This window comes from Cupressus sempervirens, chromosome 8 (assembly GCF_028749045.1).
Source record: "Cupressus sempervirens isolate cs-2001-9-10 chromosome 8, ASM2874904v1, whole genome shotgun sequence".
NCBI lineage: Eukaryota > Viridiplantae > Streptophyta > Pinopsida > Cupressales > Cupressaceae > Cupressus > Cupressus sempervirens.
In genome coordinates this window covers 172,724,163-172,979,162 of record NC_143125.1, presented here as the reverse complement: position 1 = coordinate 172,979,162, position 255,000 = coordinate 172,724,163, and the positions used below count along the sequence as shown (strand labels likewise).

General features: G+C 34.5%; 1 protein-coding gene across 5 annotated transcripts; it reads right to left on the bottom strand.

Moving 5' to 3' along the window:
• Nucleotides 1-60,121: 60,121 nt before the first annotated feature.
• On the bottom strand, nucleotides 60,122-209,903 carry LOC149542106 (dynamin). Of its 5 annotated transcripts, none has more exons than XM_089797155.1 (8): nucleotides 209,373-209,867; nucleotides 188,251-188,339; nucleotides 188,034-188,109; nucleotides 123,330-123,379; nucleotides 122,799-123,128; nucleotides 99,400-99,438; nucleotides 99,143-99,256; nucleotides 60,122-60,511 (listed from the first exon to the last, which is right to left on the bottom strand). In XM_089797155.1, exons 1-8 carry the CDS (start codon nucleotides 209,491-209,493, stop codon nucleotides 60,476-60,478), a joined length of 855 nt encoding a protein of 284 aa, XP_089653281.1. In that variant the 5' UTR covers nucleotides 209,494-209,867; the 3' UTR covers nucleotides 60,122-60,475. The 5 variants fall into 5 exon arrangements, with proteins under 5 accessions (XP_089653281.1, XP_089653282.1, XP_089653279.1 ...); XM_089797156.1 differs by having other exon boundaries at nucleotides 60,122-60,420; nucleotides 209,373-209,866; XM_089797153.1 differs by lacking the exon at nucleotides 60,122-60,511 and adding an exon at nucleotides 95,971-96,369 and having other exon boundaries at nucleotides 209,373-209,869.
• Nucleotides 209,904-255,000: the final 45,097 nt, after the last annotated feature.

Below are 255,000 nucleotides of genomic sequence, written 5' to 3'. Positions count from 1 at the left end.
GATTGCATGACAACTAACTGTGTGAATCTCTTAGTTTTAGGCAATGTAGAAGGAAACCATAACTCAATATGTAATCTCAATTCATATGCATACAACATTAGGTACAACTGAAAAATGCAACAAGTTTACATTTTTTCTTAGAGGTCTTTAATTATGTATTTTAAGTTATAGACCATCATGAACATTCTCTTGGCCATAGCAGCTACAGTTCTAATGTTCATGATGCTCTATAATTTTAAAAACTTAATAGACCTATTAAATAATGTAATTGTGCTGCATTTTTTCAGCTACACATTTTGTGCATGCATATAGAACATAGTTGCACGTGCATTCTTGATTTGGAATGGAAAATTCTTATTTTGGATGTGACAAAAAAATGAGTTGCACCAGAAGATGGGAAAATGATGTCACTTTTGCAAGTCTAGAACCTTTTTTTGTACTTTAAATATTGATGATCTTTTCTTAAATATTTTAGATGTTAATGGAGAATTTAGATCATGGGGGGGGGTGGGGCCAAATGAGCTTCCACCTTCATGTGGCTGGCCATGATTAGTAGAGAATATTAAACTATTCTCAAAACCAAGTGAAGCTCAACATTAAAATATGATTGTATGATACCTAACTGTGTGAATCTATTAGTTTGAGGAAATGTAGAATGATGCCATAGTTCAATATGCAATCTCAATTCATATGCATACGATATTAGGTGGAGCTGAAAAAACCCAACAAGTTTGCATTTTTGTTAGAGGTTTGCATAGACCTATTAAATAAATGTAAATATGGTGGGTTTTTTCAGCTCCTCCTATTGTCCATGCATATTGAATGCATCTGTGTTGTAAATATTCAGGACTAACAAGGTTACTGAGAGGGGAGGGGTGAATCAGTAAACTTTAAAAATTTAAACCAATTCTGCATAATAACAAATTCACCATTCTTTCATCTTCTTTACTGTACGCATGAAAAGATTAACACACTGATTTGGTGACCCAGAAACCTTTCAATTTGAAAGTAAAACTGGGGTGGGGATGATACCCATGAAACTTCAATATTGCAGTATAAAGTTGGCTGGTTAAGGCTTACAATGATCACTTCTGGTGATCTGCCCTGTTAGGAGCAAGTAGGACTACTAGATCCACCTTGTTAGAGGATTTACAAACATACAATGAAGTATGCACTCTGTTAGGAGATTTACAAAGACTTTTAAGTCTACCCTGTTAAAGGATTTACAAACTAATTCACCTGTTAAGATGAAGCAGTGGATTTTCTTGCAACTGGTTTGTTGATTAGATCTTGTGTACTGATCACTTGATGTGATGGATATATTTTTGCTGCTCCTTGATAACCTTGTTGAATACTCTGTTGCTGATTCTCTTTCAATTCACTCAATTACATTCTTACTTCACTATATTGCAAATGGCACAATACATTACATATATACCATTCCAATATTTACAGCAACAAGGTCGGCTGAACACAAGTGGACAAAACATTACTGAATCGGCTAGATAGTAGAAAACTCAGGTTCCTCAAACTCACTCGATGACCTTCTCACACTCGGCATCCACTGCAATACACTACATCATCATGTACTCGGTAAGAATAGGGGCTCGGTCCATACTAATCACTCTGAGTAGCTTGGAGCTTGGTAACCACTGGTGACTCGATAAACATTGTGTCACTCGGTAGAAACTAACTCCTTCAATTCACTTGGTAAGCACTGAATACTTCTTTTACCTTTATGTCTTGGTAATCACTAAAACCTTCATTTACCTTCCTGACTCGGTAAACACTAGATCCTTCGTTTACCTTCCTGACTCAGTAAATACTAAATCCTTTGTTTACCTTCCTGACTCGGTAAACACTAAATCCTTTGTTTACCTTCCTAACTCAGTAAACACTAAATCCTTTGTTTACCTTCTTGACTTGGTAAACACTAAATCCTTCGTTTACCTTTTTGACTCGGTAAACACTACTGAACATACTTGGTAACCAACGAATGCTCGGTATGAACTGTAAACTGAGTGATGAACTCAGTAAGCATTTAGAATCAAATAAGTTTTGTAACTAATGATAAATTTATCATTATTCCAACAATCTCCCCCTTTGGCATTAGTGACAGAAAACACTTATGAGCCAAAATTTATATACAATATCTGACAACACTGACTTGATTATGTTGTGTTGAATATACATGGGCTACCTTACATATAACTCCCCCATACATTATACACAAGGTTTTTACATGAGTTATATGTCTTTATTCATATTATCACCACTATCATTATTTCTTTATTACTTTATTACCTTCTCCCCTTTTGTGTCGGATTCTCCTCTATATATTACTTTCTCCCCCTTTTTGACAATAATGCCAAAGAATAAAGAATGTATTTACATGGAGACACCAAAATGTGTGATAAACTCAGAATGTACCTGAAGAATTAGTTGTAGAGTTTTATCCCAATTGTTTTGCAGGATTTTACATGTGGAGAGAGCTACTTGAACTTTTGCAAAAAGTTCAATCACATGGTTTGCAACAGAGAAGTTATTGTCATGGATCAATGTTTTTGAATATGCAATGTGTTTCTGCATTGTGTTCATGATGGGAAGGATCATGTTCTGGATTTCCACTAGTGTAGACCTTATCCTTCCTTCCTCTTTGAGTAGCTCTACCTGCTTCTCTGCCAAAAATTTGATCCTGAGGTAATGAGATGAGCTTGAGCTGGGGTCAAGCTTCAGCGATTGGGCACTTATCTTCAGATCCTTATCTATCTTATTTAACTTTTCTCTTATTTCCTTTGTATACTCGGTAACATCACAAAGTTTTGCAAAAAGTGAGGTTACGTTATTAAAAGAATTTTCAATGCTAGAAAAATTTGAGGTTAATTCATCCTATTTTATTGCTAAGTGCTGAGCAATATGCTCAAGCACCTTATTTTCAAATTTCCTTTCTACTTTCTCCATTAACTTTTCTTGTCCTGAGATATCCTCATTAAATTTATTCATCGCTTCTTCTAGCTGCAACAAAATGTATTGAGATGAATCCACATCAACACTTATAGCCTCAATTATTATGTTTTTAGCACTCTCAATTATGTTGAATTCTCTGTCCCTTTCATTCCTTAGTTGCATTTGTTGTGCCTTTTGCTCTAGATGCTGACTAACCAATCTTAGTTCATTAACTGTAGCAGTTTCTAGATTTATCTTTGGAATGACAATTTCTTCATCCAAATCTATATCACCATCTAATACTTTGCCTATAAGCAGTAGTTTCAATGGTGTCTTTGGTTTATCTGCAGTACTTACCTCTTTTCCTTTTGAAGTAGATACAATGGTTGATGATGCAGGACTAGCAGTCAAGAGTGGAATGGGACCAACTAAAGGTAAACTAAGAGAAGTGTTGGCTGTATCAAAACTTGATATACTTCCCAAAAATGATGTACTACTCAAAAATGATGTACATACTAGTATATTTTCAATTGGAGAACTGACTGGAGCAAAAATTTGGGCCAATGTGGCTGAGGAAGACAAAATTGATAAGAAACTTGGAAGACTTATTGTACAAGCTGCAGGTGGAAGAGATATATTCAGTGAAGTAACTACTGTTGTGGATGGCTCGGTGGCTAATGATGTGCTTTGAAGCTCAGTAATTGAAGAAGTGACTGCCAGCTTGGTAGATGAAGTGCTTGGCACTTGCATTGCAGAAACCTGGAGCTGAGAGGAAACTGGAGGAAATTGAGCAATGGATGTCTCTGTTGTGCTCACAATCTTGCTTGAAGATCCTATCTCCATAGTAGATTTTACAGTCTTTGGTGGAGAGTGAGGAAGGGAGGCAATGACAGTTGCTGCAATTTTGACTATATCATCCTCTTCCTTAACATTTTCTTCCTCCTTTTCTTCTTCTTCCTTCTTTTTCATTACCTGTTCAAGGTCTTCATTGGTTACTTCCATGGAAATGGTGTTGCCACCGTCCATATCCTCTTCATCATCACCATTGTCATCATCATCCTTGATCTCTATGGGTTCCTCAGTTGTCTTATGCAGTTTATATGCATCACTCCAGACATCAGTTGCATTTTTAACAACTAGCTCAATGCTTTTTAGCAATATGAGACATGTATTAAATCTCATATTCATTCTGCCTTCATGATCCTTCAATGCCCTTTTGATTTCTGCATCTGTTAGGCTGGGGACCAGTTCTCTTAATCTTTGCTCAAAAATGTCTTTAACTGTTTGCTCGGTGTGCTCCCATCTCACCTTTATTTTATCAAACAGTTCAGCAAGAATTTGGGAAACAAAATGGTCTAGGGAGAATTTCCAGGTTCCCAACTTCTCCATTATTAGATCTTCAATTTCTTTTTGCTCAACAGGAGTTCTGGTTTCATATTTCAATGCCTTGAAATTGTTGATTCCTGCACCAATCCTTAGTTGTTTCATCCTTTCTTCGAATGTTAGAAGAGGTTTGTTGAACACAACTTCTTTCTTGCCTCTCCTGGTTCTCCTTGTGAACACCGCCTGAGGTTAGGTAATGATTACCCTACCCTTTTTCTTTGCTGACTCTGCTTCCTTTTCTGGCTCCTCTTCTTCTTCTTTCTTTTCTTCATCCTCGTCGTTGCTCTCGGTAAGCATAAGAGGTCTAGTATCAGCTTTCAGCTTTTCTATCTTTCTCTTGCCTTTAGAGATTGCTTGAGGAAGCTTGATTTCAAGCTCTATTCTAACCTTTGCCTCTTCATAGGTTCCAAATGCAGGCAATTTGGGATCCACTGGTTCATTTACCAGTGCCTCAATGATATCTCTGGTATCATCAATATTTAGCTCATAGGGAAATGGTTTTACCCATGCCACTCGGGGTTTGACTGCCTAGATGTAGACTCTATCACAGTCAACCATGAAACAGACATCATCGTTATAATCTTCAACAAGTTTCGGAGGTATCCTGAATTTTTTGTTCATCCTTTCCTTGAAATCTTCAAAATAATTATCCATTACCTTGTCAAAATTGATACCCATTTCGTCTATGAACTCATTTATTTGATACAAAATTGGAGTATCTTTCCTCCATACAACTGTACCTTTAGATGGAAAGAATTTTTGTACATAGAAAAATAAACAAACTAGCAAAGAACCAAATTTACAGGGGTTTGTCTTTGCATTCCTTATGCTATCCATGTTTTTATTCAATTGTTTTAATAGCACATCAGCTAGGTCAAACTCCATGTTTTTCTTCACAATCTTATATGCCAAATCTACAGCCTCACATGGTACACTATTCAGCCTGCTGGAACTATACAGTTTGTATGTAATAACACAAATACCAAATTTCAGTTCTATATCTAAAACATTGTTAAGCTTTAAACCTCTGCCATCCCATACAGCTTGGGTTAATTTCTGAAGTTCATCTCGACCTAGGGTTTTGGTGCTTTTGGCTTTGGTCAACATTGGTAAACCCGTGATCTTGTGGATAATCTTCTTCGTTATGAGGATGGGTTGCTCTAACCACAATTGTCCATTATGCACACGGCTTAAGATATACCTTACCCATTTCACTTGGAAACTCCTTGGCAGATGCAGGATATGGGTTAAACCTTTGGTTTCCAAATGTTTAAACTTGGGTTTTAGGGTTCCATCCATGCATAACTCAACTAGGGTACTATCCATATCTAGTGTCCCTATTTCTTGCACAGTACACTTGAAATGAGTATGAATATCATTGATAAGAAGTACCTTTGGAGGGATCTGCGATTGAGCTCCATGCGGGTTGAGTGATTCAGTGATGGTAGGAACGATTTTGAAATTGGGTGCCTTCCATTCGACTCCCTTCACAAGCATTTCAGAACCTTTCTTTGCCTTGCTGCCACTGGTGCTTGTGGATGCCATTGCTGCTCGGTGAGAGAATGATTTCGTAACACAAATTCTTCACTAGAAAATTGCTTCAAATCACTTGAACTCGCTTGGATGCACTTGAAAATATATTTTCTCTATGAACTCTGAATTCGCGGTGAAAAATGAGATCAAATTCTGCCTTTTTGATCGAAATTATGTCATTAATGCTTGGGTACGAAGGTAGCTGAGAATTATGGTTTTACAAATAGTCACCGACTTACTCGGTAAACCTTACAACTCGGTGAACACACAAAACCTTTCTTATTTTCTCAACCAAGCTCGATAAAGTCTGAAAACCAACCTTACTCGGTAGATGCAACACTGTGAATTATGAATTGTATCTGCAATACTGATTTATCATTTCCACTCCTTCTTTCTGGAACTGCTTAGGATATGGCTTGAAAATGCAGTCCCTTATCCTTCTGATAAGTCTAATTAGGAATGGTGGAGTCATCTACTTCTAGAGTGACATTTCCATCATTTGAATTTTCTTTCTCGGTAGACTTAGGAATCCACTTTTGTTTCATTTGCTTTCGAATATTATCAGCTCTAGTCTTCTTTTCATCTTCAACCTTTTCTATATTCATGCAATTCTTGGCTATATGACCAAGTTCAGTACAAGTATAGCATCTTATGGTTGTATCTTTCTTCCTTAGGTGATGCCTTCTACAGTTTGTTCCTATGTGTTCATATTCTCCACAATAGTAACATCTGCACCAAGTATTGTAATCCCAACCAAATATTGCTTTGACAATTTTTTCTGCTAGATTGAATGATTTTGATCTACATTCAGATGCCTTGTGTCCTTGTTTCTTGCATTTGTGACATTTGCCTTCAAACTTTGGTTTCTCCTTGCATTCATTGGCTTTGTGACCATGCTGATTACAATTGAAACATTTGCCATTGAATTTACCTTTACCATTACTCCAACATTTTTTAGATGTATGACCTATCTTGCCACAATGATTACAAGTGGGTCTTTGATTCCTTTGGGTACCTTGTTCAGAAGATTCACCTTCTTCCTTGTATCCAAGACCAGCTTTACCTTTTTTCTTATAAAAATTTTGCTCATTTTGCTGATTCAATTGATTCATGTAGGCTTGAGATTTCATCATCCTTTCATTGACTTGTTTTTCAACATTTAGATCATTTTCCAAGCTTTCATTGATTTTCCTTTTAGATCTTAGGTCTCTTCTTAGACTTTCATTGATTTGTCTTTCAATATTCAATTCATTTCTCATTCTTTCACTTTGTGCTTTGAGAATCCTGATTTCTTCATTTGCATTGGATAGTTGATCTGCTAGATCTTCATGTTCAAGGGATTGATTTTGAGTTTCATTGTCCCTTCTTTCTATTTCTTCTTGCATCATGTTTCTTTGCTCCATAATTTCACAAAATCTTATTGATTGAGTTTCTTGTTCCAATCTTAGCATCCTTAATTCTTCTTGCAAAGATCCATTCTTTTGTAGAAGTTCTTTGATTGCCTTGTCTGCCTCATTAGCTTCATTTGAACTACTTGATGGGATGAGATCTTCAATTTTTGTTTCAATATACTGATGATCATTCATTTCTTTTGCAAGATCTTTCCTTCTTTTTAGGGATAGAGAAAGATGCTCTTTTGCTTTTTTGAGTTGTATCATGGCCATTTCCAAATCTAGCTTCTCATTCTCAATAGTTTTGTCAAGTCTGAATATATCCATTGTCCTTGATCTTTGCTCAAGTTGTTTAAACTTTATCCTGAGAACCACAATGCTCTGATACCAATTGTTGGAAATATTCAAGACTAACAAGGTTACTGAGAGGGGAGGGGTGAATCAGTAAACTTTAAAAATTTAAACCAATTCTGCATAATAACAAATTCACCATTCTTTCATCTTCTTTACTGTACGCATGAAAAGATTAACACACTGATTTGGTGACCCAGAAACCTTTCAATTTGAAAGTAAAACTGGGGTGGGGATGATACCCACGAAACTTCAATACTACAGTATAAAGTTGGTCAGTTAAGGCTTACAATGATTACTTCTGGTGATCTGCCCTGTTAGGAGCAAGTAGGACTGCTAGATCCACCTTGTTAGAGGATTTACAAACATACAATGAAGTATGCACTCTGTTAGGAGATTTACAAAGACTTTTTAAGTCTACCCTGTTAAAGGATTTACAAACTGATTCACCTATTAAGATGAAGCAATGGATCTGCTTGCAACTGGTTTGCTGATTAGATCTTATGTACTGATCACTTGATGTGATGGATATATCTTTTCTGCTCCTTGATAACCTTGTTGAATACTCTGTTGCTGATTCTCTTTCAATTCGCTCAATTACATTCTTACTTCACTATATTGCAAATGGCACAATACATTACATATATACAATTCCAATATTTACAGCAACAAGGTCGGTTGAACACAAGTGGACAAAACATTACTAATTCGGCCAGATAGTAGAAAACTCAGGTTCCTCAAACTCACTCGGTGACCTTCTAACACTTGGCATCCACTGCAATACACTGCATCATCATGTACTCGGTAAGAGCAGGGGCTTGGTCCATACTAATCACTCTGAGTAGCTTGGAACTTGGTAATCACTGGTGACTCGGTAAACATTGTGTCACTCGGTAGAAACTAACTCCTTTGATTCACTTGGTAAGCACTGAATACTTCTTTTACCTTTATGTCTTGGTAATCACTGAAACCTTCATTTACCTTCCTGACTCAATAAACACTAGATCCTTCGTTTACCTTCCTGACTTGATAAATACTAAATCCTTTGTTTACCTTCCTGACTTGATAAACACTAAATCCTTTATTTACCTTCCTGACTCAGTAAACACTAAATCCTTCGTTTACCTTCCTGACTCGGTAAACACTAAATCCTTCATTTACCTTTCTGACTCGGTAAACAGTACTGAACATACTTGGTAACCAACGAATGCTCGGTATGAACTATAAACTGAGTGATGAACTCGGTAAGCGTTCAGAATTAAATAAGTGTTGTAAATAATGACAAATGTATCATTATTCCAACAATCTGCACATGCATTCTCAATAGAGTGGTAGAATCTTATTTTGGATGCAATAGAAAAATGACATCCTCTAGAAGATGGGAAAATGATGTCTCTTTTGGAACTCTAGAAACTTTTTTGTACTTTAAAGATTGATCTTTTCTTAAATATTTTAGATGTTAACGGGGAATTTAGATGTTGAGGGGGAGAGGGGGGTTGGGGCCAAATAAGCTTCCACCTTCACGTGGTTGGCCCTATTTAGTAGAGAATATTAAACTATTCTCAAAACCAACTGAAGCTTGATATTAACCTATGGTTGCATGACAACTAACTAATGATAATAAAATTAATATTGTATCATAAAGATGCATATTTTGGATTCGATTGTGCCATAATTTTGCATCAACATTTCAAATATAGAAGTTGATTGCATTGGGTTGTGTCAGAAAGATTACATTACTGAGAAATCATTGAATTTTTTCTCATGGATAGAAATGAGAGTTTACCCATAACCAGACATGGTTAAGGTCTAATGTGATAGTTTAAGAAAATAATGGAACTAAAATAGTGTAGGCCTATTAGCTTGAGTTTCCCTAGACTTTCCCAGCCACATTTAAAATGAAATCTTAACTCATGTAATTGGGATTCATTTGCTACCAATTTTTTTTAATCCAATACAAAATTGTGATGAACAGCTCTAATAGCTAGTTTTCACTCCAATGATAGAATGGAAGCTTATATTGTTGCAATTATGATAGTTTACTATTGTAAGTGGGAGGGCAAGAAGATGAACTATTTCCCTTGCATGTCCCAAGTTATGACACCTTTATCCATTGCAGTTATGATAGATTCCCTTTCCACCACAATTTGTGATAGCAAAAGTCTGATGCTTGTTAGACAAGAGCCAATTCATGATATTGTCACTCAGGTGATGGTGGTCCATCACAATTTAGGCCCAAATATAGTAGTGAATGCTACCCACATCATTCTAGTGAAATCATCAATAAAATCATGAAATACCATTCTCTATAGAATTCTCTTGTCCTTGAGGGGCCACTCAAATCTATATGAACAATCACCAGCTTCTTTGTAGTACTAAACTTCTTGCTGAAAAATGATATCTTCTTCTACTTAGCCAAGATACATTCTTTGCAAACAATATTAGTAGGCTTTATTAACTTAGGTAGATCTCTAACTACAAATGTGCTACTAACCCTCACAATGTTATCAAAGTTTATATGATAAAACCTTCTATGTCTTAACCAACTATTATCCACTTTTGCAACCAAAAATGTTATCTTAGGAGGATTCAATTTAAATACATTACCTCTAGACCTTGTTCCTATTCCAATCAGCTTACCATCTTTATCTTTGATAATACAAGTTTTTTTTGTGAATTGCAATTGATAACCTTTATCCACCAATTGTCCAACACTCAATTAGTTATGCATTTTTCCATCAACAAAGTTAACATCAGCAGTATTAGTCTTTCCATCAAGAGTTTAATAGATCTTATCCCTGTAATGTGACAGGTTGCATTGCCACCAACTCTAACAATACCTCCAACATGATTCTTGAATTTAACAAACTTATTCATATCATCAATCATGTGATGTGAACATCCATCACAACAAGATACTCATACACAATAACACTAGATATGTTAACTAGGAAAACCCTAGTGGGGATGGTACCCACAAGATTATGTACTAATTTAAATATTCTTTGTTAGAGGATGGACCCTGTTAGGAGTTGTGCCAACCCTATTAGGAATTGTAGAAGGTAGATGGACCCATTGTCCAAACACCTTCAGGGGCAAGACCAATTAACCCACTGTCTAAATGATCTATGTATTATTCCTTGTAGAATAATAGAAATGAACTGTGCTTCCTTCCTCTTTCTCTTTCATGTCAATCGGACCTCTGCTCATTCTAATCTCGATACTAGATCATGAACTTCATGATGAGAGCCAAGTATAACCTATTTAATGCCATATTTTAATCAATTACATACACTTTAATGCTCTACTGGTAAAGCACAATGATATTTCATTCAGCATTCTTAGTTAATGTATTATTAAAGAGTCTTTTCTATAATCAGTTTAGCTAGTAAATTAGATGTTTCTATTTTTATCTATTTATTGATTCCTCGCATTAGTCAATTAAAATATGAATGTATTATTTTTATAAGTGGAAATTTTATCATTATTTCATAAATTATTATTTCTAATATCTTATGGATTAATATTTATTTCCATTTTTTATTTTTTGTCACCAGGAAGTGATAGTTCATGTCAATGGGATTTACTTTGTTTTTCATAGATTCAATTTTGTGTTTTATGGATTCATTCATAAACCCTCATCTCACAACTACCATCCCTTGATAGCATATTGCTCAGACACCTTTCACAAGCTTATGCTCTCAGATTGACATGTATAGACCAGTCAAACTTCATCATAAAATTGTTAATTATTCTCTTATTATTTTCCTAATTATTGGCCTATCATTTTGGCATCGTTGCTGGGGAAAGGTCTCAAAGGCATGTTAGTTTTCTGATTTGAGTTAGGAACAATGCATTAGGATGAACTGTTTTGCAATTGCTAGCCTTGCTTAAGTAACTAATCTTAATTTTCATTGCATAAATCATATATATGCATTGCTTTATAGTTTTTTTTATAGAGTTTGCAAGTAGGCCTTAGAAATTAGATTAATTAGCTACTTTAGAAGTTAATTAAATTTTACATTATCATAAGTTGTTGTGAGTTATTGGTAAAGACAAGAAAATTTTGAAGAAAAATGTTTTAAATGATGCCTTTTCAATGTTGTTCAAGTATATCAATTTTGGTTGAAAATTGTTTCAAAAATGCAAAATTTGAAGGGAATACAAGAGGAAAAATGTGCGGGAAACAATTTTGAACTCAAAATCAAGAAGATCAAGGTATGTATTATGTTGGTAACATGTATTATCACTCTATTTCATTACAAAGCCAACACATTTCTTGAAAATACACTTTTTTACACAATATGCATGATAAATGGAATCATGAATACTCACAACAACCACTATATTCCTCCTTACCATCTTCATTCTACCTATCCTCCTTAATCCCATCTGCTTTATCTCCTTCACACTTCTTACCATATTCATTATCTCATTCACATCATATTCTACCCACTCCACCATATCCACCAAAGGAAACTGTATTGCCTCATCCAACCCTTCATAATAAGGTGGTTAATAAACTTTCATGAATCCCTTTACCATATAATGATGTCCTTGAATTTGGTAAATCAACATTGGAATGTATTGATGCACTTAAGGAATGTGATTTTGGTTTAATTAAATTAGAAGAACAATATTATTTATTGAAATATAGTCAACTTTGTTCTTATTTTCTACTTAGTGAATTCCAAATACGTACAAATGAGCACATACTTCAAATTGTATCAATTTTAATTAATGTACTCATGAGTATGTGTGTTAATATCAATCATGCACTAAGTAATTTTAAGTCATATGCATTCCATTCTCCACAAACATGCTGCCAAATCTACCAATATCTATATTTTATTACTCTTGTACTTATACATATTGATAGTTGGAGGCCTATGGTTAAAATGTGCATCCCTCACATACTTGTTGATTTGGGACCAATAAATGATTAAGCATAATCATATGGGATTCTATGCATTAATGACCAAAATGTTAAAATTGGATGATCGTTATTCCTCGTTGTTGATTCTTTGCATTGTCCTAAGATGATCAAATACACTGTGGATGATTCATTTATTTAACAAGGATCAAAGTATTACTATTTATATATTTTTCACTCTTGGTTCTTGTATATCCAACTAATCATTCATTGATTACATGTTTTAATTTCTTGATTCCTTGGATGATTTGAATTCCCTATATTTTTATAACCTACAATTAATTTGGGAATACATCCATTGAATTATTGAAATAATTGATTTATCTATCATTCAATAAGGCTCACAAAATTCTAAAGATGTGTTACTCTCTTCGGGTTACATGATTTCTTTGGTTATCCAAATGATTTCATGACCTTGTAGCATGAATTTGAGTTGGGGGGAAATCCCTTCAATTGTTTGGTTCTTAGATGATTTGCAATAAAGCTTCATTGGTTCTTTCATTGGTCCTTTTAACAAACTTCCACATTTGACATCTCCACAATTCAAGGTATATGTTCTAGTGTTAATTAGCATTGCTATGATATGAACACAAGAGTTTATTTATATGTATCCATTCTATCAAGTATCTATTCATAGTAATAACTCTATCTATCATTTTTAAAACTAAATAAACTTATTAATGATAGAATTATTGAATGGATGATATTTCTTTACTATGCTTGATATGCTTGGTTTTGAGGATATGGTTACAGGTCTCTTGTTGTGGTGCAATAATCTTCTAGAACCAATACCAATTGATGATGCTTCTCTACAACATGCATTGTATTGTGTGGGCTTGCTAACTATCTGGTGCATATCCATTTCACTTGTGCTTCACTATTCAAGATCACATGAAGATTTTGGCATAGGGTGTTCACCACCTTGAGACGAGAATTCCTTTCTTTGGTGATTAATCACATGGAGAAAAATATGTAGCATAGTCTATGAGATTCATGATTATTCAACAACACATCTAATGATACCTTGAATATAGTGATAGCTACTACACTCCTTCCTTGAGTTGTGTCTCTTTGGAGTTCTATGGACACATTGGTGACTACTATTGGTTTTCACTCCATACTCATGTATTTAGTAATGAAGGTGTGTTACTCGCAACTTTCTATTTTCCTACAATGGATATTTCACAAGCTTCACAAGAATAGGGTTTCATATCTTTAGTAGATGTCATCTTATTCTATCAACATTGAGAAATATGAGAATCATCATCCTTGTGAGTAATACTCTTACCCAAGTGTCCCAGTATGTTTTGAAGCTCTCCAGTCAATTTTTAGATTCAGTGGTCTAAGATACATAGATCAAAAATGTTTCTAATGCAATGATTTTTGGTTTCAATTATGATGAGGTTATTCTTGGTGATCATTTCAAGTTCCTTATGCAATCAAGTCTCAATAGTGCCTTCTATGTGGTCATGGTCAAAATCAAGCTTTGGATAGTATCATTTTTCATCATCCATGCCACAATTTGATTTCTTTGGTCATCCTATGCAATTATTGAAAAAAAAAATCAAAATTAAAAAAGGAAATTAAAAAATAAAAAATAAAAAGCAATAAAAGATCCAACAGCAAAGACCTTTGGGCATTGTTGGTCAATTAATATCTGAAAATCAGTTTCTAATAGACATTACCTACATAATAAATCCTTAATGGTGAAAACTATTTTTACAGCGCCATTAAGCGGTGAGTGATTGAAAATTGGCTTGCCAACGGTCACTTGTCATTATCAAAATGTGAAAAAATGAAAAAAAAAATTAAGAATTTAAAAAATAGCAAAACTAAAAAATCCTATAATTGGTGTTCTTGGTTTTTCTGTTAATCATTCTTTTCAGGAACACTCATTGGTTTTAGTGGTTCTTTCATTCTTAGCACCTCCTATTGCTCACTCATGTAGCATTGCTCCTCTTCCACATGGTCCTCACATCTTTGTTCACCAACAGTCTGAGTTTCTTGTTCATATTAGGTGTTTTAAGTGGAATGTGCTACTTCCTATATGATCTATACTAGTTCAGTTGATGATGGTGGCCCCTCCAATTATAGTCACTCTCCTAGTTTTTTTGGTTCCTTCCAATGGTCTTCTCTTTGATGCTCTCAAACAGATGGTGGTATTTTATGGTGTTGCAGTTCTGGATGCTTCTCTTTGTTCATTGTTGCAAATTCCTCCATAGTTACTGAGTTGCTCTGTGTTTTGACATTGGTCTCTCTCAACATGCATGTTGGTAAAATAATCAATTTTATTTTTCCTTATTGTTTCTCTTAAATTTATTTGTATTTCTTATTATATTGATTATGCTACAACACCCCTTCCTAGCCTCTCCTTGTTTCATGTGGACAGTCAACCTTTAAGTTGGGGGGAAGCATGTCATCCCATTATCTTCCATCAATCACCCTTATAATTCCATGACACTATCCATTACATCCATCATACAATAGCCTTTTATTTATCTCTTATCTCTCATGTTTCACCCATTTAAACTCCTCTTGTGCAAATTAAGAAATTTCTCTTATGTGTAACCTTGTGAACCATGATACCATAAAAAAAATGAAAAAGAAAAAGAAAAGAGAAAAGAGAAATAACTTATGAAAGCTGAAAGTGATATCCCTATTGAAAAATTAAAAAACAAGAAAGCTTTTCATGTAAAGAAAAGAAAGGGATTTGTGTTTATAAGTTATCATGGTTCAAGGTGGAGATAGAGCTAAAAACCATAAACCTATAGTGCTTTCAGTTAAAACTAAAGACCTCATGATCATAATGATTGGACGAGGATGTGCAATAAGCTAAGTTGGGGGGAATGATGAGAGCCAAGTATAACCTATTTAATGCCATATTTTAATCCATTACATACACTTTCCCACTTACTTGCCTATTCCATTTTACCATTTTACATTGCATATGGTTTAAAATATATAAGTAGTATTTAATGAGGTTTTGGGATTAAAATATGGAAAATACATTATTGATTTCTTTTACTAATCTTTATTGGTGTAGAATGTTGATGGAAGGGATCTTCTTTTCACTTATCACATAAGTACTTCCTGTTGCATTAAAACATGAAATATTATTCTTCCAATTGAATGTCATCATTGCATTCTACCATGAATAAAATGTCTACTGTTGTAATCTCATTTGAGAATATATGTTGGTTGGACATATGTATTACAATCTATATGGAATTTAAATTGATTAATATCTACCTTTGTTTCCATCATACGATGGCCTCCAATTATGCAAGGGAAACAATAGAAAATTCTATTGCATATACTCATGAAGGAAACTTTATTAGTATTTAGTTTCCTATATTTACATGCAGTTACAAATGTAATTCATGTGGCATTATTTTGTTATATATGCTTGGTCATAAGCTAGCCATGTAGATATCTCATACATATTTTTTTTAGTGTTTTTTTTATAGCAATGGCCTATATATATGGTCAAATATCATAGCAGGGGAGGTAGGTTTTGAATACACAGATTTTTGTAGGACAATTGTACGCATTTATGTATGTACATCTGGACAATACCATTTTTAAATAAATAAAAATATTAGTTTGTGTATGGTTGTCGTAGTGTAAAGCCAATCATTTTCTACTCATTGTGCAAGTCAAAGAGTAAGGGCCCACTCTACTGGTAAAGCATGATGATATTTCATTTAGCATTCTTAGTTAATGTATTGTTTAAGAGTCTTTTCTATAATCAAATTAGCTGGTAAATTAGATGTTTGTGTTTTTATCTGTTTATTGATTCCTCAAATTAGTCAATTCATATATGAATGTATTATTTTTATAAGTTGAAATGTTATCATTATTTCATAAATTATTGTTTCTAATATCTTATGGATTAATATTAATTTCTATTTTTGATGTTCCATTCACCAAAAAGTGACAATTCTTGTTGCTGGGATTTACTTGGTTTTTCATACATTCAATTTCATGTGTTATAGATGCATTCATAAACCCTCATCTCACAACTACCATCCCTTGATAGCATATTGCTCAGACACCTTTTGCAAGCTTACACTCTCATATTGACATGTATAGACTAGTCGAACTTCATCATAAAATTGTTAATTATTCTCTTATTATTTTTCCCAGTGTTGACCTATCACTTTGTATCCAATAATCCCTTGGATCACTTACTCATATTCACCAAATACTCTGCTCCTTTTCATACTTCCTTGATTACTTCACATTCAATACATTGCAAACTTTTTACAAGCAAGGAAAACATATTTTCTTTAAACTGTATCTTCAAAATAATTCCTTGATTTAGCCTTGAGGCTTTCCCAATTACATATAATAAGATAATTAATTAAGTCATAGTTATAATAGCACTATCGGCTCATAGTCTATACAAAAATTCACATGTGTGACTTCAAGACTTGCACACTTTTTGACATCACCATCAGACTGTGATTGATCACTTTCTAACTATGCATCACCATATTATACCTTTACTAGAAGATATAATAGGATCATCATAAACTACTTTCCATGCACTATGTCTCTGCACTAGTCTCAATAAATTACTTATAGCTTTCATACTTCTTTGACTTAGACTACATGCATTTAACCTTGTCATCAAGACAAAGTAGAACATTTCATTAACTGCACTTCACTTGTACATCAAAAATATGTTTGTACAAATATGATCTCAGTCTATTGTTCTTCTGATCTTCACAAACTTACTACTATGTTGACATCAATGACAAACACATTCATGAATGTAACATTTCAATGCTCTTCAATGCTTAGGATACTACCCCAAAGGAATACCATCAACATTCATGCAAACACTTTAAACAACATGTCTTCTTGAATGAAATAATCAGTCCATTTATCTCTTACAATCTACTCTTGTTGAAAAAATGTTCAATGCTCCCCCCAAGATTTGTGGCAATGGTTTAACCACCTCCTATACTCTATAATTTTATTGATTGTATCAAGAACTAATAGATCTTTCTTTTGGTTCAATAACAACCCCACTCTAACAAGTGGTATCAGATCTTGGTCGCAGGTTCAAATCATCAGACCCTCGGGTAGAACTGAGGGGGAGATTTTTGGCAAAATATTCAATGCTCCCCTTAGTATTTGTGACAAGGGATTAATCACCTCCTATGAACTATAAGTTGAGTGGTTTTATCAATCACTAATAGATTAGTCTTTTCGTGCAATGAAAACCCCACCCTAATAGATCTTTACAAACTTTCCAAGGTTCTACAAAATTAGGACCAATTTTATACAAGTACTTTAAATCATTAAAACCAAGTACCACAACTCTCACCTTTGTTATAAAATTCATTCTTTCTCTCAAAGAATCAACAACCTTATTTGATTTTACACTCTTATGCTTCAATAAAAAAGAAAATTTCTACAAGTACTTAACCCACTTCATGTGTCTCTAATTCAACATATTTGGACTTCCCAAATTCTACAAACATGTATGGTCAGTTGATGCAGGAGCATCCAGAGATATAAGGGCAATCTTGTGTCACCCAAAATATGTACTTAGACTTAGTTTCTATTTCATGTGTTTTCATTTTTGGATACCCATTTGGGTCAAATAAAGGTTCCAACTCTCACCGTTCCACTATCAGTGTTCTAGGATAGAGTATTTGAACACCTTGGGATACGTATAAATGCCAAAAAAATAGGAGTATGTGATTGATCCATCATTTTGGTGAACAAGAAGGTTTAAATTGGCCAGATGAATGTAATTTTAATTTAGAGCATTCCATAAAAAGAATCAGGTCAAAAGGCCCCACAGTTTGAAAGTTATCACAGTTTTTCAATTTTTGGAGACCTCCTAAGAATGCTTCAATGTCAGGATAGGGGCATTAAATGACCTTGAACAAGGCTGAAAAATGGTGTATGAGAAAAGCTTTTCAATAGGGCTATAGAGTACTTCAAGAGCTTTTTGGAAATGTAAACGGTTCGTCGATCGAAGCTACGGTTCAAAAGTTATGCCTCCCGAAAGTTTGATTACCATTTTTGGATTCTTCTAATTTTGTGCTGACTTCTAATGCGACTTCTAGAACCTTCTATTTGGTTGGTGCATGCCAACTAGAACTTTCTAGAATGTATTCCTAATCCTTAACCCTTCAGGGTCTATTTAGGAACATTTCTAACATTGTAAAAGGCAATTCGAAGTGGAGTTTGAGAGGAGGTACTGAAAGGAGAAATTATCTCCAAATTTATACTATTGTAAGCCCTTAGGGAATTTTTTGAAGTCTATTTTCTCTATACTGAATGTATTGGCATTTTCTCACAGTTAATAAAATTTTCCCTTTCCTATTGTGTCTATTCAGTGCTTGGGTTGTGTCCCCATCAAGTGGTATCAAAGCTAGTTTTCCTGAGTGTGTAGACAGAGCGCCGACTGTGAGGTAGTTTGCACCAGGATTTTGTGGTTGTAGGTTTGAATTAAGAAGATACCTCCATGAAGAGAGCATGGTGGAAGGGTCAAAGCTATTAATCCTGAGGAGGTTAGAGCCCTCCAAAGGTAGGTACAAGCGTTGCAAGAGGAGCTCCATAGAGGAACAAATGTTGCCACAAGTGACGAAAGTGAGGACGACAATGAAGAAGAAGAAATTGGACTAGAAGGGGAATTTGACAAGGAAGTTCTGAATCAGGCAGAGGAAAGGCTTTTTAGGGCCATTACTAAGTTTGAGAAAAAACCTACAATTGATGTGGGTGTATTTTCAGGAAATCTGAAACCAGATGAGTTGATCGACTGGATCAATGAACTGGAAGAGTACTTTGAGTATGAGGATGTCAGGGATCCAAATAGAGTTAAGTTTGCAAAGCCCAAATTGAAAGGCCATGTCAAAATTTGGTGGCAAGGGGTTCAATTGGAAAGAAACAGAAGAGGAAATGAGAAGATCACAAGGTGGGATCATATGGTGGACAAATTGAAAAGCAATTCATTCCTGCTGATTATGAGCTTGAATTGTTTAAGAAGATGCATGGGTTAAAGCAAGCAGGAAAATTAGTCCAAGAATATACAAAGGAGTTTTACTGACTTCTGATTAGAGTAGGGCATGTAGAAGCAAATAAGGAAAAGGTTGCTTGTTATGTCAGTGGGTTGCGACCTACACCTAGGAGGAATTAAGTCTAGTAAGAATGACCAACACTGAAGAGGCATACCAGTTTGCCCTACGAGTTGAAGAGAAGCTAAACAAAAGGTTTGAAGGGAGACAAAGAGGACATGGTCAAGGAGGAAGGGGTAGTGGTAGGTCATTTGGAGGCCAAGATGAAACCCAAAAGAAAAATGAAGATGTGGGTACTAGCAGGAATCAGAGGAACGAGGGTTTCAACCGCTCTCATGATCAAGACTTTGAAAATTAGAGAGGAAGAGGTAGAGGATGTGGACAAGGAAGAGGAGGCTTCCATGGTACCTATTTCCATTGCAATGAAGAAGGTCATCATGCCTTTGAATGCCCTCAATGACAAGGAAGGATAGATAGGAGAGCTGAGGGTCAAGCTAGGGTTGCTCATGTGGATGAGGATGCACAATCATCACATTCAGAGGATGCAGAAAGAGGAGAAACTTTAGTAAATTAAAGGGTCCTACTAAGTGGTGAGATTGAACCAAGAAAAAGGAGGAGCTTATTCCATACCAGGTGCAATTTTGAGGATAAATGTTGTGATGTGATCATTGATGGTGGTAGTACTGATAACTTGGTATCAGAAGAGATGGTCTCTAAGTTGAAGCTCAAAAGGGAGAAACACCACCAGCCCTATCGGATTGCTTGGGTGAAAGATGATCATAAGGTCCTGGTAAGTGAACAATGTTTAGTGAAGTTCAAAATTGGGAGTTACCATGATGAAGTTCTTTGTGATGTTATTCCAATGGATGTTTTCCATCTATTGTTGGGATGACTATGGCAGTTTGATAGGCATGCAGTACATGATGGTCATCCAAACACATACTCTCTAACAAAGGATGGAGTTCACCACAAATTGAAGCCCATAAAAAATGAAGGTGGAAAGGTATGTAGCAGTGCTAGGATTTGTCTTGTTGATGGAAGGAAGTTTTTAGATGGCATGAAACATCAGTCTATGTGCTATGCTTTGATCCCTAGGAAAGATAAAGAAGGTAGTAGTGAAATACCACTTGAAGTTTCAGATTTACTAGGTGAGTTTGGAGATATCATCTCTAATAATGTTCTAGAAGGATTTCCACCGATAAGGAAAATTAGTCATCAAATAGATTTAATTCTAAGAGCTATTTTTCCTAACAAGGCTACTCACAAGATGACTCCTACTAAAACTGAGGAGCTAAATAGACAGGTTTAGGAGCTATTGAGGGAGGGCTTGATTTGGGAGATCCTGAGTCCATGTGTAGTACTTATAGTACTAGCACCAAAGAAGGATGGAGAGTAGAGGATGTGTATAGACTCTCGAGCTATAAATAGGATAACCATCAAGTATTAGTTCCCTTTGCCAAGAATGGATGATCTCATGGACTGCTTGAGTGGAGCTCAATACTTCAAAAAGATAGATCTCAAGAGTGGCTATCATCAGATATGGCTACGAGAAGGAGATGAGTGGAAATCAGCCTTCAAGACCAAGGAGGGTCTTTATGAGTGGTTAGTCATGCCCTTTGGATTGACAAACACCCCAAGCACCTTCATGCGGCTTATGAATGAGGTAATTAAGAAGTTCTTGGGAAAATTCTTTAATGTCTATTTGAATGATATTTTAATTTTTAGAAAGACTTTGGAAGAACATTAATTGCATATTCGTAGTGTCCTTGAAAGGTTAAGGGAAGACAAACTGCTAATAAATCTAAAGAAGTGTACCATTGCTAAAAAGGAATTAGTCTACTTGGGGTTTGTTATATCACCTGAAGGTCTCAAAATGGATCCAGAGAAGGTAAAAGCCATCTTGGAATGGCCTACTCCAAAGTATTCTACTGAGGTAAGATCATTTCATGGTCTGGTTAGTTTTTAAAGGAAGTTCATTAAGAATTTTAGTGGCATATGTCCACCCCTAACTGACACAATAAGAGGGGATAGAAAAGAGTTCAAATAGACTACGGCAGCTGCGAGAATTTTTGAATTGCTGAAGAAGAAGGTGGCAGACCAACCTGTGTTGGCACTTCCAGATTTTAGAAAGGTGTTCTAGGTGGATTGTGATGCTAGTGGTAGTGCTATTGGAGTTGTATTAAGCTAAGAATGTAAGCCTATTGCATATTTTAGTAAAAAAATTAATGATGCGAAAAAGAAGTATTCTGTTTATGATGAAGAGTTCTATGCAATAGTTCAAGACTTAAAGAAATGGAGGCATTATTTATTTCCAAAGGAATTTTTTTTGTATACTAATCATCAGGCATTACAGTACCTAAATATTCGAGGTAAATTGAATTAGAGGCATATGAAGTGGGTAGAGTTCTTGCAGAGCTATACATTTGTGTTGAAGCATAGAAGTGGAAAATCTAGCAGGGTTGCAGATGCACTAAGTAGGAGACAGTTGTTGCTTACAGTAATGCAAGTTGAATTAGTTGGGTTTGATGATCTTAAGAATCTGTAACCTGAGGATCTTGATTTTTCTAAAGCGTGGAAAGCTTGTAAAGAGCCTATTGTTGTAGAAAGAACTAAGTGGTTAGACTATTTGATTCAGGATGGTATGTTATTCAAGGGCAGTCAATTATGCATTCCAACGATTTCCATGAGGGAAAATTTGATTAAGGAGAAACACAGTGGAGGGATGGCAGGACATTTTGGTCGAGATAAGACCACTTCCATTCTTAGAGAACATTATTTTTGGCCGTCAAATTTCACAGGATGTGAAGAAGTTTGTATAGAGTTCTCAGATTTGTCAAGTTGCCAAAGGATTTAGTCACAATACTGGACTATATCAGCCATTGCCTATTCCATCAAAGCCATTGGAGGACATAAGTATGGATTTTGTTCTTGGATTTCTGAGGACACAAAGGGGTAATGACTCAGTATTTTTGTGGTTGATAGGTTCTTCAAAATGGCACATTTCATTCCATGCCACAAAACTCATGATGTTGTCCATATTGCAGATTTTCTTTTTAGAGAGGTGGTAAGACTACATGGTCTGCCAAGGAGTATAGTTTCTAACAAAGATACCAAATTTGTGGGGTATTTCTAGAGAACATTGTGGAAGAACTTGAGAACAGACTTGAAATTTAGTTCCACACATCACCCGCAGACTGACAGCTAAACAGAAGTAGTAAACAGAAGTCTGGGCAATTTGCTGAGATGTTTAGTTGGGGATAAGCCCAAGGGGTGGGATTTGATTCTACCATAGGCAGATTTTGCTTACAATAACTCTGTAAATAGGAGTACTGGTAGATCACCATTCCAAATTGTATATGGAAGTAGCCCAAGGACTGCACCAGAATTGAGGAAGATAGAGCAAGGGGAGAGGACAAGTGCTGAAGCTGAAGAATTTGCTGAACATATCAAGCATCTACATGAGGAGGTTCATGCACACATTACCAAGACGAATCAAGAGTATAAAGCTAGGGCTGATCAAAGGAGAAGACATAAGGAATTCCAAGTAGGGGATCTAGTCATGGTACACTTAAGAAAAGAAATATTTCCAACCGGTACTTACAACAAGCTAAAAATGAAGAAATTTGGCCCCTGCAAAATTCTAAAAAAACATGACTCAGGAAATGCATATGAGGTGGAGTTGCCAGATGGAATTCACATTTCTCCTATTTTTAATATTGCAGACTTAATAGAGTATCATGATGATGGTGCAAATGAGGAGTCGATGTTAGAGCCATGTCCAATTCCTACTTCTAAGAGGGAGGAGATAGAAGACATTCTAGATCATCGTGTGGGTAGGAGTACCAAAAATAGGCAGTATGTAGAGAATTTGGTCAAGTGGAAAGGACGGCCGATCGAGGACTCAACTTGGATATCAGCAGCTAAGGTTTCCCATTTGGGATTTCCTCTACCATTCATAAAGTGACAGGGTCACTTTTCAATCTACCCTGGGTGTCTGATGCAGGAGCATCCAGAGGTATAAGGGCAATCCTGTGTCACCCAAAAATTGTACTTAGATTTAGTTTATGTTTCATGTGTTTTCATTTTTGGATACCCATTTGGGTCAAATAAAGTTTCCAACTCTCACAGTTCCACTATCAGTGTTCTAGGATAGAGTATTTGAACACCTTGGGATACCTGTAAATGCCAAAAAAAATAGGAGTATGTAATTGAGCCATCATTTTGGTGAAAAATAAGGTTTAAATTGGCCAGATGAATGTAATTGTAATTTAGAGCATTCCAAAAAAAGAATCAGGTCAAAAGACCCCACGGTTTGAAAGTTATCGCAGTTTTTCAGTTTTTGGAGACCTCCTAAGAATGCTTCAAAGTCAGGATAGGGGTATTAAATGACCTCAAATAGGGCCAAAAAATTGGGGATGAGAAAAGCTGGTCCATAGGACTATAGAGCACTTTGAGAGCTTTGCGAAAATGTAAACAGTTCGTCAATCGGAGCTACAGTTCAAAAGATATGCCTCCCGAAAGTTCGATTACCATTTTTGGATTCTTCTAATTTTGTGCCAACTTCTAATGTGACTTCTAGAACCTTCTATTTGGTTAGTGGATGCCAACTAGCACTTTCTAGAATGTATTCCTAATTCTTAACCCTTCGGGGTCTATTTAAGAACAGTTCTGGCATTGTAAAAGGCAATTCGAAGTGGAGTTTGAGAGGAGGTACTGAAAGGAGAAATTATCTCCAGATTTATACTATTGTAAGCCCTTAGGGCATGTTTTGAAGTCTATTTTCTCTGTACTGAATGTATTAGCATTTTGTCACAGTTAATAAAATTTTCCCTTTCCTGTTGTGTCCATTCTGTGCTTGGGTTGTGTCGCCATCATCAATTTACAACACAGAATATTTAGGCATCAAATAATGTCTATATTTCTTCAAATCTTGAATAATAGCATAAATTTCCAGATCATAAACTGCATATTTCCTCTTAGCATCATTAAAATTTTCACTAAAGAAAGCTATAGGTCTTCCTTTTTTGAATCAAAACAGCTCCAATAAAACTTCCACTAGCATCACATTCAACTAGAAATTTTTTATTGAAATTAGGCAATGTAAGTGTAGGTAATTCTACAATATTTTGTTTCAATTTCTCAAAACACTTTTGTGCTCCATAAGTCCACTTGAAATCATTTTTATCCCCTCTCATTGTCTTAGTCATAACATTACAAATAGAACTAAAGTTTCTAATAAATTTCTTGTAAAAACTTACCAATCCATGATCTCCAACATTATTAGGTGTAGGCCAATCAAGAATAGATTTTACCTTCTTAGGATCCATCTTCAATCTATTAGCTAAAATAACAAGACCAAGATACACAATCTCTTCCTTCATGAATGAATAATTCTTCAAGTTAATCAATAATTTCTCCCCCTTCAATCTCTTCAATACTTTTTTAATATGCTCAAGGTGCCCTCTTTAGTTTTACTAAATATCAAAATGTCATCAAAATATAAAATCACAAAATTACCCAGGAATTTCTTCGAAGCTTCATTCATCAATAGCCAACCACTCATAAAAACCCTCATTAGTCTTAAAAATAATTTTTTCATTCATCTTCTTCTCTAATTTAGATATGATGATAGCCACTTTTCAAAAAAAACCTTTGTAAAATACTTTCCTCCACTCAAACAATCCATTATATCATACATCCTAGGCAAAGAAAATCTATGCTTCATTGAGATATTGTTAATAGCTCTAGAATCAATGCATATTATCCATTATTATTAGGTTTTAATACAAAAAGTACTACACAAGGACTCAGACTTTCTCTAATCAAAACTTTCTCAAGACATGCTTGCACTTATCTATTCAACTTAACATTTTCAGTAGGTGTAAGCCTATGTGGTGCTTTATTAGGTAAACTAGTTTCAGGTATCAAATCCATATAGTGACCAATACTTCTCACAAGAGGTAAACCATAGGGTACATTATCAGAAACTATGTATTAAAAATTTCCCAAAAAATATTCAATCTTAGGTGCATGTTCTAGTTCATCTTGTTGGAAATTACAATTGGTATAATTGTTATGTTGCTATTGATGTTAGACCTTATTGATAAGATAGTTGTTATCTGAGTAGAGTTCCATATCAAGATGATTGATGAAGAGGATTTAACAAGAAGGAAATAACAAAAGGGCCTAGAAGAAAGGTTGATTTGTGAAGAATTATAATGGGCACTTGATTAGTTAGACTTTGATAAGATAAATTGATTTTTTAATCATAATACAAGTGAAGAAGATAGTTGTACTAAAGCCTGGAAGAAGTGAGCAAAGAATTACCAAATGCACAAGCTTGATCAAGAAAAAGAGAAAAATATTATGGAATGTAAAGTTTATGTTGAGTGAAGCTAGATTTGACCAAGTGACAGTATAAGCCAAGAAAATATAGTGTCGATCAAGCATCAATATTGACTAATTATTAGTAAATGTGTTGAATAGAATAGTTAGTAGCAATTGAGTAATTCAATGATGACCGAGTGTTAGAATACAGTGTTGGATGAGGGATAACATTTCATAGATTATGAGGAAATCATGATTTCTAGCTAACAGTTTATTTCGTGGAATATGGAAAGATTTTTGAAGATAAGGATGAGTGACTTGGAGTATTTAATTCAAGGGATAACATGTTTGAGTGTTTATATGCAAAAATTCAAGGAGAAGTTTGGAGAAGTTTATAGAAGAGAAAAGAAGAGATGAAATGATGGAAGGACTTGATTAATCTAACCTAACCCTAAGATCTACAGTGATATTTAAAAAGAAAAAAGATCAAAATTACCTAATTAAGGAGGTATAAAGGATAAACCAAAGAGGTTAGTAGAGATGGTGAAGACCTTATCAAGGTTGGAGTAGTTGTTGATTTTGTTGATTAGCAAACTTGAGCAGAAGGATGAACAATGAAGAGTTACAAAGAAGAGTGATTACTTAAATTAATGATAGTGATGGAGGCCAGTCAATGAGTCAACTATTGGACTAAACAGTGATCTATATTTACAAAAGTGAGTTGTATTTTCCAGATCAGCCTGTTGTTACTTTCTAACTAATGCATAAGTATTGAAATCCTTTAATCAAGGTTGACCTAATAGCCATTTGTAAATACTTTTTAAAAAGTGACATAATAATGGAATTTTCTTAATCTCTCTAACAAGGCCACTCTTAATAGGGTGATTAAATCCTTTAACAAGGTCACATTTAGTAGTGTGTTTTGTAACCTTTAATAGGGTTGGCTCCTGTTAAATCTCACTTCATAAGAATGAAAAATTGGTGACATGTTACTAGTAATTTTTTCTAAATTAGGTTTCCACATTAAATCCTAGTGTCATACTTTTGTGGATTTTATTTGAGATGTTTTACAATTAATGTTTTACATTCTGCAAGTTTGTTACTATTAGGATAGTGGACTACAAGTTTATGTTAATGATTATATTCTATAGAGAATAAGCCACTAAATGTTTACATATGAAGTATTTGAAGTGATTAAAAGTTTAATTGGTACATATGGACCTAAGGATAACTGATTCACCCACACCACCACACCCCCCCCCCCCCACCCCTCCCCCTCTTCTCTTAGTTATTATAAATCATTCTAACAATTGGTATCAAAGCTCTTGGTGCTCATAGAGAAAATTTTGAAGCTACTTGACGCTAAAGATCAATATGTACAAAATGGAGGTGCTAAGGTTAAACAAAGAGAACTTCTATGCATGGAAGAGTTTGGTGAAGTTGAATCTAGTAGGAATTGGAGAAGGAGAAATACACTATGTAGAGATACCAAAACCATTTACAACATAGTTGTTAAAAGAGAAGCAAGAAAACAATTGAACAATGTTGGAGATTGCATTAGTCCTAAGCTATGTCGAGTTTAATGACATAAAGGAATGTAAAAAAACTAAGGAAATGTGGGATACAATGAAGACCATGTATGGAGGAGATACAAATGTTTTGAGAGAAAGTCAAAAATCTTGATAGGAAAATTTGATGAAATGAGAATGGTAGAAGGAGAAACTATTGTAAAAAATTGTGGAAGAATTAAAGAGGTGGTAAATGCTCTAAGGGGATAAAATGGAAAGATTGATGATGAGACTATGATGACAGGGGTATTGAGAAATATACTTCTTATTTATGTTAAAGGGTTACTACAATACAAGAACTAAGATTTACCCCTAGTAATAACCTAAATTTGGAAGGTTTAGTTGGTAGGCTTACTATTTTTAAATTATCAAGTTTTGATAATTTGACTCCTACTACTATTGAATATGTTTTTAAGTCTCAATTGGTTCTTAGTAAGAAAGGAAAAGGAAAGTGTGTAAGTAGTGATAGTGAAATCTGTAATGATGATCTTGATGATCTTGAAGCATTTATAGAAAGAAAACTTCCAAGAGGTGGAGGAAGATACAAAATTAAACTTCCTATAATTTGGTTTTCATATAAAAAAGTTGGTCATATTGTTGCAAGATGTCCTAAAAAAGAAGACAAGGATAAAAGAAGGGAAAGAAAGTACAAAGGTAGAAGAGATGACAAAGATAAGAAAAGAAACAAGGACTACAAAGAAAAAGGTAAGAAATCTTGTTATATTGCTGAAGAATAAGTTGATAATGAGTTTTATAGTAATGATGAAGAATTTTTCTGTGTTTCTATGAAAGAATATTTTGATGAAGATGAGAAAACTGCATTAATTTCATGTGTGAGTAAAGGTGATAGATGGATAATTGATAATGGATTCTCACATCACATGACTAGTGATAAAAGTAAGTTTGAAACCATGGAACAATATAAAGGTAGTTGTGTTAAGTTTGGTAATGATGCACCATGTCTTGTGAAAGGTAAAGGATCAATACAATTGATTGATAAGATCAAGTGTGACAACATTTATTAAGTTGAAAGAACTTAACTATAACTTGTTGAAAGTTTCACAGTTGAACAAATCAATATACAAAGTTGAATTTCATCACAAGAAGGCCAAGATATTAGATGTCACTAGTGAACTAATTGGGAGTGGTGTTCAGAAAAGAGATAACTTGTTCTATCTAGATTTATCTAATAAGACATGCTTGTTTGCACAAAATGAAGATATATGGTTATGGCATAGGAAGTTGTGTCATGTAAACTTTGATAATTTGGTAAACATTATTAAGATAAAAAGAGGAAGAGGTTTACCAAGATTGAAGAAACCTGATAATGTTATGTGTAGACAATGTCAATTGGGGAAAATGACTAAGTCTAGTTTCAAGAGCAAGACATATTTATCTAATGATATTTTGGAATGGGTTCATACTAACCTTTGTGGACCCATTGGAGTACAAAGCTATTGTAGAGACAAATAATTTTATTCTATTGGTTGTTGACTATACTAGAATAATGATTGTAATGTTTCTTAAATACAAATTTGATGCTTTTCAATTGTTTAAGTGGTATTTGGCAAGAGTTGAAAAGGATATAGGTAAAATTTTGAAGTTCTTGAGATCTAACAGAGGAGGAGAATTTATCTCTGATTAATTCAACATATTCTACAATGCTAGAGGAATCAGAAGGCAAATGTCATCACCTAGAACCCCTCCACAAAATGGAATAGTTGAAAGGAGAAAAAATCAATCATAAACTATGCTAGAACATTGATGATGGAGAAGAATGTGTCAAATTAATACCAGAGATAAGCTTTAAGTACAATAGTCTATACTTTGAACCAAGTGCAAATCAAGAAAGGTACAAACATTACACCCTTTGAGTTATGGTATGGGTATGCACCTAATTTGAAGTATTTAAATTTTTTTGGAAGTAAGTGTTAAATACTGTGGGAAAATAAGAATGGAAAACTTGATGCCAGAAGTCATGAAGAAATATTCCTAGGATAATCCACTAAGAGTAAATCTTATAAGTATTTTAACTCTAACACTAAAAAAAAATTGAAAGTACAAATGTGAAAGTTGATGAATATGCAAAAAATAATGAAATTGAATGCAAGACAAAACTTGAAGACTATAGCACATTCATATATGTCAACAAAGGTATTCCCTACACCTTACCTAAACTAGAGAAAAAGACTACCGAGCAACAACAAAATGTGAATTTTAAGCCACAGTAGTAGGCTATCAAGCAATTAATTATAGGTTTCAAGCATGATTAGAATGATGTTGAGATACATGAAGAAGATTTTGAATATTAGGAAGACAATGTTGAGCAAGCAGAACTAGAAGAAGAGATACAAAATGAAGTTGAAATAAATTTTCAATATGAACCTGAACAAGTAGAAAGAAGAAAATAACCTACACAAGTAAAGTATTTGAGAAGACACCATGCACCTAAACAAATAATTGGAAACAAAGAATCTAAAGTTATGACTAGGAAAAGACTAAGGAGTGAGACATGTTTACTTTGTGAATTTGAGTCTAAATTAGTAAAAGATGCTTTGGATAATGAGGAATGGATTCAAGCCATGAATGAAGAAATTGAATAGATTGAGAAGAATAAAACCTAGTAACTGGTACCTAGACCGAAGGACAAGAATGTTATTGGAACCAAGTGAGTATTTAGGAACAAGTTGAATGAAAAAGGAGAAGTCACAAGGAATAAGGGTAGATTGGTATGAAAAGGATATGCACAAGAAGAAGGTATTGACTATGGGGAAATATTTTCTCTAGTTGCAAGATTGGAAGGAGTTAGAACATTACTTGCATATTCTTCTTACACATGATTTAAAGTGTACCAAATGAATGCCAAATCTGCATTTATGAATGGAATACTAGAGGAAGAGGTTTACATTGAACAACAAGAAGAATTTTTTGATTCCAACAAGAAGAATGTGGTATGTAAACTACATAAAGCTCTATATGGGTTTAAACAAGTCCCTAGAGCATGGTATGAAAGGTTGCACAATTATTTGGTAAAGATTGGTTTTGCAAGAACTAATGATAATAGTAATCTATATTTGAAGATTAAAGGTGGTAAAGGGATGATGTTAGCTGAAATATTTTTTGATGATGTCATATTTGGAGGACAAGATGCATTATGTAAATAATTTGCAAATGAGATGCAAAAGAAATTTAAAATGTCTATGTTCAAAGAGATCAAATTCTTTGTTGATTTACAAGTATATCCAATGAAGCAATGTATCTACATTACTCAATCAAAATATGCTAAGGAGATCCTATTTTTTTGGGATGGAATACTCAAGACTAGTCACCAAACCTATGGCTACAAGACATAAGCTATCTAATAATGATGATTCTATAGATGTGACCTAGATACTATATAGATTAATGATTGGAAAATTGCAATATGTTGTCCATAGTAGATCTAATATTGAATTGGTAGTTAGGATTGTTACAAGATTTTCTACAAATAATAAGGAGAATCACATGATGGAATTGAAAATAATACTAAAATATATGAAAGGAATAGAGGGCTATGGCCAATATTACAAGAAGAATGACAAGTTTGAACTAAAAGAGTACATAGATGCAGATTGGGTAGGCATTGTTGATGATAGAAAAAGTAAAAGTGGTGGAGCTTTCTTTCTAGGAAAGAGACTAGTTTCTTGGACAAGCAAGAAGGAGAACTACATTTCACAATCAATAGGTGAATCTGAATATTTAGTAGCAACTATAAATTGCTCAATTATTATGTAGACCAAGCAATTGTTGAAAGGGATGAAGGAAGAGATCACTTATCATGTTTTTATCTATTGTAACACCATAAGTGTTCTAAATATATCAAACAATCATGTAATGCATACAAAAACCAACCATATTTCTATCAAGTATCATTACTTGAGAGATTTGGTTCAAGATAAAGAAGTGAGATTAGAATATGTGAACACCAAGGAGAAAATTGCTGATATTTTCATAAAGGCTTCACCTAAGAATGTACATGAGTATCTAAGAGGTAAATTAAGGGTGATTCCCTTATCTAAGGCTACTTAATCTTTAAATGAGCTCTGCATCAAATGAGTTGATCAGAATATCTTACAAGTTGATGTAGAAAGTCATACTTTAGGAGTTGCCTAAAGTAGTGAAAGAAGAAGAACAAAATGTTGTATCAATCATATGAATATATGATAGAAGATGAATAAGATTCAGAAGTAGTGACATGAAGATGTCTACATGGTAAAGTTGTAGGAGAAAGATAAAGTGTCTCTGGTATTGTTGTCAAAGAGGGAGAGAATGTAAGTGAGGGAGATAATATATAGTTACCATATGAAGAGGGGGTTATTCATGAAGAAGTTAAGATGTTGCAAACATGGAGAATATATGCAAGGTGTTGCCATCAATTCAATAGGAAGCTAATTGATTTCTTGATTTGATATGATAGAGGGAGTTAGTGTGTTGCATATTAGAGCTTTATGGATGAGAATTTTAATGAAACTAAGGATATTAATCAATGTCTGATACTAAACATAGAAGTAGATGCTCTAAGAAATTACATGTTTTGAATTGCTCGATAACTAGAGGTATTGCCATCAATGCCAAAGAGCAAGATTGTTAGAAACTACAATTGGAACAATTGTTATGTTGTCATTGATGTCAAATTGTATTGGTAAAACAATTGCTATATGAGTAGAGTGTCATAACAAGATGATTGATGAAGAGGATTTGAGAAGGACATAAAAAAAGGACCTAGTTGAAAGGTTGAATTATGAGAAAATTACAATGGGGACTTGATTAATTAGATTTTGACAAGATAAAAGGATTATTTAATCATAATAAAAGTGAATAAGAAAGGTGTACTAAAGTCTAGAATAAGTGATCAAAGAATGACCAAATGCATAGGCTTGACCAAGAAAAAGAGTAGAAGATTAAGGAACTTAAAGTTAATGTTGAGTGATGCTAGAGTTGATCGAGTGATAGTACAAGTTGAGAAAATCTAGTGTCAACCGAGCATTAGTATTTACTAAGTATTAGTAAATGTTCCAAACAAAATAGATAATAGTGAACAAATAATTCAATGATGACCAAGTGTCAGAACATAGTGTTGATCAAGGGACAACATTTGATAGTTCATGAGAAAATCATGATTTCCAGCCAACACAGTTGATTTCTTGGAATATAGAAAGATTTTTGAAGATAAGGATGGATGACTTAAAGTATTTTATTCAAGGGAAACCATGTTTGAGTGTTTCTATGCAAGAATTCAAGGAGAAATTTGGAGAAGTTTCTAGAAGATAAAAGAGGAGATGAAATGATGAAAGGACTCAATGAATCTAACCTAGCCCTAAGATATATTATGATGTTTAAGTGGCAAAAGATCAGAATTACCTATTTAAGGATGTACAAGGGCTAAACCTAAGAGGTTAGCAAAGATGGTGAAGACCTTATCTAGGTTGGAGTAGTTGATTTTGTTGATTGACGAACTTGAGAAAAAGGTTGAACGGTGAAGATTTATGAAGAAGAGTGGTTTCTTAAAGGGATGCCAAGTGAATCAGTAATGGAGACAAAGGTCAGTCAATGAGTCAACTATTAGATCGAATGGTGATCTATGTTCTCAAAGTGATTTGTATTTTTCAGATCAACCTATTGTTACTTTCTAACCAATGTATCAATATTGAAATCCTTTAATCAAGCTTACATTATAATGGAATGTTCTTAAACCCTCTAACAAGGCAACTCTTAACAGGGTGATTAAATCCTTTAATAAGGTAACATTTAACAGTGTGTATTGTGATTTTTAACAAGGTTGGCTCCTAATAGAGCTCACTTCATAAGAGAAAAAAATTGGTGACATGTTATTGGTGGTTTTCCCCAAATTGGGTTTCCATGTTATATCCCAGTGTTATACTTGTGTGGATGTTATTTAAGATGTGTTAATATTAATGCTTTACATTCTACAATTTTTTTAGTATTAGGATAGTGGACTACAAGTTTATGTTAATAATTATTTGTTATAGAGATCGAGCTACTAAATGATTATATCTTAAGTATTTAAAGTGATTAAAAGTTGAATTGGTTCATTTGGACATAAGAATAACTTATTCAACCCCCTTCTTAATTATTCTAAATCATTCTAACACACCTCATTTATTAGTCTTTCTAGGAATCAAGAAAAAAAAACATTTTTTTTATTCATATCCTTAGCAAATTGTTTTCCATTAACCAAAAATACTCTGAAGGTGGTACAGTGATTCTCTACAAGCTTTTCAACCAAAGCCAATAATACTTGTTTCATTCCATCAACGCAAATAGTATAATGGTTCAATATACCATCATGCAAAGCTTGTCTATGATTTTTCCAAGGTCTACCCAAAAGAATATGACAACAATCCATAGGCATAATATCACACAAGACTTCATCATGATAATTCCCAATTTTGAATTTATCAAAAAATTGTTCACTTACAAGTAAATTATGCTCCTTTTAGATCTAAGAAACATGGTTGGGTTTAGGATGTCATAATCTCTATAATTGCAACTTGTTAACCAACTCCTCAAAACACAAATTATCATAATTTCCACTATTAATAAAAACTTTGCAATATTTTCCAGTGATCTTACATCTGGTCTTGAACAAACTCCTTTTCAAAATAGATTCTTCACTAACTTCTTCATTCCATAAGATCCTTCTCATCATTAGGTTGTCACTAATTTCAAGTTCATTAGGTGTTTCAACAACTTCTTCACCAGCTAAAGTGTTTCTCCTACTACCTCCAATCTTCTTTCTAGATTTAATACATTCAAAAGCTATATGTACTTCTTCTCCACACTTGAAACAATTTCCCTTAAACCAAGATATTTCCTCTCTCTTTCCACCATTTTTATTCGTAGTGTAACTAGTATAGCTACCTCTAGTGTAATTACCTATTTTTCTAGAAAATTCTTCTTTTCATTCTATATTTCCTTTACCTTGCATTGCATTGTTAGATCTACTATTTTCTCCATAGGTTCTTCCTTAGCTTCTTTGAAATCTATCACCTCTACCTCTTTGTATTTGATCATGTTTCTTTGTCAATCTTTCTTTATCTTTCATAGCATATTGATATGCTTCTTTCACATTTTTCATCTTAATATAGCTAATCTCATCTTGAATTTATTTCCTCAAACCATTTAGGTTTCTAGACACTTTCTCAACTTCATCATCAACATGTCCAAATCTGGTATCCATCTTGTAGAATTCCTTAGTATGTCTTTCACACTCATTTCTTTTTGCCTTAAATTTTACATTTCTTTAACAAATTAACATGGTAATCTACAGGGAGAAACTTCTTCTTCATCTTTCCAATAATTTTTTCCCATGTTTGATCTTTTCTTTTCTACTCTTTAGTCTTTCAATTTGTAAATGATCTCTCCAAAGTGAAACATGCCCCTTCAACTTGGTGACTATTATCTTCATACTCAAATTACTTATCCATCTTAGAGATCCAATCCAATATTGCATTAGTCTCAATTATTCCATCATAGCAATAAACTTCAACAATATGTCTAGCATTGGCCCTAGACAAAACTCTCAAAACCCTTTCTTCATCTTATTCAACCTTAGATTCAAGATTAGGATTAGGTGTTGATTTTTCATCACCATTGACATCCTCAAGATGTACACCTCTTCTCTGAGCTTTCTCATTAGCTTCAATTCTCATTGTAATCAGCCTCAATATGTCCATTGTAGCATTATTTGCATTCCCTTTACTGCAAACCATCTTGACAATAGTTCTTGCAAGATCATAACCTTCTACAAGTTAAATTTCATATTTTAGATCTACCACTTTACAAAAAAATCAATAATATTCTCCACAATCCCAACCCACAAGGATAATCTCACTCTGATACCACCTGATGCAAGGCTAGGATGTCCAAGGAGTAAAACCTAAGCTACCCCTGCTAGAGTTACACATAGAATCTTTGATCAAAAAATGAACAAGGAACAAGAGGCCATATGTAGCATTACAATAGGTGTAATTATTTCACTTCATATGTAAAGAAAGCAACATGGCCATCTGTGAGGCCTTCCTATTTTTTGCCATATACAATGAATAATTAAAAAATTAAAGTATAAGATCACATCTTCTATATTATAATCTCTAATATCTCTTATGATATGTCTATTCTACATCTAATCAAACTTATTTAATGGCCATCTAATCCACAAGTCATTTTAGGCTTTTAATCACATTATGAGTCTAATCTAAGAAGAGTAAACCAAACCCAAGAAAATGACAACATAAGATCATGCACTCTTAGTAATACGTCCAAACAAAGTTATGAGCCATCTCTCAACTACGCAAGACACCATGTTAGTATAGGAAATTGTGCCAAAAGAAAAAATGTGCCTTGCTAGATGAAAACTATAGGAAATAGAGACCACAAAGAATGACACACAACTCAAAGAATATAAAATATCAGAATGCACGCACTTAGGAAAAGGATCCAGGATACGTCCTCAACATGGTATCAATTATGCACAAACTAGTATCAAAACAAGCAATAACTACCTCATGAGCAACATACTAGTACAAAAAACAAGAAATACTTTTAGGTTGATGCAAGATTGCTCAAAGACCCAAGATGCTCCTGCATCAAGGATGAAGCATACTTTTAGAAAAAAAATCAAAATGTATTCAAAAGATTATTGAGAATGTATGAGTATGATTTGTGAATGCAATGTAAAAATCTAAACTTGAATATGAAATGATTGAATTTGTGTATTGCTTGCAATAGTGAAAGAAATATTAGTTTATTTGAGATCATGTATCTAATGTATTTAAAAAGAATTTTTATTTGAAAAGAAAATGAATAAATAGTTATTTGGAATTCGTTATTTATCTTAGCAAGAGCAAAGTGTGGAAATAATAGTTATCTTATGTTTCTAACATATTTCATTTCCAATATTAAATCAAGAAATTCTAGTTTGACTCAATCAATTAAATTCTATAGTTGCATTTGGAGATTAATTAAAATGTGCATTAGATTATTTCAAGTCCTAGGAACAAAAACCACTAAGTATAAAACTAATGGAGTTAGAAAATGAATAGATGAATCAAAAGAAAAAAAAATGTCAAATGGAGACCTACGGGTCTCTAGAAATTGTATGGGGAAGAGTAATAAATAACTTTTCAAAATTAGCTCCTAAAATCACCCTATTAAAAAGATAAGTCCTTAAGTCAAATTAATGCATAGAAATAATAGGAAGTTTAAAATAAAAAGTAGCTTAAAAAGCGTATGTGCATACAATCTATAATTAGAAATAATAAAACCCCCTCGTGGATCCTATGATCTCCAAGCAAGTATGTTTGTTTTTTATATGTAATTTATTTTGTTTAATTTAGATTTGTTTAATAAATAAAAAATTAAAATAAATGTAAATTATTAAATGTTTAATATTATTTTATATATGTATTGCATATTATTTTATATAATATATAAATTATATGATAATTTATATCTAATTCATATATTATTTATATATTATTTAATATAGAATTTTATAAATGTGTTAGTTAAAGAGTGTGTAAGATTTGTTATTTTATATTCGGTTAAATCATTTAATATTATACTTTATTAATAATGTAATATATACTTTAATCAATAAGTTTAAAATAGAGTTTATAATTTAATGAATATATTATATAATGAAAGAAGTATATAATGTCAATATTATTTTCAACTATGAACAAAATTTGATCTCGGTATAAATAATGTTTTGATACACGAATAGAGTCTTCATTAACATTTGAAAATTAGTGTTGATTTTATTAATATTTTAATTAAGATTTCTCTAGAGCATTTTTATTGGAATATGGGTAAAGAGTAATATTTATCAGAGACCCTTAGGGAACTTATAACTTAAACATGTTTATAGTCAATAGAGAACTAAAGAACATTTCTAAAGACTTAGAACATCAACTAAAAACTGTGACATGAAATTCTTAAAAATTCAACATGAACATTCATCTTGTACAACTTAAACATACAACTCAGTAATCAATGTAGATGCTATTCAACTTAGTTAAGAGAATAGTTGACTTAGTTAAACCTTTCTAGAAAACAAAATTGTTAGTGTGTTTTGTGTGTGTTTTTTTGCCCTAAATTTGGGCATGACAATATTGGTATTCAATAGTGTCTTTGGACACTGGAGCTTGAACTTTTTGTTTCAAAAATTATTTAACTTTGAGAGTTGGAATAATGATACCTTTGTCATTTATGTCAATGTGGGAGAGATGATTAAATGAAAAACATTATACCCGATACATCCTTTGGGGAGGGATGTGTATCTGGAAGATAGATTATTGATTGATGAAGAGGATTTAAGAAAGATGCTAATGTATGGGGGAGATTAACACCTTCCATATGCATATTGGTTACTTAATAAGAGTATGATAGAGAAGGAGCTATTTTATATATCATTCTCTGAGATTGACATGTATGATGACAATCATGGGCATCACGAATGGAGAAAAGACAGATGAGGAAGAGGTACATTTGGTATTCATGGATCTTAGATGTTTTTCATCTATGTTGCCATCAATGCTAAAGGGGGATATTTTTAGCATGAATTTTGATGATATTCCTATGTGGAAGTATATTGGCATTGTCAAAGACATGCTGCAGAGCTTATGTGTTGCATTTGTGACAATCTTTGTCATTGATATTAACATACTAGTTATTTTGTGAAGACCAGAAGAGTTACAGAGGAAAACACATTTGGCACAGTTTGTGGATTCAATATCAGCTTATGTGCACTTGAGGATATATTCTATAGTATTTCTAGATGCTACAACTAAGAGCACACACAAACATATGAAGACTGGAAAGAGTTATGAAGATTTTAGGGAAGGAATCTTTCAAACATAATTTCTGAAAAGTGAGTACTATTATTTTGATTATATCTCTTCACAGGGATGAAATTGGCTTAAGTGCACTAAGATAGAAATTGAAGACATGTTAGAGATGTCTTGATATAGAGGTCATAATCTCAATATCAATGAGTGAAAATTTATGAAGACTGTAAGCTGACATTTTATTTGTAATCTTGGATAAAATATAAAATTGTAATGTAATGTGTATCATAATATCTTAATATGGTCCTATATTACTATTGTAAATTTAGAAAGCCTCAAGGCCAACTCAATAACTTATTTAAGGACTTGGTATAAAGGAAGTATGTTTTCCTTAGATGTGATATAATGAAATGTGGTCGTATCTTTGAAATATATATTGTGCAAGCTTGATATGAAAACTTTTCCAGATTAGAGAATATTTTGGCATGGTTGAGGCATGATGAGATTACAAGGAACTTTATTTGGAAAGACATATTGGTTGGACATATTTTGTTTCACAATTTTTGTTTCCTTTATTGATATTTGTCATTTATCAATAGTAACCTTCTTACTAATAGTCGTCTCTACCAAATTTTTAGCCCCAATTGATAATATCGCTAATATATGTGAAAGATTCATATCATTTTTTATATTGTCATTGATTTAAAGCCTTAATTGGTAAGACATTGTGCTAATTTAGTAGAGATCCATATCATTTGATTTATGAAGAAGATCTAAAGAAAGTGTGATAAGTTAGAGTGATGATAAGTATGGTATTCAATGGGTACTTGAATGAGTTACATCTTGATAGTGAAATGTTGGCTTGATTATTTTACCATCATGTAATGTCTATGAGAAATTATTAAAGATCATGTGTGTTCAAGTTACACTAATTGAACTACACAGTGAATGAAGGAAAACAATATTAACTGAGCTACTACAGTTCTCACCAAGAACCTAGCAAAGAAGTGTTAAATTTTGGTGTTAAGTAAGTCATTTTAGTTTTAACCAAGTCATGTATTTCCCAAGAAAATTTTTAGTGTTTACCAATCCTCACCAGCAAGAACAAGTTGAGAAAATATTTAATCTTAGGCCAATATTTGATGAAAGTCAAGAATGTTCAAGAAGTCAAAAAATAAGGATAAAGTTTTTTATGAGATTAACGACTGGTATAAGTCAAAGGAGATCTAATGAAGGAGAATTAACAATTTGGAATGGAGCACAAAGTTCAAGAAGTAAGTCTATTTTCTAAATAACTAAATGCAATAAATCTAAGATCTACAATTGTCGTGAAATGGAAAAATCTGGAATATTTTGGATAGGAAGAAGTTAGTTATTTAATGGGATGATCAAAATTATTTTTGTTTTTGATTATGTGTTGATCATTGGAGAATTTTTGTTGATGTGGATTAAAGATGATATAATTTTAACCAAACATTAAAATTTTGAGAAAATCAAGCAACATGACGTGTTAAGTGAAAGAGAAAGTGTGTGAATAAATCAATAAGAGATCAAAAGGAAGAGACAGAGAGAAAAAGAGATATGAACTAGTAAGATAGTGCTAAAACCTAACAAATCATTTCACTTGTACTTTCTTTCCATTTTAGTGGATAAAGTTTCTTAACTATGTGGAGTTAACAAGTCTTTGAAATCCTATATGGTAGCATCCAATAGTGATATTTTGTAAGTCCTTTAGAGCATGCCACTATTGGAACTACAACTAGAGCAATTGCTATGTTATCATTGATGTCAAACATTATTAGTAAGACATTTTATAATAGTGCAGAGTACCATATTAGTTGATTGATGAAGAGGATTGAAAAGAGAGATAATATGATGAACTAGTAAAGTGGTAGAGTAAAGAGTAGTAAGTATGATGAAACTACAAAGGGTACTTGGTTAGTTAGTATTTGACAAGATAATGTGTTAAGTTAAGAAGATAGATGCATTGAATCAAGTAGAAGAGATGATTGATAGAAGTCAAGAAGTTAAGTAAAATGTGAGTTTGATTGAGTGAAAGTTTACTAGGTCAATGTAGAAGCTAAGTGTTACCAATTAGAAGTGTAAGGAACTTAAGTCTTAACCAATTATTGGTAATGGCCAAGAAAAATGAAGGAAATTGAAGTAATGACCAAGCATAGTATTAGTTAAGCAATCTAATGTAATCTAAGTGAGACAAATCAGTGGTCACTAATCTACCTAGTGATGAATGAGCTGAAAAAAATAGTGATAATCGAATGTTAACAAATTAAATATTTGTAAAAAATCAATATTTGAGGCCATCACAGTTGAATTTATGAAAAAGTAAAAATGTGTCAAAGATAAGGATTAATGAGTTGGCATATTTAATGCATGAATCAAGTTTGTAAAAAAATCTAAGGCAGTGATTTAATGAGAATTTTCTATAAGTGTTAAGGAAATAAGAAGAAGGAAAAAATGATGAATAGATTCAAGGAATTTGATCAAACTCTAAGATCTACAGTTATGTTTAAGAGGAAAAATATCAAACTTGTTTATTTAAGGAGACATAGGAGATGTTTGACAGTGGTTGTTGATTGGCAAATTTTTGAAGAACAAGTGAAGAATAGATTTATAGAGGAAAAGTGAGAAGTCGATAAGAGTGATATTGCTTGAGGTGTTGCTAAGAATACCAGAGATGGAGAATGTGATGACGTCCAATCACTCAACTAGGAATGAGTTAAATGGAGATCTCAACATGCATAGTGAGTTGTATTTTATCAAATCTATTAATGTATCAAACTTAAGTCTCATATTATACTGAATTATTGTTTAGGATCATAATATGATAATACACTAAAGATGCTATGAATTCTTTCATGCACTACAATGTACTAAAAGTTGATATTCAGAATCCTTCTGCTAAATAATAGCTTGAAGACTTATAGTAATTATGTGTTCATTGTATTGCATAGAAAAGGAGATCGATATCACATATAAATGTGAGAGCGGATTAATGAGGAGTCACGATTGATAGCTGTGACTCATACTTGAGTAACGTCTATTAGATGTGTCTACTATTAACGACAGGAACTAAGCAAAGGTCAACTATCATTGATTGCATTATTATATACTGACGCTTGATAACTCATACTGATGCTCGATAAAGTGAATCCAATTTGTTATTTAAAATCGATGTGAAGCTCTAATCTTTTATATCGATGTGAGATAGACATATAATCATAACTTATGTTTTAATTTTATATTTAGAATAACTATATATATATATATATATAAGTTTATCAAATAAATCATATATAAAATAACATAAGTATAATTATAAGAGTTATGAATAACTCTTCAACTAATCTACACATTAACACTCCCTCTTAGATTAGTAAGGAAAACACAAATAAGAAGTCCTTGATCAGAAGACTTATTTTATTCAATGTCAAATATAAAACATTGTAACATGTGAGAGTTTGGCCTATTAGAATATCAATTTCATGATATTCACCATTCTCTCAAAAGAAATGGCCTATCATAAAAATCAACTTAATGATGATCACCAAATGCTCAGTGTGGTAATGGCCTATCAAAATATCAAGGCATGATATACACCAAGTACCAAAAATATATCTATACAAACAACTTGTAGATAATCAAATTAATGATATCAGCCACCTAGTTGTTTGATGTACAAGATAAGGCCCTTACATGAAACACTTTCACAAAACGGAATCATGCTACAAGTTATTATAAGGATGTCACTTTGCAACAACTTCTCCTGATACAAGTGAAATCCCTTTTGAAGTCATCACTTCTTAAAGATTAACACAGGTTTTATTTATAATATATATAAAAATAATGTACAATAATCAATTTCTTTGAGACATGTCCTTAGATTTTATAATCATACCAAGTTATTTGCAAAAAAGTTCCACCTTTTTCTTAGCAAGTGGTTTGGTAAGAATGTCTACAATTTGATCCTCTGTACTAATATATTGCAACTTGATTACATCCTTCTCAACCATGTCTCAAAAATAGTGGTAAGGTATCTTGATGTGTTTTGATCTATTATGAAACACGGGATTGAGAGATAGCTTGATGCAGTTCTAGTTATCACAATAAATAGTAGTGGGTGGAAGTGGCTTTCCAAATAATCCAAATAGAAGTTTCCTCAACCATACAGCTTCTCTTGCTCCCATAGATGCAGCTATATACTCAGCTTCTATAGAACTCTGTGCTACTGAAGACTGCTTCTGACTAAACCAAGATATCATTGTTGAGCCCAATGTAAAACAACATCCTGAAGTGCTCTTATGATTCTCTGAATTTCCTGCCCAATCAAAATCTATATATCCCTTCAAATTTAATTTAGTTTTAGATTATTTGAGACCATATCCAATAGTACCACTGAGATATCTGAGAATGTGCTTTGCTACCACCAAATGAGTTTGTTTAGGTTTGCACATGAACTGACTGAGAACATTTACAGCATAACAAATGTCAGGTCCTCTGTTCACCAAATACATTAACGAACCAATTATCTATCGATATAGAGTATGATCAACACTTTTAGAATCTTCAGTTGCTTCTTTTAGTTTCAGAAGGTTTGTTTCCATAGGATTTTTCATTGCCTTGCTATCCAACATGCCAAATTTGTTAAGTAGATCTAGAGTGTGCTTGCCTTGATTTAGGAAGATCCCTTTTGAATGCTACCATACTTCTAGTCCCAAGAAATAGTGTAGTATTCCTAGATCTTTCATTTCAAATTCAGATATGAGAGCTTTTTTACATTTTTTGATTAGATGATCTTCTCCTGTAATCAAAAGATCATCAACATATAAAACCATGATTAACATATCTCCCAGTATTACTTTGTAATATAAATTTGGATCTGCAATGTTTTTAAAGAAGTCAAGTTTAGCTAGATGCTAATCTATCCATTCATACCAAGCTCAAGGAGCTTGTTTCAATCCATATAAAGCCTTTTTCAATTTGCACACATGAGTTTTTTTATTGTATACTTCAAATCCTTCTAGTTGTTCAAGATAAACTTCCTCTTCTATAACACCATTCAAAAATGCATTCTTCACATCCATTTGATGGATTTTCCATCCCTTGGATGCACCAATGGCTAAAACAATTCTGACAGAGGTATATCTGGCTACTGGAGCAAAATTTTCCTCATAGTCTATTCCTTCCCTTTGGGAAAATCCTCTAGCAACAAATCTTGCTTTGTATTTGTCAATACTTCCATCTGTAGCATGTTTAATATTAAATAGCCATTTGGAGGAGACAATTGATTTATTTTTGGGTCTAGGAACAATATCCCAAACATCATTCCTAAGTATAGAGTTATATTCTTTTGTCATGGCATCTTTCCAATGTTGATGTTTTATCGCTTCTTTTACATCAATGGTTCAAATTTGGAGATTTCACTTATTAATGCAATGTAACTTGAGTATATATTAGGATGTTTCCTTTCCCTAATGAAATCTAAAAGAATGGAATCATTTTCTTCAATTAGCTTTCTAGCCCATAGAGGTTTTTTATTTTCCTCAGAGGTGTGAGTAATGTCCACGAGTTCAATTTGTTTATCTTCCTCTATTAGAGACTCTCTCTCATTATTAGGATTTTGTTCTTCTAGAGTTTCTTCTGAATCTGATTCATTTTTTGATCTTTTGTAGGCCAAATCTTCATCAAATATTACATCTTGACTTAGTTCAATATTCCTTTGTCCAGGGATATAGATGTGATATGCTTTTGAGGTTTCACTATAACCTACAAAGATTCCTTCTTTCCTAAGGACTCTAATTTGGTTCTCTTTTCTTTAGGAATATGTACATAGACAGGACAACCAAAAATGCTTAGGTGTTTAATATTAGGTTTCTTCCTAGTAAATACTTCTTCAGGGGTCTTAAATTCAAGATAAGAGTGGGAACACCTATTTTGAAGATAAACAGCAGTATTTGAAGCTTCACCCCAAAGAAAAGTTTCAAGACTTTGATCATGAAGCATTGCTTTAGAAGAATGAACTATAGATCTATTTTTTCTCTTAGCTATTCCATTTTTTTGTGGATTATAGGGAACAGAACACTCCCTCTTGATCCCAATAGTTTTACAATAATCTCTAAATATATCATAAATGTACTCTTTACCATTGGTTGTTCTTAATACTTTTATTTTCTTTCTAGAAAGGTTTTCTACAATGGCTTTAAACTCTTTAAATTTAGAAAGAATTTCCTCAGATTCTTTACTTTTAAGAAAATAGATCCATGTCTTCCTAGAGAAATCATCCACAAATATGATGTAGGATAGAGCCCCTCCTAGAGATGGAACTGACATATGACCACATAAGTCTAAATCAATAAGTTCTAGAATTTCTTTGGATTTGGTTTGACTATTATGGAATGCAGTTTTGATATTCTCCCTAGAGCACAACCTTTACAAGTTCCTTCATGATATGAGTTAATTTTAGATATACCTATTACCATTTTTCCTATAGAAGATAATCCTCAAAAATGAAGATGACCTAACCTCCTGTGCCAGATTTCATTTTCTTTGAAGGAATCATAAATCAGAGCTGAATGAGAGATAAAGTTAATTTGATAAAGACATCCATGTCTAGAGCCAATTTTGTACGCATTTTTTATGTTAGATTTATTAGGCCAAGCTAAGACTTTTCCTTCCATAAATGTAATTTTGAGTCCTTCATCTTCAAGAGCAGAGATAGAAAGAAGGTTTCTTTTTATGCCAGGTACATATAGTACCTTAGTAAGTTCAATTATTTTCCTTGATTTTAGATGAATGGTACATGTTCCTATTCCCATTACGAGGTAGCTTGTATCATCTCCAATGGTTAGTTCACCAACATAGTCTTCTTGAAGAGAGTCTAGTTGCCCTTTAAAACCTATGATATGTCAAGAAGCTCCACTATCAATTACCCAAGTGCTTGATCTGGTTGATGATTCACTAGAGAGTATTGAATAGAAGGCATTATGTTCAAAATTTCCATTAGATTTTTGAGTGGTTGCAAATGAAGCTTGAGGCTTAACTCTATCAGGACATCTAGATATTGGATATCCAAATTTATCACACCTATAAGATTGCATTTTGGAGAAATCGGTGTGCTTTTTCCTTCCTTAGAATTTTCTTTTCTTCTTATTTACTTGAGTGGAGAGAACATGTTATTCTTCTTTTGAGGAGGAAACATTTTGACCTCGAGCTACTTGCATACACTCTTCTTGTATACAGTCAGCTTTAAGTCTTTCAAATTTAGGTAACTTTGATCGAGAGAATACCCCTTGTCAAAAGGTATCCCATGATGATGGAAGACCTTTTAGAGCCATTATTGTTAATTCCTTTCCATCACAGATGTGTCCTATGGAAGAAAGTTGATTTTGAAGACCGGTTATTCTCATAAAGTAAGAGGAAATTTTCCCTCCTTTATTCATTTTAATATTTGACATTCTATCCTTTAATGTAATGATCCGAACAGTGTTGTTTATCTCAAACATATTTTCAAGAGCATTGTACATCTCATGTGTAGTGTCTGGTTCTGATATTATAGGAAGTAGATGAGTTTTAACACTGTCCACAATAATTTTCATAGCTTTATTGTTATCACTTTCCCATTTTTCTATTTCATCATTTCCTTTAGGTGATGGGTTAGATTTTTCAATAAACTTATTTAAACCATGTTCTCTAAGTATAAGTTTCAGACCTAGCTTCCAGCCTGCAAAATCTAAATCACCTTCTAGCCTATCTTCAAGCCTCATACCATTCACCATTTTATTAGTAATATATGATGCTTCTATAACCTAGAAAATTATATTCTAATATCAGGATACTTCTTTTAAGCCTTCTTTGATACCATGTTAATGTATTAGACTTGAGTCTTATATTATACTGAATTATTTTTCAGGATTAGAATATGATAATAGACTAAAGATGATATGAATTCTTTATTGTACTACAATGTACTAAATGTTGATATCCGTAATCCTTCTACTATATAATAGCTTGAAAACTTATAGTAATTATGTGTTCGTCATATTGCATAGCAAAGGAGATCGATATCACATATAAATGTGAGAACGAATTAGTGAGGAGTCACGACTGATAGCTGTGACTCATACTTGAGTCACATCTATTAGACATGTCTACTGTTAACAACAAGAACTAAGAAAAGGTCAACCACCGTTGATTTCATTATTATATACTGACATCTGATAACTCATACTGACGCCTGATAAAGTGAATCCAATTTGTTATTTAAAATCAATGTGAAGCTCTAATCTTTTATATTGATGTGAGTTAGACATATAATAATAACTTATGTTTTATATATATATATATATATATATATATATATATATATATATATATAAGTTTATCAAATAGCTCATATATAAAATAACATAAGTATAATTATAAGAGGTATGAATAACTCTTCAACTAATCTACACATTAACAAGATCAAGCTAGCTCTTACTTTCTAACCATTGTGGTAGTATAATACTTTAATCAAAGTTGACCAAACAATCATTTTGTAAATCCTTTAATCAAGGTGATATTCTAATGGGATGTTTTAAAGACTTCTAACAAGGTGATTAAATCCTTTAATAGGGTCACACCTAACAGTGTGTTTTGTATCCTTTAATATGGTTGGCTCTTAATTGAACTCACTTTAGAAGAGTGAAAAAGTGGTAGCATGTTACTTGGTGATTTTTCCCAAATTGGGTTTTTACATTAAATCCTAGTGTCATACTTGTGCGAATGTTGTTTTCATATCTCATGCCATTTGGTTAACACTAAAATAGAGAACTAAGTGATGGAATGAATAAGTTGAATTACTACTGTTATATATTTCTATAATTTTCCTAACACTAAAATAGAGAGCTAAGTGATGGAATGAATAAGTTGAATTACTAAAAATTTTTAATATTAGTTGAGTGGATTTATGAGTTTGATTAAGTTGTTTGAAGTTGAATTTGTATATCATGACATTAGGATAATTGATTCACCTCCCCCCCCCCCATCCAATCATTCTAATCATTCTAACAATTGGTATTGGTGTAGTGCCTCTCCCATTTGATTCCTATAAATCATCCTGACAGATGCAACCTTGATGCTCTTTCTTTGTGAGTGATTGTGTTAGGACCTATGAGTGGTCTACACCCTTGAGATTATTTGATTATGTTATTTGATTAACAAGATTAGTTTATTCTTATGCTTGATTTTTGAGATTATGATGCGTTAGATGGATCCACTAAGGCTTGTGCCAATGATTTCCTAGATTAATATGGTATCACAATTTTGTTCTATGATTGCCATAAGATGTGTGTAATGATTGCACTATGTATTTTTTGTATTGTTGCACTTGATTAGGTTCCTGCAGTAGTTCTTAATCATGTGTCTAACCATGTTAACGTATATGTTTATAGTATCATTTATGATGTTAGGTAATTGTTTTTTTTTGGATTAAAGTAAAAATAGGTTTTGAGGGGACCCAAAACCCTATACAAAAAACCAAAATTAGCACATGTTCATAGAAATTAAAATCAACCCAAGTTTTACAAGGACCTAGAACCTATAGTAATGACACCAAACCATAAAAACTAGGTTTTACAAGGACCTAGAACCTAATTACATACAAATAGAGAAAATCAGAATAGGAAAATAAAATTGATACAAGACTAGCTACAAAAACAAAGCCAAAATCCATGACTAGCAATCCAGACCAGCAAAAAATAGGATTACCCTACTCTAGCTCCTTTGTTGTCTTGGTCATGTCCTTACCAATGTTAGCTACCTTCTGGATAAGACATTTCACATTCAAACTAGGAGAAACTTCAATGGCCCTTTTCATGCCCAGCCTTGTGTGCATATTGGGACCACGAATCATCTCGGTAGAAAAAGGAGAGATAATATCCCCATTATTTCTTCTACCAATGCTCATTTTCATCGCACGCAGACTAAAAGTCACCATATCCATTTGTTGACCACTATCTTTGACAAGTTTCCTTAATGTAGCTTCATAAGCCATGAGCTTACCAAGGATATTCCCAACTCTGCCTTCCAGCTCCATTCTTTTAATTTTTTCATCTTCAAGGTTTCCCTATAGTTCTCTAATATTCTTCCTCAAAGAAAAAATATCATTATACAACCAAGAGTCAAGTTGAAGTTAAAGATCCTCTTTGAATTTAGCTTTATCAAGAAACATCATTTTCTCACTAAAATTCTCATTTTCTTCATTCTCTGTAACTTTATTATCCTCAAGAAGATCATAATTATTTTGAGCATCTTAATTGGGCATAGCATCTCCTTCCCCAATAGGGTCCCCTTTTCCATTTTCCATCTCATGATCCATTATAGTATCATTAGGCTAACACCCAATAGGGTGGTGTGCTTAGCATCATTGAGAACATCTTTTATTTCCATACAGTGACTTGTTTCCTTACTAACTTTAGGGATGGGAAAATTCTCCTTAATAGGGGTGTCTTTATCGTTGTCCATAGGTGGGTTTAGGGACTTATCCTTTCCCTTTGTTTCAGATTTGAAGTACCCATGTTACTCCCTATAACAATAGATTTCACTGTATATTCACTCTGACTACTCGAGTAACCATCATTATTAGAACTATAATCCCCACTTTTAGTCTCTATCTCCCCCTCATCATCATTCTCCATCTCCCTAGTTTTTTTACTATCCTCAAACACCTCTTCAAACAACATTAGTAGCTAACACAACAATCAAAAACCTAAAATTATCTTAATTTCCTCCTTAAATAGCGTTCAAAATGATTTCAGATTCTTCCATCTTTTTATTCTTTATCACATGTATTGATCTTAGGTTCTTATCATATTTCCAGATTCAAAACTTCATACAATGAATCTTGACACTCAAAAAATATAACTTTCATAAAAAAATTCATCCATCCTTATCCTTCTTCAATCTCTATCATCATATCATTATTGAATTTTCATAGTCGCTATTCTTGTAAAAAACTTTGACTCGTGCATTAGACCATCTCAAACTTTCAAAACTTTATTCAAAAGTCTGCCTGAGATTCCAATTCTCCAAACTTATTCATCCAGTTGTTACTTAGTAAACATAATATTTACTCAGTTAAATCTAAAACTTGTTTATTACTAACTCTCTCGGGAAACATTGTGCTTCTCTTTTACTTTTCTAATCACTCAGGCAACACTGTAGTCACTCAATGAATACAGTCTCCCTTCATTAACCTTGTCACTTGATTAAGTCTATCTTCTTTAATACATTGTAACAATACATGATTGTAAGAGAATCAAACTAATAATACATTATCATTGTCCAACTCATTCAAGTACCCATTGAATACCATAATTATCAATTATGTCTTCATCATACTTTCTTAAAATCATCTTCATCAATCAAATGATATAGTACCTTCCTATACTCAAAATATTTCTTTTCATTTCTATCATTTCTATCATACTTATTTCGGTTAGAACATTTGGTAGCAAAGTGACAAACCTCATTACATTTGGAACAAATCAAGGGCAACTTACCTTTGTATTTACCTTTACCTCTTGAAAGCTTCTTGAAAGATATACTTCAAGCACATCCAAATCATCTTTAGTTTTAGAATCGCTTTCTTCTTCACTTTTCTTTTCTTTCTTTGAATTATTGATGGTTAGTGAAGAACTAAATACATTTCCCATTGTAACCATACTTTTTTCCATAATTGCTTGGCTCAAATGCAATCAACCAACCAACTAGACTGTCAAGTGTCAAATAATTTACAAATACAGCTCTTACTTCTTGGATTGCAAAAACTTTAATAGCATAAACAAGTAGAATAGCTATAAGAACTTTACTTATAATTTCATAATCAATTATAGTTCCTCTTGCAACTCTGATTGCACTTACAACATCATTTATTTAGTCCACATATTGTGCAACATTCTCACCTTCTTTCATTCTCATATCATCATACTTACCTCTCAAAGTTTTATCTTTAGCTCTTCTAACATTATCATCTCCTCCAAGTACAAGTTTTAGTTTATCCCATATTTGTTTAGCATTGGTTCAATTATTGATATCATAAAACTCAGCATCAAATACAAACTTAATTGTCATACTATTATGGTGTATTTTCTCATTCATTTTCTCCACAATCAAGGGACTAGCAAGTGTAGTAAGCTTGTGTTTCAACCAATATGTGACATTGTCTCCAATACCATAAAGATGAAACTTCATTCAGTCTTTCCATGATGAGAAGTTCTCCTTGTTCAATCTTGGTACCTCTCTCTTATGCATCTTTGATCTTTAGCTCAAGTTCATTTAAACTTATTTCTCCAAGCATTGTGTTATGATACCAATTGTTAGATAACTGAGGGGGGGGTGAATCAGTTATGTCCAATTATCATATAATCCCTTCAAACTATTCCAATAGCAACAAAACTTCATAAACTTTAACAAAAATCACTTGGTGTAACAATTCAACTTAGCATTCAACTCTTTCATTCACTTTTATTCCAAACTGTTAACTTATTGTTCTTTGTGTTATCGAGTATCTGTAAATTAATTAGTGATTATCGATCATAAACTTGGTTATTCATGAGTTGTAATAAACCTTAAAAACATGTAAAACAACTTGCAATGCAAATATCATTCACACATTTAACACCATGATTTTAACGTGGAAACCTTGTGAAGGGAAAAAAACACCTGCAACCCAAAAAATTTCACTCTGCTTAAGTGGGCTCAACTAGGATCCACCCTTGTTAACAGTTACATACACATTGTTAATGTGACCTTATTAGAGGATTTCACCAAAACATCATCTAGACCTTGTCACTTCTTATTCTTGACTAAAGAGTAACATGATTTAAAGGACTTACAAACACCACTAATCGAAGTTACCATTTAGGATTTCACAAACTTGTTAGGTCCACTCAGTACTTCTAAGATTTTCTTCTATAATCGTTAAAAAGTAACATTAGAAGTGATATGTTAAGTGTGGCAAGTATCTTTGCTTGTTCAAATCTATTTTCCTTTCTCTTGTCTTTGGTTGATCTCTCTCTTAGATCTCCTTTTACTGTATACTTTGACTTGGTTGATTAACACCTTCTCTTTCTACAACTCTATTCGGTTCACCTAGCTCAACAATATTCTTTCACCTTCTTCAACTTCGTATTCACAATAACTCAACACTCCAACAAAATAATCATCAATTAAATCAGCTTCAAACAACATCAGCACGCAACACAACAACTAGCAACCTAAAACTGTTTTTACTTCCTCCTTAAATAGCATCCACAATTCTTCCATCTTTTTCATCTTAATCACAGTCATCGATCTTTGGTTCATACTAGATTTCCATATTCAAAACTTCATAGAATGAATCCAGACACTCGAAAAATATAACTTTCAAAGAACTTTGTGTCCATCTTTATTCAATCTCCATCATCTGATCCTTATTGAAGTTGTATATTCACTGATCTTTTAACAAACTTTAACTTGTGTCTTGGACCATCTCTAACTTTCCAAATTTTTATCAAAAATCACCCTAAGATTCCAATTCTCCAAACTTGTTCATCCAATTGTTACTCAGTAGACATAAACTCGGGTAATATAGAACTTGGTTATTACTAACTCGCTCAGGAAACATTGTGTTTCTCTTTTACTTTGCTAATCTCTTAGGCAATACTCCAGTCACTCAATGAATACAATCTCCCTTCATTAACCTTGTCACTCCGTTAAGCTTGTGTTCTTCAATACATTGCAACAATAGATGATTGTAAAACAATCAAACCAATGATACATTACATTGTCCAACTTATATAAGTGCCCATTAAATATAATACTTATCAATTTTGGCTTCATCATACTTTCTTCAAATCCTCTTATCATCAAATCCTCTTCATCAATCAAATAATATGGTACTCTACTAAGTTAGCATAATGTCTAGCCAACTGAGACTTTGACATAAAGGACATTATAACAACTGATATGACTCTTTTACATACATTCATATCATTACCTATTACATTATTAGTTGGGGCTAAGATTCAATACGTCTCCAATTAGAGGATTCTTCAATTAAATCAACAAAATTTTATTATTCTTTATGTAAAATCATGTTATAAGACTTCCCTAACCAATCCAAATTGATTTTAGGGTATTAATAATGTGTTTAAGTGCCACAATAGTTTCTTGTAATTTAGTGGTTCTCTTTGTAAGTTTACCAATTTGAAGTTTAAAAATTAATTACATTTACATAGATCTTTTAAAGTTTTATATTTCTTCTTGGTTTGGATCACAGTCCATCAATAATTTTTTAAAACACAAGCTAACCAGTTGGAGATCAAGCCAAAAATTTGTAGGTACGATTGTGCCAAAAGAGCATTAAAATCACTAGTTAGTATTAGTGGTGCATGATCGTCATCTTTTTGTGCTCTTTTTGGTTCAATTATTCTTGCATTTTATGATTTTTAGTCAGAACAAAATTCCAAACTAATCAAGTAGCTAATCCAAAATTGATTATAATTGGTTGAGGTATGTTTAAATACCTTATTTTACATGTTATTGAATGTTATGTGTTTATGTGCTACTAGTAATGAATGTTAAAGAATGAATGAATGTTAGATGTTAGCTTGAGAATATTGCATTTTAAAAAGGATTATGTAATCTTGATTGATAGGGTGAAAGATTAATCCAGACTTGATTTTGTATATCTTCTTACCTACTCTTCATTTTGACGGCTACTTTTCCATGGAACCTTATTAGTTTAGGGTATATTTGTCTCCTCATTATTGGTGTTTTACATCCCTTTATTATGCATTTCAGACTTTCTTGGTTAATCATTTAATGAAATTGATCTTTTGTATGAATGATTATCATAAGGTAGCAATTTTTTTGGTTTCAGCATTTGCATTATCCTAGTCAATCAACTATTTGCATCCATTGTTTGTGCACCTAGAATCAATGGTATGTAACTTTAGCACTTGTAACTGTAATTTGCAAACACTACAAATGAGTAGTTTCCACAATAGTTTATTCTAATTATGTGGTTCTCTTTTACTGTAAAATGAACAGTCTAGTCACACAAATATTAAGCCAGTGATATTGTAATTTTTAAAATCACCTTAAATATTCATCTATAAGTCTTGTGAAATATTGTTTCTCTTATCAAATTAGCTTACATATGTTATTTTACTTGACATAGTGTTGACAATGTTAGGATTAATGAGATAGAAAATAACAATTACATAGAAATATAACCAATATCAAAAAAAAAATTGCACAGAAGAGAACACAAGACACAAAGATTTAACATGGTTCACTCAATCCTTGGTCTACATCCACCAAATGGATAGTCCAATATTCTTATTATCCAATGATTACACCTTGATTACAATCTATAATTAGCTCAATACCATTGCAAGAAGCTACAATCTCATCATACATTATGAAATCCTTAACTATAAGCCATTTTATACAAGCTTTTTATTGCTTATAAAATTAGTGCTATAATAAGTCGTCCACTAGAAAAATAGTAGATGATGCCTTTTACAATGGTAAATTTGGTTGAGCTTTCAGGGGCTTTTTTCCCAAAAAAAACCCATTGGGGTGTTGGCCCTTGACCCCACCCTATACTACAATAGGAAGTGCACTTGGGGCTCTACCCCAAGACACCACAAGGGGCATAGCCGCAAACTCCCATAGTAATAATCTACGGGGGAACTGCACTAAATAAAGTGAGAAAAATTTTACCTCTGAATCTGATTAGGATTCCACATCACAACAGGAAATGAAATAAACGTATAGCATGAGATAGCACCTTAGAAAGTTAAACGGAAAGAAACTATCTCAAGAACATCGCCTTAACATTATGTTTATGTTAGAAACCCTTTGTGGGAGAAAACTTACATAAGTAAATTTTGTAAGCATAGTTCAAACTCTATAATGGCTTTCTGAAAGATGTCTTCCATTGGATTAAGGATTGGTGCATTATCCAAAATGAGCAATAGTCACATAATGATGTAGGAGCATCTTAGTCTTGTTGGCAATCTTGTAGGATGGTGTGATTTGGCTTTGGAGTTGGGCAACTCAGTCAAAGAAGGAGGAGGTACTCAGTTATCGAACCCACTTTGCATGCACTAGGAGCTCGGTGATGTTGGTTACAATGTTGACCAAGTAGCTCAGTCATTGAAGGGACTCGGTCACCAAAGGAGGAACTCGGCATATATTGTGGCTCGGTTTGCACTGGGACTCGAGAGTAGTGTTTCCTAAGTTGGCTCGTTCAATGACATGCTCAATTATGCTTGGTAGAGTTGTTGATGCTCGGCGTGGTTTCTCTAACACTAGGTTTGGTCTTACCTTTTATGTTGCCTGAGTTATCTGTGAGCCAACTTTTGGCATTTAATTTGTGTATGGGTATTTAATTTGTGTAGCAGCCAACTTGTGGCTTAAATGGACATTTAATGTAAGAGTTTATTTTAATTAGTAATGGGCTAGGTTGACTTGTGGCTTAGTTGGGTATAAGTAGGGGGTTTTGTGGAGTCTTAAGTCATTATTGATCCAACTTGGAGAAGAGGATGAAGTGGTCCCTGAGAGAATTTTGAGAAGGGCTAGTAGCTGAGGCTTGGTAAACCAAGAGATTACTTGGTGGGCTTGCAAGCATGAGTTGAGATTTCCTTGGAGTTTTCTACTAGAGTGTGGATTTGGACTAGTTAGGATTAGGACTGAGTTGGATCTTGAGGGATCTTGCAAAACTATTTTTGTGATTGCTATTATATCTGGCCCTAACCCGAAAAACCTTGTAGTCGTGCACATTGAATGTAAATAGTTTTTTTATGAATAAAGTCTTGAGAATTGGTATCAGATCTTGCTTTGTGTATCTTGTTGTTGTGTTTCCTTTGTGTGGTTATTTGAAGGGGTCTGGATTACCTCAAGTAGGGGTACCCTCATATTCTTGTTGCATCACATAAATAGGAGTCAACAAAAGAGACTGGCGAGAAAAACATTGGAACACACCAAAAATGGCCCACACAACAAAAAGTCTAACTATTCACAGTATGTACAAGGCATGAGACTTTACAATGATCATCCAAATCCATTTACCAGTTGGGAGAAGTAGCCACCTTTGTGAAAAAGCAGTGAATTTTTTTTCTAGTACATTTACATTTAAGAGGTTTACTAGATACTTGCATATGGGATATGAAACGTTTGTTATTATTGGACCAAACAATCATATTTCATCATAGATTTGTAAACTCTCTTGAATCACATTAGTGTCATCCTGCATATTGTTGGTCAAAACATTTGGTAACTCTTCAAGCATTCAAAATTTCTTTGTTTGAAGATCTTTCTAATAGTTTGGAGTGAAATAAAGAAAATTTAATTTTTACAAATGTTGAGTCATGATCATGAATATCAACTTGCGAACAGTATACAAGGATGCACTTGTCTCCAACTAAAGAATGAGTACAGACAGCTTGAACATGGTAGAATTCATCATTTTAATTTTTCAAACAATAACCTCAGCTATAAGAATGATGAGACCATGAATGATTAGTACTTTCATCAAACTCATTCATTGGATTGCATATTTCTTCCTTTCTTGCTTTATTGGATTCATAGTGTTTCAAAGTTTCATATTTTGATTTTGTGGCAGGCTGAAAAATATTATCAAATAATTGGCGTCCTTCCTCTTGGAGGAAATCCTTTAGGTTTCTATCAATATCAATTGCATCATTCTAGAGCTTCACTAGCATTTTCACAAGCAAAGGTTCCATCCTTTGAAGAAGTTGTTGGTACCTGCAAGGGTCCCAACATAATTGTATCTCCATCACTATGTGTTATAGTAGAAAAGTATTGTCCAATATCCACTAAAACTTGTGTATCGTCATCAGAACTTCCCTCTTTAGTGATAGATGGACTATTTACAGGAAGATCTTCTCCACAAAGAAAGTCATCATCTGAAGCTAATTTGTTTAGGATCAATGAGAATCTAATTTTGTTAAGTAACAGGTGTAGGTGTTGGACTACTTGCCTCATTATCATTGCTTACTACTAATTTAGATCAAAGAGATCTTTCGGCATGGCCTTCCTTATCATCCATAATGTGCTTTCATATTACTTATTATTAGTTCCTACCTTTGGCAGGAAACTAATGGAATCATGAGGTTCCATATTAGTTACATAATCTAAAAAAATTCAAGATATACTAATGTTTGCAAAAGCTATATTAATTTGCATGTTTTTTTTGGAATTGAAAAATACAATTTTTTAAAAATTGTATTGGCTCATGATGAAAAATTCATTTTTCTTCAACAAAAATACAAATTTTTTTCTAACATTGGCTCATGATGAAAAATTCAATTTTCTTCAACAAAAATACAAATATTTTTTCTAACACCTCTAATAATGAATGCATTAATTGCAACTTTATCTTTTCCACATTTATGACAAGTGGATAAACTTTTTTTAAAAACAATCATTTTTCGAACACCTCTATTAATAATGATTAATTGCAACTTTATCTTTTCCACATTTGTGACAAGTGGATAAACTTTTTTTTTTTAAATCATTTTTCTAACACCTCTATTAATAATGCATTAAGTGCAACTTTATCTTTTCCGCATTTGTGACAAGTGAATAAACTTTTTTTTAAACAATCATTTTTATCTTCCACCTCACAAATATGTCTAATCAATATTAATTATTCCTATCTTTTTTCCTTACCAAGTTCAAATATAGACTTCAATGTTTTATATTTCTTATTTTAAATATATTTATTACTAGTTTTTCATTAATGTTTATTTTTGTAATTCGTAAAATGTTATTCAAATATAGATATTTTAATCAAATATAGAGTTAAATATATTTATTATTTTTAACAAATTTATTATCTTCTATTATTTTACAATTTTGCTCAATTTTTTTGTATACCATTAATACTACCCCTCAAACTTACTACATATTTTGGTACTTTGATTTAAGTAATCAACAAAAAAAATTTAATTAAATATTTCAACTTATAATTGAATTGGTAGAAATGAGTAGTTCATTCATATAATCTAATTTTTATTGTTATTTATATTTTTTTTTAAATAATCAAATTATTAATATTTGTCAAATTCTCTTCAACTCTCTCTATTATTCCACCTTTACTTGTCCTTATAATAACATATCATTCTCTCTTTTACCTCTCTCTTCGTATAACATGATATCCCATGGGCCATAGGCATCCTTGATATCAACACTAGCTTAGTTGTATATATACAAAAAAATGTTATGAATGTTTCCATTTTAAAAGACACTTTCAACATTTTGCATTAGTTCCTCACTAAACACAAAAAACTAATCTTGAGCCATAAAATTCCATCAGTAAAACATAGAGGCATTGACAAGATAGAGATCATTGTAAAAGCTACTTCAATCAACCATAAAAACATGAAGGCACAAACTTTGGTGCATGCGCCCCCTGTTCTATATTCTTTCAACTTACAGATCACCCGAGTGCTCTTTGTTGGAAGCCTAATCACCTGTGCATAGTATAATTACATTAGGTAAATGACTTGAGAATTGAAAATCTTCATGTTGGTAGTGGTATAGTATTCTCCCATCGTAAATTGATTTTTTTAAGGTTTGACTGGAAAACTACAGAAAAGTTCTAAAATAACGCACAAATAATTAGATGAGGAATGTTGTTTGTACAAGTGGCAAATATCCAGTTCAAAGTCACATTATCATAATTAGAATCAACTTAGAGACATTTATGCAAGAGATTGACGTAATCTCTTGCGTGAATGTCTTTAAGTTGATTCTCATTCTAATATTGTGACTTTAAACTAGGGATATTCCACTTGTACAATCAATACTCCTCATCTAATCATTTGTGTGTTATTTTAGAATGAATCTGCAATTTTTAAGTTAAACCTTAAAAAATGGATTTATGACTGAAGAATACTATACCACTACCAACATAAAGATTGTTAGTTCCCAAATCATTTGTTTGACACAATTATACTATGCTCAGGTTATTGAAATTGCGTTGCAAATGCAATAATGTTTGACATGTATTATGACGACGATTCCCTATACCCGAGAGCATCATCATCATAACTTCAATTGCATGTCGTTGGAATACCGACGACATACAAAAAATTGTCTGACGAGGATGACATACCCTCGATAGCAATGTTGTTGGTCGTCCATCGATCAAGTTAATCTCATGGATTTGACTTCCCCGTAGTCTTTTGATGAAGGAAGGTGTCAGGCATCCAATAACAATTAGCCTCGTCGAAAAGTTTGACATCAGTTCAGCAATGACCAATTTCTTTGGGCATCCGATAAAATTTTGTCGGTTGAAGCAACAAACTGCCATAAAAAATTGGTGCAAAATGTAGTAGCGATAAGATGTGCATTATAAGTGGAATAAAGATGCACGGTGATTGGAACAATGGGATATGATCTTGTCTAATGGTTTCGGATGGTAACATCTACATAGACAGTATATGTCTTAGTAGGTACAATGTGGTGGTAGTTGTCAACATGTTTTAAGTATAAGTTTGTCCATGTTAGAATATTTTATTGTCATGTGCTTTGTGGTTGAGGTGGCAAGCCTCATTTAATGGTTAAATCATGATAAGTATTTGATTGGACATGATTTATGTTTGAGCCAAAAGACTTTTGTTTTTGTACTAAGCTGCCCACTTCAACCCACATCAAAATGTGTCAATATGATGGATAGGTTACTTTTCTGACTCAAATGGAACCTAATATTTTATTCCATGCATATGTAAAAAATAATTATTCTTTTTTTCTAATGCATATTAATCTATATTATTAAATGGTGTGTTTTTACTTGTAATATATCAATGACATATAGTGTAGTCTAGGTGGTAATGTGTGGGCCCCTATTAGGTCCATTAGCATCATACATTTTGTACCATGTGCATGTATTAGCTTATCTCCCCTAATACATGTCAAGAGTTTTGATCCACATTATATGTGTCCTCAAGACTAACACCATGCAATACAAACTAAAAATCTAGGACATACAAGTTACAAAATCTTTCATTTGCTCAAGTTTAAGTGTTAACTATTTTATTATAACTATGAAAAAATTAGCGCAAAAGATAATGTTAAAAGACATTTTGACTTGATATGTAATAAGAACAATTTATTAAAGTCAATATTCACTTTAAAACTCAAGTTAGAGTTTTATCTATTCAATCATGATTGTGCTTTTTTTTAAAGCACAAAAGATAATTTTAGAAGAAATTTTGACTTGAACATAATGTGTTAAAAAGTATTGATCAAAGTCAAGGTTTTCTAAGTATAGAGAATAGCATATCTATAATGTGATTCATGTTATGTAAGAACCATGATGATGAATTGATTGCATGCTTTGTATAGGGTTAAACATTCAACATTTTATTATTCAAATTAATTCACATAACAACATGATTCAATTTTAATAAAAGTTATGCAAATAGCTTAGGCGTGTTCACAATATAGTAACGAAAGATCAAGCATAACTAATTATTTTTATTCTTTAGAATTATACATTTAACTATTAAAATAAAACTATGTAAAAATCCTCTAGAAAGTTAACAGAATGATAATTAAGAATTGATAAAATCGAGTTAATATCAATTAACTCAATGGGACAGATTATAAAATTGAAGAGATTGGAATTTTAATCAATTCAACAATATAAAAGGAGTCAATAAATTGAATAATAAGACATCTTTAAAACAAATAACATTTAACAAATACAAATAAATATGATAAATAGTTTGTTAAATGGGAAAAATATGATTTCAATTATCATAATAGAAATCATTACAATCTATTTGAAAATCATATTTGCACAAGTATCTATCATCCAAACAACATTTGGCGTAACAATAAAATTCAAATTCAATGGTATAGAGAATGAGTATATCAAAAATCGTATACATGAGATGTTTATCATACAATCACCATTTGTGTTGCATCTTCCAATGCCCTTATAATGTAGGGAAAATCGCACCAAACACGATAATGGTTAATACATGTGATACGAAACCTCCCAAGCTAGCGAGCTTTGTCCTTCTGCAAGTTCAAATCCAACTCAAACTTCTACTAAAAAACTTGACTTGAAGTGAAGTTACACTTCAAAGTACATACACAACATTTCCTCTACCTGACCAAATACCACATATAATGAATGAAAATTTAATTATTAATAATAGTAATATCTAATTGATATAGGTTGGTTATGTGTAGAAATGTTCTTTTTATATATTAAAATATGAATAATTTGCAAGAAATGTCAAACACAAAATGGTTAATTAAATCTATAAAATTATTCTAATAAAATTGGGTATTGAAAATGGTAACATTTGATCGATATAAATTGGATATAAAGAATTGTTCATTTTTCATATTTAAAAAGTGAATAATTTCTCAAAATATTTAAAACAAAATAACTTTATAAATTTACATTATAAAATTGTCCAATATTAAAAAAACATAAATGATAATTGAACTTATATGACTTATAACTAATTAAGATCACATTTAAATAGTCTTGTTGCACAAAGTTGTGGTCAAATAAAATAATATTAGATAAAGAATCCATCTTAACTTTTTATAGTTTAACATGAAGGTAGCTTCCTAAAAATTAATAAAAATTAAATGATTCTATTACTATATAATATTTTTTCAAGATTTAAAAATTAAGTAATACGTAAATGGCTTATATTCACTTAAAATAATATTAAATAAAAACGTATAGCACTTGATCATTTGTGCAATTTTAAAAGTCATATTGGAGACACTTATATGGTTCAATGACTTGAAATCTTATTTGATACTAAAGCTTTTAAAACCAATTTTGGTGAAAATATTAGTAATTAGATTCTTTATCATTTAAGATCAGGTAGATATGTCTACAACTTTGTCAACAAAAATTGCTTACTAAATATATATGTATCACCACTTTAGAATAAAATAACACAATATGAAATAATTAATAAAATTGATGGTTAAACAATTCACAAAAAATACAAATAATTTTCTTTTAAAAATGTAAAATATTCTTAATTGCAAACTTATCAGTGTAATTTTTCAAAAACATAAAAATTATTTTTTGCTGAAAGTAAGTTATCTACACCAAAATATAAGAGTTGATATTATGTAAAGTAAAAAAATATTTAAATTTAGTTAAAATAAAACAATATGTTACATCACAAAAAATGATTCTATGTCAAAATGGTACAATAATTTTATATTTTAATTAAATTATTAAGTTAAAAGGTGAAATTGAATGGAAAAAATTTTGCTTCAATACATGCACATGTTTAAAATTCACTTAATTAATGTAATTATCAAAATTTTAAAAATAAAAAAATCGTGTATAAAAATGTCAATTTATAAATATTTAAAAATGAAATAATAAAAATTTTACTATATAGAAAGTGAATTTTCATTTTTTTAGTATTTTTTCAACAACTAAATTATACTATCAATTACACACACTATTAATAGTTTACACAATTTCATAATTTAATACATATATGTTTCCTTTATAAATGTGTGGCATGATTTTGTTTCGCAGAGACTATTAGTATGTTGATCGGTCTCTATCCTAACATCTTTCTTCTTACCACATTGATTTTGTTTACTTATCCCCAATTGGTAGATAGTTGTATTTTGTCATGCAAATGCTTAGTGGGACCCTCAAAGATTAAAGGCTGGAATCTCACCATTTCAGTATCCAGATTTCTTTACAAACAGGAGTATCTTTGTAAATGTATCATCTAATTATGTAAAACCATGAATGTAAGAGATTCATGCATGCTAGGGTATGCCCCTTTTAAGTCTGTATAATAGAGGACTTCGGTCCCAGGCAAGACTAGAGGTTTTCTTTCTCCGTTCTTTCCTACTAGTGCAAATTTGAACAAAGAACAATGTAACTTTTTCTATTTTAAATATAATATAAAGACTTTGGCCGTTTACTGATCAAAAAAAAAATGTGGCATGATTTTGTACATTTACCAAACATCGTAATAAAGTCACTAATACATTAATGGATCTTTATAAAGGTAAAAAATCAAAAAGAAATATTAGGTGAATATGAAAGGAAACTGAGACATGTCACAATCTTATAACTTGAGACATAAATAAACCCCAAGTAATCATAATGTGTTATTGTGAAAAGAGGCCTATAGAATTAAATAATTAGCTATGTTACTATCATTTTCTTAAGAAGCTAAGACTTGTACAAGAAAAACATTAAAAGAAAAGGGTGTATACCAGAATCTAATGAAAATAGATCTTGACTATTAGGGATTTGAAAGTGTGCTCTGCAATTTCCTGTGTGTATATGTTCATTTAGGTCATTTAGGGTTCTTGTATTGTTTTCCCCTACCAATCATGCCATTTTGCATTTATTGAGGGATTTAAACAATCTCTTTTTTATGGTTGTAATCAGTTATAGCATAGCAATTATAGCTAGTGCTAAAGCAATGGCTCTCAATGATCGTGCCTCCTCCGAGCAAAAGACCCAAGAAATGTGTCCCCAAGGTCTTTCATGATGTAAGGTTTATGTGGCCCCTTATATTATTTTTCATTACCATATTTTGATAAGGCTTGTGAGTGGCTTGAAAAGTTTACTTTAATTTGCTATTTTGTTGGTCATGTACCTTTTGAAACTATGTTGTGGGATTGGGTTGCCAAGGCTTGGCTCCCACATGGGGTCCACCTTGATGGCATTAAAAACTTGACCAAAAAATTTTCTCGTTCCATTTTGGGAACCCTACACATGTTGAGTTTATCCTCAAAATTGGTCCTTGGTTTGTTCGTTCTTCCCTCGTATTTCAGCCATGGTTGCGAGCCTTTACAATTTCCAAAGACAATAAATGTAGACCCTATCTTGGTAGAAATTCCTCATTCTCCTTTGCCTTGTCAACTTTTTGTAGATTATTTCCCATGCCGTGGATCGAGTTGTATGTATGGATCTTGAATGTTTTTTCCATGCACATCCTCAAAAAAGGGTATGAATAGACCTTGTCAAGGACCTAAGGGAAACTATAGATATTCATATTGGTGTAAAGTGTTTCACACAACATGTCATGTTTATAAATTTTCTCAATACATGTGTTTTTTATCACTCAACGTATCACAAGATTAAGGGTTGCCCTTTGGTTGTTCCTAAGACTAAGCTTCTTCTTAAGGAATCAATTGTTGCTTGGAGCCTAGAGCCTACCACAGAAGATGGAAGCTAGACTATGATGGTGTGTAACAGCAAGCAGAATGTAATTTCTCCTCTCAAATAAGTTTCCCATATTTTTGCTTGACCAACTTGGGACTCTCCGCCTACCAGTATTCCCAAGGTTATTTCTCTAGCCAAGGCTATTTAAACCCTTCTACCAAGGGAAAGTCTTTTTCAGCCACAAACTCTTCTACCATTACATGTATATCTATTATGGATACCAAGTCCCCATGATATTTCACATGCCTTATGTTTTTGGTCTTATGGACCACCTGAGCATGAGGAGACAAATGATGAAGGCCCCAAAAAGCAACAAGTGATCCCAAGAGATCTTTACCCATCTTTTCATTCAAGATCAAATTTTCTTCATAACACTTACTCTTCTCTTAGGGATAAGGATACTATGAGTGGTGGTTTTAACGCATTTCCTATCCTAGAATGTAAGTGGTCTTTCTGATCTCTCTTGAAGATATTAGGTTTGAGATGTTCACCAGAGATTTTCACATACCAATATGTTATATCTTCAACAAACCAAGAGAACTAGTTTTTTTACTTGTTGCACCTTGCCCGGTTAGTTGGCCTCACAACTTTTATTTTTCTTCCACCCATGAAGCAAGTAGAGGAGTGGTTACCTTGTTGGTGTCGCATTGGCAATGTAAAATAATAGATCATGGTGAGGACCACATGCATTTATTGGTATAGGTCTTTATGAAAATAGACAATCACCATTTTGGGATACTTAATATGTATTCCTCTAATGATGCAGTGGAAAGAGCTTACCTGTGGCAGTGATTGGTTGATTCAATGTCAACAAACACTTTGTTTCTATGTGGAGACTTGAGCATGGTTGAGGTGGCCTCTAATAAGGATGGTATTTAACTATTTTGTTGGACAGTTGGTGAATGTGAGGCTTAGTTTTAGATGCATAATAAATTTAGCCTTTTTAATCCCAATATCAATTATCACCTCCCACATGCAGTTTGGCATACTTGGCGTAATTTTAGTGCTAAAATGATAGATTTTTTAAATTCCTTGATTGTGTCGGGATCTCCTTCTACCAATATTTCTCATTCGAGATAGAGTAATTTTTGCCAATATTGCCTTTATCTAATGTTACCTTCTTACACCACTTTTCCATTCAATTTTTCATATAACAAAAATTCATCTTGCCACATTCTTCTCACTCTCTATTTTTCTTTAAATATCACTCTTGACTCATTCACCCACCTTGGCCCACATTCAAAGGGACACGGCTATCCTCCCTACAAATTGCACCATTGACTAAATTTCAAAAAAATGAAAACACAATGAAATTTTTAGCATTTGATCTTCATGATCTGTATATTTTATGATCGAAAACAACAACAAAATTTGAGAAAATTTCATTGTGTTTTTGTGAATCTAAAAAAGAATCATGTTTGACTTTCTTTTGTCTTTGGTGCATTTTGTCTAGAGATTAGCCAGCACCCATTAAAAGAGTTTGAAACCTAGAGCCACGTCACACTCAACACTTTGATTGGATCTTGTGTTGGAATGATGTCATTCTTCAAATTCACTAAATTCCTCTACTTTTATGGAATACAACTAGCACATTTCTTTGCTAGTCCTCTGCACAAACTAGCAAGGATTTGTGTGAAATTTTTGACAACTTGGAAGCTCACATTTTTTAACTAATTTATAGTTTAAGGTGGTAACCATTTGTCATCAAAAGAAATTTATTAACAATTATACCACTAGAGATGTCCATATTATGGCACGATTACATTGGATGAAAGTGGGAGATTAAGCCAGCAAGGAATTTATTTCCTCTTTGTGTCCAAGATATTCCTCTTACAAGTATTAAAAGGATCAAGAAGAGAAACTCGATTCTTACTAAACTTCTCGACATTGTACAAGTCATTTTGTCAATCTTTATTAGAAAAATTTTACAACTCAAGCCCCTACTCTTGAGATTCAACAAGCCTTAGAGGACAGTCTAACCATCACCTGTAATTGTCTGACAAATTCATAATGTGCTTTTGTGACTAGACCTTGTTTATTCAAGATATGGTGGAAGCAACTTTCTCCATGGTTGATAATGAATCCCCTTGTTGTAATGGTTATCCATGTGAAATTTATAAGGGTCTTTTGGATTGTGTAGGGTCACAAATTAATATATGTAATATAAAGTTCATACCTAAATCTAGAGATGGAGACATCTATAATTGGCGCCCCATTACTTTTTTTAAAAAATCTTATATTATTATTGTCAAGGTCATGGCTTGGAAACCTCGCTATCTTTTTCCTCAGATTGTTCATCCTAAACAAACTAAGTTCATTCAATCTAGATTCAAAGTAGATAATATCATTGTTGTCTGGGAAGGTATAGAATGGGCTCCTCACTCTCACCAAAATGCTATTTTAAAAAAAAAAAAATTGCTAAGCCTTATGACTATTTTGAATGGCCTTTCATTCTATCCATGTTGATAGCCTTTGGAACTCACTTTGTGATTTTGATTCAAACTCTTTTCATAAATATCAATGCTTGTATTAAAAGTAAGGGCTTCCAATCCACCACTTTTGGCTTGCATAGATTTGGAAAGGTTTCCCTTTAGCTCTTTCTTTGTATGTTCTTGTTGCTTAAGGATTTGGCTATTCAATTGTTTATGTTATTTATGTAGGTCATGTTCATAGCTTTTTTCTTCCAAATTCTTCTAGCCATATTATTAATAGTCATTTTGTAAATGACGCATTCCTCATACTCATTGAGGATAAAGAGAATGTTCAATAGGTTCTTCATGTATGAAGATGTTTTGCCTGGCTTTTGGCTGGGTCATTCAATGACATAAAACCCATTTCAATAGGCAATCATTTTTGCTACCTCCTCAATGGATTCTATAGTATAATTGGAAATAGATAAAGCATGGGCAAGTTTTTCACTTTTTGGCCATATTGTTTTATTTTCATGGATCAACTACGAAGCTTCGAGATGTGGTGGTCTCTAAATTGAAACCAAGTTAGTCTACGAGTTAACCAAGCCTCTCTCTTTGATAGGAAAGTTTCAAATCTATTCTAGATTCTCGTAGTCACACATGTTTACAACTTCTCTTATTGTTCTCCTTCCAAAGAAGCGTATGGAAATCTTGAGAGGTTGTTGTGAGATTCTTTTGGGCTTTTGATGCACAGAGACATGGTTTTCGTCGAACTTCCTGAGAGTTCATTTGTCTACCTCAAAATTTTGGTGGTCTTGGTCTTATTTCCACTCATATGCAAGCCAAGCTCTTTGAGTCAAATGGGAGGCTCCATGTGATTTAGGAGATGGGTCCTCCACCACTACATTTTTTATGGGTTTCCCAAACATCACCCACCTTGGAGAGATTAGTTTCCAAACCCTCTTAAATATGAGATCGGTTCAAATCCAGGTTCCTTCATTTTCAAACACATTTGGTGTGGCTTAGAAGTAGTAAAGACATGGCCCCATTGGCATGGTAATGATTTCATAGATGACTTTTATTTCAATCTGCACAACCTATGGTGGCATCCATTAAATCAAATGCAAGGTTTTCCTCTTGCTTGGATTCTAGGAATTCATGCTCTTTTCTTTCAAAAGAATGGTATTCAAATCCCAAACAACCTTTTTGTAGGTCTATCATCTCTTGGCAATTGGGAGGATGCCTGGTTTCAATGTTGGCTTACCCAACATGACCAAGACACTTTCGAGCTACTTATTTCCTCTTGCTTAAAGAAGCTTTATGTAAGATTGGAACCACAAGCCTTATACCATGGTAAAAGGATTGGCATTGGTACCCATAAACTGCACTTCAATTATAAAAACATCAACAAGCTTATCAATTGCTCTCATACCACTTACAAAGGTAGTTAGTGTGAACTGACATTATCATCTGTAGTCCTTTCATTCCACATGGTGCATGTGCTTAATACAATCTAGACAAATATCACATGACCTAAACTTTTCAATGTTTCTTGATGTATTATTTTCCAACGTTTACCTTTGGGTCCTCGTCTTCACCATTTAGAAATCCCTAATACTCGTTGTCCATTTTGTTGTCATCCATAGTCCTTCCTTCACCTCTTCTAGTTCTGTTGTGGAGCCCAGAATTGTTGGGGACTAGATCCAACATTTTTTTTCCACTTTTTGGCACATTATGTTCTCATGGCATATGGTCCTCCTGCAAGATAATCCTTCACTTACCTTTCCTTTCTTGCAACTTTGGCACCCTTTTAGAATGGAATTATCTTTTCTCTTTGGAAAGGTAGAAATGTGATGGTTTGTTTACATGCTTTTATTAGTGCTAGTGTGGATTTATTAACTATAGCTTACATATGTGATAATGTCATGCTACGGATTAAGGTGCAAATGAAAAAGGTCACCCTTGAGGTGGTCCATTTGCAAGAATTGTTACTATACTAGAGAAATACTCCCAACATGATGGCTAGGGTTTCTCCAAAGGCTTCCATTTTATGTGGCTTCTCCCCTTTCCCGTGGGTGGTGACATGGTTTAAGATCATCTAGAAGGCAAATGGACACTTCTCACTCAAAGCCTCATCATCATTGTTTTCCCAAGCGTCAATTCTTTCCACATGGTTCTATAATTTCACCTTGCCCTTGAAGTTCTCTCTCAGGTTGGGCACCTACCACCAATCCTACATGGGCTTCGCCAACTTTCGTTGGTGGGCCTTCTCAAGCAGATGATTTACTTGTCTTTTTTCCTACAAAGGCTTCCCTGAGTTGGTATTGGTGATCTCTCCATAAAATGAGGAGAATGAGACTAAATAAGACAATATAGATGATTGGACTCTACATAACCCTAAGCTTGCTCAAGAGACAAGATGGGAGAAGGAGGATGAACCTGACCCTTTGCCTCCTTTGGCGTTGTATTGGCTATTTGAGGGTGCTCCTCTTTTGGGATTGGCCCTTCTTTTAATGTTATCTTGCCTCTGAGTGTGCCCGGTGTGACTTTATTTTTATGATTTGAGTTGTTTCTGGACTTCACCCATATAACTTTGTTTTTCTATTTTTCTGAGCTTCGATCATATGACTCTAGGGCTTAGTCCACATGACCTACAAGAAATTACTTTTCCTCCCAAAATTAATTTTTAATTATGGTGTACTTAAGTTATTTTAGTCAATGCAATTGGTCAAATTCCATCAAAAAAAGAGAGATATCATAACTACAGAGAAAACTGAAAATGAAAAAGAAAAATAGGGGAAAACACTATAAAAAAAACACTTTCCAAAATAGAGAAATACATGGACTAAGAAGCCTCCAAAAAATCAAAGTAGGAACGTGAACACCACTAAAGCATGAAGAAGTTGCAAGCAATTATTAAATATAATTACTATAGTGTTAAAATATAGAATGTCCTTTAAAACCAAGATTAAAATTAGAATCAAGTAGACAAAATCCTAGACAAGAAACCCAATGATGTTACTCAATTACTAGAAGCTAAATAAAACAGGTAAATATTCTAAAGAAACTAATGAAATGATGATGAAAAGTTACCTCTACAAAATTAGCATGCAACAATGTCTATATGGTAAGTATTTCATATTAGAAAAATGCATAAGTAATCAATGATACATCTTCCTAGGACATGTGAAGAAAACTAGATACATATCAAAACCAAGTACACCAACGATACTATTAAACTCCCAATAATGCTAACAAGGTAGAGGAATGATAGGTGTACTAAACTATATATGTCTTAATGAAGTTAATGAAGAAGAGTACATCATTTGTGTGTATCAATATAAAGGGGTATAAAAAAACAAGCAGCATGTGTCAAGCTAGACAAGGTTGTGTTTCCAAAAACAATGTGCACAAAAAACCTATGACTCTTCCTAATGCAGTGTAACTATTAAATATGACAAAATATGAAAAAGCATGCACTACAATGGTACTTTATCTTAGTTCATCTACAACTTAGAAAGAGCATATAAGAAATATCTATAATTCCCAAAACGACAATAGCTAGAAATGCATACAAACAATTCATAAGAAGTCAACAAAATATTTTCAAAAGAAAAACATCTAAATAAACAACCAAAATCTGGCAATGACAAAATAAAATGTTATTGAAAATATAATGGAAACGTGCATGTATAGTTGTAAACAACACTAAAATAGATTTCCAAAGCTATCACACTATTAAAAAAATGGATGTATGAAAAAAAATGAGCTCAAAGTCAAAATAGCAAATCCAAATTAGATAGGCCACAAAATTTTCCCATAGATAAGATAAGATAATATTATTAATGTCCAAGAAAAGACCACAATGTGGGTTTATGGGACTGGAAGCTTACACCAAGAAAAGGCAAACAAATAGAGCACCAAACGATGTCCACAAAAGAACAAGCACAACAAAAGAAGAAGAAAGCAGGAGACATCATGGAAAAGATTAGGTATCTATCCTCACAGGGAAGAAGTCCAACAACGACTGATCTATGCAGCCACCAGAGGCCCTGTGATGAAGTTGAGTGCTACAAAAGGAGTGTCGTTGGTGAAGAGGTCCCCTGCAGGGTCTCACAGATCTGGAATGGCCTATGTTAGGGAAACTTTATGGTCGCTTCACACCTCGAGCCAGAGTTAAGGGTGAGAAGAAGGTCGTAATAAGTTGTGCCTAGGTCTAACTCTTAGGAAATGATAGTTGTAAAGTATGGGCATGAAGCTGTAAGGACTCATAGAGATAGAGCGCAATGCAACACTAATCAGTGTAAGTGAAAAAATTCGAGAGAGATTTGCAATCTCTAAAAAGACGGTAAAATCTCCCTCTAAAAATACAACAAAAATGTCTGTACAAGTGAAAAGTGTTGAGAACCATCTCTATAGGATATCTCATTTGCCATATTTTGACACTGTTACCCAAATGGGGTAAAGAGAATAAATGGGAACTCCAAGGGAAAAACAAGGTTTATAAAGCAAGTTGGGAGGGTCATCCATATGGATGATGTCATTTTGAGATTATGTTGATATAAATATATGGTGTATGTTTCTAATGACAACTAGTTCTACATGTAAGGCTCTTTTCCAATGCCTTATGAAATGTGGACGTAAAACACCTTCAATTCTACATTTGAAGGTTTTTTCTCATAGAAAATTTGTTCATGTGACAAAATAAAAATGTCTCAAGTTGGATATGGTAAGAATGTTGATAGGTTATAATAAACTTCAAAATCCTAAGGAAATAAAATTTTCATTATAGATATGTGATTTTCAAGGAATTTAGAACTATTTTTTATCTAGTAAGCTAGAAGAAAAAGAAAGGGAAAGAGTGCATTCTAAGTTTCATCATCAAGTAAAAGTTTTGATAAATATTGTCATTGAAGAAGTTCACCATGCAAGCAAACAAAAGAAAAATCTCCCACTGACATTAAGAAAATCTACATGTATAGCATGCTACATATTGATGGTATATTTGTTTCATTGAGTATTGACAATTAACCTAGATCCTATAGAGAAGTTGTTATTACAGATGATAGGGAGTCTTAGCAACTAGCTACACAAGATGAGAGGATCGTTTTAGAATCATATGATACATGGGATCTTGCTTGCTTTCCCAAAGGAAGGCCAGTGGATGAAAAATAGGTCGATAAAAATTAATTGAGTTGATTGTTCATCAAAGAAGTACAAGGAAAGACTACGAACCAAAAACTACTCCTAGAGAGGGAGTTCATTTCAGTGAAATTGTATATTATGTTCTTGATTAAAGTAAAAACTAGTTTTGAAGGAACCCAAAACCCTTTACAATTAGATGAAACATTGTCAAAATATAAGTAGATGAGAGCACCAGACATATGATATATCTGAACTAACTCTATTTTGATCTCTTTTCAATCTGGTGTGATTCTTTCTTTGTAGAAATATACAAGAAGATAAGAATGCGGGCACACAAACACGCGTGCCCGTGCACACACACACACACACACACACACACACACATAGAAATTACTTCTTGGAAAACACGTTGTAACTTGTAATGCTACTCAATGTGTGTTGTAAGTGTTTTCCAAGAATGAATCTCTCTCTCTCTCTCTCTCTCTCTCTCTCTCTCTCTCTCTCTCTCTCTCTATATATATATATATATATATATATGGAGAGGCATGTCTGATGTAGAGACATGTATCACTGTGAGTATGATTCACATAGGGACATGTCTCTTGTGAGACATGCCCCAATTAAATATAAGTGTCATTTCATGTTTGGCAACTCGACTACTATTATTAACAAATATGTATTTGGCTAAAATGTCAATAACAACAAAGGAAACACATTTATAATGTGCTTGAACACATGTAACCAACTTCTAAAAAATAGTTGATCATTCTTGATACTTCAAATCGACATTTAATGTTTAATATGATTTGAATATTCTCATTTATCAACAATATTATTACATAATTAATATTTATTGGATTAGTAACAACACAAGTGTCATGAGCCCAAATTTAAGGCTTTATGAATATTCTAATAACATATTATACAATGATAATAATTAAGAATAATAAAGAATAAATAATAATATATTATTGATATAATAATAATAATATGTTACTAAGGTAATAAAGTAATATAAAAGGTCAAATCATTATTAATAAATGAAATAATAATGTTATTATCATACACTACGATATTATATTATAATTATAATATGATAATAGTATTAAAATATAACACAAAATGTCATATCTTTACAAGTCGGTGTGTGCTAAGCTCACTCAAGCAATGAAGATAGATTCCTGTGTCTATAAAGAATTCCAGTATTTTCCACATTCAAAAGTCAGTGACTACCAAGTTCACTCATGCGTTGAAGAGAAGTTCATAGAAGTTGAGTGTTAACTGAGCTCACTCAAGTAACAAAGAAAATTTGGATGGAACTAGTATTAACCAAGCTCACTTGATTACCAAAGAAAGTTTGTGAAGATGCAACATTAACCAAGTTCACTTGGTTAACACAGGAAAATCATTTTCGAGTTAGTGTCTACCGAGTATGGTCTACTAATGAAGGATTTTCTTGTTTTGGCATATTGAGTTTATTGGATTTGTTTGTTTGCTCTAGCCAACTGAGGAGATGAATATTAATTATTCTAAGTTGTATTCAAACTAACTTGACAATGTGTCTAGTATAAGTATAAGGTCAAGTTGAGGATTGAATGTGAGTGAGTACATGGAAGAATAGAAGATGCTAAGAGGAAGAAAATTAGAAGGATAAGAAAAATATCCCTGAAGATCTACAAAGATATATCTAATTAGGAAGGATCAAGTATTCAAGCCAAAATTGAGATCTATAATTAGCAATTTAGTTGCATCAGAAATTAGGTCATCTCATTGTTACTCTCTAACCATTGTAACAGTGATATAAATATCTTAATAGAGTTGGCTTAACAACTATTTGTAAATCCTCTAACAAGTTGTCATTTCTTAATTGAAGTGTCTAAAGACCTTTAACAAGGAAACTCCTAACAGGGTGATTAAATCCTCTAACAGGGTCAAACCTAACAGTGTGTTTTGTAACCTTTAACAAGGTTGTTTCCTAACATGGCTCACTTTAGAAGAGTGAAAATTAGTAACTAGTTGAAATTGGTGATTTTTTCCAAATTGGGTTTCCACGTTAAATCTTGGTGTCACTTGTGTTCATGATATTTCTTTCATGTGTATGGAACTAAGATAATTAAGGTTCATCATATATAATATCTTAAGATTTTAATGTTAAGCATTTTCTAAGTTACAATTGTTATTTTAGTGGTTACCGAGTTACAACATATTATTAGTATTAACCGAGTACCTGTGTGTTTGTCGAGCTACAATATTTTTTGTAGAGTTTATGTTTGATGTTGACATCTAAGGGATTTGAGATTTATTTTAGCAGGACCAAACTGAACGATATCTATGGAGGTGACAATAATGTGAAAAGATCCAAAGCAAAAAGCTTGAGAGGTTAGTTTGATCAGATGAAGATGAGAGAGGATGAAAACATTGCAAAATATGTTGAAAGAATCAAAGCTAGTGTCAATGCAATCAAAGCCTCTAGAGGAACAATTGAAGATGTAATAGTGGTAAGCAAGGTACTCAAAACCCTTCTTCCTATCTATGCAATTAGAGTGTCTTCTATTCAAGAGATGAGATGTGATTTAATAATTTGGATGTTGTAGTTGAAAGATTGACTGCATTTGAGCTAGATAACTATGATAATTATACTCCTAGTTCTAGAAATATTGAGTCTACATTTGAAGCCAAGTTGTCATTGAAGATGAAAGCTAAAAACTCTAAAGCCAATCTGAGAAGAGGAAGACTCTCATGAACAATGGAGATAGAAATATTAAGTCATTTAACCTCAAAGTTTGCTAAAGGTTTCAGCACAGCTTTATCCAAAAACTTTGGATAGTAGTATAATGGTTCATTACAAAAACTAGAGCCATTGAGACAAACATTGAAGGTGGGGCTAAATCCCAAATAAGGTAAGAATATAGTATGGTTACATTTTTAAATTTCTGTACATTATCAAATTTTATTTCTATTATTAAATAGACAAAGTGCAGCAATATATATGAGCTTGAGTGCAAAACCAACCCATTAATATATGAGAGCCATCCAATGTAAGGTAAGGAAATGTAAACAATAAACATTTAATTTCCTTCACTATATTATTATGATAATGAACATAATATATATACACTTTAATCATTTATTATATGCAAGGTAATATATCATTGAATATTCAAGGGCTATATAAATGTAAATAGTATATAATAGAATCAGCAATTGATGTCATTACTTATGGATTGAATGATTGAATGGATACTATATCGTGATCCATCTATAACTTGGTTGAGAATGCAATTTTAGCAATACTCACGTTCGTCCATTATATCATAAAAACTACATGGGAAGCACCCATGTTCCTACGAAAACATATACAAGTGGGATAGGTAAGTGAAAGTACATGAGGTATATATATTTTTTGATAACAGTTATTTAAATTTATCATTACTATTACTTCTAACATTATATGAACTTGAAATAGAGTTAATGATAACTAAGAAAGTCATGTTTAATATTACCGATAGAACTATTATATTATCATTAAATGATGAATAATAAAGTATTCAATTATGTAGATAACTAACTATGTGTGTAATGTTTCCTTATTCATTTTTGAATCAGAATTTCATAATCATAGTTATTTGATAAGAAAATAAAATTTGGAAAGATATGTATTAAAGTATATATTTCAATTAGATTATTATATATATTGGAATTATTTATTGTGCAAAATTATTTATTCTTGAGTATGATATAAATCTTCCTCTTATTTCTTATTTTTCTCTACGAGCACTTGCTTTGATCTTTGCTTTCAAGTATGTCTTGTAGAAATGGGGATATTGATATCAAATTCAGAGGGAGTTTGACACTTCCGAGGTAAAGGAGCCTAAAATTTCATTGGAGACAAGCTCGTAAAGAAAGGGGAATACACAAAGGAAAATCATTAGTGCAAAACTATTTTGGTATATCTCCATGATTGACCTTTTCTCCCAAAGTGCTTAACTCACATATAAGTGGGGAACTATTCAGCAAAGGTGGTTGAAACTATCAGGATCCTTAAGGTAGTTAAGAGTAAATAATGGATAAATATCCTATAATCACCACTTCAACACATAAAGGTAATGAGGTAAGATAAATATTTTTTGTGCATATATCGCTATGAAATAATTGATAGTGTCTTTCTTATTACTAACACATTTGTTATTGTGAAGAATATTGAATAATCTATCAATGATTCTAGTTACAAAGAAATGAAATCAAAATATATGAAAAATGAAATATAAATTGAAAATATATATATATGAAAAATGAGAAAAAATGAAATATAAATATGTTGATTTAAGGAAAACATAGTAATTAGAATACATTTCAATTATAGTACAGAGAGTCTATCTCTCATCCAAATTACATAATCTTAGATAGGGAGTTGGTGGGGGGAAAGGCGGAGTAATTTCGAGCACTTGTCGGATACGCTTGGAGCTTGTTTTACGCGCCCTCTGCACCGTCATTCTACCATCAAGATGATCATAACAAGGAGAGAGAAAGTTGTTTGTGTACTATCAGAAGAAATCTTTCAACTAAACTAAGTAAATTAAATTTAATACCCATCTTCTCATCCACATTATGATATCCTAAGGTAGGGAGTTGGTGGAGGGAGAGGCAGAGTAATTTCGAGCACTCGTCGGATACGCTTGGAGCTTGTTTCACGCGCCCTCTGCACCGTAAATCTACCATCTTATGATGATCATGATAAGGAAAGGGAGAAAGATTCCTTCCAAAGGATTATGTAAATAAGAAAAGGGAACCTTACCACTTTCCTATGGAGTCTACAATCAAGAGAAAACACCCTATTGTAGTGCTAGTTAAGAGAAAGATAGTAATGGCTCCTTTTCACAAGAACCTTTCTAGCCAAACAAGCAATCCACTAAGTACACCACCTCGTGTGGATGCCTAACACCCACCACCGAGGCCAAGGGGGCCAAAGTTTCGCTCTTGGGCTTAGTATGGAACTGGCTTGGATTAACTAATTATTATTCAAATTTCTTTGAAGTTTATATATATATATATATATATATATATATATATATATATATATATATATATATATATATATATATATATATATATGCATGTACTGATGCTTATTTTGTGGTTGCAGGGTTTATAAGCCTAACGAAGAAGTATAGTCATTGTGCACTTTAGGATCTAATCAAGGTTATGTATGATGTGTCTACATCGTGTCTACTTCGTGTCTTCATGCATGAATGTATATGCTTCATGTTTTCTTCGTCTCTTCATACATTCATATGTACACTTTGCATTCAAATGCATACTACATGTGTGACTCTTTATAGAATAGAATGAAGTAATCTTATAAGTAAAAATTTGAATGGGATCTAGTAGTCAATTTTTTTATATAAGGTAAAACAAATATGAAAACGATTATTGCTTGAAGACAAGCAAATTCAAGAGGGGCGGACTTGTCATGAGCCCAAATTTAAGGATTTATGAATATTTGAATAACATATTGTACAATGATAATAATTAAGAAGAATAAAGAATAAATAATAATATATTATTGATATAATAATAATAATATGTTACTAAGGTAATAAGGTAATTTAAAAGGTCAAATCATTATTAATAAATGAAATAATAATGTTATTATCATACACTACAATATTATATTATAATTATAATATGATAATAGTGTTAAAATATAATAAATTAAAGATTAATAATATTAGTAATCAAGATTTGTGAATATCGCACACACAGATATATATATATATGATTCAATAATAATAAAAACAATGTTATTAATGAATTATGTGCACTATTATTAAATAAATATTGGACATATAAATATATACTAATTATATTATTGTACATTATGGATTGAACAAATATATGGTACAATATAATACAATATACATTATGATATTAAGCTTGATGGTATAAATATATAAGTTATATTACCATTAATATTAATGAAACTAAAATAACATACGATTATTCATAACAATCATATTGTTTATCTATTCACAAATAGTGGTTAATGATATTGAAGTGGCACCTTCTCATTGTGGCTCTTCGGCACATATATTTACTAAGTTGATTGGCTATCCAAAATAGAGATTTGGAGAATTGATTTTATGGAATCCACTTAGTAAAGAGAATAAACAGTGGCTAGCACAACTTATCTTAGTGCAAATATTATAATTGCAGATAAGAGACAACAGCAGCCAAAGAGCATATGATGAAGTAGGGAGAAATGAAAGGAAAATATACAAATTATTCTAACTCTTTAGATTGGGACTTCAAACCAGTGAACAAATTATAATTAGATTTGGGAAATGGAGCAGTCTTCTTTCTTTGTTTCAATGGTGTGAGTGTTAAATTTAGCATTTGTCAAAGACATCATCCAAAAAATATGGCAAAAAAAGAATATAATTAAAAGAGAAGTCGTAAAAATGATGGACCCCCAAAAAGGGTTCATTACAACAAGTTTGTGTGTGTGTGTGTACATATAGAAACATGTATGTATGTATGTATGTATATATGTATGTATGTATGCATGTATGTGTATGTAGATGTACATGTATATATAGATGTACATATGTGTGTGTGTGTGTAGAGAGGTGTGTGTGTGTGTGTGTCAATCTAATAAAAATTAATTTTTAATTATATTCAAAACAATAATATAGAGAAATGATGGACATCAAATGCATAAGTGCAAGAGATCATTTAATGATTTGATTTTATCGATTGGACTTGGACTTATCCGACCAAATCTATAAATCAATAACATGTAATAGTGTGCACCATGCCAAATATTTCTCAAGCATTGGAGTATTAAGGTTAGAAATACACAAAAAAATTGTGGGATATATGTGGCACTTTAAATTATTATTTGATGTATTCTATTACTAATAATATGGATAAGGGATTGTGGGTACACGAATTTGTTGATTGAGAATTGGCATGCGACCTGGACAGTTGAAGGTTCACTAGTAGGTATGTGTTTACTCTATTTGGAGATGTGAGTTGCATGCGTAAGAAGCAACACACAATTGCTTTATCTACACTAAAGCAAACTATATAATTGTATGACATGTTTCTAAACGAGGTAATATCATTACAAAGATAGTGTATAAACATTAGTTTTGATTACAAGGCAATTTAGATTGGTTTTGATTGTAGCATAGAATTTGTTTAGCCAAAAATGCCATGTACTATTAATAAAATAAGAATGTGTATGTTCAATATCACTTTTCTTGAGAAGCGGTTGTGAATGCACAAATAGAGGTGAAAAAATTTGAGTGTTCAAGTGAACAGAAATTATGTTACCAAAACCATAACCATTGAAACTTAATTTGGTGGAGTGAGGACATCAACCTTGCTTCTCGTGCTTGGTTGATTGCAAGATAGTGTGATTCTTGTAGTTCTTGCAATGTAAACAACAAATGAGAGAATATCGTGAGCTAAGGTTTCTCAATATTGTAAATTTAAAATATTTATTTATAATTATTTCACATTCTAGTAGATATTTGACATTTATATTATGAAGTAACTGTGTTCCTTCAAATAAAGGCATGAATTTTAAGTTTGCACTTTTACATATTTCTTTCAAAAACATTATTAGTTGTTGAAAAATGCCCATTCAATGATAGAACGTGAAAAGCATATTTTGAAGGGTGTCTACAATTTTATGGAAATTATAAGATCTAAAAATAGAAGAGATCATTTTGGGTGTGAAAATAATGTTGGATGGGGGTATTTATGATTATTACAACATGTGTAAGAGAATCATTATGCAAGTTATTGATAGCCAACAATGCATAATATATCAACTATTTATTAGAAAATTCATGATAACCTACAAAAAGGGGTAAGAATCATGCAACACACCATGTAAGAATCATGCAACGCACTAAATCTACCCATGGTATTATTTGATAGTGGTATTTTGGGTGTCTTTGATTCTACATATTGAGCGTATTAGATATAAACAATACAAAGAGATATATGTATTTTAATATTTTTCTTGACAATACAAACCCGATTCTATAGTAGTGTGTTTTTTATTAGTTCATGCCAACGACATAAAACTATTGGAATCATTCCATCTAATTCTATAATCAAATCAACCAATTATATGAAAGAATTAAAACAACTTCTATAGATCATATTTATTTTTTTATTTTCATGAATATATAAATCTTATTTACTTTTCATTTGATTGGTGAATCCTTTTTTTTTGTAAGGAGAAAATTCAATTCTCTCACAAAAAAAACTAATTTTTTTACAAAGTGTACTATACAATGGTCACTAATAACTTGTCAAACAATAAATCTGAAAAAAAAAAAAATTGATGAGATCAATAACCTTTAATTAATAAATGTGACAACAATTAATTTACTAACAATTTCATGCATTTTGTGGGATTATCATTTTTAGTTTAGAACAATAGATTTTTTTGGCACCTTTCCAAGTTAGGTAGATTTGTTGGTTTTAATTGTGAATGTGAAATGATTATGAATCAATTGTTTTCATTTTTATTAAGGAAGAATTTTTTATGATTTTTGTATTGGTCTTTTTTAAATATTGAATATTTATGTTATAAATGAATATTTACTATTATTTAAATGGCTAATAATAATTGAATGTTTATCACTCATTGTATTATTTTGAAAAAAATTAATTTAATCTATATTGATGAGTGATACTATGTATTATATATTTTTTATAATTGTTAATATAAGTTAGTGTATTATGTTCATCTTACAAATAATATTTTTTTTACTATGATAGAGTTAGTTTCTAATTTTTTATTATTTCTTTCTATCATAAATAATAATAATAAAAACTTTGAAGAAAGATCAGAGTTAACTTGTGAGCCTCTCATGTGGGAGGTTGGGGTTCAAGTCTAGATGAGCTTAACACAAACTTTTCTTTTGTGATGTTATTTTTGTGATAAAAATACATGCAATCAAATCAAAAAGAACCATAATTTAAAATAAAACCAAGACTAATATATCAATATATTAATTCATCTATGGGAAAAACTATGGGCCGCTCTACCCGCTCTCCCCGCCCAGGCGCTTTTTCAAACTGGAAGATCTGCTGCAACTCCCTTGTCTCCGTCCTGTTCCAGCGTGGTTGCTGGAGTCGCTCCCGCTCCTCATGCGGGTGGGGCTTCTTCTGTGGGTGGGGCTAAGGCTCTTTCTGCATCTCGCCAGGCCTCTTCTGCGGATGGGGGTAGGGTCTCGTTTGCCCCTCTGTCGGCTTCTGGTTCTCCTACTCCTGGTTCAGGCTCTTTTGGTTCCGAGGGAAGAACTTTCGCTGACATTGCCGCCTTTGAGGCTAGGCTTCATGGTGTTTTCCCTCATGTTAACTCATTTGGCCCCTCTCTGGTTTTGCCTGTAAGTGCTTTAAAGCCTATTAGGGTCCCTTTGGATCCAGATTCAGTTGAAGACATTTTCCAAACGGTAGATGACCTTTCTTCTTTTGCTACAATTTTTCGCTTCCGTGGCTATTGGCCCTCCCTTGCTGATCTACATGGTTGGATCTCCAAGAACTAGTTGCCACTGATTGATTATAGTGTTCACATATTTCCGTGTGCTAAAGGTTTTTTTATAGCTAAGTTTCAAGATTCTAATGACAGGAAGATTATTTTATGTCACAATAATTTCTCTTGGCAGGGCAGATTTCCACTTATGACCAAACCATGGCATATGGATTTTGATCCTCTCTTGGAATCCTTTAATAGGTACCCTATCTGAGTTCGGCTCCCTAATCTTCCGATTCATCTTTGGCAGGATTCAGTTTTTGAATCTATTGGGAACGCTATTGAGGATTTCTTATATGTGGATGCTGACACTTCGGATATTTTCCACTCGACTTGTGCTCGCTTCCTTGTTGACTTGGATGTTTCTAAAGGTCTTCCTGAGGCGGTCTGTTTGGATTCCCCGAGGGGGTCTTGGTCTCAAATGTTGGATTTCGAGGGAATCCCTTTTCGTTGCAGGAAATGCCACTTGACGGGTCACGTTGCTGCTCGTTGTGTAGCTGGGAAATCCAAACCTAGACGTTCCCCCTCTTGGTGGACTGGGGCCTCCTCTGAGCATTATACGATGAAACAATCCTCGGTTGCTCCTGCGGTTTCAGAGATTGAGGCTAGTGTTCCTTTCGTGCCGGTGGTTGCGGAGGTTGCTTTGGCGTCTCATCATGTGGATTCTGTGGCTGTGGGCAGCGTTCTTTCCAAGATGGTGGGTAAGGATTTGGTCTCTCCCCCTACTTCAGTTGACCCTCCTAGGGGTCAATTGTCGTCTGTCTCTCATAGGGTGCTTGCTGAGGCCTTTGCATCCCCTGGGTTCCACGAGTCTTTGTCCTTTGAGGATTGGGTGTCTGAGGCAGCGAAGTTTGAGGACGATTGGATTGCGGTTAAAGGGAAGAAGGCTAAGCCTTCTGCTCCCCCTTTAGATATGACCCTTCGGTCGCGTAAGGGTAACCTCATTTTAAAAGGATAATCTTTTGTTCCCTTATGCTGACTGGTCCTTCTGGGTTGGTGTTATGGTCTTGTCTCTGGTTTTCTGGTATCTGGTTTGGATAGCCTTCCTGGCTGCTTTGCTCCAGTCTGTTTGTCCTTTCAGATTCCAGAGTTTTTGGTTAATTTTACTGGTCATATCTGCTAGTTTCAGGTCCCTGCAAAACCTGGTTTAGTTGTTTGGCTGGTTTCAAGTCCTTTTAAAACCTAGTTGTGCTTAATGGTTTATCTTTCTCTTTGATGTAATGGGTTTCGGGGCCCCTTCAAAACCTGCTTTTACCTTAATCTAAAAAATATATATCAATATATTAAACAAAATGGAAGTAAATTGGTGGCTAACCTTCTATATTAATAATTCTAAATTCTCTATTACTTTAATTCATTCAAACACTCTTTCAAGTCAACATTATTATTTTTCCTTTATTTTAAATTGGACATTATCGCCCCTTTCATTAAGCCATGTCATTCAACTATCGCATCATATACTTAAAATAGAAAATTAAAGTTTGTCAAGAATAAATATTTAGTAATTTAATTCTTTAAAAATATCATTTAGCTTTATTATTTTAACATTTCATATAATTTATTTTACATTTATTTGTAAAGTTATTTTATTTAAACAATACAATCATAATAATTTCACCAAATCTAAATTTAGACTATTGGCATGAACTTTGACGCTTTGCATCTTGTTTGAAATGGTTCTCCATGTAAATATTTCTGTGGTGTATGGCTCCTCGGCATTGTTGATGTATTTATTGCTACTTGTAACATTGTTAATTGCACTTTGTGCAATTCCACACTACATGGTGCCTTCCCCATAACCGAATCAAATCTCAACCTAAATCTCCACTTCATATGCTTGCCTAGTCACCTTTTTATGTCTCAATTTCTAACCATGTGGATTGCTTTGCAAAGACGTTTGTGTGACACACCCTCCTCCCACAAATCTACAGTCTCAAGGTGGCCATTGGGGCATTATTTTTTAAACTCAAAAATATGATTATTGATCTATAGCGATAGTTAGAGTTGTCATTAGTATTGAGCCTAGAATTTGATTAGATTTGGCGTTAAACTCCAATTAGAGTGAGTTTAAATTTGGTTTGACTTAGGGGCAAGTTTTAGTTATGGTTACGTTGTTTTTAAAATATGGTTAGGCTTAGGATTAAGGATTAATTAGGGTTAGGATTTACTTAAATTAGGATTAGGTTAGAGTTCAAACACAATTATAACTGATGCTAGCATTCAATTAGGGTAGATAATATATTGCAAGGATTAGGGTTTAAAAAAATAAGAAATTTATTGACGTGTTTTACAAAGAATATTTAAAACATAGATATTTTGATATTATTAATTATTTAGTCTACTATGTTTTAATCAATGTCTTTAAAAAAAATCTCCTCTATAAAAAAATGTTGGAAGATTGTCTTTTCCATCCAAGCATGCTATCATTATCAAAATAGAAGGGTTGAGTCAAAAAAACATTGTGCCTTAATAGACAAGTTCTGCTCCCAATTTAGTTAAGTATCGTGTCCTTTATTTCGAGATCCTCAACAAAATTAATAAATTGTCTAAAAGAATAATGGAGATTATTAAAGAAAGCCATCCAATGTTCTTATAAGCATGGGAGATATTTGTTCTTCCTCCTTTTGGCAAGATGACGACACAAATACCAATCTTAGGATAGGAATTTTTGCAACAATTTATGCCCTTCTCCTCTTTCATACTCATACTATCTTGGGAGATCATAAAGACGTATAATTCTTTCATCTTCGTCAAGCTACAATTTATGTTTATATAATTGTTAGACTTGATTCAATGGCTATATTCTTCGCTAAAATCCCCAATCTTCCACCATAAGTAGGATCAAAGAACATCCAAAAGCATGTCATATAAAATATTGGAATATTATTTTACACTCCTTTATTTCAATATCACAAATGGGAAATAAAGGTTGGATTGATAGAGAGTTTGCTTGTCAAGTGGATGGGTAATTAAAGTAGTTTGCTAGCCATGAGGATTCCAACTACCCTCCCCACTTCAACAATGTTTTTGTTGAGGCTCCAAATGTCTTTAGGGTTTTGCACGATTGAAAACAAATTTCATTAAAATTGTAGATCCAAAAAAAAAAGATAGATTGTTTGTAATATGATGTTGGTTTAAGGTATAGGAAAATTCTAGTGTAAATTTGCTCCCCTGATAATATTAGCTTTGTTCACTTCATACATCTTGCATCTTGGTGCTTATATTTGGTATGGATCTATTTCTTCACATTGTACGAGTATTTTGTTACATCTGTTCTTAGTTGATCATGTGAGCCATATTTGTTAACTTCATTAAATACCAAAAAAAAAGCAAGAGGTGTGAATAGTTCAACAGTACAATTGCAAATATGTTTGACATCATGGAAAAGAAAAAGATGTTAATAGAAGAATAATTGGTTGATTTTTTTATTATTAAAAAAATTATAAAATTTACCAAAGAATGCAATAGTGGTGATTTAGCATGCCTAGCAAGTGTATAAAGGAATGTCACAATAGTGAGAAAGGAAATTTCTATAATAATTCCTCAATGGTTTCTACCAACAAAACTCACTAAGAAGATGAAATACAAAAGCAATTACAAGGATAAATCTAAAGAAAGTTGACATGAATATAGCTTGGGGTGTGCAAAAACAACATATTAGGACAAGCAACAATTTGAGAAAGACTTGGTGATTCTTAGCATTCTTCCAATAAACCTCAATTCATACAAAGGAATTTTTGGATAATCAAAGACTTAGATGAATTGCATAGATATGTCTTCAAAGGATAATTTAAAAAATGATGACATAGTTCAAGAAAAATTACTAATTCCCGATCTCCATTATCTTTCAAATTTTATGCAAATCTTATCAAGAATGCAAAATGAAATAAATGCATTGAGAAAAACACCTAGTAAACTTCCTTACAGTTGAAACCCTAGCAAGGATGTAATATTTATCACCAAATAAAAAGAAGCAACTTCATTTAGATCAATGAGGCAACACAAAATGCTCCATCAAGTGCTTGTGATTGGAAATAGGGCTAAATAGGATTTAAGCCAAAATCAACAAGTACAAGATGCATAAGATCGTTAAACATATAATAGACACATTTAGGAGTACACGCATGGGTCTAAGCGAGATTGTTCCAATAATGTCCCAATTCCCTACCAAATGGTTAAGTTAGAGACAAGTTCAATTGGGAGAAATATTTGTAGGTTAAGATAAGATAAGATAAAATAAAATTATTAATGTCCACGAAAAACCAAAACGGTTTATGGGACTGAGCATACAAATAGACGAGCCAACCAAGCAAAGGCACCAAACGGTAACTGAAAAGGAAAGGAACAAAGCAACAAGAAGAAAGAAAGACAAGGTAAGGACTACGGGTCCTTCATTGTCACAAAGAAATCCGTAATAGAGAGGTACATCCGTGGACAATCCATAGTCTTCGAATGTCGTGAAGAACCCCTATAGGACTGATGCTGCCTGTATTAACAATATTGAGATGAAGAATTTAGAGTAACAATATTTGTGTATTTCACATATACTAGTAATAATTATTATATTTGTATACTTGAGAGGAGTAGAGAGTGTAGAGTAAATCATAACTAGGAATTCGCTGATAGAACATTGAAATCTTATGCCATTGTTTAGGAATCTAGACTTGCTCAATACCAAAATAGTCTAAACAAATTAAGTTTGTGTACTCTAAGATTGAAAAAGTAATCTCAGAAAGACTCATTGTCCTAGGGAATTCTATCCACTCTTTGCTTGTGACCCAAATTCTTGAAACCTCACTCATTCCACCATCAATTTCTACTTTTGGTTAACCTTCACTTTGCTTCACTTCCACTACTAGTACAGTATATTTGTCTTGGACTATTATGATTAGCTATCTCTTACAGCCATTGCCTTCTATCATTGTTCCACCTATCTTGCATACTTTGTAATTCCTTGGTCCACCATAAAGCATTTTCATCTTCTACTGACTTTGTTGGGATCAATAACATTAACATCCTTGTCTATGGCATTGCTCTTAAGATCACCCCAATCTCTAACATATTTCCTAATACTGTTGTAAAACATTTTATAAATTGTGGTCACAACTGACATAGATATCTTGAAAGATAATGTAGTGTCTATTTGTAGAAAGATTTTTCAGCAAGAGACCACCCTATTCTGTTATGGCCAAGCTACCCTGTATACAAATTGGAGGCATGTTTTTCCCTCAAGTTATTCTCAGAAATTTTCAGGTACAGAGCGATAGCTTACTCTTCCCATCGTATCTTAGCCTACAATTCCTCTTGAATTGGTTGATCCATTCACTCCTCTTGTGCTTACATATTCATGTCATTGTCAATGCTTATTGGAAACCATTTTCTGCTTCCATTAAACTTCAACCTAACCAAATTTTGGACAAGCAACAGCGCATAAAATATTTGCTACAGAATTGCTATATCACTAATAATGCCATATGCAACACTACAACCACATACTGTTAAAAAGTTAGCTTGTGTGAAATTGAATCTATATTGTTTATGTCTATCCTCAAGTTAATATTATTCATTAATTGTGTGTGTGTGTGTGTGTGTGTGTGTGTGTGTGTGTGTGTGTACACACACACACACACACACACACACACACTTAAGATTATATTAAGAATCTACATAATATAATCAATTTGTATGTAATCAAGTTGTCGATAGCACATTATGTTAAATTGTAGATCAGTTAGATTGATATAATCATGAGATTCATTATAAATGGTAAATCATCATTAGATATATATATTCTTTATACATACATAATATTATTATTATTATTATTATTATTATTATTATTATATGGTTAGTTATATTAAATATACTAACCAATCATGATTAACTATATAGACATGTCTCTTTATGAGACGTGCAATTGGAACATATCAATAACAATGGCAATATTATTACATTTGCAGAGATCCTAAAACTAACATGGTATCAGAGCCAAACTACAAATGTAGAAAAAAGATGAAAATAACATAGATCGTAATTTTTTATAATCACACACACCAACTTCATACACCATTGTACTTGAATAGTTTCTAAATGATGACCAAATCTAAGAAGGGACCAATCTTAAGCTTTCCTCACAAACAATTGAGAATTCCATAGATTATGGAGGTTGGTTACAATAATAAATCAGCTGAGAATTAATCTCTATGACAGTAATATAACTTCAGGCGATCAACACTTCAGGCCATTAGACCATGAGCTAGCATAAGGTTCCAAGTACTATCATAATTTTAAATTCCAAGAATACTTAGAGAGGAGGAGGTGGAACCGAACAGACCTGAAAAGAAGGCGGCGAAAACCTAATAGACAAAGAAGTTGAAGCGGCAAATAATATGAATAGGTACTCCGTTGAAAATATTTTAATAGAGGAAAGAGTGAAAAATGCAAATGCGTTTTGCCTACATTGTCTATGCCTAGGTAGGATGATTACGACAATAACAACACAATTATTTAATTAAATTGTATTAAATTGTCACTGCAACCTTAGAACTCTTTGATTATTAAATTGTCTGCTCTGCCAATTTACACAAAGATGGCTGTGATAATAAACAAGGCCAGGAGTCTATATTGTTTATTGCAAATCTTGATTTGTGACCCCAATAATATTAAGCTTGAATTTCGAACCTTTATGATACTCCTAGTGAATTGGCTCATTCAATGTGGCTGGTAGATACTAAAGCACAATCACAATATGAGCCCTTATTAGGTGGACGGTATACAAGACTTTTGATATTGAATTTGAGACACCTAAACAAATCTCAGTATGTGCAACTCTATTATATTATTTGTTGACTGACGTGTTCACTTCTTGAATTTAGAAATATTCGGCAATTTCATTTAAGCCCGAAATATAAAATGATATTTATTTTAAACCAGCTCCTTAGCGATATTAAATCCTATAGCAAGTATATATATTCTCACATAGGCAAAGGAAGAAGACTGCAATCTTTAGAAACAACAGTTGTTACTACCAAGCTAAGTTTGCAGTCCTTAAATAAGGCATATCCGTCAGTTTAGATGTGATAAAGCTAAATCTAAATCAACATTATCTACACCATTTCTTCCATTCGCAGTTTCACCATTTCGCATCTTCCGCTAGCCGATTATGCTCTTCTTAGCATTTCTATTTGTGTTTCACCCCATCCTTCCCCACCCTTGCTTTGCCTGACTAGTACTGTCTCCCTTCCTACTCGCTTCCATTACCCTGAGAGTGATGGTAAGCTCTTTACTTATCACCTTAGGCGTCTTTTGTCACCCGCTAGTTTTGATGACTCGTTGGCTGCCTCAGACATGTTTGATTCGCTTGCCTCTGCCATATGGGATTCTGCTCTCCTTTCTATTCCCCACCGTTCCCCTCTCTCTCTCACAGCTAATCGTCGGAATACCTATCCTATGAATAAATGGTTTGATGCTGACTGCAAAGCTTTCCATCGCTCTGTTAGTGTTGCCTTTGAGGCTCAGTCTCCTGTCTTTACCCATTTGCGCATCTCTTATCTGTGTTTTCTTCGTCATAAGAAACGTTCCTTTGCCTCTTTTCAGTGCAAAACCTTTTGCTCCACGCTTATCCAGAATCCCCAGATCTTCTGGCGTACCCTTTTCCCTCATTGCTTCCCCCCATCCTCCACTCTCGACTATCGTTCTCTGACCTCCCATGTCAAGACACTTTATGACATTCCTGGGCAGCCTCCTCTCTACTCCACTCCACCTCCCCACTGCCATTTGTTCACCTATTCTAGCATTATGGAGGCCATCAGATCTTTGAGATGCAGCAGAGCAGCTGATGAAAAGGGTTTTCAAGCAGAACTTTTCAAACTTGATGCTTTAGTTCTTGGATCTTACCTTCCTACACTCTTTAATAGAGTGGTTTGCACTGGGTTTCCTGATTCCTGGTCTAGACATGTTGTTTACCCTATTCACAAGTCTAGGCCTGTTTCTGATCCAAGAAATTACAGAACTATTATGATTGGTCATACTTTTGCCAAACTTTATGCCACTGCTCTGAACACCATGTTATCCAGTGAGCTTGATAGACAGGGATGTAGGCTGGCTTTCGGGCAAACTACCAGACTATGGATCATGTTTTTACACTACGGGCTATCATTGAGGAGGCTAGACACCGCTCTCAAAAGGTCTATTGTTGTTTTGTGGACTTCCGTAAGGCTTTTGATTATGTTCCTAGGTTGGCTTTATTTCAGCGGCTTCAAGAGATTGGGATTTCAGATATGTTACAGACTGCTATTTTGAGACCTTATGAGAAGGTTACTGGTAGGCTCAGAACTCCGGAGGGCTTTTCTAATCCGATTCAGAGCACCATTGGCATGAAGCAAGGTTGTCCTCTTTCCCCTACACTATATGGCTTTTATCTTGATGAGTTAAAGGATTTCCTTATGAAATCCTCTCAACCAGGAGATGGGTGTTATTTGCATCAGGTTTTGATCTCTATTCTCCTCTTTGTTGCTGATGTCGTTCTCTTGGCCTCTTCTCCCAATAGCTTACAGAGACTCCTTGATAGTCTTGCTTCTTTCTGTACTCAGCGACAGCTTGCGGTCAATTTATCTAAGACACGAGTTATGGTCTTTAACTGTTTAAAGACCTCTCATCTCCATTTCTTCTTCCAGGGGAAGGAGGTTGAGATTACTCCCTCTTACATGTATCTTGGTGTGAAGTTCTCAGGACCACGTTTCAGTTTGAGACCTGCTATTCAGTCCAGAATTAGTAAGAGTATGGGCTCCCTGGCTTTGCTAGAGAGACAATGCTTCAAGCATCATTTTCAGGATATTTCGTCCAAGTTGTCCCTTTTTGACTCCTTGGTTCGTCTGGCAGTCCTCTATGGTTCTGTGGTTTGGGGACCTTCTCTTATTACTTCTAATTGGGCTTGTATTGAGCGGGTCCAGACACTGTTGTTGCATTGTATCATTAGGTGTCACAGATTCACCCCTCACAACATTGTTTTAGCAGAATTTGGTGCTCATCCTCTCAAACTTGCTGTTATTTTTTACTTGATTTGGTTTCTTCATCGGCTTCGTGGTTTTATGGAGACTGGTGCTAACCGACATAGATACTCTTTTTTGGCATATTGTTCTTTGGTGGAGATTATGAGATCTGACACTTCTGCTAGATCAAGATGTTGGTATGCTCAGGCCACCTCTTTGTTGGGTTCGATCGGGTTTAAGATTGATCGTCTTCCTCTCTATCAGTTTTCGCTAGATGCCCCAGCTCATCTTCTTCCCTCTCGTCAGGAGTTGAATGAGCATGTCAAACAGGATATCTATAGGCAGTACATTACCACTACTTGGTGTCATCCCCTGGGTGGTTTGCGACCTAAGATGGCCTTCTATACTGAGCATTTTCTTGTTATTCAGGATGGTATTGTTGTTTGCCCTGCCTATCTTTACAGGCATTGGAATCATGCATTACGGTTCTCTTTGGGCTCTTTTAGGGTTGGTTCTCATCGTCTCAGGGCTCGGACTGATCACCATATGGATCAGGCCGATTGATTATGCCAGTTATGCACTCTGATGGAGGTTGAGACCGAGACTCACTTCATATTTCGTTGTCCTCATTACTGTGAGATTAGAGGGGGATTCTATTGCCTTTTCAAAGATTGTTCTTCTCTCTCGATGTTCTTCAATTATATTGATCAGTGATGTTTAGCACTTAATCTTCAGGAGGCCACCCATCTTCGTGAGAATACCTTGTAGTCCTTTCATCAGAGACGGACTTCTGATCAGCTCATTACCACCTTTTTCTCTCCCTTGTCTCCTCCGCGAGGTTTGAAAAGGCCTTCCACTACTTCACATTCCAGATAGGTCAGACATTGTACCAGTCTCTACATGTAGCATCAGTCCTATAGGGGTTCTTCATGGCATCCGAAGACTATGGATTGTCCACGAATGTACCTCTCTATTATGGATTTCTTTGTGACAATGAAAGACCCTTAGTCCTTACTTTGTCTTTTTTTCTTCTTGTTGCTTTGTTCCTTTTCAGTCACTGTTTGGTGCCTTTGCTTGGCTAGCTCGTCTGTTTGTATGCTCAGTCCTATAAACCGTTTTGGTTTTTCATGGACATTAATAATTTTATCTTATCTTATCTTTACACCTCTTTTGTAACACATATGAGGCAAATACAAAGTGCGACAACAACAGCCATTGTGAACAAATTGTCAATGCCACGCGACTTCCCTTGGACACTACAAATTGATTGTCTATAATGGTTTTGCATAAGTTCAAACTTGAGTCTGTGAAAATCATCTACCACCAATAACGATCCAGATCATATCCAATTGTAGCTTGGACTGAGAGGTTGGTTTGTGTGGTAGAACATCCACATCATTTATAGTAGTGAGCAGGCCCTGAATTAAGCAATTATAGATTTACTGCTACCATGATATTTGGGAATAATACTGCTAGCAACCTACTCTGGCATTGACTGAAGCAAAACACCATCTATGGGAAACTAGGTATGAGGGTATCATGAAATTGCATAGATAATAATCGACAGTGTAGAAGGGAAAGCACAACCCATCAACAACATGACACAAGCTCAATGTAGGAGATTTGTTGGAGAGCCTAGAGAGATCATAACTTCAAGCTTAGGTCCCTTCAATCTAAAGTATATCAAGATTACTTTTTTATGACACCAAACACCAAAATATCATTAGAAGAATAGGTGCAACATTTTTTATCATCGACTTGAGTGAATCTTCAGAGGTTCTGGGTTGGTGAATTGAAACTTTCCATTAAGATATAATTCATTGCTTTGGAATTTTTTGCTCAGATTCTTTGGCAGTTTTGGGTGCTATTTGTTGTTAGTTGCCATAGGATATTTCAATAATGACCAACACATCTAGTTTGGGTGTATAAAGACATTGCAAGTGGACCCAATATTGGAGGCTATTTAAAAAGAAGAGGTTAAGGATTATTGTAAAATAGGTGATTCAAAGGGAAGTTTATTAAGAGGGAAGTTGGAAAAGAATTATAAAATGGAAGCCATATTATATGAGCAAAATTTCAAAATTAACGCATGGATCATATTTAACATTTGAATGATGTAAGGATAAAGGACAAGAAGCCTATGTCAACATCAACCAAGGCTCCAATATCATGAATTTATTAGAATGGGCAAACTACCCAAATCATATGGTTATGGTTGCCAAAGCATTTGAACCACCTATGGTTATACCCTTGACGAACAGAGCTCTAAATAAGAGTAATAAATTCATTCTTATGGACCAAACTAGAAAGAAGAAAGAAGAAAATACTAAAAGAGATAGAGGTTGATATCATTCATGGATGATTGTGTCTCATTAGAATTGATATTGATTGAAAACTCTATAAAAATGAAGTATGTGGAAATTTACATTGTGGGGGAGTGAATAATTACCTTAACCCAATGTTTCATTCCCATTGGAGGCATATGGATCTTCATTGGAGAAATTAATATCAAGGATGTTGATGTATAGATAAGTATTTACTATTTTTAATTATAACATTTATCTATTCATTATAGTCTCTCTCTTATTCGTATTTCTAAATGTACTATATCAAGCTATTTCTCTTGATCTTTTCCTTTGTAGATGATCTTGCAGGAAAAGTAAGATGGTAGATTAGGCATATTATGCAGACTCAATCTTATGAAGTAGCTCCAAAGAAGTTGTGATCTACAATTCATTAGTCTTATGATGATCAAGTTGGATAATGTGAGGATCTTGAAACAAATATCCATAATGATTGAGATTATGAGTATCCTTCTTTATTAAGAGGGAGTCTAACATTTCTTCTAAGACAATGTTGGAGCTCGAAAGATTTATAATCAGAGGGAGTCTAGAAATACATGTGTATGACTTCGTGATTTTGATGGGCCTACTTCTATGTACATCATGATGAAGTATTGACTTATCACCTGAAGGTTGAAAAGATTAAGATCTACAAAGGAAGTTTAAAAGTTTTTATGAGTAACAAAATGTTTTTAATGGGCCACACCTTGTGAACATCACAAGAAAATGAAAAGATCCTTAAATAACTTGCATGATCATACACTAAGTACTGAGTACGTAAAATTGTTCGATGATATAAAAGTTGGAATTTCACATTGTGAGGGGTAAATTTAATAAACAATGTTCAAATTCCAACTTGAAACCATCTTTAGAGAGGAGATTTAATGATTTGACATTTATGGATTGTCATAGAAAGATAATTAATTCTTACTCTTGAATATTACAGTTATCTACTTACTATAGTCTCTCTCTTTCTCGATTATAAACTTATACGTACTATAAGAGTTAAATTGCCTTGATCTTTCCCTTTACATCTATTGACGTTCTTGCAGAAAAGGAAAATTGGTACATTTGCTACCAAGATTATTGTGCAAGCTCTAGAAGTGAACATCTTTTATGATTAAGATTATGAAGAGGAAATCTAACATTGATTCAGATTAAGAGGGAGAAAATAAGAACATAATTCTGTCAATTTTTTATTCAGAGGGAGTAGATCATATCACTTCAAAGGTAAACTTGACATGATTAATGATTATTGTTTCTTATGCACTTATTGACTAACATCATATGGTTGATGATTATATGCATACAGTGATAAATCTACTCTTGTAGAAAATGCTCCATGATTTAATGTCATGTGACCTTGTGATACTGGTGCATTTATCACAAGGATGAGTTATATTAGTACAAATGAGCAAAATGCTAATATTTTTACCAAGGCTCTTGCAAAGTTGAAATTGTGTACTTCAGAGGTAAAATTGATATGACCTTATTTGTAAATGCATTTATTAAACTATACATTCATGAATATAAAATTATTTTTTGCTTGTAAGCTTGTATTGTGAAAAGTAACAACTTTTCTTGTCATTAGTTGATCTGTATTCAAACAATGGTTAAATTTAGTGTTATCTTTGTTCTTTGGGCCGGATTTTTCCGGACACATTGATAACCTTCATGGGTCTTTCGAGCGATAGCCAAACACCATGAAAACCCATTGTTTTGAAAGTTTGGGTTATCTTTGTTCTTTGGGCTGGATTTTGCCAGACACATTGATAACCTTCATGGGTCTTTTGGGTGATAGCCGGACACCATGAAAATCCATTATGTTTTCTTTTTTCTTTCTCTCTTAGTTTAAAACATAATGATGATTACAACTTATTGTGTAAGTTAAACTTGTTTCAATTTCCCTTGCTAAAGAGAGTGTTAAGAAGTTAGCCTGTGTGAAATTGAATCTATATTGTTTAAGTCTATCCTCAAGTTAATATTACATAACTGATTCATTAATTGTATATATATATATATATATATATATATATATGTCTTATTATTATTATAATATATATATATATATGTATATATATACTTAAGATTATATTAAGAATCTACATAATGTAATTAGTTTGTATGCAATCAAGCAGTCACATAAAGAACGAATAGGTCTATCAAACAAAGGAAATCAAACTGAAATATCATTGCTTAGTCTCCACTAATCAAGAGCTATAAAACTTTACATGCTATCAAAGCCTAATTGGTAGAGAGACTAGCAAACTGATTTTTTGAATATATAAAAGGGACAATATGTCAAATAATGTAAGAGTAGAGGACAGACTCAGAGGAGCAGCAAATTTCCTTTCTTTGAAAATTCGAATTACTACAATTCTTTAAGAATTAGAATTAGAATCTTTTATTGAATCAGACATTTTGAATCCTAAAGATGAGGCAGAAAAAGCTACTTGGAAAAGACGAAATAATAAAACCAGAAAAATCATTGTGGATTCTGTAAAAGACCATATTCTTCCATCCATATCAAATCAAAAGAAGGCATTTTAAGTATTCAAGACAATTAAGGATACATTTGAAATCAACAACTCAAGTAGATTGATTACACTAAAAAATCAAAAAATGAATACTAAAATGAGTAAAGGAGAAACAATCTCATCATACTTTGGAAAGATCTCTGAAATTAAAAATCATCTAAATTCTATTGGAAGCAAAGTAGAAGATCAAGAATTATCAATAATAGCACTTACAGGATTGCCCTTATCATGGGAAGTGTTTATCCAAGTAATTAGCAGACCTTCTATACCACTTTTTGAAACTAAAGAATGATTTCATATCAGAAGAATCAAGGCTAATCTCTAGAGGGATCATATCAAATCAAGAGGAAGAAAATCAAGCTCTTTTCTCAGTTTCAAATTACAAAGGGAAAAAGAGGAAATTTAAAGCAAAGAAATATGACAAAAGGAAAGAGAATAAAAATTACAAAAGAAATGATTCTCCAAGGTTAAATGTTATAAGTGTGAGAAACTCGGACATACTTTCAAAAATTGTTCGGAAAGGGAAAACATCTTAGCTTCTTTAGTCGAAACAAAGAAAGATGAAAATCTAATATTCAACTCCACCTTATCAAGTGAAATTAACTCAAATGAAAATGCGTGGATAATAGATAGCAGTGCTTCCCGACATATAACAAGATTCAGAGAAAAATTTGAAACCTTTGAAAATTGGCTTTCTAAAGGAGTCACCATTGGAGACAACTCCACCAATCCAGTCAAAGGAATTGGGACCTGTTCTATACAAGTAAGAACTGGAGTCGCACTAAATTTAAAAGATGTTCTATTTGTACCAGGCATAAAAAGAAATCTAATTTCAATCTCTGGATTAGCTGATGAAGGATTTCAAGTCACCTTCAATGAAGACAAAGTCATGTACTGGCCTAAAAACTCTAATCTAAAAAATGCTATCAATATAGGGACAACAGATGGGACATTATATAAACTATACAACATTCAAAAACAAGCTCTTAATCATGAAGTTACAAATTCTAATGAAGTTTGGCATCGAAGACTTGCACATATTGGATTTAGTTCACTTCCAAATATAGGAAAAATCACCTCTCGAACACCAAGCCTAAATTCAAAGCACATAGGTATCTGTAAAGGATGTGCCCTAGGAAAGAACATTAAAATACCTTTTCCTCTTAGTGAACACAATTCTGAATCAATTCTGGAACTAGTCCGCTCTGATTTATGTGGGCCCATGCCAACATTTTCTCTAGGAGGTTACTCTTACTACATAATATTCATTGATGATTATTCTAGAAAAACTTGGATTTACTTCTAAAAGTCAAAGAATCAAATGAGGTCCTCTCAAAATTTTAAGAATTCAAAGAAATTGTGAAAAATCAAACCTCTAAGAAAATTAAAACTCTAAGATCTGACAATGAGGGAGAATATACTTCTGAAAATTTTGGGATTAAGAGGGAGTAATACAGTACCTTATAATCCGCAACAGAATGGGTTAGTAGAAAGAAAGAATAGAACCATTGTTGAAGCAGCTAAAGTCATGCTTCATGACCAAAACCTACATTTTTCATTCTGGGCGGAAGCCACCAATACTGTTGTATACATTCAAAACAGATACCCTCACTCTATACTAGAGAACATAACACCTGAAGAAGTCTTCACAAGAAATAAACCTAATTTAAGTCATCTTAGAATTTTTGGTTGCCCTATTTATATCCACATGCCTAAAGAAAGAAGAACCAAGTTAGAACCATTCGGAAAGAAAAGGATATTTGTTGGGTATAGTGAAAACTCAAAAGGGTATAGAGTGTATGTTCCTGGACAAAGATCAGTTGAAGTTAGCTGAGATGTCATATTCGAGGAAAATGCTGCATTAAAACTATCTACAAATACAGAAGATGAGCCCATTACAAACTTAGATGAAAATCCTCAAACTGAAATTCAGAGGGAGAAGACATCAGAAGAAAATGAACAATCACAGATACAGAAGATAAAGACATCTCCAATACCAAGAAAAGGCCCTTATGGGAAAGAAAAATTATCGAAGAAAATAATGTTGAACCAAATGAAATTTCCAAGGAAAGCAAGAAAACCATAAACAAATCTTGTTATGTTGCTTTAGTAACTGAGCTTGCTTAATATGAACCAACAACGGTTGAAGAAGCCCTAACTTGTCAAGCATGGAAAGATGCTATGGTTGAAGAATATCAATTGATACTACAAAATGACGTTTGGGATATTGTACCTAGACCAAAAGACAAATTAGTTGTTTCTTCAAAGTGGCTATATAAAATTAAATATGCAGCAGATGGTAGCATTGAGAAACATAAAGCAAGGTTTGTTGCTCGAGGGTTTTCCCAGAAGGCAGGCATTGATTATGAAGAAACTTTTGCTCCGGTCACTCGTTACACTTCGGTCAGGACAATTATTGCGATTGCAGTAGCTAAAGGATGGAAGATACATCAGATGGATGTACAGACTACATTCTTAAATAGAGTCATTAATGAAGAAGTATATATTGAACAACCTGAAGGTTTTGTTGTAAAAAATAAAAAACTGTGTGTAAACACAAGAAAGCGTTGTATGGCCTTAAACAAGCACCTCGAGCTTGGTATGAAATGATAGACAGCTACCTCACCAAATTAGGATACTCTAAGAATGAAGTTGATCCTAACATTTATTTCAAAATCTCTAATGATGATATGCTAATACTTGTTTTATATGTTGATGATCTATTGATAACAGCAAATGATGATCTAACTGAAAGATGCAAGCAAGATCTTGTCGCTGAGTTTGAAATGAAGGATCTAGGTTTACTACATTATTTTTTGGGTCTAAAAGTATGTCAAAAGAAAGACTACATATTTCTAAGTCAAGAGAAATACACTCGAGATATCTTCACTAGATTTGGGATGATGGATAGCAAACCACTTGCAACTCCAATGGAAACTAATCTACACAAGCTAAAAGAGGAAGCGGTACACTCAAAATCTATTGATCCAACTCTCTGCAGACAAATCATTGGATCTCTCATGTATTTGGTAAATACTAGGCCTAATATTTGCTATACCACAAATGTATTAAGTCACTTTATGTGTGAACCTAAGAAAATACATCTGATGGCTACAAAACACATTTTGAGATATCTAAGTGACACCGTTGATCTTGGATTAAAGTATAGAAATGTTGAAATCAAATTGAAGGCTATACTGATTCTGATTGGGTTGGTTGTTCCATAAATTGTAAAAGTACAATCGGATGTTGTTTCAATCTCGGATTTGCAATGATATCATGGTTCAATAGAAAACAAACTACAGTTGCCTTGAGCTCCACCAAAGCTGAACACATGGCAGCCTCCATGGGAGCGTGTGAAGCAATAAGGTTAAGGAAGATATTATTTGGATTATTTGGAAAGAAATTAGATTCCACTATGATTCATTGTGACAATCAGAGCTATATCAAACTCTTCGCAAATCATGTGCTCCACAATCGGTCAAAGCACATCGAGACTCCTTACCACTATATCAGAGACATGGTTGACAAGAATGTGATCAAGCTGATCTATATCAACACAGATGATCAAAATGTTGATATTTTTACCAAACCTCTTGCAAGAGTGAAAATAGAGTACTTCAGCAATAAACTTGGTATGATAAATTTGTAATCATATTTGTAAATTTATATATATTCATTAATATTTAAAATTAGATTGCTTGCAAACTTGTAAAAAGAAAGGTGACAATCTTTCATATGTGTTTAAGGTCTCTATTGTAAGGTGACAATCTTATCAGTAGATGACCAATCTTCTAACACCAAAAGTGTTGAAGGAAAGTGTTATCATTGTTCTTCGGGCTAGATTTTGCCAAACACCATGAAAATTATTGGTATAGTTCTTCGGGCCGGATTTTGCCGGACACCATAATTGATAACCATAGTTGAGTGGTACTTGTATATATATAATTGTTTCAAACCCTCGTTGCTGAAGAGGGAGTGTTAATGATGTTAGCACTGAGTGTATTATATCTGTTGTTTATTATAATTGACTGACAGTATATATATATATATATATACACACAGATTACAATCTGTCATTAACAGATTAGTTTTAGTTCTGAACAGATTAAGTAGTATTATATATATTGAGGCATGACCATACAAGGTCATTACCCTACTTGGTTATGTTTCAATGTATATATAAACTAGGTTCATTTCTCATCTGCAGATCATATCAATAACATTGGCATATAGATCTCAGACTGAAATACGAATGCAAGTTCTCAGATTATATCAGATTAAGAAAATCAAGCAATCACATAAAGAACGAATAGGTATGTCAAACAAAGGAAATCAAACTGAAATATCATTGCTTACTCTCCCCCAATCAAGATCTATAAACTTTACACTAACAATAAATTAATCGGCAATATAACAATGCATCTAATATTTAATTGAAAGAGCCAAAAAGAAACAATTATAATTATATGGAATGTACAAGAATACAATTAACAGCCCCTAATTTTATTAAGTCCGTCTCCGTTGACGTCTACGACAATCAAAACAATCTGAGCCAGTATATTTTTGGTAGCTTACAGTTTTGCTCTTATGTAGTCGGTCAGGAGACACGTTCAATTCTTCGACGAGTATCTTATGGAATATTTTATTCTCCTCCTTTAGTTCTTCAAGCATTTCCTGATGCCTCAAAAGCTGACCACACAAAAGATTTTCATACAATTTAGTTAACATGTTTATTACCAAACCAAAGACGTCATGTATGGGAAAAAAGGATCATGAGGGTGACTAAAACTTTCACAAGTGCTAGATATAAAGGGAATATAAGAAAATCTTACCATTTGCACTATCTGGTTTTCTGACTGCGGTTTCCCCACCTATAATCACCAAGCACCAGAATCAGCAGTAACAAATTATCCAGCAAACTAATACGAGCAAATAAAGAGACTATTCATTCAAACAAAATCAACTTGGTACGACAGGTTAATCAACTATAGTTCAACAAGCTGACATCACATATTGCCACATACATGAGTAATGGGAAGATATAAAAGAAACTTGTCATTCTCAATGACTTGCTATTGTTTGCTGCACGATGGAAAATACAGAAGGAAAATATATAAGTTACATCTTAAATTTGAATCAGTAAAACTCAACAGTCAAGTCATTTCAGACTTTGTGGCTTGAAAAATCATAAGGGCAACTTCAGCATTGACATCGGTAACAAGGCTACCTAGCTCAGATGGCATGAAGGCTAAGTTACCAGTCTTGGTAGAGAAAAAACTCCCATTGACCACGACAAGGTTACCTAAGTCAAATGGTATGAAGGCTAAGTTACCAGTCTTGGTATTGGTTCAAGTTTGGATTCATGGGTTTAGTCAAAGCAAACTTTGGGATTGGGCTTGTTAATACAAGAACATTAAAAAGTAATGAACACAAACACATTTGCAGCAGTAGTTAAATTCAAAATACACCGCACATAGAATTAACTGCTATGATAAATTAAACACAAGATTTGATAATAGAGATGAGAATGCATACCATTATAGGATATCTTTGTTTGCTCATGAAATTATTACAGCAAAGAAAAGCAGAGATGATCAGCCAAGGATTACAGTCAATCCGTCTCCATCATTCCCATTCGTGGATGATACACAATATATTTGTAGGACCCAACGGTTGCCAAGAGGAACACAGTTGTCAACCAACTGATGCTTATAACTACCCAAAGCTGACAATTAATACATAGTCAATGACCAGTATTATCTAACATAACAATAGACATTGTACGCTGACTACATCCTTCTCCCCCTCACACGCCCCTTCTCCTAGGAAAAAAAGAAAGCAAATATATCTTGCAAAGAACAAATAAAAATTAACATGAGGGAAGACTAATAATGATAGACAATGACTATTGTTATGAATAGTCAAAAACTATCTTCCTACCAATTATGATCTCATGTTGTTTTTTTCGCTCAGAAATTATACTCCCATACTGTTATTATGACACTATATCTTATATTATATAACAAACAAAACTACCATTTTATTAGTCAAACATTACACAAACTCAAATGTCATAATATGTATTAAAGTTGAAAAATAATAATGTCAAGTTTCAACAATCAGCCACCATTCATCAAAAATCATATGGGCATTCAAGCATATTGTCATCACCATCCATGATAGATGTAGATAGTGGTAATTTGGAAGAACCACAAACAGTGTCAATAGCACTAGCACTGACACTCTCAAGCTCACTAGTTAGCTCATAGTCATCGTTGACATCAAGTACAGCGAAGAGGGAAGTGGAAGCTTCCCATTCATTATACTTTGGATTGGTATCCCATTTCCTTGTGTCCCCTTCCTTGTAGACATTTTGTTTGTGTGTAAGGAGCCATGTGTTTGAATGCACATATGTCAAGTCCTCTATCAAATTGATTGTGCTTTATTGAGTGGATGGAGTATGCACTCCAATTCCTCTCAAATGTTGATGAATTAGCATTCTATTAAGACATAATTGGAGACTCAAAGAGTTACAAAAATTGAAAAATTAAATTATAAAATAAAAATATAACTGTAACTTAGAAGATAAAGAATTTTTTTGTAAAACGTACTTGCAAAAATATTTTGATCACAAGAGGTTGTAGGTGTGTGAATGGATAGCCAAGGAAATAACATCCTATAAGCATCAACCTTAAACTTGTCCCAAAGAGTATCAAGAATAGAGTTTTCAGAGGATGTGAATCCATGAATTCAACCCTCACTACATCCCCCATGCCACAATCAGTGAAGAGTCTACGAAGTGTTACCTTGACTAATTTCAGCATCACTCAATGGGGTAACTCTTCTTACCACAAAGAGGTCAGCACTAAGGCAAGAAGATGTAACAAAGTGTTACTTCTATTCCATCTATCTTCAAAGATTTTGTGTAGTTTAAAGATTTTTTCTTCAAGATCATGTTTTTTTGCACATATGATGACTTTCATCTTCTCAATCATTGAATTGATGTCATCATATACCTCATCAAAACAAGGTCTGCCAATGTTAGTATAATGGATCGTGCTCTCAACATGGGCTCAATGAAACTAGGAGAACATGATCCCACCAAAAGGCATCTACAATCACTTTGCCTCTATATGGAACAATTAGGGTTGATGACAATGGTACGAAGTGTCTCATGAACCTTCACAAGTCATCTCAACGCAATCATATCACTTGGGTATCAACAACTTGTTTGAAAAGATTACAAAAAATTTAATTTATTTAAATTTAAAAAGTATTCAGATAATACTAAACTAACCTTAAACCATTACACTAAGCAATTTTAACCCTAACCTTAAGCATGATTCCCTCACCCTAAACATTCTTGAAATCCTAACCCTAACCCTAACCTAACCATGATATGTGGCTCCACAATTTTTTTTCCCTCTTTTTTATTTCTCTGTGATTTTTCTTCAAGATCTTATCTGAAATAAAGTTTTTGTTTAGAATTGAAATTTAAGATTATTACTTATTTATAAGCAGAAAATTTTGACACTAATGGGGCCATCAGAACCACAAATTGCTGCCTAAACAATAAGCAGTGCCTGCTAGCCAAAAACAAGCTAAGCAGATGCATGGGGAGCAGCCCTTAGTACCTCCAAATGAATAAGGGGCTAGTGCCTCTAGCGGAAAAGTTACAACGAATTGAACAAAGCATTGGTGCCTCGAGTAAGTTGAGCATACAAACTTTGTAAAAGAAGATTTTATGTAGACAGATAAATTTGCCATTGATTTCTCCTGCTAAGGTTTTATGTGTTCTATTTGTGTTGTCGCAGCCTTATTATGATGGATCCGGAAAGAATACCGCTAGGGCATGGGTAAAAAATGTAGACAAGTAATTTCAGCTGAGCCCAATGCTGGAAGAGGAAGACATTAAATGCGCTGCATTACACTTGGATTAATTAGCACGAGTGGTGGCATCATGGTATGGTCACTACGGACCATAATCAGATTAGTTCTTATATTGACTTCACGGAGATATTAATAGATCGTTTTGATAAGAAAGATCCTGAATTGCACTTCAAGGAGTTGGCTCGAACTTAATTAATGGGGGACAGTAGATGCTTACATAGCAGAGTTTCAGAGGCTCCCAGTTTTGGTTACGGATATATCTACGAGGAGGTTGCTTGTTTTATTCATGGATGGACTTGTCAAGCAATTGAGAGTATGGATTAAAGGCCTAAATCCAGACACCTTGCAAGAAGCCTATAAGAAGGCTAGGGACATGGAGCCTTTATCCTCTAAGGATAGATCTATTCCAGGGGATCTTCCTCAAGATTTGACAAAGATAAGAAGAAATTGCAGAAAGATCAGCCAAAACAGCTAGACAGTGATCAGCCAAATGAGTTAAGGAAGAAGCAGCTCTGCTTCCAATGTAAAGAGTCATGGGATCTTTCACATAAATAACCTTTGAAGGGTAAGGCTGCCCAGAAGGAGTACTTTTCAGCTGAAGAATCAATGTTGGAAGGTGAGGTATCACAATCTGATGTAGAGGGCAGCAAAGAGGTTAAACCAGTTGCTGAGGAGTTGTGTACCAGTAAAACTATTGCATGACCCTCCGATGATGACCAAGCCATAACCTTTCATGTGAGAAGTGTGATTCAGGGGCAGCAGGTTATCACTTTGATAGATACAAGTGCTACGCAGAATTTTATATCAAAAAGACTGGTTAAGAGGATAGGGCTGTAGACTAAGGAGCATGAGAGCTTTAGGGTGATTGTAGCTAGTGGCCATAAGCTTCACAACACCTGTATGGTTAGTAGGATGCATCTACGAATAGGAGATTATGATATGGCTAAAAAAGATTTTGTTGTTGACATGGAGGACTACAATTGTATATTGGGCATGACATCGATGAACTCACTTTATGCGGTCACCTTTAATTTAGACAAGATGGATATTAAGTTTGAACATGAGGGCAGGAAGGTAGTTTTCAGAGCACTTTCAAATGGAGGCCTTCGAGTGGTATCACTTAGGAGGATGAAGAAGTTAATCCAGCATGATAAGGTACAGTGAGCCACAAGGGTTGTGATGATGCCAGCTAAGAATACGCAGTAGAAGCATGATTATCCTCCACAGACTCGGGAGCTTTTGACCAAACACTCTAAAGTGTTTGAGGACATTCCAGTGGAGGGACCACCAGATGGGGCAACGGAGCACCTGATAGAGCTCAAGGAGGGAGCTCAAGGAGGGAGCCAAGCCAGTGATAATCACCCCTTATAGGCATCTAAAGAGGTATAAAGATGAGATCGAAAAGGCCATTAAGGAGCTTCAAGAGATGGGACATATTATTCCTAGCAAAAGCCCTTTTGCTTCAGCAGTTGTCTTAGATAAGAAGGATGGGACATTCCGAATTTGCATAAATTACAGGGAATTAGATAAGAGGACAGTCAAAAACAGGCATCTGACTCCCCATATAGACGTGTTGATTGATGAGTTACATGGGGCTCGCTACTTTTCAAAAATAGATTTGAGGTTGGGCTATCATCATATTTGGGGTCTGCTAGGGAGGATGATGTAGAAAAGACAGCTTTTAGGTGTCATTTTGGGCATTTTCAGTTTTTAGTTATGTCCTTTGGATTGACAAATGCACCAACTATTTTCTAGCCATCTATGAACAGGATATTCAGAGATCAGCTGAGGAGATATGTGTTGATAATTTTCATGTGGGAGGAGCACTTGAGACACCTGGATATTGTGTTGAGTATCCTAGAGGAGGATTCCCTGTGTGCCAAAATGTCCGAGTGTGTGTTTGGGATGACTGAGTTATTATATTTGGCACACATCATTTGTGCTGAGGGAGTACGAGTGGATCCAGAGAAAATCTGAGCTATTATTGATTGGTGTTCACCCAAGAATCTTTCACACCTCAAGGGATTTATGGGATTATGTGGATTCTACTGCCACTTTGTAAAAGGATATTCACAGTCAGCAACTCCTCTTACAGATTTGATTCAGAAGGATGCTTTTGAATGTACTGATAGATCACAGCAGTGTTTAGACAGGTTTAAGATGTTGATAAGTTCTTGCCCTGTTTTAGCCACTTCAAATTTTAACAAACCATTTGAGCTACATTGTGATGCTTCAGGAGGAGTTGGAGTTGTTTTGATGCAGGACAAGCATCCTATCGCTTTTGAGAGTAGGAAGCTGAGAAATGGGGAGAAGAGTTACAGTATCTATGATGAGAAGATGTTAACTAACATGCATGCATTGACTAAATTCAGACAATTTTTGATGGGTGGCAAATTCACAATCAAGAAAAATCATAATCTAAAACATTTTCTTGGGCAAAAGGAATTGAATGATGGACAACAAAAATGGGTCAGTAAATTATAGGCATATGACTTCGACGTAATTTTTGTAAAAGAAAAGAAAAACATTGTTGTTGGCGCCTTGTCTCAAAGACCACATTTGTGTGCTGTCGGGGCCCAATCAGAGGATTGGAGAGAGCTGATTTTAGCAGATTATGTGAAGGATAAATGGGCTACAAGCGTTGTCAATAGTACCATACAAGATGAGAGGTATATAGTGGTACACGATTTGATTATACATAAAAACAGGATATGGTTGGTAACAGGATCTGCATTTAAGCATAAGATTTTGAGAGCCTTTTATGACTCACTTATGGCAGCGCATCAGGGATACTTCAAAACATCCAGACAAGAGAGGGAGCATTTTGCATAAAGGGTGCACAATCAAATGTTTTGTAGCATGTGAGAGAGTGCATTGTTTGTCAGCAGAATAAACATTAGCACTCCTTTCGTGATCGTTTACTGTAGCCTTTGCCCATTCCTGAATAGAAATGAGACGATGTGTCGATGGATTTCATTACGGACCTACTTAGGGTCCAGGGCAGGGATTGCATTTATGTGGTGGTAGATTGGTTGACAACATAGTTCCAAGAATCACGGCGATTCATGCGATTCACGCGATTCAGCGATTCGATTCAAGCCAAACGATTTTTTGTGAATCGGTGAATCGAATCAACAATAAAGGGTTTATGAAATAAGTTACTCACTAAATTTCAAGGGTTTTTTAAATTTTCCGATTCATGGCCGATTCGATTCCGATTCATGGCCGATTCACGATTTGATTCGGCCTTGCCGATTTCGATCCGATTCCGATTCTTGTTACTTTGGTTGACAATTTTTGCAAAGTTCTTTACTATTCCATCTTACATATACAACGGTATAGGTGGCCAAGTTATTTTTCAGAGAGGCCTTTAGACTGATTGCTTGCCACAAACCATTGTTAGTGATCGGAACAGCTGGTTCATGAGTTTCCTTTGGCAAGAGCTCTTTATATTATGCGGGACTGAGCTTATCCCGAGCACTAGTTACCACCCTCAGAGAAATGGTCAGACATAGATAGTAAATAAATGAATTGAGGGTTATCTACACAACTACATAGCAGGGCAGCAGAAAGTGTGGGTGAAGTAGTTGCACCTATGGGAGTATTGATATAGCACCACCCATCACATGTCTATTCAGATGACACCCTTTGTAGAATGGTTATCAATGCACAATATACAAAATAGTATAGCATGGATTCAATTGTACCAACATGACATTCATTACTAGTATCAAAATACAAAAATGGTGAGGAAATGTTATTACTTTATTGATTACCAAAAACATGAGTACATCATCCATATTCAAAAGATCTTATATGATGGTCAATTGTTTGGGAAAACCAACAGACGCATCCTAACTACCCTATCCCAACAAAGTTTAACCAGTTCTAATTATTTATTATGCACTACAAATTCTAATCAACTTAACCATTTAAATGAAATATTCTCAAAGTGGAATGAAATTTGACTTACTAATCCAAGTCCAAATCTAAAAAGTTTAATCTACTAATTGAAGTTTGAAACTAACAAAATTTGATGGCAAGGGTAAACATGTTAGGGGCTAAGGTAGCAAGTTCAAAGAAGGAAAGACAAGTCCTAGTGAAGAATGACATTGACCAATGTGATTTAATTTCGAAGTGATCAAAATCTCATAAGAAAATGAATCAAGAATGGCAAAATGAATGAAATCTAATCCAATTCCAAATCTCATAAGAAAATGAATCAAGAATGGCAAAATGAATGAAATCTAATCCAATTCCTAATCTAATCTGCTGAACCAAAATTTAAAAGAGATTAATCAATGTGATTAAAATTCTAAGTACTGAAATCTCAAATCAGGTCTTAGTTTCCTTTTGAAGCCCAATTAAAATATCTTTAAAGAGAAAACTATGAATTTATGAAATAGAATTTTGTAGAATGGTTATCAATGCACAATATACAGAAGAATTTAGCATGGATTCAATTGTACCAACATGACATTCATTACTAGTACCAGAATACCAAAATGGGAAGGAAATGTTATTACTATATTGATTACCAAAAACATGAGTACATCATCCATATTCAAAAGATCTTATATAACAGATGACTAGTTGGGAAAACCAACAAACGCATCCCCTCGCTTCCTAACTACCCTATACTAACAAAGCTTAACCAGTTCTAATTATTTATTACGCACTACACCCTTCTTGAGTCTCTACGGATTTAACACCCTGAATTACTTAAGACTTTTTCTTCAGTGATAGCAAGGTACCTAGGGCGAAAGACTTGTTGCAGGAGAATTAGGACATACTGACATACTTAGGGTAGAACATGCAGAAGGCTCAAAATCAGCAAAAATAATATGCACACCAGCAGAAGATCAAGCAAACATTTGATATAGGTGACATGGTCTACCTTATGTTATAGCCTTACAGTCTTCCCTCAAGTGTTGAGCAAAGAAGCTGAAGCTGTGGTATTATGGTCCCTTCAGAGTGATCAAGAGGATTGGAGAGGTGCCCTATAAATTTGAGCTGCTAAAAAACAACAAGGTAATCAATTTATTTCCCGTGTTGAGTCTTACGAAGGCATTGGAACATCACATGATACCATCAGCAAAATACCTCTATTTGATGATGAAGGGAAGTTAGTGTTACTTCCCCAGGCAATCCTAGACATTAGAGAGTGTATGCTCCGGCCAAGCACTATCAAGGAATACTTGGTGCAATTGAAACATCTATTGAGGGAGAATGCTACATGGGAGGGCGAGGCCATCTTACAGCGTCTAGGGTTGAGATTGCTTGAGGACAAGAAATTTCAAGGGGGATAGACTGTATTATGTCCCCCAATTGAGTGAGACATAATAGTTGGTTGTAAGCCCATACTGTGTGGTGTCAGGGGCACTTGGACTAGCAGAGGGATCCTAGTGGTATTTGACCTAGGCCAATTTGATTACAAGTCAAAACCCAGCTCTTTTAGTTTTTAATGATCGAAGTCAAACTAATTAAGCAACCGCTTATGTGTCTTTTCTTTTAATTTATCCAAGATCACTTATTAACCTTATTAAGCATATTGCCAAAATGGCTTTCCAACTAAATTACTTTAGAAATCTAACCTATATGTCATGAAAGGGGAAAAGCTTTGAACATATATTTTCATATGCCCAAGTCACGACAAGGGAATAAAGGGACTAGAGAGAAAAGAAGACAAACAGGCACACAAGTCTCAGTGGGTGGCATCTTAACAATACGATGGTCGAGCATTATAAAAGAGGAAGAGTCACTTGAGGAGTGGATAAAAATATACATCATTGGAATGCACGGGAAAGGATATGTGAAGAAGAAAAGAGATTTCTTGTAGAGAGGAACTTGATGAAGACAATACTCAAGCTTAAGGGACGACATGCCTAGCTGATAGATTTGATGCCAATAAGATATGGTCTTGAGTCTCATGCATGTGTCGTATTGGTTGCAAGTGTATGGTGGATTGAACCGATATTCTAAGACAGCTGAATTTAGTGAATGACATCACATATGGGCCTCATTATTTCGAGCCTAGTATTGCAGATGGGTTAGAGTTCCTATTGTCACAGCCTTTGCTAGAAACACACAGAGAAGCACGCCACACATTTATTGTCATTTCATCTATTGGTGCTGACTACTATCGAAAATATGAGGGGCTCTAAGTGTTTGCGGGCAGGATACTAAATCACAGACTTATAAATATTTTGGCTGAGACCCTTGGTTGCCGTTAACACTGAAATCATTCTAGTTGCATTCCACGGAGGTGACCAGATAGTGTTGATAGTCTTTACGCAGTCACTTGCAAGGACGAGCTGAAGCAATACGCTGTTGGGAATCTTATTGCAGACCGGAGCACAATACCAGTGTTAACAGGTAGGACTATCTCTATTATATTTGTTGTATTCTCCTAAAAAAATTGCATGGAGTAAGCTGGAAATAAACAAATGTGATTTGGTAGTTTATATTATTATTCCTCAGTTGCACTTCTTATCTGCAAAATATCTACACTAGTCTTGAACCAAACCATTGAATGTTGACACATACAAAACTCAGTAAGGGTTCCTTTTCAAGTGGAACTATCTATCAGAAAAAAACTATTGAGTGTCAGAGAATTTAAATCAACTAGTAAAAAGAACAAAAGGGGCAGACCATTACAAATTATGTGTAATAGCATTATTCCTTGTGTGAGTCGTGTTAGGAATAACAAGGCACCACTCACAAGTGAGGAGGGGGGGAATTAGTTGTGAGATTAAACTTAACCCTTTGAACAATTCACCACCAAATCAACTAAGCACTAAAACATAAACATTAATGCATAGAAGTTAAAAACACCATTACACATACGCCAGATTTTTTTACGTAGAAATCCTATTAGGGAAAAAATCATGATGGGGATCAAACCCACTAGATAATGTACTAGCACATAAACCCTGTTAACAGTAGAAGGAGAATGCACATGCATTCAGAATCACTGCCTAGAGCTCACTGCTCAAATATCCAAAAGGGCAACAACCCTGAGATTACAAGGGCAACAACCCTGCAGTTACAACAAGGGCAAAAACCCAAAAATAGACTACAATCCACTAAATTATGAACTGACTTATAGCATTTGATTTGCCAATACAGATCCTCTGTACTCAACCTCTGATATAATGTGCTCGCACACCTTTACATCAGATACTCAGATTGCACCATCCTCAGTTTCATTTATACAAATGATTTCACCTTTATATACAATACATAAACATAAACAAGGTTGGCCTTAATCATGACATTAATTACAAAAATGAATTAAAATAACCAATGTTATCCAAGACATCTTGATTAAGACATAGCTAGAACCTAAGCAAACAATCTCCAACACACAACAATCCATAGATCACATAAACTCCAACACACCACAATCCATAGATCACACTCAAGTTCACAAGCAACACACTACATCACAAAATCGGCCAACAACACTTTACAAGGTTTTTCATGAAATCTTATGAATATGATTACTTAGCTCAATGTGATCCAGTAACAAGAATAGAGCACCATTAAGAAACAAGAAGCATCATGAAATACCACATAAAAACAACATCTCTGGCTTAGAATTCACAAACAACTCTGCATTGTTCATCATGAACATCACATAGCAATCTTTGTCATTAAAAAAAAAAGTAACTTGTCAGGCTCCAAATAACAAACCACTCCACTTGAGGACACATATCCAAGTCTTAATCATACCAGCAGGTTAGCAGCATAAGATATTGCATAACTGATCCATACCTATCCAAAACCTACAACACTTGCATTACTAGAATAACAAGAAAAGGCCAGTTACCAGTTCAAGTCAACACACTGTAGCTCTCTCAAATCATAATATCAATCTCTATGATCCAAAAATGATCATCTACAGACATTCGTGCAACCATCTGTAACTACGCAAAATCTGATACACAAAACAGAAGTCATAGTGATTCAATCTCTAATAAACAATCTAAGAACACTGTCAAGAAAAAGAATATGTTGATATCAACGACAAAACATTAATGCCATCCCATATAATGCAATCTCATGCAACAATTCCAAGAATCTCTCCGTTTAGCATTGATGGAAACATATGATGTGAAAAACCAAGCTAATGCACAAAGATCAAACTCATCAACAATGTAGGATATATCTTTCATAGTTTCTCTAAAAAATCATTTCCCTACAATCTCTCCATAGCTACCTCTCTCCCATTACTATCTCTCTCCAATCTTCATGTTTTTCACATAGACATCTCTCCCCCTTTGACATCAATGACAAAAGCACATGTATGCACTAAGTCAAAGAAATCAAATCAACTATAAAAGCTTAGAAAACTGAAAATCATACCTTAGAAGAATAGCTACTCCCCCTAAGTAGCAGCATCCAAAAACACCGATCCAAAATAAGAATAATTTTGTTGAAGTCATCAGAATGATGCAATTCCATGTATCAAGTAGCTTTGGTCAGGAAGGTTCATTACCCCAGGCATACCTCTAAGATATTCAAAGGCATCTTTAGATAAGGACTTGCTGAAACTATCTGCAATTTGCTCTTCAATAGCTACATATTCCAAAATCTCACTTCCTTCTCATTTACCTTATCCCTCAAAAATGATACTTGATAGATTATGCTTTGTCTTTGAATGCAACAGAGGATTATTTGAAATATTAATAGCACTAGAGTTAGCACAATGAATAGTAATAGGCTCATCAAAATACACTTTGATATCATTCAACATTTGCTTCATCCAAACAACTTGTGTATAATAAATAGTAGCAGCAACATATTAAACTTTGGCAGTATACTGAGATACACAGTCTTACTTATTACTCAACCATAAACTAACCTATTTCTCAAAAAAATGCTCCACCACTAGCATTTTCCTATGATCCACATTTCCTGCCCAATTGTATCAATATAAGCTTTTAGAGTAAAATCATCATCTTTACCATACCATAATTCATAGTCAACAATACCCTTTAAATATCTTTAACAGTAGCAACATGTGATTTCTTAGGTTCGGCTTGAAATCTCACAACAATTACAACAGTATTAGATATGTGAGGCCTATTGTGAGTTAGATAGTGCAATCTATCGATTTCTATCTTGTCTAATTAAGCATTAGGTGAATCATCCTTCTTTGTCAATTTACAACTAGTTACCATATAAGTTCCAATAGGCTTTGAATCATCCATACCAAATTTCTTCAACATCTCCTTCACATATTTAATCTATGATATGAGAATTCCTACCTTAGATTGCATAATGTGCAACCCAAGAAAATATTTCAAATCACCTATCATAGGCATCTCAAATTCTAATGAAGGGTGCTCCCCTTAATACCATAAACACATAACAAAAACAAAGAAACAACAGCAATTGCGAGAACAAAATAGGGGCTTCTTATTATTCCCACAAATGCGGAATTACAGTATTCACACTTACAATATGCTAACCCACATGGGCGCCTTCATTACCGTAATCTGCAAGACAATGCTGTGAACTATCACCTAGAGCTGTTCTAGACAATGTTCGGACTTTCTTAAACAAGCAATTTTATGCCACCGAGAAGGTTCTAGACACTCAAACTTATCACCTAGGCCCAACAGACCCTAACAAAACATATAGAGTTGGCCAAAAACACCTTTGACAAATTATTTTAGAAATTTCGGGTAGCCCAACTTCGGAAGGCCATAACTCTTGAGCCGTTGCTCCGATTGCCTATTATAACCACTTTTCGGAAACGCCAACTTCTGAACTACTGTTTAGAGATAATGCAAGTGCCCTTTCGTCAAGTTTTCAAACCTGATTCGGGGCCTCTAAGGCTTTCAAAATTGAGTTCAAAGATTTTTCTCCAAAATTTTCCACTAAAAATCTGCAATAACTTCTCTGATACTTAAGCTAGGGCAATGAGATTTTTATGGTAAGCTTATAATTCTAAAATGAACCTTCATGCAGAAAATGAGAACATCCCGAGCTTGTATCACAAACTTACTAAAAATAGCAACCCCCCTGTCTACTAGTCCTAATGAAAATAGAAAAGACTAAAAATAAAAATATTTTTGGGTGATGCAAGATTGCTCTTACACCTAGGATGCTCCTGCATCAAATTCCTCCTACATCTCATTAGTAAAATATTTGTTCATCTTGTCATTTCCACCAAAAATAATATCATTCACAAATACTTCAACAATCAAGATACTGTCAGTGTCAATCTTGAAGTATAAATTACTGTTTGTAGTTCTTTTGCTAAAACCAAGTCTTAAAAAATATTTATTTAACCTTGCTTATCAAGCTCTTGGGGCTTATTTTAGTCCATATAAAGCTTTCTTCAATCGGCAAACTATATCATTCTAATTAGTCACAGGAAAACCATCCAATTGTTCAACATAAACTTTGTCTAGATCACCATTCGGAAATGTTGACATCTTTCTGATATACCTTGAAATTTTTGTAAGTAGCACATGCAAGAAACATTCTAACTACTTCCATTCACACAATAACTACTTCCATTCACACAATAGTGGCAAAATTTTCTGCAAAATCTATACCTTCCATCTGTGAACATCATTTGCAAACCAATCTCGCATTGTTCCTTATTACCAATATATCTTCATTCATCTTTTTCTAGAAAACTCATTTAGTTCCAATTACATTTTTATCTTTAGGTTTAGGAAATAAAATCCATGTCTTGTTCTTTTCAATCTGATCTAATTCTTCTATCATAGTTGTGCTCCAACATCATCTTGGCATGCTTCACCAACATTACTAGGTTCAATGTTACATCCCCTATTTTGCTTAATTTTAAAATATTCTATATAGTCGTTGAGATTTCATGTGAAATTGAGTTGATTGGTCAAATTAATTATTCATTATGGTTTCATGTGAAATTGTAGTGTTGGTTACATGTTATGATTACGCCAAGAGGAGTTCTATACAATGACAGCACAAATGCCCAGCATAGGAATATGTCAAAAAAGATTCCTTATCAATAAAAAAGAAAATCAAGCGGTCACAAAGTGATTTGGCAAAAAAATGTATTCATAAATTCATTTTATTTCAGCCTTGCCATATGGCATCTTATAAAATAATAAAATTGAAATGCATTCCCCTAATAACATGCCCCGAAATAATAGGGTGACACATGGTCATCCCGAAATAATAGGCCCCAAAATAATAGGGTGACACGTAGCCATAACAAAATAAAAAGGCCAAAATAATAGGACCCCAAACAATTTAAAAAATTAAAAATCAAAATAAATGATATGAATAGTCAAGAGAATGTGAATCGAACAGTTAGGGAACCAGAATGGTTAATAACAAAATGGTGTATTTAAGAATTTTAATGGTAGAGGATGAAAATAATGTAATTTTATGGAGTCCTTTGGCTATCGACAACCAAAAATCAATTGAAATATCACTACAGTTTCAGAATTTAGTTTTGTTTCAACCTGTTTGCTTTCAAGTTGCAGAATTTCATATGCTTTGTTTGAGACATACTGTTTGGTATCAATTTGATGTTTGAAAATCATGTTCAGACATACTATCTTTTATGATAGATTTCTATTATTATGAGATCCATGTGATTGGTAATAGTCTGCTTATAATTTGAATCGATTATACATTTCAAATTTTGATTTGGCTAGAAATGGAATAGGAATCGACTATTCTCTTTGCAGTCCAAACCTAATATGAGTTTTTTCGTAAAATCGATCTTCAAGGGGTATCGATTTTCATTTAGATGGGTCTACATCTATTGTTAAATCTATTGAAGACAAATTATTTTGCAAATTGATTCAAGATAGATTATTTTGCAAATTGAAATAGGGAAATGGAGTTTTCAACTTTTATTTCATACTATGGTAAGTTTATTTAAAAGAATCAATATGTATAGTGGCAGGGTTTAGGTTTCGTATGATTAGGATTCCGCTTATCACTAAACTAATTCCATATGTTTGGATTTAATGATTTACATTCCCTCTGTCAATAGAATCAATCGAGTATAATTTCAAGAATCGATAACAAAGGATTGTGGGTGGATTATAATGCTTCCAATTTTTATAGCCAACTCTGAATCATATTTTATATGCAAACATTTCATTTTGTTTCATGTAGTAGTTGTAAGAGATTCCAGTATAATGAAAATTGATATTTGATAACTCTCATCCACTCTGACATAGCACTTGCAACAATTTTCCTTAATCTATTGTTATAGCATTTGTAGGCTTTACTCTTGGTTGAATATCCAAGAAAGATTCTTTCATCACTTCTAGGATCAAACTTTCCTAGGTCATTATCTCTCTTAATATAGCATTTACTTCCAAAAATTCTAAAGTATTTCACAGTAGGGATATGACCATACCGTAACTCATATGAGGTCTTACCAATTCCATGCTTGATCTAAACTTCATTCAATGTTCAAATTGCGGTATTAACCGCTTCTCTATAGTACATAAGAGGTACTTTCCCTTCCAACATCATAGTCCTTGTTCTATTAGGAATAGTTTTGTTCCTTTGCTCTGCAATCCCATTCTATTGAGGGGTCTAAGTGACTTACATCTATCTCCTCGTCCCATCTTCCTCACAAATAGCAGTAAATTCACCTAATGCGAATTCTCCACCTCTGTTTGATCCCATACATTTCAACTTCGGTCATGTCTCAGTCTCTACCATAGCTCTAAAGATTTTAAAATTGTCAAAGGCTTTTGATTTCTCTTCAAAAAATGTAACTCGCATCATTCTAAAATAATCACCAATGAAAAAAATAAAATATGTATTTCCATAGTGGTTCTTTATACTTGTAGGACCACATAAATGTGTATATACCAAAATCTAACAATCCATTCGAAGAATATCTTGCTCTTAAAAGTAGATCTTGTTCGCTTTCCCAATTGACATTTTTTACATATTGTGTCAATGAGCTCATCAATCTAGGCAAATCTCCTACAGCATTTGTAGTACTTATCCTCACAATGTTGTCAAAGTTTACATGACAAAATCTCTTATGTCATAACCGTCACTAATTTTATCAATCAAACATCTATTTTTACACTATTCAAATGAAGATTACCTCTAGTTTTTGATCCAGATGCAATCTCAATTCTAGCGTCATAAATGATTGTGCATATTCCATCTTTAAATTGTAAATCGTAACCTTTGTCAACAAGTTGTCAAACACTCAAGATTATGATTCAATCCTTCAAAATAAAGGACATCTTTAGTGTTATTCTTACTATTTAATGTAATAGAACCTCTTCCTTTGATTAAGCTAGGTATGTATCAGCAAATCTGACAACACCACCATTATATCTATCCATCTTCACAAATTTGGTTTTATCTCCTAACATATGATGTGAATATTTGGTATCTATCACCCATTCATCTTTTGTTTCAACATGTGTTATTAGGGCTTTCTCCTCATTCTGAAAAATAGGATTCTCATCTCAAATAGCAATCAATACAATCTCATCTTCACTCTTTTGAGATTCATCATAAGTAATTACTTCACTAGCATAATAACATTTCTTATGATATTTAGGCTGAAATTTTCAAGGCTTATGCTTCGATACTCTCTTTGGACATCTAGAGGCAAAATGACTAACTCACCTGCACCTTTAGATACTCTCTTAGCAATCAAGGCTTCCAACTCATCCAACTTCCTTTCCTCTTCCTCTATCTCTTTCAAATCCTCAACATATCTAGATCCATACATAGAAGAATTAGAAGAAATCTCACCATATTTATATCTTTTCTTTTCCTTACAAATAGTAGCTTTAAATGCAATTTCAACTTTATGGAAATTGTCACCAAAGCTAGTTATTTCAAAAGCAGATAACTTACCAACCAATGAATCTCTCTTCGCCTTAGATATAGTTTTGATTTATTCAATTGCAGCAACTTTGTTGTCATAAGCAAGTGGCAAGGATCTTTGTATCTTCAAGACTATTTCATCTTCAATCATGGTTTCACTAGCACATCTAATTCCACAAACTACTTCTGTACTTTCTGCACATAAGTACTGATATTCGCATCTTTGCTCATTATCAAAGATTCAAGCTTCCCTTTCACATGAGTATCCCTCATGCAACAATTCCAATTCACCCATATCTCATGAGCAATCTCCAATTCCATTATATTAGTATATTCAAGATCTAATAAGGCATTGTATAATGCTTCCTTGGCTCTCATATTATTCCCAAATTCCTTCTCTTCATTAGCCATAGCAGTGGCTAGATCAAGAGGTTTGTAATTCTTCTTTGTGACATGCAATACTCCATTCCCATGCATATCAAATGTGTGATCATCCTTCATTTCCATAGCGCATAGTTGGTTTCATCAAATTTCAGGTTGTCCTTAAAATTTGTCATCACAGATCTCCTCAAGCGATCAAGCTTCCAAAGCGGACCAAGCTTTGATACCAATTGTTAAGAATAACAAACCAATACTCACAACTTATAGAGGGGATGAAACTGTTGCAAGATTAAACACTATGCTTTAATCAATTCACCACCAAAACAACTTAGCACTAAAATATGAACATTAATGCATAGAAGATAACAACACCATTAACACATAACATCATATCTTTTTACATGAAAACCATGGTAGGGGAAAAAAACCACGATGGGGCTCAAAGCCACTAGATAATGTACTAGCACATAAACTCTGTTAAAGGTAGAAAGGGAATGCACATGCATTCAAGCACACTGCCTAGAGCTCACTGCTCAAAGATACAGACAGACAACAACCCTGAGGTTACAACAAGGGCAACAACCCTCAAATTGACTACAACCCACTGAGGACAACAATAATCGACAAAATTATGAATTGATTGATAAGATCTGATATGTCAATATAGCTTCAATGGAGTACATCAACTTGTTCTCTCAATAGATTCCACTCATACCTCTGCTCTTAATCTTTGATAGAACATGCTCATACACCTTTGCATCACATCATCTGTTGCTCTCATTTACATGAATCATTTCATCTTTATATACAATACATCAATACAAAAAAGGTCGATATTAATCATGACCTTAATTACAAAAATGAATTACAATAACCAATGTTATTCAAGGCATATTGATTAAGACGTGGCTAAAACCCAAACAAATAATCTCTAGCACATCACGTTCTATAGATCACACTAAAGATCAAATGCAACACACAACGTCACCGAGTCTGCCAAGAATACTTCAACATGTTTCATGAAATATTTTGAATCAGATCACATAGCTCAATGCGATCCAACAACAAGAATGGGACATCATTAAGAAAGAAGAAGCATCATGAAATACCACATCGGCAACAACAACATATCTGCCTTAAAATTTATGAACAAATTTGCATTGTCCATCATGAACATCACAAAGCAATCTTTGTCATTAAAGAAAACTGCTTGTCAATCTCCAATGAACCACTCTGATTGAGGACACATATCCAAGTCCTAATAATACCACCAAGTTAGCAACATAAGATATTACATAATCCATCCATACTGATCCAAAATCTCCAACACTGCCATTACGAGAATAGGCCAATAACCAGATTTACATCAACACACTGTAACTCTTGCAAACCATAATATAGATCTTTACGATCCAACAATGATCATCTAGAGACATCTATGCAACCATTTTTAACTACACAAGATCTGATATGCAAGACAGATGTCATACTGATTCAACCTTTGCACTAAACAAACTAAGAAGACTATCATGAAAAAGAAATATGTTGACATCAATGACAAAACATTAATGCCAACACATATAATGCAATCTCCTCCAACAATCCTAATAATATCCCGACACGTCATTATCTTCTCTTTTCACATTAATGATCTCACATTTTGACCTTTGATATTAATCAATGTTCACCCCCCAAACACTAGTGTCCCAAGGACAAGGACAAAGACATTGTTCCCAAGTCCCCAGTTGTAATGCTAGTAAGTCGTCGATCATCGCTTGAGGCCCCATCTCCCGAGGGATGATTAAAGTCATCCCTTTACTACATATAACTAGCATTTAAGGTAACATATGTATAGTATAGTATATACACCCTCTTGCCCCCTAGTCGTCCCCAAATTGAGGCCCCTTTGTCTCCCCATGCCAGATACTTGTCCCCTTGTCCCTAACAGCAGTGCAACTATTATATTAAGGACTCTATTTTCTCACTTTTGTAATCAATAATAATATGTAGCAATCTTGTTCATCTTCTCACTTTTGACATCTCATCTGTCATAAATGATAATGATGACAACCTTTTAATCACTCTTACACATACAATCTTACCTTTGACATCAATAAAAAAATCTAATGTTTGCAACTAAGTTCCCTTGACATCAATTACAATATTTCCAACACTCTATGGTACAAGTAATGGCTCATAAAGCCCTATATTCTGACTTGTTCCTTTTTCCATCTAACATACTCTACAACTCTACACAAACTTCTTTAGATCTGGCTGCAACTGTGGCCAATAATAATGTTCACTAACAAGAGCAATGGTCTTATCTCAAAAGTAGTCAACTAATCCTCCACTATGGTTCCCCCCATAGGATGCTTTGGAATGCACAACTAGCTTCCTTTAAATGGTATACCATCTTGGATTATAAAATCCAACCACCTAATCCTATCTAAAGTAATAGGCTCCATACAAGCTCTCCAAGTCTTTCCTAAATCAGGATACCCCGGGTAGAAACTCTTGAGATTGTGGAACCCAACAATTTCGATTTGCATCTTTGTCAACAAATTTTGCCTTCAACTCATGGTATATGTGACTCTATTAGACTTTCCACTCGTGTTTCAAAACAATAGTATAATTCTACATAAAATCAATACATATCAAATGCCTTCAATTCAACTTTTCTTGACTATTCAAATACTGTAAAGCTTGATGACCATAATTAAAACAAACTCTTTCAATAAAAGATAATGTCTTCATTCCTTCAATGCCTGAACTATACCATTAAACTCATGATCATATATAGATTATTTTCTCTTTGAACATTATAATTCTCACTGAAATAAGAAATGGGTTACCTTCTTGACTAAAAACAAGCTCCAATGGCATTACACTGGCATAGCAATCCACCTTAAAAACCCTAATATAATATGGAGGTGCCAAAAAAAGGTTGATTTGTAACTTTTTCTTTCAACAAATCAAAACACCTTGTTGCTGAATACCCCATTTTAATTTTTTCTTCTCTCCTCTCATTGTTTCAGGTAGAGGTGCAACTACTAAAACCTTTGATAAAATTTCTTTAAAAACTTGCCAAACCCTGAAAAGAGCTCAACTTTGTTGAACTTCGTGAGTTAAGCCATTCAGAGATATCCTTTGCCTTTTCTTAATACATTCTAAAGACCACTTGCTGAGATTGCAAATCCCAGGTACAACAAACCTTTCTTCACAAAGTTGCACTTCTTGAGGTTGATCAACACTTTTGTATGCTTAACTTTTTGTATACATTATGAATATGCATCAAACGCTACTCCAATGCCTCACTACAATGCAATCCAATGTCCTTAATAGAAAACATGGGTGTTTCTATCATCACAATCAAGATTGCTATTCCAGAACATCAATAGGACTTCTCTATGACAAAAAAAATTGAGCCTTACAAAATGCTGGGTCAAATTTACAATCATGATGGGCCCTTAGATGAGAAAGAAACACAACTGGAACATATCTACAAGAAATCAAGCATTGAACTAGTAAGACATAATAACCACGTGTTGTCATTGTTACACAAATAAAACCTCAAAAGGGGGGCTTGGTTAATGTCAATGTGCTCATACACTTTACAACTTACATTTAATCAATTTTTCTAAGTTATAATTTTTGTCAAGCAAATAAACAAAATAAGTGTGTATAATAACATGAATATCCAAAGCTACATTTAGGCCTTAAGTCTTTAGGTAGACTGGAGTCAATCTTAGCTAAGTTTAATCTAGGCCTTAACTAGCATTTGCATCAGAAGATGATGTAACAGTTACGCCTAAAGTAATATATAGGGTGTACAAATAGTAGTAATAAAAATTTATAAAATCAAGATTACAATCATAATAATACTAACCCTACATGGTTTTTAAGTAATCTACTTTTATTTTAACTACTGATTTTTGGCGTGTGCAAACCTCACATGAGTGTGCATCCAACTTGAACATTTTTTTGAACAACAAATTTAAACAACTTCATCAATTTAACAACACAATCCTTTATTTTGTGTACAAGAAGATCCTATTTATTTATTTTTTATTCTGGTACACAGAACTACTCATGTAACAATACTAATACAACATATATATATACTTTGCAATGTATTCCATATTTTGACAGATCCAGAGAAAGGTGTGATAACTTTGCAGATTGAATGTGAATTTAGGGAATGGAAGAGATGGGTGAAGATCAGGTCAGCTTGATGATTGAAGCGGCTGATTAAAGGCACGGCTGATCTGATCATGCTCTTGATTTAAACTAATTTTGTGTTCTTATGCTCAAGCTCAGCCCTCCTTTGATGGCAGAGGCAAACAAATGGCTGGAAAATGCCCTCGTTAAAGAACTTGAGCGATTTGTATAGACAAAATGAAATTATTTTCTTACAAATGATGACTGTTTTACTTGTTGGGTTTTTTTTCCATGGAAATTTTCAATTCCAAAATCACAATCAAGGATATTTTTGTGCCTGCATTTCGTTACTTCTGTGGATTGATATGTTTAGATTTTAGTTTTGCTTCTATAATGCCTCTAAAAGAGTAGGTTCGTATGGGATTTGCTTTGGAGAGCAGATATTGTTCAACTTATTTAAAAATTGTTCATGTAGTGTTATAGTTGAATTATTTTGTTTTGTTTAAGTAGTTATCTTAACATTATATTAACATTATTAGTAGCAATTTGTGTGGTTGAAAATTGGAAAAATAAAAGGACGTGAACATTTCTAAAAAGTGAGAATTAAATTTGATGTGAGTTGTCGTGCTGATGTTGCCACTAAATTCTTCCAGCAGGTCTCTCTCTACGCAGAGATGCGTAACCAGAGACTTGAATTTATTTATTTTTTACTTTTTCTGTCACATTTCCTTCACAATTCGTTGTTTATCTCCGGTCCCATTAATTGATTATTAAAAACCCACCACATATACTCCCACAGAAGGAAAACTACCAAGGCTCACAGTTCACAAATGCATGTAGGTAGTTTTTGTGTGCGTGATTTGCTGAGAATGCATAACTTCATCCGAATTGCTCTATTGTCGTACTTTTTTGGAGTAGTGGTGGTAGCAGGTTCAAATGGAAGCGAGAGGGATGTGGCATCTCTAATGGTATTGAAGAATGCAGTCACTCAGGATCCTTTCTCTGCACTAAAAAGTTGGAACCAGAGCACGCATTTTTGCAATTGGACAAGCATCCTCTGCAACACTAAAATATGGTGTGTTGTCTTTTTGGATTTGAAAAACAAGAGCCTGCAGGGTGTGCTACCCTCCCAGCTGGGGAATTTGTCCTTCCTTCAACAAGATTGGGGGACAAATTCCCTCTGCACTGGGGCATCTGCACTACCTCAAATCCCTTGCTCTGCTCTCGGTAATTTGCGCAATCTCCAAGTCCTTGCATCTTGGGTGAATCATCAGACAGACAGCTTTCCCGCAGCCTTGGGAAATTGTTCTATGCTTCGGCTTATTGATCTATCTGACAATAACTCAAACATACAGTGTGCTTCATACAGAGACCTGTAAGTTCTAACTAAAACATATTTTTTTAACTTACATACCTCAAAGCGCACTTTCAAAACAGTATGGCCGGGGCTGTGGAGCTGAGCAGAAGGTGCATTCCATTTCTAACATGGTCAGCATATTTATAATTCTCCTCCAGTCAGTTGAGCCGAGTCGGCAGCAGGCCAGGTCTGGGTCGGTGGTGGATCCAATCGATCGTGATCTGAACATGGTTGGCATGATAGATTCTTCATTTATTACTGCATTTGAATGACATACAGTATGCCTCTGACCAACCAAACTCACATCAACAATACCTATGACATGTCTGACTGAATACTTGCTCAGGGTGCCAGACCTAAAGCCTGTCACCTTGGTTCAGTCCACTCTACCAAATAGTAAATCATCTTCATGTTCCATGGCTTACTATTGTACATACTTGCAATATTGAGTCTAAGTCCTGTGTCTGAAAGCAAAAGTAGCTAATACTTGTGTCGCAGCCAGGCAGTTGATAATATATTAATATCATATCGACACAGTCAACCAAATTTAAACACAAAGGCCACTACAAATATTACAATTGCACAAATCAACAACTCACAAAAGATAAACCTTACTTCTTCATTAGAACCCATCTTGTTTGCAGGGTGTGCTGCTCCAGTCTGTGGAATATTTCCTGTGACTTTATCTGATCTACTCATAGTGAAGGCCCCAGTAGCAGTTTGACTGGCCATCTGCATACTCTTCCCAAATGGATTCTGATATACTTTCTCTACAGTTTGTGACGCCAGCTGCTTACTGCTCCCCATTTGATCCTGAAATGCTTTTCCTGCAGTTTCAGATGCTTCTTGCATGCTGGATCCTACTGAATCCGGAAGAGCAATTTTTCCAACAAACGATAAGTCTGGTGTGATGTTCAATTTCTTCATAATAACTGTCAATCCTCGCTAGCATAAACAATGAAAACAAGAAAAAGCCTCAGAAATGACAAAATGATGGAGATACAGCCTAAAATTTAAAAAAATATCTAGGTCAAAATGATATAGTAGAGGAATATAATCTGCAAAAAAAATTGATGCATGTAGCAGAAAAATATAAACAAAGCTAACACATCATGTTTGTTCATGGCTATAAAGATTTTGGGATACCATAAGGCAAGCTTGCATATTGTTTACAGCTCCTGGTTTTAAGGCCACACCTGAGATCCAAAACATGGAATTTATCTCATTAATCCAAATATGGAGTAAACATATGAACAGAGTTAAAGAAGCAACAAACATAGTTTTAAATTCATATTGAGGTTATCTACGATTCTCAAAGGAAAATATGAACATAAACTAGCAAATTACAGCCATTCAGAAACATTGACACACACCCCAGTTAAATAAAAATAAAACAAATATTCTGCACCATACACATCACTGTTCCATGGGGGCAAACATTCATGGAGATTTGGGTGACATCCATAACATCCCCATGATGTTCCCTTTTTTTTGGGACTGCACAGCCTGCTCAATTTAATGTGTAAAACTAAACAAAGGTAACATTTGATGCTATCATGCACAATTGATCCAACGAAGGATTATCCAACTATGCAGCCCAATAAACAATTACACAACAAAACTTCAACGAAACCGCCATATGATTGCTATTAATTTACAATCATGGTCCAATTACTATCTGCCCCAATGGGCTTCCAATATGCTAGGCTGCAGCCATTTAACTACATATGGGTACAACTAAGCATTAAATAAAGAATTTGAATGATACTACAATGCAATGCCAATGCCAAGCTTCCAACCAAACCAACAATCAACTTTACTGCTTGTCCATGATTGCAACAAGTCTTAATATAGCAGCTTCTAGTATTAGAAGTGATCTGAGTTGCCCATAAGAAGGTGCATAACTCGACGCCAAGTGTAACATGTAGTTGACCAAATGTTGCAAAAGAATCCTCTGAAATGAATGCAAAATAAATCTGATGCAGTTCATTCGAAAAGCTTTTAGGTTCAATGAATTTGGAAATGTTTTTGTTGCTACAGTTTTGATAAGGTGTTTTGTGCCTGAAACTATTCTATTCTACCTACAATTATGTTAGAAACTGAAATATGCCTTTGCAATAATCGAAAACTCCTAAAAATTGGATGTGGGTGTATTATATGTATCCTTAACAATGAGGTGAAATATGTTAGTGCAATGAATTATAGTAGGATCTATGGTGATTGATATGATTGAAAAATCATTGAGAACTTGCAAGCATGACCTATGGTGATTGGAATGATTGGAGAATCATTGAGAACTTGCAAGCAAACAAACTAACTGAACCAAGTATTTTGGGATGATACAAGATTGATCTTACATCCTAGGATACTCTTGCATCCAACACCTAAAGAATTTGAAAGTGAGTTAAACCATTTTTTAATTGGCTAGGGGGGAACCAAGATGATATAGCTCACCATAGAAATCCAAAATGCATTTTCTTCAAGCCTTCCTTTCCACTTCACCAAAAATTCTTAATACTGTCTACTTTTTGTGCTACTACAAATCCTACCATGAAAAATCTCCTCATTTTGTTATAATATTTGATTCTTCCAATGTACTTATAAACCACTATATCCTGATCTTACATCCTAGGATACTCTTGCATCCAACACCTAGAGAATTTGAAAGTGAGTTTACCATTTGTTAATTGGCTAGAGCGGAACCAAGATGATATACCTCACCTTAGAAATCCAAAATGCATTTTCTTCAAGCCTTCCTTTCCACTTCACCAAACATTCTTATTACTGTCTACTTTTGTCTTACTACAAATCCTACCATGAAAAATCTCCTCATTTTGTTGTTATAATATTTTATTCTTCCAATATACTTATAAACCACTATATCCTGATTATTCCTTGTACAAATTTACATTAGCAACATGGATACTAGTGATATGCCCAAATTCTCCAATAGCTCCACTTCATATGCCTTCATTGAATCAAACATTATAACAATTCTGCAAGGGCTGAACTGCTTTATATTCAACTAATTCCATGTTCCAGCTCAATCTTTCTTCTCTAAAACACACCATCACTTGATCTCCTATTAGAAAATCATGATGTCTTATTTTCTTGTCAGCCTTCTCCAATTGACTTCTTACTTCTATATGTATTGCTTTCATGCATTATAAGGCATGCTTGTGGTCTTATCTTCTTTTCATCAGAGATCTCTTACATCTTATACATGTTTTGGACTATTGCCATGTACAAGCACAAATGGTATTATTCCTTTACTCCTACATAGTGAATGATTATATGCAAATTATGTTTGCACAAAAATTATAACTCAGTTTCCTATCTTCTCCCCAACCAAACATCTCAACAAATTACATAACTCCCATTCACAATTTTTGCTTGACCATCAATTTGTGACACTGAGTTGTGATTTCAGAATGTTGTTCCACACCCAAACCATTGCAAGTACTTTTTATTCTATTTTCAAAGTTATGTGCCTTCATTTCAAATGTATTTAACCGGAAAAATTAAAGGGTGTACTAACATCCAAGAATAGTTCCAATGAATACTAGTATAGTTGAGCTCGAGAGCTGGATCAATTAATCAATGATGTGAATTCCTAGGGAAACTCAAAGGATGATAATTAAAATAGTAGAATTACTTGTGCTATGAGCATAGATGAATTTATTGTATTCAACACTATGTTCCATGGCATTTTGGGGATAGAGATAGGAGAGACAACAATGAACAAATTTCAAGGAAGGCAATCCAAGGGTCATTTTCAATGATAGTGAGGGTGTTCAGGTAATTTGATAATTACAATAAAAACAAAAGCTCTATTTAACGACAAAACAAGACAATGTTTCTTAAGGAAACAATCGTTAACTGTATTACGATAATAGATAGCATCTATTATTATCTAATGGTTATCTATTTGAAATCTATTGTGAATATTAGAATGTTTCTAATATTTAGTTAGCCTGTAGTTAACTGTTAGTTTTCTATTTGCTAAAATAGAATGCTTCTATTCTTTACAATCATTTCCTAAGGAACATCATTCATTGTTTTGTATAAATTGATCTTGATCATTGTTAATATGAAGCAAATATTTTCCAATTACTTTGTAATATGGTATCAGAGTCAATACTTCAATTTTTTTGAAAATCAGAAAAAAAAATTCAAACTTATCACACCCTTATTTTCGAAATGATTTTTCATGTTACATTTGCTTCGACATCCCTGCTTCGTCTAGTGTTTTCTGGATGCACACCTCTTTTTCCTCCATCTGCAACTCGTGATTTCTTTGGCTTGCAACTAAAAAATGTGTGGTGTCCATCTGCATATCGTGATGTCCATCTGCAACTTGTGACGTCCATCTACAACTCGTCAGGGGCTTGTTTTGACTGCCATTATTATTAGCATCCTCTTGCACGATCATGTAGCGCCACTTTTTACAGTAAGCTCACAACGGGCGTCTTTTGTTTTTATGTTTGGAGCATAAACGTATGCAGAACTCTCAAATTTTTGTCCAACTCCTGCCGCAACCTGTTGAAATCTGATTGAAAAGATCATTGTTAAGAAAGATTGTTAAGAGAGAGATTGTTGAAGAAGACTATGTTTCAATCAATGTTTTGTCACTGATGTCAAACCTGATATTTGTTGGTAAGACAATTGCTTATAAGATTCAAGTACTATCACTAAGTTGATTGATGAAAAGGATTTGATCAATAAGAGGTGACAATAGCACCTAGAAGAAAGGTTGAGTTATGATTATGTAATGAAGTACAAGGATCAGTTAAGACAGTGATGACATGATGTATTGATGATCTACTTAAGGTTACAAAATGCTGGCTACACTTAGAAAGTTTAGAAGAACAAGTTAAACATAGTTTGTCTGCCAAGCTTGACCGAGTGGACAATAGGTGCCGAGCAAAGTCAGTGAAAGCTGAGCAGAAAATCAGTTGGAGCTAAGTGAAAGCAAACTCTAGTGGATGCCGACCAAAATAGTTGATGCCGAATAAATTTTAGTTGATGTTGAGCATCAGTAAACTTTAGTTAATGCCGAGTGATTTTACAGTTGATGCCGAGCAACGCAGTATGTACCGAGCATCAAAAGATTGATAATGCCGAGCTGCTGCATTATGTTAAAAATCGAAGATTCGCCGAATCTAAGTCGACAAGTTTGTTTTCTTGGAATTTGTGAACCAAGAGAAAGATAAGGTTGATAAGCTGGTGGCACAGAATTTGATGTAAACCATTTTTAAGCAAATTCAAATGGATTCTAAGATAAGTTTCTAGAGAAGACAAGATATGGGGTAGATAACATTGTATCCTACCTAATCCATCCAAAACCCTAATTTGGACGATGGAAAATGAGCGGGAAAAATATCCTAATTTCCTATTTATAGGAATGTCTGGTCATGAAGCAAAATTTGTTGTCATGTGCGAGAGCCTAAGGGAGAGAAGGAATGAAGGTTTTTGCTTAATCAAGTAACCCAAGAGAAGAGTCTGCAATGGCATGTTAAGCAAGAAGGCTCAAGGAGATGAATGCTTGAAAGGTGAACAAGCTGTCAGAGCTGCAAAGTATGGAAGCCAAGTAGAGTTGAGGACTGAACAAAGATCTATAATCTACAAGAGAAGTTGTAAGTTGTATCGGATCAAAGCTCTACTGTTACTCTGTAACAATTATATTAGTCTAGGGTAAATCCTTTGGATTAAAGTTGACCTAATAGTCATTTGAAAATCTTTTAACCGGGTGGCATTCCAAGTGAATGGCCTAAAGTCCTTTAACAAGGCTCACTTTTAACAGGGTGATTGAAATCCCTTAACCGGGTCACATTTAATAGTATGTATTGTAACCTTTAACAGGATTGGCCTTTCACAGGGCATCACTTCAGAAGAGTGAAAAGGAGTAACATGTTACTAGTGGTTTTTCCCAAATTGGGTTTCCACATAAATCCTTGTGTCAAGTGTGTTGATGGATGTGTTGTGTTTCATGTTTTACATTTCTGCAAGTTGATTTGACAATAACATACAAGTTTTAGTATTTACCTAATAGATGCATGCATGAGTATTAATGTTTTATGAGTTCACTAAGTTGTGAAAAGTTTTATTTATACATCTGGACCTTGGATAACTGATTCACCCCCCCCCCCCCCCCCCCCCCCCCCCCCCGCCCTCTCAGTTATTCTAAAGTATTCCAACAATTGGTATTAGAGCCATCTGCTTAAGAGGACTAATTTTAAGGTACTAAAAGCACAAAGATCGAGATGTCTAAAAGAGAAGTACCCAAGCTCAATAGAGATAACTTTCCTGCATGACAAAGTTTGATGAAGCTACACCTTGGAGGACCTGGAGATCATGCACAATCTACCATTACAGTGGAACATGTCGATCCAATTAGAGCCCTAACTGCTGAAGATATGAAAAAGAAGAAAGAGCACAATTAGGCGATGTTGAAGATTGCCTCTGCCCTAAGCTATGCCGAATTTGATGATATCAAAGGCTGTGACACTGCAAAGAAAATGTGGGAAGCCCTACACACCATCTATGGAGGAGACTAAAATGTTCAAAGAGCCAAATCTAAGAGCCTCAAAGGTAAGTTTAATGATATGAGAATGGAAGAAGGTGAAAATATTGCCAATATGTTGCTAGGATAAAAGAAGTTGTTAGCGCAATAAAAGGAGCTACTGGTCACATAGATGATGATATTGTGTTAAGTAAAGCCCTAAGAACATTACTGCCTGTTTATGCTATTAGAGTTTTTGCCATTCAATAGTTGAGATGTATTCCAAGAAATGATCTAACCTTTGAAGAATTAGTAGGTAGACTCATTGCTTTTTAGCTATCTAACTTTGACAATTACAAACCTGAGAGCCTTGAATCTACATTCAAGGCCAAGTTGTTATTGAAGGACTCTGATGAGGTGAAGCAGAAGAAGAAGAAAAGAAATGTCTCTAGTGATAGTGATACAAATGAAAAAGATGTTGAACAGTTGGATGCACTACTAGCAAGAAGATTTCACAGAGGTAAAGGCAAGTTCAAAGGTAAGTTACCCATCATTTGTTTCAATTGCAATGAGGTTGGTCATATTGCTGCAAGATGTACATAGAAGAAGAACTATAGAGATGGCAACAAATACAAAAACAGAAGAGAAGATGATAGCAGAGATTAAAAAGACAAAGGCAAGAAGTCATGCTACATTGCTGAAGAAAAAAACAAGGATGATTCTGATGAACATGATGATGAAGTGGTGTATGTTGCAATGAAGGACGAATCTGATGAAGATGAGGCAACTGCACTTGTGACTTGTGTGAACAAAAATGATAGATGGGTCATTGACAATGGATGCTCACACCACATGAATGGAGACAGAAGTAAGTTCATTACTTTAAATTGTTATGATGGAAATAGTGTAAGATTTGGTAATGATGCACCATGTTTGATAAAAGGAAAAGGTTCTATCAAACTCATAAACAAGATTTCATGTGATAATGCTTACTATGTTGAAAGGCTAAATTATAATTTGTTAAGTGTGTAACAATTGAATAATCTGGGATGTAAGGTTGAAATTGGAAACAAAACTACCAAGATATATGAGCCAATTGGGAAACTGATTGGAAAAGGTGATCAAACTAGAAGTAATCTATTCTATCTTGATATAGAGGATGCTACTTGTTTTGCTGCAAAATTTGATGATGTATGGCTTTGGCACAAGAGATTATGTCATGTTAACTTTGATAACTTGGTTAGTATCAGTAACATGAAGAAAGTTAGAGGTTTGCCTAAGTTGAAGAAACCTAATAATGTAGTGTGCAAACAATGTTAGCTAGGCAAAATGACAAAGTCAAGCTTCAAGAGTAAAGCTTATACCTCTAAAGAAATACTAGAGATTGTTCATACTGACTTGTGTGGACCAATTGAAATGCAAAGCTACAGAGGAGATAAGTACATAATGCTATTTGTTGATGATTATTCTAGGATGATGACAGTTATATTTTTGAAACAAAAATCTGATGCTTTTCAAATGTTTAAGTGGTACTTGGCAAAAGTTCACAAAGAAACAGGTAAAATTCTGAAATGCTTGAAATCAGATAGAGGAGAATTCATATCAAATGAGTTTGAGATGTTCTGTAATGACAGAGGAATCAAAAGATAGACATCTACCCCTAGGACCCCTCCACAAAATGGGTTCGCTGAAAAGAGAAATAGGTCTATAATGGACTGTGCCAGAACACCTATGATGGAGAAAAATGTTGCTCTGAAATACTAGAGAGAAGCTGTAAGTACTGTTGTATATACCTTGAACTGTGTGCAAATCAAGCAAGGTAATCATTCAACACATTTTGAACTATGGTATGGATATCCACCCTATGTAAAATACTTTAAAGTATTTGAAAGTAAGTGTTACATTCTTAAAGATGTTAGGAACGGAAAGCTTGATGCAAAAAGTGAAGAAGGTATATTTATTGGATATTCCACAAGAAGTAAAGTTTATAAGTGTTTAAATACTAACACTAACAAAATTGTGGAAAGTGCAAATGTGAATTTTGATGAATTTACAGAAGTGCATGAGGCTAAACCTATGAAAGAACCAGAAGAATACAAATCATTTGTATACTTTTATGAAGGAATGCCTGCTGAAGGAGATGCTACAAATCAAGTTACAAATCAACAACAAGTATTAGTAACTAAAGAGTCACATCCTCTAAATGTCGAGTTGCATTCAAGAACCAAGCTGCATTTAGATGCTGAGTTACAGAATGAAGAAGATGCACATTCTGATTTTGAGATTAGTACACATGAAACAGATGCTAAGATACCTGACAGAGATGTACACAGTAATTTTGAAGCTGAAAGACAAAATGAAGAAACAAGAACTGAGCCAAGATTGTCCAAATATGTCAAAAAAATCATCCTACTGATCAGATCATTGGAGATAAAAATGCTAGGCCAATGACAAAAAATAGATTGAGAGGTGAATCATGTTTGTTAAGCATGAAGGAGCCCAAAACAGTAAAAGATGCATTAGAATATGTAGACTGGTACAAAGCCATAGAAGAAGAGATTGAACAGATAGAGAAGAACAAAACATGAGTCTAGTTCCTAGACTAGAAGACAAAAATGTGATTGGTACCAAGTGGGTATTCAGAAACAAGCTCGATGAAAATGGTGAAGTCACAAGAAACAAAGCAAGATTAGTTTGCAAGGAATATGCACAAGAAGAAGGAATTGACTATGGAGAGACATTTTCTCCTGTTGCAAGAATGGAAGAAGTAAGAACTCTACTTGCTTATTCTGCATACAAAGGTTTTAAAGTTTATCAGATGGATGTTAAATCTGCATTTCTGAATGGCATACTAGAAGAGGAAGTTTACATAAAACAGCCAGAAGGATTTGTTGATAATAACAATAAGAAAATGGTATGTAGACTACACAAAGACCTATATGGATTGAAGCAAGCACCACGAGCATGGTATGAGAGACTTCATACTTTTCTTGTGAAAATTGGATTTGAAAAGACTTATGATAACAGCAATTTGTACATAAAGACAGAAAAAGGCAAAGGTATTTTACTATCTGAAATATTTGTTGATGATATCATATTTGGAGAACAAGATGCTTTATGTAAGGATTTTGCAAATCAAATGAAGCAAGAATTTGAAATGTCTATGTTTGAAGAAATCAATTTATTTTTGGGACTGCAAGTATATCAGATGAAATATGGTATATACATCACTCAGTCAAAGTATGTCAAAGAAATATTGAAGACTTTTGGACTAGAAGATTCTAAACCAGTAAGTACACTTATGGTGACAGAACACAAGTTGTCAAAAAATGATGATTCAGCTAAGGTGAATCAAACATTCTACAGGTCTATGATTGGCAAATTGTAATATGTAGTACATAGCAGACCTAATATTGCATTATCTGTAGGGATAGTTGCAAGATTCTTTGCTAATTCTAAGAAGAATCACTTAATGGTTGTGAAGATAATAATGAGATATCTAAAAGAAACAGAAAAGTTTGGTCTATACTACAAGAAGAATAAAAAATTTGAATTGAGAGCCTACACTAATGTTGATTGGGTTGGAAACATTGATAACAAAAAGAGCACCAGTAGAGGAGCATTTTTCTTAGGCAAAAAACTAGTTACATGGACAAGCAAGAAACAAAGTTGTACTTCAGAATCTCCTGTTGAAGCTGAATATGTTGTTGCTGCTGTAAACTGCACAAACATTATATGGATCAAATAGCTACTCAAAGGGATGAAAGAAGAAATCACAGAACCAGTGATAATACAAGTGTTATCAATATATCTAAGAATCCAATGATGCACACAAAGACAAAGCACATTGCAATCAAGTATCATTACTTGAGAGAGTTTAAGACAAAGAGATGAAGATGGAATATGTTAACTCAAAAGAGCAAACTGTTAATATCTTCACAAAACCATTACCTAAGGATGCTCATAAGTATCTAAGAGGTAAACTAGGGGTGTTACCCCTATCAAAGGCTATTTAAGAAATTGAAGGGGTGCCCTGCATCAAACAAGCCAATGTTCATATAATACACATTGATGCAGAGGATCTTACTTTAGGAGCTGCCTGAAGTAATCACAAAACTGATATTTCAAATCAGTCACAAGCAAGGTGATAGAGAGAGAAACTGGAGAAACTGCAAAAAGCTTATATCTACATATTTTAAAGATACAAATTTTTGATACATGTCTTTGGCATTGTTGTCAAAGAGGGAGAGATTTACTGATCAAGAGTTGCAAAAACAAAGAGGGAGAAAGCACATTAAATTGATCATTATCAGAAGGAGAGATTTGTTGAGAGAAAGTACATTAAAGAAAGAAAGCATAATCACAAAGGGAGATATTCCTTATTAATGCAAGAGATTGTTGTCAAAGAAGCTGAACAAGACTGATATTGGAGGGAGAAATTTCAATCTACCTAGTAAGAGGAAGATACAAGAAGGAACTCAGAGGGAGTTATAAGAAAGAGTTTTGTAACCTAATTAGAAGATGGAACTTGCTGATAGAGGGAAAAATTTCAATACAAGTTTTCTTTTTGGTATTGCCTTACTGTTTTAACCCAGTCAGATTGAATAAGATGTTAAAGATGGAAATTGTTGAAATCTGATTGAAAAGATCATTGTTAAGAGAGATTGTTAAGAGGGAGATTGTTAAAAAAGACTGTGTTTCAATCATTATTTTGTCACTAATGTCAAACCTGCTATTTGTTGGTAAGACAACTGCTTATAAGATTCAAGTACTATCACTAAGTTGATTGATGAAGAGGATTTGATCAATATGAGGTAACAATAGCACCTAGAGGAAAGGTTGAGTTATGATTATGTAATGAAGTTCAAGGATCAGTTAAGACAATAATGACATGATGTATTGATGATCTACTTAAGGTTACAAAATGCTGGCTACACTTAGAAAGTTTAGAAGAACAAGTTAAACAGAGTTTGTCTGCCAAGCTTGACCGAGTGGACAGTAGGTGTCAAGCAGAAAGTCAGTTGGAGCCGAGTGAAAGCAAAATCTAGTGGATGTCGAGCAAAACAATTGATGCCAAGCAAAGTTAGTTGATGTCGAGATGCCAAGTGATTTTACAGTTGATGTCGAGCAACGCAATGTGTCGAGCATTAGAAGATTGATAATGCCGAGCTGCTACATTATGTTAAAGATCGAAAATTCACTGAATGTGAGCCGACAAGTTTGTTTTCTTCAAACTTGTGAATTGGGAGAAAGATAAGGTTGATGAACTGGTGGCATAGAATTTCATGTAAATTGTTTTTAGGCAAATTAAAATGGATTCTAGGAGAAGTTTCTAGAGAAGACAAGATATGGGGTAGATACATTGTATCCTACCTAATCCATCCAAAACCCTAATTTGGACAATGGAAAATAAGCGAGAAAAATATCCTAATTTCCTATTTATAGGAATGTCTAGTCATGAAGCAAAAGTTGTTGTCATGTTGGAGAGCCTAAGGAGGAGGAATTAAGGGTTTTGCTTCATCAAGTGACCCAAGAGAAGAGTCTGCAATGGCATGTTAAGCAAGAAGGCTCAAGGAGATGAATGCTTGAAAGGGGAACAAGCTGTCAAAGCTGCAAAATATGAAGGCCAAGCACAATTGAGGACTGAACAGAGATCTGCAATCTGCAAGAGAAATTGTAAGTTGTATCAGATCAAAGCTTTACTGTTACTCTCTAACAATTGTATCAGTCTAGGGTAAATCCTTTGGATTAAGGTTGACCTAACAGTCATTTGAAAATCCTTTAACCGGGTGGCATTCCAAGTGAATGGCCTAAAGTCCTCTAACAAGGCTCACTTTTAACAGCGTGATTGAAATTCCTTAACCGAGTCACATTTAACAATGTGTATTGTAACCTTTAACAGGGTTGGCCTTTCACAGGACATTACTTCAGAAGAGTGAAAAGGAGTAGCATGTTACTAGTGGTTTTTCCCAAATTGGGTTTCCACGTAAATTCTTTTATCAAGTGTGCTAATGAATGTGTTGTGTTTCATGTTTTACATTTCTACAAGTTGATTTGACAGTAACATACAAGTTTTAGTATTTACCTAATTAATGCATGCATGGGTATGAATGTTTTATGGGTTCACTAAGTTGTGAGAAGTTTTATTTATACATTTGGACCTTGGATAACTGATTCTCCCCCCCGCCGCTCTTAGTTATTCTAAAGTATTCCAAAACAACCTCAACACAATTGTTGTCTGTGAAATCTACCTAGTTGTTGGTCATTTTCTGCAATTATTTCTTCCAAATACGCCATTTTTTGGAGATGGTTTTGCATCCTACTAGGGTTTTGCTCGAAACCCTTTTTTTTGGCATGAGAAAAAAATTGGTAACAAATTCTTGATGGATTTTTCGAGAGCTCAACTAGGTTGCCGTGAAATTTTTCTAGGTGCCTCAATTTTCGAGCCAGTGGATCCAGAAACTAAAAAGATATTCTTTTTGGGTTTTTCGAGCTCTTTTGGGTACCCCTTCAATTTTTTTGGGTCTTCTAATTTTTTAGCCTCGAAGTACTTGCCTTCACAGATTTTCACAACATGCTATGGCATCTCTGACTAATATTTTGCTCAACGGCAATTCAAAATTCAATGGTCAGAATTACGACACATGGAAGCAGTAGATACCAACAATCTTTGAATATCAAAATACTGATCAGGTTGTTTTGGGTGTTAAAAAGCATCCAACTGCAATTGATACTGATCAGGGTACGTGAGATCTAAATAATCGGGAGGCAATAATGCTTTTCAAATTATTCGTAGCCCATGATCAGCTCCCTCAGATTCCATCTAACAAAACAGTTGAAGAGATATGGAAGCATCTCAAGAAACTTTGTCAGACTTCAAACAAAAGTAGAACCTTCTTTCTCAAGAACATTGTATTTTCTATTATCATTTAAGAGCATAAATGCTCCAAGAACACTTGAATAGGATTTAGGAAATACGTGATAAGTTGCTTGTCATTAGACGCAAGATGGAGGAAAAGGACATTGAGGTCATAACCCTCAAAAGTTTTCCCAAGTCCTACAAGCATTTTAACGAAACTCTCAACATGATTTCTACTAGTGTTGATCTAAAGTTCACCAATCTCTGCACACTTCTGCTTCAACAAGATCGGTGGAAACAACAATTCAGTAGCAGTTCCAGCTCCACCTTCACAGAGCAAGCCTTTGTTGCTAAATCCTTTCGCAAGGATAAAGGCAAGTTTCAGCAATCTTCTCAATAAAAGTCCTCTTCTCTAACTTGAGAAGGCTCCATGAAAAAGAACATTCAATGCAATTATTACCACATGTATGATCACATGAAGGTTGGATGTCGAAAACGTTTAGCCACCCAATCTAAGCAATCATGATCACAGCCCAAAGCAAACAATGCAGAGCACACTAAGCTGACGGAATCTACCTTTTACACCTTCGTGGCTAAAAGACATAGAAATCATGTGAAGTCATCTGCCTAGTACATTGATTCAAGTGCCTCTCGTCAATAAACTAGTCTCTTCATTTCATCCACCGCAGAGACTGGTTCACTAACTACCAACCTTATTCAAATTCTATTATTTTTTGTGGCGGAGAAGAGTACACCGTTGTCAAAAAAGGCAACATTCAAATTCAGTCTATTGGGAGGAATCTCATTTTCCTCGATGTGTACCACATTCCAGGGATGGAACTAAATCTACTCTCAGTTAGTCAGTTGTTGTGACACTCTCCACAATTGGATGTCAACTTCAGTTTACATCAGTGTACCATCACTAATAGGGCGACTCAATCTATTGTTGTAGTGGGTGTTGAGGATCATGGTCTTTTCAGACTCTCTGATTCTAGTGATTCTCGGGACTTGGCTATGGTTGCTCAACGGTCCTCTATCAATAGACTTTGGCATCAGCGGTATGGGCACCTAAATATGCATTATCTCTCTCATCTTGCTCGAGAAGAGCTTGTCCTCGATTCGCCAGAGATTTGGACTTAGCAATTTGGAGTTTGTGATGCATTCAAGGCTAGGAAGCAACATCGCACACTTTTCACCAGTGGCAATTCATGGTGAGCTTCTCAGCAACTTCAACTTGTTCATGTTGGTATCTACGACCCTATGGCCACTGCTTTTCTTCTTGGGTCCAAGTATTTTTTGTTGTTTGTTGATGATTTCAATAGAAAAATGTGGGTATATTTTCTTATAAATAAATCAAATGCATTTACTATATTTCAAAAGTTTAAACCTTTAGTTGAAAAAGAGTCTGGGAAATCTATTATTACTCTTACGTCATACAATAGGGGGGAATTTTGTTCTAATGAATTCTCTAGCTTCTTGGATACCCATGGCATCAAAAGCCAGTTAACAACACCCCACACACCACAACAGAATAGTGTAATTAAACGTCGGAACAAAACAATCACCGAGATAGCTCCATCCATGCTCAGACACAGGCATGTTCCGAAGCAGTTTTGGGCAAAAGCAGTTAACATTGCAGTTTGTCTTTTGAACTGATCACCCACAATGGCGGTCAAAGGCAAGACTCTACAAGAGACCTGGTTAGGTCACAAGCCCAGAATCAATCACCTGAAGGTTTTTGTCTAGATCCCTGATGTGTCACGCACCAAGTTGAATGCCAAGAGTTAGAAACCCATACTTGATGGATATAGTAGTCTTCACAAAGCCTACTGCTTGATTGGCACTGAGACATCTCGTATCTTGTACAATCGTGATGTAGCCTTTTATGAGCAGTAAGGACCATTGATGCATGTGTCCCCTGTTTTTTGATCCAGCAAACCAACCTATGAAGGTACATGATTTGGGTGTTAGGCTTCCATTAGGTCCACCTAATAGGAGGGATCCAACAACTCTTGAAGCTCCAATTATACCAGTAATCCCTGTGCAGACACTTCAACTTCTCCTGCAGGATCACCCGGATTTGTAGATGCTTCACCTAAGTTTGATCCAAATTCTTCTGATGAGGAACCTAATCATAGAGCATCTCTTGATACTAATGTTAATCATTCTCCTCTCCAGCCTAAGTGGTGGGCTAAGACACTTGTTGATCTTCAAGAAGATGAGCTCATTGATGGGAGAACTGCTTGGAAAAAGAGCAAACCTACAAAGTCAGTTAATTTTGCTCTTATAGCCAACATTCACAATGTGTTTGAACCTCAAACATATTCTAAAGCTAAAGGAATTTTAGAGTGGGGATAAACCATGACATCTGAATACCAAAGCCTACTGAAGAATAACATCTAGGTCCTTTCTGAACTTCCACTAGGGAAGAAACTCATTGGCTGCAAATGGGTTTACGAAATCACATACAAATCTGATGGTACTTTGGATAAGTACAAAGTTTGTTTAGTTCCAAAGGGTTTTTCTCAGCATCAGGGCATTGATTATGAGGAGACCTTTTCTCCTACTACAAAGATGAGCACAATCATATTAGTCCTAGCCATGGCAGCACAATTTGGCTAGAAGATCCATTAGACGGACGTCAGAGCTCTACATGACGTAGCCTCCTAGTTTCAAGGTTGCCGGTAAAGAACATCAGGTTCTCAAATTAGTGAAAGCTCTCTATGGCTTGAAGCAAGCCCCTAGGGCATGGTACATGAAAATTGATAAATACCTCAGTGATCAAAGTTTCCAAAGGAGTTTTTTGGACTCAAATTTGTATATCAAAACTACTGACAGTGACATCATCCTTCTAGTTATTTATGTGGATGATTTCATCATCACTAGCAGTTCAGCATCTTTGATTTAGGGAATCAAACAGAATTTATGCCAGTTTTTTGATATGACTGACCTTGGGCTCATGGAATATTGTCTAGGTGTTGAAGTTGGGCAACAGTCTTGTGGTATATTCATCTCTCAGTCCAAATATGTCAAGGCTCTATTAGAAAAAATTTGTATGTAGGATTGCAAGCCTACATCTACACCCATGGAAAAAAGTCTTAAGTTATCAGCCAAGTCTATTTCTCCGCCCATTAATGATACTACATACAGCCAACTAGTAGGCAGCCTCGTCTATCTCTCTGCTACTAGGCCTAATATCAGCTTCGCAGTTAGCTAGATCTCACACTTTATGACAATTCCCAAGGCTGATTATTAAATAGTAGCAAAGTGTGTGCTTTGTTATGTGAAGGGCACTATAGATTATGGACTTCTTTACTCTCAAAGATCTAATCCTAGACTTAGTGGATTCACAAATTTAGATTGGGCAAACTCTATTGACGATAAAAAGTCAACTTCTAAATGTGTTCAGTTTGGGATTCGGTGCCATCACATGGACCAGTAAGAAGCAACAGGCAATTTCTCTCTCCTCCATAGAGGCTAAATACAGAGGGACCATTAAGGTAGGTTGTGAATGTGTTTGGCTTCGTTGGATGCTTGGAGATATGTAGGATGTCACCAATAGGATCGACCACTTTGTTTGTTGATAACAAAGGCATTACCAAATTAGCATGGAATCCAATCTTCCATGAATGAACCAAGCATGTGGATGTTCATTGTCACTATATACGACAGCTGGTTGAAGACAGGACAATAGACTTGCAGTATATTCCTACAACGGATCAAACTGCAGACATTCTCACCAAGCCTCTTGGTCCTAATAAGTTTGTCAAATTTAGAGGACAGCTTGGTGTCATAGATAAATTAACCATTAAGGGAGGGTATTACGATAGTAGATAATGTCTATTATTAACTAATGGTTATCTAATTGTAATCTATTGTAAATATTAGAATGTTTCTAATATTTAGTTAGCATGTAGTTAATTGTTAGTTTTCTATTTGCTAGAATAGAGTATTTATATTTTTTACAATCGTTTCCTACGGAAATTGTTGTGAGGTTTTCACACCATCACCCCAAAATTTTGGGGACCCTTTTTTTTTTGGTCGCCTTGGCATGTTTTTTTCGAGTTGTCCAAAAGTTTTCAATTTGAAAATTTTACACTTTGGACACCTTCGAGCCAGGAGGGATGTGGTATGGATTTCTTTTTTTCACCCAGTCTTAACTTGATTCTTCCAGAACGTGTAATTTTATCCTTAGGCCAAGCAAATTTCAAAGACAACATTTTCGATGGTTAGAACAATATTCGGCAAGATAAATTTGCAAAAATTTTGGTACTTAGACGGATTTTGGAAATTGGAAACAATTGTATAGACTTAAATATTTTCAAAATGAAAATTTTTTAGATTTAATTGTTTTGGAAAATCTTGAATTTTTTTGGTGAAAAAGGAAATTTTGTGATAGTAAAATTAAATTGGAAAAATCGATTTTGAATGCTAGAAAATGATTTATTTTGGGTTAAAAATTAAAATTGCATTGCGAAATGGAAAGTGGACTAAATTGCAAAATTTTGCATTAAATTGGTAAAAAAAAAATTAAAATTGCCTTGAAGATTTTAAAAATATTAAAAGAGATTGGTAAATTAAAATTGAAAATCGATTTTAGCTTTGCTAAATCCAATTTTAATGATATTTTAACAATCAAAATGTTATTAAATGAAAATTTTTGCAATTTTGGGTCACAACTGGCAATTAAATGGGCAAATTTCACTATGGGTAAAATAAATTTTAGCATGGCATTTAAATCTGGGCCATTAATAGAGAACTAATTTAATTTTTCTCTCCTACAGGGCTAGTCAGCCAGCTTGAGGGAGCAAGGAGATTGTGGTACAAGAGGGCTCCCCTCTCTCTCACCTCCTCATTCCAACCTCATCTCTTCTTCTATGTTTGGCGATTTTTCTTAGAGAAGCAGCTTTCATGCACTTGGTGATTTTTTCTAAAGAGAGGCAGCTTTTAGACTTTGGCGATTTTTCTTGGGGCAGATATTTTCATTGTTTGGCATCTTTTCTTCTTTCATAATGGGCTGCGATTTCTGCCCTAGGTGATTTAAGGCAGATCTGAACTTTTCTCTTGCTTGTCGATTTTGTGGAGTCTGATTTTTTCTTGCTAAAGGCTGCGAATTGTGCCCTAAATTTGAGCATTTTTTTATTTGGTAGAGGATACATGGTCCAAGGTTTGATTTTTTGGCAAATGTGGGCAATTTCAAAGAGGTCAAAATTTTAATTTTTTTTTGCAAGGAGGCTTGAATTTACTAAGATCTAATCCGAACTTGAAGAAGGCCCGATTATTGGTAAAGGACAAAATTAAGGTAAAATTCTACTCATTTGAGAGGTGAAGATTGGTTCAAAGGCGGATTCCATTCCTTGTTCTTACTTGGTTTCATTTCCCTTATATTCTTCTTGCATTCATCATCCACCACTTCATCATCCATTGATAAGTTGAAGTTTGGAGAGATAAGTGTAGATTTCATGATAGGGCACTTGGCGAAGCAGAAATAAGCTAGACCACCCTAGGATGAAGTTGGGAGATATAAATGTAATCCATCCTAAGGTAACAAAGAGGCAGAAATAAGTGGTAGTCTCATCCCTAGGTTGAAGGTTGGAGATTGATAAGTGTAGAGATAGGACTTTGTGAGGTAGAAATAAGCTAGATTCTATCAATAGAAAGAAGGTCGGCAATCAATAAGGGTAGTTCATATCACTTAGAACGAAGGGGCAAAAATAAGTGTTTAGGATGGTAGATGTTAATGCAAGCAAAAACCCAAAGGGAACGAACCCCAAAAAAGACAAGGCTCTTGAAAGTGAGGCGAATAAGTGATACCAATATCAGCATAGTGAACATGATCCAATTAAAAGACAGATTAAAGGGCGAGCAATCCCCCATGGCAAAAAAAATCTACAAAAGCGGAATTGTACAAGCGGCGGCCTTCCCTCCTACCTTGCCTTGTCCGGAATTGGTAATGGAGTGTGCATCCCGATTTGATATTGTTACTAAATCCATCATTTTTTATGAAGGGAAGAGAGTGTTAGCCAACATCGGCGGACAAGTGGTCGAAGAAGCATTTAATATCCCCAAGTACAAAGGCATGACAATGGTAATGATGGATTAGGCGGCTAAGTTATTCCAAGACAACCAGGAGGCTTATTTCGTTCATCTAAAGCAGGATTGACTACATAAGGGCAAGAAGGGAGTCACCAGGTCATCAAGGCTCACCATGTCAGATTTCAAATCAAAGTATGGCGATCTCATTGTGCTTCTCAGCCAGATCATGGGCTTAGCTCAAGGTATGCAATTTGAAAACTGGATGTACTTCTTTATTGATGAAATTGAAAAGGGAAAAAGAAGATTTGATTGGGCTAGGATCATAAGCAAAAATCTAGAATTGCAACTTAGGACCGTGCAAAATCAAAAGCAATTCTACATGGGGTCCTATTTGTTCTATCTGATTGCAAGATTGTATGAAAACCCTGGACTTGAGGCCTTAGGAGTAATCGGCAATGGGTTGGGGCAATTTTTGGTGCATGAGTGCTCTCCACAACTTCATTTGCACAACAACAAAGACTATACGATATTTTGTGACGCCTTTGCCATGAAGACAGTAAGGATATTACAAGGGACACCTGCTAAGAGGCTTTCATCAGAGACAGAAGCAAAAGTCAAGAAGTATGGGAGTTGGTTCATCCAATTTCCACAATTCACTTATATTAGAGTAGCAGGAAGTACAATCTGCCCCAAGAGACTTCCAAGTACCCACCCGACAAGGTAGTTTTGATGGAGTTCGCTAAGCAACTTGAGCATTATGACAAAATGATGGAACTTAAAAGTGAGACAGGGATTACCTTCTCATTTGGAATTGGCAATGATAGTTGCCCCAATCCTATCACCTTTGCAACTACAGAGAAAGAATGGTATCATCTAGCATGGTATCGAGTCTTATCAAGGCATCTCATGGAAATACATTCAAACATGTTCCGACTATAGAAGAATTTTGGGCCAATGCACGGGATGACTTTCACGTGAGAAAGCTAGCTTTCTCAAGATTGCCAGTCAACATGATGAGCGCAATCAGATGGAGAGGCCTTGATATTCTCGATCAACTAGAAGATGATGAAAATGTGTTGAGAAAAGATTATGATACAGTGGATGGAACAGAGTTGAATCCAGTGGATTGGGATGATCATCAGAATCCTTCCTTGGAGGTAGTAACAAGGACAGTCGATTTGCACACCAAGTCGTGGTACAATGAGAAGTTAAGGAAGTTACAAAGCCGAGGGTACACCTTACTTATGAGAAGATGAAACCAAAAGGTGGTCCATCGGAGTTGGTCGGACAAAAGGGTGAAGGAAGTAGCCAGCCGCAAGGAATGGTTAGAAGCAAGAAAAGAGGTTTGGAGGTTCAAAAAGGAAAAGAACATTAGGAACCTCCAGCAAAGAAATAGAAGGCAGCACCGTCAAGGGAGAGCATAATTGAGGCTAGAGGCCAAGAAGATAATACAAGTGGACAAGGGGCTGCGGTAGAGGTGAGCTCTGATTCAGAATCAAGCATTTACAGTAACAACACCGAATACTCTCCTCTCTCAAAGAACCAACATGGAGATGACATGGCAGTCACGAGTGAAGAAAGGGATAGGCCAATTGATATTGAGGAAATGAGCCAAGCACCCAAGGCCGTGGCTGATGCTTTGCTAGTCGAACCAAATCCAGATTTGGGGAGATACACTGCACTACTATGGTTAAGGTAAATGCTTATGCCAAGAGGCGAGGTAGTGACTGCCCGAACAGTTGAAGATATCCAAGGATTAATGGAAAAGGGTGATAGCGAGAACTAGAGACAAATTGCAAAAACGGTGGCAAAGGTAATCAGGAGCGACAGTGATGGTAACTGAAAGGTTCAAATTGCTATACCAATGGTTAACAAGGCACTGGATGAGATTGCAACTCAGGAGTACGAGATAGTGGAGCATAACTTGGGAAGAAACACGAATGACATGGAATGTGAGGAGATCCAAGAGGGCATGGTTTCAATCAAAGAAAGGTTGAGAAAGCAAATGAAAAGATCATGAAGTTGAAAGCCGAGAACAAGTATTGGAGAGAACAATTGCACCAAGCAACCCTTCCTCAAAATAGGGGGAGCAACATAGAAGAGATATCAACTCAACTGCGTGAAGTCAAGAATTGGATCCATGATACAATCCAAGATGGGCGAAATTTCTTGCCTTCCTTTGTCTCGACATTCAGGTCTTTGGTGGCTATTAGAGATAAATTCAGAATATTTGAAGGTGAGTGGAAGGATTTCCTTCCAGTCAAGGACTTAACCATTCCCAGGCTACAGGCATTCATTGAGCTACCGGAGAAATATTTGGAAAGAGCCAAGTTGATAGATGAAGAAGGATTGAGTATGGTGGAGTCTTGGTTTGTTGCCTTGACTATCAAATTGAGAATACTTGAAGAGGTACAGAACGAGATTGCATAGCATAGCGAGGCGTTGACACTTCCATTTCAACTGTGATGAGCGATGTTGGGGCTGCGCTTGACTTTGAAGATATCAAAGAGGAGAGCATCAATGAGACATAATTTGGGTCGAGATTGGATGAGTTGGGGAAGGTTGCCATCAAGAGGAAACATTTGGGCACCCTTGCCTCCCTCAATGCCTTTATCGGATACGCGAAAGAATATGTGAAGGATAATGAGAAAACACTACAAGCAACAAGCAACATGATGAATTTAGTTGAGCACAAGATGAAACATACACCTTGCCCTCTCATAAAGGAAGTCAACGACAAGCTAGCCAAGTTCATCACTTTGGCTAAAAAGATTAAAGAAAAAGGTAGAACTATAATAGAAGATCACTTGATGTAAGCCCAAGTGGCAAATTCTCTTTTTTCTTGGGTAGGATAGGTGTCTAATTCTGATTGGCTACCATTTTGGTGCCTTCTCATTGGTTTCTACTTTTCCTTTTTTTCATTGGTCCATTGATGAAGAGGCGTCTTCTCGTTGGCTGATGGGTTGGCAACCCTAATTAGGGTTTCTAGGATCCAATCTGGATCGTTAGTTTTGCCTCTATCTCTATCGTCGATTGTAATTTTGGCCTCTATATAAGGCCATTTGCTCTCATTTGTAAAGGGTTGAAGAAAATTGTTGCTAAGATAATACCAAAATCGCCTCTCTTTATCATTGTTGTGACTTGCATGGTGATTAAGAACATTTGGTGTTATTGCATGGTCTCTACTTCCAATAGTTAGAATTAGATTTCCTTTGAAGTTGTTAAAGTAGATTTTATTTTGAGAGAGTTGCTAAGTAAGAGTAAGAGTAGATGGATAATTGCATGGTGATATTAGTGTATGTTTGATAGGGATCTATAAACTAGGCCACTAACATCCTAGCGGCTGCTTAGAAAGCCTTGTGTGGTAATCTAGTAACTTTCTCTTGAATCATTGCATCTATGGAGGTAGAGCTATTGGTCAGCTTTCATTAGATTCGATCCTCATCCGTTTGCTAATCTTTCCATTCATAGGAGTAGGAGTAGAGCAGTGAGTAGCTTAGTATTTGGAATTTTGAGGAAAGAAGTTAGGAGAAGCATCATTGGTAAACACACCCCCATCATCACCACCATCAACATCATCTGGCACTCATATATTTTACAAACCCTTCATCATCAACATCATCCAAATAACCAAATCATCCTTGAGTGAACAACGTAAGGCCGCCTACGTGATTACCAGCAAATCACACGATAACTGAGTTAGTATCCACAAGTGTAAGGAACATTGGAGTTTTTCTCATGTCTTCATGAGTATTAACTTTTCAAAAGAGAAATTGAGTGTTTGATATTTCATATCAAGTGTTCAATTGCTATATGTTATGTAGTGGTACAAAACTGACATCAACAGAAACATAGTTCACTCCTCTTATATAAATTGATCTCTGGATCATTGTTAATATGAAGCAAATATTTTCCAGTTACTTTGTAATAGACTGAAGATGAAAATAGAAATTATGTAAACTAAAGATTGCATTATTGACCATTAATAATGCAAATATGTTGATATTACTATAATACCCTCCCTTAATGGTCAATCTATCAACTACACCAAGTTGCCCCATAAATTTCACAAACTTGAACGAGCTCAGAGACTTGGTGAGGATATTTGTAGTCTGATTCTCAACTGGAATATACTACAATTGTACTAATCAATCTACGAGCTTGCCAATAAAATGACAATGAAGCTCAACATGTTTGGCCTACTCATGGATGACTGGATTTTTGGCTATTTTCAGCACCCATTGATTGTCACAGTCATAGTTACATGACTCTCCACGAGTAGTGCGAGTAGTCCGAGTTGCCAAGCTCAGCAAACCAAGCCATGTTTTTATAACTCAACCCAAGTCATGGAATATGATATATGTTTATAAAAGTATATAATTTCAAGGATTTTTTTCATTTTGTCGAGTCGTTGTTGAGTCATAAGCAAGTCAAGAGTCAAGTCGGCCTTGCCAAGTCCGAGCCAAGTCTCGGTCACAATACAAGGGTGAAGGACCTGCTTGACACATTTGTATGTCTCAAAGCATCCTTCAAAGCCATACTATCTCACAAGCTACCTTAACAATTCCCCAATAATCTACTTTGGTCATTGAAAGAGCTACTACCTACTACTTGTTGGTCCATGTGACTATACCTATTCCAAAACTGAAGACATACCCAAAAGTAAACATTTTTTCATCAATAGAACCTACCCAATTTGAGTCTTGTTGTGAGGTTTTCACACCATCAGCCCATTGCAAATGTAGACCCCCTCCTTTCCATGGTTGGTTTGGGTGGTAGAGAAATTTTGGCAACAATTCAAAAAATTCCAAGCCTTCCCAAAAATCAATATGTCCAAAAATTGAAAAATGGCATAAAAGTTGTCCAAGTATGGAACTAGAAAGGTGAGGCAACATATGATTTTATGCCTTTTAAACAACTGCCTAAGCGCAAATTGCCATAAAGGAGAATAAAAATTTAAAAACATGCTATTTTGGAATTTCCCATTTAAAATTGACAGATCATGGAGTGGAATCCATCTTCTCATGTAGCAATTGACGCATCAAGGAGTGGAATCACATTCTCATGTGGCAAGATTGACATGTCAAGAAGTGGAATCCACCTTCTCATGTGCCAAGAGGATGAAAAATTGTTCATTGGAGAAAGGAAAGCAATTCAACTATTTTAATTTGACTAAGGAAGAACAATGTGAAGGGAGAAGTGGCAAGCCCTAAGCAATCAGCAAGGCCTACATGCATAACATGTGGGCCTAATTTGTGAACTCTAAGTCCAAGATCGATTTAAACAAGGCCTAGAGCAGGCCTAAGTTGTAACATGTGGCTCAAAGTTCAAGTATAGAGCCTAAAATCAATGCAAGTCGGCCCCATAAGAGACTTGTGGACTAATTAAGCGTAACATGTGGACCTAAAGAAGTTAGCATGTGGGGTCTTATTCCTAAAATTCAGGCCCTAAGCTATAACATGTGACCTTGGAATTGGGATCAGGCATAAATTCAATGAAATAAGGCTCTAAGTTCGAAATAAATCTGGCCCCTAACATGAAACATGTAAGCTTGGGCCCTAAATACAAAATGTATGGGTCTGAATGGATAATATCTGAGCCTAAAGCAATGAAAAGAAGGCCCTAATATGAAACGTGTGGGCTGAAAATCTAAATTCAGATTCAACAAGGTAGCCATCATGGCTAAACGTGTAAAGAGAAGGCCTATATCAAGCCTTCAAATCAAAAGAATTCAGCTCAAAGCTCTAAGCATGAGCCCAAATAAGGTAGTGCATGGGCCTAAATCCATAAATCAGGCCCTAAAATCCCCAAATCTGTACGTATGTAAAATAGGGCAGGTCCTCAATGAAAAATGTGGACTTAAATTTGTTAGATTGGACCTAAACCGAATAGAAGGAGGCCTAAATCAGGCGTATGTTTAAGTGTATGAGCTGGAAATGGATGGGACCAATCCCACATACAACTTGTGGCCTAAAATTTAATGACTTGGGCCTCATAAGTCTAATATGGAGCCTTCAATGATTAACATCTGGTTTCATCTCCAAGGCTATCGCCCTAAATCTAGCCTCATCAACAAACGTGCAGCCTTAAACAATCAAATGTGTCGCTTAATTGCTAGCATCTAGGACTGTAATTCAATGCGCAGAACTAAACTTAATGGGATATGCGCTAAAACCCTAGCATGTGGGCTGAGATTCAATAGGCCCGGCAATCCAAAAATCCAAGATATTTTTTGTAGAGGGCATTCTTGGTGAATGTCGGCCATAGAGGACATTAGAGAGGGCATTTTTGAATGTCAGTCATAGAGGGCATTCTTGGTGAATGTCAATCATAGAGGCATTCTTGAATGTCGGCCACAGAGGAATGTCGGTCATAGAGGGCATTCTTATGAATGCCATCCATAGAGGGTGTTCTTGGAAAATATCTACGATAAAGAGTGTTCTTAGTGAAAATTGCCATGCTTGGAAGAGGACACTATTGGTGAACATCGCCATTCTTGGCAAAGGGTGTTCTTAATGAGCGTTGTCGTTTTTGGCAGAGGACGTTCTTAGTGAGTGCAACCATGCTTGGGAAAGGGCATTCTTAGTGACCGTCACCATTCTTTGCAGAGAAAGTTCTTAGTGAGCGTCACCATTCTTGAAAGGGTGTTCTTAGTAAGCGTTGCCATTCTTGGCAGAGGGTATTCATGGAGAATGTTGTCATTATCAGCAGAGGGCATTGTTTTCAAGCATAGCCATTATCAGCAAAGGGCATTCTAGAGATTCTATATCTCAAAGGCTTATTCTTAAGGGTCGGGCAACAATTAACAAAGGAGAAATGCCACAACAAATCAAGATAAGTTCTACCTTTTGAATTATTCATAGTATCTTTAATTAAGGTCATTTGATTTGATATTTGTAAATATATGGTGCTCCTAATCTTATGTTGAAATTAATTTTTTAGGGTCATTGGAATGGATATTAGAGTTGCAAGACAAAAAATAATCACAATAAATTGGAATTGCTCAAGGACAACCAATTTTGGGAAGGGCGGACTGTAATGCTCACTTCCTTGAATAGAATTTAATAATTAATAAAATAAATAAAACGATAAATGAATAGATAAAAAATTAATCAATAAAAGGATATAATATAATATTTAATAAAATATAACACAACAAAATATAACTCTCAAACATTCCTAGATTAATCTCTAAGAAAGAGAACAAAATCCTATTGCAGAAGATAACCAAAATAGAGGTTGAAACTGTCCTTAAACAAATGAATCCAGACAAGTCACCTTGTCCGGATGGTTTTCGTGCCCTTTTCTTTCAAAAATGTTGGGACTTCATTGCAGAAGATGTAATGAAAGCCTTGGAAGGAGATAGGAACTCGGGCAAATTGTTGAGGGAAATTAATAATACATTTATAGCTCTGATTCCAAAAAAGATAATGCAGAATCTTTCAATGACTTTAGACCCATAGCGTTATGCAACACTCTCTACAAGCTCTTCACTAAAATTTTGGCCAGCTGACTTCAAAACATGTTGTCTAATCTCATAAGTGAGGAACAAACTGGTTTTCTTCCAAGAAGATCGATATGATGGTTTCATAATAGCCCAGAAGGCTATTCATTCGATACAGAATAACAAGTCACCGACTATGCTTATCAAATTGGATATTAAGAAAGCTTATGAAAGAGTAGATTGGGTTTTCTGTTGTTGGTAAATTCTATAGAGTAGCCGATGGGTAGAATAGTATCCGAACGAGCGCATGACGCTTGAGTCACCCCTTTGGGAAAGTATATGTACACCGTTCGAAATGAACTTTGGATCATGGTTGTAATCATTGGAGTTATTGTAAAAAGCATATTGCGTATATGAATAAAGTATCTGTTCTGCGTTATATCGTGCTATACTAGATGTGTTAATTATCCTTTTACCCTGTACGGTAAACATTTGGCGTTGTTGCCAGTCGAACCTGGAACAAAGGAAGTGTGATGAAGATTAATGCCTAATTTGCTTAACAAAGATAGAAATAAGATAAAAGATAAGGATGAAATACGCACAGCACAAGAAGTTTTAATTTTAGCATACCAGGTGAAGCGTAGACAAAAGCTTCAGTAGATTGCCGATGGACACCGAGGGGGTGAAGGGGCACAGACGGAGGGAGTGTAGTCACCTAGTTGGTCGAGGAGTACCGAGGAATTGCTAAAGGAGACTCGACAGTGATTGAATTTGGTGGAAGAAACAAGGGAGGAGTTCATTAACCTGTATACGTCGAGGGTAGAGCAGCCAAACGGAAGGGAAGCAACTCGCATAGCTTGAAGTGCCAAGGGAGCACAAGTGTGGAGCGAACTCTTCGTTCCCGATACACCTGACAAACAGATACAAGTGGAAAATTGAACGACCTCACTTGAGGAAGATCTTCTTTCACCAAGTAACATGGTTGTTGGAAGCAAGATAGTTATCGGAAGCAGTGCAGTTGGGCAGAACAGCGCGAGTGCTCAGAACAACGCAAGTACTCAAAACAACGTAGGTACTCTAAATAGCGCGGGTACTCAGCAGGTACCTCAGAATCAAAATAAAGTAACAATGACAAGACGAAAGGAGAAATTGCCTAAGTTTAATGGCGATGGAACAGTAGATCCAATCAGAAACTGCAAGACGTGTGAAACGATATGGACAGCGAACGGTGTAACAAACGAAGATGATTGGGTTCGGCAGTTCCTAGCGACCCTATGGGGTGTGGCAATTGATTGGTTTGTGGATGCCGACCCTCAAAAACTGACTACATAGGAAAAGGTCAGAAAGGAGTTCTTAGCAGAGTTCCGACTACTACGAGATGATAATGAAATTGTAGCAGAAATATACAACACCAAACAAGGAAAGAACGAAACAATCCGTGCCTATGCAAGACGACTGAAGGAGCTGGTTGGGAAGATCGAGAGTCAACCAGCTGACAGATTGAAGAAAAGATGGTTTGTTGAGGGGCTACGGCTGGCTCTAAAAAAGAAGATGAAAATTGTACCACCAATGTCATACGTCGATGCATATAATCATGCGATGGATCTGGAAAGCGAACAGAAGACAAGTAAAAAGAAGCATAAATCGTCGGATTCAGACGATTCATCATCCGAAAGTAGCAGTAGTGACGAAGAATCAAACAAGAAAGTCTAAGCATTACAGAAAGATATGCTAAGAATGATGAAAGAATTTAAGAATTTGAAAAAGAAAATAGATTCAGTCAAGGGAGAACTATGGTGCACGGACTGTAAAGAGGATGGCCACACAAAGGGCTCATGCCCGAAGAAACAGTTCTATGATATCTGCCAGGTGGCGGGACATTCCATAAAGGAGTGCCCATTTAACATGAAGTCAAAAGGCCATCAACAACTACTACTAATGCAGGAAGCATCCACCTCAGGAGGGAACGAAAACACAAACAATAACGATGCCACCTCGGGTGGGTACAAAAACAACAGAAGGGGACAAAACAACACCAACAACAACAATAATAACAATAATAATGGGGGCTACAATGGAATTTAGTATGATGCAAACGGTCGGCCGATGGTTCAATGTCGGGCATGCAACTTGTGGGGCCACTTTGCACGAAACTATACAATGACAAATACACTGAAGTTGTTATGCAGATGGTGTGGTTTTGGAGACCATGAAGATGCCAAGTGCCCGAAATCGAAATCAGGAGTGAATTTGATCAATATCGAATCAAGAACGGATGAGCAGGAAATCCTGGCAATTACACATAAACAGGCAAAGTTGTACCCAGACCCAACAAAAGAAAAGAAGAGACTGGAAGAAGCACGAGCAGAAATTGAGAAAAGGATTCAGTCAGAGAAATCACAAACAGAGAAGGGGGATACTACGGGTACCTCTATGAGGAACTGCACAGAACAGAACATCACAAGACGAATATTACAAACTAAAGTGCCAGTAAAATTAAATGATCTGACCCTCACAATGCCCCAACTACAAACGGAACTCACAAACAAGGCTCTGGCTGCTAAACTACAAGAAGAACCTAGGAAGTTGAAGGGAAGCAGAACAAGCGCAGCAGACCCAATGCTGCTAGCCCTCACATCAGGAAGGCATCTAGCGGTCGTAAAAATGGGTATATTGGAAACGATCCTCTCAGACACAATTGTGGACGGAGTTTCGGAGGTAAATGTCCTACTAAAAGATACCTAGAAGAAATTAAGACAGCTGACGTTGTGGCCACCCACATTCCAATTGCTAACTGCAAACCAACATGGCATTAAGCCTTTAGGGATCCTAATGGCACAACCAATAACTATTGGAACACAGTTGTTCCTACTCGAATTTGTAGTCATCCCGCTAAAAAGAAGGGGATATGACGCCATTCTTGGACGAGGATGGCTCGTACAAGCAAAGGTTAAACATGACTGGAAGAAGAATACACTATCAGTGGAGAGCAAAGGACGGAGATTTATTATTGATTTACACATACAAATAGTGGGAGAAGAAGCCAGATCATCCGATTCAGAAGGAGAGGACGAAGCTAAGAAGCAAATGGAACCAGATGAGGAAGGAGTCCTACGGTTAGAAGGTGGATTGAAGGACAACGATCTGGATTTGGTAAATGGTCAATTTCACTGGCAGATGGAGAATTATGAGCTCTTTTTGAGCTATAATATGTTAAGAGTCGACGAAAGTGAAAGGAAAGGAAAAAGAATGTCCAAAGGAATACAAAGAAGTGAAAGAAGGAAAGGCAGTTACGGCTGAAGCTGAAGGGAAGAACATACTGTATGAACCCAACAAAAGGAAAGATTCCACCGTACGGTACACAGTGAACGGACTGCGTAGAAAGAAAATGTTAGACCGCACCACGGATATAGTAGAAACGTGCTAATAGCAAGGAAAACACATCATACAGTATGAACAGGAAACAAAGAGGAAGGGCTTAATAAAGACTGCAGTTGTACGGAGTGAAGGTCCTAGAATCAAAAATACAATTATTGACGGCAAGGAGTGGCAGCTAACAGAATTCATGGTATGGGCCATGAAGGTTACACAGAACAAGCAAAAGGCATAGCACGACAAGCATTTGAAGTTGAACAAATTTCAATCGGGACAACTAGTGTTGAAGTATAATGGGCGTAACAAGATTAGACCAGGCAGATTTAAAATAAAGTGGGGCGGGCCATATAAAATCCGCGAAGTGGGCGATAACAAAGCAATCAAACTATGGATGCTAGACGGAAAGGAAGTGGCTGACGCAGTGAATGGGTCGAAGTTGAAAATCTACTAGGAAATAAATAATGCACCTCCTTCGCAAACGAGCAACTGAAAGACAATCTAAAAATAATGAATATTAATGCATATATGTAAATAGGTGTAAATAAAGAATTAAAATTTCCATAGTTGGCAGAAACAGGAATACACAAGGAATGTGCATAAAGCAATGAGAAAAGCATGGTACGGTCATTGACAGTCTAATATTAGTCATCGTCCAACTTACAACAAAACAAAGAGAAAGAGACAAAGTATCATTACAGTCGTACGGCCACCACAGATAGAAGGAATAGTGTTGTACAGCCATACAGACAACAAATAAAGACTAACAATTACAAAAGCAATTTATTGTCAAAACTGTACTGTACAGACATCACCATGTACCGTACGGCATCCATGTGAGGAGAGATTATTGTACGGACGTACGACTTGGGGAGCGATGAATACCATACGGTCGTACAATAAACAAATGTAGGGGAAGCCATGTCTAAGCATTGCATCGTATGGCAACCGTATGAACATGATCATACAGCTTAAGAAAAGCAGAAAGGAGGGCATACCGTACGGCCATCCAGTGCAGAGGTTACCATACGGACATGGAAAATAGGGGAATAAATAAGGATACACCGTACAACTGGGAAAGTTGCAGAAAAGGTAAGAGCACTATAAGATTGTACAACCAAATTGCTTAGAGTTTGGGTGACTGTACGGCGAAGGAGAGAGGTCGTACGGCGAACTCGTACGAGCATCAGCAATAGGAGAACCATACTGTATGGTAGCAACAGTCAGAGTGGGGAGATTGTACGGTAGTAAGAAGGTCATATGGCTATGGCAGAAGTAATCCATCGTGTAGCCGCACATCGTACAAAGTAAAGTTGTGGTATAAGAAGAGGAAGCACCATACGTATCAGAAGCAATGAAGTGTCATACACTGTACGGTCGAGTAGCAAACACTAGTGGAGGTTCTAAAAAAAAAAGACGACAAATCAAAACAATTGAGAATGGAAAACGTATGGTACCGGAGGGATAGACATAAACAGGTAATGAAGAAAATGTAAGTGGTTGGCAGAAAGAGTGTGGGATTGGAAGAAAATCACAAAAATAGTGTGTTCCATTGACTTTTGTGTGGGTTTGAGAGTGCTAATTTGGTCTTGGCGGCAAGGGCGCTGCCCCTCAACCCCACCCTGTGCCCCTCGACCCCACCTTGTGTCACGACAAAAAGCATGCCTGAGGCTCTACCCCAGGGCCTCGCAAGGGCGCTGCCCCTCAACCCCGTTGGGGGCGATGCCACCTAGACCCCCAGTCAATTCAATTATCAGTCGTGGGAAGTGTGACCAATTGATGACCTGGAGCTGCTGTAGGCATGGAGTGTCCATGTGCCAAAGGTGGAGAGAGCTCTGGAGCAAGCCTTTCGAGAGGGGTGCTACGCTTTGAGGCACTCAGAGTAGGTGTTTGGCGTGAGACTGTCTTGGTGGATTCATAGAGAGCTCGAGAGGAGCTAATCATCGAGTTGGAGGTAGTAGAGCGACACTTGGCTTAGTGTACCCAGGCATTGGAAGCAGAGAAGGCGGCACGGGTGGCTATCAAGGTCAGATTGGCTAAGGTGACAATAATGTGTTAGCAGAGGCTACAGATGCAATGTGTTTTGGAGACCAGTTTGGTGCAAGCACAAGATGAATGGGAAAGTGGTGTGACAGAAACAGATCTATAGCTAGTCAGTTAATGTATTACGTTTTGTTAATTGTCGCCCAAAGACAACTTTTCTTTTTGGGGGGAATGATGTTGTCGGTAAATTCTATAGTGTAGCCAACAGGTAGAATAGTATCTGAACGAGCATGTGACACTTGAGTCACCCCTTCGGGAAAGTATATGAACACTGTCCGAAATGGACTTTGGATCATGGTTGTAATCATTGGAGTTATTGTAATAAGCATATTGCATATATGAATAAAGTATCTATTCTGCATTATATCATGCTATACTACATGTGTTAATTATCCTTTTACCCTATACAGTAAACATTTTCTATGTAAATGTCTTGAAGCATATGGTTTTAACTTTTTCTAAACAATAGATAGAGTTAATTTTTGAATGTATATCCACTCCAAAAATGTCTATTTTAATAAATAGCACCCCCAATAGGCTTTTTAACTATTTGTAGAGACCTAAGACAAGGAGATCCTATTTCTCCTTTTCTTTTATTCTAATGGTTGATGTGTTAGGAAGGTCAATTTTGAGAGCAAGAATGGAAGGGGCAATCAAAGGTATCCCTACAACTAGCGGTGAGGAACCATCCACGCATCATTTTGTAGATGATACAATGTTATTTGGAGAAGGTTTGGTTAAAGAGGCCTTGGCCTTAAAAGATATCCTAGTTAATTATACCAATACATCAAGTCAGGAGATAAATAGAGATAAATTTGATATCTTCTTCTTCAACACTACTTTCAGTTTAGATGCACAAATATGTCACATTTTAGGCTTTAACAAAGTTATCTTACCCTGCAGATATTTGGGTCTTCCTCGTAATTCAGGTCAGAATGCTTCTTATCATTGGGATCCCCTAGTGGAAAAACTGAAAGTAAAAATGGCAGGGTGGAAGGGTAAATGGTTTTCTTCAGCAGGAAGGAAGACTATGGTCTCTGCAGTTCTGTCAGCCCAACCTATTTACCAACTTTCTTGTTTGGACCTCCCTAACAGCAAATTGACTGAAATTGAAGGTCTACTTAGGATTTTTTTCTGGCAAGGTAGTGCAGATCGGAAAAAGTTTTTCATTCTATCCTGGGACCAAGTATGCAAATCAAAAAGTCTAGATGGAGCTGGCATAAAGAACATCAGGCGTCAAGGAATGGCCTTGGGGGCTAGGTTATTATGGAGGATGGTTGGATTTCCCAACCTCAAATGGGTAAGAATTCTCTCTCATACATACCTTTCTTCCTCCAATCCTATCAATCTCTTTAGGGAGGCCAACCCTCCCAAAGGATCAAGATTCTGGAATCTACTGCTGAACTGTAGAAATATTATTCAGAGTAAACTCTCGTGGAATCTAGGGGATGATGGGGAGGTTCTGTTTTTGAATGATTCCTAGGGAGGTTATAAGTTCCTTGATCATTATCCTTTCCTTCAAAAAGCCAAATCTTACTTGGAAGAAAGATTCTTGGGGAGGTTATAAGTCCCTTGATTGTTATCCTTTCCTTCAAAAAGCTAAATCTTACTTGGAAGAAAGATGGGGAACAAAGGTAAAGGATTATGTAGTTTTTGGAGAAGATGGACTGAATTGGAAATGGAGAGACCTTGCTGCTTGTAACGTCCCCTAGTAGAACTATTAAGATTTTGAGACTACACTCTTATAATTTCAGTTGTAATAGACTTCTCTCTTATATACTATAACAATTCTTAAGAATATGACCATAGTATTTCTGTATTGCAAGAGTGTCACCATTATCTCTAATTAGATTTATGCCAAAACAATCATTGGTTCTTGAATTGTGCAATAAATTATAATTATAAAATTGATGTTGTTGATGACTATCTTTGATATGAGGCTAAGGGATATGCTTCAATAACTCATAGTGATATATGTTCCTTTATTTCTTCAGTTTTATAGTTCTAATATGTATCTAAGTTTAACAGACTAGATAATATTCCCTCTTGATTAGTTCTTCCACACTTCCATGTCATTGCAACCTTTCTATGAATACAGTATCCTATTATCTCTTGTTATTCTCCATCATCAATATTGAGAGTACAAGATGTTATGAAACCAAACTATTTTGTGATGCCCTCTGGCTTTGTGCCTTATATGGTTCATGAATATGAATATGGGTAAGAGATGTATGATTTGTGATATCCCATGGTTATTTCTCAATTCTATTTTCTATGACGACCATGATCAAGATATGAACTAGTATATGTAAGGAGTCCCTTCTATCAATGCCACTTGCATGACTTTTAGCATACCCAACTCTATCCCTAATCTATTCCATTGTGTTCACTTATATGTTTTTCAATGCTGACTGTTTGTTCGTAGATGTAGCGCTTGCCCCTAGGTCGCATTTTTTGTTATCATTGTCGAACTCTTTTAGAGCTAGTTTTATGTTGATGGTTAGCAGCATTATTTTGAGACTATCAGATATTGTGCTATGGATTCAGTTAATATATGATGAGATTATTTGGTACTTTATATTTCATAGTTGCATGATGATTATTCAGTGATTTCAGTTATTGAAGATGATTAGTTAGATGGTTTATTATTATATGTGTTTTCTTATGGATACTTACCCCATACTTGCATGTGTATAGTGTGCGTGTTTGCTCTTATGTATGGCGTTTCTGATATGGTTAAAGAAGGGAGTCGTAGTCACTTGCTAGTCGAGATCTACACGATGCACCACTTCTTGCCATTGCCTGTTTAGTTTAGTATATATTGTGCTTGTACATGCGTGGGTTTTATGCAGGTTGCAGGTACCGGGTATCGACTTCCCTGAATTGCCAGGATGAGCGTACCCTATCACATTATCTCAATGGTACGAGAGGGGAGATAAATTCTCAAGTCCAAATCCCAACCTTTTAAGCCATTTTGTCCTAATTGAAAATTCGGACAAGTATCTAAGTTAAGTACCCTCCGAATGCGTTGGATGACGTAATTAGTGATATTAACCCTTGGTTTGATTTTGTATGTATTTTGGCTATGATGGGTTTTCGTATTTTACCTTGTGAATCTTTGGAGTATTTTCTATTAATTAATTAAGCCTAATTAAAAGATTTAATTAATGGTTTAATTTAATGGAAAATTAATATGATATTTTAATATTTATTTTATTTAATTAATTAGGAAATTAATTAAATTAAATAATTAAATTTGAAGATAAAAGTTATAATTTTAAAGTTGGAATGAAATAATATTTATTTAAGTTAATAAATATTTTATCAATTAAGTCTCGAAAATAAATGTAAAAGTGGAAAAGATATTAAAATTATTAAAATATTCTAAATTTCATGTGATTAAAATATAAATATATTAAAATAAAATAAGTGGAGTTATTAAAGTTAGTGCATGAGATTTAAAATTTAATAAATAAATAAATGAATAAAGTAAATATTACATTAATTATTGTGCATTATTTTAATATTTGCTCACACAGAAGTTTGTACTCTAAGAATGCACAAGTTGTCTACACTTAGGAGTTAGCATATTATTTGAGCACATGGTGTCTACAACCTTATGACTCATCAAGAAGGTTGGAGAAGACTCATGCTTAGTTGTCATGATTATCTTCTAGTTGTTTCTAGAGACATTCTAGATGCATCTTAGAGGCCTTTAAATAGAAGCTCTCCTAGTGTGTTTGGACAAGCTTCAAAGATTACATGCATTTGAGAAGCTCATATGCTTCTACATGCTCATATGTTTCTACATGCTCCTATGCTTCTTCAAGCACTTCTAGTCACGTGGGAATTTCAGTTGGCTTGGATCTTGAAGGAATTGCGAATGTTGGAAAAGGAAGGGATTTTCTATGGACTTCTAAGGGATGGCAAATTAGCATCAGTGTCCAGGTGCACTCGTGATTTTCGCATATTCCATTCGCACTCTTTCTCTCCCTGTTTTCTTCGTGATTGTTATATGTGTCTGAATATTCTCTATGATTGAATCTGTAATTTGAAATTGGAATCTAGATATTTTATTTGGTTGAGAAGAGAACAATAGAAAAACCCTAGTTTCAATTTAGGAAGAAATTAGATCTAAATCGGGCTTGGGTTCGAATTACAATCGAATTGAGAAATAGATTTGAAAATGTTTTCAAAACTAATAGTCAGACCTATTAGGTGGAATATTTAATAAAGTTAGAGATCAATTATTTTAAAAGGAAAATATTGTGTGTATATTCTTCGTAGAAATGTACCCATTCATATTTACAAATCTGCATACTTATGTACATATTCATATATATATATATATATATATATATATATATATATATATATATATATATATATATGAATATATATATTTATATATATATATATATATATATATATATATGTTTGTTATTAAAAAAAAATGTTGTATTGTTTAATAAAACTCTGCATGTATATATACATATATACATTTATATATATATATATACATACATATATATATATATATATTCATTAAAAAGTCGAATATTAAAAATCGCAATGGGAAAACTTTGTTAAAATTTCGAATAACATATGAAGTAACGTTTTTGAAAAACGATAAATAAAAAAACAAAATATATATATGATGGGCGGGATATTTTCCCCACCCCTCGTACCCCCACTTATCTTATCCCCGACAGGCATCGTATTGTGCAAGACCTGCGACCCACGGATCGCATATGTTATAGCCAGCAGCGGATATCATAAAACGCCACACGGCCAAGTTTTAATACAAGTATGGCATTAAGCCAATGCGATTTGACATCGCTTGGCATGAATGGGACATTAAAGGTCGCACGGCTGATTAAAGCCGACGGCATTATATTATGATGCAGCGATATTATAATCGCTCAATGGAAATGTTATATGTTATATAATTTGATTTTGATTATTATATAAATATATATGTATATATATAAATATATATATATATATTGTAATTCGGTTTTTAAGTATGATGAAGTTATTGAATATTTATTTTTATATACATACATATATGTATATATAAATATATATACAATATTAATAAAATTTTATTTAAGTAATTACTCAAGTCATTAAAATTTCAAATCAGTGTTATAGTTTATGAGTTTAAATATTTAAGTTACCAATTATTTTTGGAGTTCTCGAAATTGTAATTTGAGGAGAGATATAGTTTTATATATTTAGAATTTAAATTAATTAAATTTAGTTTAATTAAGGTTAATTATTAGAATAAATTATAAATCAAAGTTTTGAGTTATGCAATCATTTTTTTGATAATATTGGGTTCATTAGAACTGCTAATTGATTATTGGAATTTGATAGGGGTCTTTTTCAAATAATGTTTATATAAACAAAATATTATTAGAACAATTAGAAAATTGAGTCTAGTGGTTGACTTTTAATATTAATTATTTAATGTGTATTAAATATTATTTAATATATGTATTAAATAATTAAGAGAGGGTAATTTATATTATGTTGATAATAATTGTTTAATGATGATTATTATAATGATTTAAATTAAGAGACTTTAATGATATTGGATTAAGATTTAATTGACAACGAATCATTGTTATAACATTGTTACAATTTAAGTTATTATGTTATATAGTAAATTATTGATATACCTTAATTGTACTAAGAGTTAATTAAATTAAATTAATAATTAAGATACGTAATAAAGTTTTAATTGATATGCTAATATCGATTCTTTTAGTGAAGTTGTTAAGTATTTATATCGAAGTTGATAAGTCTTATTCTAATGACTTGAATAATGACCTTAGATATTTTAAATGGTGAGACTTAGTAATATTTAATTGAGAACTATTAAAATGTTAAAAGGTCATGGATTGTGTACCTATGTTAATTGATTGAGTTAAATAAAGTTATAATCTTTTTATTCAAAGATTGATAACTGGCTTTCTTATAGTTTAACGAATAATGATCCTTTGATTATGTTGAAGTAACATTAAGGAAGAGCTATTCAATTAGTAACTTAGATCTTAGCAAATGAAGCGAATGATTTAACTTATTAAGGATCAAAGAAGATTAGTTTAATGAGTAAATATTTACCCTTAAGTTATTCTTAGAATATTATTTTAAATAAAGGAAGGATAATGTTATCGAGGGAACAAACGGGTTGACTCGTAGGTCAAATGATTAAACTTAGACACTTGAAGTATACTTGCGAATAGAAAATTGAAACCTCCACACTCAATTCAACTATGTGATTTTAGTAAACCAAAAAATGTGTCTGCATTGTGTTTTCTCTATGCTTCTTGTTTTGGATTTTTGGGTTGACTAGTGTTGACCAGTCTTAGGCTGTTACCAGAGGCTCGGGGGTTATGAGATGTGATGGCATGTTGATCTTATTTGATCTCGATCTTTCTATAACCCAACCATGGTTATGTGATGATATGCTCTATGTGATGTTTGTATTTACTGATTGTTATTGCTTATCAGTCTTCTTGGGTGAAGCTGAGTTATATGTATCTGAGACACTTGACCTAATCATTTTTGAGTCATCGATCAATTATCCTTGGATTACTTTCCAGTCGCCATGATGGGACTAAAATGTTGATTTATTTCTTGATGATGTCATGTTGTGACATGTTTTGACTCAACCATTTTGGAGTCTTCGATCAGTATGATTTTGAGATATATTTTGGTTATTGAGAACCAATGGATATTTTTTATTATCAATGATACCTTCAGTTGCCAATAGAGAACTGTTGTGATCATGATTATCTATGGATGCTTTTCAATTGCTCATGGAGATTTGATGCTTTTATTGTGGATATTTGAAGATTCTTATTGTGGATTATCTTTTGGTATTTCTTTCCAGTTGCTTGTATAGGACTGGAGTGATTTTATAATTCCATGAGCTTAGGGTAGGTTATCTACTTGTAGTGTCGGGAAGTGGCTTGCAATGGGGGCCGAGGCCCTAAGTGACTGCCAGGGTAACTCATTGTAAGTTTTGTTAATAAGTGATAACATTTACACTAAATGGAGATTAAATGAACTTAAAAAGATAATTGTTTTGGTTCTCGCCCATGCCTCGAGTGCTTGTACAGACTAGGATGGGAGTAGAGAGAACGCTTGGTTGCGACCTTGCATTCCATAGTATGCCTTGTCAGTATGAGAGGATACTAATGGCCGCATAAGGATCAGTAGGGACTCGTGGAGTTGCAAGCTAACTGCCAGGGTAACTTCTACATGATATATGCGATGACACTTGCTCGCTTACAGAGTAGGTTTCCTACATGTCATTGTGTGCCTCTGGGATTAGATGTCGGTTTTGTGATTGGAACCTTTGAGTTAGTATACTTTTAGGATTCCTGGACTAAGAGAGTATTTGCGTGCTATGTGATTTTGATAGCCTATTTGGGACTTGAAATTATCTCCTCAGCACGGTGAGAGTGGACAACTTAGGTTCCACGCAGTCTGGTGGTAGTGTTTTATCACTCTTATCATTTGAGATCCGTTTGAGACATCGTGGCTGATGCGTCCTTTATGATGGTGGATATGTATCCTTTCATTGATGATTAGCATATGTTAGATGATGTTATCTTATGCTTATATTTTCATGTTAGATTTCTTTTTGCATATGATGTAGTATGTTTAGGTGTGACATTCCTACTATGTTAATACCAATGATCTCTTCGGTTATTTGGAATGTTACGCACGGAGGGATGGCTAGGATCCACGATAGTCTAATGATGCTATTTACGATTGGGAGGAACCGTGCACTTAGTTATTTATGTTTGTGATATATGGTTATCTTTTATGATGGATGTTTATATCTTTTGTGATGATGTATCATGTATGATATGTGGTTTCATTTACTTTAATTGCATCATGGATTAATATTGGATGATGATGTACTTTATTTACATGGATGTTTATTCTTTCAAGCCTTTCATACCTTGTGACATGTGCAGTGGATGATTGAGCAATTGAAAATGTAATTTATGAATGTTGGTTGTATCATTGTTATTTCATAAGGATGTGATGTTAGATGAATAGTTATGATTAGATGTGATTCAACGTTAAGGGATCCTTAAGAATGTAACCTGTTATGTATGTTATGTTTACTTTCACTTGTACTATCGTTATTGCTTCCGTTACTATGCAGAAGTTGTAAATGGTTTATCTTTCATGTTAAAAAAAAATATTTGTTTAGCAAACTTAGTGATATTTTAGATTAATTCTTTGGATCCCTTGGCGGGGCATTACAGTAGACATCTGAATATCATCATCATGCCTCCTTTTTTTTGTCCGTGCAGCTTAAGGATAACACTCATATAATATATACCTCCTATATACATGAATTGGTGTATCTCAATTGCAGAGCTTTGCCTTACTATGATTTCTTTTGGTTGGGATCAGTCAATAACGTTAGAAGACCATTTGTAGCTAGATGGGGACATAATTACTTTTCTGCTTGGAGTATCTCTTGTTTAGATGTTTGACCTCTGTTGCCGCTGATTTCCTTCAATTTCTGCAGATAATGAATTGATTTTGTAGGTAATGGCTTTCACTTTCCATGTTTTGTATTATGATGATGACATGATTTAACTGTTTGTAAAACAGAGATGCGCACATCTGCTACCAAATCCTGCTTATCTCCATGTCAAGTGAGAATGCAAAGTATAACTATAGAAGGCTCAATGTCTTCCACTTCAATGCTTTCGTGCATTAGCTGTATTTGTTTGCTGAATATGCTCAAAACTACCGGCTATCTATTAGATGATTGTTCCGCTCCTTACATGTCCTTTATGATCCATTCTTAAATCTCTCTATCATTTCATATGCGTAATTAGTCTTCCCAAGATGAACTATCAACTTCCCTTCTTGTCTTAATGGATGTCAATGCTCACAAGGATCTTCCCCATGTTGTGTGGGTAATGAGAAAAATGATACAGTTACTGCCCTACTGTCAATAATAATTTTGCTTTTTCCCCTTCTAAGTGTTGTCCAGGTATCAATCCGAAATAAGAAAGAAAATTGTTCCAGTTAATGAGCTTTTGTAAAGAGTTCAAGTCCCATTTTATATCTTACAATTATTGGATTGGGGCACAACGCTTAAATATTGAAGAGACGTATCTTTCCAAAAGGTCCTTGAATAATTTGTTATTTTAATATTATTATTTATTTAATGATATTATTTTATTTGTTTAAGTGTTATATTTAAAATTAGATTATAATCATTGCTATCTTTTCATTTTTGGTAAATATATTTATTATTTATCATCTAATTTATTTAGCGTAGATGATATTATAATATAACTAGAGATTATATTTTCATATAAGCACGATAAACAATAAATCAGTTAACAGAATCTTAAAAATCAAAAACAGCGAAGGGAATGAAGAAGAAGATACTACTAAGATAGCAAAGATATTCATAGAATATTATAAGAATATTTTAAACAACTTTGACTGTTCTAATCTAAAAGCACAAGAAACAATGTTGAAAACAATACCCCAATTGGTCACAGCTACAAAAAATCAATTTCTAAATAAACCCTTCACCCTCGAGGAAGTCAAACAAGCTCTTTTTAGTCTTAGCCCAGATAAATCACTAGGATCATACGGCTTTCAAGCATTTTTCTTCCAAAAATGTTGGGATATCATAGGAATAGACCTAGGCAATAGAAGCGTCAAGGAATGCTGGGTCAATTTTGACGAAAATCAATCATACATTTTTAACGCATATATCCAAGAAATCAAATTGTGAAGGACCTGGAGATTTTAAACCTATAGCATTATGCAACATGATTTATAAAATTCTATCAAAAACCCTAGCTTTTAGACTCGAGAACATCCTCCCTAAGCTTATTTTTGAAGAACAAACCAGTTTTGTACAAGGTAAATCGATTTTAGATGGCATAACAATCATTAAAGAAACCATACACTAAGCAAAAATAAACAAAAAAGCTTGTATGCTAATGAAACTAGACATACAAAAAGCATATGATATGGTAGACTGGCGTTTCCTATGTAAGACACTAGAAGTTTTTGGGTTTTCTCGTCAATGGATAAACATTATCTTTAAATGTATATCAACACCAAAAATTTCACTCCTGATAAATGGTTCTCTAGAAGGTTTTTTTAATATCTCCAGAGGGATCAAACAAGGAGATCCTATATCACCTTTCTTGTTCATCGTCATGGCAAAAGCATTTGGTCGAGTAATCACAAAGCTCAGGTAGAAGGAAAATTAAAGGAGTCACTATAGCAGAAAATATTCCGAATGTTTCACATCAACAATTTGCTGATGACAAAATTTTACCAAGAGAAAGTACTATAGTAGAAGCATAGAATTTCAAACAAATCATACAAGAATATATGAAAGCATCTGCAGAAAAGGTGAATGTAGAGAAATCAGAAAAAAAAAAATTATCAATACATTACCAGAAGTAGAAGATGTCATATGAAATACTATGGGATACAAAAAGGGCCCCTTCCCATGTATCGAGGAATACATTTAGAAAAACATACGGAAAACTCTAAAACATGGAATAATATCATAGAAAGAGTTGATAAGAAAATCGAAAATTGGAAAGGGAAATGATTAACTAAGACTAGAAGAACATTGAAAATTAAAATGGTTTTATCAGCCATCCAAACATACCAAATGTCATGTCTACCCTTACCCAAGAAAGTAAATAAAATATTAGAAAACTCAGAAATTTCTTCTGGATAGGAACATAAGAGAAAAAGAAATTAGCATTGATTAAATGGGATAATATATGCAACCACAAAGAATTAAGAGGTCTAGGAATCAAGAATCTAAACTGGCTGAACGAAGCATTAGGTGCAAAATTGGTATGGCAAATGTATCAAGAAAGAAATAGCAAATGGGCAAAGATTCTATATCATAAATATTTATGTCACTAATCCGACATCCATATTCAGAATCAGAAATCCCTCGAAAGGGTCTAAGGTTTGGAACTTTATGCTTAGCTATCGAAATCTCATCAACAAATTTTTGACCTAGGATTTAAGAAATGGAGAAGAAGCTCTCTTCTAGGAGGACTCCAGGGATGGTCACCCCCCTTTAGACAGCCTTAAAGTTCCTATAAATATCAAAATCTTTTTAGTTAATCAATGGGGTAAGCAGGTAGTCAATGACAAACAACTGAGAAGGGTTAATAGGGAGAAAATTTGGATGCGAAAATCTCGAGAAGGTATAGATTTAACATATGAAGAATCTTACCTTTGAGCAGCTTCTTAGTCAACGACAGATCAAGCAAAAAAACGAGGATAGGCTCATATGGGGTGCTTCAAAAGATGGCCAATATAGTGTAAAGAAAGGATAAGAACTAATCATTAGTTCACAGAGATAGGAGAAAGTGAACACTCCTCTCAAGCTATGTTGGGATTCAGCATGTTTGCCAAAGGTAGGAGTGTTTCTATGGGCAGCATCTCAAAAGAATATTAACAACTAATAGATTCAGGAAGATGGGGTTTGAGGGACCCTCGAGATGCTCTCTTTGTAAAGAAATTCTGAAACAGAAGAACATATGTTATATCAATGTCCATACACAAAAGCTTATTGGAACTGGCTTTGCAAAATGTTAAACTGGTCTTCTCCTTTCCCAGAGTATCTGGATGATCATCTAATTGGATGGCCTGATGGCAGCAAACGTAAGGTATATAGTAAATTGTGGAACATTTCTCTTTCCATTCTCCTATGGGAAATATGGAAAGAAAGGAATAGGCAAATATATAAAAATTCGGAACTCAATATTTCCTCCCTTCTTAATAAAGTAGAAACCTATATAACAAAGGTAATGAATAGCCACTTAAGAAATAATGTAAAAAAAGAAAGGTTTTTTTCAAACTAGGATGCAAAGATGAAGAAGAATTGGATTAATTTAATCAATCCTCCATTAACTTACCATAAGAAAAACCTCCAAACTCGTAAAGATTGTATATGGGAACCGCCACCAACTGGATGGAAAAAATTAAATTTCGATGGAGCCTCAAGAGGAAATCTAGGGAAAGCAGGGATAGGATGTATCATTTGTTCCTAGTCAGGAGACTAGATCATTAAGAGAGCTAAACCAATAGGCATCACAACTAATAATATAGCTGAATTAGAAGCGCTACAAGAAGGGCTCAATTTGAGCATAAAATTATGTATTAAGAGATTAATCATCAAAGGGGATTCTCAAATCATTCTCAATGCCTTAAGGAAAAAGTAGACACAAAATTGGATTCTTAACTCAAAATTTGAGTAGGGCTCAATTTGAGCCTAAAATTATGTATTAAGATATTAATCATCAAAGGGGATTCTCAAATCATTCTCAATGCCTTAAGGAAAAAGTCAACACCAAATTAGATTCTTGACTCAAAATTTGAGACAGTTCTCAATCTCGTAGATAAGTTTGAGGAAACAAGACTTCTACATATTTATAGAGAGGGAAATAAAAAAAAGATCACTTAGCAAATAGGGGTGTGGATGGAGAGCACAATATTATTCAGGCATCAGAAAACATCCTGTAACATGAGATTCTTCTCTTTCTATACAAAAACCTAAGAATTCTCTTATTATATCTTTACTGTGTTTGGATCTACTTTACATATCATCAGATTGACTTATATTCATTCATAATTCCCCCTCGATTTATAATCAACTCTTATAATAACCAATGATGTTAGAACTAAACGAATATAGAACACTTAGTAGATTATAAAACCAATATATAATTTCAACTAACTGAAATAAGTACTTCAATAGGTGTGTCATTATGATGCAGACTTGCTTTATGCTCCTCGGTAGAGGTAATGATTAATTATCTAGAACCATCTAAATTTCTAACAAAGGCTGAGTTAATTTAATCTCTCTATTTAAGACCTTCACCTCCGTTCACTTGTCACCACTGCTCCATTTTACTTGTTATAGGAGTCGTACTTTAAAAAATGGAGTTAGCTTTATCTCTGTACCATGTGTCTAAAGCCAGAACAATGGTGTTTATGGGTTCAGTTAAACCAAAGCGATGGAATAGGATTCATAATCATGTTGACGATATGACTAGGGTCGTTGTATTTAGGGCTTTAGGGGATAGGTCCTTTGATTATGGGTATACATGGCGCACAAATGGTGTTGTTATAGGGTCTTTCATAGCATGTATTTTTATAACTAATGTAGGTCAATGGAAGATCATCCGGCTTTTTTATAATATCTTTGATTCCACCTGGTTAGAGGGCCTCGAGGAAGCAGTCTTGAGTGTCAATAGGGATTTGAAAATTCCATTTGTAGAGATATACATGGAAAATCTGCCAGGTAGTCTGGGGCAAGAAAACGTAATTAGGCGTCCCATTTTATTTATTAGAGATATCAATCAGTTCAACAATGACTGGCCCACAATGGAGGCAAGCATAAACTTTCTGCTTCGTTGGAGGGTATAGTAATAGACCTGGATAATGAATGGTTGCTTCATTATTTGCACATCTTTGACTCCTACATTGAGTCAGGGGTAGAATTTGATGATCTTAACAAGCTTGACTTCTCCCTCCCAAATCTATATAAATCCAACAGGGAGATAACTGATGTTCTTGCTCCAAGCGCCATGGTAGCGGATTTGGAGGAAGTGGATAATTTAGTCATGGTTTTTTGGAAGCAAGAGGAGGAAATGTAACAATTCCTGCCTCCTCCTTTTATGGTGGAAGGTACATATATCTTTAGGGGCCTTGTAATTGGGGTTTTGGTTTCTTGAGGCTCCCCGTCTGCCTTGTCTAGTACTCCGTTTTTGTATGGAGGGTATAAGTTTTGTTTTTCTTTTTGGCCTCTCGCCCTTCTCATGATCGTATCCTGCTAGTTTAGGTCTTGTTTCTTTTTGCCCTATGTTTCCAGTTGTTCTTCTGGGTCTCTCCATGCATATCATCTCGAAGCAGAGGACTTTTTTTTGGCATATTTCTTTAGTTATGTATTACGTTTGTCTTGTTCCTTGGTTTTTAGTACATTAAACCAGGAGGGTCTCTATGTGTTGGTATTTTGGAACGTGTATGTTCCTTTATATATGGACAATTTGTAATTATCCAGATAAATAATATATCAATATTTGCTAGCTATGATTTGATCTGGGTCATATCTTTATTTGTTCTGTTATCATCTTAAAGTTACTCTCAATTTAGTTAGATCTTGCATAATTTCATTCTTGAGATAGGTCTTTTTCGAGATTTTTATTCTCTGAGCTTCATTATGCCTCCTATGGTATTTTTAGGAAAAAAATTGTATTATTATTAAGGACGACCGGTCAAATTGGAATTCTCTGCTATTACATATGGACGATGGGTAAAATTTATTAGTTGAAAATTCAAGTCTTGACCCTATACTGATCACTTTCTCAAACTTCTAACAAAGCCATAAACATAGCAGGCATTTTTAAGGTTTGTTATACTGTTATAGGTATTTCTTTTCGGATTATTTTATTATATTAACCAAGTAAATCTACTCTTATTATTGCTCCTTTTCCCAACATCCTTTTAACATGGTAGACCTAGCTATATGATTTCTAGGATTATGTATTTTATCATGGAATATTTTTAATCCTTAAAGTCCTATTTATATTCAAAGCTTTATATAGAAAATCTCTGCTTATATTCAGGGTTCTATATTTTACTATGGAAAATTTTTAATCCCTTTTCTTATCACTCAATATTTTAACAAAGTTGTCATTAAATAGCTGAACAAAGAAAATAGAAATTTAGATGTAAAATCCTAACAATACCTCAAGAGACAGTCAAAAAAGGAGTAAGATACTTAAATCATTGTATATTTAATAGTAATTGAGGACTAATGTTTCACGTAAGCATGAAGTTTTCTAAAACTGCAGAGAGACAGGAAGAAACATTATATCAAACCTAATTCGTTTTGATGGAGTGAGAAGCTTCATTTGACATTCAAAAGAGTACCATTTTCTTGTAAAACTTCCCTCAAGTTAAAACCAAGGTGTAAAGGAAGGAATGCCTTCTTAAGTCCCTAAATATTATAAGGGCAAATGTACATAATTACAAATATAAATTATGGTTTTCATCATGAAACTAAGCATAGAATGATGAAGGCGGATGCCTTTCGAAAAGATCTGATACTAGGGTATGCCCCTTTTAAATATGGACTTTGTAAAGGACCTTGGTCCCGAGCTAGACTGGAGGTTTTCTTCTTCGTTCTTTCCTACCAGTGCCTATTTGAACGGAGATACTTGTAATTTATTTTATTTTATCAAATATAATCCAAAGGCTTCGGTCATTTACCGATCAAAAAAAAATTAACTAAAGATTATATTATTATTTATTTTATTTTCTTTGTCACTATATTTTTTTATTTATTATCATTTTTTATTAAATTCTATTGGAGGAAAATCAGGGACATGACACTGCTGAAGTTATTCCCCCAAAAGAGAAAACTCTTCAATCTATCTTTTGCTCCAAAGTGATCTCGTTTAAGGGAATGAAGGACTATCTCATCTAGGATTGGAGTAAAATTGGAGAATATAGTTCAAAAATGGGCTATTTGTATCTTGAATCTCTTCTAAGCTCCTCTATGTCTCCTTTCCCTCTGTCTCTATTGGGATAAGTTTTGCCTCCCTAAGGCGGGATTTTTCTCATGGTTTGTCCTTCATCAAAGGGCCCTCACAATTGAAAAACTTTAAGAGGTTTGGTATTCAGGGCCCCAGTAGATGCCCCTTATGTAAATCTGAGCAGGAATCGGCTAACCATCTCTTTCTTCACTGCCCTTACTCTAGTTCATGCTAGCAATGGCTATGCTTGCAACTAGGTGTTTCGATGGCTTTTCCAAGTTCAATTAAGAGTATGTTGTCTTCTTGGGCCCTATTGCGATTAGATAGCATGTTTCATAGCCTTTGGTTCTCATCCCCTTCCATAGTTCTATGAGAGCTATGGAAGGATAGAAATTGAAGGATTTCCCAGGATAAGCAGATGTCAATTGATCAACTTAAGCAGAAGGTTGAAGTCTCTATTATTGAATTAACAAACAATAGATTGCTTAATTCTCACATCAAACATGCCAAGATGTTCATTGGGATGAAAGGATGAGAGGAAGATGGATGGGTTTGAAAGTTCCTCCCTTTTCCGGCTGAAGGATTGTCTCTTGGTAAATTAAAAAGATTGGAATGCATTCGGCAAGCTTCGAAAGATGGCTGGTTCAAGCTCAATTTCGATGGAGCCTCAAGAGGAAATCCTAGCCAAGCAGGTATAGGATGCTACATCCACAATGAAATGGGAGTAGAAGTGGTCAACATTTCCAAATATATTGGTAACGCCACAAACAACTAAGCAAAGATCTCTGCTCTAGTGGAATGCCTTCGATTATGTAAAGTAATGAATATTAAAAAATTGGAAGTTAAAGGGAGATTCCGCAGTCATAATTAATACTCTTAGAAAGGGATCACTTCCCAATTGGTGGATAGATGCAAAAATTGGCTATAGCTTTAGAACTTTGCAAATCTTTTGATAGAATAATTTTCAACTATATCTACCGGGAAAGTAATAAGCAAGCGGATGAGTTAGCTAACATGGGGTTTAACGCCTTCCTACCAACTAATGTTTAATCATTGTCTCATCTTCCTTATCTGCATGTTAAAAGAACAAGAATTAGTAATTGGTTAGACTCGTTAGAGTAGTATGTGGTTGAGGAACGTATTGGAGCCTAGGAAAATGAGAATGAAGTAAGCTTGGAATGATTGGAGCTCCCGATTCCAGTGGATGAAGAAGTCTCAGAGGTGGAGGATCCACCATCGCACATTCAAAGGCAGGCGGATTAATTTTTTCCCCTCTTTTTCTTCTCTAAATCTCTTTTGCCATTTTATTTCCTGTCTTGTTGGCATTTCAGATAAATGACACAAAGGAAGATTAGATTAGTCTACTATGTGAATGCTATCATTCAATCAATTTTGCAGCCCTGCTTTATGGATTCAATCCTCCTTTTTTGTTTCATTTATGTCCTGCATTATGGTTTTAATGCACTTCTATCTATGTTTGATGGCTTCCTAAGGTGTTTTGTTTTATCTAATTTCATTGCATAAATATTTTTAGTTTTTTCTAACCTTTAATAAAGATATATGGAGTTTTCTGTGAAGTTTCAAGTCAATTAAAACAGAAAAGATCTTAAAGAATGTGGTAAACTTTACGGCATTGGAGGTGGATTAGAAGATAACTTTTTTTTTCGAAATTAGGAAAAACTAAAGGACTATTACCTATGTTACCCAGAAATGTGTTTCTAGCCCTAAGCCTTGAGTTTTGGAAACCGTCCCCGTTTCAAGGACTTGGGGACAGCCGGAAACGTTTCCAAGCCGTCCCCACCCAAGCAAGAAAATTCACCCGTCCCCGAAACTTCGAAAACGGTCAACACATTTCCAGATGGTGTTGACCATCCCCAGGACTCTGTAGCCGTTTCCCATCCGTCCTGGGGACTGCTTGAAGTTTCCAATTTTAAAATAAAATTCAACTTTAAAAAAAAAATTAATAAATGGTGATTTTCTGCCCATTCGCTAGCACCACATTAAAATAATAAAATATGTTAATATAACCCATGTTGAAATATTTTTTTTGGAAGCCATTACAAACTTAGCATCCAACTATGACTAAAAATTAAAACTTCAACTTTTGTTCAACAAACCAGACCTGAAAAATGATTGTAAATCAGACTTCTATTTGATATTCATATTGCAGACCTGAAAATGATTGCTGCAAGGTTGAGGAATACTCATATTGTTTTCAGCTTTGATAATGATCTGATAGCAACAATAATTGCCCAGAAATAAATTGTTATAGCTGATTACTCCCCAAACAAGATGGCTGCTACCTGTCTAGGGAGATTAGGCACAACAAATTTGGTTTTCCTCCAAAACCCACAAGAAAGGGCTCTAAAGTCTAATCTATGGCAAATTGATTCTCTCATTTGATGTCATCCTATGTTCCAATTCTTAGACGATGATTTGATTTGATGCTATGTTCTATGCTAATTTGATGAATGAAATTGGTAATTTTAAACTATGTTGCTATGATGAATGTGACAATACTGTGTAATTCTAAAATTCATGAATATATATATATATATATAGCCGTCCCCTGCCCTCCCCTATTTCAGCCAAAAAAAAAACGTCTCGGAAACCCGTTTTCTCGCCCCCCCATCCCCTCGTCCCAAAAACTTGGGGTAACATAGACTATTACCCAACTCCTTCCTCTTAGTGCCTCATGAATTGGGTTGTACTCATTTTTATATTTAATATATGGCTTTGGCCTCTTGCTTATCAAATATATATATATATATATATATATATATATATATATATATATATATATATATATATATATATATATAAAATTTATTAAAATAAAATAAACAAGATATTATCTTAATATAAATAAGAATGATTCAAAATCTATTTATTAACAAAGTATGCTATAATATAACTATCTAGTACAATGTATTATAAATATAATTAAAACAAAAATACAAAAGAATTAATATCAAAGGGGCTAATATCATAGTTGTGACCCCTAAATCCTAATAAATGAGGCCCCAAGTCTCAAATTTGGGTGTTTGGCCTCGTATTTCAAACATATGGCCTCGTACTTCAAATGAGTTGGATTTTATATTAAATGTGTCACCTTTTATCAAACGTATGGGCCATTTGTTTTGTTCAAACTTCACTTTTTTTAGCCAGGTCAACCTAGGTAGGGTAGTCAAGCCTCTTGGAATTTTCAACTACCATGTAAAGGCCATATCTTTTCAATTCAAACCCAAGCTTAAGCGAGATATAAGCCTCGAGGCATAATTCAACTTAACAAGCAAAATGCAGATCTGAAATTAAATAGCACAGGTCCAAATTTGAAAGATGAGATCGACTTGGACAAGGTGGAGATTGAAGAACAACTCATAGACTAAAATGAGAGACTAATAATTCAAATCAAACATATTGGATAGCTCTGGAGATAAAGAACGAATTGAACGATGCAAAGATGAAGGATTTCTGATTTTGATCAGAATTCTGAAATAATCACCAATAAGCATCAAGTAGAAAACATTTCTGAAGTAGAAGTTGATGAAAATCAGATCATCTCAAGGCTGTAAGTTATCATTTTGGGCGTTAATGTAGGCTAGTAGGAAGTAGATTCCATCTGACCCAACCTTTATTTACAAGGAACAATGAAATTGATCATTTTTGCAAGTTGAAATCAGAATTTAGCGAAGTGTAAAAGCATTAGTTTCTTTGCAGATCAGTAGTTATGGGCTTCTAACCTTTCACCAACAGCAAGGTGTCCTATCCTTGGTAAGGTATTTTAATGGACTTCAAAACGTAGTTAGTGAGAGGACTTTCAACTAAGGACAAAGATCATACGATCAGATTTTCATTGATATATCATGAGTTATAAAAGTATTTCGAATCCTTGTAATTAATCATGTCATAAACTTAAAATAAAAGTAAGGTGTTTGTTTTATGGAAGCTGATCAGAAGGGGCAAGGTTTGAATTTGAAATCCAAGTAAGGATAGTAAGATTGCTCAAGACAAGGTGACAAATCCAAATCTAAGTTCAAGACATCATCAAGATTTCAAGTGCAAGACCAAACCAAAGCAAATTGGAAGAAGTTTATGAGGAATTCTTCTCAACTTTAACTTTTCTACCATTTCAAGAGATACAAGATTGTCAATGGAACCTGAATCAACAATTACCTTACAAGCTTTACCTCTAACATTGCAGTTGATCTTGAATACGGCCTTCCCTTGTGGTGGCTCCTTAGTTGCAGGGACCTTGACCAATGTTCTCCTAAAAATGAGTGATTCTCCAACCTCTTATGATGTTCATTGTTGGGGAAGTCACACTTTCCTCATCTTCATGGATCAAATGGTTTCTCCTTTCTCCTTTGTAGGTGCTTAATGTTTGCTTCTCAGGGAACCTATTTGCAATAAGTTCTATCTGATTGCAAGTGTAACATCTGCTAGTGAAGGTATTTGAGCCTCTCCCTAGCCCTGTGAATCTGCCTGCGATTAGGTCTCTTTCCTCTGAGGTACAAATCTTGCATCTCCTCCATGTTCATTGTGACTTGAATCATCTTGTGGTCTCTGAAACTGTCCTCTTCCTCCAAAATTTCCTCTTTCCCTAAATTTCTTTCCTCTACCTTTGTTACTCTACTCACTCTTCCTTCTTAGCTTCTCCTATGCCCTCAAAGCTACTTGGAAACATTCTTCAACAGTCCTTGGGTTTATCAAACTAATCTCATCCTGCACATTGAATCTCAATCCATTGAGATAACTAGCAACATTATCCTTCTCATTCTCTACATGGCCACATCTGATTGAGAGCTTGTGGAACTCTTGTGTAGGAGGATAATCCATCTCCTTTTGCTTTAAATTTTGCAATCTCCTAGAGATTTGGATGTCATGCTCTATGGGTAAAAATTAAGCCTTGATCTTACTCACCATCCTCCTCCACCCAATCTCCCTGGGTGCACTTCCACCAGGTTAGGGCTGCTAGAAATAGGAAATACTGAGAGGGGGGGTTACTCAGCATTCCATAAACTTTTGCCCAACTATGGCTATCATTCACAATCTTATGACTTGCATAAACAAATAAATTGATTAAACTAAACAATAAACACAACCATAAAGCAATGCAACAAATAACACTATATTTTGTTAACTAGGGAAACCCTGGTCAAGGGAAAAACCCGGTGGGGATGGTAACCACAAAATGATCCACTAACCAAAAGTATCTTGTGAAAGATATTGACCCTGTTAGGAGTCTGTTACATCTGTTGAGTGCCTCGGTCCTTGTTAGAGGACTGGGCCTTGTTAGAAGCCTCAACCCTATTCGGAGATGTGATTACAGTTACAAAAAGTATGCAAGATGAGCTCACTGCCCAAACATGCAATATATACAATGATATTCAATATACAAAATTATAGATACAAAAACCTTTCTACAACTATTGATATCTTCAACGTCTGATATGATCTTTGTAGCTCGTTGTAACAACCTCGCATACACTGTCTTTTACTGCTCTGATCACAAAGTTCGCATCACAAAACAATAGCATAGATATCATAATAACTGTACATCATATCACACAACTTTGCATTTCCAAAACTGTCATTTATACCATATTAATTCATAGTATCCTACACTGTCGGCCTTCATGCTTCCACACGTCCCAAAATACAAAATTATACTTTGCCCACTTAGCATTAACATCTAGGATGTCGTCCCTAATTAGTCAAGTAATTATTTTGGTAAACAAAATGATTCCTTAACATAAAATATACCATTCCTTAATTCTGCCCTATTCAGTTGACTCATAACTGCAACTAGTAAAAACTATCATAACTTTGTTTGTACTGTTTGTACTGCCTCGCACTCTTAGGTATAGTATCCTGACATATTGTACTATCACTAGGTAACTGCGCACATGCCAATGATGTCTCTGTGAACCATGCCAAGACAAAACTCTAACTGTATGATAATTCCACTTCTAATGGTTGTTATCTCCAAAAGTTGCACCCTAACTGAATCCCAAAACTCAGTCACTCTGAGAAACATGAAAACACTCCTGGGTAGTGGGTATACCAAAAATAGGAGAGAATCTTCGGGTTCTAGGCCAGCTCCTAGTGGATAATCACCTATTTGTTCCTTAAACATAGATTTAAACTTAGGAGGGAAAGAGATAGAAGGAGAATGAAAAGAACTTAAAAACTGGAAAGGTGATAGACCAAAAATGACAACATAACGGGTAACTGGTCTCAATCTTGCAAGGTTGTATATTGTAGGTGAACACTTCTCTTCTATATAGGCTTGCATAAGTATTTCACAATCAAGTCATGAAAATAACAGTTAAGAAAAAAAACTTTTTACTTAACAATAATGTGGACACAAACTATGACCTGCAAACAACATACACTTCTGTAAAAAGTACTAGCTGAGACAAAATAATGAGGAATGACAAATTCATAGATTATTTTTATCAATCATGCATTGAACACAAAGATACAGAAAGAAAAGAAGATTAAAACTGCAAAAAAACTTACTCCAAAAGGTTTAGTCACTATGTAGTTAATTTCCAAACTGAGTTACAAAATTCTGCAAATGCATACAAGGGACAAAGATATGTCAGAAAAGTTTACCTGCATAATCAGAACCTAAAACCCCCTACAAATGAGCCCAAAGCTCAATACTTATCTTTTACAACCAACTTGCATCATAAATGCAAAACACCCACTCCTTGGGCGAGCTCGGTCAAAAAGGCACTTTTTGAGCCCATAAAAAGACTTCAAAAGGTGTACAAATGGCCCAAAAGTCATGGCCTAATAATATCATCATAATTGCTACTCATAAATGCAATCATTATCTCCAAGCAGACTCCCAAAAGTCTTCAAAATGCAATAACTCTCTAGCCTTCAACTCCTTCCAACACATGACTCATGTTATAACTTTGCAAAATATCCCTAGATCCTTCTAATTTTATTTTAAAAAGTAAAATAAATATCCTATTCTTATCATTAATATTAAATATTTTGTGATTCAGTTATCTAGTCAATATTATAAATAACAATTAGATAAATAAAACATAAATTGTTTAATATTTGAATTAATAATATTTATTATAACATTTATATTTTATATTTTAATAAGTATTAATTATATTAATAATGTTATTAAATGATAAGTTAAATCACTTAACATTATTAATCCAGTATGATATTTATTGAATTATAAATTATAAAGTTTATAATAAATATTAAAAGATAAATATTTAAATTTTAAAAAAAAATTATTATAGTATTACGAGTGTTATTTTTTAATATATATCAATTGGATTAATAATGTTAATAATTTTAATTAAGTGATTTAACTCATAAATCACTTAATAATATCATTAATATTGATATATATTAAAATAACATTCATAATACTATAGCAAATACTCCCTTAAAAATATTTATCTTACCTTTAAAAGAAAAAACTAAGGAGGGATACTTTGCAAAATTATGACTCAAGCCTAGCAAATGGTAAAATTTAAGTGTGAGAAGGTTCACAGCATGGAAATAGAAGACTCCTGGAAATATAAAATATTCCCACAAAAATACCAATGGGAATGAGAAACTTCTAGAGGTATCTTATGAATACCCTAAATCAAATCAAACCCCTTTTCATTTTTACACTTGCAGAATGCGAAAATGGAACTCTACTGCCGCTATGAGAGGATGAGGGTTTGAAGAAGAGAGAATGGAGGTCCCTGTGCATTTTTTGGCTTTGTTTCTCTTGTTGTTCTGGAAAAAAATGGAGACCTGCATTTATGGCACCATTATTGAAGATTTGCTGAAGCTTTCTTGGAGTTTTAAAGCCCCGATTTTCTCTTTTGTTGGGCATTTTTTTGATAGCTGGGCGTTTTTGCTGACTGCTAGGCATTTCTTGGTGGAAATCTGGAGATTTTTGGGCACATTTTGGCTTTATTTCTGACTGCTGGGCACTTCTTGAGATAAATGGCAGATTTATTGCTTGAATTTGGGCACTTTGGTGTGTGCTTTGTGGCTGTAACAGTTGTGTTTCCTGTACCTTACTGTCATTTGCTGCTCTTACTCTTTTCTGGCCACCATAAGAAGAGGAAATAAGGAGAGTTTTGCTGGGTGTTAAATACCAGATTAGGAACTTGAAAAGCACCATTTTTTGCATCTTTCTAGGTTCAAACAGAAGGCCCATCTCTGTGATTTCCTTGCACATTTTTTGCTGCTGACTTTGCTGAAGACAATCAGGGTATGCAACGTCTTTTCTATAGCCTTTTCTGATATAAAAGTCTGATAATTTTCTTTGCATGAAAATCTGATATACTTGATTCTTGTTTATGTTATATACCTACTTCCACTTCAGCATATATATCAGTTATTCAATGAGACCAAGAACATCACACGGTTTTCACTTTGATATTACTGACGACTGAAAATGTTGCTTCTCTATTGTTCTTCTATTTCCATATGATCATTTCAGTTTGGAGCTTAAATCTATGTCATATACGAAGTTATTTGACAGTATATTGCTGCATTCTTGTGATTTTAGATTTGTTTTCTTGTCATTTTCCCTTCAAAACTTCATATGTGATTAAGAAAAAATGTTGAACATCTCCAAGACTTTTTGTGCATTTTCTGTAAAATTAACTCTGAATGCTTCTACATGTTATTCTTAGAATCTTTCTTCATACTGGAAAAGATGGGAAACACACTACAGTTGAAGTCTGCACACCTATGGTTAATCTGGCAATCATATTTATGACTTTCGTGGAATCAACGTTAACTGATACTTTGCCAAATATCATCTTCTATTTTCTCAATATATCTTTGTTGCTTGATAGGAACAAAGATCATGTTTTACATTTTCTGTAGCAACTTCATGCTTGTATGATTAATGCAGAAAACATTATTCTGTTCTTGTAGTTGAAGTGCTGAAAACAATTTGATTGGTTCAAAATGCATTTATGAACTGTTCCATCTACTTGTTGATAACTTTGCATTTTTTATTCTTATACACTACTGGTCATTTTCTGAATATGTTCTTCACTTACTTGTTTACCTATCTTTGTATCTTTGGACATATAAAACAGCTTTTGTATGCATATCTAGTATCCTCTTTTGACTCTGTTTTTACTTTCCCCTTCCTGTCTTTGATCTTAGAAGGTGTTGAAGTTGTACTCATTACATTTCTTTGTTACTTCTGAATGCTATCTTCTCTATTGTATATATGTTGAGGCTTAAAATTGAGCAGCTTCATGTTTGTTCTGTTTCTAAAGAGTACGACGGGCTCAAAAACCCTCGTGGGAGCCTACTGTTATATCCGCATATCTGTTAGAAACAGAACACTGCACAGTGAACAAACACGTTAGCAATAAAAAGTTTTGATATGTTTGCTTGCTTCCTTTACTATTGGTATGCGTTCTTATTTCATGAAAATGCCTAGCATCTTAGGAATTGGAAAGGGATGGAAAGATGAGACACCAGCATTGCTTAGATCCATTGGATCTAACATTTTGCCTCTTATCATACAGGATTTGGAAGCTTGGAGGGATAGTGATGCGGAACAACAATCAAGCAGGGACGAGAAGATACAACGTGACTAGTCATTACAGGCAACGACTGGTGCCCATGACCCTCTCCTTGCTCTTTAATCTTATCATGTTATTTATTTTCAAAAAGTAGGAATTTGTAACAGCAGTCTAGGGGCTACTCTCACAGCCAATTGTGTGCCAGAATTTACTTTCAGCACTTCATTTCATTTCATCATATGCAAATATCAATTGTATCTATTTTTTTAATTGATGAAACAAGGACATTCTTGTATGAAATGAATAGCATTTATGCACTTTTGTCTTCATACTTAAATTTTACATGTGTGCAAAATTTGAGTAACAATGGCATCACTACCTTATGCAAACTGTTCAATATGAATGTTTCTGATTTGTCTCCATTTGAAATTTGTCAGTTCCCCAATATTGCATGGCTCTTTACTATCGTCACATATAGCTTCCCCAATGTACATATGCAAAGACAACATCTTCTCAGCAGGCTTCTATAATATTGATAAAATACTGTCGGCTATTGAACTTTATAGTTTTTGTTGAGTTCCTTTATTTTTATTGGGATTATTCGATCTAGTGTCAATACGTATAGCATTTCTCTTTGCCATCGTTATCGGTTCTAAACCTTTGCTAATTATGTCACCGTTTTAACTGGTGAGAGGTTCTTTCTGTTACAAACGTAAATGGCAAAATATTTGACTTGTTAATCAGAGATCAAATGATCTATATATACAAAGAGGAGAGTCGAATAGAATAGAAACATTCTATTCTAGACTACACCTAAATATTAGAAACATTCTAATATTTATAGAGATACAATAAGATACAATAGTGAGCATTTAAAGAAACATAAAGATTATTCTAATACCCCCCTTAATGCTCAATCTATTTACTACACCAATAGATCCCCTGAATTTAACAAACTTGTCAGGACCAAAGGATTTTGTGAAAATATATGCTAATTGCTCTGAGGTAGGGACATAGAGTAACTGAATAGATCCATCTTCTCCTAACTATCGGATGTAATGCCAATGAAGCTCTATGTGCTTGGTTCGTTCATGAAACATTGGGTTCTTGGCAAGTTTGAGTACTTCCTGATTGTCTGAAAACAAAAAAGGCAGACCTGCTTGAGGAATATGCATATCTGCAAGCATCTGACAAAGCCAAACTGCTTCACAAGTTGCCTTGACAGCTCCTCTATATTCTACTTCTATAGAGGAGAGTGCCCGTGCCTGTTGCTTCTTACTAGTCCAGGTAACTGCTGCAGATCCGATATTGAACACATAGCTAGAAGTAGATTTCCTGTCATCAACTGAGACGACCCAATCGGAATCAGTGAATCCACTGAGTTGAGGAGTAGCACTCCTTGTGTAAAGAAGACCATACTCTGAAGTACCATGTACATAGCACAACACACGTTTGCCAAACAAAACGTTTTTAAAGGTGAAATCATAGTTTATTTTTGCTAAAAACTCCTTGTCTATGCTGTCTCAGACAAAAACTCCCCTGTTCTAATCAAAATCGGGCATTTTCAGACCTGCAAACACCATTTTTCTATTGTTTTGACCTCCATGTCTGCCAACTGGTTTTTTGGCTCGAAACCCTAATTTTTGGGGTCGGAAAAATTTTTTGTTTTCAGATTCTTGGTGGGTTTTTCAAGATCTCAAATGGGTTGTCAGATTTTTATGGATGCCTCAATTTTTGAGCCAGCGGATCCGAATTCTGACAACGTATTATTTTTGGGTTTTTCGAGCTCTCTTCTGGGTACTCTAATTTTTTTGGGTCTTCCATTTTCTCACCTTGAAGTTTGTGTCATTCACATATTATGAGCATCTGTATCAACAACATCAGAAGTCAAACTCAATTAAAAAGCAAGCCAATGCTACCCAACACTCAAAGCAGAAAGAATCTATCTACCATGCCTTTATGGCCAACATACTTGCAGATCATGTGAAATCTTCTGCTTGGTACATAGATTCTGATGCCTCCCGACATTTCACTCACAGGCGTGATTGGTTTGTTTAATTCACTCCCTATTCTGACTCAGTAATCTTTGGAGGCGGTGAAGAATACAATATTGTCGGCAAGGGCAATGTTCAGATTCAGTACGGAGGAAGAAGACTCATGTTCCTCAATGTATGTTATGTTCCTGGCATGAAACATAATCTTCTGTTTGTTAGTTAGATTATGAAGCACTCACCTTAGTTGGATGTCATTTTCAGTGGAAATACGTGTTCGATTATTGATCGTGCTTCTCGCACTACACTTGTTGTCGGTCTTGAGGATCATGGTATTTATAGGCTTGTTGATTCAGGCAATTCGCTTGAGCATGCCTTTATCACCAAATCATCCACTCTCAGCAGCCTCTGGCATCAGCGATACAGTCACCTAAACATTCAATATCTAGCACAACTTGCTCGAGATAATTTAGTCCATGGCCTACCTGATATCCAGACCTAGAACCATCGCGTTTGCGGAGCAAGCAGGGAAGCAACATAGGACACCATTTAAGGATGGTGAATCATGGCAGGCATCTAAAGTATTCTGGCTGGTCCATGCTAATGTATGTGGTCCTATGAATACTCTTTCTGTTACTAGGAACAGGTACTTCTTACTCTTTGTGGATGATTTCAGTCACAAAATGTGGGTATATTTTCTTAAGCAAAAATCAAATGCTTTTCCTGTATTTCAGCAGTTTAAAGCCCTAGTAGAAAAAGAGTCTAGTTCCCCCATCTGTACTCTTAGGACCGATAATGGGGGGGAATTCTGTTCTTTTGTTTTCTCTACCTTCTGCGTTGGAGTAATAAGATATTTCCTTATTAATTAAATCATTTTGATTTTATTATTAAGTTACTATTTATCTCTAGTTTACTTAAGCTAAACTTTAGGCATATAATAATTAATTCTTTTATTAATTATTATAATGCAACCTAGATTTTTTCCTGTTAGGGATTTAATCTCCTTTTATAAGGATTGATCTCTTTGTAATTTTATTCATTCACTTTTGATAATAGCAATCTTTCTTTTTGCTCATCAAGAATGGCTCATCTATGAATCTGGCAATTCCTGCCTCCATAGTTTTTTGCTTCTCTTTCTGTAATAGGTGTTTGCATATAGGTGATTCTTGGGAGCTGTGAGGTTGATCTTTCATCAACTTCAACATGGTATCAGAGCTCCAGATCTTCATGCCCCTATTCAGTTTATGAGATTTTTTTTTGGCTTTCAGATATATGCCTTTTTATTTCAGAGGGTTTCAGTTTTCAGAGTTATTTTGTATTGAATTTGAGGGGGTCATTTTTTTCAATGCATTTTGAGCCCAAACAGACCTCACCGTTGGATTCGTAGCACCCAAAAACCCCTATTTCCATATAAAATTTGTCCAATTTGGACAATTGAAATTTGAGGCAAAAAAATTTGCTACCAAATTTGGGCACGCTTTCCAAGGAGACAATTTATTTTTTTAATTTAAAAAAATTAATCACAAAATCAAAAGGCTTTATTAAAAAAAACTCATGATTTTTTTTTTAAAAAGCATATGCTTTTTTTTTTTTTTAAATTTCAAAGAGTTTTGTTTTTTCAAAAGAAACCTTTTTAAACCTTTTTAAATCTGTGAGCATCACCTAGATCCAATGAGTGCTAAGTGTTCCATTTATTCTCATGAGAGATGGATTCATGTTGAATCACTACTCATGAAACATGGGTCAATGAGTTTGACTCAAAATCACACAGTTAAATCCTGATATTCACATCACAACTTTTTAAATCTTCCTAAAAATGACACCTGCATCATTAAAAGTACTGACAGCAGTGACATCAGCAAAGTACTGATGCAGCAAGTCTGACAGCCACAGGTGCTGACATCATCATTTTTGGAGCTGAAATTTGACGGCCTTCAAACCATCATTTCTATGATTTGTTTCATCTTAAAAAGTTGTCTGTGGTTTTTGGCCATATCTTTGTCATACGGAGGTATTTTTTGACGAATCTTATATCATTAGAAAGCTCTTTCCGAGCCCGTCACAATGGTGCTGGCTATTTGGACTTTTGATGCTGTTTGATTTCCTATTTACACAGTCAAAGCCAGAAGTTCTATTTTGCACTCCAGGAGACATATCTTGAGCATCCAATCTCCGATTTGGGGTTCCTTTATATCGTTGGAAAGATCTTTCTGAGCTCTTTCTAGTGATGCTAGTTGTTCAAGATTCTGCTCCAGGCACATTCTATTCAGTCTTTTGTTTTTTTGCATTCTGGTGGATATCCTGGTTGTTTCAGGTCCGAGGATCAATTTCGTTGCTTCAGATGATTCATCATGACTTGTACTATCTTTTGTATCAGTCTTATGCCTTTTTTGATCTTTGTAGACATCATTTGTATGCATTCTTGCAATCGCACTGAAATAAAGTGCCATACTATATCTGTATTTTCGTTTCAATAGTTTTGCCTTGTTTTGCCTTTTGATTCGAGTAGTGTCATCTGAGGACACTCGTACAGATTACTATATTTTTGGGATTCATTATATCGTGTGTCTTATTGTACATGCACTACTTTGATAAAGTGCCATGGGGGGGTTGATGTTTTGCCTTTGTTTGCCATCTTCCTTTCTCCAATGAGTGTCCCTTCCATGACATTAGCCGCATGACGTGTCTGAGATTGATCACCTCAGTACACACAGTACTCTTTTGTGCATCTTGATCGTGGTTCTTTGACTTGCAGTTTTTTCGGCCCACTTTCTCAGTTGCCTATCACCTCACCCTATCTGCATTAGGGGGGGATTCCACAGTTGTTTCTCATGCTTCCTTGGTTCGATTGATCAGCTCTTCAAGCTTTTGGTGTTTTATACCATCTGTATTTTCAAGTTCAGTTGTTTGTCTCCTGATTCGATGCAGATTACAGTCTTCTCTACCTAGTCAAGTTCTATTTCAGTGGAGGTTCTTCAGATCAACAGTTATCTTTCGACAGAACTTTACAGCTTCTATATGCTTCAATGATGTTCTTCATGATCACTCTTTGTTCCTATTTTCTAGGACATTCCTCTAGTTGGAGGCTTCTTCAGTCCTTCACTAGATTTTTCAGCTATCTCTTTTTGGAGTAGAGTTTTTCCCACTGGGTTTTCTCTATTTCTCCATTTCATAGAGATTTTGTTGTGATTGGGTACCTCATGAGGCCTTTGTTGCCGGGACCCAAATTTACTTTCAGCAATAGTTTCGAGGTTTTTAGCTACTCCCTAAGTTTATCTTAAGGGGGGTTGTTAGAGTAATAAGATATTTCCTTATTAATTAAATCATTTTGATTTAATTATTAAGTTACTTATTTATCTCTAGTTTACTTAAGCTAAACTTTAAGCATATAATAATTAATTCTTTTATTAATTATTATAATGCAACCTAGCTTTTTTCCTGTTAGGGATTTGATCTCCTTTTATAAAGATTGATCTCTTTGTAATTTTATTCATTCACTTTTGGTAATAGCAATAATTTTTTTTTCCTCGTCTATGGATTTGGCAATTCCTGCCTCCATAGCTTTTTGCTTCTCTTTCTATGATAGGTGTTTGCATGCAAGTGATTCTTGAGAGCTGTGAGGTTGATCTTTCATCAACTTCAACATTTTGTACTACTCATGGCATTAGACGTCAATTCACCACACCTCACACCCCTCAGCAAAACAGTGTTGTAGAGCGTCAAAACCATACCATCACAGAAATGGCTAGGGCTATGCTAGAACATAGAAATGTTTGCAAAAAATATTGGGTAGAAGTAGTATCCACAACTGCCTACCTTCTTAACCAGTCACCCACCCTTGCAGTTAAGCATAAGACTCTTGAGGAAGCCTGGTCTGGTCGCAAAGCTAGGATCAACCATTTGAAAGTTTTTGGCTCTCTAGCATATGTATGGATTCCTGATGCCAAACACACTAAGTTGGATTCCAAAAGCTAGAAACTCATGTTTACAGAGATACAATAAGATACAATAGTAAGCATTAAAAAGAAACATAAAGATTATTCTAATACTTTCTTCCACATTAGAGTTTGGTCTTCCTTCAACTAGCTATGCACTCGACGGTTTCTCTGTGTTCATTCGATAACCTAGATGTATCGAATATCAATGTCTTATCTATGTTTAAACTTTAGATATGCGTTCAATAACTTGGATATATTAACATCAACCGTTCCTCTCTATTTAGCATATTTAGCGGGTACCATTTATCTCTGTTATTAGTTATTGATTTTATTGGGGCTTCTTCTCATATGTTGCTATGTATTCTCATATATCACCGTTTCTTTAACCATGCTATCAATGAATCAGATATTATTGTTTTTACTTCCTAATTTATTGTTTATTGTTGTTATATATACTCTTGCATACATCACTTCTTACGGACAGCTCTATCTCCATAAGTAATAGCAGATCATATGTCTGCTCATCGATAGCTTATATTATGTCATGGTGTCTTACTGAATATTGCAGATGAAGCAATACTTTATATCAATATTACTTCCAAATTCTGTTTTGCCCTTTATTAACGCAATCATAGTTTATGTATACTTTATTTAATTATTAATCAAAGACTCTCATATTCTTTTTATTATAGTTATGTTTCTTCATAAGTTTCTCATACTTTGTCTTTCCTCAAATGCTCTATTCTGCTGAGTCCCTACAAATTCACAGATGGTCTTCACCAACAGCAGGAAAGGAATCTCTGTTTTTTTTTTTAAATAATCTTCATTGTATTCTCCTGGTCTGAATGTACATAGAGCAGTCTGACTCTTAATTGTATCTTTATTTAAATACTATGCTCAATAATCTCTCTTTTTTTTGCATCTTTGACATCAAACATGATAATCCACTTATCTCCCTGAAACCTTTTGAAATCAATGACAATAATCCCATCAATTATCACCTTACCTTGTGAGCATCAATTTTTGGCTCTTGGAATCCAATTTCATGCAATTGGCATCTGATGTACAAACATAAGTAGTGGAGCCAAATCCGAAAGATTAATTTTGGGCTTCCTTCCAAACCAAGTTTCCTCTGGGGTCATTTTCTTAACAATCTATGTGGGAGACATGTTCAAAAGACAAATGGATGTATAGATTACTTCTGCCCTAAAATTCTCTGGAACATTTCTCTGCTCTAATAGAGACCAGGCCATCCAAGTGATCGTGTGGTTTCTCTGCTCAACATCACCATTCTGCTCAAGGGTATAAAGTATGGTAAGTTGACGTTTAATGCTATGTGTTGCATAGAAGTCATCCCACAAAGCAAGCCATCTCATTCTCCCGCCTATTATATGAATACAACCTCATCCTCCGCTTATCACCTTTGATATGAGAACATGATGAAAGCCTCTAACTAATGGGCACTTCCATGTCTTTCAAGATAGGGGGATAGGAACATTTTTCATTACAATTCACAAAAGGTATTAGTAACTCAAGTTCGCATAGGAGATTTGAATTATGGATGATAGTGACTATTCTCCCACTAGCTACCCTCAGTATAAAGCTGTGACTACCCTTGTGAAGCAATGATGAACTGCACAGGACTTAAGGTCGAGCCCTCATAGGGCTATACAAAGGAGGCCCTTTGTGGCTATAGATGATGGCATAATTTACTACCTTACAATCTAGAGGGCAGGTCAGTTCCACTTATTGAAGTGTATATGCTAGACCCAGCATGTATGTGTGTGTTAGGATAGTTTAATCAGCCTAGGCATTCAGTCAGCATCTATAGCTATACTATATTCAATCTCTACAAGCAGAAGTGTTCAACAAATCCATTTTACCACGAAGCCTAAAATAATGCAATATTACCATCCCAGCACTTGTCTTGGAGACTATATTACAGCAGATTATTCTTTGTCAAATCAACTTGCCAAGTGATTCTAATGCTCCTCTAAATGTCTCTAAATTTCATATCTAGTCTCAATCTTGAAATGTCTATGAAGTAAACAATGAGATCATTTAGTTACGGAATGTAATATAGACAGGGTAGAAAGCAAAGATTAGTGCATTATCATTCAATCATGAATTATATTTACAGAGTTCATCAAATGATTTTAATACTGCAAACTAGCTCCTACCCATCAAATAACCAATAATTACCAACCAACCATTACATATGTTCTGATTGTTTTAAGCTTAATGAAAGCATGAGAAACCCTTCACTATTTTCAGGAATAAGTACACCATACACAATACCACAAAGCATGAAAGAAAGAAGCTTCTCCAAAATATGCTACACACTATTTGGCATAACCAGTTAAAAGCATTAAAAAAATAGTGTTACCAGAAGGAGAATAAATTAACGAAGATCATGCCATTAAATATCTTTGAAAATGAAGAAAATCCTTGGTCACAGAAAATTGGCTCCAAATAAGAGAAAGTCCATATATCAGGTTATTTAACATAATTCCCACATCTGTGTGAATAAAATGACATTGAAACTCACCAGCACCAAAACCATGACCGAAGCCTACTCCACAACCAACACCTGCTTCAATGCTCTTAAGTCCTATCTTTCTAATCTGCAATAAATGCAGAAATTTCAGGGGAAAATCACCCACAACATGTAATTGTCATAAGGCTTGGAATATAAACTAAACTATGAGATCAATGATAGAAGAAGTCTTAAATTACAAGCAAATCCAACATGTGATGTTTCTTACAAATTTGTTTGTATGTTGTCCAATTCCCGAAAAGGCAACGGTGGCACCACTGGTTGCACGCATTACCTGATCAATGACTGGTATAGCTCCTGATCATGTCAACAAAATCACAGCAACTAATGAGAACGTATCCCAAAAATTCAGAAAAGCTTAAGAAAATTATGGTAACCTTTTCAAAACATTAATCACAATTCAGGTTTTTTTCGTAATAAATGGATCTTAATAAAATTGTGCTTGCTTCAAAATTCATGATTATTTAGAGATTGTGATAAACGTGATGAATAAAATGCAAAAAAGTCATACAGACTCATGACAGTTCATAATTTGCAAATTATTTTGCACTACCCACAACATTTGATAATGAATCTAGATCAAACTCAAATGACTTGAGCTGAGCAATAACCTTGAGAAGCCAAAGAAAAGGAATATAATCCATATTGAGGAGAAACTCTGCAAATTAAGCCAAAATATAACACTGCAATAGAATGTCCATTATTTATGTTTGTTTTAGTGTCTACAAAAAAAATGGCATGCCACCCTATAACTCGAGGACAGTTAGGAATGTTAAAATTATTGAGATTTGATTTTGTTTGTTTCTGTAGGTCATTTCATAGATACATAACTTGGCTTCCTTCTATGAGACTATTTTATTAGATTTGGCTACGGACATAACCACCCCAGATTTAGAAGCCTAATGAGAAGCACAATAAATGAGAAGATCAATATGACAAGAATAAATTGTATTCCAATCAAATGCAAATAGAATGAATATACAATATATGAGAGATCCTTGGTTATATAGGCCAAGGTGACACATATGATAGCATAAGATTATGATAAGCATTTAAATCTTATGATATGAGACATAAAGGGATAACTTATCTACCTAGGTAGAAAGGTGACAACTATCGGATAAGGGGAATTCACTTAAAATGGGACAAATCATATGCTGTACCCAAGTAAACTCAAGCAACATGTGTAATATAACTAAAGTATTGACACCAACACCCCTCTTAAGTGCAACTTAGGGAGACAAAACCCAATGTGCTGGAAAGATGGAAAGATGAATCTTGACTCTCGACGACTAGGCCATTTTAGGTACCAATGTACAAATGCAATGTAATGGACGCACAAATGCAATACAATTGATGTATGAATGCAATGCAATCTCCCTCCCAAAAGGAGAAAACCAAATGGGGCAAAGCTCCTCCCCAAAATAGAGAATATACTCTAAAAGAAGAATGAGAAGAACTAAACTCCGTGAGAAGAAAAAGTCCCCCCCCCCCCCCCCCCCCCAAGAAAAAAGAAGAAAGACCATTTAGCTTTGCCCCCAATGTAGAAAATGGACAAATCGTGGACACTCAACATTGCATATAGAAGATGGTCCACAATAGTTGAACATTCCTCCACTTAGGAGGAAAAAAGCCAAAGGTGTATATATGAAGTCTCCCCAATCCTAAAAGGAATTTGTAGAAAGAAATCTCAAGATGTACGAAATCTCTGAAAGCTGCTCAATTGTCCCCATGTTGATGCTAAAAGTCACCCCTTCCAAATAAATTGGTCAAGGCCATATTATTGAAAAAAAAAAGATAAAGTGAAAATAAATGAAGAACAAGATCCAAAGAGTCTAAGTATATCCTTTGAAGACAGTGAGACCTCCAAATATTGTTCCAATGTATTCACACTCATGTCATCAATGGTATCTCCCAAATTCACAAGGTAAGACCCATAAAAAAACCCACAATGTCTACCAAGTAATCGTCCAAAGGCACACTATAACTCAAAAAACAACAGATATTATGTTGCACAAAATCATAAGAAGACAATTTGTATCAACACAAATAATAGATGAGATCTAAATAGAAGGAGATGGAATGCAAAGCTCAAAAACTTGATCATAAGTGAGAATACCCAAGTTCAAGTAGCCAAAGTCTTACTCGAAATCTGAACCTACACTACAAGTGCAATCATCATTTGAAGCATCAAATTCATCTAGGTACAATGTCTAGAAAGACGTACAATTGAGATGCATGATCCACCAAACTCTCCAAGTCTCTAATGATAATTGAATCAAGAGTGGACTCCACAAACCCCTTGCTCCAACATGCATGATTTGATAATGGAAAGGAAATTATTTGTCAAGTGAGTTACACACATAACATGTTGGAAGTGCACTCCCCAATATCAATAGATCCCCTCCCAATTACATTCATATATGCACAACCGCCATCAAAATAGGTGGCATATTACAAGGATCAAATAAAGAAAACGTAGAGTGCAAATAAGCCATATGATGAAAAGCTCCTAAATCTAGAAGCCACCTCTTGATATGTGACCTGCAGTAGCACAAAGGGCTTGTCAATTGTTCTGATTTGTCCCAAAAGTGTGACTCTTTTCCTTATCAAATTAGGTTTGTTTGGAAGGAGCGAAAGCAAACATTCTAGAAGGCAAATTGATTTTATTTTTCTGAAAATATTTCAATTCATCGAATTCTTCTTATAACAATAGGCTCTTCTTCTCCTATCTTCTTGCAATATGCAAACGAGAGCTTCTACTTTTTAAATGACTACCTTTAGGAGATGAATTTTTAGATTCTTGTGTGGCATTAGACGTGGATCGTATGTTATTCTTAGGCTTTTTCTTAGATTCCTTTTGTTTCTTGTTGGATTCTATCTCATGATTAGCCACCAAGGGTTGTGAATTCAGTGACTTAAGAATACCTACAATGACTAATTTTGATTGTTCAAGGATCAACATCTCTTTCATGAATCAAATGATGGTGTAGTATAGGGCACTTCCCATAGTCGAGCAACGAGTTTGGAAAGTAGAAACAAAAGTCACATACTTTGAAGGATGTTTGTCTAACAAATTGAAGACTACTTGTGCGTCTTTCTTATCAATGCCACATTATTTGAGTTGCTCTCTTGGTTTGTTAGCCTCAGTTAAATAGCCTAAGATCATATCAATTTTTAGGATCTCATCAACCTTGCCGTACAATTGGGCAAGTTTATCCCAAAAGCTTTGTTTCTTGTTGGATCTTATCTCATGACTAACTACCAAAGATTCTAACTCTAATGACTTAACAATACCCATGGAGATCATGGAGATCAGCATTGATTGTTTAATATTTAACATCTCTAAAACTAATTCAAATTATGACAGTGTATAGGGCACTCCCATGGTCAAACAATGAGTTTGGAAACTACAAACAAAAGTTGCATATGTTGAAGGTAGAATATTTTTAATATCCCACTATATTTAGCTAGTTCTAGTTGATGGTTATTTAACCTTTCTTCTTAGTTCACTCTTTCAATTATATTTATAGATGTTGTCTTTATTAAGATAAACTTGCTTTTTTATCCATGATATAATTAGCATCTATAGACTCTATTTAAGAGTTCATTGTTACTACAATATTCATTCCATTTTCAACAATTTCATGGTATTAGAACAAATTTTTTGGGAGATTGTTTTTTCTCTAATTAGTGTTTTCAAAACGTGTGAGGAACAATAAATTAATTTTTTTCTAAGCAATGTTTGTTTGAGGAAGCCTGTGTTCAGGGTTTTATAGCAAATTTGTACGTCTAGGTCTGTTCCTCTCGAAATTTGTGTGTGAATCAGTCATTAGCAATATGATTTTTTTATTTCAGTATTTTTTCCAATGTGTTCCATTTTGCAAGTTGTGCAACATCTACCTTGATTGATGTGCATTCATACAGTTGACCAGCAAGCTTTGTTTTAGTGATGGCATCTTTGACCAACATTATGTTAGAAGGCAATTAGTTGTTTAATGGTCGTCATTAGAAACACCTTGAAGCAACAGCAATGATGATATTTGAATAATGTTGTCTTAATAAAATTGTTTTGGGTACAGTAGTTTGTCCTACTCAAGTTCAGAGAGATCAGGATAAATAGGATGAACATAATTGGGAAGTTGCCATGTCAATCAAACTCTCAGTTACAAATGATCAGCTCCCTCAGGTGCCTTCCAGTAAAACAACAAAGAAATCTGCGACATCTTAAAGGATTTTTATGAGACATTCAACAATAGTTGTGCTTTCTTTTTCAATAATTTGTTGTTTTCTATCATAATGGATAAGAAGACAACTCCCCAGGCACATTTACTGAAAATCTAAGATCTATGTGACCAGTTATAGGCTATTGGTAGGGATCGTGTTGAAAATCTTGCCCCAATCCTATGAGCACTTTATAGAGACATTCAATATCATTTCTACTAGTGTTGCCCTGACATTCTTTGATCTTTGCAACAGGATACGTGGAAGCAACAGTTTGGAAGTCATGATAGTTCCTCCTCTTCTAAATAGGTGGCCTTTCTAGCACAAGACTCAAACAAGAACACAGGTAACTCTCAATTCTCTCAACAGAAAGGATCAAGTCAACATTTGGCATCTTCAAAGAAAAAGAGTGTTCAGTGCAATTATTGTTACAAGCTTCACATGAAGAAAGACTGCAAGAAAAAGTTGGCAACTACTCTCTTGGGATGGGTCTCGGCAAAAGGCCCCAAATTTTTCATATTCAGATTAGAAGGAGGTTGCCTCCTACGCATTCTGATCAGCTCATATTATGGGAGGGTTTTAATATTTTTTCCTCAAAAATTATTTGATGGGCTTTCATAATTTGTTCCTTAAATAAACAGTTGGGTTTTACCATTTCATTCAAAGTTTTTACTATTTTTCTCCGAAAAAATAATGCTTTGTACTCTTCAAATCACGGCATTTTGCAGCCTGTTTTGCGGCATTTTGTTCATTTGCAATAATTCGGAGGATCCCGCAGTTGTTCTCGATATGTATCTCTATTTCCAAGGAAGGATAGTTCAGTTATTCAACATTAAGTTAGATGATTCTATGATGATTTCTTGTCAATAGTTTTGCTAATTTTGAGAGGATAAATAGAAGAGTCAGTGGCAAGCTCTACTCTCGCACGAGAAAATCATTCTGATGAAGAAGACCACATTCTCCGTTTTTTTTTTTGGCTACACTCAGTCATTGACATTTTGCATATTTAGGAAGGGTTTCAATACCAACTAAATGTTTTGAAGATTTTGTGACTACAAGACATGTATCATCTTCTGCAGGTTAGTTCACAAAAAAACCATTAACGAAGGATGATAGAATATTTTTGATATTTTTAGTATCTCGCTATATTTTGTTAGTTCTAGTTAATGGTCATGTAGGTTTTCTTTTTAGTTTGCTCTTTGAGTTTTATTTATAAACATCTCTATTAAGACAACCTTGCTTTTTTGTCCACACTATAATTAGCGTCTCTAAACTCTATTTAAGAATGCATTGTTAATGCAATAATTATTTTGTTTTCACTATTCATTCAGCCTTCAAAATTAGAAGGAAGCTTGTCCAACAAATTATACATCCTCCAAATTAAAGGACTATTCATTGAGTTGTGTTCTTGGCTCATTAGCCTTAGTTAAATAGTCTTGGATAGTATCAAACTTCTTAGGATCTAGATTGGAGAGATCATTATCCAATTTGTATCTCGTGATCTTATTAACTTTGCCATAGAATTATCAAGTTCGTATCTCATATTCTACAATTAAGGAATTTTCCCATTTGGTGGAGATATCTGTCATAGAGCATATAGATGGAATCTTCAAGATAAGGTATGGGCTCCAACAATATTCCTCCCTTTCATGTACTTGATGCTTAAGTCATAGACTTGTAATTTTCTCACCCATTTATTGTTTGTCATATAAATCTTTTCAGCTCAAGAAGAAACTTAAACTATTATGATTGGTTTTTAAAATTTTACAATTAACTTCTCACAAACTAGGCATTGTCTAAATTTTGCTAGGACATGCATCATTATTAGCATTACCTTAACATATATGGAATAATTCTTTTTGACATCTTTTAGTTTTCCTCTCTCAAAAGCTATAGGATGTTTTTTTTTGTATTAATGAAGCCCTAACACTATCTTCAAAATCATCACTTTCTAACTCAAACGGTAAGAAGTTATGAGTGGCTAGAATTGGGCAGGAGCTCATTATTTCCTTTATCTTTTCAAGGCTTGTTGAGCCTCAGTACCCCATAAGAATGCCCCTTTCTTGGATAAGTTTGTTAGAGAGGCCGTTAACATTAAGGAGCCCTTAATGAATCTTCTTTAGCAGCTTCAAAGTCCAAAAAAGTCCACTTAGATGGGTTTACGCCCTTGGTCTTGGCCAATTTTGAAGAATACACACACACACACACTTATTCTAAGAGGGGGGTGAATCATTATAAGATGATCTTTTCACTTTAAAACTGAAGGAATTATACACAATAATAATAATATCCACACAAGAAAGATTAAGCAAATTTGGACACAAGATGCACACACAATTTTACATGGAAACTCTTGAGAGAGAAAACCGCAGCAAAATATTGCTTTTATAAAGAACTTTTTACAGCTTTATAAGCACCAACCGACAAGAGATACCATTACTCTTCACTAAGCACCAACTCGGCAAGAGACTCTAATCTCTTTGAATAAGAGGCTCCAACCACCCAAACTTGCGAAGTAGAACGCACCAACCTTAGAGAAACAAAGATGATAATACAGTTGTTTGAGACTGGTATGTACACTGTGTCTATTTTAATTATATTATACATTGTCTAAAAGTGAAATATCAGATTATTCCTTTTAATTAACATTCATGCTCAAATCCATTACTATTGCTAACCCCGAGAACTGAGTAGGGATACAATATGGGAAAGGCATGAACAAACTATAGAGAAGATGACGATGGTAAAAAGCTAATTAAGGTTGCGAACAAAACAGACAACAAAATATGTTAGTGAAACCAATGATTAAAAGTTAAGAGCACAAAAAGAGACTATATAAAAGGTGCAAATAATAAGAGATAGGCAATGAACGCTAAATATGGTACAATGTACCCAGCAACATAGAAGCAAACAGCAGCCAATAAATTCCAAGAAATTATATTTCAAACAACAGAAACAATGATTCATTTGATAGCGACGGAAAGTGGGAATTAATGGCTACCACAAATGTTACATCCCAAATTTGGCTCCATTTGAAATGTTCATATAACCGTTGAGGTTTCATGTGAAGTTTGTTGACTAGTAAAATTAGTTACAATCATGTGAAATGGTAAGATGGTTAATCGTTATAGTTTCATATGAAGATTGGCATGCTAGCTAACCATTATGATGATATTTTAATGCTATTTTGGAAAGTTGGTTAATCATCATGAATTTATGGGAAGTGAAAAGGCAATTAGCTGTTATGATTGTTTATGATTAATAACTTGTTATGGTAATTATTATTATATCGAGGAATATAATTTAATTGCGGAGAACGTCCTTGTAAGGAACACGTCAAAGGGGTGGAAGCATTGTCAGAAAAGAATTGGGCATAGGGGCACCACTATCACTGGGCAAATAGGTATGAATCTTGAATCACCATGGCTAAGGGTAAACGACTAGGCAAGGAGTGCACGTAGGGCAATACCATGAGCTACTTGGTCAAACATATAAATATATATATAGCTATCTTAACCAAAAATTCATGTTCAGAACCATTACCTTTGTTGTCCTATGATGGTGTCTCCATTTTTCTTCATCATTTTGTGTGTGTGTGTGTGTTCAAAACAATTACCTTTGTTGTCCTATGATGGTGTCTCCATTTTTCTTCATCATTATACACACACACACACACACACACACACACAATGTCGCCATGATATTAAATCTCTAATTCGTCTCTATTAACATATGTATAAATATATACATGCATTTATATTGAGAGGATATGAGGTTAAGATAAATCATAATTCTTTGAATTAAGCACATATGTATTTTAATGTGTACGACCTTGGACATAATAATAGCATGAAGGCATCATTTTGAAAATTATATATATATATATATATATATATATAGATTTATTTATTTTTAATAGATTTTCAAATAATCTCTTTAATATTTCAAACTTATAACTCTCTATGAGAGGCGACATGTACACTTGGTGCCCCTTTCTTTTTGAATCGGTAAACTTAAGAAACCGATGGTCTTGATTTGAAAACTGCCACCTTGAGCCGCGGCTCAATTTAAAAACATTTCACGTTGCTAAGAACAGCATTCTTCTCTTCTTTTCCTCTCAGCTCTCATTGTTACATGTAAAAATCGAGCATCGTTATCTCACGGGTTTCTCCGTATCAAATTTTAGCATTTGTCTTCTTCAGTTCAGACGGCTTGAGCCACTCGGTCAAGACTTCCTGAGTCTCACTGATCATCGTTCAGGTTATGTTGATTATCACTTACCTTCTTTCTTCTTATCAAAAATTGATGCAAGTATTTATCATGGTAGATTTAACCATGTCATTGTTCCTCTATCAAATTATGTATCAACGTTACAATTGAATTATAAGTACTTGGCTCACGTCTGTCGATCTTCCTTTTTTTTTCTTCACGATCATATGCAAACTGATTAGCATCAAATTTGAATCGAAATGCACAATATGTGTCTCTCATAATGAATAGTTCTTTACTTCTTATGTCACGTCTGTGAAATATCTTTGATTAATCAAGTGTGAATTCTAATTCACAAGAACGGCTTAATGCCAGAATTGATTTATCATTTTTGCATCAGCTGAGTGTCAACGATGTAATGCTAATGGAAGAATTTCATGCTTAACCGAATGATCAAACACCAAGGACTCACCCTGGCTGGAATGGCCAATGAAAGAGGATGAAGAGGTAAAGGAGATTACTGCAAAAAGGAAGAACAGAAATTAGAACTATCATACATGACAATTATATAATTAAACTTAAGAACTTCCAAGTAAGCTCATGACTGTCCAAGTATACTCAGTTGTCAAGTCGAGTGGTGGAGTTAAGTACCAGGATGCTCAGTGGCTGGTCAAGGTGTTCCATGTCTATTTCCGGTTAGGGAGGATCTTTCTTGTTAGAGATTGCGTAGGGATAAGTTAAGGTCCATGGTTGGGAAGTTAAGCCCCAAACAATGTTTCCCCTCTCCACAAGATGCCAAGACCTGCACCAGACAAAGATAAGTTATTCATTCAAACATTTGTTGGTAACAGGTATTTTACTTTTATGATGTTTATAAAAGTAGAAGATGTGATGGATTGATTTATATCATTGATTCAGTTATTCCTTTAATGAAAGCATTTTTTCTTGTCAAGGTAATTGGTAACCAGTTAGATCAATTGATCTTCCAACTGAACATGAAATATATCTATACCCAAAAGATAGGTTTATCTGATGGATTGTTGTTTTAGTCCTTCATTTATGTGAATAATGAATATGAGCGTATCTTCTAACTGTATATTATTGCCATAATTAGCAATGGAAAGAGTAGGGATGATACAGTGGTATTTGATGCCCTAAATGATAGAATGGTATTACCATATTTGATGCCCTAAATGATACAATGGTATTTGATGCCCTAAATGATATAGTGGTATTTGATGGTATTTGTCAATTCGATAAAGTGGTATAGCTATTTGCTCCTAAGCGGGCAAAAGCATCCCTAGATGGATTTCGGTTTTGAATTCTATAGTATGTAGATTTTAAATTCCTTGTTAAATTCATTGATGATGTCTTCAATTGTTAGTTATGAAATTTTCGTTTAACTGATTGTAACCATTAATCTCATTCACATGAACATATCTGTTATAACTATCTTCCTATGAATATGAAGTATTAACTGTACTCTTTGATATGACTAGTTGTTAGTTAAGACACGGTAAAAGTTGATGTTACAACGATCATGATACAACGATTATATTACAAAATTGATTGTCTACGTATTGAAGAAGGGATTGACAAAATTATTTGAAAGGAAGAAACTTAGAGATGTAAAAATAGTGACAATGGTTTATAGCATTTGAAAAAAGAGGATCTAACAATAATAAAATATATGAGGCACTGTCCATACACGATCTAGAGCCGCCTTCAAATGAAGACAAATTAAGTATTGAGGCAGCGAAATATATTTATAGACAGACAGACGACTATAGACATATGCAGCAACATGGAAGTATGAAGAATGCCATAACAATGATACATATAAGAAGGCAGCAATGAGCTTTCTACAGTAATATATATTATCCTTTGCAAAAGTGTTGACAAAATTTGCAAATCATTATCTATTCTAGAAGTATTGTCATACGAAGTTGATTTCAGATTGAATGTTATGATGCATCGACAGAAGATAAGTCTGAAAGTAATTTTGCAAACATTAAAATAATATGGAGGAAAATGTTTGGACTTGTTTGAAGGTAATTAAGTTTTTGAAAAGATAGACTTAATTAAAAGGAAGTGACTATTTGACAAAAAGACACATCTCTACAAAGATGACAATATATGTATAAAAGAAAAGCTGATTAGGTGTAGTGTTGTAAAAAACTGAGATGAATGGATAAAACAGTGATATCTGATATTAAGTGTAAATAAAAAGAATATGGGTCAAAGAGAATAGAGAATATAAAGATATATTTGAAAAGTCAAGAAAGAGTGTGGAGCAAATAGTAGATGTGAAGAAGAAGAATATGGAATAGCAGTGTAACCTGGAAGCGCACACCCAAGTCAAAACCCCAGCGCACCCGGTGCAGGTGCGTCACGCACCCGAGTACCCCCGCCAAGAGAATTTTCGCCGCTGCACTGGTCAAGCACCCGAGTGGGACGCGGTGGTCGGGTGCATGGTGGGTGCTTAGGTGAGGGGGTGCTCGTGGGGTGCTCCAAGGTAGATGGCCGAAAAAGTCAAAAATAAAAAGTTTTTTTGCATCTTTTTTTTTTTTGTTTTTTAGGCATGCTAACCCTAATTGTGTGTGGGTCCCATGTGGTCTATTTGAAGGTTTAATAAGACCAATAGACCTCATTTTCATTTCATTGTTTTGAGCAGCAACAAGCTAAGTGAGCAAAAGAGTTTGGAGGAGTTTGTGAGAGCTTAGTGGGTGATTTTGCAAGGGATTGCAAAATCAAGAGGAGCAAGAAGATTTGATTTGGCGTCTCCTCAAGTTCAAGATAGGTTTTTTTTATTTTACAACTTTTTTTGGTTTTAGAAATCAATTTATAATTTTTTAATTTAGTATTTAGTTTTACTTTCAAGTTTCAACTTAAATTTTTTAATGTTTCATTCTTGAATCTTGTTGATAGTTGATGATTCTATGATTTTTATTATCTATATTAATTTTTTCATTGTTCTTAAAATAAAAATATGGCAATATGGCATATGCTGAAACGTATTTAGTATTTAATATTTAGCTTCCTTTTTTAATATTTTTAAATTGTAAATGCTAAAATTAAATAGTAAAGTTTTAAGTTTTAAGTAAGTTGAAACTAGTTTGTACAACTTATTTTTACTTGGGCTGAAATGTATCATGATCATTTTTATAATTTTATTTTCATTTTGTAAAATGCAGTTTTATAAATGGCATCTAGATACGGTAAAAGTGCAGAAGACATAGAAATTAATGAGGCAAGTGCATCTAATTATGAGCCTGAGCTTGAAGGAAGTGATCATGGGGCTGATGTAGATGGTCAATCTGAGGAAGAGCCTCCTTATGTTGCACCAGGGTTGCCTTCTATTGATTGCCCTTCAGAGATTTTGACAAAGTATGCTAGGGATCCTTATGATCCAAAGTCCCCTCTAAAACAGTTTGCTACGAAAATTACACGCCCTACACCTTCAGGTGGTGGCACACGTAAATGGAAGTGTAATATATGTGGTGCAGAATAGTTTGGCAGCATTACAAGAGTTAATTCGCACCTTCTTTTTTAAAGTGGCTATGGCATGAACCCATGCATATTCTTGTCAAATCCTGAGAATGTGAAATACAGAATTGAAGTGAACAAACTATGGGGCATTCCTAATGATAGTGATGTTCCAGTGCCTAGATCTTTGTCTACTAGGCAACAAGTATAGAATATATAGCAGTTACAGAGGCAGAGAGAACATCTACTCGTATCTTGCATCAGAGAGCAGGGACTATGTCACCTACACCATCATTTTCCTCACCTACACATAGTTCAGCAGGGGATAGCGGTAGGGGGAAACAAAAAGCAACTACAAGTCCTAATGGTAGTAACCTCATTGCTCATTTATTTAACATGCACGCAAGGGACCGATTAGATGATGTTGGTGATTTCTTCTTTGCCAATGGCATCTCTACACATGTGGCTCGATCTCACTATTTTGTGAGGATGATGTCCATGGAAATGAACGAGGGAGAGCCATCATATGTGCCACCGGGTGACCACAAGTTGAGGACCACAATGTTGGATTGAGCCTATGACAAGGTTGGGATCTTGATGGAGCAGATGAAAGCATGTTGGATGGATTCAGGCTATAGCATTATCATGGATGGGTGGACGGACATTAGTCATCGTCCACTCATCAACATTATGGTTACATGCACCAAGGGTCCATACTTTTTGAAGGCAGTTGATTGTTCAGGGCATTGTAAAGATGCTGATTTTCAGTTTCATGTGCTTAGGGAAGCCATGTGACAGATGCAGCACGTGTGCAAAGCTACAGGGAGGCTTGTTGAGGCAACCTATAGGCATATTTGGTGGACTCCATGTTGTGTGCATGCCATGAACAATGCACTCAAAGACATGGGGAAAATAGAGTGGATTAGAAAGGTGGTTAATGATGGGAGAGATGTGCAAATGTTTATCTGCAATCACCATACATCACATGCACTTTTCAGGAGCTTTGCAAAGAAGTAATTCCTGAAACCAATTGAGACCAAGTACGCATCATATTATATTCTCTTGGAGAGAATGATTGAGTTGCAAGAGCCATTAAAACTCATGGTTATGACACAAGAATGGAATTGATAGCTTGAGTTCATAACAAAGCAAGGGAAGAGGGTAAAGGAGACAGTGAAGAGTGATCAGTTTTGGAGTGACGCAAAATACGTAGTCTCCATCATTACTCCAGTGTTTTAGGTGATCAGATATGGAGATGTAGATTCACCTAGCCTTGGAGAGGTTTATGAGTGCATTGATTCCATGCTTGGGCAGATGAGGCTTGTGCGTGAGAGAGACCCCACTCTAGCATTCTATACGGAGCACATTGAGCCTATCATTCACAGTGGGTGGGAGAAGTTGAACACTCCTTTGCACATGGATGCCTATGCATTGAACCCGAAGTGATACATGCATAGGCCTGGTAGAGTCACACCACTTCAGGATGATGAGGTGAAAAATGGGTTCTTTCGATGCATTGCCAGGATGTATGATATTGAGACTGCTAGTGAGATTCGCACCGAGTGGTCCAAATTTGCTAATTTTTCAAGTAATCCTTAAATCTTCATTCAATGCTCTAAACTCTTGATAATTATAAGTTCTTTTAATAATTAATTGTTACTTTACTTATAAGTTATAACTTTATTTAAGTTATTTTAATATTATGTTGTAAACTTTAAAACTTGTAACTTGTAGGATACTCGGATATTGCAAAGGTGGATCTCAAAACCATGGCACAAAAAAATCCCATTTTGTGGTGGAAATGTCATGGGTCACAGAAGTCAAAGATCACCTCACTAGCCATCCAACTGCTTTCTCAGTTTTGTAATACTAATTACTAATTCCAGCCCTTTATAATCTTAGCTTTAAGAGTTTTACTTTACTGATTTTAATTTATGATTCATTGATTCAATAATCATTGATTTACCATTTATCATTTGTTGCAAATTGTAGGAACATTTGTTTGTAACTTGTAAGTTGTAACTTTAAACTTTGTTATCTCAAGTGTCTAGCTCCTCAGTTGCAGAGAGGAACTAGTCCACCTATGGCTTCATTCACTCTGTTAAGAGGAATAGACTTAACTCTAAGAGAGCGGAGAAGTTGGTTGTTGTACATGGTTACTTGCGGCTCAAAGATCGCAAGACACGCAAGTACAAGGAGAGCCCTGCAGCACGATGGGATGTGACGCCAGAGGATCCAGCTCAGATTGATGAGGATGACAATGTAGCAGAAGCCAATGTAGGGCTAGTTGGTGTTCCTTTAGAGGATCAGGATCTTACCCATGAGGAGTCTAGCAGTTCCAATGATGAGGACTTCGGTATAGGGGATGATTAGAGAGTGCTCGAGATGAATCCATTCTCATTATTGACATTTTGTCATTTTGTTGATTGTACTCACTTTGATATGGCTATGATACATTATTATTATTTCATTGTTTCATGCTATTCGGCTCATTGTCATCATGAGCATCTTTATGATATATGATATTCATAGAATCATATTTGAACAATGAATTTTGAATCTTGCATCGTGAACCAAGTTAATTTGTTAAATGGTCATTGGTAATGGTTATGAAGTTTCAAGTTTCAAGTTTGAACTTATGGTTTGTGAATCACATTTCAATTTTCTCTATTCATTGTATTCAACTATATTTGGTATGTTAATGTTATATAATATATTGAAGTATCATTTCATAATTAGCATTTTCAGTCATATATATTATATATATACTATGCAACCCCCTCCCCCCACTCCCCCCCCTCGCCCCCTCCGCTCCCCTACTGCCACACCCTCGCCGTCCCCAAATTGAGGCCCTTTTTTTCCCGCACCCGAAACTCATCCCGATGTCCCGCCGCACCCTCCTGCCAAGGTAACACTGAGAATAAGTGAGAGGATTAACAAGGAAATCTGATTTATATTTACATATATAAGCATGTGGTGTAATTCAAGAAAATATCAATTAAAGGCTGACTTCAAGAAGAGTGGAGAGTGTATGTGCTGGAAGAAAAGAATCCATGGAAATATAATCAGATTAAAGAAGAGAAATTGTGCAAGCAATGTATCTGTCATCAGTTGAGTAAGCAACAGTATCATGGTAGAAAAACAGTTTATGTACAGTGGACAGGTGCTCACAAAGACAACAGTGGAAGTAGGTGCTTCCACTAGGTCGAGGTCTGCAAAGTGTGGGAGTTAGTTCTCATCAAACAGAGAGGTTGCAGCTTCTAATAGTTAGTACCTATGAATCCTTGTAAAAGAACAAGTTTATATAAAAAGCAATTATTTGTTGCAATTTTCTCGAACATTGGGTTTCCACATAAATCTTTGTGTCATTGTGTTCATGTACATAATTGTTTATTTCAGTTATTGATTCCACGGTGGTGATTAAACTATCGACAAAAGTTGTTATTCTATTGATTCACCATCCCCACCCCCCCCCCCCACAAACCAGTATAATTGTGTGCTCTTTAATTGGTGTCAAAGCGGGTGATTTCTATTAAACCTAACTGCTTGAAGGTAGATCTAGTGAGCACATAAGGGAAAAAAGAAAGGAAATACGAAGAAGAATATTAATAACAATGCATAAATCAAGTAATGGATAATGAGTTCCTTGAAAGAGAAATCAATTCTATATGTGGTGATGATTGTATTGATGTTATAGAATCAAATACATGTGATGTTGTAGAATCAAATGCATGTGATAATAAGGAAGCTAATATATGTGATGAGGTGGTGTTGAAGATAGTAGCTGCGATAGATATGTTTATCTCTGGAAATATGAACGTTATTATTGTTATTGTTACGTTCAACTGAAAAGGACACATGTTTAAATTGTAATATTATATGTAATGACATGTGTCATTGGACATGCATTGAGGCAAGAATATTCAAAGAGTCATAATTAATTATAGGAGTTATGAGAATATCAAGAGACCTTCAGTTATTATGTGAAGAGTCTCTCCTATTGTTATATATTTGCATCAAGCAAAGGATATTGTACACTTGAACATTTCATTATCAATAAAAATATTTTGTGTTGTGTTGTGTGGTTGGGTTTTTCCCTTCACTTTCGAAGGGTTTTCCCAGGATATTTCTGGTGTTCTCTATTTCAGTTTTTGTCTATTTCTTATGTCTGGTTATTTTCATGAATTTCTGGGCTCTAGTTTCAACAAATGGCACTTGGAAGACACGTTGCAATAGAAAATGATGATTTGGCAAATCAAGATGACATTGTGACTGATGGAAAAGAAATGGTAAAAGAAGACGAAAATGGCAGAAATGAATCAGAAAGGAAAGGAAAGGAAAGAGAAAAGGGGTTTATAGTCCACCACACTATGCCATAGTTTTTGGGTTGATGTATGGTGACAGTGATATGGGACTACCTCGTACTCTTTTTTGAGAGGCGCTTAGCACTACAAACGAGGCGTACATACCCTACCCCCTAGTGGGATTTGAACTTGTGACCTCTCTTTCAAGAGTACAAGTTCTCTTTCAAATAAAAAACAAGTCCAAATGATGGAAATCTCAAGGAAGGATCTACTACATATAAAGAAGATGAAGAAGAGGCCTACAGCAAGGAAGAGAATGTTGGAATCGTGGAAGAACTTCATTATGCTTACAAGAAAAACGGTACGTTCAACAAGAAGAATGCAAAACAAAAATCACAAATTCAAGAATTATATGAAGCCCACAAAGAATCAAGCAAAGTAATTGAAAATTTGAAAGAACAATTGGAAGAAGCCAAACAATTTCAGGATCAGATAATGGGGAAGTTAAATGCAGAAGAAGCAGATTATGCGAAATTAGAGCAAGAAAACATCATTCTAAAAAGTGATTTAGAGAAGACCACTATCAAGAAAATATTAATTAAAGGCTGACTTCGGAAGAGAGAAGAGTGTGTATGCGCTGGAAGAAAGAATCCATGCAAATATACATATTAAAGAAGAGAAATTATGCAAGCAATGTATCCATCATCAGTTGAGTGAGCAACAGTATCAAGATGGAAAAGCAGTTTATGTGCAGTGGGTTTCTGCTCTCAAAGACAGCAATCAGAGTTGGTGCTTCCAATAGGTCAGTACCTATGAAGTGTGGGAATTGATGCTTCCAATGAGTTGGTGCTCATAAAACATAGAGGTTGCAACCTCTAGAAGCTCGGTGTCTATGAATCCTTGTAAAAGAACATGTTTATATAAAAAGCAATTATTTGTCGTGGTATATACATATTAAATAAGAGAAATTATGCAAGCAATGTATCCATCATCAGTTGAGTGAGCAATAGTATCAAGATGGAAAAGCAGTTTATGTGCAGTGGGTTTCTGCTCACAAAGACGGCAATCGGAGTTGGTGCCTCCAATAGGTCAGTGCCTACGAAGTGTGGGAATTGATGCTTCCAATGAGTTGGTGCTCATAAAACATAGAGGTTGCAGCCTCTAGAAGCTCGGTGTCTACGAATCCTTGTAAAAGAACATGATTATATAAAAAGCAATTATTTGTCGTGGTTTTCTCCTGCATTGGGTTCCCACATAAATGTTTGTGTCATTGTATTCGTGTGCACAATTGTTTATTTCTGTTATTGATTCTATTGTAGTGATTGAACTTTAAATTGGCAAGAGTTGTTATTATATTGATTCACACCCACCCCCCTTGTTGAATTTTCTAGGATCATTTTCTGCAAATGTAATAACACTGCCATCTTATTGGTACGTTCCAAATGCAAATCTAAATGACTTACAAATATGAGAAGAGGAGACATGTCTCTAATTTTAGATACACCAAATACAATCAACAGTTGGATTGTGTTGCCGATATATGACACAATGTATGATTTGATTAATGGTGAGTCGACTTGAGTGGAAACTCAACAATTCGACTTCTTACACACACAGAGCTTCAGCGGTGAGGCAATGACAATTGTCAAGAATCCTGCCATACTCGCATTTAGAAGACTATGACTCGAACGAAATCGAGTAAACATTATCTGAAAAGAATTTGGATGAAGAAGCGAGCTGCTGGACACTACTAGGTGAGCTCAGATTCCTCCACAAGAAGGAATATGCAAACTAATGGGTCTTAAACATGACCCCAAACTGATAAATTCATTTGCCTATTTTGATCGTGAGGATGAAGGCATCTGTCAACTCTGATCCCAGTGCTGAAGGAGGAACTGATTGTAGTCTCACATGATCTCACAATGCTTCAATGTACAACACCCCTTCTTGAGAGCCCAATCAAACATGGCTGAGAACTTTGTTCTGGCCTTTTCTGGAAAGTACCTGCACCATTCAGGAGCTCTACAGATGAGGGGCAAGATGAATGGCACACATTGCAGAAGTTTAAACAACAGGAGATATGCTCTTTCCTTAAACACAGTGCCCCAGGAAATTAGCATTACAATTGCAGATTAAAGAAGCAACCCCATAAGAATACAAATTAGATCTCGAAGAATTAAGAAATGGAAGAGGTATCTTATTTCAAATATAGTCAAAGACAACCACCAGAGGTAAATTCGTCTTTCTCACAGCTAGACAAATTCAGCTACCTGTGCTCTGATACAATGTTAAGTTTTATCCCAGAAATTATGATAGCAGCAATAAAGAAGGACAAAAGACAAGAACAAAAGACACAAGAAATTATCCTAAGAATAAAATGATCATGTACAAAGCTTTCACTTGGTTCATCTTACAATATACCAAGCAATCACATAAATAGATTGCATTAAACTCTTCGTATTTTACACGAAGGTCTCTTCAAACCTCAAATACAAGACCCTTCATATTTCCAAATATTCGACACTTCATATTTCCATATGCATGCCTCTCCGCATTACGTATAATGGATTTTTTTATATAATATCATCTTAAATATTATCACAAATGTCTCTTGTAGCTAAAGATGACCATAACGGTCATAAAAAACATATTTCTATTTCACAAAATTAGAGATAAAAATCTCTATCACAGCTACAATCTTCAACACAAGATTGCAATTCTAGAGCCTCTTCATCATTCGGCTCTATGATACCTTGGTCTCTACCTCATTCTTCATCAAAGTCAAATCTTAAGGACCCCATCCAATGAAACCACTTCTTTGTTTCTTGAATGGTGATTCAAATATATTATGTTATTCCTAAGAAGCCGGATTCGTCCCCTGTTGCCAAGATTTGGGTCCGGGTCTGCACGGGTCCGGATTCGCCTCGGGTTCGCTGCGAGTCCGGGAAGGGTCCTTAATTTGGACTATGGGTTCGTCCGGGTCCTTGCTGGAGCGAACCCACAACGAACCCAGGGCTAAAACAACTTTAAAGAGTGTGTTTTTTTAATTGTTTTCTTATGTAACTCTAAACGGAACTTAATAAAAAACATTTCACTCATCTAATCTCTTATGTTGAGGAGGAGGAGGAGGATATAGCAACATATGAGACTAGTGGAACCAGTTTGGGTTCCAATGATGAGGATCTAGATATAGTTGCAGTTGAGGATGAAGCCATTGATCCCTCATTTTATGATGATCCATTTGACCCTTGAAGAGCATTTGATACTATGATTATTGATTAACTACTAAACACTTGTCATCTATCATCACATTTCAAACTTTATTATTTGATGAACTAGCCTTTGTTTTGCAATTTAGTAATTCAATGTATTATTTGATGAACTAATCTACGTTTTGCAATTTAGTAATTCAATGTATAAATTTCTTTACAATCATGAAGATGGATTAATGAGCGAGTATTAATGTTTACTGTTGACATTTCGCACAGATCAATGATCAAGCAACAATTGTTCATATTGTGAAATGACTTTGTTTTGCAACTATGCATGTTTCTCGTGTGTGTGTGTGTGTGTGTGTGTGTGTGTGTGTACTCACGAACCCACCCATGAACCCAAATGGGAAAAAAAAATTGCCCGAACCTAGAACCCGGATCCGTCCCCGAACCCAAATCGGCAACTTAGCGTTATTCTGACTTTATTTTCAAAAAACAATAGAATCTTCTTGTTGTTATGATTGGTCAAGTTAACATCAACTAACCTTGACCCAATAATGAATTGTAGACCTTCTTCTCCAAGCCTCCTTTGACAATACTAAGAATTGCCATTTTATCAAAAGAAGAAATAAGAACACCTTGCAAATAATATTTGAAATGCCACCCTATCCCATAGATTCTAAAGGGCCTCCATTCTTCCCAAAAGCATGCATATGAAAATTAGAAGTTATTTATAAAGAAAGCGTCTCTTTAGAAATTGACTAAAAATGTCATTTTTATTGACTTTTTCTTAAAGATTTTTTGCCAACTTGGGTTTGTTTGCCCCTCCAACCCTAAAAGTGACCACAAAAAAGACCAAAAGGGTTGTTTTATATATTATTTGTGCATTTGTGAATAAAAAGAAAAACTTATTGCCTCTATTTGTGTATGAAATTACTTGTTGCTGTCTCTCTGTGTGTATATGCATGAATGCGTGTGTGTGTGTATATATAATTTGAATCGGAAGCCAACCCAAAAAAAATTGGATAATTTTTTAACCCAAATCTTGAATCTGCCACCTCACCAGAAACGGAACCAGCAGCTTAGGAAATATTAAAATGCTGTTGGGCCAAGCTAACTAGTAAATACAAGACACTAGATGAGTTGGAATCCCAGATTCGATTCCAGTGCAGTCTCGCCCATAAGCCTACCAAGGCAAGGCATGCTGACCTGATATTGCATAATTCTTTTGATATATTATGATACAGAGGAGTGGAAGCAGAGATTCAAAGAAGAATTGCAACCTTAAAATTTTAAAAGCCAACCATCAAAACTCCCAATTACGCTATGCTGGATTTAAAAAGACACCAAAAAACACAACCTAAAAACCCTTGAATTCAAGGACTGGAAAAATCATAGTTTGCATTGAAGTCAATTGCAGTGCTGGATTTTCCCAAAAAAAAAAAAAAATTGCAGTGCTGGATTTTCAGTATCAGAAGCAATTTAAAAATAAATCTAAAAACCTTAGAAGCCACCATCATAAGTCACAATTTAGCTATGCTAGCCTTAAGAAGCAACACAAATAGCCCTGAATTTAACTCAAATACAAAGCTCCCGAACCCCACAATGCTAGCATAAGAGCAATTATTTTTTGCAACGTCGCCAATTGCACAGTTGAATTTGTGATGAGATGGCCTACTAAAGAGGAAATTGTATAAAAACGAAAATATTTGGGTACGCATCTCAGAACCAAAGAACGCTAGAATTTGAGAGTAAGAAGACTTACTGTTTGTATTGATGTCATTTGCATTCTTAGCCATTGCAATGAATGTAATAATATGACCTACTCTCAGAATAACTAAAACGATTACGAGTAGTAACGGATTGGAAGATAGGACAGATTATTTCGTAAATACCTAGATTTAAAGGTCGGCCTACACCGATACCAATACCACAGCCGACTCCAAAGCCCGTAAAGACTTGCCCTACTTTCAAAGCAAATGGATTCTCTATGCCTCTTCCTTTTCTGTTCTCCATCCTGGTTCTTTTCAGACTTTCCAAGGAAGGAATATACGCGCATTTGCTGCGTTTTTCAGCTTTAGGTAATATTCATTGTCGGCCGCTTCTAGCTCTACATTTATGGATTGCTGAATTTGAAAAAGAATACTGAACAATCCGAACAATCCGAACTCCTTTGCCTCTCGATTTGTATTTTTTTTAAATCAATTAATAATTTGCACCCAGCCGAATAAACATTCAAAATAATGAGGGAGAACTTGGTTTCAACAAAATTGAGGTGCTCAGTGGTATTCTATATATTCAGATTACCTTCTAAAGGGCACTTCTATGTTTTAGTTTTTGCGTGTTTTGGCTAATGCTGGATTTCCTTTTCGGTAACTAGTATCCCAGTTGTTGCGACATTGTGAATTATCAGTTCCAACTCGGATTAAAAGACGATAGGGAAGCCGCCAGTATTTATAAATTGGATTTGTATGGTTTTATTAGTCCATACTTCTATAAGGCGGAGTACTAATTTGTTCATTAGCTCTTAGCTATTTATTTGTGTAGTCAATTTTAAAACTTTTATTATTCTTGTGTAGTATAGGCGGAGACTAAAGTTTTCAATTTTCTTATTTTTTGTGCACAAGTGTTTTATCTTATAGTGCTTGTGAAATTTTGTATTAAAATGTAATTTTTACCATTTTATTTATGTTTTTCATTTGTTGTCCTTTTTTCCAGTAGTGTTTTCATGTTTTCTTTCAAAATTTTAGGAAAAAAAAGTAGGGGCATAAAAACTTGGCATATGGCATGGAGCTGCCACAATTAGCATGTCTTCTATAAATAATTCATGCGGTTTGTTTTAGTTGTCCTCTTTGTGGCTCACTTTTGTTAAAACCACTTGCTTTCCTTTTGACAACGTGTGGCATCTAACCTTGCATCCTTGCCCTCAGCTCAGTGCACCATGTGTCTGCAACCACTTTGAATGATCAAACTCTCATATATTTTTCCTTCATCTACAAGATTTTTCATCTTTATTTTGTTTGTTTCTCAGGGTTTCAACACTTATATTCATCGTTTTCGCCTCTTTATCAAAATCAACAAACCACCCATAAATAGATTCATGCCTCCTCTATTCGTAATACTATGAGTTGTAATTTTGTTTTCCAGTACTAAGGACGTTGAGTGAAGCACAATGACCTCTACAGATTCTTCACAAGGGGTAAATACCAATGCCTCCGCACATCTCAACAAGGGGGAAACACTAGTGGTGTGAGAACATGTTCCTCACTCTTATTGTCAACTTCTAGATGATCACAAATGTGGCTATTAATTCTAGGAGTACAAATGAAGCAAATTTAAGGCATCATACTTTGTGTCTCTAGAGGGCTTTTGTAATGATGCCCATTAACTTGCAATTATCTTGGCTCATTTATCATTAATTGTTTTGCCTCAATTTTCCTCTTCGATGGCTAAAAGAGTATGTTGTTGTGAATCCCAATATATAGTTGCTTGGATACGGCCCCAATGCAAGTCTTCTTCTAGCTGTTACCATGGAAAAGTCACAGGGAGTGCAGGCTCAGGAAGATTGATGGCTAGTTTGGTTTATGATGATGAAAACAATGATGAGGTTGAAGCAGTGGTTGAAAATCAAGTATGTTCCTTAAGTTGTGGTTTGTGTAATGTAATTAGTATAGTTGCAAGCTTGTGGTTTCTATAAAGGAAGCGCCATAGTTGCAAGGTAGTTAAAATTTATTCAACGGGGAACTTTTTTAATGTTTTTGTAACTTACACGATGGGGGAGCTTTTGTGTTTTTCCAAATCATGTTGACAAATATTGTAGCGATCTTTTCCTTTAATCCTTTATCTAGGATTATATATACATTTTCTATACCCTTTCTGGAATCCTTTTCATAATTGTTTTATTTGGGAACTCATTCATTGTTGATTCCTTTGTAGATTATGTTTTATATTCTTCATATTCTACATGACTTTTTTAATTCTTGTCTTTTTTGAGGTTTTCCAATTTCACATCATTTGAATTTTCAATATTTTAGAGGTATGTATGATATGCTCTATTATCAATCCATAATGATGATTGGTCTTACAAATGCTAACTTAGAAGCGAACACAACATCTTTGTCTAGTGAAGTTATATTTGGCACAGATCATGACTCATTGGAAATGAAAAGAGAGTACCTTGGAAAGGAAATTCAATTGCATGATGTCATGGTCACTTCAGGGGCTTGGTTGTTCTTCCAAGTTTGAGATAATCAGGAACACCATTTTTTAATGTAAGAATTCTTTATGTATCTGACATTTAATGATATCATTCTTTTTTATTCTTGATGTATGTAGACTTGAAAGTAAAATGAAGGAAACACGCTCATTACCAAAGGCAAATTGGTGATGTTGCTTCTAAAAACAGTGCAAGGATGTTTGAACCTATAGTTGTGATATCAACCTCACATTAGACAAAGGGCATTAGTACCCAAATATTTTTAAAGAATATCAAGAGCTTTATAACACTGCTAGAAAATATCACAATATTGGGAATTGGTTTAAACTTTAAACCCTAAGTATGATAGGAGATATAAATTTTGGTCCCTTATAAGAGAAGGCAGTTACAAGAGGTATTAGCTTTGTTTGCAGTATTGTTTTTTGGAGGAGCAATGTAAGCAACAAAAATTGGCTTTTTATCAGAATTTTTTTGTTGTTGCATCTCAATAAGTTGACTACCTAAAACCCTCCCCACCCACCAAAATTTTTGTGTGGTGTTAAATTCCTTGAGGTAAAGAGTAAAATCATTGCTTTCAGAACCTACATTGTTGAGTTGATAAAGTCAAGGATTAATCCATCGATTGACATAATGGAGCAAACCGAAAGTTATTTTGCATTATATGACACCTTAGCTTTCTTTGATGGGACAGTTGCTAAAATTTTACAGTTAAAAAGAACTCAATACTTTTGTATTCTTTTGTTTGAAGAATAATTTTAACAATGCTTTAAAAAAATTGTTAGCATCAAAAATAGACTATTGAGATTGTTTGGTTTAAAGGTATCTTTGTTTGCTCGTTTTATATAGGTTGAAGTGCAAAAAAAAATCTGAATGCTTATCATCCTTATTCAAGTAGATAGTCAGGGTGTAATAACTGAGTGGAATTTCAGGATAAGATACCATTCTATTTATTTGATCCTATCATGCTCTTTGCAAATTCTTATTCATATAATGACTAATTGACTCTTGCTTTGTTGTTACAATGTGATAATTAAACTTGTGTGTGATTCTCTTGATATTGGCTAAATGTATATCTAATAAGTGAAAAGTAATATAACAATAATAAATAATTATCACCTTCCAAACATTATAACATTGCAATAAGAACTAAATAATCAAATCTTCTATTTCTATTTTTGGCAAAAAGCGGGACTCCAACTACATAGCAACTCTTATTTTTATAAGAAATTTATGTTTACAAATTCTAGTTATCTGATTGGTTGGTTGTCATTTTGTAGTTGCCATTTTGTTAGAGTTTTTATTAATTTTACAATTAAATATATAGAAAAAAATATTTGAATATGTATGGAGAGACGTCAACAATGTCTCATTTCTTCATGTCCCTGAGAAGGAATTGAACTTAAATCTTAGTCATTCATGCTTAAGCTTATGGAATAGACTCATCAAATATCGCATGAGAAGAAACATTATTCATTGAATTGAATTTTGCATGCTCAAATTTTACTCAATTATAATGATTTATCATTCCCTATTTTAGAACCATTATAATTTAACCTTTTCAGCTCTATTCATCTATATTTTCTATTATATTTGCTTATATAGTTTCCTCTTACATTCCATTTTCTTTTTTTTATAGAAATTTTGCAAATACCTCGTCAGAAGTAAGTGTTGTTCACCAAAAGTTCTTGTTTAGTGTTAGTTTACACTTCAATGAATTTTGCAAAGTTTTTTAAGTTTCGTAAATTACTTTTTTCTTCTTTCTTCATTTTCAACAAGATTCAAGGCATTGGTAATGACATGGAGAAAGCAACTCAAAATGTAAAAGAGGTATATGTATTTCATGATTATTATTTTTTGTTTTAGTTTGTGCTTTTCTTTATGCTAACCCTTTGTTTAAAATTAACCCTTAATGTTTATGTGTCATTTTACTCAATTTTGAATGTTGGGTTTTGCTCTATTTCATTACACATTATTTTAATGTAGACACGTCATTTATAACAAAATTTACTTGTAGCTATTGTGGTTTCACAACGCACACCTCATTTTGAGTCACAAAATGGGGTCCCCTACTTTTAAATTTCCTTGTGAGGCATCTAGTCCAAAGCTCGGTCATTTTGGACTCTCCCTTGGGTTTAGGTCAAACCCTAGTCTCTAATCGAGACGAGTCGGGTAGTTAGACAGATCAAAAGACATCCTTAACTTGCCAGGGTCATAACTTTTGACCTAGAGCTTGAAATTTAGAATTGTTTACACCACTGGAAAGAAGAACTAAAAATCTAATTTTAGTCTCTAAAATAGTGAGCCTTCAGCCTCCTAGTTTTAGAGACCGATGAAAGTTTCAACTTGAAATTTTGAGCAGAAGACCTCCAAAAAAGCCAATTAAAAATGCCTAGAAAAGCTTGTTAAACAAAGATTTGAAAAGGCTTTAAACATTTGATCATTTTGGATAGTCTGGATCACCTGGTCTCTGACCAAGAAGGATGGAGCAATTGGAGAGAAGAAAAAATCAAGGAATAGAATTCACAGTGCATGAAGATGTGCATAACACGAAGGTGTGGTGCATAACATGTAAGTGCACAGATCATCATAGTATCTTCATTATCAACAACAATAGAGATCTCACCTAAGCTATTACCTTCACCTTCAAAGGAGTCACATGTAAGTTTTGATTCATGAATTTATATTGAAGATCAAAGATACAGAGGTTGGACACATGAACCAAAACTGGTTCCTCATCTTATGAAACTATTAATGATAAGGTTCAACACATGTACTTTGGGAGTTTAGATAGAGGAAGCAGGAGTTAAAATTTTGGGCTATAAAGAGGTTGTAAATCATCAAAAAGAGAAAAATAAGTTAACAAGACTCCTCCCAGACCTTGTCTAAGAAAAACCTAGAAATTATTTTCAAAACAAAGAACTTTGATTTTTTCGATGAATTGAGGACCTTGTACAATTCCCTAAAGGTGCACAAGTGCACAATTTGAAGGCTTGGTGAATGAACTATCTCTTAAGGTGTGCAACTATAAATATCTAAAACATCTAGAGGTCCCCCGAGGTCCTAAACATTACCATGGCTTCCTTTTCTTCTGTAGTAGCTAAGATCACACTCAAACCCATGAATTTCAAGTTCCAGGGAATGCCCAAGAAGTCACACTTAATGGTTTCCATAAGGAAGTAAGGGTAAAGTATGAAGCCTTGGACTTATTATCTCCTCAAGAAATCACCTCTACTATCCAAAAGTTCAAAGGGAAACATACACATATCATTTTGGTTGAAGGTCAACAAGACCCAAATGATGGAAACTAGAAAATTTTGAAGTTGAAAAAAAAATTCTAACTCTGGAAAATTCTAAAGTTGAAAAAAATTCTAACTCTGGAAAATTCTGAAGTTGAAAAAAATTATAACTCTGGAAAATTCTGAAGTTGAAAAAAATCTAACTCTGGAAATTTTGAAGTTGGAAAAAAATCCAACTCTGGAAAAATTCTGAAGTTGAAAAAAAATCTAACTCTAGAAAATTTTGAAGTTGAAAAAAAATCTAACTCTGGAAAATTTTGAAGTTGAAAAAAAATCTAACTCTGGAAAATTGTGAAGTTGAGAAAAAATTCTAACTCTGGAAAATTAACACTTAGAAGAATTTTTGGATTTTTGGCTCTTGTCACCAAGGTGTGCAGGTGTGCAAGGTGTGCTAGGTGCACTACTCCAAAGGTGCACTAGAATTTTTTGACGAAGTCAAAGGTGTGCAGACAGTTTACTGCCAGTTCCAAATTTAAAGCTTTCCATGCACCAAAAATGCATTTTGACGACAGTTCAACTCCTACAAACATCCAAAGAAGGTTGAGCTTCTATTTTTGGAATCTCCAAAGACTCCTACATCATCTATTGGCTTCCTTCTCATTATCTTCCTCTTCTTTCATTTTTTTAAGTCATGTAAAGGCTTATGCACCCATTAAATGATATCAACAAGGATGGAGTCTTGCTTAGCACCTCCTAGAGAGTCAATTTGTATTTATTTGGATTTGTTTTATTTGTTTTAAGCATATATTTACGTGAAGGAATCTCTCACTCTCAACACAAATTGAGTAGAAGATTGCCTATAAATTAAGGAATTAAATATGTATTCCAAGGCTATTATTTTGATGCAATAATATATGCTTTTGGTGCTCTCATTCAAGGTGTAGTTATTCTTGCTCAATTGTGTTATATTTTGTGAATGTATGTTCATAGAGTGTAATGGAGCCAATTGTTTTATTGTGCTATTTTGATTAAGCAATCTTTTAGTTATGGTGTTTGTCACATGTTTAAAAATTTCACTAACGTACTTAGTTGGAGAAAAGATCACCCTATTGTTCTTGCATAGCTTTTTGTCTCGCATGAGCGCACCTTCCATGGCCTTGCGATCTGATGAAAAGTGAAACATCTTACAGTTACTGAATTCCCATTGATGATTGCATAAGTGGAATTAAGGAAGCGCTACTCCTATTTTCATTGGTTACCTATCGATCTTTTCAAAGGCTTAATTCATAGACGTGTTGTTTATGTGGCCTATGTCTATTAGGGATTTACTTTTCAAGTCATTTGCTTGAACTTCTTGTTACCTTATCTTTGTTATTTTCTTTTACAAACACTTGGTTAATTTAGGAATTCATATAGTTGCATAGTTAAAACTACATTCATTATAAACAAAAAAATACAAAAATATATTTATTTTTGTCTGGTTACCTTTTTGAGATAGCAAGAAGATTCAACATCTTATCCGAAATTGGTTAGAACCAGCAAAGGGCTCCTCATGAACACTCACATTTATCTTCTATTGAGTGGATTCTAGTAGGTTGCAAGATCGCCCAAAACCTTGGAGTTGATCCCAGATTAGCTTTTCATGAGAAGAGTTCAAAAAGATTATTGTCGTTAAGCATCGTACAAAATGACAACTCAAGAGTAGTGATCGACCAAACAAAAATTAGATGTACTAGTCACCAATTGACATTAAAGTAGAACCAACTCCTTCAATAAATTACTAACATCGAGGTAAATTTGTAAGAGGAGTATGGAAAATTTAAGGGGGTTTTTGTTTGTAGGAAATAGCTTTCTTGCATATGTATCTTGTAAGGATGCAAGTTCATAAGCAAAGTAGTAAGAGAAGGTTCCCTGTTGTGGAAGTAAGAAGAGAAGATCAAATATTACGGTGACAGGTTCTTTGGTGGAAGGTATGTTGCCTTCTTTTCCTTTGCGCTCTCAAATCCTTTGACTACTATTTATTGAAACATTCTAACTGCACTATTTGTTGAAAATATCATTTTGGGATTTTATAGTTTGGCTTTTAATTAGGCTATCAGTGTGAAGAGACACAGGATTTTTAGAATGATTGATAGTATGCCTGACATAATTGGTATCAACATGGATATTGTTGGATCGATGGGGCTCCCTAAATGGAAAAATCTTTTATCCTCTCTCTTTCCTAGTCAACTTAATATTTTCGTTGAGGTTTCTCATTGATAGAGTGTTCTTTGGAGATTTAAATTCAAAGATGAAATGTGTTGAGATAGATTAATTTTAAAATTATGTCACTTAATTCGATCCACTATTGAAATCAAAAATATTTTCTAATATTGCACAGTATGCATATACCATGCAAGTTACAATAGTTGGAAATGTTTATAGCATTGGAATGATCTTGCTTGATATGCTAACCAATTAGTACCCAGTGGACAAAGCCTTTGGTGAGGGAATTGATTTGGTGAAATGGGTTCACAATGCATCACCTAGGAAAGGGACCCCTGAACAAATTCTTGATGTTAGGTTGACCACAATATCCTTTGGTTGGAGACAACAAATACTAGTAGTTGTGAAGATAGTCTTACTGTGGATTGACACCACCCCAACCAAAAGACCCAAAATGAAAACAATGATGGAAATGCCTTGAAAAGCATATTAAGGTGCATGATCCTCTAGTCTAGGTCAAATTTTCCTTCTTCTATTGTCCCAACACTTATTGTTGACATATCACTTCTTTCTTGAGGAGTTTCTGACTCTAGGAAATAAACATCTGATCTTATATGTGTTTTATATGGAAGCCAAATAAAGTAGTTTGACACAAAGGCCATAAGGAGAATTGACTATCTCTTGTTGCATATTGTAATAACATCTAGTACCTTATTTTATCTCTAGAATTTTGCAGTGTCTCTATATACTTATGATAAAGAATTCTTAGCTTTGTTTGGGACATATTCATTTGTTATAGCTATATTGGTTAGAGCATTGCAAACCCTCTAGAAGTTCATGCAATTTTAAACTTTTAGATAAGCCCCCTATCTATGTATAAAGAGGAAATAGTTGTGAATATGACACATACTCAAAGCATTATTTCTAAGCTTGGGGAAAGAAATTGTGTATTCCCTCACAAGATGTATGGATTAAATTTTATATATGTGTTCTTCAATCCAACATTTTCCAATTTAAATCTCAGATTAGCCAGCTCTTTGCCTTTATTCAAATAGAATGCCCTTCTAATTTGTTGAATGACAAACATTACTAATGTCATATTTAGATGCACAAATATATGGTCATATATCCATTTTTGAAAGTAGAAAACCTACTATTGAATACCATTTTGACAAAAAGTTGAATGTCTATGAATTGTTTAAATTGCATCTAGAAAACTAAAAAATGGTCCTCTTGTGTCTCAAATCTAGGAAGTAAATAGTTTATGAAATGTGTATGCATTCAACATTAATCATAGTCACCCCCTCTCTTCTCTATTAATCCAATCAAATCTATCTACCCATATTTAGATGGATAAATTATTATTACCACTATCAACCTATGTATCTGATAATTTCTTTTCTTTCAAAATCTACTTTCCACTCTTCACAAGAGGTAGGGACTCAAGCTCTAATAGAGCTCTTAGTTCCATCTTTTTTTAATATGTTCAAATGTATATAGTTATACTTTTGGGTAGTAAACAGGTATCTTAATCAAAGGTTAAAAGGTGGTTACTTTAAGTGTTGTTTAAAATATGTTTTCTTTTTTATCGTTATAGATCAAAAAAAAAATTATTTATTTTTCATTTTTTTTATTTTTTTATTTTTTATCATTATGGATCAAAATATAGTAATAAAAATTTACTCAATTCGAGTTTAGGTGTTGATCCTGTTCTAGTTTGAATGTGATATATGCCGAGTGAAAAATAACAAGTGCCGAGAACATTTAATATCCTTCAGGTGTCGAGTTTAGGTGCCAAGAGAGTCTCTAGGTGCCAAGCTAAGCAAGTTATATTTTGGTGCCGAGTAAGCTATGTTCTGGCGCCGAGTAAAGCAGAATTGTATCAGGTGCCAAGTTGGTCAGTACACATTGTTGGTTGCTAAGTTCAACAAGAAGGTAATTGAAGTGGAGTAATTCTGATAAGCATTAGATGCCTACATTTAGGTGCCAAGTGAAGCAGAATTGTATTAGGTGTCGAATTGTCCAGAAAGCATAGCTGATCCTGTTCTAGTTTGTATGTGATATATGCTAAGTGAAAATAACAGGTGCCGAGTTAGGGTGCCAAATTTAGCAGATTGTTTCAAGTACCGAGCATAGTTCTTGGTTGTCAAATTCAACAAGAAGGTAATTGAAGTAGAGTATTGCTGATTTAGGTGTCGAGTGAAGCATAATGATATAAGGTGTTGAGTTAAGGTGTCGAGCTTAGAAGGATTGTTTCATGTGCCGAGTAGAGTAGATTTTTTAGATGTCGAGTCAACGTCATATGTATTAGGTGTCGAGTTGCCTGGGAACAGAGTATGATTCAAAGCTCATTAATGTCGTATGATTTTATCAGAAGCATTTATGATGACATGACATGCACAGTATATTTTGAGTGTTTCAAATCTGATTATTCTCTGACAACATTTGATTTCTATTTTTGTGATTCGATTTCCTCATGTGGCTAAATCTGAGTCATTAAATTGCTTCGTCGTTAGTACATTTTCCAGCTCTTTCAAGGATATTTTATGTGCGTGCATAGATGGCTTATATCATGTTGCACTGTGTAATTTATTGCTTGAGGAATGACATCTTCAATTGCACATATATACAAGAGCTTAATTCTATGATCTGTGCTCATGTTTGTGTTACAAGATGAGTTCTAGGTGGGATTTAGCTCTGGCTTGTGAAATGTGTCACAAACAACATTTTGCCATCATGCCAAAGAATTTTCGTATATGCTTGCTACCGGCATTGGAGGAAACTGTGTTACCAAGTATTATTTTGGATGAGGTGTTGGATCAAATGTTTTTAATCTCTTCACTCACAGTTCGAAGAGCTATTCGACATATCATTGGTGAAGAATTTTTATATCCTTCGGCACTTCTATTTTTCTACCCATCTCAGCTCATTTCAATTTTCCTTTCCAATGCTATGGATCTCTTGCAGTCTCTTGAAATGCTTCAAGCTTTGGCTCATAAGGTAATTCAACCTCACTTCATGGTTGATAATAAATTGATTTTGGCTTTGCAAAAGTATGACTTATGGAATGGAGTGGCATTAGTTGGTGGTTTGTTCTCACATTTCCAACTCCTGCACAATCATGAATTTTATGTTGTTTTTGAGGTGCTTAAGCATGGTATAGACACTAGCAGTTTCATTTATTTAAAACATGCTTTGCCACCTAAACCAAGATTAATAGGTGTTCATTTGGTGGAACGAATAAAGATGGTGGGTCAGGCTATGATTGATTTGCAGAAGGAATCTAATGTTTCAAACTCCAAGGATATGAATGTTGCTTCTGTGCAGTCAATTGTATAAAATTTTTGGGATTTAATTGATGAGGTTAACTTGGATTTGGATTGGATTCATGGCACTTTAGAGTTTTGTTCTGGCTAGGGCCTTATTCCTGGTGGGCTTGGGTCAATTGAAGGTGGTTTTGTGTCTAATTGGGAAGATTTGTAAGATAACTGCTAAGTGCTAATTACTAGGATAAGATTGTCATGAAGATAGTGTTTGGAAAAGTCCAAAGAAATCATTGTCTAGGTACTCTCTCGTTCACCGTTGGGTGGTAGTTGATACACTCCTTGTAATTATTTGCTTAAACTATATAAATCTATGTATATATTAAGGATGATGTTGGGTTTTCTTCACTGATTCTTTCCCAGTTGACCTCGTTGAATCAGACTTAATAAAATATTATAGTGGCTTGCCACTTTTGCCTTAAAAAAAATTTAAAAATACTCAATTAAACTATACTTTTGCACAAACATCCTAGTAATTGTGTAAGTTTTGCTCAAATGGCTCAATAGTCATGCATAATTGATACCAAGAGACTTGCACAATTGATCTAACTGTTTTTCAAAATATAGGCCACTACTGGTTTATAGAAGATTTTCTAGTAGGTTTATAATTTGTCAAATGTAGTGTGTAGTAGTTGGAACATGGATGGTAACTAGTGTTCTTTCTTTAATGACCAAACATTTTTATTTTTATTTTATGAGGAGAAGTGTATTCGATTTTTTTAATTAATTTTAGATCATATTCAAAGTTCATTTGAATTTATTTTTTATCACTTTTAAATGACATTTGTAAGAGCTCCATAAAACTCTTTAAGAGGTCAATTATCATAATATTATTAAATTTTCAACTTAATTTTTTTAATTTTATGTGCTAGTGTCTCTCAAAACCATTCATTATAGAATCCTTTTAGCTACTCTATAAAACAAGTAGGAAACACTTTTTTTGTTATGTTTCAAGTCATAATGTTCTATTAAGTCTCCATTAAGTAAAATTGGAACAAATTTATTGAAACATATTTCATGAATAGTTTTTTTATCTGAACTTGTTTCTCATGAGCTTGACTAGCTTAGTTAACATTTCATTGCACCTACGTGAGATTTGTTATAGTGGAGTATGGAGACTCCTTTAGTAGTCACTTCTTTGAACTACTCTAAGTCAAGTGCACTTGAGAGTTTCTCTCAAGATGAAGCCCACTTAGCTTGCTACCCCATTTTTGTGCCTAATAACAAGTGTCGTGCCTTTGAATTGTTCATTATAGAGTCTCTTTAGCTCATTAATTAACAAGTAAGAGGTATCTTTCAAAATGTGCCAACTTGTAATGTTTATCAGGACTCAAATGCATAGTAATTATGTCAAATTTATTGACCCATATATCTATGTTTTATGGAAAAAATTATAAGTATAGGTTCAATCCCATACCCAGAAATCTAACATATACTTTTTTTCATATTGATATATCTATATTTTGGTTAACTACATCCTACTTTTTCTTACTTGGATACACGATCATAGGGTATATGGTCATTAAAGCTCATCTACTAGAGAGAATGCACAAACAATTTAGAGAGAGACAAAGAGTGTTGACAAGGATGATACTATTTGCACACTTGAGGGTTGAGGTTAGGACATGATGTACACCTATCAAATCACAAGTAGCTTTATACAAAGTTTGAGTAGTTATAACTAAGGTAGTGAGAGGCAAGTGCAAATGTTTTATATGTTGGGACATACTAGAGAGTTTCATCGCATTGTGAACTACTCGAGTTACCTTAGACTTTTCTCTCTCTAGATCTTAAACCTTCAAGCATTAAGTTACCTTGGAGTGGTCATTCTAGAGCGCAGACTCTCAACGTGACTCACACAGAACAAGAATAACCTCTCATGCAGATGATGAATACTAGTCACACCTACTCTCTAAGTATCATATCATTCCCATCCCTAGCCTATACATGTGTTCAAGGCATGAGAGAGGCAATATCACTAATTATCTTTTTAATATGCACTATACATTTAATTACTATTTTGTCACTTGTTAACAAACTTATGATTGGTTACCTTGCAACTAGCCTCTTTGGGCCCCATACCCCTATAGAAAGTCGCTCCCTTAGGATGTACCAAGTCAATCTCCTCTAATCTCATATGTTACCAATAGATATCCTAACTCAGATAAAGAATGATAATCAAATTTGATCTCATAAGAGACAATGAGTGGAACTCACATTGGTCCCTACACCAAAATATCATAAATACTAGGAAAAGAACACATCATAAATATCAACTTAAGACTTGAACAAAGATGAGGTAAATAAAATTGAAAGAGTAGCCACATCATAAAAACACATGTCGCCATAAAAAAATCTCAAGCCTCTGGTGTCCCATTTGCAAAGCCAATGTAATTCTCATATGAACAACGCCAAACAAAGCATTAAATGCAATTAGTAGAAAAAAATCAAAAGGTCAATCTTAGATGTATAAATAATACAAGTTATTACCAAAATTTGATTTAGATGTAAAATACTCATATAAGAATCACAAGTGTTTAACAATTTTTTTTTAAACCATATCATTCTTTTTAATTCTCAAATGTTCCAAAATAAATATACAACCTAGAATGTAAAACTATCTTGAATTATGCACTATCTTATTTTGTAATAATTAATTGTAAATTATATTTTTAATTTTCATTCATTCATAATGCAATTAAAAATAACTTGACTTAAACTATAATTTTAATAAATTATTTACAACTCCATTCATAATGTTAAATAATCATATTAGATGATTATATATTAGGCTCCACTATAACTCCTCTTAAAATATAATTAAATCGTGTGTGTGTGTGTGTGTGTGTGTGTGTGTGTGTGTCTAGTTGAATTTATAGGTGGGAAGATTTACTTCTGAGAGGTTGGGGGGTGAATCAGAAGTAACTAACTTTAACCTTTTCAAAACCTTTTAACTGAAAACATTCACATGCATCTAATTCATCTAATAAACATGAAAGTAAAGATATGCATGAAAACAAATAACACTAGATTTGATAACCCAAAAACCCTCCAAAATGAGAAGGTAAAACTGGGGTGGGGATGACACCCACAAAGTATCACTATAGTAATATGTAACTATTCAAGGTTACAAAGTTTGACCACTTCCAATGGTTTTCCCTATGAAAGGCCTGTCCCATTAAAGACTTTACACCTTATTAAAAGTGACCTGGTTAAAGGATTTACAAACATTCACTTGGAATGCTACCCTACTAAAGGATATGCAATCCTGTTAAGGATCTACAATATGGTTGCTAAACCAATATAGCTACTAAGCCAACCTATCAACATAGTATTTCCATTATTACAATACAATGGTTAGAAAGTATAGAAGAATGTCTTGACCTGATGACTTGCAATCTTCAATTGTTGATTCCAGATCCTCTTTTTGCTCTGTTTGCTCTGATCCTTGCTTGATGTGATGTCTATTCTTGAAACTTCGATACTCTGTTCTAATCAACTGAATTATGTAATTCTATTCTACTCTTCCTTCTAAGTCTTTAAACACCCCTCTAAATTTTGTGATAATTCACCCATACACTTCTCACATGCATATACAATGGAGTTTCGTCCTCCTTTTAAAGATTTTGAAGACTTAGGGTTAGGTATGAATCTACGATCCATATTCACTCTTCATTTCCCACTCAATTCTTGCACTTTTCTTATTGGTTGCATGCCTTCTCCATTTTTCTTATTGGTTGCATGTTGATTACATAGGTAATGCAAAAGATTCGATCTTATCTTCGAGATCCTTTGAGATTCATCCTATGTCAACTCCAAAAATGGTTTACATCTGATTTTTTGAAGATACAAACTCATATGTTGATTCTGTGTTACTCGACACTTACTATTTGCTAATGCTCGACACATAGAAATTTTGTTTCACTCAGCTCCTATAGTAATTTTGTTTCACTCAACATCTATACTCTACTCGACACCTATAGTGACTCGACATCACTTATCACTTGACACTTGAACTTCACTCAGCACCTGAAGTTCACTCGACACCTATTGGATTCTTTGGCTCGGCACACACTATAGCTCAACTTCTGTATTATACTCGGCATCATCTTGAGAATCGGTTAAGTGTGTTGACACTCAATTGTCAAAACCAATCTGAGACCAACAATCTCCCCCTTTGACATGAGTGGCAAAAACACTTAACTAAACATTGTAAATATGATCTCTATGAGTATAATATTCATTCTATTTGGCATATGTACAAAACTTCAAAAACTTTGTTCAAAATTTTGTATACCTCAAAAGTTTGTAACTTCCCCTAAGCTGATGTGCCAATTCCATAACCAAAATTTCATTTCTACAACCAAAGACTCTTGTGCTAAATTTGTCTCATGCTGATGTGTCTGATACTCTTTACCTCTATTTCTATGTACCTTGTTTCTGCTTTGTTTATACTCTGTATATGCTTTCCTTTATACATCTTCTTGTAGTTTTTGCATCTTTCTGGTTGTATCTTCTTGAAATTTGAATATCTCCCCTTTTGGATATCCTTTATTTCCTCCATCAAAGAATGTACTATCTCCCCATTCTTATTATCTCCCCCAAAATTTTATATCTCCCCTTTTTTGACACTTATGTCAAAGGGTCCTAAGGATGAATAGAATATTTAGCCAAAAAAGTTTTATTTACCTCCATAATCATCTTCAAAGAAGCATCCCAATTGTTCAATGTTGTTTCCAGCGATTTGTGCTGGATGGTTGTCTCTGCTGCAAGATGTGCAAGGCCTTCTAGTGTAGAAAGATTTGGGTCTTTCTTCAAAAAAAAATTTGCATAGGCTTGTTCCTTATGTAGGACTTCTAGATGTGGAGTAATAGAGGATTGAATCTATATCAATTTGGCCTTAATATTGGCCTCTTCTGTTGTCCATATAGCTAACTCCTTCTAGATGTGAAGCATTGTTGCAAAATGCTTCTCACTTTGAGCTAGATCTTTGAGTAGCTGTGTGCTAGAAATCTTGAGATTTCGTTCCAAGCTCAGTATCCTTTGGCTAGTTTCTTGTGTAAAGAATGATGAGTTACATAGTTTGGAGTACAATGAGAATACATTCTCAAGCACTATTTTCACTTTGTCAACTTTCTTAGCCAATTCTACTTGTGAAAGTGCTATCTCACTAGATATCTTCTCATTGACTTTCATTTGAAACTTCTTTTTAGACCATTCTAATAACTTAACATTAGCATCAAGGTCTTCGTTCTGTACCTGGTCCACTATGTTGAAAAATTGCTCCATGATAGGCTTGGTTTCATCAGGTACTTGCAAGCTAAATGCATCAAGAATTATTCTTTGATTTCCTCTAATGCTTGCTTCTGTCTATATTCATTTCTGAGTATCTCTTGTTTCTTCCTTCTCTCCAGTGCCTCTTGCACTTCATTTATCTGAGCTAGGTTCATTGTTCTGGAGTCATAACTGGGTATGACTATTTCTTCATCAAGTGCAGGGTCTCCATAGTGAAGTATCCTTGCAACCTTGATAGAGCTCAAGCCTAGTGCTGAAATTTGCAGTGGTACTGCATCAATGCTTGGCTTTTTGATAGGAGTCCCTGAGGTAGGAAAGTTCACCAATGTCTATATTGCCTCCTACTCTTTATGGGTTCCTCCTCCTCCTCTTCTCTACTACCTTGATCAATAATGATGATTTGAGGAGGTGCACCTTGGATTTGTGTTGTAGGAACATCCTGTCTTGTTTGTTCCTTTTTTGGCTCCTTGGTAGTTGTTGTTGTTATGACTGTATGATCAACCCTAGCATTTATATCTTGTGCTTCTTGCTCTTTAGGTTGATCTGTTGTAGCTATGGGAGGTTGTGAAGGTGGTTCTTATGTGTTCACCTTCTCCCTTGTGATTTTTGCTACAGCCTTCTGCAACTCTTCCACACTCACCAAAATTGGATTAGTGCATAGTTGTGATTGCAATGTAGTTTGGTGAAGGATCTTTCTGAGATCCTCTACAGTCAAAGGATTGATGTTCTGACCTAAGGTGTTAGGAACATCCTTGAAAATTACTATTTCTACAGGTGTTGTATGTAGAGGGCTTGGTGGTGGCATTTGGGTGTCTTGGACACTCTGTTCTGGCTACTGCTCCTCAGCTATTGTCTCTTCACCCTATGTCTTCTCCACTGTTTCATCTTCTTTTTCTTTCTCTTCTTCCTCACCTTTTTCATTTTCCTCTTCTTCTTCATCATTTCTTCCTTCAAATGGGTCTTCCTACCCTTCTTTGACTATTTGGAGTCCATATATAACCTTCCACATAAAAGTGGATTTTTGCACAACATCCTCAATTTGGTTTTGCAGTATACTAAAGGCTCTATATTTGGGTACAAATTTTCTCCCATGTTTCTTGCTAGCCTTAGTTATTTGACCTTTTGTAATGTCTGGCATCACATGAGCCAATGTTGACTCCCTTATATTCTTTTCCATATTAAGGTAGTAATGCCATTTATTCTCTACTAATGAGCTTAGCTCTTTAGGCATTGAATTATCTAGTTCAACTGGAGTGGTCTTGAACTTGGCCATCATAGTGTAAATGGACTCTTCCACTATGTTTTTTTCTTTGCTTGACAATTTGTTCAAGTCAATGGTCTTCAAACCAGTTAAATCTACATTGTCTCTAATGTTATTGCAAATGCTTTCTAATTTAGACTTGGTAGGACGTCTTACCAATCTGAATCGCTCATCATTAGACTCTATCCTTTCTTTGTCTGATTCAGGAGGTGGAACATATTTTCTTCTCTTCTTTTGTTCTGTAGGCCCTCCTTGTTCTATTGCCTTTTTTTTCCCTTGTTCTTTTGGCACTTGGATAGTTGCCTTGTAGTTGGCTTGGCTAGACTTGGCTTTGTTGCCTTCTTCTTCCCCTTTCGTTGTGCAACTAGCTATTTTTGTGCCTTTCTCTTCTTTGGTTCAGCCTTGGGTGCATCTTACTCTACACCTTCCTCCTTTTCAGCATCCTCACCCATACCTTGGGTTAAAGCAAGTGGTCCCTGACCTTGTTCCTCTTCATCATCCCGGGCTTCTTCACCTTCTTCTTCTTCTGCTTTTGCAATGCCCTCACCAAATTTGGCTTTGAGTTTCTTCACAAGTTTATCTTTCTTTTTCAGTTTGGAGGCAATCTTTAACTTCATATCCACTTTTGACCTGACCACATCATAGGTTCCAAAATGTGGTGCACTTTTGTCCACTTCTTTTGCTAGTAGTGCAGTTATAGTTCTTGATGCCTCATCTATATTTATTTCATAACCAAGAGGTCTTAACCATTTGACTCTTGGTATGGTAGCTTGTATGTATGTATAGTCAACATCTACAAGAAAGAAAACATCATTTACATGTTTCTCTACTAATGACACTGGAATTCTTAGCCTTTACTTCATTGTCTTCTTGAAGTCTTCAAAATAACTAGTCATTAGGGTCTCAAAATTAGCTCCCATCTGTTCAATGTATTCATTGACTTGAGCTATGATTGACCTATTAGCTTTCCAAACTACTTTACCAAAAGAAAGAAACTCATTCTGCACATAGAAGAAAATGCAAATCAAAATAGCACCAAATTTGTATTGGCTCCCTTGGTTCTCCTGATAGCTACTAAATTTTCATTAATCTATTGTAGTTGTAGTTCTGCAAGATCATAAGTATGATCCTTCTTCACCAATTTGTAGCCTACATCCATTGCAATGCAGGGCACATTGCTAAGTCTGCTACATTGGTAAAACTTGTGTGCAATCACTCTAACAGAAAAGTCCACAAGAGGGTCTTGAATGGTCTCAATTGTCATTCCTCTATTGTTCCACTTAGCACCAATATTTTTCTCAATTGCCTCCTTGGCATCACTCCTAAGGGTCTTTGGCCGATCTAGGGTTGGGTACCCTATCACTCTATGTACAATTCTCTTTGTGATTTTCACTAGGTCATCCTCCAACCATAAGCTTCCATCATGTATTCTACTAAGCACTAGCCTGATCCATTCAGTCTTGAATACTGTGGAGAATTCTAGGGCTCCCGTCAAACCCTTGTTTTTAACAATTTTGTACTCTTCTTTCAACACTCCATTATCACACAATTTGTCATATGCTTCCCTCATCTCCATATCACTTATGGCTCCAATTTTGCAATTGTAACATTTTCTTACATCTTGAACCATAACTACCTTAGGGGGGTATGATAAATAGGGCTCTAGCTGGATCATTCTTATATGTCTGTTCAGGGATTGGATGAAAATTGGGTTGTTTGACCTCATTGGACACAAGCTGGACCTCAAATGGCTCTTTGTCATGGGTTTTCCTAGAAGTTGAGACCATTTGTGCAATCTAGGGTTTGAACATGAAGAAAATATGAAACTTCTTAGCTCAACACTAATGTAAATATCTTGAAATCGTGCTAAAATGTTGGATCCTCTATTGTGAAGTCGCTCTACACTCTTTCTTGTCTTTGCTCTTTATTTGCAATGAAGAAAAATGATTGAAAACATGATAATATACCCTATTTTTACTGCATTTAATGCTTAGTGCGTTTACAGTTGTCCACTCGGCTTTTGAAGGATTTCTACATCACTCAGCTTCCATTGGCTTTTCATTATTAACTTGGCTTCCACTAGCAACTCAGCTTCTACTATTTTGACAGTCAACTCGGCATGCACTGTGATTTTACTCAGCATCTAAGGGCAACTCGGCAACACTTGTGAAATATTGGAATTTTAACTTTGCATCTTTAATCATGCTAATCTCTTCCTTTCAATACTTACTTATTTAGGAATTGATGTATGATAAATCTTTGTAAATCAGTCCCTTATGCCTTCTCTTTGCTTATTTTGATGAAGTGTGATCACTTGACCTATTAGGTGAAGTGATCCCTTCATTTGATGTGCTACTCCCATCTTTCTTCTTCCATGTCTTATTCATTTCTCCTCTGATGTGTTCAACATCCACCTTCTCCTTTCCTTTGTTGTTCTCTGATTTGGGTGCCTTTGACCTTGTTGGGCAATTCCTAGTGATATGAATAGTCTTCAAGCAACTAGAACATGTGGTTTGACTCAACGATCTACTGTAGTTTCCTCTAAAGTGTGTTCTTATGCAATTTTTAGGAGTGTGTCCATATTCCTGACAGTAATGACATCTATACCTAGTGTTGTAATCCCAATTGTAGTGATGTCCATGGTTATTTCCCTTTGCTGGTTGATTAGGTGTCCACATAGGCTTTGATCTGCACTCAAAAGCTCTATGTCCATACTTCTTGCAATTGTAGTAGTGACCTTCAAATCTCGATGTTCTGATAGTCTTAGTCCTGCAGTTATGTGCTTGATGTCCTTGCTTTCTACATTTATGACAGTAACTCACATTCTTAGGTTTTTCATGTTGATGGGCATTCTTGCTCCTACATACATTAGAGGTATGTCCCTTTTTACCATAGAAATGACAAGTAGGTTTAGTGTTCTTACCTTTGTTACTCCTTTCTTCTGGAGTCTTGGATGACTTTCCTTGTTCAGTGTTGATGTATCCTAGTCCTGAAGTATCATTACTCACCCTTGGTGATTTTAGTAGTTGCTCAAAATACTTAATTGCCTCATTAGGTTTGTTGAAGCTCTCAGCAATTTCCTTCTCTCTTTTCAGGTCATTTTGCAGTTGTTCATTTTGCATTTTCAATGTAGAGATCTCAATGTCCTTGGCATTTAGTTCATGATGTGCATTCATCATCTGGCTTAGGGTGTCTAGCTACATGTTTGAAATTCTTGCAAGCTCAATTGACTTTTCTTCCAATCTATTGGCAAGATTTTTCTTGTCTTCTTCTAGCATAGCCTTATCTTCAATGGCTCTTTTCTTCTGTTCAGTTACTTCACAAAGCATCATGGCTTGTGATTCTTGTTCAAGCTTGAGTATTCTGATTTCTTCTACTTGAGTTCTATTCTTCTTCATTAGGTCTTCTATTGTTGCATCAAACTCTTTGGAATCTCCATTTGAAAACAGTTTTGAGGTGTCAATCTCCTTGTATTGTGTATCATTCTTAGCTATGGCAATGTCTCTTCTTCTCTTTAAGGATTTTCTTAGTTCCTCTCTAGCTTCTTCCAAAGCATGTAAAGCAAGTTGTATATCTATTGCCTGATTCTCTATGATCTTCCCAAGTTTATAGACTTCCATTTCTAGATCTTTTCTCCAAGCTATAAGGATCCTCCTTGTGAGAACTTGGCTCTGATACCAATTGTTGAATTTATAGGTGGGAAGATTTACTTCTGAGAGGGTGGGGGGGGGGGGGGGGTGTGAATCAAAAGTAACTAGCTTTAACCTTTTCAAAATATTTTAACTAAAAAAATTCACACGCATCTAATTCATCTAATAAACATGAAAATAAAGATATGCATGAAAACATATAACACAAAATTTGATAACCCAGAAACCCTCCAAAATGAGAAGGTAAAACTAGGGTGGGGATGACACCCACAAAGTATCACTACAATAATATGTACATATTCAAGGTTACAAATTTTGACCACTTCCAATGGTTTACCTTGTGAAAGGCCTATCCAGTTAAAGACCTTACACCCTATTAAAAGTGACTTGGTTAAAGGATTTACAAACATTCACTTGGAACGCTACCCTGCTAAAGGATTTGCATTTGCAATCCTGTTAAGGATCTACAATATGGCTGCTAAACCAATATAGCTGCTAAGCCAACCTATCAACATAGAATTTCCATTCTTACAATACAATGGTTAGAAAGTATAGAAGAATGTCTTGACTTGATGACTTGCAATCTTCAATTGCTGATTCCAAATCCTCTTTCTGCTCTATCTACTCTAATCCTTGCTTGATCTGATGTCTCTTCTTGAAACTCTGATACTCTATTCTGATCAACTAAATTTTGCAATATTGTTCTACTCTTCCTTCTAAGTCTTTAAACACCCCTATGAATTTTGTTATAATTCACCCATACACTTCTCACATGTGCATACAATGGGGTTTTGTCCTCCTTTTAAATATTTCAAAGACTTAGGGTTAGGTATGAATTTATGATCCACATTCACTCTTCATTTTCAGCATAATTCTTGCACTTTTCTTATTGGTTACATGCCTTCTCCATTTTTCTTATTGGTTGCATGCTAATTACATAGGTAATGCAAAAGATTCGATCTTATCTTCAAGATCCTTTGAGATTCATCCTATGTCGGCTCCAAAAACGATTTACATCTGAGTTTGTGAAGATACAAACTCATATGCTAATTCTGTGTTACTCAACACTTACTATTTGTTGATGCTCGAAACATATAGAAATTATGTTTCACTTGACTCCTATAGTAATTCTGTTTCACTCGGCATCTATACTCTGCTTGGTACCTATAGTGACTCGGCATCACTTATCACTCGGTACTTGAACTTCACTTGACACTTGAAGTTCACTCGACACCTATTGGATTCTCTAGCTTGGCACACACTGTAGCTCGACTTCTATATTATACTCAACATCATCTTAAGAATTGGTTAAGTGTGTTGACAATCAATTGTCAAAACCAATTTGAGACCAACACACACACACACACACACACACAAATTACACCTACACTAATAAATATATAATAAAATTATTTCCAACCAATAATTTAATTAGACTGACTTGCATAAATAAAATTATTAATATTAAACCCACTAATAAGAAAAACAAGCAATATTTATTTATTTATTTAATTTACTTTTAGAAGAAGAAAAAATAACTACTAATTTTTTTATTACACTTGTAAAGAAAATTAAGAATGGCGAATAACGTAGATTTCAGAGCAAAAAGTAGTGCAGTGAATAAAATTAATTATCATCCAATAGTAGCCAGAGACCTCTCCTGCAGAAGAACATAATCCAAAAAATGAGGGTTTTTATCCTAGGGTCCTGCATCGTCACCATCAAATAGAACATATCAATATTTGTTATGCAACTCTCAGGCATCAAAATTTTTAGGCGATTCATATCTAAAAAGAGCAATTTTTGATATTGAGGTCACCAATTACTTTTATATTTTATTTGGCTTACACGATCGCGAGGTAAATCCTATCTTGGATATGTGCCCTAGGCATAGAGTTTCTAATGTTCCGTCATCCTTCTTTGGTGAAAATTATTTGATTCACTCAACTTTTGACCTAGACAAGTAGATTTATGTCTTCAATCTTACTAAATATGCAAATCATAATCTTAATCCCTTCTTTAACCATCAAATTGGATTCGCATTCATCTCATATTTAGTTCAGCCAAGTCACTTCAAGAAATCTTTTGCTTAGGTTTCTCCTAGGCATTAGATCTCGATAGATCCCACTCCATGATCAAAATTAGGCATCAAAGCATGATGCAAGAGGAATATGAAGCTAACAAATCTCACTTAAAGAGCACTATAGTTTGAACAGGTGATATAAGGGATGAAGAGCTAAATAATGTTAGAGCATAGAAAGATTATGATCTTACATTTCAAATGGTTGGAAATCAGTTATGCATTATCACAACAAATTAGGATAATAAAAGAGGGTGTCCTCAAGCGAAAAGGATCAACAAAATAGATAAGAGTGTAGAGAGGCGGCACCCTCCAGAATTGAGGAAGTCAGATAGTCAGGAAAAGTGCCCCAATTCAAACAGGAGGACCTTGGTATAGAGTAGTTTTGGTCAGAGAAAAAAACATAAGAGGAAAGAAAAGAAGGTCAAAAAAAGGAAAGATGCAACTAAGGAAGATAGTGATAAGAAGAATTCCTTAGATACCAATATGGAAGGCTATAAGTGTGCAACATCTCCACTTAAAAATATTGAAGTTAGGGAACAATCTCTCTTATTTGGAGAAGCATCAGCGAGTGAAAAAAGTATATTTACCAAATCCCTTCCATAGATTCAAAAGCAGCAGACTGAAGAGTCACCTCAGTTGAATTCAACAACAAATAACAAGATTTCAAAGCAACTTTACAAATTTTGGCAGACTCCTTCCCCAAAAAGAGAGCATTCTGAAGATAATACCAAAATTTGCATACCAGAAATTAACAAGCCTGAAGACATTCCAGTACAAGTCTTTTAGGATTTTTTAAATTATAATTTGAAAAAAAAATAAGACTTAGAAATAGAAGTTTTTACTAAGGAGGAAAAGGGAAACATAGAAAGGCTTTCAGAAGACCTGATCCAGGTATTTGACTTCGAGAATGAAGATAAAGTCAGTCTATCTCAAAAAAAAGATCTTTTAAGACAAGTATTATAGCTAGGAGGGGATAATTATACATTTGAAGATCTTAGAAGGGACCTCATATCTTTTGAAGAAGAAAATAAGTCAAGCACAAACACTATGATAGCAAGCAGGTTACATGAGGTTGATGACAAAGTCACCACATAATAATAGCATATAACAGATAAGATACTACAAGAATTGAGTGACGAAGAAGAGAAGGTCAAAGGGAATAATCAATCTGATACAGTTAAAAGTGCAAATGAGAATCTAGAATAGTTGGGTATAATAAAAGATCTTGAAGGGATGAAATCCCCTAAATGTGGCAAGTTGAAATCTAGGAGAGGAAGAAAATCGCTCAAGGAACTTAGAGAAGTAGATGGTATGGCCCGAGAGCAGCAAAAAACCAGCCAACTTTTTAACTTTGGGAAGGGGAAGATCCTTCCCAAGGATTCATGAAGATCACAACGTGGAACACTAGGGGATTAAATGCCCCCAACAAAAAAAGAATATTTAAACAAAACATTAAACAATTTGAATCTAAAATGATAATAATTCAGGAAACCAAATTAAATAAGAAAGAAGGAATCAAATTAGGAAATTCTCTAGGTAATTGGAACTCTATATTCCATGAATCTGTAGGTGCATCCAAAGGATTAGGTGTTAGTTGGGACCACAAGAAAGTGACTTTAGATTTATTAAGCTCTAATAATTATTGGATTAGTGGTTTAGTTAAAAGTTTGAAAATCAAATCTCAAGTTTATTCTTATCAGCATTTATGGTCCAACTAGTAATTTAGAGAACAGATATATTAGCCAATTTTTGAAAGATTATCAGAATAGTTTAATTTTATTAGGAGGAGACTTTAATACTATTTTAAATATGAATGAAAAAATAAGGGGCTCTCAACAAATCCCTCTATTTACTAAAGATTTCAGAAAATGGTGTGAGAGTCTTAATTTAATTGATATCCCTTGCAATAACGGGAACTTCACTTGGAACAACAAACAAAAGGATTTTGCATACATTGCCAAAAAACTAGATTGATTTTTTATCAAAGGAGACTTAGATTTCGATAATCTTACCCTTCAATCCTTGATTCTTCCTATTGCTAGCTCTAATCATTTTCCTGTCAGAATTGATATTTCTAAGCCTCAAAAACTAGTTAGGAATTCATTTAAATGTGGAAAAATGTGGTTTTTAGATTCTAGCTTTTTAAGTCACATCAAAGTCTAGTGGTCTCTAGGTAAGTTTGAAGGTTCTAAAATGTTTATTTTTGTGTCTAAAATGAAGCTGCTCAAAGAAAAGATTCTAAGATGGAACAAAGAACACTTCAATAACATATTTAAAGAAAAATTGGACGTAGAAAATAGAATAAAGGATTTAAATCAAGAAATTATCAAGTATGACATGAATAATGACAACTATATGTTAGAAAAAGAACTGTTTGCTAAACAAGAAGATATATTGTCTAAAAAAGAAATATTTTGGAAACAAAAGTCACGAGAAAGGTGGCTAGTGGAGGGAGATCAAAACACAAAATATTTTCATAACTCCACTCTTTAAAACAGGGCTAAAAGTAAAATAGCAAGCATTAGAAATCAAATGGGTATCTTGACTGATAATCCAAAAGAAATAGCAGAGATCTTTATGGATCACTTTTAGAAAATTTTAAATAATTTTGATGGGTCCAATAGAGTAGCCCAAGCTTCTATGCTCAAAGTAATCCCTAAATTGGTCACGGTGGAGGATAATAAAGCTCTTAATAAACCAATATCGTTAAAAGAAGTTAGATAGGTGGTTTTCAACATGAATCCAGACAAATCTCTAGGTCCAGATGGATTTTAGGCATTTTTTTATTAGAAATGTTGGGATATCCTAGGTATTGACCTTTGGGAAGCAATTGAAGTGTCACGGAAGGGAGGATCTTTGTTATCCAAGATTAATTATTCTTTTTTCACTTTGATTCCTAAAAAGTTGGAGCCAGTAAACCCAAGAGATTTTAGGCCCATCGTGCTATGTAATACCATTTATAAAAAAATTCAAAAATATTAGCAAATTGACTTAAATTAATACTTCCTAAGATTATTTCTAAGGAACAAACAGGTTTTGTAGTAGGTAGAGCTATCTTGGATGACATTCTCACTATTCAAGAAATGATTCATTCAACTTGAAAGAATAAAGAGGCTTGTATGTTTATGAAGCTTGATATCCAAAAAGCCTACAATATGGTGGACTGGCATTTTCTCTATAAAACATTAGAAGCATTTGGGTTTTCCTACCAGTGGATTAACCTTTTCTTCAAATGTATATCTACTAACAAAATTTTGGTCCTCATTAATGGATTTCCTGAGGGCTTTTTTGGGATCTCTACGGGTTTAAGGCAAGGAGACCCCTTGTCTCCATTTTTATACATCATCATGGCTGAAGCCTTCGAGAGAGCTCTTACTGAGGCTTACAACAATAAGGAAATTAAAGGCATTACTGTCACCAACAATGTCCCCAATATTACCCATCAATAGTATGCAGATGATAGGATTTTTCCGAGTGAGAGTTCAAAGATAGAGGCTATTAATTTAAGATTCATCATAGAGAAATATATGAAAGCTTTCGATCAGAGAGTGAATGATTCTAAATCTGAGATTTATTTTTTGAACACGGATCCTATGTTGGAAGACCAAATTTGTAATATTATGGGTTTTACAAAGGTACGTTTCCTTGTAAGTATCTTGGTATTAAGCTAGAAAAGGGTGTGGAATCTGGTAAGGTCTAGAATAATATCTTGGAAAAGCTAGAAGCAAGGATTGGTTGTTGGAAAGATAAATGGTTTACAAAAGCCAGAAAGAGTGTGAAGATAAGTTCAATTTTATTGGCCATCCCTATATATCCGCTCTCCTACCTTCCTCTCCCTAGGTTTCTTCACCACAAGCTGGAGGCTAAATTCAAAAATTTCCTTTGGAACGATTGTGAAGAATCTAAAAAACTTGCCCTCGTTAAATGGGACAAAGTTTGCAAACCTAAGGTTTGTGGAGGGTTAGGAATTAATAATCTTCAATGGAAAAATGAAGCTCTAGGGGCTAAATTAATATGGCATCTTTACTAAAAAAGAGAGCAGAAATGGGCAAAGATAATGTACAATAAGTAATTGGATGCAAAAGATCCTACTTCAATTTTTACGATGAAGACCCTTCCTAAAGGATTGGAAAGTTGGAACTTCATGACTAAGTGTCGAGACCTCATTTGCAAATATTTGACTTGGGATGTTAGCAAGGGTGAAGATGCCCTTTTTTGGGAAGACTCTTGGGATGGGTACCCACCATTAGACAATAAACATGATGCAGGGTCCCTTAAAGAAAAATAACTAGTCGGTGGGGCTGAAAAGTTAGCGATTACAAAACAAAGATTTTTATGGGAGACCATTCCTACTAGATTTGGAAACTGCTAGAAGATGCAGAACTAGATCTAGTGGAAATCAAGGTATACAATAATATCATCCAAGATAGGAAAATCAAGCAGCTTGATAGGAATGATAAGCTTATTTGGGAGGTCATAAATGATGGAAAGTATAGTGTGAAATATGGCTACAAAGTGTTGATAAAATCTAAATGATGGGAGGATGTGGAAATCCCACTCAATCTTTATTGGGACATGGCCTGTTTACCGAAGGCAGGCTTCTTTTTATGACTTGCATTTCAAAATAGGATTTTGTTGGCAGACATACTCAATAAATTAGGTATTATAGGTCCCTCGAGGTGTGTTCTATGCAAATAGGACAATGAAAATGTTGATCACCTTCTTTATAGCTGCCCATACTCTTAAGTTTTTTGGGAGTGGCTTACTCAAAAGCTAGGTTGGTACACTTCTTATTCGAAATCGCTTAATGATTTTCTCAAGGGGTGGCCTTCGTGCCAACACAAGGGCATTTATTACAAACTTTGGAGTATCTATCCTTCCATCCTTATGTGGGAATTATGGAAATAGAGGAACATAAAGATATTCAATGATTCTGAGATGAAATCAAAAGATTTAGTTCTTAAAATAGAAGCTAGCATCGTTGAGACAACTAACACTTATATAAGGAAAACCAGAATGGAAGAAGGTTCCTTTTCCTTTTGGGATAATCAAATAAAAAAGGCATGGCCTAACTTGATCAATCTTCCTCTTGTTTATTTTTAAAATAGTAAGGAGGCTAGGAAAAATTGTAAATGGGTCCCCCTGCCAATGGGATGGGCAAAGCTTTACTTTGATGGAGCTGCTAGAGGAAATCCAGGGTCAGCTGGTATTGGTTGCATCATCAATGATGATACAGGTCAATGGATTGTTAGAAAAGTGATGTCCATTAGCCCTACCTCTAATAACCTAGTAGAACTTGAAGCTTTGGAAGAAGGGTTAAGGCTTTGTCTTCTTTTAGGTTTAACTAACATTGTTATTGAAGGTGATTCACAAATTATTTTAAATGTGATTAGAAATAGAGTTACTCCAAACTAGGTCCTAAACTATAAACTCGAAGTTATTAGCCTTATAGATAGGTTTGAGGATATTAGGATCTATCATATCTACCAAGAAGGTAATTAGAAGGTGGATCGTCTAGCTAATATGGGTGTAGATGGTGTCAATTTGTTGGAGTTCAAAGAGAGACAATGACCTCTTAGTTTTCTTTTTCTTTTATTCTTTTTTTCCATTGTCGACTAATTAGACTCTTGGTATCTATTTAGATTAACTTAGGAGAGTATATTCATGGTTTCAACTATTTATAATAGATTTTATATTATAAATCTTTGAGTAATTGATAGTAATTAGGTGATCAATAGATGATTACATATATATCAAGTATATAGGGTTCCTATGGGGTGCCTTATTTAGGATTCCAGTTAGACAGTGTTAGAGTTTTATAGGTTTTCTTCAAACACTCAGTCTTCGTGTTCCTAAGTGATCCTTTCATCATTGTATGGCTGGAGTATGTGCTTGTTTTCATTATGTTATGACGTCAAGTTCCATCGAAACTTCTAGACATCCAAAGTGTTTCTAGAGGCTTCATCCTATGTTCCTATTTGTATCTTAGTAGCAGGTCCTTGTCATCAGGTTAACCCATAGTAAAGATGGACATGAACATTTGTGTTTTCCATACCTCAGAGGTATGCATGATGGCATTCAAAGGCAATATCAAGGCTAAAAGGTGGAATTATATCCTCAAGGCAGTAGATGGGATGACCTGTATTACGGTTAGCAAAGCTATCGGTGAAGGAGTTTTCAAATATGAGCACACCTAGAGGATGAATAGTGACATTATCGACACATTCATTGGCTGCATGGCCAAAGTAGGAATCAACAAGTGGGCCATGGTAAGACTTTGTCTTAACATTTTTTAGTCTACTTGGTGCCATGGCATAATTGAAGCTATTCTAAGTTTGGATGAAGATTTGAATGTGCCCCTCCCGAAGATGGATATGGACCATCCTCCAGGGAGCCTCATTGTGGCCAATATTCCTAGGAGATAAACCCTAGTTGTTAGACACAGGGTGGCCTTCAATCTGGCTTGGCCCAAGATAGAGTCATGCTTCTATTTCCTCCTAGGTTGGAGGAAGATTTTGGCATATGCTAACCAGGGCTGGCTTATCATTTATCTCAGCCTTTTTAAGGCTTATATCCATCTAGGAGTGGGTCTAGGCAACCTGGATAGGTTGGATTTCTACACACCAAATATTGAAAAGACCAGCAGAGAGAGGTCATCTTTCGAATTTCCCCCACACTTTTAGGAAGATAATCCTAATAACATGGTAGAAGTTATCATGGTTTTATGGAAGAAGTAAGGTGGTCAATGAACTATAGATTTAGGTTTTTGTGCACGTTTTCTCGAGTATGAGGTATGGGCCAAGTAGCTGTGTTGCCTATATTGTGTAGGTTTTTGTGATATTTCCTTTTTGTTCACAGGTTGTTCTTTGGTCTTCAAGCACTTGTCGAGTTAATACTCTTCTAGATTGCCTTCGACTTTTGTAGGGTTTAGGTTTTTTGATTATTCTCGAGTAGTTTGTTTATGGATAGCTATCAATAGGGGTGACATGTCATGTCCCCTTTTCAAATAAATAAATAAATAAATAATCTTTGCTAAGGCAGGCAGGCCCAAGAAAGTGAAGTTTCAGAAAAAGGGGGTTAATCTTTGGAAACCGTTGGACTAATAAATGAAAATTATTATTAAAATATGTTTCATTAACCTCTCTTGGACGTGAGTTACAGTTATGCCCTCTTTTAAGAGGTCTGGAGGCATTTTGGGCACAATTCCATAACTTGATTTTTGCTCATTCTTTGTTATTCTTCAGAGGCTGCCAAACCTGTGGAGAAGGAGACCCAAGAACGGGAGTTTGTAGGTTTCCAGGGAGACCCAAGAACGGGAGTTTGCAGGTTTCTAGGAAGGCTAAGGACGGGAGTTTGAAGCCATTCCATGTGCATGCTCATACAGAGTTTGCCTTTGTGCTGAACAGTGCAGATTTGTGAGTTTTCGGGTGTGTTTTTGTATGAGTTTGGTGTTTACAGTTGAGTATTTCATATCAGTTTGGGTTGCTGCTGTATATAAGACTTTTAAATGTTAAAATAGAGCTGAATATATATATTGGGATGTGATTAAACTTCTGAGATAGATTATTAGTGTTTTTGTGGTGTTTTCGGGCATATTTTGTGCTATTTCGGGAGCCCGATGAGTATAGTTTTGGTCCTACATTTTCGAGCTGTTGTGTAAAGGCTATACGGATCTGGAAATGTCAATTTGTAGGCTGTTATGCTGCTGAAAGTTCTGTAAAAATTTCCATTTTCAGATTTATTAATAATTTGTGAAGTTGTGAAGCTTTTAGCACTATTTTTAGCATACCCGATTTGGGGTTTCTTGAGGAATTTGGTGGATCTTTGGGATATTAGCTATTTGATTTTAAAGATCTAATTAGAGGTTGGAAATATCATACAAAACCAGTAAAGGGACATTACATGACATTAGTACCCTCGAATGTAACCTCATTGGTGTACTCTAGCAATTTTTTGATATTAGGATGAATGATGTATAGATATATTATATGGTGCATTGTTAAATTGGATGGGTTGCTTGGTATTTTAATTCCTTCATTGATATTTGTTTTTAGCTTTATGTGAAATGTATTCTTTAATTTAAAATGGGTAGTATGATTTATGGCACTTAGCTTTCAATTTGTATTTTCATATTTACATTTATGTATGCATTTCAAATAAGGTGGTTTGTCATTTTACCCCTCTCGGTTTGGATTCAATATTCGTATTTTTGTCATTATATTGTGACTGGCATTCGGATTTGCAGTATTACTCCTTTGATGCTGATTATCTCTTAGTGGGTACATTTAGTTAATGCTCAAGTTATATCTTCTCTCCTTAAGAGGGAGGAGTAGCTCCTTTTGTTTGATCAGGCAGATTTTCTTTCTGTGATTAGTATAGTATAACATTGACATATATTTTTAGTATGGGCAGTTTGATCGCCAATTTGTAGGACACTGTGATCATTATCTTCTAGGTCATGGTTTTGTTTCTAGAATTATACTCAAAGCTCATTTTCCTCTGATTAGGGCTTGGTGTTTGACTCTGAGTCCTAGTTTAGTTTGATTGTCAGTTGTTTGAGTCTGATTTTGGTTTCTTGGAGATGCAATCTATAGTGTTGTTTGATTTTTTGTATCGACTTCCTTTTGATTTGTCTCATGGTAAAACATCCTTTTGTTAGTCTGATCTAGGTGATTGGTAGTTTAAGACTTAATCTTGTGGCCTTTTAATGGCTTTTATGGCAGTTTTGGGGCTTGCATATGATAGGATTTGATTAAGCTTATTGCTGGATATAATTTAGTATGGTAGAAAGTGGCAAAGATCTCATTTCTAATTTGTATTCTATTTTGAACTTTGATTCATTATCTCCCCAACACCAGATGTTTAAGCATCTGAGGTGGAGGTATTGAGTTTAGAGCGGTTGATTGGTGTTATGTAGTAATTCATTCAGTTAATGACTTTAGTTCTAATTAGTCTAATCGAGACTTGTTAAAGATATTGTTGGTTTTAATTGCAGATTCAAACAATCTCATTTGATGTGAACATTTTTCATATCATATATATATTTGGTTTCCCAATATAGTCATAGAGTATAGTTCTAAAAATGTAGATTGGATAGCATGATCTTTGTTACTTAGGTTATCTATTTCCACTTTTGGATTTAATATCTCTAAGGATCATTAGTATTCACATTATAGGTTGGCTCTATGTTTTTAGTGCTTTTTCAGTAGCACATGATGGGTCAAGATTTAGATACTTTGTCAGTCCAATGACAGAGGGTAAGCATTCTGGTTTGAGGTCATGAGTTCAGAGTTGATGACTGATGCTAAGTAGTATATTACTTAGTTTTTGTTAATATGCTCGAGATTATACAATGGTGTTCCCTGCCTTATTTGGTGGATTGAAACTAACCCTATTTATTTTGTTGTAAATATAAATTTTTGGGTCTCTTTATATAGGTATTGGAATGAGGTTTCTGATCAAATATATCCAAGTTTCAAATCATACTCAAATACTAGGTATTGCTAGGAAGATATCCAACATTAATAATATCAAAGTTTTAAGTAGCTAGTGAAGGTATGAATATATTTATCATGGTGTAGGACTTATTTTAAGTTATGTAGGAACTATTAGAAACCTTTGGGTATTTTTCCATGGCTATCATTAACTTATAAAGATGTTTTTAATTTTTTACTAACCATGCTATTTGTGAAGTCAAGAAGGAGGGATGAGCGATCTGCTTGGCAATGGGAGGAGTGTAAAGTACAATGACAAGACTGGTTCTTCTAAAATTGGTCACAACTACTTTCAAGTACTCCTGACAATTGTATCGATCTATTTTTTAATCTTCTCTATTGTAAACTTAAAATATGTTGTAATTTGACTGGGGTATGCCCCTTTTATGATGTTATAATAAAGGGCGTTAGTCTCGACCTAGACTGGAGGTTTTCTTCTATGTTCTTTCCTACCAGTGCCTGTTTGAATGGAGAAACGTTGTTGTAAATTATTAATTTGAATTAATAAATATAATCAAGGCCTTGGCCATTTACTGATCAAAAATAAAAAATAAAAAATAAAAAATAAATAACTACTATTTTTTAATTTATTTTTTGAAACTTATGAAATTATATTTATTATTATTATATTTCTAAAAATTAAATTATAGTTCTTAAATTTTAAAAGAAGCATACATAGATTATTTTCAGATACCTTCATATTTTTACTAGTACTTCTATATACATTCATTGTTGTCATTAGTGCAAAATGGTTAGTCGGTGAGTATAGAGGATATTGGTCGATGAAAGTTGCTATTGAGCCATCGTATATTGATTGAGTCAAGGCATAACAAAAGTATAAGTTTGAATCAAGTTATAATCGAGTACTACATATATTGAGTAGATATATGTGTACAATGAGCAAAGACTTAACTGAGTCAGACAAGCTTAACCGAGTCATGTGGACATCGAATGATACCACATTTATCGATCATGAACAAACTATTTATTGAGGTACACAGGAAGAGCCTAAAAGTTTGGAATTTCATTGAAATCCATGTATTTCAATTCCATTGAGTAGGAAAATATGTTTGCAAGGATCAAGAATAATATTTGATCAGATTTATTGGGAAGAGCAATCTGACTAGTGATGATCCCAAGGCAGAATATGAACCAATATAATAAAAGAAGGCAAATGAGATGATAAGGATGGATCTAGATTGTTGATCTTGATTAATCACATATTCCAAAAATTTCTATAACTCTAATTAGATCATGAATCGAAGAGGAAAAAAAATCTTTATAAGGACCTAAGAAGAGTAGTTTAAAGTTGTTGAGGATGTTATTACTGAACTTATGTTGGAGACAATATATGCTAGAGAAATGAAAAGGTGAATCTACTACAAAGAAGTGTACTAAGTAGCAATAAATGAAAGGATTAGATACATCAGTCATAGGAGGTGATAAGGTATTGAGCAAAAGAGAGATCTGGAAAGCAAAGTAAGTTGCACCCAATCAAATCAAGTTCAATTTTATTTTCTCACCATTGTAGCATATAAATCCTTTAACATGATAATCCTAGTAGTCTTATTGTAAATCTCTTAACCAAGTACACACATTGTTTATATGTTGCAAAATCCTTGAGAAAGGTGGATTCTTATAGATCCTTTTGCATTACTCCTGTTAGAGTAAATCATCAGAACTAACAAACACTTGTAGGCTTAATAGGAAACCTCTTGCTACATTAGTGAAGGATTTGTGGGTGCCATCCCCACTGCAGTTTTCCCTCTAACCAAGGGTTTCTACATGACCAAAATCTTTGATTTTATGTGTTATGATGGTTTAGTTTATGTTTACATGCTTATGGTGAAGTAGATTAATTATGTTTGTTTTCATTTCAGTATTGAAGTTGTGAATATGCATGTCTACCGGGTTCAATTATCAGAGGGGCAAATAAGATTTGACTGAGTATAAAAGTTTTTAAGGATATTGATTCAACTCCCTCTCAAAATCCCATCTTTCCTAAATATTCCAAAAATTGGTATTAGAGCTAATTCTCTTGTTAAGGAATTTTAACACCTCAAAGCAGAGATCTGATATATGGAAAGGTATAGGCTTGATAAGACCATTGAGAATCAGAAGCTAGAACTAAGGATGACACTAAGTCAAATCAATGAGATGAAAGAGAGGTTGAAGCAATCATTGAATAGGAAGGTACTTGCATATCAAATTAATGATGCAACATATTAAGAAGAAGTGATTAAGGAACTATTGGATGGAAACATGTTTCATAAATCTGAAGATGCATTATCAAATCTAATGGAGAAAAAATAAAACCTAACCGAGCAGATTAAATCATTGAAAAGAGAGTAAGAAATGCACTTTATAAGGATGTGTGGAGTATTGAAACATAAGAGAAAAGTAGAGGATGATAAAATAATTATTGAAGGTGATAAGAGACATCTTACTGCAAGACTGGATGCAAAGGATAATGAAATCATGAGATTGACCTATAACCACTATGATATGGTAAATCAACTACTCGGTGCAAACCATGAGATTGGAAGAAATTATTGAGTTGAGATATGAGAATGAAAATATAAAGAATGAACTAAACATTGAGAAGGACACAAATGAATGGTTGAAAAGATCAGAAGAGAGCACGAGGAAATTGGATGAATAGTTGAGAGGACAAAGAATACTAATAGACACTAGTGGATTAGGCTTTACTAAGCAATATACAACTGAGAAAGGAGAGTCATCTAAGAAAGTTGAACAAAGGAATGTCTATGAAAGTCCAAAGCAAAAGAATCCAAATTGCTATCATTGTGAAAAACCCAGATGTGTGACTAATATCTGTAGGAGCAAAGTAAGTAAGACTAATGTTACTCCTAAATTTGATGGTTATAGTTACAATTGCAATAAGTATGGTCATCAATCATATGAATGCAGATCCAAGTTTAATCAATCTCCTAAGAAATATGAGTTTAATGAACAATGTTATGCATGTAATAAGTTTGGACAGGAGTCACAAGATTGCAAATCATAAAAATAGTCCAATTGGGTACCGAACAAGCAAGTTAACACTATTAATTGGGATTGCAACACAAGAATTGCATGCACTACATGTGGAATAAATTGGCATGTTGCACCCAATTGTATGAGATTCTACTTTGGGAGAAGACTTGAAAACTAGAGGAATATAGGAGTGGCATATTATCATTGTCATAAGGTTGGTCATTTAAGCAGACTATAGGTACTGAGCTCCAACTCCTAAAGAAGAAGACCCCAAAGGCAAGAAAAAAGTCAATGTTGATGATATTCATAATCAAATAGGTAAGACATGGAGAAAGAAGATAGAAGAGAGTGGAACATCAAATTTTATAGTCGCGGGTGTAGAGTTATTAAACTAATGTGCAAACAACATTAAGATTTAAACTAATATTCACAAACTAAGTAAATTAGAAACACTTATGATAGGACAGAGCAAACACTATTAAGGTAGGAAAACCAAGAATGGTAAGCTCCCCAAGTGTGACCTTGACGTTATCTATATGTTTGGGTATGTATGGATGTGTGCTCAATCATGCTTTAGGCTTTCAATGGATAATGGTTATTTGAATGGGTGAAGTATGGTGTATGGGGTGAGTGAGGATTCCTGCATAGCAATGGTTGGTTCAGTGATTTGTTCTCCAAGGGGACATTATAATTTTGCATGAAAGTTGAATATGATTTGTGAGAGGGAAGGGGACCAATTTATAGGCCAAGGGGTAGTGAGATGGAGGGTCAGGATGCAAAGATGGAGGTTGGTGAGGAAGGGCTAGGATGCAAGGAAGGGGGAGCACATGGATTGTGCTTCTTCAAAGCCTTGGCCTTGTGACAAGAGTCACAAGGGGATTGGATGGTCAAAGGAAGTTATGAGGGACAAGGAGTATGTAAGAGGGATGTAAGAGGAATTTAAGGGTCATTATGGCATGTAAGAGCCATTAATGCTTTTGGATAGGAATGTAAGAGGGTGAGGCAAGACTTTTGACTTTGGCTTTGATTAGAAAGTCTTAACCCATGCTTAAAGTTGTGCACATTTTTAAGAAGGGGATTAGGCTTAGCTTAGGAGGGGGGTTAGGAGGTAAGTGGCTTAGCATTAATGGGATGAGTTAGTTAGTTGGCTAAGTGAGGTTAGTATGGGTGAATGAGTTGGTTTAGGGTTTTGGGATCGATTTATTAAATGTTTTATTTAATAAATGGGGATGTGGGATTAAATCAAATAGATTTTTGTATTTATTTAATTTAATAGAGGAATAGGGAATTAATTGATAAATTTATTTTGGGTTATCATTTACTTTTATCAATTAGACTATAATTAATTAAATGAATTAATTAAGGGATGATGATAAATTAATTAAATATAAAATATTTAATCAATAATGTCCTAGAAGATGACTAAATAAGATTACTTAGTGATGTAATTAGATTTAGGTGTCTACAGTGGGAACCTCACCCAATGGATTAGGTGAAGCCTCTACTACCAACTAAATCATATTAGGAGGTATGGGAACTATATTAAAGTTGTCATATCTTACATCAATTCCTTGTAATAATGAATTAAAGTCCATATCAACATAATCTAAGATGCAATAGGACAAGTCATGGAAAGTTGGAAGTTATTATAATCAATGAGTTGCATCAAGCAAGCAGTCGGTGGAAGCAGAGAGTTAACCGGTTTTGTGAAGTTATTGGCTTGAATTATAAATAAAATGAGTTGATGAAGGAAGTGTTTCTTGATTGAGCGTCACATGGAAACCAAGAAAAGAATGGAAAGTTAGTTTAAAGACTAAGCTCATGGTATGGAGCATTAATTATGCCCTACCTAACCTTGAAAGTGACTTTACCTATAAATTAGGGCTCAAATTATTCATTTTTTCACCCTAAATTTACAAGTTTGTAGAGCTATTTGTGTGAAGAATTGGATTTGGAGCTTCAAGAGTGTGAATTTGATTGAGATTTTTATCGTGCAAGTGAAATTAGTGTGGAAGGGAGAATAGCGAACTAGTTTTAACCATACTTTCTAAAACCCCAATTCTTGCAATGACATCCAAATTTGCATTTGTCAATACCACTAAGGTTATTAAGATTAATTTTATTCATAATAAATACTATGAGGAACCTCAATAAAAACTAAATCCCAGAGTTTCTACTCAAATTGATGAGTATGGAGCATTGTCTTTGATACCCTCAAGGGTTTTGTTGGTCTGTGATATCTTGCTTTTATGGATTGTAAAATTGGAGAAGTGGGTGACTATGAATTACAACAAACATATAACCAACTATGTGAAAATGGGAAACTCAAAGATGAACATAATCATTTGGAAACTAAGGGTTTGGCACATGTTCTACATTTTTCGAAGGTGTTAAAAAATAAATGGATTCAGATTGTACAAAGTAAAGTGCACAATTCAACAATGTGGCTTGATGAGCCAATCAAGATCACCATAGATGTAATTCATATGGTCATAGATTACCTAGTCACTCATATGGCCAAAGTGATTAGGGCCACACTAAGAAAAGAAATCAAAGACCACATCAATGTTGTATGGGATGGTAGAGGACTCAAGGTTGAAATAATCACTGATATTGAGACACGATTTGGCACATATGTTGCATACAAGATTTATCAATCTAGCTGGCCAAACAATGTTGCATGTGGTGCTATGGATTTAGCATATAAAATTATGAAGAAGGGTTTGAAATTAGACCTCGTTGAGATAATGCTTAACCAATTTGAAGAGAACATGAAAACTATTTGGATAGCAAAGAAAAATACCAACAAATATGGTTCTATTTTGGCATGTATGTTCTTCTATTTGCATAACTATTTCCCTACCATTGGAAATGTTAACTTGGAGGTCAACTTATTTATCAAATAAATACATACATTGAGTTTGGGAGAAAAAATTGAAATTGTAATGTTTGGATTATTTAATGAGTTCAAAGAAATAATGCATCATAGGTTTAAGATAGCTCCATAACTTGTTGAGAAATATAGAGATGACATTTGTTTTCTTGTTGATACTGATAATAGATTAATACAAGTTGTTTACCCACTAGTTGGATGGTTAGAGCCCATGGCCTATGAGATTGATATTGACTGAGCCACAAAGGCTATAGAAGCATTGTTGAATGAGCCAGTGAATAGAAAGGATAAGCTCTTTGGAACTTATGAACAAGCCAAATAAAGAATCAAACTTGATATTATAACTCTAAGAATTGAGAAGAAAACCAATAAGATGATATATAATCACGAGGGAGCATTCAGTGAAAGTAAGGAGAAGTCAATATTAATGCTTATCAAGGTTAAAGAAGAATATTTCAGAGAAGAAGAAGTTATAGGAAAAGAACTTGAAGTAGTTGTACTAGAGGATATGAAGGGGAAGAGAAAGAAACTAGCTACACCATAGAGTCTAAAGGCTATATGCTCTAGGACTAGAGTTGGCACTCTTGTCAACCCTCCTATGAAGAAAGGAGTTGCAAGGATAATAAAACATGCCCAATCACAAGTGAAAGCCTATTAGAAGAGGAAGGATGTACATGCATCCTCAAGCTAACACATTAAGAAGGGAAGAAGAAATTTAATTGTGGAAGAGGATAGTGATAAAATAGAATCAGATGATATCAACTAGTTTAGAGTGGCTAGAAGTGAAATATTTGAAACAGTTGATGAATTTTTTGAATCTTTAAGGGATATTGGAGGATTAGTTTCAATTAACCATATTTAGTATCATACTTTAAATGATGATGATGAGTTGAAAATTGAAGATGTTTTAATTGATATGATGTATAATTTCAAGTATACACAAATTGAGATAGGAAATGTGATCCCTGCAGAATTGTATGGAAAAATCATTACTAGATGGTGATATGCACTTGATACCTAGCACAAAATGAGGAGAGTTCCCCAATAGTTGTTATGCCAGACTTACATGGGCCAGTAATGAGTGAGGTAATGAAGAAATATTAGAAAAGGTTTTTGTAGAAGCAAAGAGAACTGCACATATTTTCTGAAAGACCAAGATAAGTTGATGTGGAAGGTCAGAAGGCATTAAGGCAAATCTTTAGATCAAGGCCTTGAGGAGACTATACAAGTTGAATACACCAAGCATACACATCATATTGAACTAGATAATCAAGAAGATGAGTTTGAAAATGTTTCTATTCAAGATGTAGGTAAAACTGCAAACACACGGTTAAAGATCAGAATATAAAACACTCCTACAAGTTATCCTCCCAACAAAGATCCAACAAAAATAGGTTAATAAAAATGAGCGAACCTACAGGAGTCAAATTGCTATCTCGCAATGCAGGAGTGTAGTCAAACAGTGCAGGATTGTGGTACAAAAACTAGTGATAAACACAAAAATTATATGCTGCAGGAAATATACTTACAATGCGAACCCATGACAAGGCGATATCATTGATTTGGTTGGCATTCCCACTAACAAAAGTAACCACGGGTTAGAACATGGAATTTTGAAATGAGATTTCTGGGTTGAACATTTTTGGTTGAGCAATCTTGCAAGTCTTGCCAACAAACCTGCTAGCAATAACAAATTTTCTCATGGGTATATTAAAGAGTGGGAATGAGGGGAAGGGTTTAACAACCATGTGTTAGGTAGGAGCTATAATGAACGTAATCCCACATTCATAGATTTGTAATCTTGCAAACTTCTTCCTACAAACTCATAGCTGCGGGTTCACAAAATTTAAGTTCTATTAAGTATGGTTGTTAGAAAATGGATTATGTGGCTAGGACTGCGTTGCTTGGATTGAGAGTAATATACCTGCAAATAATGTCAAAACCCTAACATGCAAAACAAATAACACACCACGTTAGTTGGTTTGATTAGTAAACACAAGTATAATAAACAAACAAAATGACCTGAATATGGGGTCCCACTGGGTGTGCCAAAATGTAGAGCTATTAAACTAGTGTGCAAAGAAAATTAATATTTAAACTAACATTCACAAACTAAGTAAATTAGAAACACTTATGATAAGACAAAGGAAACACCATTGAGGTAGGAAAACCAAGAATGGTAAGCTTCCCAAGTGGTACCTTGATGTTATTGATATGTTTGAGTATGGATGGATGTGTGCTCAATCGTGCTTCAAGCTTTCAATGGATAATGGTCTTTCTAATTGGTGAAGTATGGTGTATGAGGTGAGTGAGGATTCCTCCTTGGCAAGGGTGTGGTTCAGTGAATTGTTCTCCAAGGGGACATTATAAGTTTGCATGGAAGTTGAATATGATTTGTGAGAAGGGAGGGGTCTACTTTATAGGCCAAGGGGTAGTGAGATGGAGGGCTAGGATGAAAAGATGGAGTTTTGGTGAGGAAGGGTTAGGATGCAAGTAAGGGGGAGCATATGGACCATGCTTCTTCAAAGCCCTAGCCTTATGACAAGTTTGGATGGTCAAAGTGGAGGGTCAAAGGGAGTTATGAGAGAGGAGTGTGAAAGAGGGATATAAGAGGGATGTAAGAGGCATTTAAGGGTCATTATGGCATGTGAGAGTCATTGATGCTCTTGGATAGGAATGTAAGAATGTAAGAGGGTGAAGGAAGACTTTTGACTTTGGCTTGGGCTAGAAAGTCTTAATCCATGCTTAAAGTTCTACAAATGTTTAGGAGGGGGATTAAGCTTAGCTTAGGAGGGGGTTAGGAGGTAAGTGGCTTGGCATTGACAGGATGGGTTAGTTAGTTGGCTAAGTGAGGTTAGTAGGGGTGAATGAGTTGGTTTAGGGTTTTGGGATTGATTTATTAAATGTTTTATTTAATAAATGAGGATGTGGGATTAAATTAAATAGATTTTTTCATTTACTTAATTTAATAGAGGAATAGGGATTTAATTGATTTTTTTTTGGATTGGTAAGAGTTTGCAGCCAAGATTAATTATTATTTTATTAAGCATGGTAGATTCAAACCCAAGACTTCTTCGATAAGAGGCTCACAATTTACCATTGTGTTGTAGGCTCTTACCTAATTTAATTGATAAATTTATTTTGTGTTATCGTTTGGTTTTATCAATTAGACTATAGTTAATTAAATGAATTAATTAACTAGTGGATGACGATAAATTAATTAAATATAAAATTTTAATCAATAATGTCCTAGAAGATGACTAAAAAAGATTACTTAGTGATGTAATTAGATTTAGGTTTCTACGGGGTGCACCTCATCCAATGGATTAGTGAAGCCTTTACTACCAATTAAATCACACTAGAAGGTATAGGAACTATATTAAAGTTGTCATATCTTACATTAGTTCCTTGTAAAAATGAATTGAAGTCCATATCAACATAATGTAAGATGTAATAGGACAACTCATGGAAATTTGGAAGTTAGTGTAGTCAATGAGTTACACCGAGCATAACGGTCAGTGGAAGTAGAGAGTTAACCAGTTATGTTAAGTTATTGGCCTGAATTATGAATAAACTGAGTTGATGAAGGAAGTATTGTTTGATTGAGTGTCATATGGAAACTGAGCAAAGAATGGAAAGTCAGTTTAAAGACTAAGCTCATGGTATGGAGCATTTATTATGCCCTTCCTAACCTTGAAAGTGACTTTACCTATAAATTAGGGCTCAAATCATTCATTTGTTCACCCTACATTTACAATTTTGTAGAGCTATTTCAGCAAAATTATGTTATTTGTGTCAACAATTGGATTTGAAGCTTCAAGAGTGTGAATTTGACCAAGATTTTTATCGTTCAAGTGAAATTGGTGTTGAAGGGAGAAAACTGAACTAGTTTTAACCACACTTACTAAAAGCCAAGTTCTCGCAATGACATTCAACTTTGCATTTGTCAATACCACTAAGGTTAGTCAGATTAATTTAATTCATAATAGATATTGTGAGGAACCTAAATACAAACTACATCCTGACATTATTACTCAAATTGATGAGTATGGAGCATTGTCTTTAATACCTCGAAGGGTTTTGTTGGTCTATAATATCCATGCTTTTATGGATTGTAAAATTGGAGAAGTGGGTGACTACAAATTGCAACAAACATATAACCAACTATGTGAAAATGAACAACTCAAAGATGAACATAATCATTTGGAAATTAAGGGTTTGACACATGTTCTACATTTTTCCAAGGTGTTAAAAACTAAATGGATTTAGATTGTACAAAGCAAAGTGCACAATTCAACAATGTGGCTTGATGAGCCAGTCAAGATCACCATAGATGTAATTCGTATGGTCACAAATTACCCAGTCACTAAGAAGGCCAAAGTGACTAGGGCCACACTAAGAAAAGAAATTAAAGACCACATTAGTGTTTTATGGAATGGAAGAGGACTTAAGGACGAAATCTCTCAAGACACATTTTGGCACATATGTAGTTGCATACACGATTTATCAATCTAGTTGGCCAAACAATGTTGCATGTGATGCTATGGATTTGGAATATAAAATTGTGAAGAAGGGTTTGAAATTAGACCTCGTCGAGCTGATGTTTAAACAATTTGAAGAGAAAATGAAAACCATTGAGATAGGAAAGACAAATACCTGCAAATATGGTTCTATTTTGTTATGTATGTTCTTCTATTTGCTGAACTATTTGCCTACCATTGGAAATGTTAACTAGGAGGTGAAAAAACCTTTTATTTATCAAATAAATAGATACATTGAAAGTTTGGGAGAAAATTTTGAGAGTGTAATGTTTGGGTTATTTAATGAGTTCAAAGAAAGAATGCATCAGAGGTTCAAGATACCTCCACAACTTGTTGAGAAATATAGAGATGACATTTATTTTCTTGTTGACATTGATAATACATTAATACAAGTTGTTGACCTAAGCGTTGCATGGTTAGAGCCCGTGGACTATGAGATTGATATTGACTGAGCCATAGAGGCTATAAAAGCATTGTTGAATGAGCTAGTTAATAGAAAAGCTAGGCCCTTTGGCACTTATGAACAAGCCAAACAAAGAATCAAACTTGATATTATAGCTCTAAGAATTGAGAAAAAAACCAAGAAGATGATATATAATCTGGAGGGAGCACTTAGTGAAGGTAAGGAGAAGTCAGTATTAATGTTTATCAAGGGTAAAGAAGAAGATCTCAGAGAAGAAGAAGTTATAGGAAAATAATTTGGAGTAGTTGTACTAGTGGATAAGAAGGGGAAGAGAAAGAAACCAATTACACCATAGAGCCTAAAGGCTACATGCTTTAGAACTAGAGTTGGCACTCTTGTTACCCCTCTTATGAAGAAAGGAGTTGCAAGGATAATAAAACATGCCCAATCACAAGTGAAAGCCTATCAGAAGAGGAAGGATGTACATGCATCCTCAAGCCAACAAATAAAGAAGACAAGAAGAAAGTTAATTTTGGAAGAGGATAGTGATAAAATCGAATCAGATGATATCAGATAGTTTAGAGTGGATAGAAGTAAAAGATTTGAAATAGTTGATGAATTTGTTGAATCGTTAAGGGATATTGGAGGATTAGCTACAATTAGCCTTATTAAGTATCATACTTTAAATGATGATTATAAGCTAAAAATTAAAGATGATTTAATTGATATGATGTATGATTTCAAGCATACACCAATTGAGATAGTAAATATGATCCCTGCAGAATTGTATGGAAAAATCATTACTAGATGGTGGTATGCACTTGATACCTAGCACCAAATGAGGGAGAGTGCCCCAATAGTTGTTATGCCAGAATTACATGGGCTAGTAATGGTTGAGGTAATGAAGAAATGTCACAAAATATTTTTGTAGAAGCAAAGAGAACTACAAATATTAACTGGAAGATTAAGAGAAGTTGGTGTGGAAGGTCAAAAGATATTGATACAAATCATTAAGATTAAGGCCCTAAGGAGACTATACAAGTTGAAGACACTGAGCATACACATCATACTGAACTAGATAATAAAAAAGATGAGTTTAAAAATGTTTCTATTCAAGATGTTATGGATGATGCACATAACATGGTGAAGGACATAACTAAAAATGTAACAATTGAAGATCTTATTAGTGAAGATAAAGAAGATGGAGTGAGTAAATACCAAGATGTGATGACAGACACCAAGCCCAATCTTAAAGATCATAAGCTCACTAAGTCAACACATGTGTATATACTAGGCTATACATTTGTAATTGAATAAATAAAGGCATGCAAGAGGCCCAAACTACAAAATGAGCTTCAAGTGTAAATACTAATCCTAATGATTGTTTGAATTATTTTGTTACTATGGATACAAATATAAAACAAATTGAGCACCAAGGTCAGACTACTCAAGAAGGAGATAAGGGTATAGAGCAATAAACTAGTGATGTAAATGATAGTACCACACATACTAGAGGAGACACAAAAGATAACATAGTAGATAACTATTCTATTGGAAAATATAATAGGCCACAAGATCAAGGACCTTTGAGTGAGGGATTGAAGGAGCAAGGTAATCAAGCTCAACCTAAGAAGAGTAAGGTAAACTCGACAAGGATAAATAGAAACAATCTAAGGTCCAGCCTCATGTACCATGAACTCAAACTATTTTATAGACAACCCAAGACCAAGGAAACAAGGATGGAGGGATAGAAAAATGATGAGTCTAAATAGATAAACTAGAAGTAGAAGGCTCTATTGCCACCCAAGATATCACCAAGCACAAGCACTGCTATATCAAAAGGCAAGAAGAAATTAAAAAAGAATACTTCAAGAAAACCAATCTTGTAACACTTGATGAAGTAATTATCATAATAGATTGGGATCC

Bases quoted from the DNA above. Each gene is read 5' to 3' on its own strand.
- LOC149542106 (XM_089797153.1), bottom strand. From the start codon at position 209,493: ATGGAGAACAGAAAAGGAAGAGGCATAGAGAATCCATTTGCTTTGAAA. The intron at 99,257-99,399 runs GTAAGATTTTCT...TTGTGTGGTCAG, and splicing joins AAAACCAGATAGTGCAAATG to CTTTTGAGGCATCAGGAAAT. The intron at 96,370-99,142 runs GTAAGCTACCAA...ATCTTTGTCCAG, and splicing joins GACTACATAAGAGCAAAACT to GAACATACACTCTATACCCT.